Here is a 288,358-nt window from a genome sequence, read left to right as displayed (position 1 = left end):
CTCACCAGAAAACCTTCCAAAATGACACCAAAATGATTTTTCATGGCGGAAATGTTAAGGGCACATACCCAATAGTGAGATAGAGCTAATGTATGTTACTTTTTGAGATCAATACATGAAAGATTTTACGTGAAACATTGTGTGGCACTCCGATGTCCCTGAGAAGAGACGTACATAAAGGCCTCTGAGTCTAATGTGCCCATTTTGAGGAACTGAGTCTTTGTAGTATTTTCCTTTGCCAGGGCAGTCCAAAATTGTGAGGTTCACCAATGCCCCTGCATACAGACGTGCATGATGGCCTGTAAACCTGAAGTGCCCATTGTAAGGAAGTGGGTCTATTGTAGTATAGCCCTTAGGCAGGGCAGCCAAAAATTGGGAGGCTCCACGTTGTCCCTGGATAGAGACGTGCATGAGGGCCTGTAAACCTGAAGTGCTCATTGGAAGGAAGTGGGTCTTTTGTAGTATAGCCCTTTGGCAGGGCAGCCAAAAATTGGGAGGCTCCACGTTGTCCCTGGATAGAGACGTGCATGAGGGCCTGTAAACCTGAAGTGCCCATTGGAAGGAAGTGGGTCTTTTGTAGTATAGCCCTTTGGCAGGGCAGCCAAAAATTGGGAGGCTCCACGTTGTCCCTGGATAGAGACGTGCATGAGGGCCTGTAAACCTGAAGTGCCCATTGGAAGGAAGTGGGTCTTTTGTAGTATAGCCCTTTGGCAGGGCAGCCAAAAATTGGGAGGCTCCACGTTGTCCCTAGATAGAGACGTGCATGAGGGCCTGTAAATCTGAAGTGCCCATTGGAAGGAAGTGGGTCTTTTGTAGTATAGCCCTTTGGCAGGGCAGCCAAAAATTGGGAGGCTCCACGTTGTCCCTGGATAGAGACGTGCATGAGGGCCTGTAAACCTGAAGTGCCCATTGGAAGGAAGTGGGTCTTTTGTAGTATAGCCCTTTGGCAGGGCAGCCAAAAATTGGGAGGCTCCACGTTGTCCCTGGATAGAGACGTGCATGAGGGCCTGTAAACCTGAAGTGCCCATTGGAAGGAAGTGGGTCTTTTGTAGTATAGCCCTTTGGCAGGGCAGCCAAAAATTGGGAGGCTCCACGTTGTCCCTGGATAGAGACGTGCATGAGGGCCTGTAAACCTGAAGTGCCAATTGGAAGGAAGTGGGTCTTTTGTAGTATAGCCCTTTGGCAGGGCAGCCAAAAATTGGGAGGCTCCACGTTGTCCCTGGATAGAGACGTGCATGAGGGCCTGTAAACCTGAAGTGCCCATTGGAAGGAAGTGGGTCTTTTGTAGTATAGCCCTTTGGCAGGGCAGCCAAAAATTGGGAGGCTCCACGTTGTCCCTGGATAGAGACGTGCATGAGGGCCTGTAAACCTGAAGTGCCCATTGGAAGGAAGTGGGTCTTTTGTAGTATAGCCCTTTGGCAGGGCAGCCAAAAATTGGGAGGCTCCACGTTGTCCCTAGATAGAGACGTGCATGAGGGCCTGTAAACCTGAAGTGCCCATTGGAAGGAAGTGGGTGTTTTGTAGTATAGCCCTTTGGCAGGGCAGCCAAAAATTGGGAGGCTCCACGTTGTCCCTGGATAGAGACGTGCATGAGGGCCTGTAAACCTGAAGTGCCCATTGGAAGGAAGTGGGTCTTTTGTAGTATAGCCCTTTGGCAGGGCAGCCAAAAATTGGGAGGCTCCACGTTGTCCCTGGATAGAGACGTGCATAAGGGCCTGTAAACCTGAAGTGCCCATTGGAAGGAAGTGGGTCTTTTGTAGTATAGCCCTTAGGCAGGGCAGCTAAAAATTGGGAGGCTCCACGTTGTCCCTGGATAGAGACGTGCATGAGGGCCTGTAAACCTGAAGTGCCCATTGGAAAGAAGTGGGTCTTTTGTAGTATAGCCCTTTGGCAGGGCAGCCAAAAATTGGGAGGCTCCACGTTGTCCCTGGATAGAGACGTGCTTGAGGGCCTGTAAACCTGAAGTGCCCATTGGAAGGAAGTGGGTCTTTTGTAGTATAGCCCTTTGGCAGGGCAGCCAAAAATTGGGAGGCTCCACGTTGTCCCTGGATAGAGACGTGCATGAGGGCCTGTAAACCTGAAGTGCCCATTGGAAGGAAGTGGGTCTTTTGTAGTATAGCCCTTTGGCAGGGCAGCCAAAAATTGGGAGGCTCCACGTTGTCCCTGGATAGAGACGTGCATGAGGGCCTGTAAACCTGAAGTGCCCATTGGAAGGAAGTGGGTCTTTTGTAGTATAGCCCTTTGGCAGGGCAGCCAAAAATTGGGAGGCTCCACGTTGTCCCTAGATAGAGACGTGCATGAGGGCCTGTAAACCTGAAGTGCCCATTGGAAGGAAGTGGGTCTTTTGTAGTATAGCCCTTTGGCAGGGCAGCCAAAAATTGGGAGGCTCCACGTTGTCCCTGGATAGAGACGTGCATGAGGGCCTGTAAACCTGAAGTGCCCATTGGAAGGAAGTGGGTCTTTTGTAGTATAGCCCTTTGGCAGGGCAGCCAAAAATTGGGAGGCTCCACGTTGTCCCTGGATAGAGACGTGCATGAGGGCCTGTAAACCTGAAGTGCCCATTGGAAGGAAGTGGGTCTTTTGTAGTATAGCCCTTAGGCAGGGCAGCCAAAAATTGGGAGGCTCCACGTTGTCCCTGGATAGAGACGTGCATGAGGGCCTGTAAACCTGAAGTGCCCATTGGAAAGAAGTGGGTCTTTTGTAGTATAGCCCTTTGGCAGGGCAGCCAAAAATTGGGAGGCTCCACGTTGTCCCTGGATAGAGACGTGCATGAGGGCCTGTAAACCTGAAGTGCCCATTGGAAGGAAGTGGGTCTATTGTAGTATAGCCCTTTGGCAGGGCAGCCAAAAATTGGGAGGCTCCACGTTGTCCCTGGATAGAGACGTGCATGAGGGCCTCAAAACATTGTTCCCATTGCAAAGGAGCGGGTCTCCTGTCGTTGTAATGTCCATTCTGCAAAGAATGGGCGAAAAAATTTACCACTGGGGGTATACCTGAAACAAAGGCCTAACTCTTGTAACGGTCATCATGGTGGCGCATGAGGAGAAGGAGGAGCAGTCCAGCGATTATCCAAAGTCCAGAAGTGTGTACCCATGGGTGACTGGAGGTACATGGCAAATTCCCGTTACAAACTTTAAATTCCGCTCTCATTTGCTGGTGGTGTGGTGAAGTCTGGCCCAATCCAACCCTTGTTCATCTTGATCAGAGTCAGCCTGTCAGCATTTTCAGTTGACAGGCGGGTGCGTTTATCTGTAATGATTCCACCTGCGGCACTAAAAACACGCTCTGACAAAACGCTAGCGGCAGGGCAGGCCAGGACTTCCAAGGCGTAGAGTGCCAATTCATGCCACGTGTCCACCTTGGATACCCAATAATTGTAAGGCACAGAGGAATGTCGGAGTACAGTTGTTCGATCTGCAAGGTACTCCTTGAGCATCTGGGCAAACTTAGGATTTCTTGTGGCACTACCCCGCACCTCAAGGGCTGTGGTACGTGAGGGGCTGAGAAAACTGTCCCACATCTTAAAGACTGTTCCCCTACCTCTGGCGGATTGGACTTGTGCCTCTCTCGGCTGTACGCCTTGGTTGTCCACTGATTCCTGACCTATGCCGCTAGCGTTTTGTGAGGGGAATGCTTTGCCTACTTCCGTGACTATGGCCTTCCGGAACTGCTGCATTTTGGTTGACCTCTCCGCCTCGGGAATAAGAGACATAAAGTTCTCCTTGTAGCGTGGGTCTAACAGTGTTACCAACCAGTAATGATTGTCGGCCAAGATGTTCTTAACGCGAGGGTCACGAGACAGGCAGCTTACCATAAAGTCAGCCATGTGCGCCAGACTCTTAACAGCCAGTACTTCAGTATCCTGACCAACACGTTGACTGAACATGCTGTCCTCCTCCTCCTCCTCCTCCTCCTCATCTACCCTGTCCTCTGGCCAGCCACGCTGAACCGAGGATATGACTGGTGTGCATGTCATATCCTCAATTTGGCCGGAGATTTGCTCCATGTCTTCATCCTCCTCCTCGTCATAGTCCTCCACTGCACGTTGTGATGAGACGAGGCTGGGCTGTGTGTTATCACCCACACCCACTACTGTTTCTTGCTGCAACTCATCGCGCTCCGCCTGCAATGCATCATGTTTGGTTTTGAGCAGAGACCGTTTTAGAAGGCAGAGTAGCGGTATGGTAACGCTAATAATGGCGTCATCACCACTCACCATCTTGGTGGAGTCCTCAAAGTTTTGGAGGATGGTACATAGGTCGGACATCCATCTCCACTCCTCAGGTGTTATGTGTGGAGTTTGACCCATTTCCCGACGGCTTAGGTGATGCAGGTACTCAACAACTGCCCTCTTCTGCTCACATATCCTGACCAACATGTGCAGAGTTGAATTCCAACGCGTGGGGACATCACACACCAGTCTGTGAGCCGGAAGATGCAAACTGCGCTGAAAGCCGGCAAGGCCGGCTGAAGCAGTAGGTGACTTTCGAAAATGTGCAGACATGCGGCGAACTTTTACCAGCAGATCAGACAGCTCTGGGTATGACTTTAGAAACCGCTGAACCACGAGGTTGAGCACATGGGCCACGCATGGAACATGTGTCAGCTGGCCTCGCCTCAAAGCCGCCACCAGGTTCCGGCCATTGTCACACACGACCTTTCCTGGCTTTAGGTTCAGAGGTGTGAGCCAGTGATCTGCCTGCTGTTTCAGAGCTGTCCACAGCTCTTCTGCATTGTGGGGTTTGTCACCTATGCAGATTAGCTTCAGCACAGCCTTTTGCCGCTTCACCGAGGCAGTGCTGCAGTGCTTCCAGCTTGGGACTGGTGTGGAGGGTACAGTGGATGAGGATGCGCAGAAGGAGGAGGAGGCTGAAGAGCATGACATTCCGGAGCTGTAGAGTGTGGGTGAAACACTGACTGAGGTAGGGCCTGCAAACCTTGGTGTGGGAAGGACGTGTTCCGTCCCTCGCTCAGACTGGGTCCCAGCTTCCACAATATTAACCCAGTGTGCCGTCAACGAGATGTAGCGGCCTTGCCCACAAGCACTTGTCCACGTGTCTGTGGTTAGGTGGACTTTGGGTGAAACAGCGTTGTTCAGGGCACGTGTAATGTTTTGTGACACGTGGTTATGCAACGCGGGGACGGCACACCGGGAGAAATAGTGGCGGCTGGGGACCGAGTAACGTGGGACAGCTGCCGCCATCAGGTCGCGGAATGCTTCTGTCTACACCAGCCTAAAAGGCAACATTTCCAGCGCAAGCAGTCGCGAAATGTTAGCATTTAGAACTGTGGCATGTGGGGTGTTGGCAGTGTATTTGCGCCTGCGTTCAAAGGTTTGCTGAATGGATAACTGAACGCTGCGCTGGGACAAGGACGTGCTTGATGAGGGTGTTATTTCTGCGTAGGCAACTGCAGGTGCAAGACCGGAGGAGGCTTGTTCGCAGGCAGCATGGACAGGGGATTGGCTCGCATGCACAACCAGCGAAGACGTAGCAGTGACATTAGCAAGCACTGCTCCTCGACTCTGTTGTACTTCCCACAAAGTCGGGTGCTTGGCTGACATGTGCCTGATCATGCTGGTGGTGGTCAGGCTGCTAGTTTTGGTACCCCTGCTGATGCTGGCACGGCAAGTGTAGCAAATGGCCTTTTTAGAATCATCTGGATCCAACTTAAAAAACTGCCAGACTCGGGAAGACCTAACATTTGTACAGGCACCTTGTGTCGTGTTGTTGTTCCGGGGAACGGTTGCCTGACGTCTGCCTGGAGCCAACACCCTGCTTCTTACTGCCTGTTGGGATGCTACGCCTCCCTCCCCCTGTGCACTGCTGTCCTCGCTCTGCATATCCTCCTGCCAGGTTGGGTCAGTTACTGGATCATCCACCACGTCGTCTTCCTCTTCCGCAACCTGCTCCTCCTCCTGACTTCCTGACAATTGTGTCTCATCATCGTCCACCCCTTGTTGAGACACGTTGCCAACTTCGTGAGAATGTGGCTGCTCAAATATTTGGCCATCTGTACATACGATCTCCTCATGACCCACTTCAACATGAGCTGGCGAGAGGCCAGAATGTGCGAATGGAAACGTGAACAGCTCTTCCGAGTGTCCAAGTGTGGGATCATTAATGTCCGAGGACGTGTACTCAGCCATGTGGTAGGAAGGAGGATCAGGTTCTGAAATGTGCGGTGCAGTATCACGGCTACTGACACTTGACCGTGTTGAAGACAGAGTGTTTGTGGTGGTGCCAATCTGACTGGAAGCATTATCCGCTATCCAACTAACAACCTGTTGACACTGGTCTTGGTTCAAGAGTGGTGTACTGCTGCGGTCCCCAAGAATTTGGGACAGGACGTGCGAGCGACTAGATGTGGCCCTTTGTTGTGGCAAAATTAGAGCTTGCCCACGACCTCGGCCTCTGCCTGCACCACCATCACGTCCACTTCCTAGTTCCTTGCCAACGCCCTTGCGCATTTTGCAATGCTGTGCTGACGTGTATTCACTAGACTTGGGCGTTATATCAAAGTTTGTGCAAATCGTGCACCTGTACGCTGCCACCGACAGGCACACACGTGCGGTTTTTAAATGCAAGCACGGACGCACTAAGAACCTAACAGGTTTTAGGAGCAAAAATTAATGACGAGAAGTCTGACACTATCAGCCACTGCTGACTGACGTGTATTATACACTACACTTGTGCGTTATATAATAGTTTGGTAAAAACGCACACAAGTGCACCTGTACGCTGCCACCGACAGGCACACACGTGCGGTTTTTAAATGCAAGCACAGACGCACTAAGAACCTAACAGGTTTTTAGGAGCGACAATTGCTGAGAAGTCTGACACTATCAGGACTGTTTTAGACTGTGTACACCAGCCCCAGATATGATGAAGGCTGGTATACGGTCACCACTAGGAATGGCTATATACCCTGCCTGCCTGCCTGCCTGCCTGTATACTGCTACAATAGTCCTGACAAGGACTCTTTTGGTCACTAGCCTGTATTCCAACCTGGCTATACCCTGCCTGTATACAGCAACAATAGTCCTGAGAAGGACTCTGCTACTGTACTCCGACCTGGCTATACCCTGCCTGCCTGTATACAACTAGAATAGTCCTGAGAAGGACTTTTGGTCACACTGTTTGCAGCCCTGCTACGGAAATAGCTATAAAGGGCCGCAAACCTTTCCCTGAAGCAGCGACCCTCTCCCTGCACTGACTGTCTGGATAGCTGTGAGCAGAGCACAGCGCGCCCGCCGGTATAAAGGCTCGGTCACGCTGTGCAGGCCGGCCAATCACTGCAATTCCACAACTAACAGGGCTGTGGCATTGCAGTGGTCTGCAAGCCAATCCCTGCATGAGGGCTGGCTCTCAAAAGAGCGCCAACATGCAGGGATGAAGACCACGAGTACAGCACGAGTATCGCGAGATTACTCGGTCCCCGCCGAGTAGACCGAGTACAGTGATACTCGTGCGAGTACCGAGTAGTAACAAGCATGCTCGCTCATCACTAAAAGGGATCAAATACTTATTTCCCTCACTGTAGATCTGGTCATTATGTTGTAGAATTTATCTCTTTATGTGGTGTTATTTGGTCACTATATGGTATGGTCATGGTGTTGTGGTATGTGTCTCTTGTATGTTGTTATATTTGGTTACTATGTGGTGGTAATATGTGGTCTGGTCACAGTGTGATGGTATTTCTCTTTTGTATGTGGTATTATTTGCTCAATATGTGTACTCGTCAGATTGCTGCATTGTTTCTCCATTGTATTGTTTTCAAGAAAAGGACCGGAGTAATTCCACATATTATAAATAGAAAATTTATTTTATTTGAGATTAAAATGCAAAAGGTGATAGACATACAACAAAAACATTAAAATGTATAGTGTTACAGTGCACGGAAGTACACAAAGATGCGGAGGTTTGGCATGCTGACTAAGTGAACTAGATCTAGTTCATTGGTTTGCTGGTTTTAATTGCTTTCACAGGAGACTACAAGTCATTGATTATAGGGTTATATCTATCTGTATATATGTACACACGGGTACTCATAACTCATCAATGTATGTAAATATATTAATGAAGTAGACACGTATCAGTGAACATACATTGCTATTGATCCGTATACAGGTGCGATGTCGGTGGGGTCAAATCGAAAGTGACGCACATCCGGCGTCACTTGCAATGTCGTAGTGTGTAAATCCTAGATGATATGATGAATGAGCACAAGAGTGTCGTTATCGTATCATTGGTGTAGGCACCGACATTTCCATAATGCCGGTGCTGCGACAGGTACGATGTTGTTCCTCGTTCCTGCGGCAGCACACATCGCTGTGTGTTACGCCGCAGGAGCAAGGAACATCTCCTTACCTGCCGCCGGCCACAATGCGGAAGGAAGGTGGTGGGCGGGATGTTTACATCCTGCTCATCTCCGCCCCTCCGCCGCTATTGGCCGCCCGCCGTGTGATGTCGCTATGACGCCGCACAACCCACCCCCTTAGGAAGGAGGCGGGTCGCCGGCCAGAGCGACGGTTGCAGGGCAAGTGAGTGCATGTGAAGCTGTCACAAGATATCGTACCTGCGACGGGGGCGGGGACTATCGCGTGCGACATCGCAGCATCGGCTTGCGTTGTCGCAATGTGCAAAGCCTGCCTAAGTGTCTATGGTAGTGAGCTACTCCCACTCAGAGTGATTGCCTTTATGAGACACAACTCATCACATGAATAACAGGTTTGCACTTTACAACTCAGAGTTAACATTCACCATATGCAGCACTGTGTTATCAAGGCACCTATATAACCAATGTCTATAGTTGTAAACTGGCTCAACTCTAAGTGGTTGCCCTTTTAAGACACATCACTTAATGGCCTGATCTATAGTAACGTTACTAACAGGCTTACATCTATTACAAGACCGGTTTGGAGTTGTACTATTAGTAACATTATATCTATAAAGCCAGCTTTACACCTTATAATTAGGTGTGCGATCTCGTATGCGATGTGACGCGCCCAGGTCGCATATGCGATGTAATGAGATCGCACGTAGGTCGTTTATTTGCTGTTACACGTGCGTTAGTAGTCTTTTTGTAATTGATCATTATTGTGTGCGATCTTCTATATCATGTGTTCTCTGACGTGTGCATTGTGCACCCTTTTTTTTTATTTATATTACAACCATCAATTGACGCAATTACGTTATTTTTTTGTTTTATAAAATACACCAGAACTATGTGCGTTGCATTCAAGACTATTAAAGGCTTGCAATGCATGTTTAATCTGGCAACCCACTATAAAAATATCGCACGTCGTTAAAATTGAAAATTGTTTTTTTTGTTTTTTGTTTTTTTTTCCCTTGAATTGTCATTCTTGTTTTTGTAACTTGCTAGGTAATGGCTTGATTTTAATAATGTTTATGAATCATGGCAGTGTTTCAAGGCATTGCAGGACGCCATTTAAAGAGAGATTAAGCCGTAACGCAAGTGCAATTATTTAAATGTATGGGGATGGGCGTAAAAACTTGACGTTCAACAACACACAACACACCCGCACAGCTTCTGACGTATTAAAGTTGGATTTGCAAAACCGTATGATGGTTGTCACACGTTTCAATTGCCTAGGTTCATACAACAAAACGTCCAATGTATGAGGAATAAACGACGTGTATGCGATCACCGTATTTGTGTTCAATCTTGATCGCATGTAGGTGTCACACGCAAATACGTCACGAACAATGCCGGATGTGCGTCACTTACAACTTGACCCCGACGACGGATTGAAAGATCTATTGAAGCGTGTAAAGCGGGCTTTAAGGCACACATGCGAAAAACTCTCTTTGTAAAGAGACCCCTCTGTGAGTAAATGCCCAGTGTCTATAATTGTGAACTGGCTCCACTCTAAGTGGTTGCCCTTTTAAGACACATCACTTGATAGCCTGATCTATAGTAACGTTACTAACAAGCTTACATCTATTACAAGACAAGTTTAGAATGTATGCTATCAGTAACATTATATATATTAAGGCACACATGCAAAGAACACTCATTGTGAAGAGACCCCTCTGTGGGTAATTGCCCTTTTAAGTCATATCAGCAGCACTTTAACAAACAAGTCTAAAGCTGGGTTCACACTAAACGACAGCGACAACGACGTCGCTGTTACGTCACCATTTTCGGTGACGTAACAGCGACCTTGTAAGTCGCTGTTATGATCGCTGCTTAGCTGTCAAACACAGCAGAAGCAGCGATCATAACGTCGCTGTGCTACATGTTCAGAGAGCAGGGAGCCGCGCTTAGCGCTGGCTCCTTGCTCTCCTGCAGCACACATCGGGTTAATTAACCCGATGTGTGCTGCAGCTACATGTCACAGTTCAGAGAGCAGGGAGCCGCGCACTGCTTAGTGCTGACTCCTTGCTCTCCTTGCTACAGTATACATCGGGTTAATTACCCGATGCGTACTGCAGCCACATGTCACAGTGCAGGAGCCGGCGCTGGCAGCAAGAGCGGAGGCTGGTAACCAGCGTAAACATCGGGTAACCAGGGAAAGGTCTTCCCTTGGTTACCCGATGTTTACGCTGGTTACAGCTTACCGCAGCTGCCAGTGCCGGCTCCTGATCGCTTCATTTCGTCGCTCTCTCGCTGTCACACACAGCGATGTGTGTGTCACAGCGGGAGAGTGACGACCAAAAAATGAAGCTGGACATTCAGCAACGACCGGCGACCTCACAGCAGGGGCCAGGTCGTTGCTGGATGTCACACACAGCGACAGCGACGGGACGTCGCTGCAACGTCACAGAAAATGGTGACGTAGCAGCGACGTCGTTGTCGTCGTCGTTATGTGTGACACCAGCTTTAGTATTACCCATGTTGGTTTTAGTGAGTCAGCTCAGCGTTCACCTCCACCCCTATGTACATTTCGCCTGACTGCTTCCTCAGGAGGCTATTTCTAAATCGATTCCCCTCACCTTATATACTGTGCTCTCATAATGGTTGCCATGCACAGTCTGACGCTGGCGCATGCGCGCTGCCGTCCACAAGCCTGAACAGGGAGGCGCCGCTCGTCAAGGAAACCAACGCATGCGCTTTGGCCCTCAAGGCAGTGAACATGTCTAGTCCGAGTGACAGCGGCGCCACCTAGCGGGCGAGGGGAGATTAGCGGGCACGCGCACCAGACTGCTTTAACCCATTACGTGTAACATGCCTGTACAATGCAATCAGGCATTTACTGTCCATACAAGAATAAGTAGTCATATAGGAACTATACATATAATTGCCTCACATCATATACAGGTCATTAAAATACACATAGGAATCCATTCCAGTGGCATATCTAGGGTGAATTTCTTGATATAAAGGTGATCTCTGGGATTAAATGAAGAATACTGCAAACAATACATAAATTTAAAAACCGATTAAAAACATGTAGGAAAACAGTGGAGAAAAAAGCAGTCTCAATACTGTAAATTAGCATGGGGGAATTCGCCATTAAATACCTATTAGTATCTATTATTGCTGCGCAGAGAACAAATGGTGTACCTATAGGGATTCACAGGCGCCCTTATTCTTTAGGAAAGTTGATATAGATTATAGGAAGCATGCAAATGAATTAGTATCATTAAGACCCCTAGGTGTCTTGGTTTCTAACAGCGTGATCCACTTGCATTCCTGTTGTAATAATTGTTTATTTGCGTTGCCACCTCTGATCCCTATTGATACATGTTCGATTCCCCTCGTCAAAGTGCGGGGATCCCTATCATGCTTTACTTTGAAATGGCGTGGGATCCTTTTCAGTTCATCTACATTGGAGACGGTTCTTGCAGCGACAATGTCGCGTACGTGCTCTTATTCTGACCCTTAATTGGCGTGAGGTCAGCCCAATATAAATTAGGCCACACCCACATGTTGCATAATATATAACCTGCGTTGTAGAGCAGGTAATATATTTGCGAATCTCAAATTCTTTGTCACCAGCAGATGACCTAAAGCTTTTAGTCCTGTGCATATAAGCACATGCTCTGTATCCACCACAGGGATAGAAACCTTTTACAGGTATCCCTGTGCAGAAGGGTGTCTTTGTAGTTGCCACATAGTGGCTTCTTACCAAGATGTCTTTTAAATTCTGACTTCTCTTATAGGTCATCTGAGGGTGATCAGATATGTACTTCCTGATAATAGGTTCGGTCTGGAGCACCGACCAATGGTGTTGCAAAATTGTTTTTACTTCATCAGATTGTGTATTATAAGTGGTGATAAACCTGACACAATCTGTGTCTTTACTTTTGGTTGCTTTTGGTTGAGAGAGGGTTGGAGCAAGGTCTCACGAGAATGTTTTTTTTAACTCTATTTACCCTTCTTTGATGGATCTGTTGCTGTACCCTCGTGACTGGAACCTCTGTTTTAGTATGTCAGCTTGATATTCATATTTTTGTGGGGTCGAGCAAATCCGCTTCGTTCTCATAAATTGTACAACTTGGATGGATTTTATGGTAGCATAATGATGGTTAGAACCCGCATGCAACAGGGAGTTTACTGCGGTGGGCTTCCTGAACAGATCCGTCTGCAATTGCCGTTTGCTGTCGATCTCAATCTTAATGTCCAGGAAGTCCACCACCTCCCTGCTGCACGCGCAGGTAAGCCTAAGGTTGAAGTTATTCACATTGAGTTGTCCCATGACCCGCCTGAGCTCATCCTCACTGCCTTGCAAAATAAATAAAATATCATCAATATATCTCAGCCAGAGGGGCACATGGTCTGCAGCCTGCGCGCCCTCGCCCCCCCACAAACCCCTTTCCCAATACCCCAGAAAAAAGTTTGAAAACGAAGGCGCCCAGGCCGTGCTCATCGCGGTGCCCCTCCGCTGTAGATAATACTGTTCTTTAAAGGAAAAATAATTATGCGTGAGGATGAACTCAAGCAGTCCAAGGACCAACTCACATGTGGACCCATCCCAGTTGCTGTTCATGAGAAAAAAGCGGACCGCATCCAAACCCTGCTGATGGTCAATGCAAGTATAGAGTGATTCTATCTCTGCAGTCACAAGGTACATATCATCCTCCAAATGTATCCCATTTATTCTAGTCAGTACATCTGTAGTGTCACGTACATATGATGGGAGGAGCTCTGCTAATGGTTTGAGGTAAAAATCTATAAATTTGCATACTGGATCGTTGAGACCTCCCAATTCAGACACAATCGGTCTGCCCGGGGGTTCAGTAGCATGTTTATGAATTTTAGGGATAAAATAGATGGTTGGTGTCCTGGGGCACTTAACCACTGAGCCATCATAAACCTTTTTAGAGATGACGCCCTGTGTAAAGGCGTCATATAGAATCAGGTCTAGTTCCGCGGAGTATGATACTATGGGGTTAGTAGATAGTTTAACATATGTCGTTTTATCCCTTAGCTGTTTTTGCGCCTCCTTCTCGTACATCTTTTTGGGCCAAAAAACTACGTTTTCCCCTTTGTTGGCGGGTTTGATGACTAGGTCATCGAGTGACTGTAACTCACATAGGGCCTTACGTTCTGCCCGTGTGAGATTGTCACTCCGCTGTGAAGTGGAGATTTCCATGAGATCCTGGATGACCAGTTCAGTGAAGATCTCAACCGCAGAGCACGCCGACATTGGGGGGAACGTCACTGATTTAGGGTATAAATGCCTAGGGTATTTACCTGTGGTTTTCTCTGCCTGCTCATCCAATAAGGAATTCAGATTTCTCAAGGCTTCTTCTTCTGTTGTGCACTCTGGTGTAGTCATGTGATCGTCATTGTTTTTGTGATGCAACTTTTTAAGGATCAGTTTCCTTGAAAACAGGTTTATATCTTTTATGGCTGTAAAAAGATTAAAGCCGTTAGTGGGTGCAAAATTAAGCCCCCTTTCTAGCAACTTCCTTTGATCAGGTGTCATTACATGATCTGATAAGTTAATCACCTGTAGTTTTTGTGTATTTTTCTTATGACTTTTCCCATAAGAGCCTGAGTACGTGCTTTAATTGGAGTGAGTGTTTCTTGTATCCATAGATCGCAAAATCATGCTCGTGCCGGAGCTTGATTCCTGGTTGGCTGAACCCTCATTGGATGTGCAGGAAGTGACCGACCCTGACCTTGATCCCCGGTTGTTCCATTTACCTCGTTGTCGTTTGTGCCATCTGTACATGTTGTTTTCGTTACGGTCCATAGTATCCCTTTGAATTTTTTTCGATTTGGCATCACATACCTCTTTTTCCCATTTAACAGATTCCACTTCGATCTCAGAGTTAAGTTTGTCTAATGTGTCACTGGATAGATTACCTTGCAGTTTTTTCTGTATCTGCTCTATCTCTATATCCATCTCAGCGACCTTTTTACTTATTGAGCTGCACTAATAACTCCATGAATTCCCTAGTACAAATAGTAGCAGCTTGTTCCCACGTACTTCTAAATGTGTCATCCTGAACCTCAAATGCCGGGAACACCTGCACGCTTAGTCCCCTTGGTATAAGGTTCTTTTCTAAGTATTTTTCTAAAAATGCCCTATTCCACCAGATTCTCGTTCTCTTGCGCAGCAATCCTTTATACTGCACCATGCAACTCTGCATTTCTCCACTGTTTTCCGTGGACACCAGTGTGGGTTCATCACCGAACACTTCATTTATTTTTGTAAGCCATAACTTCTCTCTGGCTTTGTAATCCATTTTATATTTATTACTGGATTCTGTAAAAAACACAGAAATTACAATTATTAACCAATAATTCCAGATTTTCATCATATCAAACATGTTTTATGCTAATTCCATATAACCATTGTTTTCAAGAAAAGGACCGGAGTATTTCCACATATTATAAATAGAAAATTTATTTTATTTAAGATTAAAATGCAAAAGGTGATAAACATACAACATAAACATTAAAAATGTATAGTGTTACAGTGCACGGAACTACACAAAGATGCGGAGGTTTGGCATGCTGACTAAGTGAACTAGATCTAGTTTATTGGTTTGCTGGTTTTAATTGCTTTCACAGGAGACTACAAGTCATTGATTATAGGGTTATATCTATCTGTATATATGTACACACGGGTACTCATAACTCATCAATGTATGTAAATATATTAATGAAGTAGACACATAGCAGTGAACATACATTGCTATTGCTATTCTTTGCATGTGTGCCCTAATAGATATAAGGTTACTAATAGTATAACTCCAAACCGGTCTTGTAATAGATGTAAGCCTGTTAGTAACGTTACTATAGATCAGGCCATTAAGTGATGTGTCTTAAAAGGGCAACCACTTAGAGTTGAGCCCGTTTACAATAATAGACATTGCTTATATAGGTGCCTTGATAACACAGTGCTGCATATGGTGAATGTTAACTCTGAGTTGTAAAGTGCAAACCTGTTATTCATGTGATGTGTTGCGTCTCATAAAGGCAATCACTCTGAGTGGGAGTAGCTCACCACTTAGGGCGGCTTTACATGTTGCGACATTGCACGTGCGATGTCGGTGGGGTCAAATCGAAAGTGACGCACATCCGGCGTCGCTTTCGACATCGTAGTGTGTAAATGCTAGATGATACGATGAACAAGCGCAAAAACGTCGTTATCGTATCATCGTTGCATTCACCGACATTTCCATAATTTCCGCGACAGGTACGATGTTGTTCCTCGTTCCTGCGGCAGCACACATGGCTGTGTGTGAAGCCGCAGGAGCGAAGAACATCTCCTTACCTGCTGCCGGTGGCTATACGGAAGGAAGAAGGTGAGCGGAATGTTTACATCCCGCTCATCTCCGCCCCTCCGCCGATATTGGCCGCCTGCCGTGTGACATCACTATGACGCCGCACGGCCCGCCTTTTTAGGAAGTAGGCAGGTCGCCGGCCAGAGCGATGGTCACAGGGCAGGTGAGTGCATGTGAAGCTGGCGTAGCGATAATTTATATTGTACCTGCGACGGGGGCGGGGACTATCGCGTGCGACATCGCAGCATCGGCTTGCGATGTCGCAACGTGCAAAGCCCGCCTTAGTCCTATATACATGCTGATAGATATATGTATACGGCTAAATAGCAATGTATGTTCACTGATATGTGTCTACTTCATTAATATATTTACATACATTGATAAGTTGTGAGTACCTGTGTGTACATACAGTGCCTACAAGTAGTATTCAACCCCCTGCAGATTTAGCAGGTTTACACATTCGGAATAACTTGGCATTGTGACATTTGGACTGTAGATCAGCCTGGAAGTGTGAAATGCAGCAAAAAAGAATGTTATTTCAATTTTTTTTTTTTTTAAATTGTGAAAAGTTTATTCAGAGGGTCATTTATTATTCAACCCCTCAAACCACCAGAATTCTGTTTAGTTCCCCTAAAGTATTAAGAAGTATTTCAGGCACAAAGAACAATGAGCTTCACATGTTTGGATTAATTATCTCTTTTTCCAGCCTTTTTTGACTAATTAAGACCCTCCCCAAACTTGTGAACAGCACTCATACATGGTCAACATGGGAAAGACAAAGGAGCATTCCAAGGCCATCAGAGACAAGATCGTGGAGGGTCACAAGGCTGGCAAGGGGTACAAAACCCTTTCCAAGGAGTTGGGCCTACCTGTCTCCACTGTTGGGAGCATCATCCGCAAGTGGAAGGCTTATGGAACTACTGTTAGCCTTCCACGGCCTGGACAGCCTTTGAAAGTTTCCTCCCTTGCCGAGGCCAGGCTTGTCCGAAGAGTCAAGGCTAAGCCAAGGACAATAAGGAAGGAGCTCCGGGAAGATCTCATGGCAGTGGGGACATTGGTTTCAGTCAATACCATAAGTAACGTACTCCCCCGCAATGGTCTCCGTTCCAGACGAGCCCGTAAGGTACCTTTACTTTCAAAGCGTCATGTCAAGACTTGTCTACAGTTTGCTCATGATCACTTGGAGGACTCTGAGACAGACTGGTTCAAGGTTCTCTGGTATGATGAGACCAAGATCGAGACCTTTGGTGCCAACCACACACGTGACGTTTGGAGACGGATGGCACGGCATACGACCCCAAGAATACCATCTCTACAGTCAAGCATGGTGGTGGCAGCATCATGCTGTGGGGCTGTTTCTCAGCCAAGGGGCCTGGCCATCTTGTCCTCCTCCATAGGAAGATGGATAGCACGGCCTACCTGGAGATTTTGGCCAAGAACCTCTACTCCTCCATCAAGGATCTTAAGATGGGTCGTCATTTCATCTTCCAACAAGACAACGACCCAAAGCACACAGCCAAGAAAATCAAGGCCTGGTTCAAGAGGGAAAAAATCAAGGTGTTGCAGTGGCCTAGTCAGTCTCCTGACCTTAACCCAATTGAAAACTTGTGGAAGGAGCTCAAGATTAAAGTCCACATGAGACACCCAAAGAACCTAGATAACTTGGAGAAGATCTGCATGGAGGAGTGGGCCAAGATAACTCCAGAGACCTGTGCCGGCCTGATCAGGTCTTATAAAAGACGATTATTAGCTGTAATTGCAAACAAGGGTTATTCCACAAAATATTAAACCTAGGGGTTGAATAATAATTGACCCAATCTTTTATGTTGAAAATTTATTAAAATTTAACTGAGCAACATAACTTGTTGGTTTGTAAGATTTATGCATCTGTTAATAAATCCTGCTCTTGTTTGAAGTTTGCAGGCTCTAACTTATTTGCATCTTATCAAACCTGCTAAATCTTCAGGGGGTTGAAGACTACTTGTAGGCACTGTATATACAGATAGATATAACCCTATAATCAATGACTTGTAGTCTCCTGTGAAAGCAATTAAAACCAGCAAACCAATAAACTAGATCTAGTTCACTTAGTCAGCATGCCAAACCTCCGCATCTTTGTGTAGTTCCGTGCACTGTAACACTATACATTTTTAATGTTTATGTTGAATGTCTATCACCTTTTGCATTTTAATCTCAAATAAAATAAATTTTCTATTTATAATATGTGGAATTACTACGGTCCTTTTCTTGAAAACAATACAAGGGAGAAACAATGCAGCACTCTGACGAGTACACATATTGAACCAATAATACCACATACAAAAGAGAAATACCACTACACTGTGACCAGACCACATATTACCACCACATAGTAACCAAATATATCAAAATACAAGAGACACATACCACAACACCATGACCATACCATATAGTGACCAAATAACACCACATACAAGAGATAAATTCTATAAAATGATGACCAGATCTACAGTGAGGGAAATAAGTATTTGATCCCTTTCTGATTTTGTAAGTTTGCTCAATGACAAACACATGAACAGTCTATAATTTTAGGGGTAGGTTAATTTTAACAGTGAGAGATAGGATATAAAAAAAAAAAAATAATCCAGAAAGTCACATTGTATACCCGTGTGTACATATATACAGATAGATATAACCCTATAATCAATGACTTGTAGTCTCCTGTGAAAGCAATTAAAACCAGCAAACCAATAAACTAGATCTAGTTCACTTAGTCAGCATGCCAAACCTCCGCATCTTTGTGTAGTTCCGTGCACTGTAACACTATACATTTTTAATATTTATGTTGTATGTCTATCACCTTTTGCATTTTAATCTCAAATAAAATAAATTTTCTATTTATAATATTTGGAAATACTCCGGTCCTTTTCTTGAAAACAATGGTTATATGTAGTGATGAGCGAGTACTAAAAAGCTCGGGTGCTCGAAGCTCGGGCCGAGCCTCCCAAGATACTCGTGTACTCGGCCCGAGCACCGAGCCCAATGTTATCCTATGGGAGACCCGAGTATTTTTGTGAAATGACCCCCCGGCAGCATGGAGAAACCCTAAAAATGTCACAAAAGTCTCAGAAGAGTGCTCAAATGACATGGCATCAGCATGGGGAAGACCCCTTGAAGCATTTATCACTCAAAAGTCACAGATGTGAACAATTTTGTCCGAGTTTTACGCCATTTTTACGGACTCACCAGAAAACCTTCCAAAATGACCCCAAAATGATTTTTCATGGCGGAAATGTTAAGGGCACATACTCAATAGTGAGATAGAGCTGGTGTATGTTACTTTTTGAGATTAATACATGAAAGATTTTACATGAAAACCTTGTGTGGCACTCCGATGTCCAAAACGCACGTTTTGTGCTTTTTACTAGCGATGTCGGTCATTTTTTTTTTTTTATTCTATCTCCCTCAGTCCGTCGGTCTGTCTCTCTCTGTCTTGTCTGTCCCCCTCTCACAGTCTGTCGGTCAGTTCCCCCCCCTCTCTCTTACTTACCGTTCCCCGATCACTGCCGCGGCGCTGCACAGCTGTTCAAACTCCGGTGGCTTTTCCTCTTTTGAAAAAGCCGGCCGCTCATTAATCAATCTCCTATTCCCTGCTGTCCTGCTTTTCGGCGCCTATGATTGGTTGCAGTGAGACACGCTCCCACACTGAGTGACAGCTGTCTCACTGCAACCAATCACAGCAGCCGGTGTGTGTATACTGTGCAGTGAAATAAATAATTAAATAATTAAAAAAAACGGCATGCGGTCCCCCCAATTTTAATACCAGCCAGATAAAGCCATACGGCTGAAGGCTGGTATTCTCAGGATGGGGAGCTCCACGTTATGGGGAGCCCCCCACCCTAACAATATCAGTCAGCAGCCGCCCAGAATTGCCGCATACATTAGATGCGACAGTTCTGGGGCTGTACCCGGCTCTTCCCGATTTACCCTGGTGCGTTGGCAAATCGGGGTAATAAGGAGTTAATGGCAGCCCATAGCTGCCACTAAATCCTAGATTAATCATGTCAGTCGTCTCCCCGAGATTCCTTCCATGATTAATCTGTAAATTACAGTTAAAAAACACACACACCCGAAAAAATCCTTTATTAGAAATAAAAAACACTAACAAAGTCCCTCATTACCAATTTATTAACCCCGACAAACCCTCCATGTCCGGCGTACTCCACAGTCCTCCAGCGTCGCGTCCAGCTCTGCTGCATGGAAGTGACAGGAGCTGCAGAAGACACCGCCGCTCCGGTCACCTCCACGCAGCTAATGAGATGAGTAGCGCGATCAGCTGAGCTGTCACTGAGGTTACCTGGATCCAGCGGTGGATGCAGCGGTGGCCGCGGGTAACCTCAGTGACAGCTCAGCTGATCGCGCTACTCACCGCCGCTCCAGTCAGCTCCATGCACCAACTGAGGTGAGTATAGCGATCAGCTGCTGTCACTGAGGTTAATCGCGGCACCGCTGGATCCAGCGGTGGCCGCGAGTTACCTGACTGACAGCAGCTGATCGCGCTATTCCCTTCATTAGCTGCGTGGAGGTGACCGGCGGCTTTTACTATTTTGAAAAAGCCGGCCGCTCATTAAACAATCTCCTATTCCCTGCTTTCCCCGCCCACCGGTGCCTATGATTGGTTGCAGTGAGACACGCCCCCACGCTGAGTGACAGGTGTCACACTGCACCCAATCACAGCAGCCGGTGGGCGTGTCTATACTGTGCAGTAAAATAAATTAATAAATAATTAAAAAAAAACGGCGTGCGGTCCCCCCCATTTTAATGCCAGCCAGATAAAGCCATACGGCTGAAGGCTGGTATTCTCAGGATGGGGAGCTCCACGTTATGGGGAGCCCCCCACCCTAACAATATCAGCCAACAGCCGCCCAGAATTGCCGCATACATTATATGCGACAGTTCTGGGACTGTACCCGGCTCTTCCCGATTTGCCCTGGTGCGTTGGCAAATCGGGGTAATAAGGAGTTATTGGCAGCCCATAGCTGCCAATAAGTCCTAGATTAATCATGTCAGGCGTCTATGAGACACCCTCCATGATTAATCTGTAAGTTACAGTAAATAAACACACACACCCGAAAAAATCCTTTATTAGAAATAAAAACACACACATATACCCTGGTTCACCACTTTAATCAGCCCGAAAAAGCCCTCCATGTCCGGCGTAATCCAGGATGATCCAGCGTCGCATCCAGCGCTGCTGCATGGAGGTGACCGGAGCCGCAGCACACACAGCCGCTCCGGTCACCTCCACACAGCAAATGAACACAGCCGCGCGATCAGCTGCTGTCACTGAGGTTACCCGCGGCCACCGGTGGATGCAGCGGTGAAAGCGGGTAACCTCAGTGACAGCAGCTGATCGCGCGGCTGTGTTCATTTGCTGTGTGGAGGTGACCGGAGCGGCTGTGTCTGCTGCGGCTCCGGTCACCTCCATGCAGCAGCGCTGGATGCGACGCTGGATCATCCTGGATTACGCCGGACAAGGAGGGCTTTTTCGGGCTGATTAAAGTGGTGAACCAGGGTATATGTGTGTGTTTTTTATTTCTAATAAAGGATTTTTTCTGGTGTGTGTGTGTTTATTTACTGTAACTTACAGATTAATCATGGAGGGTGTCTCATAGACGCCTGACATGATTAATCTAGGACTTATTGGCAGCTATGGGCTTCCAATAACTCCTTATTACCCCGATTTGCCAACGCACCAGGGTAAATCGGGAAGAGCCGGGTACAGTCCCAGAACTGTCGCATATAATGTATGCGGCAATTCTGGCCAGCTGCTGACTGATATTGTTAGGGTGGGGGGCTCCCCATAACGTGGGGCTCCCCATCCTGAGAATACCAGCCTTCAGCTGTATGGCTTTATCTGGCTGGTATTAAAATTGGGGGGAACCGCACGCCGTTTTTTTAATTATTTATTTATTTATTTTACTGCACAGTATAGACACGCCCACCGGCTGCTGTGATTGGGTGCAGTGTGACACCTGTCACTCAGCGTGGGGGCGTGTCTCACTGCAACCAATCATAGGCGCCTGTGGGCGTGGAAAGCAGGGAATATGAGATGGCTGTGTACAGAGCACAGCGCGCCCGCCGGTATAAAGGCTCGGTCACGCTGTGCAGGCCGGCCAATCACTGCAATTCCACAACTAACAGGGCTGTGGCATTGCAGTGGTCTGCCAGCCAATCCCTGCATGAGGGCTGGCTCTCAAAAGAGCGCCAACATGCAGGGATGAAGACCACGAGTAAAGCACGAGTATTGCAAAATTACTCGGTACCCGCCGAGCAGCCCGAGTACAGTGATACTCGTGCGAGTACCGAGTAGTTACAAGCATGCTCGCTCATCACTAGTTATATGGAGTTAGCATAAAACATGTTTGATATGATGAAAATCTGGAATTATTGGTTAATAATTTCTTCATTGTATGTAGTAATATGCAGTCACTATGTTGTCTCGTTATGGTGTGGTAGTATTTCTCCCTTGTATGGGGTTGTATTCGGTCATTTTGTGGTGGTAATATGTGGGCCAGTCATGGTTTGGTGGTATGTTTTTGCTATAAGTGGTATTATTCAATCAGTATGTGGTGTGGTCACGGTGTGGCGGTATTTCTCCCTTTTATGTAGTTGAATTTTGTCACTATGTGGTGGTAATATGTGGTCTGTTCACAGTGTGGTTCTATTTCTCTTTTCTATGTGGTATTATTTGTTCACTATGTGTACTGGTCATAGTATTGCACTATTTCTCCCTTCTATGTAGTAATATTCAGTCAATATGTTGTCTGGTCTGGGGGAAGATTCTTCATTTCCAATAGAGATTAAATTCTTAAATGTTTAACCCCTCCCTTTCCTGTAAATATTACACTGTAGCAAATATGCACTTACAGAGGTTCTCTGGTGAAATCAAGTAATCACCTATTCTAAGGCCACGCGCACACGTTGAGTATTTGGTAAGAAGTTTACAGCAGTATTTCCCAAAACCTGGAGTGGTAAAATCAGAGGAATAGTAAAATAGAAACACGGGCACCACTTCTGCATTTTTCACCCACTCCTGGTTTTAGCTATAAATACTGATGTAAGATATTGACCAATTGGGAACGTGGCCTAAAGATAAGTGATAGCTTATTCATCAATGGGGGCCCAACTACTGGTCAAAATGTGTAATTTTTAACCACATTACACTTGAGCTCGTGTCCGACTTGACCACTAATACATTAATTCCCTCAGTAGCTGTCGTGTGCTGTTCTTGGCTTTTTCTGACCGCTTTAAAAAGGATGAATGGAGCTGCGGTCACACACCCCACCTGACGCCACTGCATTTTATAATAGGGATACAAGTGTCCTGTCAGGGATAAAAGTTCCACATTCCTCTGATCGGTGCGGTTTCCACTGGTCTGGTTCTACCAATGAATAAGTTATCTCCTACTGAACCTGTGGATCCTGTGCATCGGTAATAACTTGTCTTTCCTGAAGAACCCCTTTACTGTAAACTACAGTAACTGTACATCCCAGTTCTGGAGCACAGGAGATGTGCAGGAGCCGGCTTTGTTTTACAGTTTATCCGAGGTGTCTGCAGAGCCGAGGCAGCTTCAAGCAGCATTGAATCGATGGACAATGTTTTATAAATGGCGCACAGCATCGCTATTTTCTGGCATTACAGGATAACCACTAATCGTCCTTCTCTCCTACTTATCGGCTTTTTGATCCTGTGGATCTGCAGCTGCAGTCATTTATAAGCCTTATTTCCACAGAGATGAGCACATATGATCATTTCTATTTCCTCAGATAAAACCCATTGCACAGTTTCTCTGTAGCACCCAGGTGTTAAATGTATTCGATGTCAGGTCTGGGATACCATGGGTGGCCCTACCGCTTCGTGGACTCGAGGTGCGCACCAAAAGGAGATGCATGGGATGTTGGGGATGAAGGATGTTGGGGTAGTTGTCTCGTGATGCCACCTGTGGTATGTGGCCAGGGATTAACTGTCCTCTTGGGCGGGTGATGTTGCAGCTAGGTTAGTTCAGCTTCCCGCAGGTGAAGCTAGGCCCTAGGGAGGATAACAAGGGAGTAGCAGCCATTGGCGTCGAAGCACAAGGAGATGGCAATGGCAATGAAGGAGTGACACAGAAATTGTTGTTCCAAGTCCTTTACTCACAGTTCGTGGGCTGCCTGGAGGCACTGGTCTCCGCTGCAATGGACTCCAGCTGATGCCGGATAAGTCAAAGGTCAGAACCGGTACAGTAGTCTGTGGGCCCTTCCTCCTTGCGCTTCTTAGCGTGGATCCCCATGACCTGAAGTACTTGGGAACCCCTGCTTAGTGTTAAAGTTCCTGCCCTGTGTGCAGGTTTTGTGGATCCGCAGTGGGGCCTGACTGCAATCACGATTCCAGACCCTACATGCCTCTGTGCTCCGGGATCTTGTGGTGGCCAGGGGGATGTGGGATCCCCCTGTCCAACAGATTCTGGTGGTCCAACATAAAGTATGTTCCACCCTAGGGCTCTGAACCCTGCACTGCGCCGATTCCAAGAGAGCAATGAAGCTCTCCCCTTGGCAACCGTGTTTCTCCTTCGTTCCACAGGAGCTACCGGTAAGCCAGCTCCTCCATACAGTTGCTGTGGAGAGTGCTTAAGAGCTTCCACTGTCGTCCCCTGCTCCTTCCAGTCTGCCCAATCCTAACTGTGGAAGCTCTTAAGCACTCTCCACAGCAACCGTGTTGTTCTGAGTCTCAGACTATTCTGAAGTAAAAACTGTGTTCTCTCACTTCACCTGTGCTGCCCCCACCTTCCTTATTACTCACCAGTGGCTGGGAAAAAAAACGTTGTTATGGTGGCCATCTTTAGCCCAGTTTCAATGTCTGGCTGCAAAGCTGGGAAAGTACCTAAACTGTATGTGTTGTGTAAGTGAAAACCAGTGGTTAACCTCTTCCTTACCCGGGATGAGTATTGCACCTTTAATCAGATGAAATACCCTGTGGCATCTGAAGCCTCAGGGGCACCACATTTCCCTCCTAGGATAGATCTGAAGCCTAGAATAATGTCCTTAAAAGAAGCAATTTTATTTACTCAGATTTATTCCTTTATAAATATGTGATATTCTAATAATTGCACTGATAACCGGAGAAATTACATTTATTTGTTACATTTTTATGTGTTTCCTTCATACACGAGCCGATAGAGAAGCTCTACTGTAATATGGCCTCCTCTAATGCACAGAATCAGTCACTATCACCACAGGGCTAATATCTCACAGTCTTTCATTACTTTTCCGGAGCAGATCAGTTTTTCTATTCCTTTCAGATCTAAATAAAATAATAAAACATTTTGGGAAAAACACACAACCCAGAAGCCCAGCACTGGAGGCCATGACTGCAAATATCTCCACAGCCACCATGGACTTCCCTCTGGTGCTCAGATAAGCCGGGATCATGGCGATCCAGACACTGATGAACACCAGCATGCTGAAGGTGATGTACTTGGCCTCATTAAAACTGTCCGGTAATGTCCTCACCATGAAAGCCAGAACAAAGCTGACAGCCGCCAGGAGCCCCAGATAACCCAACATGGAGCAGAACCAGAGATCTGAGCCTTCATTGCACTGAATGATGATCATCCCAGAATAAGACTCAGTGTCCAGGTCCTGGAATGGGGGAGAAATAGACAACCAGATAGCACAGATCACAACCTGAAGGGACGAACACAACAACACTATGGTATAGGGCAGTTTCACACTCAGCCATCTTCTCCAGGGGCTTCCGGGCTTGGTGGACTTAAAAGCCACACAAACCATGATAGTCTTGGCAAGAAGTGAAGAAATGGCAACTGAGAAAAAAATCCCAAAACTGGTCTCACGTAATCTACAAGTTACATCAGTGGGATGACCAAGAAACAAGAAGCCCGAGAGGAAGCTGAGGAAGATGGAGACCAGGAGGAGATAACTCAGGTTCCGGTTATTAGCTCTAACAATAGGAGTGTCCCGGTAGGAAATAAATATACCAAATATGAAGCCGGTCACAAGACATCCCAAGAGCGAAACACCGGAAAATACAGAAGCAATGGGGTCCTTCTGGTAAGAGATGAAGTCCATCACTTTGGGCAGACACCGGTCACTCTTCTCATTTGGCCATTCATCACTTTGGCATTTTATGCATTTGTCAGAGTCTGTAAGGAAATTGCATAAAATATTACATATATAACAGTAAAATCTATCTATCTATTATTCAATCTATTATTCATCTATTATTTATTTATTCTCTGCATCATTATCCACTGGTTACTGATCATTGTCCTATAGTAATAAGGAGTAGTGATGAGCGAGTACTAAAAAGCTCGGGTGCTCGAAGCTCGGGCCGAGCCTCCCAAGATACTCGTGTACTCGGCCCGAGCAACGAGCCCAATGTTATCCTATGGGAGACCCGAGTATTTTTGTGAAATGACCTCCCGGCAGCATGGAGAAACCCTAAAAATGGCACAAAAGTCTCAGAAGAGTGCTCAAATGACATGGCAACAGCATGGGGAAGACCCCTTGAAGCATTTATCACTCAAAAGTCACAGCTGTGAACAATTTTGTCCGCGTTTTACGCCATTTTTACGGACTCACCAGAAAACCTTCCAAAATGACCCCAAAATGATTTTTCATGGCAGAAATGTTAAGGGCACATACCGAATAGTGAGATAGAGCTGGTGTATGTTACTTTTTGAGATTAATACATGAAAGATTTTACGTGAAAACATTGTGTGGCACTCCGATGTCCCTGAGAAGAGACGTACATGAAGGCCTCTTGAGTCTAATGTGCCCATTTTGAGGAAGTGAGTCTTTGTAGTATTTTCCTTTGCCAGGGCAGTCCAAAATTGTGAGGTTCACCAATGTCCCTGGATAGAGACGTGCATGATGGCCTGTAAACCTGAAGTGCCCATTGTAAGGAAGTGGGTCTATTTTAGTATAGCCCTTTGCCAGGGCAGCCAAAAATTGGGAGGCTCCACATTGTCCCTGGATAGAGACGTGCATGATGGCCTGTAAACCTGAAGTGCCCATTGTAAGGAAGTGGGTCTATTTCAGTATAGCCCTTTGCCAGGGCAGCCAAAAATTGGGAGGCTCCACATTGTCCCTGGATAGAGACGTGCATGATGGCCTGTAAACCTGAAGTGCCCATTGTAAGGAAGTGGGTCTATTTTAGTATAGCCCTTTGCCAGGGCAGCCAAAAATTGGGAGGCTCCACATTGTCCCTGGATAGAGACGTGCATGATGGCCTGTAAACCTGAAGTGCCCATTGTAAGGAAGTGGGTCTATTTTAGTATAGCCCTTTGCCAGGGCAGCCAAAAATTGGGAGGCTCCACATTGTCCCTGGATAGAGACGTGCATGATGGCCTGTAAACCTGAAGTGCCCATTGTAAGGAAGTGGGTCTATTTCAGTATAGCCCTTTGCCAGGGCAGCCAAAAATTGGGAGGCTCCACATTGTCCCTGGATAGAGACGTGCATGATGGCCTGTAAACCTGAAGTGCCCATTGTAAGGAAGTGGGTCTATTTCAGTATAGCCCTTTGCCAGGGCAGCCAAAAATTGGGAGGCTCCACATTGTCCCTGGATAGAGACGTGCATGATGGCCTGTAAACCTGAAGTGCCCATTGTAAGGAAGTGGGTCTATTTTAGTATAGCCCTTTGCCAGGGCAGCCAAAAATTGGGAGGCTCCACATTGTCCCTGGATAGAGACGTGCATGATGGCCTGTAAACCTGAAGTGCCCATTGTAAGGAAGTGGGTCTATTTTAGTATAGCCCTTTGCCAGGGCAGCCAAAAATTGGGAGGCTCCACATTGTCCCTGGATAGAGACGTGCATGATGGCCTGTAAACCTGAAGTGCCCATTGTAAGGAAGTGGGTCTATTTTAGTATAGCCCTTTGCCAGGGCAGCCAAAAATTGGGAGGCTCCACATTGTCCCTGGATAGAGACGTGCATGATGGCCTGTAAACCTGAAGTGCCCATTGTAAGGAAGTGGGTCTATTTCAGTATAGCCCTTTGCCAGGGCAGCCAAAAATTGGGAGGCTCCACATTGTCCCTGGATAGAGACGTGCATGATGGCCTGTAAACCTGAAGTGCCCATTGTAAGGAAGTGGGTCTATTTCAGTATAGCCCTTTGCCAGGGCAGCCAAAAATTGGGAGGCTCCACATTGTCCCTGGATAGAGACGTGCATGATGGCCTGTAAACCTGAAGTGCCCATTGTAAGGAAGTGGGTCTATTTTAGTATAGCCCTTTGCCAGGGCAGCCAAAAATTGGGAGGCTCCACATTGTCCCTGGATAGAGACGTGCATGATGGCCTGTAAACCTGAAGTGCCCATTGTAAGGAAGTGGGTCTATTTCAGTATAGCCCTTTGCCAGGGCAGCCAAAAATTGGGAGGCTCCACATTGTCCCTGGATAGAGACGTGCATGATGGCCTGTAAACCTGAAGTGCCCATTGTAAGGAAGTGGGTCTATTTTAGTATAGCCCTTTGCCAGGGCAGCCAAAAATTGGGAGGCTCCACATTGTCCCTGGATAGAGACGTGCATGATGGCCTGTAAACCTGAAGTGCCCATTGTAAGGAAGTGGGTCTATTTTAGTATAGCCCTTTGCCAGGGCAGCCAAAAATTGGGAGGCTCCACATTGTCCCTGGATAGAGACGTGCATGATGGCCTGTAAACCTGAAGTGCCCATTGTAAGGAAGTGGGTGTATTTCAGTATAGCCCTTAGGCAGGGCAGCCAAAAATTGGGAGGCTCCACGTTGTCCCTGGGTAGAGACGTGCATGAGGGCCTCAAAACATTGTTCCCATTGCAAAGGAGCGGGTCTCCTGTCGTTGTAATGTCCATTCTGCAAAGAATGGGCGAAAAAATTTACCACTGGGGGTATACCTGAAACAAAGACCTAACTATTGTAACGGTCATCATGATGGCGCATGAGGAGAAGGAGGAGCAGTCCAGCGATTATCCAAAGTCGAGAAGTGTACCCATGGGTGAGTGGAGGTACATGGCAAACTTTAAACTCCGCTCTCATTTGCTGGTGGTGTGGTGAAGTCTGGCCCAATCCAACCCTTGTTCATCTTTATCAGAGTCAGCCTGTCAGCATTTTCAGTTGACAGGCGGGTGCGTTTATCTGTAATGATTCCACCTGCGGCACTAAAAACACGCTCTGACAAAACGCTAGCAGCAGGGCAGGCCAGGACTTCCAAGGCGTAGAGAGCCAATTCATGCCACGTGTCCAGCTTGGATACCCAATAATTGTAAGGCACAGAGGAATGTCGGAGTACAGTTGTTCGATCTGCAAGGTACTCCTTCAGCATCTGGGCAAACTTAGGATTTCTTGTGGCACTACCCCGCACCTCAGGGGCTGTGGTACGTGAGGGGCTGAGAAAACTGTCCCACATCTTAAAGACTGTTCCCCTACCTCTGGCGGATTGGACTTGTGCCTCTCTCGGCTGTACGCCTCGGTTGTCCACTGATTCCTGACCTATGCCGCTAGCGTTTTGTGAGGGGAATGCTTTGCCTACTTCCGTGAGTATGGCCTTCCGAAACTGCTGCATTTTGGTTGACCTCTCCTCCACGGGAATAAGAGACAAAAAGTTCTCCTTGTAGCGTGGGTCTAACAGTGTTACCAACCAGTAATGATTGTCGGCCAAGATGTTCTTAACGCGAGGGTCACGAGACAGGCAGCTTACCATAAAGTCAGCCATGTGCGCCAGACTCTTAACAGCCAGGACTTCAGTAGCCTGACCAACAAGATGACTGAACATGCTGTCCTCCTCCTCCTCCTCCTCCTCCTCCTCCTCATCTACCCTGTCCTCTGGCCAGCCACGCTGAATCGAGGATATGACTGGTGTGCATGTCATATCCTCAATTTGGCCGGAGAGTTGATCCATGTCTTCATCCTCCTCCTCGTCATAGTCCTCCACTGCACGTTGTGATGAGACGAGGCTGGGCTGTGTGTTATCACCCACACCCACTACTGTTTCTTGCTGCAACTCATCGCGCTCCGCCTGCAATGCATCATGTTTGTTTTTCAGCAGGGACCGTTTTAGAAGGCAGAGTAGCGGTATGGTGACGCTAATAATGGCGTCATCACCACTCACCATCTTGGTGGAGTCCTCAAAGTTTTGGAGGATGGTACATAGGTCTGACATCCATCTCCACTCCTCAGGTGTTATGTGTGGAGTTTGACCCATTTCCCGACGGCTTAGGTGATGCAGGTACTCAACAACTGCCCTCTTCTGCTCACATATCCTGACCAACATGTGCAGAGTTGAATTCCAACGCGTGGGGACATCACACACCAGTCTGTGAGCCGGAAGATGCAAACGGCGCTGAAAGCCGGCAAGGCCGGCTGAAGCAGTAGGTGACTTTCGAAAATGTGCAGACAGGCGGCGAACTTTTACCAGCAGATCAGACAGCTCTGGGTATGACTTTATAAACCGCTGAACCACGAGGTTGAGCACATGGGCCACGCATGGAACATGTGTCAGCTGGCCTCGCCTCAAAGCCGCCACCAGGTTCCGGCCATTGTCACAAACGACCTTTCCTGGCTTTAGGTTCAGAGGTGTGAGCCAGTGATCTGCCTGCTGTTTCAGAGCTGTCCACAGCTCTTCTGCATTGTGGGGTTTGTCACCTATGCAGATTAGCTTCAGCACAGCCTGTTGCCGCTTCGCCGAGGCAGTGCTGCAGTGCTTCCAGCTTGTGACTGGTGTGGAGGGCACAGTGGATGAGGATGCGCAGGAGGAGGAGGAGGCTGAAGAGCATGACATTCCGGAGCTGTAGAGTGTGGGTGAAACACTGACTGAGGTAGGGCCTGCAAACCTTGGTGTGGGAAGGACGTGTTGCGTCCCTCGCTCAGACTGGGTCCCAGCTTCCACAATATTAACCCAGTGTGCCGTCAACGAGATGTAGCGGCCTTGCCCACAAGCACTTGTCCACGTGTCTGTGGTTAGGTGGACCTTGGGTGAAACAGCGTTGTTCAGGGCACGTGTGATGTTTTGTGACACGTGGTTATGCAACGCGGGGACGGCACACCGGGAGAAATAGTGGCGGCTGGGGACCGAGTAACGTGGGACAGCTGCCGCCATCAGGTCACGGAATGCATCTGTCTCCACCAGCCTAAAAGGCAACATTTCCAGCGCAAGCAGTCGCGAAATGTTAGCATTTAGAACTGTGGCATGTGGGGTGTTGGCAGTGTATTTGCGCCTGCGTTCAAAGGTTTGCTGAATGGATAACTGAACGCTGCGCTGGGACAAGGACGTGCTTGATGATGGTGTTCTTTCTGCGTAGGCAACTGCAGGTGCAGGAGTGGAGGAGGCTTGTTCGCAGGCAGCATGGACAGAGGATTGGCTCGCATGCACAACCAGCGAAGACGTAGCAGTGACATCAGCAAGCACTGCTCCTCGACTCTGTTGTACTTCCCACAAAGTCGGGTGCTTGGCTGACATGTGCCTGATCATGCTGGTGGTGGTCAGGCTGCTAGTTTTGGTACCCCTGCTGATGCTGGCACGGCAGGTGTTGCAAATGGCCTTTTTTGAATCATCTGGATCCAACTTAAAAAACTGCCAGACTCGTGAAGACCTAACATTTGTACAGGCACCTTGTGTCGTCGTGTTGTTCCGGGGAACGGTTGCCTGACTTCTGCCTGGGGCCACCACCCTGCTTCTTACTGCCTGTTGTGATGCTACGCCTCCCTCCCCCTGTGCACTGCTGTCCTCGCTCTGCATATCCTCCTGCCAGGTTGGGTCAGTTACTGGATCATCCACCACGTCGTCTTCCTCTTCCGCACCCTGCTCCTCCTCCTGACTTGCTGACAATTGTGTCTCATCATCGTCCACCACTTGTTGAGACACGTTGCCAACTTCGTGAGAACGTGGCTGCTCAAATATTTGGCCATCTGTACAGACGATCTCCTCATGACCCACTTCAATATGAGCTGGCGAGAGGCCAGAATGTGTGAATGGAAACGTGAACAGCTCTTCCGAGTGTCCAAGTGTGGGATCATTAATGTCCGAGGAGGACGTGTACTCAGCCTGGTGGTAGGAAGGAGGATCAGGTTCAGAAATGTGCGGTGCAGTATCACGGCTACTGACACTTGACCGTGTGGAAGACAGAGTGTTTGTGGTGGTGCCAATCTGACTGGAAGCATTATCCGCTATCCAACTAACAACCTGTTGACACTGGTCTTGGTTCAAGAGCGGTGTACTGCTGCGGTCCCCAAGAATTTGGGACAGGACGTGCGAGCGACTAGATGTGGCCCTTTGTTGTGGCGAAATTAGAGCTTGCCCACGACCTCGGCCTCTGCCTGCACCACCATCACGTCCACTTCCTTGTTCCTTGCCAATGCCCTTGCGCATTTTGCAATGCTGTGCACTGCTGACGTGTATATTCACTACTTGTGCGTTATATCAAAGTTTCTGGAAATTGCACACAAGTGCACCTGTACGCTGCCACCGACAGGCACACACGTGCGGTTTTTAAATGCAAGCACGGACGCAATAATAACCTAACACAGGTTTTAGGAGCAAAAATTAAGAACTCTGACACTATCAGCCACTGCTGACTGACGTGTATTATACACTACACTTGTGCGTTATATAATAGTTTGGTAAACGCACACCAGTGCACCTGTACGCTGCCACCAACAGGCACACACGTGCGGTTTTAAAAACCAAGCACGGACGCAATAATAACCTAACACAGGTTTTAGGAGCAAAAATTAAGAACTCTGACACTATCAGCCACTGCTGACTGACGTGTATTATACACTACACTTGTGCGTTATATAATAGTTTGGTAAACGCACACCAGTGCACCTGTACGCTGCCACCAACAGGCACACACGTGCGGTTTTAAAAACCAAGCACGGACGCAATAATAACCTAACACAGGTTTTAGGAGCAAAAATTAAGAACTCTGACACTATCAGCCACTGCTGACTGACGTGTATTATACACTACACTTGTGCGTTATATAATAGTTTGGTAAACGCACACCAGTGCACCTGTACGCTGCCACCAACAGGCACACACGTGCGGTTTTAAAAACCAAGCACGGACGCAATAATAACCTAACACAGGTTTTAGGAGCAAAAATTAAGAACTCTGACACTATCAGCCACTGCTGACTGACGTGTATTATACACTACACTTGTGCGTTATATAATAGTTTGGTAAACGCACACCAGTGCACCTGTACGCTGCCACCAACAGGCACACACGTGCGGTTTTAAAAACCAAGCACGGACGCAATAATAACCTAACACAGGTTTTAGGAGCAAAAATTAAGAACTCTGACACTATCAGCCACTGCTGACTGACGTGTATTATACACTACACTTGTGCGTTATATAATAGTTTGGTAAACGCACACCAGTGCACCTGTACGCTGCCACCAACAGGCACACACGTGCGGTTTTAAAAACCAAGCACGGACGCAATAATAACCTAACAGGTTTTTTTGGGGAGCGACAATTACAGTACAGACAAGTCAGACACTATCTGGACTGTTTTACACTGTGTACACCAGCCCCAGATATGAAGGCTGGTATACGGTCACCACTACCCTGCCTGCCTGCCTGCCTGTATACTGCTACAATAGTCCTGACAAGGACTCTTTTGGTCACTAGCCTGTATTCAGACCTGGCTATACCCTGCCTGTATATAGCAACAATAGTCCTGAGAAGGACTCTGCTACTGTACGCCGACCTGGCTATACCCTGCCTGCCTGTATACAACTAGAATAGTCCTGAGAAGGACTTTTGGTCACACTGTTTGCAGCCCTGCAACTGAAAAAGCTATAAAGGGCCGCAAAGCTTTCCCTGAATCAGCGACACTCTCCCTACACTCACTGTCAGAATAGCTGTGAGCAGAGCACAGCGCGCCGGCCTATATAAAGGCTCGGTGACGCTGTGCAGGCCGGCCAATCACTGCAATTCCACAACTAACAGGGCTGTGGCATTGCAGTGGTCTGCCAGCCAATCCCTGCATGAGGGCTGGCTCTCAAAAGAGCGCCAACATGCAGAAATGAAGACCACGAGTAAAGCACGAGTATCGCGAGATTACTCGTTCCCCGCCGAGCAGCCCGAGTACAGTGATACTCGTGCGAGTACCGAGTAGTGACAAGCATGCTCGCTCATCACTAATAAGGAGTAGACATTGTGACAAATCAGCATCTTGCCACTTGTTTGTGGGGTGAACTGTTCTTAATTAGGCCAGACATATTGTTCCTTTGTTCGGTAAATCAAGACAAGTTTGCCATTGTTTCATGTCAAACTGGCTGGAGACTTTTTGTCTGTTAACCCCTTAAGGACAATTTTTTACTTAATGCCCAGGCCAAATTTTGGACATCTGACCAGTGTCACATTCACAGGTCATAACTCTGGAACGCTTCAACAGATTCCAGTGATTCTGAGACTGTTTTTTTGTGACATATTGTACTTTATGATAGTGGTACATTTAGGATGATTTTTTTTGCTTTTATTTGTGAATAAAATCAGAAAATTAAGAAAAATTTTGAAATTTCGCAAATTTCAAACTTTTAATTTGTATGACCTTAAACCAGAGAGGTATGGCACACAAAATAGTTAATAAATTACATTTACCACATGTTAGTTTACATCGGCACAATTTTTGAAAGAAACTTTTTTGGAAAAGGGGAATAATCCATCACGGTTCTTCAAGGTATGATGGTAAATTCTTCCTTTTTTGTAATATAATAAAATCCGGAAACAAACAGCTAGACTTATTCTGCATCTCAGAACAACGCATTTTGAAAGCACGTATATATGTAAATATATATATATATATATATATATATATATATAAACCTCCTGATTATTCTAAAAATAAATATATGTAAATATATATATATATATATATATATATATATATATATATATCTCTATGTGCAAATATCAAACTAATACAGAAAATATAGCAAATATTTTAATAATGGAGAATTAGATCCTGTCTATTATTTACAGTAACCCACAGGGTTGGCGTGTTCCCAAGGTTAAGATCCAGAAGGTTTCACTATTAAAGGGAAGGTGTCGTAAAAAAAAAAAAAAAAAAAATTCAATGACTGAAAAATATAAAGTTTAGATGTTTTAATGTTATTTTGAAATAACATTTTTTTGGTTTTAATTAAGAAAAATTTAAAAAAAAATAAAGTTTGATATTTTCCACTGTTAAGCACTAGGGGGAGCAGCTGCTGAAATCGTACTGAAATCCCACTGTAAAACTATCTCACATTACAGCTACAGTAAAAGTGGGCGGAGTCTGCTCTCCTGAGTGTGATGTCACCTCCCCCTCCCAATCTGGGTGTTTCTAACAGGATAAGGGACGATGAAGTTTAGGATCACAGTGCTGAGCCTCTTTGTTGTTGGCTGTAAAGTGATTATAATATGTTAGGCTGCTTTCACACTTCAGTTTTTTTTCCATTGGTTGTAATCAGATTTGTGACTGATGCATTGCAGTTTGTGGTCTAACTGATGTTGGGAAAAAGAAAGAGAGAAACAGAGAAAGAGAAGAGAAATAGAGAAAAAGAGAGAAATAGAGAGAAAAAGATTTTACTAGAAAGGAATTTACACATCTACACACTCTGTCACATCTACATTTACACATTCCGTCACATGAAACTGTCATTTGAGGTATTCTGCCGGATTCCGGCCCCATAGTCTTCCATTATAACCAACAACGGATATTCTGTCTCTTCCTAGAAGCTGTGAATCCCAAGCGCTCTAATTATCAGTCCCTTAGATAACTGTATGCTTACTCACACTTCAGGCATCAACAGATCGCTTTAAACTCAGCCAGAATGATGACTTGTAGAAAGACAAGGAGAAACGCTGTCGTTTTCTTCTAGAATCTTGTATTAAGTACAAAGTAAGGGCAGGTGAAAAGGAATAATCTGTACAGGGTTCTTGCCTCTGTCGAGATCACACAATCTGGCGCTGCCTTCTTGGCTCCCACCCAGAGATTGCTCAAAGACCTTTAGCCTTGCCATGGCCACCACATGCTCACATTCCTTCTATAGAGCTTCAATTTCTGCCTTTTTGCATGCAGATGCAGATTTTTTCTCTGCTTCTCTGCATGCAGATTCTGCTTTCATCTCTGCTTCTCTGCATGCAGATTCTGCTTTCATCTCTACTTCCTTGCATGCAGATTCTGCTTTCATCTCTGCTTCTCTGCATGCAGATTCTGCTTTCATCTCTGCTTCTCTGCATGCAGATTCTGCTTTCATCTCTGCTTCTCTGTGGGCAAAGATGGCTTGTACTTTCGTTGTTTCTGCTTCAGCGCGTGCCTTTATCAGCTGTTCGTTGAGGGTTGAGTACCTTGATGAGCCTGATTTGAGTGAGTGCCTTGAGCTCTTAATGGACCTGGATTTGTAAGATGCCGCTCCTGACATTTGCTCCATTTTTGCTTCAGTCTCGCTCACAATGTTGCGCACAGTGCGGTCTCATTCAGCATTAAGCTGTTGGAAGTCCTGTAGTTCTTTTTGAGACTCAGACGTATTTGATCTCAGCAGGGTAGAGGAATATTTTTTACAAATGTCTTTGTAGGACTGGTTTGCTGAGTACAGCTGTTCAAGCGCTCCATCTGGTGGTAGCTCATGAGTGCCAGACGCAGATAAAACAGTCACTTGTTTTTGCAATCTTTGCCACACTAATGTTGTGTGGGTAAGCAGTTCACTTCTGACTGTTTCTAGGTTCTCTTTCACCTTGCATGTTGGATTGGTCAACCGCTTAAATCTTTCATTGTAATTTAAGTGTGAGTCCATGTCTTTCTCTTGTTGCTCTAGGACAGGCAGTGAGAGGGTTCTTTTTGCCTTCATCAGGAAGGGTGAATGCTGCTCTGCACTGGTTGTCAGTGGGACCAATATAATGTTGCAATCTGAGCTGTGTAGCAGCCTGTGTTTGCGGAATGTATTTGCAGACTGCAGCTTATGATTAGAATTGAGCGATGTTTGAGGTTCGAGGTACGCCAATTTCATGTTCGAGTGTTTTTTTTGGGAGTCTCGAGATCGAACTCGAACGTGAGCTTTTTGCTAAAAGCTCGATAGCTCGAGTTACATTCGATAACGGTTCGATTAGCAAAAAGCCTAGATAGTTACTAGCTGGCTTTTTACTGTAATAGTGTGAGTCACTGTGATTAACGCTATTATGAAATTTCAGCGTATAGTGTGTGGGAGGGACGCGGTTTAGATCTGTGCTGCACGGCTGAGAGAATGCCGATCGCCATTTTTTTTTTTTTTCCTAAGCGCTCGTGCAGTGGGGCGGGCCAGGATGTCAGCCAATCACAGACACACACACAGCTAAGTGCATTTTTGCCAGACAAGCAAGGCCATGTGTCATAGGCTGTGAATGTCACGTGTCCTTGTCTTATAAAATATGGCAATTTTCCCTGTCGCCGCCATTATCTAATTTGTGCGTGTGGGTGACAGTCACCACTCACGCTGCTGCCGCCGCACCTGCTGTATACACTATAGACATAGTGCAAGCTACACAGCGCTGTAGGGATTAGGGACTGATGGTTATTTCACTCCTTTTGAGGGCTGATTTCCAGGCGTTCATAGCTATAGCTGATAGGCAGGTCCGTGCAAATGCTGTGTACAGCTTTAGATAACAGCGTCTGTGTACCTCAGCTCAGGGAATTCCTTGCTGCATTTCATCATTAGTAGGGAAAGAAAGTGAGGCTTCCTTTCCTGTCCTGGTACCCACAGAACCTGGGCACTGTACCCACCTGCCCAGTGTTGCCACGCAATTTTATTTGCCCAAAGAGTTGACACTTTTTGTGCCATCCTAAAAGTGTCTGGAATACTAAGTTAGTGTTCCTTTCCTGTCCTGGTACCCACAGAACCCGGGCACTGTACCCACCTGCCCAATTTTGCCACGCTATTTTATTTGCCCAAAGAGCTGACACTTTTTCTGCCATCCTAAAAGTGTCTGGAATACTAACTTAGTTTTCCTTTCCTTTCCTGGTACCCACAGAACCCGGGCACTGTACCCACCTGCCCAGTTTTGTCACGCAATTTTATTTGCAAACTGTGCTGCTACTATTAGTGGCATACACAAATTGTCTGTGATAGTCAGTGTTGGTTATTCAGCTGTCTATAAAGCTAGACCACCTCTGCATTGTACACACCTGTCCATTTTTGATATGCAATTCTAATTGCAAACTGTGCTGCCACTGTTAAGGACATGCAAAAATTGTCTGGGATAGTCAGTGTTGGTTCTTCAGCTGTCTATAAATCTTGACCACCTCTGCATTGTACACACCTGTTCATTTTTGATACGCAATTCTAATTGCAAACTGTGCTGCCACTGTTAGGGGCATACTAAAATTGTCTGGGATAGTCAGTGTTGTTTCTTCAGCTGTCAATAAAGCCAGACCACCTCTGCAATCTACACCACCTCTCAATTTTTGCATCCACATTTTAAGTGGCCAACCTTGTCGCTAGCAAAATGAGTGGCAAAAGGACAGATGCTGGTGGAAAGGGGAACAGGCGTGTTGGAAAAGGAAAAAAAGTTTGTGTCCGTGGGGAAGGTGGGAAAGCTGCATTAACATCTGCTGAAGATAGGCCATCTTCCAGCAAAAGTAAGATGTCTACTACTTTCCGTGGACAATCCGATGTGCTCCCTATTTTACGACCCAAACAACTGTAACAAAGGTAGATGATGCACAAAAAAAGCACATGCTTAAATGGATCTCAAGTGCTTCAACAAGTGCCCTCTCCTCCACCTCAATTTCAACATCCAAAAAACAACAGTCCTCTGAGTTGTCATCCCAATTACACTTGCTTTCTCCCAGCTCTCAAGTCTCTACCCGGACTGCAGAGTATGGTGTAACAAAGATGGCTGAGACTGCAGAGCTGTTCAGTCACACTATAGCCTGGGAATCAGAGGTCTGCTCCCAAGCTACAGTAAGTACAGACCAGAAAATGGTCTGCAGTGATGCCCAGAAGCTTTTTGACTCAGATTCTGGCCCTGATGACCAAGTTTCTGAGCATAATGTACACCCTCATTCCCAAACTGTAACACCTGTTGGTGGAGACAATGAGGAACATAGTGAAGGCGATGAGACCCAGACACCTTATTGTGATGACAACTTAACTATGCAGTCAAGGCAGGACGAGGTTAGGTCTGAGGGCGAGGGGAGTGCAAACAACACTTGATCATGAAGTTCTAGATCCCACTTACTGTCAACCCACAGTCAGGCACTCGAGGAGGTCACCAGAGGCGGTGGAGGAGGATGCAACTGACGACGAATTACCTTGCGCCTTCCTGGACAGAGTCGGAGTACTGGAAGCACTTCTACAACTGCATCCTCAGGCACAACTTTGCCTCTGAGCACAAGTCGGGGTGGATCAGCAGGTCTCATGGCCTCTAAGCCTTGCCTAGCCTGGTCCTTTTTTGACCTTGCAAAGGATCTCCCAAATCATGTGATCTATAAAATTTGTCGGCAATCTATAAATAGAGGCCAAAAACTCACCAGTTTGACAAATTCTTCCATGAATCGTCACATGAATAACAAGCATAAGTTCTAGTGGGAAGCTCAACGTGCTGCAATGCAGGCTAGCAGAGCGGGCCAAACACCGTATGCCCCTTAAAGGTTCCTCCACACGCTATTCATCTTCTATGACTGTAAGGACAGCTGTCACAACTGGTTTTCCACACAGACCTTCCACCACTTTAACCGCAACAGGCAGTTTGCTTGGTAGGTCGTCACTTAGTTTGGAAGGGGAAACAAGTGCTGGTGTACAGCTTTTTCAGACTCGAGAGCACCAACTTTGGATGAAAATCATGTCTCCGCCTGCACTTTCCTCACTGACGTGCATTTTTCCAGGGACACCCTACTCACCACAATCTCCACACAGCAGCCAGATCTCTGTCCCTCAGATGTCGACAAATAAAAGGCCATTTCCTCCGAGCCATGACAAAGCTAAGAGGTTGACTTTATCCCTCTGTAAGCTATTGGCTACTGAAATGCTGCCTTTCCGCCTGGTGGACACAGAGGATTTTTGAGACCTTATGTCCGTCGCAGAGATCCAGTACTAGATGCCCATTAGCCACTACTTCTCCAAGAAAGGTGTGCCTGCGCTACACCAGCATGTTGCACACAACATCACCGCTTCCTTGAGAAACTCTGTCTGTGACCGGCTACATTTCACCACAGATACTTGGACCAGTAAGCATGGACAGGGGCATTACATGTCGCTGACTGGGCACTGGGTAACTATGGTGGGAGACGGAGAAAGGTCTGCTGAACAAGTGTTGCCGTCCCCACGACTTGTGCTTCAATCCTCTTTATGTAGAAGTTCCTCCCACTGCTTCTGCCTTCCCAACCTCGTCTTGGTCCTCCACCTCCACTCCAAGCCTTCCTGGTCAGGCCACCCGCGTTTTAACTGCGCACAAGGAATCTCGCACACCTCCTTACTAGAGATGAGCGAACCGGTCGTGGTTCGGCTCGACTTCGGTTCGCCGAACGGAGGTCCCGTTCGAGTTCGTTTAGTCGGACGTTCGACGAACCGAACTCGAACCGCATAGGAAACAATGGCAGACATTCACAAACACATAAAAACACCTAGAAAACACCCTCAAAGGTGTCCAAAAGGTGACAAACAACTCACAACACAACACAAACACATGGGAAAGTGACAAGGACATATACTCATGCGAAAACAAAAGAGCTGGACAAGGAAAAAGAGGAGGAGACACAGATATAGGCATGGCACGCCCTTCTAAAATCATGTAAAACACCGCAAGGTGACTCCAAGCGGAGTCTCCCTTTTTTCCAAAAATTGGGCCCCACACACACCCACCCCTTCAGTGGCAGCACTTGTGCCCCAGTTGTACACTTCACAGCTAGATTTGCATCAAGCACATTCAAAAATACGCCATAATTAACCGTCTCCAACATGACACCGGGGTAGGTAGTTAAGTCTTTCTTGATCCCAGCTCTGTTCATCTTGGCTCCTTTTTAAAAACACTGTAAGCAAGGGTTACTCCAAGCGGAGTCTCCCTTTTTTCCAAAAATTGGGCCCCACACACACACACCCCTTCAGTGGCAGCACTTGTGCCCCAGTTGTACACTTCACAGCTAGATTTGCATCAAGCACGCCATTCTTAACCGTACCCAGGATGACACCGGGGTAGGTAGCAAAGTCTTTCCTGATCTCAGCGCTGTGCATCTTGGATCATTTTTAAAAACAATGTAAGCAAGGGTTACTCCAAGCATAGTCTCCCTTTTTTCCAAAAATTGGACCACACAGACACCCTATCAGTGGCAGCACTTGTGCCCCAGTTGCAAACATGATGTTTTTATTTGCATCAAGCACATTCAAAAATACGCCATAATTAACCGTCCCCAGGATAACACCGGGGTAGGTAGCTAAGTCTTTCCTGATCCCAGCGCTGTGCATCTTGGATCATTTTTAAAAACAATGTAAGCAAGGGTTACTCCAAGCGGAGTCTCCCTTTTTTCCAAAAATTGGGCCACACAGACACCCACCCCATCAGTGGCAGCATTGTGCCCTAGTTGCAAACAGGATGTTTTGATTTGCATCAAGCACATTCCAAATCCACAAGCATTTACTCTCCACAGGATGACACAGGGGTAGTAAATTCCTTGTAAATCCATGACTTGTTCATTTTGATGAACGTTAGTCTGTCCACATTGTCACTGGACAGACGCGTGCGCTTATCTGTCAGCGCACACCCAGCAGCACTGAAGACATGTTCAGAGACAACGCTGGCAGCTGTACACGACAAAATCTCCAAGGCGTAAGTGGAGAGCTCTGGCCATTTTTCAAGATTTGAAGCCCAAAATGAGCAAGGCTCCATTTGCAAAGTCATGGCATCGATGTTCATTTGCAGATACTCCTGTATCATCCTCTCCAGCCGTTGACTATGTGTCAGACTTGTTGTCTCTAGTGGCCTTGCAAAGGATGGTCTAAAAAAATTATGAAAAGATTCAATAAAATTGCTGTTACCAGCACCAGATACGGTGCTACTGGTACGGGTAGACTGTTGAAGATGACGAGATCGTCCCATGTTTGGCAAGTTACAACTGGGAGATTCACTCCCTGCACCTGCACGGTTTTTTGGTGGAAAAGCCGAGCTAAGATCGAGTAACAGCTTCTGCTGATACTCCTGCATACGTGCGTCCCTTTCTATGGCTGGAATTATGTCACAAAATTTGGACTTGTACCGGGGATCTAATAGTGTGGCAAGCCAGTAGTCATCATCACTTCTAATTTTGACAATACGAGGGTCATGTTGGAGGTAGTGCAGCAAGAAAGCACTCATGTGTCTTGCGCAGCCATGCGGACCAAGTCAACGCTGTGTTTGTGGCATAGAGGTGCTAACCATTCTTTCTTCCTCTGACATCTCCCCCCAACCTCTTTCAACTGAAATTTGACCAAGGTCTCCCTCATCTGCTGAGTCTTCCATGTCCATGGACAGTTCGTCCTCCATTTCTTCATGTTCTCCTGCACCTGCCTCAAGATTTCGCCTGCTACCATGCGCCCTTGTTGATCCCTGTCCCCCATGGTCCCATGCCTACCGCGTTGGAGATGATGAACGTCTGGACCTTGGTGATGCTGTTGTGTCTTGCGCATATGAATCCTCCTGTAGTTCCTCCCCTTCCTGTTGTCCCACCCCCTGACTCCGACTAGTGTTTAACGTGTGCTCCAGCATGTAAATGACTGGAATTGTCGTGCTGATAATGGCATTGTCAGCGCTAAACATATTCGTCGCCATGTCGAAACGGTGCAGAAGGGTGCATAGGACCTTGATCTGAGACCACTGCATCAGGGTGATCTTCCCCACCTCTGCATCTCGTTGGCCCAGGCTATACATCATGATGTATTGCACCAGGGCTCGGCGGTGCTGCCACAGTCGCTGTAACATGTGGAGAGTCGAATTCCAGCGTGTCGCCACATCGCATTTCAGGCGATGAACCGGCAGGCCGAAAGACTTCTGGAGCGATGCAAGTCACTCAGCTGCGGCGGTTGAACGGCGGAAGTGAGCAGACAGTTTTCGTGCCCTGGTCAGAAGGCCATCTAGGCTGGGATAGTGTGTTAAAAATTGCTGGACAACAAGGTTCAACACGTGAGCCATACAAGGCACGTGTGTCACCTTGCCCAGGCGAAGGGCCGCACCCAGGTTTGCAGCATTGTCGCACACGGCCTTACCAGGCTGCAGGTTGAGTGGAGACAACCATTTATTAAACTCGGACCGCAAAGCTGACCACAACTCCTCAGCTGTGTGACTCTTATTCCCAAGACATGTCAAGCTAAAGACCGCCTGATGCCGTTGCGCTCTGCTGCCAGCATAGTAATGAGGGGTGCGTGATTCCTTCTGCACAGTGAGAACGCTGGTGGCCTGACCAGGCAGGCTTGGGGCGGGGGTGGAGGACACAGATGAGGTGGAGGAGGCAGAAGCAGTGGCGGAACTTGGACAGACAGAGGATTGACACACAAGTCGTGGGGACGGCAAGACTTGTGCAGCAGACCCTTCACCATCTATCACCATATTTACCTTGTAAGTCGCTGTTATGATCGCTGCTTAGCTGTCAAACACAGCAGAAGCAGCGATCATAACGTCGCTGTGCTACATGTTCAGAGAGCAGGGAGCCGCGCTTAGCGCTGGCTCCTTGCTCTCCTGCAGCACACATCGGGTTAATTAACCCGATGTGTGCTGCAGCTACATGTCACAGTTCAGAGAGCAGGGAGCCGCGCACTGCTTAGTGCTGACTCCTTGCTCTCCTTGCTACAGTATACATCGGGTTAATTACCCGATGCGTACTGCAGCCACATGTCACAGTGCAGGAGCCGGCGCTGGCAGCAAGAGCGGAGGCTGGTAACCAGCCCGATGTTTACGCTGGTTACAGCTTACCGCAGCTGCCAGTGCCGGCTCCTGATCGCTTCATTTCGTCGCTCTCTCGCTGTCACACACAGCGATGTGTGTGTCACAGCGGGAGAGTGACGACCAAAAAATGAAGCTGGACATTCAGCAACGACCGGCGACCTCACAGCAGGGGCCAGGTCGTTGCTGGATGTCACACACAGCGACAGCGACGGGACGTCGCTGCAACGTCACAGAAAATGGTGACGTAGCAGCGACGTCGTTGTCGTCGTCGTTATGTGTGACACCAGCTTTAGTATTACCCATGTTGGTTTTAGTGAGTCAGCTCAGCGTTCACCTCCACCCCTATGTACATTTCGCCTGACTGCTTCCTCAGGAGGCTATTTCTAAATCGATTCCCCTCACCTTATATACTGTGCTCTCATAATGGTTGCCATGCACAGTCTGACGCTGGCGCATGCGCGCTGCCGTCCACAAGCCTGAACAGGGAGGCGCCGCTCGTCAAGGAAACCAACGCATGCGCTTTGGCCCTCAAGGCAGTGAACATGTCTAGTCCGAGTGACAGCGGCGCCACCTAGCGGGCGAGGGGAGATTAGCGGGCACGCGCACCAGACTGCTTTAACCCATTACGTGTAACATGCCTGTACAATGCAATCAGGCATTTACTGTCCATACAAGAATAAGTAGTCATATAGGAACTATACATATAATTGCCTCACATCATATACAGGTCATTAAAATACACATAGGAATCCATTCCAGTGGCATATCTAGGGTGAATTTCTTGATATAAAGGTGATCTCTGGGATTAAATGAAGAATACTGCAAACAATACATAAATTTAAAAACCGATTAAAAACATGTAGGAAAACAGTGGAGAAAAAAGCAGTCTCAATACTGTAAATTAGCATGGGGGAATTCGCCATTAAATACCTATTAGTATCTATTATTGCTGCGCAGAGAACAAATGGTGTACCTATAGGGATTCACAGGCGCCCTTATTCTTTAGGAAAGTTGATATAGATTATAGGAAGCATGCAAATGAATTAGTATCATTAAGACCCCTAGGTGTCTTGGTTTCTAACAGCGTGATCCAGTTGCATTCCTGTTGTAATAATTGTTTATTTGCGTTGCCACCTCTGATCCCTATTGATACATGTTCGATTCCCCTCGTCAAAGTGCGGGGATCCCTATCATGCTTTACTTTGAAATGGCGTGGGATCCTTTTCACTTCATCTACATTGGAGACGGTTCTTGCAGCGACAATGTCGCGTACGTGCTCTCTTATTCTGACCCTTAATTGGCGTGAGGTCAGCCCAATATAAATTAGGCCACACCCACATGTTGCATAATATATAACCTGCGTTGTAGAGCAGGTAATATATTGGCGAATCTCAAATTCTTTGTCACCAGCAGATGACCTAAAGCTTTTAGTCCTGTGCATATAAGCACATGCTCTGTATCCACCACAGGGATAGAAACCTTTTACAGGTATCCCTGTGCAGAAGGGTGTCTTTGTAGTTGCCACATAGTGGCTTCTTACCAAGATGTCTTTTAAATTCTGACTTCTCTTATAGGTCATCTGAGGGTGATCAGATATGTACTTCCTGATAATAGGTTCGGTCTGGAGCACCGACCAATGGTGTTGCAAAATTGTTTTTACTTCATCAGATTGTGTATTATAAGTGGTGATAAACCTGACACAATCTGTGTCTTTACTTTTGGTTGCTTTTGGTTGAGAGAGGGTTGGAGCAAGGTCTCACGAGAATGTTTTTTTTAACTCTATTTACCCTTCTTTGATGGATCTGTTGCTGTACCCTCGTGACTGGAACCTCTGTTTTAGTATGTCAGCTTGATATTCATATTTTTGTGGGGTCGAGCAAATCCGCTTCGTTCTCATAAATTGTACAACTTGGATGGATTTTATGGTAGCATAATGATGGTTAGAACCCGCATGCAACAGGGAGTTTACTGCGGTGGGCTTCCTGAACAGATCCGTCTGCAATTGCCGTTTGCTGTCGATCTCAATCTTAATGTCCAGGAAGTCCACCACCTCCCTGCTGCACGCGCAGGTAAGCCTAAGGTTGAAGTTATTCACATTGAGTTGTCCCATGACCCGCCTGAGCTCATCCTCACTGCCTTGCAAAATAAATAAAATATCATCAATATATCTCAGCCAGAGGGGCACATGGTCTGCAGCCTGCGCGCCCTCGCCCCCCCACAAACCCCTTTCCCAATACCCCAGAAAAAAGTTTGAAAACGAAGGCGCCCAGGCCGTGCTCATCGCGGTGCCCCTCCGCTGTAGATAATACTGTTCTTTAAAGGAAAAATAATTATGCGTGAGGATGAACTCAAGCAGTCCAAGGACCAACTCACATGTGGACCCATCCCAGTTGCTGTTCATGAGAAAAAAGCGGACCGCATCCAAACCCTGCTGATGGTCAATGCAAGTATAGAGTGATTCTATCTCTGCAGTCACAAGGTACATATCATCCTCCAAATGTATCCCATTTATTCTAGTCAGTACATCTGTAGTGTCACGTACATATGATGGGAGGAGCTCTGCTAATGGTTTGAGGTAAAAATCTATAAATTTGCATACTGGATCGTTGAGACCTCCCAATTCAGACACAATCGGTCTGCCCGGGGGTTCAGTAGCATGTTTATGAATTTTAGGGATAAAATAGATGGTTGGTGTCCTGGGGCACTTAACCACTGAGCCATCATAAACCTTTTTAAAGATGACGCCCTGTGTAAAGGCGTCATATAGAATCAGGTCTAGTTCCGCGGAGTATGATACTATGGGGTTAGTAGATAGTTTAACATATGTCGTTTTATCCCTTAGCTGTTTTTGCGCCTCCTTCTCGTACATCTTTTTGGGCCACAAAACTACGTTTTCCCCTTTGTTGGCGGGTTTGATGACTAGGTCATCGAGTGACTGTAACTCACATAGGGCCTTACGTTCTGCCCGTGTGAGATTGTCACTCCGCTGTGAAGTGGAGATTTCCATGAGATCCTGGATGACCAGTTCAGTGAAGATCTCAACCGCAGAGCACGCCGACATTGGGGGGAACGTCACTGATTTAGGGTATAAATGCCTAGGGTATTTACCTGTGGTTTTCTCTGCCTGCTCATCCAATAAGGAATTCAGATTTCTCAAGGCTTCTTCTTCTGTTGTGCACTCTGGTGTAGTCATGTGATCGTCATTGTTTTTGTGATGCAACTTTTTAAGGATCAGTTTCCTTGAAAACAGGTTTATATCTTTTATGGCTGTAAAAAGATTAAAGCCGTTAGTGGGTGCAAAATTAAGCCCCCTTTCTAGCAACTTCCTTTGATCAGGTGTCATTACATGATCTGATAAGTTAATCACCTGTAGTTTTTGTGTATTTTTCTTATGACTTTTCCCATAAGAGCCTGAGTACGTGCTTTAATTGGAGTGAGTGTTTCTTGTATCCATAGATCGCAAAATCATGCTCGTGCCGGAGCTTGATTCCTGGTTGGCTGAATCCTCATTGGATGTGCAGGAAGTGACCGACCCTGACCTTGATCCCCGGTTGTTCCATTTACCTCGTTGTCGTTTGTGCCATCTGTACATGTTGTTTTGGTTACGGTCCATAGTATCCCTTTGAATTTTTTTTGATTTGGCATCACATACCTCTTTTTCCCATTTAACAGATTCCACTTCGATCTCAGAGTTAAGTTTGTCTAATGTGTCACTGGATAGATTACCTTGCAGTTTTTTCTGTATCTGCTCTATCTCTATATCCATCTCAGCGACCTTTCTACTTATTGAGCTGCACTAATAACTCCATGAATTCCCTAGTACAAATAGTAGCAGCTTGTTCCCACGTACTTCTAAATGTGTCATCCTGAACCTCAAATGCCGGGAACACCTGCACGCTTAGTCCCCTTGGTATAAGGTTCTTTTCTAAGTATTTTTCTTTAAATGCCCTTTTCCACCAGATTCTCGTTCTCTTGCGCAGCAATCCTTTATACTGCACCATGCAACTCTGCATTTCTCCACTGTTTTCCGTGGACACCAGTGTGGGTTCATCACCGAACACTTCATTTATTTTTGTAAGCCATAACTTCTCTCTGGCTTTGTAATCCATTTTATATTTATTACTGGGATGCTGTAAAAAACACAGAAATTACAATTATTAACCAATAATTCCAGATTTTCATCATATCAAACATGTTTTATGCTAATTCCATATAACCATTGTTTTCAAGAAAAGGACCGGAGTATTTCCACATATTATAAAAAGAAAATGTATTTTATTTAAGATTAAAATGCAAAAGGTGATAGACATACAACAAAAACATTAAAAATGTATAGTGTTACAGTGCACGGAAGTTCACAAAGATGCGGAGGTTTGGCATGCTGACTAAGTGAACTAGATCTAGTTTATTGGTTTGCTGGTTTTAATTGCTTTCACAGGAGACTACAAGTCATTGATTATAGGGTTATATCTATCTGTATATATGTACACACGGGTACTCATAACTCATCAATGTATGTAAATATATTAATGAAGTAGACACATAGCAGTGAACATACATTGCTATTGCTATTCTTTGCATGTGTGCCCTAATAGATATAAGGTTACTAATAGTATAACTCCAAACCGGTCTTGTAATAGATGTAAGCCTGTTAGTAACGTTACTATAGATCAGGCCATTAAGTGATGTGTCTTAAAAGGGCAACCACTTAGTGTACCTTCACACTTAGCGATGCAGCAGCGATCCGACCAGCGATCTGACCTGGTCAGGATCGCTGCTGCATCGCTACATGGTCGCTGGTGAGCTGTCAAACAGGCAGATCTCACCAGCGACCAGTGAACAGCCCCCAGCCAGCAGCGACGTGCAAGCGACGCTGCGCTTGCACGGAGCTGCCGTCTGGAAGCTGCGGAGACTGGTAACTAAGGTAAACATCGGGTATGGTTACCCGATGTTTACATTAGTTACCAGCGCACAGCTGTGTGTGCAGGGAGCAGGGAGCCGCGCACACTGAGCGCTGGCTCCTTGCTCTCCTACCATAGCTACAGTACACATCGGGTTAATTAACCCGATGTGTAATGCAGCTACATGTTCAGAGAGCAGGGAGCCGCGCACACTGCTTAGCGCTGGCTCCTTGCTCTCCTAGCTGCTGTACACATCGGGTTAATTAACCCGATGTGTACAGCAGCTACATGTGCAGAGAGCCGGAGCCGGCAGCACAGGCAGCGTGAGAGCTGCAGAGGCTCGTAACTAAGGTAAATATCGGGTAACCACCTTGGTTACCCGATGTTTATCTTGGATACAGCTTACCTCAGCTGTCAGATGCCGGCTCCTGCTCGCTTCATTTGTCGCTCTCTCGCTGTCACACACAGCGATCTGTGTGTCACAGCGGGAGAGCGGCTTTGAAGAAAACGAACCAGGGCTGTGTGTAACGAGCAGCGATCTCGCAGCAGGGGCCAGATCGCTGCTCATTGTCACAAACAGCGAGATCGCTAATGAGGTCACTGCTGCGTCACAAAAAGCGTGACTCAGCAGCGATCTCGGCAGCGAGCTCGCTGTGTGTGAAGCACCCCTAAGAGTTGAGCCCGTTTACAATAATAGACATTGCTTATATAGGTGCCTTGATAACACAGTGCTGCATATGGTGAATGTTAACTCTGAGTTGTAAAGTGCAAACCTGTTATTCATGTGATGTGTTGCGTCTCATAAAGGCAATCACTCTGAGTGGGAGTAGCTCACCACTTAGGGCGGCTTTACATGTTGCGACATTGCACGTGCGATGTCGGTGGGGTCAAATCGAAAGTGACGCACATCCGGCGTCGCTTTCGACATCGTAGTGTGTAAATGCTAGATGATACGATGAACAAGCGCAAAAACGTCGTTATCGTATCATCGTTGCATTCACCGACATTTCCATAATTTCCGCGACAGGTACGATGTTGTTCCTCGTTCCTGCGGCAGCACACATGGCTGTGTGTGAAGCCGCAGGAGCGAAGAACATCTCCTTACCTGCTGCCGGCGGCTATACGGAAGGAAGAAGGTGAGCGGAATGTTTACATCCCGCTCATCTCCGCCCCTCCGCCGATATTGGCCGCCTGCCGTGTGACATCACTATGACGCCGCACGACCCGCCTTTTTAGGAAGGAGGCAGGTCGCCGGCCAGAGCGATGGTCACAGGGCAGGTGAGTGCATGTGAAGCTGGCGTAGCGATAATTTATATTGTACCTGCGACGGGGGCGGGGACTATCGCGTACGACATCGCAGCATCGGCTTGCGATGTCGCAACGTGCAAAGCCCGCCTTAGTCCTATATACATGCTAATAGATATATGTATACGGATAAATAGCAATGTATGTTCACTGATATGTGTCTACTTCATTAATATATTTACATACATTGATAAGTTATGAGTACCCGTGTGTACATACAGTGCCTACAAGTAGTATTCAACCCCCTGCAGATTTAGCAGGTTTACACATTCGGAATAACTTGGCATTGTGACATTTGGACTGTAGATCAGCCTGGAAGTGTGAAATGCAGCAAAAAAGAATGTTATTTCAATTTTTTTTTTTTTTTAAATTGTGAAAAGTTTATTCAGAGGGTCATTTATTATTCAACCCCTCAAACCACAAGAATTCTGTTTAGTTCCCCTAAAGTATTAAGAAGTATTTCAGGCACAAAGAACAATGAGCTTCACATGTTTGGATTAATTATCTCTTTTTCCAGCCTTTTTTGACTAATTAAGACCCTCCCCAAACTTGTGAACAGCACTCATACATGGTCAACATGGGAAAGACAAAGGAGCATTCCAAGGCCATCAGAGACAAGATCGTGGAGGGTCACAAGGCTGGCAAGGGGTACAAAACCCTTTCCAAGGAGTTGGGCCTACCTGTCTCCACTGTTGGGAGCATCATCCGCAAGTGGAAGGCTTATGGAACTACTGTTAGCCTTCCACGGCCTGGACAGCCTTTGAAAGTTTCCTCCCTTGCCGAGGCCAGGCTTGTCCAAAGAGTCAAGGCTAAGCCAAGGACAATAAGGAAGGAGCTCCGGGAAGATCTCATGGCAGTGGGGACATTGGTTTCAGTCAATACCATAAGTAACGTACTCCCCCTCAATGGTCTCCGTTCCAGACGAGCCCGTAAGGTACCTTTACTTTCAAAGCGTCATGTCAAGACTTGTCTACAGTTTGCTCATGATCACTTGGAGGACTCTGAGACAGACTGGTTCAAGGTTCTCTGGTCTGATGAGACCAAGATCGAGACCTTTGGTGCCAACCACACACGTGACGTTTGGAGACGGATGGCACGGCATACGACCCCAAGAATACCTTCTCTACAGTCAAGCATGGTGGTGGCAGCATCATGCTGTGGGGCTGTTTCTCAGCCAAGGGGCCTGGCCATCTTGTCCACCTCCATGGGAAGATGGATAGCACGGCCTACCTGGAGATTTGGGCCAAGAACCTCTACTCCTCCATCAAGGATCTTAAGATGGGTCGTCATTTCATCTTCCAACAAGACAACGACCCAAAGCACACAGCCAAGAAAATCAAGGCCTGGTTCAAGAGGGAAAAAATCAAGGTGTTGCAGTGGCCTAGTCAGTCTCCTGACCTTAACCCAATTGAAAACTTGTGGAAGGAGCTCAAGATTAAAGTCCACATGAGACACCCAAAGAACCTAGATAACTTGGAGAAGATCTGCATGGAGGAGTGGGCCAAGATAACTCCAGAGACCTGTGCCGGCCTGATAAGGTCTTATAAAAGACGATTATTAGCTGTAATTGCAAACAAGGGTTATTCCACAAAATATTAAACAAAGGGGTTGAATAATAATTGACCCAATCTTTTATGTTGAAAATTTATTAAAATTTAACTGAGCAACATAACTTGTTGGTTTGTAAGATTTATGCATCTGTTCATAAATCCTGCTCTTGTTTGAAGTTTGCAGGCCCTAACTTATTTGCATCTTATCAAACCTGCTAAATCTGCAGGGGGTTGAATACTACTTGTAGGCACTGTATATACAGATAGATATAACCCTATAATCAATGACTTGTAGTCTCCTGTGAAAGCAATTAAAACCAGCAAACCAATAAACTAGATCTAGTTCACTTAGTCAGCATGCCAAACCTCCGCATCTTTGTGTAGTTCCGTGCACTGTAACACTATACATTTTTAATATTTATGTTGTATGTCTATCACCTTTTGCATTTTAATCTCAAATAAAATAAATTTTCTATTTATAATATGTGGAATTACTACGGTCCTTTTCTTGAAAACAATACAAGGGAGAAACAATGCAGCACTCTGACGAGTACACATATTGAACCAATAATACCACATACAAAAGAGAAATACCACTACACTGTGACCAGACCACATATTACCACCACATAGTAACCAAATATATCAAAATACAAGAGACACATACCACAACACCATGACCATACCATATAGTGACCAAATAACACCACATACAAGAGATAAATTCTATAAAATGATGACCAGATCTACAGTGAGGGAAATAAGTATTTGATCCCTTTCTGATTTTGTAAGTTTGCTCAATGACAAACACATGAACAGTCTATAATTTTAGGGGTAGGTTAATTTTAACAGTGAGAGATAGGATATAAAAAAAAAAAAAATAATCCAGAAAGTCACATTGTATACCCGTGTGTACATATATACAGATAGATATAACCCTATAATCAATGACTTGTAGTCTCCTGTGAAAGCAATTAAAACCAGCAAACCAATAGACTAGATCTAGTTCACTTAGTCAGCATGCCAAACCTCCGCATCTTTGTGTAGTTCCGTGCACTGTAACACTATACATTTTTAATATTTATGTTGTATGTCTATCACCTTTTGCATTTTAATCTCAAATAAAATAAATTTTCTATTTATAATATGTGGAAATACTCCGGTCCTTTTCTTGAAAACAATGGTTATATGGAGTTAGCATAAAACATGTTTGATATGATGAAAATCTGGAATTATTGGTTAATAATTTCTTCATTGTATGTAGTAATATGCAGTCACTATGTTGTCTCGTCATGGTGTGGTAGTATTTCTCCCTTGTATGGGGTTGTATTCGGTCATTTTGTGGTGGTAATATGTGGGCCAGTCATGGTTTGGTGGTATGTTTTTGCTATAAGTGGTATTATTCAATCAGTATGTGGTGTGGTCACGGTGTGGCGGTATTTCTCCCTTTTATGTAGTTGAATTTGGTCACTATGTGGTGGTAATATGTGGTCTGTTCACAGTGTAGTTCTATTTCTCTTTTCTATGTGGTATTATTTGTTCACTATGTGTACTGGTCATAGTATTGCACTATTTCTCCCTTCTATGTAGTAATATTCAGTCAATATGTTGTCTGGTCTGGGGGAAGATTCTTCATTTCCAATAGAGATTAAATTCTTAAATGTTTAACCCCTCCCTTTCCTGTAAATTTTACACTGTAGCAAATATGCACTTACAGAGGTTCTCTGGTGAAATCAAGTAATCACCTATTCTAAGGCCACGCGCACACGTTGAGTATTTGGTAAGAAGTTTACAGCAGTATTTCCCAAAACCTGGAGTGGTAAAATCAGAGGAATAGTAAAATAGAAACACGGGCACCACTTCTGCATTTTTCACCCACTCCTGATTTTAGCTATAAATACTGATGTAAGATATTGACCAATTGGGAACGTGGCCTAAAGATAAGTGATAGCTTATTCATCAATGGGGGCCCAACTACTGGTCAAAATGTGTAATTTTTAACCACATTACACTTGAGCTCGTGTACGACTTGACCAGTAATACATTAATTCCCTCAGTAGCTGCCGTGTGCTGTTCTTGGCTTTTTCTGACCGCTTTAAAAAGGATGAATGGAGCTGCGGTCACACACCCCACCTGCCGCCGCTGCATTTTATAATAGAGATACAAGTGTCCTGTCAGGGATAAAAGTTCCACATTCTTCTGATCGGTGCGGTTTCCACTGGTCTGGTTCTACCAATGAATAAGTTATCTCCTACTGAACCTGTGGATCCTGTGCATCGGTAATAACTTGTCTTTCCTGAAGAACCCCTTTACTGTAAACTACAGTAACTGTACATCCCAGTTCTGGAGCACAGGAGATGTGCAGGAGCCGGCTTTGTTTTATCCGAGGTGTCTGCAGAGCCGAGGCAGCTTCAAGCAGCATTGAATCGATGGACAATGTTTTATAAATGGCGCACAGCATCGCTATTTTCTGGCATTACAGGATAACCACTAATCGTCCTTCTCTCCTACTTATCGGCTTTTTGATCCTGTGGATCTGCAGCTGCAGTCATTTATAAGCCTTATTTCCACAGAGATGAGCACATATGATCATTTCTATTTCCTCAGATAAAACCCATTGCACAGTTTCTCTGTAGCACCCAGGTGTTAAATGTATTCGATGTCAGGTCTGGGATACCATGGGTGGCCCTACCGCTTCGTGGACTCGAGGTGCGCACCAAAAGGAGATGCATGGGATGTTGGGGATGAAGGATGTTGGGGTAGTTGTCTCGTGATGCCACCTGTGGTATGTGGCCAGGGATTAACTGTCCTCTTGGGCGGGTGATGTTGCAGCTAGGTTAGTTCAGCTTCCCGCAGGTGAAGCTAGGCCCTAGGGAGGATAACAAGGGAATAACTCACAAATTTAGCCTATTGTAACATACTTCCACCACCGCTGTGGTAAAGCTTCTATTACAAATTCAAACACACAAAAATCTGTTATAGATATACAGATTTTTAGAAAAGCTCAAGAAAGTCAGAAGTAAAAATACTTTTTCTTTATTGAAATATTTTCTCTATTAAAAAATACATATATACAAAACTCCACTGTATAATACCCATGGACTGGTCAAAACAGGTCAAAAAATCATAAGCCCGCATTAACAAATGGATTTAAGGATTCATGATGCCCTATACTTGAAGTAAACATATATAAGGCTCTAATGAAAATTATTTCTATGATCAGACGGGGTTGAAAAGTATTTGTATTAATTGATCTTATAAGTTATGAAGTAGCACTGTCACATATTTTATCATATTTATAAAATGTTTATTCACCATTATTTATTTTATGTAAAATTCATCTTATCACCAATTCATATCTTAGATCTATTATATTTATTTATTTATATGCACTTTCTGACACTTTATCATTGAATCCGTCACTGTAGGTACACTATATATATGCACGTATTTACATACACTATTTATATATATATTTTTTTGACATTTTGCAATGCACTTTACTCCTTAAGAGTTTATATGCCCGCTGAATAGATATTAAGATACATATTGTATTGAGGAGGGTTGTTCCCTTATGTTGAAATTCCTCGCTGTCTTGCAGTTTTATGTGTACTGCCCTCACAGTGTGATGCGCGGGTCAGGAATGGCTCGGATTGCGACTTCTGCCCGGCGGCTAGAATTGGCCACGCGCTGCCTCCGTTGTCAGATGACAGATGGAACGCAGTATGCGGGTCAGAGCCGCCGGGCGGAAGTTCCTTGTACTTCCTGCAGTCCTGGCCTTCCGACGCCGCGCCGTACAACACGGGTGAGTGGAGTTCACATAATTAGGCAGCGCACTATATAAAGACCAAGTCCCCCTACCCCAACACACGCCCCCTGAAGAAGAAAAGGCGAAACACGTGTTGGGGTCGCAGGACGTGGAATTCAGGTCTCCTAATAGGTAACGGACATTAGTTATCTCTGTGGTGGTTCAGTGGGTTCACTACTCTCATTGAATGCTGGGTGGCGCATTATGGTGCAACCCTAATAGTATTACAATCCGTTTGCATATCCACAAAATTTGGGAATGTACTAAATAGATTGAGAATCCCATAGTGGCATAGGGAATTGTTATATGGTATTTTGCACTTAATTATCACTTACCACATGAGATGTAGCTATGTCTATTGTTTACTAAGTAACCCTGCATTTGGAAAAAAGGAAGTTTGAATTTTCATTAGAGCCTTATATATGTTTACTTCAAGTATAGGGCATCATGAATCCTTAAATCCATTTGTTAATGCGGGCTTATGATTTTTTGACCTGTTTTGACCAGTCCATGGGTATTATACAGTGGAGTTTTGTATATATGTATTTTTTAATAGAGAAAATATTTCAATAAAGAAAAAGTATTTTTACTTCTGACTTTCTTGAGCTTTTCTAAAAATCTGTATATCTATAACAGATTTTTGTGTGTTTGGATTTGTAATAGAAGCTTTACCACAGCGGTGGTGGAAGTATGTTACAATAGGCTAAATTTGTGAGTTATTGACTTATTCCTGTTTTTATAACAGAGTGCCGTTGTTAAAATGGATCTTCAAGCCAAACTAACGTCTTGGCAATCCAAAGCCACGAATATTTTCTGCAAAAACTCCACGTATGTAACCCAAAGTACATCTATCTCAACAAAAGAACTTACAAGAAAATATAAAAACCTGATTTTTAAACAAACTAAACTATGGTGGACAAAGACGTCTATGGATAATTACCTGGATCAAAAAATTATACCCAGAGGACTGAGAATTCAGATATACCCCACTTTCGATCTTGAGGATGAATCCCTGGTACGTAGATGGATGGAGGTGGCCAACACCTGTTCCCTTGAATTTATAAAAATAATTATTGAAAAAAATTCAATAATGCTGAAAAAAATGGAGGAAGAAATTAAAATCTTGTATGACAGCATTAAAAAGGAATTAGATGATGATACATTTAATGAATTTTCTATTTCTGTGGATAAAGAGTCAGAAAAATGGGAGAAAAGTATAAGTGCCAACAAAGCTCTGAAATATCAAAGGGATAGAACAGACTTTGAAAAGAATAACATCTTCCATTGGCAAAACAGAAAAATAAGAGAAGGAATAAAAAGAGGCTCTATCACCTCAGCCTCATCAGTATCAGATAATGAAAATCCATCTGGCTCTACTGAAATTTCAAAAAAACGTAAAATTCAAGGGAAATTACCACCCAATAATAACAATAAAAAACAATATAATATCTTTGACAAAGATGGTGGGCCAAATCTCCGAGATCGTACTAAGGTAATTAATCTTTCTACACACACATTGAGTGATACCCATGTAGCATTGTTGGAAAGAGGATTGTCATTTTCTCCATCTATTCCTCCAGATCTCTTCACAATAATAAAAGATCTACATTTATTTGGCAGAAAAATTCTGCTTAAAAGATATCACTTCAAACCAGAAGAATTGACAAAGCTGGATACGAATGAAGAACTGGAAGCCATTGAAATTTTGCAACAGTTATCTGATGAAAATCAAGACACCACTACAAGTAAGTTCCCCATGTCTCTTGTCACTAAATCAAAAAAGTTCCCCTCGCTTAACACAGTTCCAGCCATTGATGTATTTATCAAAGTGGTGGAGGAGGAACTTAAAAAACAATATAAATATAGAGGAATATCTAATTTAAATTTGAAAGAAAGAAAAGCTCTTGAAGAGCTACAAACGTGGCAGGATGTGCAATTTAAACCTGCAGACAAAGGGGGTAACCTAGTGGTGTGGCCTAATGAGTTGTATCTCAAACAGGCCCATAAACAACTTAATGACAGAAACTGTTATGCAAAATTAAGGTATAATCCTATGTTGGAGTTTCAAGACCAATTGGTTTCCATTTTGACACATGCCTTTGATGATGGCATAATCCCTAAAAAGATGGTGGATGTTATTGCAGAATTACATCCTAAATTACCAACTCTGTACCTGATACCCAAAATTCATAAAAATGTACAGGATCCACCAGGTAGACCAATTGTATCAGGAAAAGGAGGATTGTGTGAGGTCATCTGCTCAGTGATTGACTACTTTCTGAAACCCCTGGTAGCAGAATTGCCATCGTATATTAGGGATACCACATCTGTCTTATGTAAACTTGATAACCTGGAATTGGATGAAAATATGATTCTGGTTACGGCAGATGTGGAATCCCTTTATACCTCTATAAAACACTCAGATGGCATAAAAGCAGACGAATTCTTTCTCAGTAACAGCAATATTGAAAAACCTATGGTTAAACTTCTGATTACTCTTTTAAATTTCATTCTGACCCATAATATTTTCACGTTTGATCAAAATATATATACAAACGCAAGGAACAGCAATGGGGGCGTCTTGTGCCCCCTCTTATGCGAATTTATTTATGGGAGCATGGGAGAGGGAGATATTTTTCAACAGTGACATCCCAGGTATCAGCAATGTACACAATTGGATGCGGTACATAGATGATGTGCTGTTTATCTGGGATGGAACAACTCCTGAGCTGTATGATTTCATGGAATCCCTCAATAAGAATAATCAGAACATTAAACTAACATACAAGTTTGGCCACAAAATTGAGTTTTTAGACATTCTCATTGATACTCTTCCCAGTGGTAGACTTTCTACCACTATTTTTAGAAAAGAAACGGCCACCAACACTCTGCTACATGCCAGCTCATCTCATCCTCAAAATACAATTAAAGGCATACCAATAGGGCAATTTTTGAGAGTAAAAAGAATTTGTTCTGATGAGACTCAATTTTTTCATCAATCACAGAATTTGTCACAAAGATTACTGGAACGTGGATACAGTAAAAGGTGGATAAAAAGAGGTTTTCAAAGAGCCGGGAACATCACTAGGAATCAACTTCTGTATAATCCCGTTTCCAAAAAAGGACAAAAACCTAATGATCAGGTACGTTTCATTACAAACTACCATAATCAATGGCTACCCATGTTGAACATCCTTCAAAAACATTGGAAGATTCTCCAAGCAGATCCTATCTTAAAGAGATTTATATCAGAAAAGCCATCCATTGTAGCTAGGAGATCACCCAATTTACGGGACAATTTGGTCCATAGCCACTTCCAAAGAAAAAAGGAGAGTGGTGATAGATCTTTAACTCCAGGTTTCTTTCCTTGTGGCTTCTGCAAAGCCTGTGCAAATACGATTAAAACTAAGACATTCCCTAATCATGATGGATCCCGTATCCATGATATCCGGAAAAACATTACTTGTTCAACAAAGGGTATAATTTATCATGTTCAATGCCCATGCAATAAGATCTATGTGGGCTTAACAACCCGAGAATTTAAGATCAGAATACGTGAACATTGCCGGGACATAATTAAAGCAAAAACCATTGAAGATGAGTCTCAATTAAAAACGATACCGAGACACTTCAAGAGAGAACATAATTGCAATCCTCATTTACTCAAATTTAGAGGTATAGATACAGTGGATCTGGGATTTAGGGGTGGTGACTTGGCGAAAGCATTGGCTCGTGTAGAAAGTAGATGGCTTTTAAGACTGGAATCTCTGAGTCCTCAGGGCCTTAATGAAACCATGGGGTTTGGTGCATTTTTGTAAGTTCTAGAGATTAATAATAATAAAAAACTAGTGTTTTAGGGGTGGGTGGTTTAGGTTTTATTTATGCTTTTATTGTATTTTAACATGTATTTTCTTCTCTTTTGTGTAGAATATCCATATGTATGAAAATATTTCTGGATTTGAGAAGAATCGATATTGGATGTAACCTTCTACTGTGTATTATAGTTTTCTATTTTGGGTGGGTGGTTGCTCCACCTCCTTCATCTCCGTTTGGGATCATCGACGTGGAACATTCCTCTCATCTGTTTTTGGGGGCGGTGGGGTTTATTTGGAGTGTGTATGATGAATTGTATAAATGTTAAGTTAACTATGTACTAATAAAAATATGTTTTTAAATTTTTTTAAAGATTTCATGTGAGGATAGTATTATATGTTTCTATGATCAGACGGGGTTGAAAAGTATTTGTATTAATTGATCTTATAAGTTATGAAGTAGCACTGTCACATATTTTATCATATTTATAAAATGTTTATTCACCATTATTTATTTTATGTAAAATTCATCTTATCACCAATTCATATCTTAGATCTATTATATTTATTTATTTATATGCACTTTCTGACACTTTATCATTGAATCCGTCACTGTAGGTACACTATATATATGCACGTATTTACATACACTATTTATATATATATTTTTTTGACATTTTGCAATGCACTTTACTCCTTAAGAGTTTATATGCCCGCTGAATAGATATTAAGATACATATTGTATTGAGGAGGGTTGTTCCCTTATGTTGAAATTCCTCGCTGTCTTGCAGTTTTATGTGTACTGCCCTCACAGTGTGATGCGCGGGTCAGGAATGGCTCGGATTGCGACTTCTGCCCGGCGGCTAGAATTGGCCACGCGCTGCCTCCGTTGTCAGATGACAGATGGAACGCAGTATGCGGGTCAGAGCCGCCGGGCGGAAGTTCCTTGTACTTCCTGCAGTCCTGGCCTTTTGACGCCGCGCCGTACAACACGGGTGAGTGGAGTTCACATAATTAGGCAGCGCACTATATAAAGACCAAGTCCCCCTACCTCAACACACGCCCCCTGAAGAAGAAAAGGCGAAACACGTGTTGGGGTTGCAGGACGTGGAATTCAGGTCTCCTAATAGGTAATGGACATTAGTTATCTCTGTGGTGGTTCAGTGGGTTCACTACTCTCATTGAATGCTGGGTGGCGCATTATGGTGCAACCCTAATAGTATTACAATCCGTTTGCATATCCACAAAATTTGGGAATGTACTAAATAGATTGAGAATCCCATAGTGGCATAGGGAATTGTTATATGGTATTTTGCACTTAATTATCACTTACCACATGAGATGTAGCTATGTCTATTGTTTACTAAGTAACCCTGCATTTGGAAAAAAGGAAGTTTGAATTTTCATTAGAGCCTTATATATGTTTACTTCAAGTATAGGGCATCATGAATCCTTAAATCCATTTGTTAATGCGGGCTTATGATTTTTTGACCTGTTTTGACCAGTCCATGGGTATTATACAGTGGAGTTTTGTATATATGTATTTTTTAATAGAGAAAATATTTCAATAAAGAAAAAGTATTTTTACTTCTGACTTTCTTGAGCTTTTCTAAAAATCTGTATATCTATAACAGATTTTTGTGTGTTTGGATTTAGGATAACAAGGGAGTAGCAGCCATTGGCGTCGAAGCACAAGGAGATGGCAATGGCAATGAAGGAGTGACACAGAAATTGTTGTTCCAAGTCCTTTACTCACAGTTCGTGGGCTGCCTGGAGGCACTGGTCTCCGCTGCAATGGACTCCAGCTGATGCCGGATAAGTCAAAGGTCAGAACCGGTACAGTAGTCTGTGGGCTCTTCCTCCTTAGCGCTTCTTAGCGTGGATCCCCATGACCTGAAGTACTTGGGAACCCCTGCTTAGTGTTAAAGTTCCTGCCCCGTGTGCAGGTTTTGTGGATCCGCAGTGGGGCCTGACTGCAATCACGATTCCAGACCCTACGTGCCTCTGTGCTCCGGGATCTTGTGGTGGCCAGGGGGATGTGGGATCCCCCTGTCCAACAGATTCTGGTGGTCCAACATAAAGTATGTTCCACCCTAGGGCTCTGAACCCTGCACTGCGCCGATTCCAAGAGAGCAATGAAGCTCTCCCCTTGGCAACCGTGTTTCTCCTTCGTTCCACAGGAGCTACCGGTAAGCCAGCTCCTCCATACAGTTGCTGTGGAGAGTGCTTAAGAGCTTCCACTGTCGTCCCCTGCTCCTTCCAGTCTGCCCAATCCTAACTGTGGAAGCTCTTAAGCACTCTCCACAGCAACCGTGTTGTTCTGAGTCTCAGACTATTCTGAAGTAAAAACTGTGTTCTCTCACTTCACCTGTGCTGCCCCCACCTTCCTTATTACTTACCAGTGGCTGGGAAAAAAAACGTTGCTATGGTGGCCATCTTTAGCCCAGTTTCAATGTCTGGCTGCAAAGCTGGGAAAGTACCTAAACTGTATGTGTTGTGTAAGTGAAAACCAGTGGTTAACCTCTTCCTTACCCGGGATGAGTATTGCACCTTTAATCAGATGCAATACCCTGTGGCATCTGAAACCTCAGGGGCACCACATTTCCCTCCTAGTATAGATCTGAAGCCTAGAATAATGTCCTTAAAAGAAGCAATTTTATTTACTCATATTTATTCCTTTATAAATATGTGATATTCTAATAATTGCACTGATAACCGGAGAAATTACATTTATTTGTTACATTTTTATATGTTTCCTTCATACACGAGCCGATAGAGAAGCTCTACTGTAATATGGCTTCCTCTAATGCACAGAATCAGTCACTATCACCACAGGGCTAATATCTCACAGTCTTTCATTACTTTTCCGGAGCAGATCAGTTTTTCTATTCCTTTCAGATCTAAATAAAATAATAAAACATTTTGGGAAAAACACACAACCCAGAAGCCCAGCACTGGAGGCCATGACTGCAAATATCTCCACAGCCACCATGGACTTCCCTCTGGTGCTCAGATAAGCCGGGATCATGGCGATCCAGACACTGATGAACACCAGCATGCTGAAGGTGATGTACTTGGCCTCATTAAAACTGTCCGGTAATGTCCTCACCATGAAAGCCAGAACAAAGCTGATAGCCGCCAGGAGCCCCAGATAACCCAACATGGAGCAGAACCAGAGATCTGAGCCTTCATTGCACTGAATGATGATCATCCCAGAATAAGACTCAGTGTCCAGGTCCTGGAATGGGGGAGAAATAGACAACCAGATAGCACAGATCACAACCTGAAGGGACGAACACAACACTATGGTATAGGGCAGTTTCACACTCAGCCATCTTCTCCAGGGGCTTCCGGGCTTGGTGGACTTAAAAGCCACACAAACCATGATAGTCTTGGCAAGAAGTGAAGAAATGGCAACTGAGAAAAAAATCCCAAAACTGGTCTCACGTAATCTACAAGTTACATCAGTGGGATGACCAAGAAACAAGAAGCCCGAGAGGAAGCTGAGGAAGATGGAGACCAGGAGGAGATAACTCAGGTTCCGGTTATTAGCTCTAACAATAGGAGTGTCCCGGTAGGAAATAAATATACCAAATATGAAGCCGGTCACAAGACATCCCAAGAGCGAAACACCGGAAAATACAGAAGCAATGGGGTCCTTCTGGTAAGAGATGAAGTCCATCACTTTGGGCAGACACCGGTCACTCTTCTCATTTGGCCATTCATCACTTTGGCATTTTATGCATTTGTCAGAGTCTGTAAGGAAATTGCATAAAATATTACATATATTACATATATAACAGTAAAATGTATCTATCTATTATTCAATCTATTATTCATCTATTATTTATTTATTCTCTGCATCATTATCCACTGGTTACTGATCATTGTCCTATAGTAATAAGGAGTAGACATTGTGACAAATCAGCATCTTGCCACTTGTTTGTGGGGTGAACTGTTCTTAATTAGGCCAGACATATTGTTCCTTTGTTCGGTAAATCAAGACAAGTTTGCCATTGTTTCATGTCAAACTGGCTGGAGACTTTTTGTCTGTTAACCCCTTAAGGACAATTTTTTACTTAATGCCCAGGCCAAATTTTGGACATCTGACCAGTGTCACATTGACAGGTCATAACTCTGGAACGCTTCAACAGATTCCAGTGATTCTGAGACTGTTTTTTGTGACATATTGTACTTTATGATAGTTGTACATTTAGGATGATTTTTTTTGCTTTTATTTGTGAATAAAATCAGAAAATTAAGAAAAATTTTGAAATTTCGCAAATTTCAAACTTTTAATTTGTATGACCTTAAACCAGAGAGGTATGGCACACAAAATAGTTAATAAATTACATTTACCACATGTTAGTTTACATCAGCACAATTTTTGAAAGAAAGTTTTTTGGAAAAGGGGAATAATCCATCACGGTTCTTCAAGGTATGATGGTAAATTCTTCCTTTTTTGTAATATAATAAAATCCGGAAACAAACAGCTAGACTTATTCTGCATCTCAGAACAACGCATTTTGAAAGCACGTATATATGTAAATATATATATATATATATATATATATATATAAACCTCCTGATTATTCTAAAAATAAATATATGTATATATATATATATATATATATATATATATATATATATATATATATATATATATATATCTCTATGTGCAAATATCAAACTAATACAGAAAATATAGCAAATATTTTAATAATGGAGAATTAGATCCTGTCTATTATTTACAGTAACCCACAGGGTTGGCGTGTTCCCAAGGTTAAGATCCAGAAGGTTTCACTATTAAAGGGAAGGTGTCGTAAAAAAAAAAAAAAAAAAAAATTCAATGACTGAAAAATATAAAGTTTAGATGTTTTAATGTTATTTTGAAATAACATTTTTTTTGGTTTTAATTAAGAAAAATTTAAAAAAAAATAAAGTTTGATATTTTCCACTGTTAAGCACTAGGGGGAGCAGCTGCTGAAATCGTACTGAAATCCCACTGTAAAACTATCTCACATTACAGCTACAGTAAAAGTGGGCGGAGTCTGCTCTCCTGAGTGTGATGTCACCTCCCCCTCCCAATCTGGGTGTTTCTAACAGGATAAGGGACGATGAAGTTTAGGATCACAGTGCGGAGCCTCTTGTTGTTGGCTGTAAAGTGATTATAATATGTTAGGCTGCTTTCACACTTCAGTTTTTTTCCATTGGTTGTAATCAGATTTGTGACTGATGCGTTGCAGTTTGTGGTCTAACTGATGTTGGGAAAAAGAAAGAGAGAAACAGAGAGAGAGAGAAGAGAAATAGAGAAAAAGAGAGAAATAGAGAGAAAAAGATTTTACTAGAAAGGAATTTACACATCTACACACTCTGTCACATCTACATTTACACATTCCGTCACATGAAACTGTCATTTGAGGTATTCTGCCGGATTCCGGCCCCATAGTCTTCCATTATAACCAACAACGGATATTCTGTCTCTTCCTAGAAGCTGTGAATCCCAAGCGCTCTAATTATCAGTCCCTTAGATAACTGTATGCTTACTCACACTTCAGGCATCAACAGATCACTTTAAACTCAGCCAGAATGATGACTTGTAGAAAGACAAGGAGAAACGCTGTCGTTTTTTTCTAGAATCTTGTATTAAGTACAAAGTAAGGGCAGGTGAAAAGGAATAATCTGTACAGGGTTCTTGCCTCTGTCGAGATCACACAATCTGGCGCTGCCTTCTTGGCTCCCACCCAGAGATTGCTCAAAGACCTTTAGCCTTGCCATGGCCACCACATGCTCACATTCCTTCTATAGAGCTTCAATTTCTGCCTTTTTGCATGCAGATGCAGATTTTTTCTCTGCTTCTCTGCATGCAGATTCTGCTTTCATCTCTGCTTCTCTGCATGCAGATTCTGCTTTCATCTCTACTTCCTTGCATGCAGATTCTGCTTTCATCTCTGCTTCTCTGCATGCAGATTCTGCTTTCATCTCTGCTTCTCTGCATGCAGATTCTGCTTTCATCTCTGCTTCTCTGTGGGCAAAGATGGCTTGTACTTTCGTTGTTTCTGCTTCAGCGCGTGCCTTTATCAGCTGTTCGTTGAGGGTTGAGTACCTTGATGAGCCTGATTTGAGTGAGTGCCTTGAGCTCTTAATGGACCTGGATTTGTAAGATGCCGCTCCTGACATTTGCTCCATTTTTGCTTCAGTCTCGCTCACAATGTTGCGCACAGTGTGGTCTCATTCAGCATTAAGCTGTTGGAAGTCCTGTAGTTCTTTTTGAGACTCAGACGTATTTGATCTCAGCAGGGTAGAGGAATATTTTTTACAAATGTCTTTGTAGGACTGGTTTGCTGAGTACAGCTGTTCAAGCGCTCCATCTGGTGGTAGCTCATGAGTGCCGGACGCAGATAAAACAGTCACTTGTTTTTGCAATCTTTGCCACAATAATGTTGTGTGGGTAAGCAGTTCACTTCTGACTGTTTCTAGGTTCTCTTTCGCCTTGCATGTTGGATTGGTCAACCGCTTAAATCTTTCATTGTAATTTAAGTGTGAGTCCATGTCTTTCTCTTGTTGCTCTAGGACAGGCAGTGAGAGGGTTCTTTTTGCCTTCATCAGGAAGGGTGAATGCTGCTCTGCACTGGTTGTCAGTGGGACCAATACAATGTTGCAATCTGAGCTGTGTAGCAGCCTGTGTTTGCGGAATGTATTTGCAGACTGCAGCTTATGATTAGAATTGAGCGATGTTTGAGGTTCGAGGTACGCCAATTTCATGTTCGAGTGATTTTTGGGGAGGCTCGAGATCGAACTCGAACGTGAGCTTTTTGCTAAAAGCTCGATAGCTCGAGTTACATTCGATAACGGTTCGATTAGCAAAAAGCCTAGATAGTTACTAGCTGGCTTTTTACTGTAATAGTGTGAGTCACTGTGATTAACGCTATTATGAAATTTCAGCGTATAGTGTGTGGGAGGGACGCGGTTTAGATCTGTGCTGCACGGCTGAGAGAATGCCGATCGCCATTTTTTTTTTTTTCCTAAGCGCTCGTGCAGTGGGGCGGGCCAGGATGTCAGCCAATCACAGACACACACACAGCTAAGTGCATTTTTGCCAGACAAGCAAGGCCATGTGTCATAGGCTGTGAATGTCACATGTCCTTGTCTTATAAAATATGGCAATTATCCCTGTCGCCGCCATTATCTCATTTGTGCGTGTGGGTGACAGTCACCACTCACGCTGTTGCCGCCGCACCTGCTGTATACACTATAGACATAGTGCAAGCTACACAGCGCTGTAGGGATTAGGGACTGATGGTTATTTCACTCCTTTTGAGGGCTGATTTCCAGGCGTTCATAGCTATAGCTGATAGGCAGGTCCGTGCAAATGCTGTGTACAGCTTTAGATAACAGCGTCTGTGTACCTCAGCTCAGGGAATTCCTTGCTGCATTTCATCATTAGTAGGGAAAGAAAGTGAGGCTTCCTTTCCTGTCCTGGTACCCACAGAACCTGGGCACTGTACCCACCTGCCCAGTGTTGCCACGCAATTTTATTTGCCCAAAGAGTTGACACTTTTTGTGCCATCCTAAAAGTGTCTGGAATACTAAGTTAGTGTTCCTTTCCTGTCCACTGACCCACATAACCCGGGCACTGTACCCACCTGCCCAGTTTTGCCATGCAATTTTATTTGCCCAAAGAGCTGACACTTTTTCTGCCATCCTAAAAGTGTCTGGAATACTAACTTAGTTTTCCTTTCCTGTCCTGGTACCCACAGAACCCGGGCACTGTACCCACCTGCCCAATTTTGTCACGCAATTTTATTTGCAAACTGTGCTTCCACTATTAGTGGCATACACAAATTGTCTGTGATAGTCAGTGTTGGTTATTCAGCTGTCTATAAAGCTAGACCACCTCTGCATTGTACACACCTGTCCATTTTTGATATGCAATTCTAATTGCAAACTGTGCTGCCACTGTTAAGGACATGCAAAAATTGTCTGGGATAGTCAGTGTTGGTTCTTCAGCTGCCTATAAATCTTGACCACCTCTGCATTGTACACACCTGTTCATTTTTGATACGCAATTCTAATTGCAAACTGTGCTGCCACTGTTAGGGGCATACTAAAATTGTCTGGGATAGTCAGTGTTGTTTCTTCAGCTGTCAATAAAGCCAGACCACCTCTGCAATCTACACCACCTCTCAATTTTTGCATCCACATTTTAAGTGGCCAACCTTGTCGCTAGCAAAATGAGTGGCAAAAGGACAGATGCTGGTGGAAAGGGGAACAGGCGTGGTGGAAAAGGAAAAAAAGTTTGTGTCCGTGGGGAAGGTGGGAAAGCTGCATTAACATCTGCTGAAGATAGGCCATCTTCCAGCAAAAGTAAGATGTCTACTACTTTCCGTGGACAATCCGATGTGCTCCCTATTTTACGACCCGAACAACTGTAACAAAGGTAGATGATGCACAAAAAAAGCACATGCTTAAATGGATCTCAAGTGCTTCAACAAGTGCCCTCTTCTCCACCTCAATTTCAACATCCAAAAAACAACAGTCCTCTGAGTTGTCATCCCAATTACACTTGCTTTCTCCCAGCTCTCAAGTCTCTACCCGCACTGCAGAGTATGGTGTAACAAAGATGGCTGAGACTGCAGAGCTGTTCAGTCACACTATAGCCTGGGAATCAGAGGTCTGCTCCCAAGCTACAGTAAGTACAGACCAGAAAATGGTCTGCAGTGATGCCCAGAAGCTTTTTGACTCAGATTCTGGCCCTGATGACCAAGTTTCTGAGCATAATGTACACCCTCATTCCCAAACTGTAACACCTGTTGGTGGAGACAATGAGGAACATAGTGAAGGCGATGAGACCCAGATACCTTATTGTGATGACAACTTAACTATGCAGTCAAGGCAGGACGAGGTTAGGTCTGAGGGCGAGGGGAGTGCAAACAACGCTTGATCATGAAGTTCTAGATCCCACTTACTGTCAACCCACAGTCAGGCACTCCAGGAGGTCACCAGAGGCGGTGGAGGAGGATGCAACTGACGACGAATTACCTTGCGCCTTCCTGGACAGAGTCGGAGTACTGGAAGCACTTCTACAACTGCATCCTCAGGCACAACTTTGCCTCTGAGCACAAGTCGGGGTGGATCAGCAGGTCTCATAGCCTCTAAGCCTTGCCTAGCCTGGTCCTTTTTTGACCTTGCAAAGGATCTCCCAAATCATGTGATCTATAAAATTTGTCGGCAATCTATAAATAGAGGCCAAAAACTCACCAGTTTGACAAATTCTTCCATGAATCGTCACATGAATAACAAGCATAAGTTCTAGTGGGAAGCTCAACGTGCTGCAATGCAGGCTAGCGGAGCGGGCCAAACACCGTATGCCCCTTAAAGGTTCCTCCACACGCTATTCATCTTCTATGACTGTAAGGACAGCTGTCACAACTGGTTTTCCACACAGACCTTCCACCACTTTAACCGCAACAGGCAGTTTGCTTGGTAGGTCGTCACTTAGTTTGGAAGGGGAAACAAGTGCTGGTGTACAGCTCTTTCAGACTCGAGAGCACCAACTTTGGATGAAAATCATGTCTCCGCCTGCACTTTCCTCACTGACGTGCATTTTTCCAGGGACACCCTACTCACCACAATCTCCACACAGCAGCCAGATCTCTGTCCCTCAGATGTCGACAAATAAAAGGCCATTTCCTCCAAGCCATGACAAAGCTAAGAGGTTGACTTTATCCCTCTGTAAGCTATTGGCTACTGAAATGCTGCCTTTCCGCCTGGTGGACACAGAGGATTTTTGAGACCTTATGTCCGTCGCAGTGATCCAGTACTAGATGCCCATTAGCCACTACTTCTCCAAGAAAGGTGTGCCTGCGCTACACCAGCATGTTGCACACAACATCACCGCTTCTTTGAGAAACTCTGTCTGTGACCGGCTACATTTCACCACAGATACTTGGACCAGTAAGCATGGACAGGGGCATTACATGTCGCTGACTGGGCACTGGGTAACTATGGTGGGAGACGGAGAAAGGTCTGCTGAACAAGTGTTGCCGTCCCCACGACTTGTGCTTCAATCCTCTTTATGTAGAAGTTCCTCCACTGCTTCTGTCTTCTCAACCTCGTCTTGGTCCTCCACCTCCACTCCAAGCCTTCCTGGTCAGGCCACCCGCGTTTTAACTGCGCACAAGGAATCTCGCACACCTCCTTACTAGATGTGAGCGAACCGGTCGTGGTTCGGCTCGACTTCGGTTCGCCGAACGGAGGTCCCGTTCGAGTTCGGTTCGTCGGACGTTCGACGAACCGAACTCGAACCGCATAGGAAACAATGGCAGACATTCACAAACACATAAAAACACCTAGAAAACACCCTCAAAGGTGTCCAAAGGTGACAAACAACTCACAACACAACACAAACACATGGGAAAGTGACAAGGACATATACTCATGCGAAAACAAAAGAGCTGGACAAGGAAAAAGAGGAGGAGACACAGATATAGGCATGGCACGCCCTTCTAAAATCATGTAAAACACCGCAAGGTGACTCCAAGCGGAGTCTCCCTTTTTTCCAAAAATTGGGCCCCACACACACCCACCCCTTCAGTGGCAGCACTTGTGCCCCAGTTGTACACTTCACAGCTAGATTTGCATCAAGCACATTCAAAAATACGCCATAATTAACCGTCTCCAGCATGACACCGGGGTAGGTAGCTAAGTCTTTCTTGATCCCAGCTCTGTTCATCTTGGCTCCTTTTTAAAAACACTGTAAGCAAGGGTTACTCCAAGCGGAGTCTCCCTTTTTTCCAAAAATTGGGCCCCACACACACACACCCCTTCAGTGGCAGCAGTTGTGCCCCAGTTGTACACTTCACAGCTAGATTTGCATCAAGCACATTCAAAAATACGCCATTCTTAACCGTACCCAGGATGACACCGGGGTAGGTAGCAAAGTCTTTCCTGATCTCAGCGCTGTGCATCTTGGATCATTTTTAAAAACAATGTAAGCAAGGGTTACTCCAAGCATAGTCTCCCTTTTTTCCAAAAATTGGACCACACAGACACCCTATCAGTGGCAGCACTTGTGCCCCAGTTGCAAACATGATGTTTTGATTTGCATCAAGCACATTCAAAAATACGCCATAATTAACCGTCCCCAGGATAACACCGGGGTAGGTAGCTAAGTCTTTCCTGATCCCAGCGCTGTGCATCTTGGATCATTTTTAAAAACAATGTAAGCAAGGGTTACTCCAAGCGGAGTCTCCCTTTTTTCCAAAAATTGGGCCACACAGACACCCCTTCAGTGGCAGCATTGTGCCCTAGTTGCAAACAGGATGTTTTGATTTGCATCAAGCACATTCCAAATCCACAAGCATTTACTCTCCACAGGATGACAAAGGGGTAGTAAATTCCTTGTAAATCCATGACTTGTTCATTTTGATGAACGTTAGTCTGTCCACATTGTCACTGGACAGACGCGTGTGCTTATCTGTCAGCACACACCCAGCAGCACTGGGAAGACACGTTCAGAGACAACGCTGGCAGTTGGACACGACAAAATCTCCAAGGCGTAAGTGGAGAGCTCTGGCCATTTTTCAAGATTTGAAGCCCAAAATGAGCAAGGCTCCATTTGCAAAGTCATGGCATCGATGTTCATTTGAAGATACTCCTGTATCATCCTCTCCAGCCGTTGACTATGTGTCAGACTTGTTGTCTCTAGTGGCCTTGCAAAGGATGGTCTAAAAAAATTATGAAAAGATTCAATAAAATTGCTGTTACCAGCACCAGATACAGTGCTACTGGCACGGGTAGACTGTTGAAGATGACGAGACCGTCCCATGTTTGGCAAGTTACAACTGGGAGATTCACTCCCTGCACCTGCACGGTTTTTTGGTGGAAAAGCCGAGCTAAGATCGAGTAACAGCTTCTGCTGATACTCCTACATACGTGCGTCCCTTTCTATGGCTGGAATTATGTCACAAAATTTGGACTTGTACCGGGGATCTAATAGTGTGGCAAGCCAGTAGTCATCATCACTTCTAATTTTGACAATACGAGGGTCATGTTGGAGGTAGTGCAGCAAGAAAGCACTCATGTGTCTTGCGCAGCCATGCGGACCAAGTCAACGCTGTGTTTGTGGCATAGAGGTGCTAACCATTCTTTCTTCCTCTGACATCTCCCCCCAACCTCTTTCAACTGAAATTTGACCAAGGTCTCCCTCATCCGCTGAGTCTTCCATGTCCATGGACAGTTCGTCCTCCATTTCTTCATGTTCTCCTGCACCTGCCTCAAGATTTCGCCTGCTACCATGCGCCCTTGTTGATCCCTGTCCCCCATGGTCCCATGCCTACCGCGTTGGAGATGATGAACGTCTGGACCTTGGTGATGTTGTTGTGTCTTGCGCATATGAATCCTCCTGTAGTTCCTCCCCTTCCTGTTGTCCCACCCCCTGACTCCGACTAGTGTTTAGCGTGTGCTCCAGCATGTAAATGACTGGAATTGTCATGCTGATAATGGCATTGTCAGCGCTAAACATATTCGTCGCCATGTCGAAACGGTGCAGAAGGGTGCATAGGACCTTGATCTGAGACCACTGCATCAGGGTGATCTTCCCCACCTCTGCATCTCGTTGGCCCAGGCTATACATCATGATGTATTGCACCAGGGCTCGGCGGTGCTGCCACAGTCGCTGTAACATGTGGAGAGTCGAATTCCAGCGTGTCGCCACATCGCATTTCAGGCGATGAACCGGCAGGCCGAAAGACTTCTGGAGCGATGCAAGTCACTCAGCTGCGGCGGTTGAACGGCGGAAGTGAGCAGACAGTTTTCGTGCCCTGGTCAGAAGGCCATCTAGGCCGGGATAGTGTGTTAAAAATTGCTGGACAACAAGGTTCAACACGTGAGCCATACAAGGCACGTGTGTCACCTTGCCCAGGCGAAGGGCCGCACCCAGGTTTGCAGCATTGTCGCACACGGCCTTACCAGGCTGCAGGTTGAGTGGAGACAACCATTTATTAAACTCGGACCGCAAAGCTGACCACAACTCCTCAGCTGTGTGACTCTTATTCCCAAGACATGTCAAGCTAAAGACCGCCTGATGCCGTTGCGCTCTGCTGCCAGCATAGTAATGAGGGGTGCGTGATTCCTTCTGCACAGTGAGAACGCTGGTGGCCTGACCAGGCAGGCTTGGGGCGGGGGTGGAGGACACAGATGAGATGGAGGAGGCAGAAGCAGTGGCGGAACTTGGACAGACAGAGGATTGACACACAAGTCGTGGGGACGGCAAGACTTGTGCAGCAGACCCTTCACCATCTATCACCATATTTACCCAGTGCCCAGTCAGCGACATGTAACGTCCCTGTCCATGCTTACTGGTCCAAGTATCGGTGGTGAAATGCACCCGTTGACACACAGAGTTTCTCAAGAAAGCGGTGATTTTGTGTGCGACATGCTGGTGTAGCGCGGGCACACCTTTCTTAGAGAAGTAGTGGCGACTGGGCATCTGGTACTGGGGCACAGCGACAGACATAAGGTCTCTAATATCCTGTGTGTCCACCAGGCGGAAAGGCAGCATTTCGGTAGCCAAGAGCTTACAGAGGGATAAAGTCAACCTCTTAGCTTTGTCATGGGTCGCAGGAAATGGCCTTTTATTTGACCACATCTGAGGGACAGAGATCTGGCTGCTGTGTGTAGACGGTGTTGAGTAGGGTGTCCCTGGAAAAATGCAGGTTTGTGAGGAAAGTGCAGGCGTAGACATGATGTTGCCTTCATCCAACGTTGGTGCTATCGATGTCTGAGAGAGCTGTACACATGCACTTGTTTCCCCTTCCAAACCAACTGACGACCTACCAAGCAAACTGCCTGTTGCGGTTACAGTGGTGGAAGTTGTGCGTGGAAAACCAGGTGTGACAGCTGTCCCCACAGTCCTAGAAGATGAAGAGTGCGCGGATGCACTGGAAGGGGCAGGCCGTGGATGGTTCGCTCCGCTAGGCCGCATTGCAGCACGGTGAGCTTCCCACTGCGACATATGATATTTATTCATGTGACGATTCATGGAAGAAGTTGCCAAACTGGTGAGGTTTTGCCCTCTACTAACAGAATCACGACAAATTTTACAGATCACATAATTTGGGCGATCTTTTGCTATGTCAAAAAAGGACCAGGCTAGGCAAGGCTTAGAGGGCATGCGACCTGCTGAGCCCCCCCAACTAGTGCTCAGAGGCAGAGTGGTGGCTGATGATGCAGTTGTAGACGTGCTACCAGTGCTCCGACTCTGTCCAGGAAGGCGCAAGGTGACTTCGTCGTCGGTTGCATCTTCCTCCACCGCCTCTGTTGACCTCCTCGAGTGCCTGACTGTGGGTTGACAGTAGGTGGGATCTAGAACTCCATCATCAATTGTTGTGTTTGCACTCCCCTCACCCTCAGACCGAGCCTCTTCTTGCCTTGACCGAATATTTAAGTTGTCATCACAATCTGGTATCTGCGTCTCATCGTCATCAGTATGTTCCTCATTGTCTATTACAACAGGTGTTTCAGTTTGTGACAAAGGGTCAACATTATGCTCAGAAACTTGGTCCTCACGGCCTGAATCAGAGTCACAAAGGTTCTGGGCATCACTGCAGACCATTTCCTGGTCTGTACTCACTGTAGCTTGGGAGCAGACCTCTGATTCCCAGGCTATAGTGTGACTGAACAGCTCTGAACACTCAGCCATCTCAGTTCCACCATACTGTGCAGGGCGGATGGAGACTTCAGAGCTGGGAGAAAGCAAGTGTGATTGGGCTGACAACTCAGAGGACTGGTGTTTTTTGGATGCGGTACTTGAGGTGGCTGAAAGGGCACTTGTTGGACCACTTGAGATCCATTCAAGCATTTTCCTTTTTCGGCCATCATCTACCTTTCTTCCTGTTGTTCGTGTCTGTAAAAAAAGGAGCACATCGGATTGTCCACGGTAAGACATCTTACTTTTGCTGGTAGATGGTCTATCTTCAGCAGATGTTAATGGAGCTTTGCCACCTTCCCCACGGACAAACCCTTTTTTTCCTTTTCCACCACGCCTCATCCCCTTTCCACCAGCATCTGTCATTGTTCCACTCATGTTGATTGCGACAAGATTGTGCACTTAAAATGTGGTAGTAAAAATTGAGAGGTGGTGTAGATTGCAGCGGTGGTCTAGCTTTATTAACAGCAGAATAAACAACAATAATTATCCCTGACAATGCAACTACGGCCCTTAAACTGGCAGCATAGTTTGCTAGTATAATGGCTTATTAACAATGAGCTTGGATGTTCAATGCAGACGTTCTGCAAATATCTTTGCACTAATGGGACAATACAGAAGTCCAACAGCCACGTTTAGGATGCCACTAAGTTCACTCAGTGTTTGCTAGTATAATGGCTTAGTAACAATGAGTTTGAGTGTGCAAAGGGCAGGAGGGTACAGTGGCAGGGTTGTGGGTCTCTGGGTAGAGGAAAGGAAGCCTGCCTTTCTATCCCTCCTAATGGGGAAATGCAGCGAGGAAATCCCTGACCTTAGCTACACAGACGCTGTCATCTTGTGTAGCTGTTAAACTCTGTTTTTACGGACCTGTCATCTATGGCTCTGACCCTGCCGGTATTAGCCCTTAAAAGGACTGATAGAAAGTGCTATCCCTATGCTGTACAGCGCTGTGTATAGAGCATACAAGGCAGTATCGGAGATAGGCGCTGCGCCAGCGGTGACTGACACCAAAGACGCATAAGAGATTATGGCGTCCGGACGGGCAGATACTCATTTTTATAATGCAGGGACATGTGACATGGACATCCTATCACACATGCCGTTGCTTCTCTGGCTAAAAGTCCACTTAGCTGTGTGTGTGTCTGGGATTGGCTGACATGCTGGCCCGCCCCACTACACGCGCGTGCTTAGGGAAGGAAGACAAGGAAAAAAAAAAAATGGCGATCGCCATTATCCAAACAGCAGTGATCTGAAGGCGCTGTTCCTGCACACTATACACTGAAATGTCATAATAGTGTGAGTCACAGAGTGACTTACACTATTACAGCGGAAAGCCAGCTAGTAATTAGCTGGTCTTTTTGCTGCTAGAACCGTTCTCGAACGTATCTAGAACTTTCGAGCTTTAGCAAAAAGCTCGAGTTCTAGTTCGATCTAGAACAGCCCCCAAAATCACTCGAGCCGCGAACTGGAGAACCACGAACCATGAACCGCGCTCAACTCTACTCCTTACTATGCTGCCAGGAGAGCTCAACGGCATCAGGAAATGTCTTGGAAATGAGAGTCCCACAGCGGAGGTGTTGTCGTCAGCTCTTGCAAGCGAGTTTCGTAAATGGTTGTCTCCACTCAACCTGCAGCTAGGTAAGGTCGTGTGCGACAATGCTGCAAACCCGGGCACGGCCCTTCGCTGGGGCAAGGTGACACACGTGCCTTGTATGGCTCACGTGTTGAACCTTGTTGTCCAGAAATTTTTAACCCAATATCCCGGCCTAGATGGGCTTCTGCACAGGGCACAGTCACTCTCTGCTCACTTCCGCCGTTCAACCGCCGCAGCTGACCGACTTGCATCGCTCCAGAAGTCTTTCAGCCTGCCGGTTCATTGCCTGAAATGCGATGTGCTGACATGCTAGAATTCGACTCTCCACATGTTGCAGCGACTGTGGCAGCACCGCCGAGCACTGGTGCAATACATTATGACGTATAGCCTAAGCCAACGAGATGCAGAGGTGGGGCAGATCACGCTGATGGAGTGGTCTCAGATCAAGGACCTATGCACCCTTCTGCACAGTTTCGACATGGCGATGAATATGTTTAGCGCTGACAATGCCATTATCAGCATGACAATTCCAGTCATTTACATGCTGGAGAACACACTAAACACTGTTCGTAGTCTTGGGGTGCGACAAGAGGAAGGGGAGGAAGTACAGGAGGATTCATATGCGGAAGGGATACCATCATTCACAAGGTCCAGACGTTCCGCATCACCAAGGCGGCAGGCATGGGATGGTGGGGGAGAGGGATTAACAAGGGCGCATGGTAGCAGCGTTGCAAAATGTTGAGGAAGGTGCAGGAGACCATGAAAAAATGGAGGACGAACTCTCGATGGACATGGAAGACTCAGCAGATGACGGAGACCTTGGTCAAATTTCGGTTGAACGAGGTTGGGGGGAGATGTCAGAGGAAAAAAGCATGGTTCTCACCTCCCCGCCACAAACACAGCGAGGAGTTGGTCCGCATGGATGCGCAAGACACATGAGCGCCTTCTTGCTGCACTACGTACAACATGACCATCAGATTGTCAAAATTGGAAGTGATGATGACTACTGGCTTGCCACACTATTAGATCCCCGGTATAAGTCCAAATTTGGCGAAATAATTCCAGCCATATAAAGGGACGCACGTATGCAGGAGTATCAGCAGAATCTGTTACTCAATCTTAGTTCGGGTTTTCCTCCAAACGCCAGTGGTGCACGGAGTGAATCTCCCAGTTGTCACTTGCCAAGCATGGGACTGTCTCGTCATTATCAGTCAAACCGTACCAGCAGCACCGTATCTGGTGCTGGTAACAGCAATTTTATGGAATCGTTTTATAATTTTTTTAGACCATCCAATGCAAGGTCACAAGAGACAAGAAGTCTGACACATAGTCAACGGCTGGAGAGGATGATACAGGAGTATCTCCAAATTAACATCGATGCCATGACTTTGCAACTGGAGCCTTGCTCATTTTGGGCTTCAAATCTTGAAAAATGGCCTGAGCTCGCCACTTACGCCTTGGAGATCTTGCCGTGTCCCGCAGCCAGCGTTGTCCGTGAACGTGTCTTCAGCGCACGCATCTGTCCAGTGACAATGTGGACAGACTAACGTTCATCAAGATGAAAAAGTCATGGATCCGCAAGGACTTTACTACCACTGTGTCATCCTGGGGAGATTAAAGGCTGGCGTATTTTGGAATGTGCTTCATGCAAATGTACCTGTGAAGTGTAAAACAGGGGCACAAGTGATACAACTGAAGTGTTGTCTGTGGGGCCAATTTTTGGAAAAAAGGGAGACTCCGCTTGGAGTCATCTTGCTGTGTTTTTAAAAATGATCCAAGATGAACAAATCATGGATCAGCAAAGACTTTGCTACCTACCCCGGTGTCATCCTGGGGACAGTTAAGGCTGGCGTATTTTTGAATGTGCTTCATGCAAATCAACTTGTCAAGTGTACAACTGGGGCACAAGTGCTGCCACTGAAATGGTGTCTGTAGGGCCTGTTGTAGCTGTTCTGTTTTGTCACAAGTCAGCTTATGGGATCACCAGTGAGGTCCTCTGAATTAGGCGTCTTCAGACCTAATCAAGATCGAGCGCTCGGAGAAAAAGACCTGCATTCATGTGAGCATGATCAATTTTCTGTTTATTCAGCCAAAGTACAGTTTATTTATACCATTTACAGATCAATGTGATATTGCAAATAAGGCTTCTAGCTGGAATTTAAAAGTTGCTCATATGACCTTTAAGTTTTAGCAAAACAAAAATGTAGAGTCATGCATATGAGATAAGAAGAAGAAAAGAAGAACATTTAGAGACAATAATAATCCTTGAGCTTGTGTCTTATTCTGAAGGCTCCATAATGACTATGAACTACCATCAGATATACTTACTAATAACAATAAAATATCTTTAATGAAGAAATAGAGAAACTATTAACCCTTCTATATCAGGCCCAATTTTTGGAAAAAAGGGAGAGTCCGCTTGGAGTCCTCTTGCTGTGTTTTTAAAAATGATCCAAGATGAACAAATCATGGATCAGCAAAGACTTTGCTACCTATCCCGGGTTAATCCTGGGGACAGTTAAGGCTGGCGTATTTTGGATTGTGCTTGATGCAAATCAACCTGTCCAGTTTGAAACTGGGGCACAAGTGCTGCCACTGAAGGGGTGTCTGTGGGGCCCAATTTTTGGAAAAAAGGGAGAGTACTTGGAGTCACCTTGCGTTGTTTTACATGATTTTAGAAGGGCATGTCATGCCTATATCTGTGTCTCCTCCTCTTTTTCCTCGTCCAGCTGTTTTGTTTTCACATGAGTATATGTCCTTGTCACTTTCCCATGTGTTTGTGTTGTCTTGTGAGTTGTTTGTCACCTTTTGGACACCTTTGAAGGTGTTTTCTAGGTGTTTTTATGTGTTTGTGATTGGCTCCCATTGTTTTCAATGGGGTTCGAGAGGTTCGTCGAATGGCTCGCCGAACCAAACTCGAACGCAGCCTCCGTTCGATGAACTTAACCGAACTCAAGCCTCTAGAGGGTGGCTCATCTCTACTTATGATTAGATTATGTATGATTCTAGGTTTATAGCTGCGCACAGTTCTGATGACAGGTTAATACTTTACAGGGCACTTTCTGTCTGCAAGGTGCTATAAAGTTTTTTGCTGTGGCTTGTTATCAGCCCCTTTGGGTAATCCTTTCTCTGGATTGTGTGTGTCGCGGGCGGAGGAGGTGACGCTGCGCTCTCCCACTGCTTGGGTCCGGCTGCTGCTGCTCAGTGGTGGCTCGAGCGGTGGGCCGGATCCCGGGGACTCGAGCGGCTTTCCTCGCCCGTGAGTGAAAAGGGGATTTGATTGTGGGGATTTTAGATATTGTCCGTTACGCCACCCACGGTTGTGGTGATATTGGTGACACCACCGCTGCTCTAGACGGGGATCCCGGGAGTGGTGACAGGGAGCAGCTTTGATGGTAGTCCTCCCCTCTGTGGGTAGGGGGTTGGTTTTCCCGGGGCCCGGTGATGGGGTAGGTAGGGATGGATGGCAGGCGGGTTACAGGGCCTGGTGAGGTGCAGGGTCGCGGGGGCAGCGCTGTGCCGCATGGCACGGTGGTACTCACTCAGCCAATGATGAGGACACAGTTCTCGGTAAAACACACGGCTGGATGGATGGGTCCCACAGGTGGCTGCGGTGTTGTTTGCTCCCAGCAGGTTGGTGGTGACTGCCTTTCCCTGCACCTGTGTACTTGTTTAGTTGCGATGGGTTCCCACCGGTAACCCGCTCCCCGGCTTGGATATGGGCCGGAGGAGCCCCTTTTGCCAGCAGGCACTGGCCCTGGGAAACGGTTGCTCTTGGCGGTGGCGGTGTCTCCCTCACACGGTTGGACTGTTGCCTTCTGTCGGGACTTGGCTGCTGGGGAACCCAGGAGGTTACCTTCGCTAACGGATTTGGCAACTTCACGGCGACTCCTAGCCTTGCCGGGGTCCGCAAGCCCCTGCCAGATGGTGCTGACTTCTCTTTGTGTACCGGTCCGGTACCGCCGGGCCACCGCCCGTCCACGGTCCTTGCGGTGAACTCCGATAGGTCTCTTCTGCAGACGGTCACCACCGTCTGCCAACCTTGCTGCTCCGTCCGGGCCACACACCCGGACTCACTTCAGTCTGCTCACTTGCCACTTCACTACTGCTCACTTTCACCTCCAACTCTAATCTGTCTACTTCACCTCCTTCCACTTTCTCCTCCACAACTCATCTGACTGTTTTCCCTCCTCCAGGACTGTGAACTCCTCGGTGGGCGGAGACTAACCGCCTGGCTCCACCCCCTGGTGTGGACATCAGCCCCTGGAGGAAGGCAACAAGGGTTTTGTGTCTGACTTCGGTGTGCCTGCTGGGAGTGTGGGGTGTGTTGGTGTTGTTCTCTGTGGTCCCTGGCTTGTCCAGGGCGCCACATGTGCATTATAGCACTCCCGGAAACAGGTTCTTTACGGATATATGTATACTAATCCCGGTCACAGCTAGTCCTTTTCACTATTCTGTCTCTTCCTAGAAGCTGTGAATCCCAAGCGCTCTAATTATCAGTTTCTTAGATAACGTTATGCTTACTCACAGTTCAGGCATCAACAGATAGCTTTAAACTCAGCCAGAAACGATGACTTATAGGAAGACCAGGAGAAACACTGTAGTTTTCTTCTAGAATCTTGTATTAAGTACAAAGTAAAGGCAGATGAAAAGGAATAATCTGTGCAGGGTTGCAGACATGCGTCTTCAGCAATGGTTCCTCTAGACTAAACTAAGGAAGAAGGGAGGGGCATTCTATACAGAAGCCAACTAAGGGAGGAACATAGGGACAAACTTCATACAGTCTTATCTACCTAGTAACAAGGAATTTCCTGATAGGAGGAAAAATATGCAATGCAAGAAATATATACAACAGGTAGTTCCAATTCATGGGACACAACAATGGACACCGATGGAATCCAGCACATTGCATTTTTTCAATGCTCCAAAAAAAGTAAGTGTCTGTTGCTTCCGCTGGCAGCTCAATCATTCCACGACTGATCAGTTGTTCAGCAAATGTAACGCAAGGCTATCAGTCCGTCAGTAAGGCAAGTCTATGGGGAAACAACTGATTCAATTGCAGGATTCAGTCATTTACAAAAGCAACGTATTGTGAGTGAGGAAAATTAATGAAAGTGTGAAAGCAGCCTAAAGTGTCACCGAGGACAGCTGCATAGTGCTGCACTGTATCCCTATGCCCCGCTGCTGGCTGTCTCCCTCCCTGTGCCCCGCTGCTGGCTGTCTCCCTCCCTGTGCCCCGCTGCTGGCTGTCTCCCTCCCTGTGCCCCGCTGCTGACTGTCTCATTCCCTGTGCCCCGCTGCTGGCTGTCTCCTTCCCTGTGCTCCGCTGCTGGCTGTGTCCCTCCCTGTGCCCCCCTGCTGGCTGTCTCCCTCCCTATGCCCCCCTGCTGGCTGTCTCCCTCCCTGTGTCCCGCTGTTGTCTGTCTCCCTCCCTATGCCCCGCTGCTGGCTGTCTCCCTCCCTGTGCCCCGCTGCTGGCTGTCTCCCTCCCTGTGCCCCGCTGCTGGATGTTACCTTCCCTGTGCCCCGCTGCTGGCTGTTTCCCTCCCTGTGCCCCGCTGCTGGCTGTCTCCCTCCCTGTGCCTTGCTGCTGGCTGTCTCCCTCCCTATGACCCCCAGCTGGCTGTCTCCCTCCCTGTGCCCCACTGCTGGCTGTCTCCCTTTCTTTTGCCCCGCTGCTGACTGTCTCCCTCCCTATGCCCCGCTGCTGACTGTCTCCCTCCCTATGCCCCGCTGCTGGCTGTCTCCCTCACTCTGCCCCGCTGCTGGCTGTCTCCCTCCATTTGCCCCACTGCTGGCTGTCTCCCTCTTTATGCCCTGCTGCTGGCTGTCTCACTCCCTATGCCCCGATGCTGGCTGTCTCCCTTCCTATGTCCCACTGCTAGCTCTCTCCCTTCCCATGCTCTGCTGCATCCCACGCCCCCATATACTGTGCTGCCAGCCGGGATCGGAGGTCCAAGGTGACATGCGGTGAGGAGGGGTGATCCTCAGTGCAGTGCCGCTCAGACTGCAGATCACCGCTTCCAGCTGCATACACTCACCTCAGACCTTTGCCCCCGGCAGCCTGTCATGTCAGCGATCACAGTACCCCCAGTGGACAGAGGCCCGAGGTGAGCAGTAACGGTGCAATTGTGCCGCCTCCGTGACAGCCGACGGGCTGCTCGGATCCGGATCCACAGTGGCTCGATAGGTCTCCAGAACCAAGACGGGGTCGCGCGACTACCTTGGAAATAAAAAGGGGGATTTTTGTGTTTTGGGGTGGTGAATGGGATAATGTTCATGACACCACCCATGGTGTGTGGTAATAGGAGAGACCACTGCTGCTGTTGTGGAGCCCGGTGACGTTGTTGAAGCAGCAGGATGTTTTATCCCCTCCGTGGGTAGGGGGTTTGGTGTCCCGGGGCCCGGTGGTGGGACGGAGTTGGGGACCCGTCGGGGGTGAAGGGATATCGGGTACTCACACAGTCCAAAGTCACTGATGCTAACACCAGGTAAACCAAACTCTTGAAATGCTCTGCTTCTCTTAGACGGGCACGCTGGGTCGGTGCCCCTTTGGTGTTGCTGGTTGCTCTGAAGCCTTGTCCCTTGGCACTGTGTGTAACTTGGTGGATCCCTTTCGCCTAAGACTACTCAGGTCCCGCTCACCTGCGTGACTAGCAAGGTGAGCCTGCTCTCAGGGTTCATGCTTGGGATTTTGTGGACGAATTTGGGAAGTCCTATCCCTCTCGTTGTGCTAGTACCCCAATTCTGGAGTGGGTTGGGAACGGTTCCTGAAGACTCTGTTCCCGTTGGGTGACTTACTGGGCTGCGTGAAGCTACTTCCCAGCCTAGGATCCGCGTACCGCATCGTGCCCTGGCCCCTGCCCGGTTGTAGCACAAGGCAGCTTGACTGCTCTCTGTAGCAGCACCGTACCCCCTGTCACTAACCCCTGCGACCGGGGTTCCAGCTCCTTCTGGCCAGGCCAATGTCTGGCACCTGGGACGGGTACAGGAGCCGCCCAGCTCTACAGCATGACCTGCACTGTCACCGCTGTCTCTCTGCTCAACTCTACTTAACAACTGACATCTCTGCCCTCCCTCTTCCATCTCCCCATGTGGGTGGCCCTATTCCCCTCAGGCTGCCCAATGGGTGGTTGGTGGATGTGGTGCAGAGTGTTCCTCAGGATTTGTGTACACCTGTTGGTAGCAACACCAAATTGATAGGACCCGTAACCAAAAAGGAGCGGGTACCATGCAGAAGGGCAGATTGCACGGCACCCTTGTGATGAACTGATAGCCCAGGGTGTCACACAATCACCGATGCCCGGCATCGGCACTCACCCCATCCATACTGGAGGGTGATAGCGGGAAAGTGCAGCACACAGCATATGCTGTGTGCGCCACAAATATGGCGCTGATCTCCTCCCTCTGCTGTGAACTGGACAGCCCAGGGGGGGCGTCCAAGTCACAGCAGATGCCTTCTCTATGTTACTAAATGGGGTCAGAATCCGACCACTGTCTTCTATGCCCTGGGGGCTTCCATAAAAGAGGTGAGTCTCTGGGGGACAACTGATTATTGATTTCATTTTAGAGGGGATACTGTGTTCTTGATCTCCTTGGAGTACCTTAATTATCCGATATACATAGCTATGGGAATGGCTCTTTTTGCCCAATATGGCGGGCTGTTATTTTGGCCCCCCTTAATAAGGTATTGGGTGATCGATATGGGGGTTATGGTAATTACATCAAATTGGTATATATGTACAGGGGATTTATGTGGAGAAATATATGCCCATTTTTTAAGGGGATATGCATGGATGTATGCTACATATGTTACATGTTTGACATACTTATATTAGAAAAATATCTTTACTATATTTATGGTTAGCTATGTATAATTTTTCTATATGTGCATGCATATTTTATATATAACCTCTTGAGGTTATTATTATATGGGAATATACATATATATATATACCCCTGCTGCTAGTTTGCTTAATATAAGGAACTCTGGTGATATACAGTGCCTACAAGTAGTATTCAACCCCCTGCAGATTTAGCAGGTTTACAAATTCGGAATTACCATGGCATTGTGACATTTGGACTGTAGATCAGCCTGGAAGTGTGAAATGCAGCAAAAAAGAATGTTATTTCTTTTTTTATTTTTTTTTTTTAAATTGAGAAAAGTTTATTCAGAGGGTCATTTATTATTCAACTCCTCAAACCACCAGAATTCTGTTTGGTTCCCCTAAAGTATTAAGAAGTATTTCAGGCACAAAGAACAATGAGCTTCACATGTTTGGATTAATTATCTCTTTTTCCAGCCTTTTCTGACTAATTAAGACCCTCGTAAATAGCCAATGGGTAAATTTCAATATTCAACAATTACAGCAATTAACAGATGGCAACTCTCTCAGTGCAAAAAAATTTGTTAAAATTTAAAAATTAACCTTTAATATTTCCACTAAAATGGTCAAAGACCAAAGACAAACAACACTAATAGATAGGTTTTAACCCCTCCTGCCTCTTAGGGGATATATATAAACCAAAGTGAGTTTCAACATCAGTACTAGATTAGACCCATCTCACAAAATCATGGGTACCTTTAAAGTCCACTAGTAATGATCATAATGAATTAGATTAATCTCACCAAATTAATACAGGTGCCGCTCATCACAGAAAATGGGGTCCAAATTATTCCATAATGGAGCCCTTATGAAATTGGATTTATCTCACCAAATCTATAAAGGTGCCACTCTTCATGAGGATATTGGGGTCCAATTCATTCCAAATGGAACCCTTAAGAATGTTTTCTCCCGAGCGAGAGTTACGGCCGCTCCTGCCACGTGGTATCTGGTCCATGTATCTTGGGACTAAGAGTGGGTCCGCTGCATTTATGACTCCTTGATGGGTCTAGGCTGACTGCCCACAGGTACATATTTGAATGAGACCTGAGATGGATTTCTGACTCCCCTGAAGAGTGAATTTTGAATGAAACGCGTCGGGAGAAAACATTCTTAAGGGTTCCATTTGGAATGAATTGGACCCCAATATCCTCATGAAGAGTGGCACCTTTATAGATTTGGTGAGATAAATCCAATTTCATAAGGGCTCCATTATGGAATAATTTGGACCCCATTTTCTGTGATGAGCGGCACCTGTATTAATTTGGTGAGATTAATCTAATTCATTATGATCATTACTAGTGGACTTTAAAGGTACCCATGATTTGGTGAGATGGGTCTAATCTAGTACTGATGTTGAAACTCACTTTGGTTTATATATATCCCCTAAGAGGCAGGAGGGGTTAAAACCTATCTATTAGTGTTGTTTGTCTTTGGTCTTTGACCATTTTAGTGGAAATATTAAAGGTTAATTTTTAAATTTTAACAAATTTTTTTGCACTGAGAGAGTTGCCATCTGTTAATTGCTGTAATAATTAAGACCCTCCCCAAACTTGTGAACAGCACTCATACTTGGTCAACATGGGAAAGACAAAGGAGCATTCCAAGGCCATCAGAGACAAGATCGTGGAGGGTCACAAGGCTGGCAAGGGGTACAAAACCCTTTCCAAGGAGTTGGGCCTACCTGTCTCCACTGTTGGGAGCATCATCCGGAAGTGGAAGGCTTATGGAACTACTGTTAGCCTTCCACGGCCTGAACAGCCTTTGAAAGTTTCCTCCCGTGCCGAGGCCAGGCTTGTCCGAAGAGTCAAGGCTAACCCAAGGACAACAAGGAAGGAGCTCCGGGAAGATCTCATGGCAGTGGGGACATTGGTTTCAGTCAATACCATAAGTAACGTACTCCACCGCAATGGTCTCCGTTCCAGACGAGCCCGTAAGGTACCTTTATTTTAAAAGCGTCATGTCAAGGCTCGTCTACAGTTTGCTCATGATCACTTGGAGGACTCTGAGACAGACTGGTTCAAGGTTCTCTGGTCTGATGAGACCAAGATCGAGATCTTTGGTGCCAACCACACACGTGACGTTTGGAGACTGGATGGCACTGCATACGACCCCAAGAATACCATCCCTACAGTCAAGCATGGTGGTGGCAGCATCATGCTGTGGGGCTGTTTCTCAGCCAAGGGGCCTGGCCATCTGGTCCGCATCCATGGGAAGATGGATAGCACGGCCTACCTGGAGATTTTGGCCAAGAACCTACTCTCCTCCATCAAGGATCTTAAGATGGGTCGTCATTTCATCTTCCAACAAGACAACGACCCAAAGCACAAAGCCAAGAAAACCAACGCCTGGTTCAAGAGGGAAAAAATCAAGGTGTTGCAGTGGCCTAGTCAGTCTCCTGACCTTAACCCAATTGAAAACTTATGGAAGGAGCTCAAGATTAAAGTCCACATGAGACACCCAAAGAACCTAGATAACTTGGAGAAGATCTGCATGGAGGAGTGGGCCAAGATAACTCCAGAGACCTGTGCCGGCCTGATCAGGTCTTATAAAAGACGATTATTAGCTGTAATTGCAAACAAGGGTTATTCCACAAAATATTAAACCTAGGGGTTGAATAATAATTGACCCACACTTTTATGTTGAAAATGTATTAAAATTTAACTGAGCAACATAACTTGTTGGTTTGTAAGATTTATGCATCTGTTAATAAATCCTGCTCTTGTTTGAAGTTTGCAGGCTCTAACTTATTTGCATCTTATCAAACCTGCTAAATCTGCAGGGGGTTGAATACTACTTGTAGGCACTGTATATACCCCTTTATCAATATGTCCTTTTGGATGGTATGTTACTTTTAAGAAACTCTTACATACATGTATATGGGTGTATTTGATATATCCTTTTCTACTGTATATATTTTATATTATATACCCTATAGAAAACTGTAACTTGTCCCATTATTGGTGACTAAGAAGTAACAAGGCACTCCCAAAGTGTGATGAAAAAGTGTATTTATTGTGCTTGAAGAACGTTTTCGGTCCAAAATGGACCTTCCTCAGTAGCACTAAGCATAAAAAATAAAATACAAAAAATAAATAAATAACATAGATACAAACGGTGTATACAACACTGAAGACAAACAAACTAGTTACATGTACATAACAGTGTACATTGCAATATTCAAATTCATGTTTTTGGTAGAAAAAATCTCATACATATATTCATTTCATATATGTGACATTTTATACATTATTCTGTGATAAATAAATTTCATATTGACTCAGACTTTTTTTTGAAAATGAAACATGAAATGAAGAGAAAAGGAGTAAAGATGAAGAAAGAGAAGAGGAGCCAAAGGGAAAAGAAGTTGGTTAGTATAGAGTTAATGGAAAGAGGATGTGTGATAAATGTCTATGTCAGTGAATGAGTGTGGAGGCAGGGAGAGACTGATAGCATATGTATATAGTCATCAGGGGTGTAGAATGTGATAATATGATTACAGAGTAGGGTAAGATAGTATGAACATAAGCCCTATGTGTGGGAAAAGGTCATATAGGAATTGTAAGTATAGTGTAAATGAAAGTGAAAGATTAGATAAGAGTAGTTTGAGAGAGAGGGAGATGAATTATTGAATAGTCTGTGGAGGGGTAAATAGCCGTCACACAGAAAGAGCCTCATACGTATATTAATTTCACAGCTGTAGCAATTTGTCCATTATTCTGTGACAAACAGATTTCATATTGATCCAGAGATTTACTAGAAAATAGGACATGAAAATGAAAGAAAGGAAAAAGAGGAAGAACCAAGAGAAAAGCGGGGGAATGTTGGTTTGTAAAGGGTTAATGGAGAGAGGGAGGAAGAGGTATAGTGGATGTCCATATGAGTAAATGAGAATGGTAGCAGGGAAGGATGTGTGGGTAGTATGTGTGTATTCCCATCAGGGGTGTAGGATGTGTGGGTAGTATGTGTGTATTACCATCAGGGGTGTAGGATGTGTGGGTAGTATGTGTGTATTACCATCAGGGGTGTAGGATGTGTGGGTAGTATGTGTGTATTACCATCAGGGGTGTAGGATGTGATAGTGTGATTACAGAGTACAGAGTTGGTATGAACGTGAGCGCTGTGTGTGACAGAATGCTATGTAAGAATTGTAAGCATTGTGTGAATGAAGGTGGAAGACTGGATGTGAGTATAAAGAAAGAGAAAGGATTTATATGATAGTCTTATAATCAGTTGAATAGCCGTCAGAGGAGTGTAGAAAGAGCTGAGAGGATTAAGTGAATCATGACAGGAACAGCAGGTGAAGACGCCGAGGTGCTTACCAAATGTGAGGAGTGATGTGACATGGACTGCTGGCGCGGAATCCACCGCTGCATGGGGGCAGCCATGACAGTGGCCGATGGGGCCGGGCTAAATAGGGGCGGTAATCAGTCCAGGCGGTGCTGGTGTGGGAGCGCGCATGCGCAGTAGGGGCAAACAGCTCAGTGAGTTCATCACAGGACGCATGCGTAAAATCATAGAAGGTGCAGAGGCTTGTGCCAGGGGGAGGACAAAGCATGCGTCAGAGATGCACGTGGAGTGGGAATAAGGAAAACATGGATCATGCGTGGAACTTACAGGGCTAGTAAATTGCAACTGAATCGACTGTGCTAGATGTGCGCACAGTGTTATCCAGGGAGGATCAGATTGCGCCTGTGTTGGTGATTTATAGTGAGCAGATTGTAAAGACATTGCGTGCCGGATCTCCACACTAGCTGATATGGGTGAGAACCTGTGATGGTGGTCGTGGAAGAGCAAAATAGGAGAACGACAGGAGCCACAGGATGAGATCAGTATTTTTTCTAAAAGAAAGAAAAAAAGTGTTAGAGAATATACATACACATTATGGTTAGACAATATGCATTAATTATGTAAAAATACATAACAGAGATTCAAGAGAAAAATTCATAAAAAGGATTGAAGGTCATATTCCCTATTTAAACCTTTAGGGGCTAGGGTGCTGAGCTCATGGATCCAATAGGCTTCTCTTTTTTTGAGAGTTTTAATCACATCACCCCCTCTCCTAGGACTGTCTATATGGTCGATGACCTGGAATTTGAGTTGTGAGATGGTATGTCTGGCAGATTTGAAATGATGAGGAATGGGTAAGAGAAGATTTTCGCATCTGATGGTAGATTTATGTTTAGATATTCGATCTCCAATGTGTTGGGTGGTTTCGCCCACGTATAAGAGACCACATAGGCATTTAATAATGTAGATTACGTTCGTAGATTTATACGTATAGAAATTGTGTAAGGGATATTGCCTACCATTGTGCGGGTTGTAAAAACTGTCACCCTTTTGGACGTTGTTGCATTGAGGACAACTAAGGCAAGGAAAGGTGCCAACTTTAGGTGTACCTAGGAATCTTTGCTTGGGAGTTTTTTGAATAGGACCCACATCTGCTCTAATGAGTTTATCTTTAATATTCGGAGGTCTTTTGTAACAAGGTAAAAAAGGTGTCCTAAACTCGGGAATGTTGGGGTATCCTTGTGTCAAAATATGCCAGTTTTTACGTATGGTTTTATGGATCTTGAAGGAGAAGGGGTGAAAAGTGTGCGGAAAGGGTATTCGTTTCTCTTTATTCTTGCTAGTATCAATGACATGGTTTCGGCTGCTTTCTAATAGTGATAATGGATAACCCCTATTAGAGAATTTATTCTGCATCTCTTGTAGTCTTAAATCTAACGTATTCTTGTCAGATACTATCCTTTTAACCCTCTGGAACTGGGAAATGGGGATAGATTTTTTTACGGACATAGGGTGATGGCTGGAAAAATGCAACAGGGTGTTTTTATCAGTATTTTTGGTGAAAAGATCAGTGGATAAATTCCCCTCGGTGTCCTTCAGGACAGTGGTGTCCAAAAAATTAATCTTTTGTAGATCATATTGTAGGGTGAAGTGCAAACCAGGCCACGTGGTGTTTAGCTGATCAAAAAACTCGTGAAGGGCTCCAATGGGACCCTCCCATACGCAAAAGACGTCGTCTATGTACCTTTTCCAAATCGGACAGAATTTCTGAAATAGTGGATTAGGATAAACCACCTCGTCCTCGAATTTTGTCATGTAACTATTTGCGTAAGGGGGGGCCACATTAGAGCCCATCGCGGTACCCTGTGTCTGAAGGTAATAATCGTCACCAAAGAGAAAATAATTTTCTTTCAAAACCAATGTCAATAAATCTACACATAAAGAAATCACGGATTGATCGAACTTATGTTGAGTGAGAAGGTCTTGGATTGCAATGATGCCAGTATCATGTGGTATACTAGTGTAGAGACTAGCTACATCCATAGTTACTAATAATGACTCTTTCATTATCCGTCCTAATCCCTTGATGACTTGTAGGAACATACCAGTATCGAGAAGGAAGGATTGGGTGGTCTTAATTAAAGGGGTAAGGATTTTCTCTAAGAAGATAGATAAGGGAGAGAGAATAGAATCTGATCCCGCCACTATAGGTCTGCCTGGTGGGTTATCAAGTCGTTTATGTACTTTAGGGAGTATATACAGAACCGGTGTGATGGGGTTAGATTTGGTGAGAAAATCAACCGTCTTGGAGTCAATGGTACCCAGATGTAAGTGATGTAAAAGAGTATTCTCAATTTTTTTGGTCAGTGATGGTAGGGGACTACGAGTTAATTTTTTATATACTTGATCGTCACTGAGTTGTCGGTCTATCTCTTTAATGTAGTCAACTTTATTCATTATAACAACCGCTCCACCCTTATCTGCTGGTTTTATAGTAAGGTCTTTGTCATTAGACAGGTCATTCAGTGCTTGGCGGTCTAATGGGGAAAGATTATTATGATAATAAATTTTACCAATATCAATATCATGTCGTAATTGTTGGAAATCAGATTTCACAAAATCAATAAAAGTTTCAACAGGTGAGGAACCAAGAGGAGGACGATATGTACTCTTGGATTTTAGACCCAAATCGGTGACAGAAATGATAGACTGTTTAACCGGAATGGCAGTCGAAAAAGGCTTACCATCAAAATGAGTTTTAATTCTCAGGTTTCTAAAGAACCGTTGTAGGTCCATGTCTAACTCAAAGGTATTGAGTTTAGTGGTTGGACAAAACGATAAGCCCTTTTGCAAAACTGCCAGTTGTGTGGTACTAAGAATTTTAGAGGACAGGTTTATCACTAAGGATTCTTTACCTGTGATCTGGTGGTTCTGAAGGTATCGAAACCTTCTGCACTGCCCGCCACGTCTTGTCTTTTTCTTCGTCCTGCATGACCGCCTCTTGGGCCTAAAAAAAGGAGCTTGGTTGCTTGTGGATGGGCCCCTGCGCTCGCTGTCTGTGCTGGAATTGGAATGTTCTGAAAAAGACCGTCTGGATTGATAGTGGAATTTTGTTGAAGAGTAGTTGTCCTGCCATCTATAGACCCTCCCTTGACTGTAGTCGTCCGCGTCACGGATGAATTTGTTACGTTTGCGAATTTCAAGATCCTTCCTGTGTTGTTCTAGGTTATGCTGAATCTTCTGTCTGAAGTTGTTGAACTCTTCCACTGTGGCACTTGCTGTCTCCAGTTGTGCTTCAATGTTTCTTATACGTTCTTTAGTTTTGTTGATATCTCTTTGTAGGTAGTCAACCTATACCCCTGATGACTATATACATATGCTATCAATCAGTCTCTCCCTGCCACCACACTCATTCACTGACATAGACATTTATCACACATCCTCTTTCCATTAACTCTATACTAACCAACTTCTTTTCCCTTTGGCTCCTCTTCTCTTTCTTCATCTTTACTCCTTTTCTCTTCATTTCATGTTTCATTTTCAAAAAAAAGTCTGAGTCAATATGAAATTTATTTATCACAGAATAATGTATAAAATGTCACATATATGAAATGAATATATGTATGAGATTTTTTCTACCAAAAACATGAATTTGAATATTGCAATGTACACTGTTATGTACATGTAACTAGTTTGTTTGTCTTCAGTGTTGTATACACCGTTTGTATCTATGTTATTTATTTATTTTTTGTATTTTATTTTTTATGCTTAGTGCTACTGAGGAAGGTCCATTTTGGACCGAAAACGTTCTTCAAGCACAATAAATACACTTTTTCATCACACTTTGGGAGTGCCTTGTTACTTCTTGTTTTATGGCTTTGGAACCTGAAGTGCACCCCAACATCTTTTGAAAAAATATACACGAGGGAAGTGCCGTTTTCTTCTTCAAAACCATTATTGGTGACTGTCCGGTTTTGTGATTTCTCCTATTGTACTGATCACCCTAAAATGCCTTCTTCCCTCTCTTCTATCTATGAGGGTTGTTCCTCCATATTGTCTCCTTCTATGGAGGCTGCCATCCTTTCGGAGTCCTTCACATATGCAGTACACTGATTCATACTTCTCACTAGAGGGCGCATGCGTGCTTGTCATTCCTGGGACGTCGGGGGCATGCGCAGCCCTGCATTTAAAGCTTCAAGCAGCTGATAAGAATCCCATCGGGTAATTATAGCCTGTAATTTGGGACATGAATAATCCACCTTCGATGAAGTTGATCTTGCTGGCAGCGATATGCGCGTGGGAACTGATATCTTACTACCTCCCTGATTATATTGCTAATGCCATGCTAATGGCTTTGCTGGTAGCTATATGGCTTTGAGCAAATGTTACTCCCTCTTAAAAGGACCTCTTATAATTATTTGATGCACATAATTTTGCTCTACTTAATCTACTTAACCTACAATAATTATTTGACTATTGTCTTTTCTATAGGGATCTTCTTACTATATATGTTGCTTTGCATATTGGGTAACTTTATTTTGTAAGTGTATTTTGCAAGTGTATTTAAAAATCTCCATCTATTACTATGTGTCTGTGTATATTTCATTGATTATAACTAAAGCTGGCTTTACACGCTGCAATGTATTTTACAATGTGTCAGCGGGGTCACGTCGTAAGTGACGCACATCCGGCATTGTAAGGTACATTGCAGTGTGTGACAGGTACGTGCGATTGCGATTGAACAGTAAAACGTTAATCGCACGCACATCGTTCATTCCTCATGAATTGAACGTCAGGTTGTTCATCGTACTCGGGATAGCGCACATCGCAGTGTGTGACACCCCGGGAACGATGAACAGATCTTACCTGCGTCCTGCGACTCCCGGCCGGTAATGCGGAAGGAAGGAGGTGGGTGGGATGTTTACGTCCTGCTCAGCTCCGCCCCTCCGCATCTATTGGCCGCCTGCCGTCGATGTGATGCCGAACGTCCCTCCCACTCCAGGAAGTGGACGTTCGCCGCCCACATCGAGGTCGTATGGAAGGTAAGTACGTGTGACGGGGGTTAATAGTTTGTGCAGCACGTTCAACAAATTGAACGCACATACGATGAGAGCGTTGCAAAATCGCATACAATATTGTATGCGAAATTGCAAAGTGTAAAGCAGGCTTTAGTTACCACTTGCCAACTTGCATCATCTGTATTTAATCTAGATTCCATTTGGAAGAAAAAAGGAAAAAAACTTGTTATAAAGCCTGTTATATTAGAGCACCAATTATCTGTTGGTATATAGCTGTATGGGAAGGAGGAGATATTCTTGTACCCTATAGGGAATAATTATGTATATGAAGCTGTTGTGCCTTTTTTAAGTGTTTTTAAAATTTGTTTTTTCTTGTCCTAATTGTAATAAAGACTGTTTTTGTACTTTGATATAAGCGTATCCCTCCTTTTTGCACACCGCTTCTCTTCTTCTGTATTTATAGTTATGGTTGTGTTGAGGTTATTCCTGGCCTTTTGTTTAATTTATGAGTTAATTATTCCCCATAGGTGGTGCCCTCCAATAAGTCTGTTTCAATTGGATTTTGCTAAATTTTCCCAAGCAGTTGAATGAGCTATTGAGGGGGACGGCCCAGGAATCAGATGGACGGATCAACAACAGGCGTTAGACCAAATTCAGGCTGCCCTCATACAGGCACCTCTGTTGGCATATGCTCGCTTCCACCGACCCTTCACTCTGTATACTGATGGGAGTCTGCATGGGCTGGGAGCAGTGTTAGTCCAAGAACAGGAGGGACATAAGATGGTTGTCGCATATGCCAGTCGGTCTCTACGGGACACTGAGCGCCACCCTGATAACTATAGCTCATTCAAACTTGACATGTTGGCTCTGGTGTGGGCCATGACTGAGAAATTTACAGAGTATCTGGCAGGGTCAGAGGTTCTCGTAATGACAGACAATAACCCACTAGCACAGCTGGAGAATGCTAAATTGGGAGTGCTAAAACAGCGATGGATGGCAAAGATGTCCAAATGCAACTACCGGATTCGGTTCTGGTCCGGCAAAGAGAACTCCAATGCAGAAGCCCTGTTATGAGTAATGCAAGGTGCATCAGAGCATGAGGTAGACAAAGACCTCGAGGAAACAGAGATTCCTGGCCTGAGACGGATACCTGTGTTTGTAGATCTGGCACGTTCAAGTGGGGTGGTGACACGAGTAGCCAGATTGCTGGGGAAGACTTGCCAAGAGTGGGCTGATCTGCAGAATGCGGACCCCGAGTTGTCTCGAGTAAAGAGGTAGTAGAATCAGAAAACTTGGCCTAATAGTAAGGCGAGAGCTCGGCTGAGCTTGAAGGGACAGAAGTTGTTATGGCAGTGAGACCGGCTGACTGTAACGGAATGAGTGTTGTCAGATGAGTTGGGGTACCGATAGCAGGGGGGTAATCCCCTCCTCTTTGGCTCCAGACATTGCGAGAGAGGCCCATACCTAGAGAGCGCAATTTGGGCCTGAAAAGACTTATCGGTGGTTGCACCCATTCGTATATGTTCCTGGCTTAGAAGAAGTTGTAAGGGAGGTGTGTGCGAGATGCCGGCCCTGCAAATTGAATAAGTTCCCCAAGCAAAGGGCCCCTGTTCAAACCATTGTGAAGTCTGCTCCTCTGGAAGTGTTAATGGTAGATTACCTGACGATCGGGTATTCCAGGAATGGACATTATTTGTGCTTAGTAATGACCGACCACTTTACGAAATTCGCCGTGGATGTTCCCACTAGGGACCAGACTGCTGAGTTTGCAGCGGAAGCAATCTGTATGCATTTTATCCAAACGGGTGTCCCCAATGAATACAATCATATCAGGGGGCCTGATCTCAGGGTAAACTCATGACTGAGTTGCTGCAGGCTTATGGGATTCAACAATCACATACAGCACGCTATCATCCGCAAGGGAATGGGGCCTGTGAGCGTTTCAACCATACGCTGCTGAAGATGTTGAGAACGCTAGAACAGAAACAAAAAAGCGACGTGGATTGAGTTTATCCACGAGCTCGTGTAGGCCTATACCAATCGGGTCCATAGCACCACCAGGTTTACCCCCTACATGATGATGTTCAGGCAGCCAGGGCGAGAAGTCGAGGAACTGAATCCGTCCATTCCTGGGGATCCAGAGCATTGCACAGCCAGTGAGTGGGTTTGTGGCCACTGATAGAAGCTGCGGGAAATTCACAGGATAGTGAAGGAGCGGGTGCAGAACCATCCTCATCAAGATCAGGCTCTGGTACATGGAGATGAGTTCCAAGTGGGCGACTGGGTGCTTGTACGGGTCACTCGCGTGGGTGGGAAGTTGGACAACCGGTTGGAGGCTATGCCTTACACGTGGTGGAATGACCATTTGCTGGGGAAAGTGTATATATCGTGGTTCCTGAGGGGTGTGTTGAGTTTCGTCGTACGATGCACCAGAATTGGCTGAAGAGGTGTATCTCTGACACACCCGCATGCCCACCCATCTCACCTGACCCACTAGCCACAGGTGAGCCAAGTAACCTCGGGTGTCACTGCTCTGATGATTTTGGCTATGTGAAACTGGACGACCAGGGTCCAGCATTGCAGATTCCAGTTGTCCCAGAGGTGTCTCCCAGTGTCATTGTGTACCACCCCCGTGGAAGCAGCCTAGCTGCTCGGATCCGGGTTTGCTGTGGCTCGAGGGTCTCTGGACCTGGGGGTCATGCGGCCACTCGAGTGAAAAGGGGGGTATCTACAGGGAACTTATAGTTCGTAACACCACCTGTGGTGTGTGGTAATTGGAAATACCACCGCTAACGTTGGGAGTACCCGGGGATGATGGAGCGGGGGCAGCAAGGTGTTGTAACCCTCCACGGGTAGGGGATGCCCCGGGACTCGGTGAAGGGGGTTCCATGGGGATGCAGGGGTCGCTCTTGTACTCACTCAGTTCATAGGCAGACACTGAAAACCGGGTAAACCAACTCTCTGGGTGCCGCTGCCGCTGAGGGGAGCTCATCTGGGTCCCGTTCCCAAGTGGTACTACCTCATGATACGTGACCTGCCTCCTGGCACTTAGTTTGATGGCCTGGTAGCATGCAACTAGCTGGGCCTCGCTTCCTACTATGGCTAAGTATGGGAGCTTGCTCAGGGCTCACGCTTGGGATTTTCTGGACCGTTTTGGTTGGAAAGTCCTATCCCCCTTGTTGCATTAATGCCCCAAATCTGGAGTGGGTGGGAACGGATCCGTTCTACTCAGGTGAATTGTCGGGTTGCCTAAAGCTACTCTTCAACCTAGGGTCCATGTACCCAGTCATGCCTTCGGTCCCGGACCGCTGATAGGGCTAGGCTGCCGGCCATCCTCCTTGACAGGTCTGAGCACCTCGCCACAATCCCATGCGACCGGGGACCGACTCCTCTAGGCCCAGACCACCGTCCCCAACCTAGGAAGTTTCTTCAGGGGTCACCACTCCCAACTTCCTCTGAGCTCCTCTCAGCTCGAGGGCTATTTCCAACTCTCTCCACTCACAGACAGACTAACTACACTCTTCACCTCTCCTCCCCGACCCCCCAGGTGGGTGACTTTATTCCACTCAAGCCATCCACTGGTGTGTCAGGTGGGTGTGGTGTAGGGTATCTCTAGGATTTGATTTGCTGTTGTAGGCAACACCACTTAGGTAGGGACCAGAACCAAGAGGGAGGCGGAATACTGCACAGAAAGGCAGCTTGTGTAGTACCCTGTGACAACCTGATAGTCCAAGGGCGTCACATTCACCCTTAATTAAACGTAGCTCGTCCCCGAGCTACAGGACATCCAGAGATTTATTTGCATAACTGTAAGAAAAAATTAAACATTTTATCTGCAAGATTTTCATCTCACATTAGGGAGGCACATTTCTTAAACGTTACTAAACAGTTAAAGTTCATCATTTCAACTATGGAACGCTACCAGTTATGTTAGTAGCGGAGGCTCAACCTACTATGTTGCAGATGTGATGATGTATTTTACCTTCTCACTGAATTTGCTGTAATACTATGTCTTGGGATGTAAGTGACCATACCTTCCCCCTAGCCTGTATCATATTGCAATCAGGCTTCAGCAGTAGCTATTGTCATTGATTTGGTGGGGGTTGCATATATATATTGTTCTTCTCAGCATGGGACTTCTCCAATCTACAACTTGGTAAACAGAGCAGAGCCAGCAGTCTAAAGTCCATTCATGCATCAAATGGCCAGGGGGAGGTGTGCCCACCTAAAGGGCTGATCCCAGGAGAGAAGAACATGTTAGAGCAGTTAGTTGGAGCTCGGCTGGAGAAGGACTAGGATCTATAGCTGAGGCTGGATCGTGGGGTCTGTGTGTGTGGACTGTTACAGACTGGAGATCCGCGGCCACGTGGGATTGTGTTTTGTTGTTCACCTGTTGGACTCAAGGAACTCATATAAGGACCATTGCCCTAATTCCCCTGGCATCGGAATACCAGGCGGTGCCCCTGGATCTTTTGTTTTTTCTGTTGTGGACTCCTTGCAGATTTGAAGGATTTATATTTATGTTTGCTGCTTTATCTTTGTGGTTCCAATAAAGCCCTTTGGATTGTTCCTTGGCCTGGCGTCCCTCACTGCTCTGTTGCGTACCCCGTCACAAACTGGTGGCAGCAGCGGGATCAGAGCAGAAGAAATGGAGGACAATGGCCAATCAACGTCTGAAACCAGAACCTCAGGATACAGGAACTGGACTGTGGTGAGCCTACAAACAAAGGCCCGTGAATTAGGTGTCGGCTACAAAGGACTCTCTAAGGAGCAACTAATTGAGGCATTGGAAAACGCTTGCTTGCAAGATGGCACCGAGGAACAATTTCCACAGCAAGGGGAGCAAAGACGGGAGCTGGAGGTAAATACCCAAAAAAGTCAATGGGTTGTGTGGTACGAGGAGGAGATGGCCTTTCTGGGAGAGGAGACCACCATAGAATATAAGATGGAGGTCAAGCGTGGAGCTAAAGAGAAGGAGCGCAGGATGGAGGAGATGGCATTGCTGGATAAGCAGCTCGCTGTGGAAGCCGCTAGAGGTTCCAGACAGACTGTAACCCCAGCACCCATCATGAGGGAACTTCCCAGGGTGTCCCGCAAAGACTTCAAGCAGTTTAATGAGGCTGCTGGTGACATTGAGGGCTTCTTCCAGGACTTTGAGCATCAGTGTCGATTAATGGAAGTCCCAGAAAGGGAGCGCGTCCGGCATCTGGTTGGGCTCTTAGAGGGTGGAGCTGCTGCAGCCTATAGAGCTATGGACCCTCGGTGGAACTGTGAGTATGCGGATATTAAACAGACTATTCTAGAACATTATGCTGTAACGCCAGACACTTACAGGACTCCGTTCCATACTTTAGCATGTGATGAGGAAGTGTCCTTCAAGATGTATGCCCACAAACTCAAACATCTGTGGCATCGTTGGCTGGAGGCAGAGGAGGCCTTAACCTTGGAGACCGTCCTCCAGGTCCTCCTAAAAGAGCAGTTTTACTTCAAGTGCCCCGCTGAGATCCGGGAATGGGTGCGTGAAAGGAGACCAGCCACTGTGGAGAAAGCTGCAGCTCAAGCTGATGAGGCTCTCACCATCAAGCCTCAGTGGAAAAAACTACTACCCAGTGAGAAAAAAACCACCAACCCCCCAACGCTGGCGGCCCCTAGTCCTTCTGGCCCCAATGTTCACCATCACCCTAGACCGTCAACTCATGGGGACCTTCGTGTGACTGTGCCTCGCATTACTCATGCTTCACCTTTGGGAATACTACGTGGAGGAAGAATCCCAGAGCGCAGATGTTATGGGTGTGGGCAGCCTGGGCACATGCAATTCCAATGTCTAGGTGTTCGGAGACAGAACAGCTACAGACCGACTTTGCCTGTTCATTATCTACAGACACCTTCACCAGGAGAAGAGCTGGATTCTGTGCCTGATGACTTGCCAAGTGACTCAGATATCCTGGCTCCCCTACCCGGAGTCTATGGGGTGCGAGCTCCAGCCACCTGTTCTTCTGATCTTCAGGACAAACATCTACAGGAGGTCATGCTGGATGGCCAAAAAGTTGTTGGCTTCCGTGACACTGGGGCTTTCCTCACCATAGCCGATCCCCGAGTAATTCAACCACAAGCAATTCAAAAGGGACCAGGAATTGCCATTGAACTGGCAGGAGGTACCCAGAGATATATCCCAAGAGCGAGTGTGACCCTGGATTATGGCTTTGGGGCAAAACAATGTGTGGTCGGTGTGATGAGCGGCCTCCCTGCAGACGTTCTTCTAGGAAATGATGTGGGGAATCTTCATTGCCACTTTGTTGCTGCGGTAACCAGAAGTCAAGCCAAGAGAGCAGCCCATGTGGACGTGTACAACCCATCCATGGAAATGAGGCCACCAGGACTGCCATTACAGCCGGTGAGTGATTCTTCTTGTGGGGATAATATGAATGTTACATGGGATAAAGTTCAGTTCAGACAAGAAGTAGAGAGTGACCCCACCCTTGCTAGTTTTAGAGCCCGAGCTGAAATAGGGCAGCTAGGGGAGAACGAAGAAAGAATTATCAGAGGAAATGGACTTCTGTATCGGGTTGCCAATGCCGACTCCCTATATAAGCCCTGGACTTATAGCAAACAGCTGATTGTTCCTCAGAAGTACAGAATTCCCCTATTACACCTGGCTCATGACATTCCTACGGCTGGCCATCAAGGCAAAACCCGCACCGAGAGACGATTGACTCAAACTTTTTATTGGCCGGGGATTTCCCAAGCAGTGGCGCATTTCTGCCGAACTTGTGACATATGTCAGCGTAGAGGGCGACCCGGAGATCACCCAAAGGCACCCCTGCAACCGCTCCCTATAATAGAAGAACCCTTTCAAAGAGTAGCTGTTGATATCATTGGACCTCTGGCTAAACCAAGTAAATCTGGAAAGCAGTACATTCTCACTGTTGTGGACTATGCCACCCGATATCCAGAAGCCGTGGCCTTGTCAAGTATCTCTGCAGCCAAGGTGGCCGAGGCCTTGGTTATTATTTTTACCAGAGTAGGATTCCCCTGTGAGATCTTGTCGGACCAAGGCTCCCAGTTTATGTCAGAGTTGGTCCAGTGTCTGTGGCGCACCTGTGGAGTACGAGCGATCCGAACGACCCCGTATCATCCCCAAACAAATGGACTTTGTGAACGATTCAACGGCACTCTGAAGAATATGCTGAGGGCCTTCACGGACCGAGATTCAGACTGGGAGAAGTACCTACCCCATCTCTTGTTTGCCTATCGGGAAGTTCCCCAGGAGTCCACTGGGTTCTCCCCCTTTGAACTACTCTATGGAAGAAAGGTCCGAGGACCCTTAACCCTGCTCAAGGAATACTGGGAGGGGCAAGTTGAAGATACAGGAGCCCCTGTTGTCCCTTATGTCCTAAAGCTGCGAGAAACCCTGACCCAACTTGCTAGTTTTGCCCAGAGTCATTTGCGTATGGCTCAAACCAGACAGAAGACATGGTATGACCGTAAAGCACGCTATCGGGAGTTTGTAGAAGGACAACAAGTCTTAATGATTGTTCCCCATCGGCAGAATAAACTGCAGACCACATGGGAGGGTCCCTTCCGGGTTCTCAGAAAACTGAATGATACCAATTACCTTCTTGCTTTAGATGATCAGGGGCTAAGGCAAAAGACTGTCCATGTGAATATGATTAAGGAGTACCATGACCGGAACATTCCAATGATAGCAAGCTGTCGGTTGGCTTCAGAAGATGGTCAAGAGGATGAGGACTCTCTACCTGATCTCGTGGAAGCAGCGAGAGCCCCATCCACTGTGGAACAGGTTCCCCTGGGAGATCACCTGGACTCCTTACAGAAAATCCAGATGCTGGAAGTGCTTCAACAGAGACGGGCTGCTTTCTCATCCCAACCAGGTCAAACCACCGTCACCCAACATCATGTGGACACTCAGGGCATCCATCCCATACAACTGGCTCCTTACCGGGTACCTGAATCAGTTCGAAACACCATGCAGCACGAACTGGAGGAGATGTTGCAGCTTGGGGTAATCCAGGCCTCCCATAGCCCTTGGGCCTACCCTGTGGTGTTAGTACCCAAGAAGGATGGGAGTACTCGATTTTGTGTGGACTATCGGCAACTAAACGACCATACTGTCAGCGATCCTTACCCAATGCCTCGTATTGACGAACTTCTAGACAGACTGGCTGGGTCCCGATATGTCACTACCTTGGATCTCAGTAAGGGATACTGGCAGATCCCTCTAACGGATGAAGGGAGAGAACGGTCCGCTTTTATAACCCCCTTTGGTCTGTATGAATTTCTAAGCATGCCTTTTGGAATGAAAAATGCCCCGGCCACCTTCCAGAGAATGGTGGACCAGATCCTCCGGGGATGTGGTGACTTTGCTTGTGCCTACTTGGATGATATCGCCGTCTTCAGCCACACATGGGAGGAACATCTGAATCAAGTAGCCGTTATTCTGGACCTGATTCTTGCAGCCGGCCTAACTATTCGACCCGATAAATGCCAATTGGGGATGGGGGAAGTCCAGTACCTAGGGCATAGAGTGGGAGGAGGGAAGCTCCGTCCTGAGCCTGCCAAAATCCAGGCTATTAGAGACTGGCCTGTACCCCAAACTAAGAAACAAGTTATGGCTTTTCTGGGCACTGCCAGTTATTACCGAAAATTTGTTTCTCATTTCAGTACTGTGGCCAAGCCTCTTACCGACCTGACCAAGAAAACAATGCCCCGGCTGGTGATCTGGACTCCAGCCTGTGATGAGGCTTTGAACCGGCTGAAGGACGCTCTGGTCTGCGATCCTGTCCTGGCTGCTCCAGACACCAAGCGGAGATTTATTGTGCAAACGGACGCCTCTGCTTATGGACTGGGAGCTGTCCTCAGCCAGGTGAATGCAGCTGGGGACAAACACCCCATTGCCTACCTCAGCAGGAAACTGCTGGACCGAGAAGTGGCCTATGCAACTGTTGAAAAAGAATGTCTGGCTGTAGTGTGGGCCCTTAAGAAACTACGGCCGTATCTGTATGGACGAGAGAATTCACTGTGGTTACTGATCACAATCCCCTCACCTGGCTGAACAGAGTCTCTGGGGACAATGGACGATTACTGCGATGGAGCCTGGCTCTGCAGCCCTATAACTTTACCATACAATATAGAAGGGGCAGCCAACACCAAAATGCAGATGGACTGTCCAGGCAAGAGGAGCCTTGAGTCCTGTCAGCCATGCCTGCGTGTACTTAACCAGCGACCTGTAGAGGTCCCTAGTACGTACACAAGTTGGGAGGGGAAGGAATTGTCATGATGTATTTTACCTTCTCACTGTATTTGCTGTAATACTATGTCTTGGGATGTAAGTGACCATACCTTCCCCCTAGCCTGTATCATATTGCAATCAGGCTTCAGCAGTAGCTATTGTCATTGATTTGGTGGGGGTTGCATATATATATTGTTCTTCTCAGCATGGGACTTCTCCAATCTACAACTTGGTAAACAGAACAGAGCCAGCAGTCTAAAGGCCACGTCACACTAAGCAACATCGCTAGCAACATCGCTGCTAACGAACAACTTTTGTGACGTTGCTAGCGATGTTGCTGTGTGTGACATCCAGCAACAACCTGGCCCCTGCTGTGAGGTCGCTGGTTGTTGCTGAATGTCTTGGGCCATTTTTTAGTTGTTGCTGTCCCGCTGTGAAGCACAGATCGCTGTGTGTGACAGCGAGACAGCAACAACTAAATGTGCAGGCAGCAGGAGCCGGCTTCTGCGGAGGCTGGTAACCAATGTAAACATCGGGTAACCAAGAAGCCCTGTCCTTGGTTACCCGATATTTACCTTTGTTATCAGCCTCCGCCGCTCTCACTGCCAGTGCCGGCTCCTGCTCTGTGCACATGTAGCTGCAGGACACATCGGGTTAATTAACCCGATGTGTGCTGTAACTAGGAGAGCAAGGAGCCAGCGCTAAGCATTGTGCGCTGCTCCCTGCTCTGTGCACATTTAGCTGCAGCACACATCAGGTTAATTAACCCGATGTGTGCTGTAACTAGGAGAGCAAGGAGCCAGCGCTAAGCATTGTGCGCTGCTCCCTGCTCTGTGCACATTTAGCTGCAGCACACATCAGGTTAATTAACCCGATGTGTGCTGTAACTAGGAGAGCAAGGAGCCAGCGCTAAGCATTGTGCGCTGCTCCCTGCTCTGTGCACATTTAGCTGCAGCACACATCAGGTTAATTAACCCGATATGTGCTGTAACTAGGAGAGCAGGGAGCCAGCGCTAAGCGGTGTGCGCTGCTCCCTGCTCTCTGCACGTGTAGCTCCGTGCGGTGGTAACCAAGGTAAATATCGGGTTGGTTACCCGATATTTACCTTAGTTACCAAGCGCAGCATCTTCCACGCGGCGCTGGGGGCTTGTCACTGGTTGCTGGTGAGCTCACCAGCAACTTGTGTAGCGACGCTCCAGCGATCCCTGCCAGGTCAGGTTGCTGGTGGGATCGCTGGAGCGTGGCAGTGTGACATCTCACCAGCAACCTCCTAGCAACTTACCAGCGATCCCTATCGTTGTTGGGATCGCTGGTAAGTTGCTTAGTGTGACTGGACCTTAAAGTCCATTCATGCATCAAATGGCCAGGGGGAGGTGTGCCCACCTAAGGGGCTGATCCCAGGAGAGAAGAACATGTTAGAGCAGTTAGTTGGAGCTCGGCTGGAGAAGGACTAGGATCTATAGCTGAGGCTGGATCCTGGGGTCTTTGTGTGTGGACTGTTACAGACTGGAGATCCGTGGCCACGTGGGATTGTGTTTTGTTGTTCACCTGTTGGACTCAAGGAACTCATATAAGGACCATTGCCCTAATTCCCCTGGCATCGGAATACCAGGCGGTGCCCCTGGATCTTTTGTTTTTTCTGTTGTGGACTCCTTGCAGATTTGAAGGATTTATATTTATGTTTGCTGCTTTATCTTTGTGGTTCCAATAAAGCCCTTTGGATTGTTCCTTGGCCTGGCGTCCCTCACTGCTCTGTTGCATACCCTGTCACAGCAGACTCTTCCTGCGACAGTCCAGTCCCAACATTCCGGATCCCATCCACCCACCACCCAAACAACCTGACCCGCTGCATTTCTATCCATGGGTCCTTGACCAGGTTGAAGTCCCGGGTGTTGCAAAGACAACTCTGGTAGGCACAGGAGGTGCAACTCTATACAATACACAAGTCTGTGCTGGCCACAACCAGTCCCGTGGCCATGGTCAATTTTTACTACTAGTATATATAGGTAACCAAAGTCCTTGCACCTACTGCAAACATTATATTAACGTTTTTCAATCTGGTAAAATTCTCTGTTGATTAAAACCCAGTATGATTATTCAGTATTTTCTTTCCTATTTATAAAACATTACTTTTCACTATGATACAAGAAACACAACAAACTATTGAAAACAATAAAAGAAAACACAGATCCTCACTCTAACTTTTCTAATTTTTAAATGGCCGGGTCCCGTAGCTTCCTTGCAACTATGCACCACAGACGCCGGCACAAACTCTTCTTCCATCATGACTTTCTTGATCACATCTAGGGCATAACAGCCCGCTCTCCACAATGCCGGGTATATGTGACCATATCCTCCGGCTCCAGATTCCACCCAGGGTGTCCCCTGGTGAGGTGCTGTGCTACATCCTGCCGGGACACAAACACCCCAGCTGTGAGGCCCACTTCCCAGATGAAACCCCATCCCTGGTCGGGGTCAAAACGATCGACTAGGCCGCGGCACCGCGGGCCTTGGACTCGCAAAGCCACATTTCTCACCTGATCTTTCTCTTGGTGAGTACGGGCGGCAACCTCTCGTCGTCGCCGGTCTCGTCTAGTCATCTCTTGGTATATCTTTTGCTGGTGTCGTTCCCAGTAGGGGATGTCAGCGGCCAGCCTCGGCTTCCTGGCTGGCATGTGTTTTAAGTGTACTCCTGCAGCCCCAATAGCCGTTGGGCTGCTGCGCGGTCGTGGAGCCGGTGGCTCTTCATGCTCCACTGTCGCTACTTCGTGAGGGAAGACCGACTGCTCCACAGCCGGGAGTGCAGAGTCCAGGTGCTCTGTCTATATGTACGGGCCCGGTGATGCGGCTGGGTCTGGTTGGTGTCTGGGTGACCGCTGTCGTGACCTGATCGAATGATGGGTCTGGGAGCTCCGCAGCTGGTTCTTCATAGATTGGGGCTGAAGGTTCCGCTGCTGGGGGTTGGAATGGGCAGATCGGCGTCCGCCGAGGACGGGGGTGGTGGTGATGGTAAGGTGGTTGCTGTAAGCGGGGGCGGACCGGATCCCACAGCCGCATTTGCCGGATTAGTGGAATCAACTAGGACTTTGTATCCGCTTACCCGCTCTTCACGTGGGATTTCGATCTCATGGGCTCGCACCGCCACTGCCAGGCTCCTCATCTCTTCCCTCCAGTGGTCTAGTATGAAGCGGAATTGCATCTGCATCCTCCTGCAGAGCTGCTCCATTTCTTGTTCAATCCAGGTTGAGGTCCCGGGAGCAGCAAGCTCTGGTGACCACCAGTCTCGCGCAACCGCCATCTTTCCTCTGCGGGGTCCAGGAACGTTATGGCAGAGTCCTGGCGTGCCTGCTTCTCTTTCGCTGTTACATGCTGTCATGCCCCCTTGGTTTTCGCCCACCACTCACTTCTCTGCTGTGGCCCTCTGGACGAAGGGCGGGGCTTCTGCTTTGCGTGCTTTTGGTCGAGAAGACAGGGTTTTAGAGCCAAAAGATGGCGGAACTGGTGGGAAACTAGACTCTTGACTGGCGGTTTGGATTTTCAAGGTGCACGTTACCCAGGTAAGTGGGTCCTGCTCTTATCCTGTTTGTGACGCCAGGTTTTTTGAGGTGTACCGCCCACTTGGAAGCAGGCTAGCTGCTTGGATCCGGGTTCGCTGTGGCTCGAGGGTCTCCGGACCCCAGGGTCATGCGGCCACTTGAGTGAAAAGGGGGGTATTTACAGGGGAGTTATAGTTTGTGACGCCACCCGTGGTGTGTGGTAATTGGGAGTACCACCGCTGCCGTTGGGAGTACCCGAGGATGATGGAGCAGGGGCAGCAAGATGTTGTAACCCTCCACAGGTAGGGGATTCCCCGGGACTCGGTGAAGGGGGTGCCGTGGGGATGCAGGGGTCACTCTCGTACTCACTCAGTTCATAGGCAGACACTGACAACCGTATGAACCAACTCTTTGGGTACCGCTGCTGCTGAGGGGAGCTCGTCCGGGTCCTGTCCCCAAGTGGTGCTGCCTGGTGATCCATGACCTGCCTCCTGGCACTTGGTTTGACTTCAATTTGATAGCCCGTTAGCATGGAACTAGCTGGGCCTCGCTCCCTACTTTGGCTAAGTATGGTAGCTTGCTCTCAAGGCTCACGCTTGGGATTTTCTGGACCAATTTGGTTGAAAAGACCTATCCCCCTCATTGTGCTAATGCCCCAATTCTGGACCGGGTGGGAACGGATCGTAAAGGCTCCATTCTTCTCAGTTGAATTGTCGGGTTGCTTGAAGCTACGCCCCGACCTAGGGTCCATGTACCCCATCATGCCTTTGGTCCCAGAACGCTGATAGGGCTAGGCAGCTGGTCGTCCTCCTCGACAGGTCCGAGAACCTTGCCACAATACCCTTCGACCAGGGTCCGACTCCTCTAGGCCTAGACCAAAGTCTGCAACCTAGGCAGTTACTTCAGGAGTCACCACTCCCGACTTCTTCTGTGCTCCTCTCAGCTCGAGGGCTATTTCCAACTCTCTCTCCACTTACAGACAGACTAACTACACTCTTCACCTCCCCTCTACGACCCCACAGGTGGGCGATTCTATTCCACTCAAACCGTCCACTGGTGTGTCAGGTGGGTGTGGTGCAGGGTGTCTCCAGGATTTGATTTGCTGTTGTAGGCAACACCACTTAAGTAGGAACCCAGAGCCAAGAGGGAGGCAGAATACTACACGGAAGGGCAGCTTGTGCAGTGCTGTGACAACCTGATAGTCCAGGGGCGTCACAATTGATTCGCCAGACGTGACAAACTGCTCCTCGAGTGCAACAGGTACTTGTTTACGAAGATCTGAAAGGAGCACGGCTGGTGTTCCTCCCATATGATGCAACCCTGAAGATTACGAAAACAAGGGAGAAGGGGAGATTAAAGACCCATAGAATACCAGTAAAGAGGTCCATAAACATCCTCTTGATGCAAAAATACAAAATCTGTATTTAGGATTTTACAAATAAATATAAAATTACAAGAGGTAATATAAGAGAGCAATAAAATCAATCATATACAAAAACAGGTGCAAAGTAAGAGCTCAAGAGAACACCATCAGACAGTGAATCAAACAATGGGCAACCATATAATTCTAACAGATTTAACCCTCAGATGTCTGGCAAAAGTGCAATTACTGCCACCAATTCAGGGATTTAATATGTAAACTGTCAAGTGACAAAGCCATAGACACCAAAGTGCTATAATCCCACTAGGTCACGTTAAACAGACATCACATAATAAGAGGTAAACGAAGCTTACCCATGTTTTGAGACACTGTACAGATGGACAAATGCGTCACTGGTATTATATGGGTCTTTACTCACCCCCTACTTCTTTGTTTTCACACTATATGCCCTGGGAGTGGCCCACACTTGTTGAATAAGTATGATGGTGGATATGTGTAGCCGGCCTTGTTTCTTAACCCTGAAGAGTATGTACTGAATCTAAGATGTAAAAATTGATTTATCTTGACACCAAATTTTAGGTGGGGTGGAGTGTAAGAGGGTGCAACATGTACATGAGATGCCAGTATGTATGACAATTTAATGCTTAGTAGATTAGATTGACCACAAGGTGCCACTGTGGAGCAGAATATTTCTACAAACAGACTTTAAACCAGAGAGTAGGTGGAGCTAAAGCGAGCCCAGGAAAACAGGAGAGAGAGGCTGTGGGAGGCTGTGGGAGGCTGTGAGAGGCTCTTCTTGGTGACGTGGCAAATCAAACTGCTGTGTTTCTCTTGTGGATTTTTTTTTTTTGTTATTTCTGTGTTTTCGTCCACGGACAAGTGGAACCCCCTGAGTGGACGTCGTATTTGTTTTTTGTGGTCTTTACCAAGAAGGACCGGTTGGAGATCATCCAAGAGGAAGAAAACCATTTTAACTGCTGTGCAAGTAGGTGACCGTCACCATCTTGAAGAAAGGTCAGAGCGCTGATCACCATCAAAGACGGAAGGATCTGGGTGATTTTAAAACGGACCAAATAATTTGTGAGTATCATTTGTTCTGGAGGCCGGTCTTTGTAATGTTAGTCAGTCAGGGATAGGTAGGATTAAAGACACTTTAAACAAGGCTATTCACTGAAAGCAAACGCTGAAAATGAACTGTACTTATTGTATTATCCCGGTACATCCTCTCCGAAACAAAGCCTGTCAAAGTTCAAGCTGTGTGGTTATGAAAGTAATTGACTAATGCTGAAGTGACAAGTTCACCTCTGCTACATTGCACTGTCAGGAGACAGTGAGGTATAGGGAACTTTATACTGAGATATGTACATATGTTTGCTAATTCTGAGGGATTATTGGGAAAAAGGCCGGGTAACCCTGTTATATTGTGAATAGCGTGAGCTTGGGAGGTGGTTGTAGGATTGTATTCCTAGAGAGACCATGTGTCACCGTCTGCAGTAGTGTCCCCGGGTAGGCCACAATATTAGCATGGAGTGGTGTGGCGCCCCTGCGGCTTCAGGTGCCACAGGGTACTGCACCCTCATTAGGGTAATTAGAACAATAAATCTCCATCATATCATAGGTATGGTTAAAGGAGGGGTGATGGTAAATAACCCTACCCACACAAACGCCAAACAAATAGCAAGAAACAAGAGGAAACAGGAGTTTTTTTGTGAAATCAATTGTATTTAATTTTTCAAATATATACTTTTTATAGAATTTTTTTATACATGCAAATTGTGACTAAAACAGATGATGGAACAAACATCTAAAAACCTGTGAAAGAGTGATATGGATAAAAAGCATTGGAAATACCAGGGAGCATGGCGGAATAAATAAGAGTCACATGGTAGCTATATATAAAAAGTTGTAAACATTTCTCTCATAGGCAGCGCTGTAATTAATAAAGTGCAGTGTGCATATCAATAGCAGCAGTAGAACGATCAATTTAGCTCACAAAGTGCAGATATAACACAGATCTCTTTGCAATAAGTGCCAGAGTGCAACAACACAGCCTCAAGAGAGGAAAAAAAGATAAAAAAAAAGATCCACATGTAAATAGCATACCAGATTAAATTTGATCACGGCTATCTCAAAGAGTTAGGTATTCACCAATGCGGAGGATTCCCCCTGTGTCCACCGACGCACGTTTCACCTAGGAGATTGAGTGTCCTTGCACATGGTTTCTTCAGGGAGGGAAGAGTAGTTTGTCCCTTCTCCGTGAACTGAGTTTAAATGTGGTGACGTAGTGGCTCAAAACCGGACGTCTCTGCTCAGGATAGGTCTAGACCAGCTCAGCTGCTGTTGAAGCCCTCCAGTAATGGTTGGGAAAGTCAAAATGCCTCTTGTAGAAATTCCTCCTAAGCGCAACCAACATGTATTACTGTGGGAATATTTCTGTGCTAAAATACAAACATCTGGGACTACCGAGCCACCGGCCACAAAATCAGCATCGTTTGCTGCATCATCCTCCTCCTGAGTCATCAGCAAAACTATTCACATACAGGTCTCAAACCGCAGAACCTCCTCTTATGTACCCGCTACAGTGGGGGTGAGTGAGGGCCCGTAAGGTGTTCTGTAAGTGACCGTGCCTGGTGTTTTTGATCGATGTGAGACACCGAGCACACCACATGGTTCTCAATCCAGCATTCCATGTTTCATTACACCTTGTTCCCAGTGGACCGCTCGGTCTTGTAAACATAGCTCCACCCTCTCTCAGCATACTAGCCAGCCCTCGGTCCCTCAGGTTTGGTATGTAACAGACAATTTTCTCCCACACATGGCAAAGTGAAGTGACTGTACTTTACCATATTGAAACTGTTGGCCACAGAAATTCTGCTATTCCACCTGCCGGATACAGAGGGTTTCCATAAACTGATGGTTGTTGCAGTTCCCCAGTACCAGTTGCTCAGTCACCATTACTTCTCTAATAAAGCTGTGCCTACGCTAGACCATCATGTCACGGCCAAGATTACCTTTGCCTTGAAAAACTCTGTCTCTCAGGCTGCATTTCACGACTGGCACCTGGACGAGCAAGCATGGGCGGGGGCGTTACATCTTACTGACTAGACACTGGATTACTCTGGTGGCTGCAGGGGCATGTGAGGAAAGGGCTGATTCCCTAGTAACCCCAAGGCTTTTGGGACAAACATCTGGATCTAATGCTTCCCCTATCTCCCCTAGGGCCTCCACCTGTGCCCTCAATCATGCCTTATTGCTCATTCACATGACCATTCCGTGTGTCCTGTTCAGTTCCTGGATTTTTGCACATCCACGGACAGGACCATCTTTTCAATGTCCTTTGTGTAGGATCGGATGAAACACGGTAGCACTTCCGTGTGCATCCGATCCTACAAAAAAACACATCGGATGCCATATGTCTGTTCCGTTATTTTAGAACATGTCCTATTCTGTTCCACAATAACGGACCGTGAATCAATACAAGTCAATGGACCCGCAAAATCTCCAGAAACCGCACGGAAGCACTTCCATGTGACCTCCGTCGGGTGCTCATGCAGTCTGTGTCCCACTCCTGCTCCAGCCCCGCGGCTGCTTGCACTGCAGCAGCACAGCATTTGCTCGCACTGCAGTTTGTCCACAGCTGCCCGCACAGCAGTGTTTCCATATGCCCGCACTGCAATGCGAGCAGCGGCAGGGATGATGTATGTTGCCGTAAGGAGGTTAGTAAAGTTCATTACCTGCGGTGATGAAGTCCTGCACTCCTGACGTCAGCGCTTGTCACTGACTGCCACGTTCTCACATCATCTCTCGCGGGCGGCCCGTGACTGTGAATAGTGGTGACGTCACGGGCCGCTCGTGAGAGGTGATCTGAGAATGCGGTGGGCATAGAACTCAGTGACAAGCGCTGATGTCAGGAGTGCAGCGGCTTCCATCACCGCAGGTAATGTACCTAGCTAACCTCCTGAAGTCAGTGCTGGTCATGGCCTGCAATGACCTGTGTTGACCTCATGATGTTAGTGTGATGCCCATGGATTATCAGGTCATCACAGGGTATTGCACAATCTGCCCTCCCGTGCAATATCAACCTCCTTCTTGGTTATGGGTCCCCAAATATATGGTGTTGCCTACATCAGCTAATCAAATCCTACAGTAGGTACACTCTGCACCACACCCACCAAACACACCAGTGAACAGCTTGAGTGGAATAGAGTCGCCCACCTGGGGTTTGGGGAGGGGAGTTCAGGAGGGTCAGGAGAGGAGAGTAGTTTTGGAAGTGAAAGAGAGGGGAGGTCAGGAGCAGGGCTTCTAGGAAGCTATCTAGGTGGCAGACGGTGGTCTGGGCCTAGAGGAGCTGGACCCCTGGTCGCAAGGGATCATGGCAAGGGGCACAGAACTGTTGAGGAGGACAGCCGGCGGCCTTGCACCATCACCGGGCTGGGACCAGGGCACTACGGGGTACACCCTAGGCCAAGAAGTCGCTTTCGGCAACCTAACAATTTACCCGACGAAAACGCAGCCTTCAAGATCCGCTCTCCACCTGCTCCAAAATCGGGGTACTAGCGCAACGAGGGGGATAGGACTTTCCACTAAAAACGGTCCAGAAAATCCCAAGCGTGAACCCTGAGAGCAAGCTCCCACACTAAGCCATACGGGTGAGCGAGACCCGGCAAGTTCCTTACTACTGGGACCAACAGAGAAGTAAACTTAGTGCAAGAAGGCAGCTCACGGATCACCAGGCAGCAACATTGAGGATGGGACCCGAACTAAGCTCCCCTCAGCAGCAGCGGTATATAGAACTTTGGTTTATCCAGTTGTCGGTGTCAGCTTATTGGACTGAGTGAGTATGCAAGTGACCCCTTTGCGTCCAATGGCACTCCCCTTCACCATCACCGACCCCCGGGGTATTCCCCCTACCCGTGGAGGGTCACAACAACACCTGGCTGCCCCATTCCATCATCCCCGGGTACTCCCAACTGCAGCGCTGGTACTCCAAATGACCACATACCACGGGTGGCTTCACAAACTCTAATATCTCCCCTGTAAATAACCCCCCTTTATTTGAGTGGCCGCACGCCCCCGTTTCCGGAGACCCTCGAGCCACCGCGGATCCAGATCCGAGCAGCTCGGCTGCTGGCATGGGGGCGGCACATTAGCTCAGGTCACTGCACTGCTCTCCCAACCAACGGGGAACATTCTGTTCTTCATTGACTGGGACAGTGAGTATGGATCATTGTGGGACCCCCATATTGGATTACGCCGGACCTCGGATTTGTTTTTTCTTTTCAATAAATTAGTGAAAGAGGTAATGTGTTAGGGAGTTTTTTTTCAAGTAAAAATGTGTTTGTCGTCTATTTCTTTTAATTACTGACTGGGTTATGATGTCGGGTATCTGATAGATGCCGACGAATTACTAACCTAATTATTTGTGGACTTGTGGAAGCAGGTGGAAGTGTCCAGTTGCTTGTGTAAGAGCCGGAATGGCCCACCACAGCGGGAGGCTAAAAAGGGTCCTTGTTGTGTGATTATGTGTGGTAAGGAGGAGATTGCACCTTCTAAAATTGGCTGTCCTAAGTTGGTGGGGAACAAAGAAAATCATGGACATGCTCAACGTAGTGACATGATGGGTAAAGAAATAAATGACAATATGACTGTTAGTAACGGAGGAGCTCCAGAAAAGGGGGCCAACACCTGGCTAAGTGGGAACATGTTAGCCCAGGACACCAGGGGGAGTGACAATGACTCCAGTAAAGACTCTGACTCTAATAAAGTGACGTGTGAGTACAGTGAGCTACAGATGAGTGAGAAGGGTAAAACCTCCTCCCGACACCGAAAACGTAATAAGCGCCAAGAGGTAGCACAAGGTGTGATGACATGACCAGGAAGAGGTCCATATCGAGCTTATGGACAGCCTCCCCACACCTGTTGTTTCGGGGACTAACCAGGAGGAAGTTGATGTAGGGCTCATGGATGGTCTCCCCACTTCTGTTGTTTCGGGGACTAGCCAGGAGGAAGTTGAAGTGGGGTTCATGGATGGCCCCACCAAGCCTGTTGTTTCGGATACCACCCAGAAGGAAGTGGAAGTGGGGCTTGTGGATTACCTGCTCACACCAGTTATTTTGGAGTATGACCTAAGACAAGGACTATCCAGCCAGTTTGTAGCAGCCATCACCCACTTCCAAGCCAAGCAGGACCCTGATGTGGATCTTTCTAACATCTTTTCCAAGGATAATTCACATTCCCAGTCTCCATCATCCACTTCTGAGCCAACAACCGTGAGTAAGCCTAACCAGACTGTGGCTATTGACTGGGGGAAGATTGATAGTAAGAAATTTATGCAAGCCCAACTCATGGATCCCACCTTAGTGCTTGTCCGCAATATGGCTGCTCAACCTGGGGGAGGTAATCAGGGGGAGGTGTATAGATGCGAGCCTCTGTTGCTTACCTCCCCATTAAAATGGACAATGCCATCAAGAGGAGAAGGGTGATCGGAAGCCCATCCTGTCTGGCTAATATTAAGAAGGGGGAGGAATGTGATGACATGGTCTCTGAGTGCCTCGCATGGGTTAACTTTCTTAACATTTAACCCACAATTGGGTTTGTTTGAATTGTGGGACGCAGTTGCGACGCTCTTTTAACAGTGGGTAAGCAGATGACTTAAGGCTCGATATATTTTTGTACTTTACTATTTATTAGAGCCTGTTCTAAATTCCCATGTCTATGATGGATCTATGAGCATGCTTCTCTGTCCCACCTTTCATGGGTTTCCCCCCTTTATAGCACTATTTTAATCTGTATGTCCTTGTCATTTTATGTGATTTTCTTGTGATTTTGTGCGATTTTTGCTGAAATAAAATTTTGTACTTTGCCTTTTCAAAGCTCCTGGTCTTTCTGGTTCTTTATGCTATCATGGAGTAGTAATTTTAAGATATTGTGAATAATGATTGAGATGTGCTCTTTGTTCAAATATTTAATAGATCTGTGCTAGTGCTGGGTTGGGGGGTGGTATAAGGGACCTGAAGGGTTTTAACATGACACCCAGAATATCATGGAGGATGGTGAAGATCTTGACATGGTTGACAGAGAGGAATTAAACTGCAGGCTAGATCAAGGATCCTGTGGTAGTCTAAAATCAACAACACAATCCAAAACAGCCCTTAATGGAGTTTTTGGCTGCATTGGGTGCCAAAGCCTCAAGCAAGGTGAGGGTTTGTGTTCTGGAAACAGTTTTGGGAGTTCAAGTTCCCCTACTAACAGCCAGGTACTCGAGCAAGACTATTCCAGTACCCAGCAGAAGCCCAACCAGTACAAAGTTTTACAAAATGGGCTTGTAACATGCCCAACCCGTGGAGCTGCTTTACGTGCTGGGACCTTGGACATATGGACAGATATTGTCTCCAAGGCTCTATGCGTGGAGCCAGTCTGCGGGTTCATCCGGCCAACATCTGTCGGATTGAGCCATCAGGGTCTGATGAATTCTAACCCTGGGATATGACTGCAGTGGAGGAAGTAATATCCTCGGTCATACGCCTTAACCCAGCCAGTCTTCATCACCACATCCAGCCATCAAGGTTAGTAACATATAGTCTCAGGGACCTCAAGACACTTTTTCTTCTATCAGTCTGGTCAGTCAAGATATTGTCCAAGAACACCATTCAACAGGCTGCTAAGTTCCCATCTCGCTGACTGAGAGTCAGCGCTTGGACTTCCCTCTGGCACGTGTGCAGGTGGACTGCGGGGCTGACCAGGAAAAGATTAAAGTGAGGCTCTTGGATGGCCTCCCCTCACCTGTTATTTTGGGGAATGACTTAAAACAAGGACTATCCAACCAGTTTGTCACAGCCATTACCTGCCGCCAAGCCAAGAGGGTTGCTGCTGGCTGCGAGCTCCAGAGTCATAATTATTCTAATCCCTGTTGGGCCAATTGAAGGGTGAGACCTTTTTGCTTGTACCATCTTGTGTTGTTGCTGGGAATGTACAATATGTTTTAGCCTGTTTGTGAACAAATAAAGTATTGCCAATGTCTGGTTCCCTTATCCTTTGTTGTGTGTGTAATGTTCTGCCCAAGTGCAAGAATTCAGTGGGATGATAAATGTAAAGTAATGCACCGAGGACGGAGTCATCCTATAGCTGTATATACATTACATGGAAGTAAACTCGGGACTACAGAACAGGAGAAAGACCGGGGAATTTTGGTTATACAGTTAGGTCCAGAAATATTTGGACAGTGACACAAGTTTTGTTATTTTAGCTGTTTACAAAAACATGTTCAGAAATACAATTCTATATATAATATGGGCTGAAAGTGCACACTCCCAGCTGCAATATGAGAGTTTTCACATCCAAATCGGAGAAAGGGTTTAGGAATCATAGCTCTGTAATGCATAGCCTCCTCTTTTTCAAGGGACCAAAAGTAATTGGACAAGGGACTCTAAGGGCTGCAATTAACTCTGAAGGCGTCTCCCTCGTTAACCTGTAATCAATGAAGTAGTTAAAAGGTCTGGGGTTGATTACAGGTGTGTGGTTTTGCATTTGGAAGCTGTTGCTGTGACCAGACAACATGCGGTCTAAGGAACTCTCAATTGAGGTGAAGCAGAACATCCTGAGGCTGAAAAAAAGAAAAAATCCATCAGAGAGATAGCAGACATGCTTGGAGTAGCAAAATCAACAGTCGGGTACATTCTGAGAAAAAAGGAATTGACTGGTGAGCTTGGGAACTCAAAAAGGCCTGGACGTCCACGGATGACAACAGTGGTGGATGATCGCCGCATACTTTCTTTGGTGAAGAAGAACCCGTTCACAACATCAACTGAAGTCCAGAACACTCTCAGTGAAGTAGGTGTATCTGTCTCTAAGTCAACAGTAAAGAGAAGACTCCATGAAAGTAAATACAAAGGGTTCACATCTAGATGCAAACCATTCATCAATTCCAAAAATAGACAGGCCAGAGTTAAATTTGCTGAAAAACACCTCATGAAGCCAGCTCAGTTCTGGAAAAGTATTCTATGGACAGATGAGACAAAGATCAACCTGTACCAGAATGATGGGAAGAAAAAAGTTTGGAGAAGAAAGGGAACGGCACATGATCCAAGGCACACCACATCCTCTGTAAAACATGGTGGAGGCAACGTGATGGCATGGGCATGCATGGCTTTCAATGGCACTGGGTCACTTGTGTTTATTGATGACATAACAGCAGACAAGAGTAGCCGGATGAATTCTGAAGTGTACCGGGATATACTTTCAGCCCAGATTCAGCCAAATGCCGCAAAGTTGATCGGACGGCGCTTCATAGTACAGATGGACAATGACCCCAAGCATACAGCCAAAGCTACCCAGGAGTTCATGAGTGCAAAAAAGTGGAACATTCTGCAATGGCCAAGTCAATCACCAGATCTTAACCCAATTGAGCATGCATTTCACTTGCTCAAATCCAGACTTAAGACGGAAAGACCCACAAACAAGCAAGACCTGAAGGCTGCGGCTGTAAAGGCCTGGCAAAGCATTAAGAAGGAGGAAACCCAGCGTTTGGTGATGTCCATGGGTTCCAGACTTAAGGCAGTGATTGCCTCCAAAGGATTCGCAACAAAATATTGAAAATAAAAATATTTTGTTTGGGTTTGGTTTATTTGTCCAATTACTTTTGACCTCATAAAATGTGGAGTGTTTGTAAAGAAATGTGTACAATTCCTACAATTTCTATCAGATATTTTTGTTCAAACCTTCAAATTAAACGTTGCAATCTGCACTTGAATTCTGTTGTAGAGGTTTCATTTCAAATCCAATGTGGTGGCATGCAGAGCCCAACTCGCCAAAATTGTGTCACTGTCCAAAGATTTCTGGACCTAACTGTATATCCTTCCCTCAGCACCCAGCTGTCCCATATCAGAGCATGGGAAAGCTAGGTGCTGAGAAAAGATGTATAGCAGAGCATGGGAAAGCTGGGTGCTGAGAAAAGATGTATAGCAGAGCATGGGAAAGCTGAGTGCTGAGGGAAAGAGCCTTTTTCCCTCAGCACAAAACATTCACATCCCATGCTTGTACCTTTTCCGACCCTCGTATGTAGTTCTCCAATTACAATGGCTCCCACATAGCCTTTCATATAGTATAAAGGGTCCCACATAACCCTTCATATATTAGAATGCACCTCCATAGTCCTCCATGTATTATAATGCAATTCCTATAGTGCTCCATGTATTATAATTCACCCCTTAGTCCTCTATATATTAAACTGCACCACATAGTCCTCCATATATCATAATGCACCACATAGTCCTCCATGTATAAAGTAACCCTCATAGCCCTCCAATTATTATAATGAATTTCCCATAGTTTTCCATGTATTATAATTCACCCCATAGTCTTCCATATATTAAAATTCCCCCCATAGTTCTCCATATATAATACTGCACCACATAGTCCTCCATGTTTTAGAATTCCCCCCATAATCCATGTATAAGGTAGCCTCCATAGTCCTCCATATATTATAATGCAGCCACATAAACCTTCAAATTGTATAATGCAGCTGTGACGTCCTGGCCAATCAGGTCGTCACAAAGGTGCTGTGCAAACTGCCCTCCTGCATGGTACCTGCTCCTCCTTGGTTACGAGTCCTGTCCATTTGGTGTTGCAAAGAACAGGTACCTACAAATCCTGGGAACACTCTGCACCACACCCACCAGACACCCATTGGGCAGCCTGAGGGGAATAGGGCCACCCACTTGGAGGGATGGTAGAAGGAGGGCCAGAAGTGTCAGTCAGTAGTCAGTTTGAGTTCAGCAGTGACAGCGAGAGGTCACAGTGCAGAACTAGGCGCCTGTACCCGCCCCACATGCCAGACGTTGGCCTGGCCTGGAAGTAGCAGGAACCCTGGTCGCAGGGGATAGTGGCAAGGGGCACGGTACTGCCACGGAGGGCAGTTCGGCGGCCTTGTGCTACAACCGGGCAGGAGCTTGGGCACGACGGGTTACGTGGACTCTAGGCTGGGAAGTAGCTTCACGCAGCCCAGTAATTAACCCGACGAGGATGGAGTATTCACGAGCCGTTGTCCACCCGCTCCAAAATCGGGGTAGTAGCGCAACGAGGGGGTTAGGAGTTCCCAAAACCGTCCAGAAAATCCCAAGAGTGAACCCTGAGAGAAAGCTCACTCTGTTAGCTATACCGGTGAGCGGGACCAGAGTAGTTTCAGCCAAAAGGGATCCACAAAGAGTTAAACACTGTGCCAAGAGAAAAGGCTTCAGACCAACAAGCGACACCAAAAGGGCACAGACCCAGAGTGCATCAACTCCAGTTACTTTGGCATTCAGGACTTTGGTTTATCAGCTGTTTTGTTACGGTTGCTGCGAGCACTGGAGACTAAGTCCAGATTTCTTGCTACTGCACATGTGCGAGCGCTGGAGACTAAGTCCAGATTTCTTGCTACTGCACATGTGCGAGCGCCGGAGACTAAGTCCTATCTTGGAGCCATTGCACATGTGCGGGTGACATCATCGCTGACACGAGGTCACATGTCTCTGACACCTTCTATGCCGATTGGTCGCTGGTCATGTGCTTGTGATGCCTTGCTCGGTGATAGGCCAGCATGACGTCACTCCTGTCGTTCTGGCAGCGGATTGGCTCTGGTGTCCTCCATCTTGGATGAGGCACAGAGTCTATATAAGACCCTGACACTCGCCGCATGGCGCTCAGTCCTCTTGGTTCATGCATAAGAGTAGACGCTCTGTGCGCGTTCCTCTAGGCATTCCTCTGTCTATGCTAGGTGAGCGCTACCGGCAGGGTAGCGTTCTTATACCTTACAGCTTCGGCTGCTGTCCGTATCCTTACCTCTTAGGGGAGCGGACATAGGCAGGTGCCTGAGGCACATGGTCTGGCTGGGCCTTGTGGTTCGACTCGTAGGTGGACGTTGCCGCTAGGGTAACGTTCCTTATACTGCGTCTGGCAGTTGTTCGTATCCTCGCACACTAGGGGAGCGAACAGAGGTAGGAGCTTTGTGCGGCTTACGCTGCTGTTCGTCTCTTTTGCACCACTAGAAGAGCGGACCTAGGCAGGTGCCATATCTAGTGGTTCGTGTCCTCGCACACTAGTGGAGCGAACGCAGGTAGGAGCTTTGTGCGGCTTACGCTGCTGTTCGTCTCTTTTGCGCCACTAGAAGAGCGGACCTAGGTAGGTGCCATTTTGCACACATTGCCTTTGTCTCTGTGATTATTAACAGAGATCATTCCACACACCCTCCAAGTAAGGGAGGAATTGCTTTACTTACTTATTATATCCTTCTGTGAGTTAACAGAGGTATTGCACTCTGCCATAGTCTGCAGCAGAGTCTTTGCACGGTGGACCCTGACTGTCTGATACTCCTTTAGGTTATCAGACAGCCCCCCGTAACATTAGGACTGAGCCAAGGGTCTGGCAGTTATGGCAGAATATCAGCAGTTACACCGTTACATACAAGTACTTGAGTCACGGCTCAAGAGTATAGAGGATAAACCTCAGACCATGGTGACATCTGCACATGATCCTCGACTTGCTCTGCCAAACAGATATTCTGGCGATGCCAGATCATGTCGTGGTTTCATTAGTCAGTGTCAGATACACCTAGAGGTCAACTCTTCTCGCTTCTCTACGGAGAGGTCCAGAGTAGGCTTTATCATCTCCTTACTTCAGGACAAAGCCTTAGAATGGGCGACTCCCCTATGGGAGCGCTCTGATGTGGTTACTCTGAGACATCAAGACTTTATTGATGCTCTTAAGGCGGTATTCATGGGTCCGCAGGTTACCCATGATGCGGCCCTGAGACTGTTAGATCTATCTCAGGGTTCGTTATCCACTAGTTCTTATGCCATTGCTTTTAGAACTCTGGTGGCAGAACTAGATTGGCCAGAGAAGGTGTTGATTCCTATCTTCTGGAGAGGGTTGGCAGGCTATGTCAAGGATGCTCTTGCTACTCGTGAGGTCCCTGCTTCTCTGGAGGACTTGATCACAGTAGCAACGAGGATCGATGTACGCCATAAGGAACGTAGACTCGAGGTCTCTTCCTCACGCCCTAAGCATCGGGCTATTCCAGTTGTTGAGGGTCCACTACCATCTTCCTCAGCATCTGAAACATCTCCCACTCCTATGGAGTTAGGTCATACGTCTTCCAGACTACGCAAGTCTGGTCCTCCTATATGTTACGTATGTCGTCAGGCTGGGCACTATGCCAACAAGTGTCCTAGTCGTCAGGGAAACTCCCTGGCCTAGTAACCATTAGAGGGGGGTTACTAGAGACGTCTTCTGCACCCTCTAAGTGTTGTATCCCAGGTCAGCTCTCGTTATCTGAGAATACATGGCCTATTATGGCTTTTGTGGATTCCGGAGCTGACGGGACTTTTGTGTCCTCAGGATTTGTAAAGGGACACAATATTCCCTCTATCATGTTAGAGGCGCCTATTCCTGTCCGTGTTGTTAATGGAACTATGTTGTCTGACTCCATTACATTGAGGACAGTTCCCTTGCGCCTTTCCCTGTCTCAGGGTCACATAGAGGAGATTTCTTTTCTTGTTTTGCCTGAGGGTATAGACGACATCCTTCTGGGTCTCCCATGGCTTCGGACTCATGCTCCTCACATTGACTGGGAGTCTGACAGCATTATTAGTTGGGGTTCGAAATGTCAGTCCCGATGTCTTCCCTTACCACCTAAGGTCATTGCGGTTGCATCTACTGATCTCTCTCCCATACCTACACCCTATCTGGATTTCGCTGACGTGTTCTCCAAACAGGGTGCTGAGGTTCTTCCACCCCATAGGCCGTATGACTGTGCCATAGACCTTATCCCAGGTTCGGTTCCACCTAAAGGCAGGGTTTACCCCCTGTCGATACCTGAGTCGGAGGCCATGTCGACCTATATAAGAGAGAGTTTAGAGAAGGGGTTCATTCGTAAGTCTGTCTCTCCCGCGGGAGCTGGGTTTTTCTTTGTTCGGAAGAAAGAGGGTGATTTGCGTCCCTGCATAGATTACAGGGGTCTCAACGCAATCACAATAAAGAACAAATACCCATTACCTTTAATTTCGGAGCTCTTTGACAGATTAAGAGGAGCTCAAGTTTTTACAAAGTTGGATCTGCGGGGTGCGTATAACTTGGTACGAATTCCAAAGGGTGACGAATGGAAGACCGCTTTTAACACCCGAGACGGTCACTATGAATACCTCGTCATGCCTTTTGGGTTATGTAATGCACCCGCAGTATTTCAGGACTTCGTAAACGATGTGTTCAGGGATTTACTGTTATCCTCAGTAGTGGTGTATCTGGACGACATCCTGATTTTTTCTCCTGATCTGGAGACTCATCGTCAGGATGTCGTTCGTGTCCTTTCCCGTTTAAGGGAGCACTCATTGTTTGCTAAACTCGAGAAATGTGTATTCGAGCAGTCCTCATTGCCTTTTTTGGGTTACATTATCTCACAAGAGGGCCTGGCTATGGATCCTGCGAAGCTCTCTGCTGTCCTGCAATGGTCCGAACCTCATTCCTTGAAGGCGGTGCAACGCTTCTTAGGATTCATAAATTATTACAGGCAGTTCATACCCCATTTTTCTACTTTGGTGGCCCCTTTGGTGGCCTTGACTAAGAAAGGTGCTAATCCCAAAGCCTGGTCTACTGAGACATCTCAGGCTTTTGAGGCAGTAAAAAGACACTTTTCAACTGCTCCTGTTCTTCAAAGACCCGATGAGAGTAAGCCCTTCCTCTTAGAGGTTGATGCCTCTTCAGTGGGTGCTGGTGCAGTCTTGTATCAAAAGAACGGTGCAGGTAGAAAAAGGCCGTGTTTCTTCTTTGCGAAAACCTTTTCACCAGCAGAGAGAAACTATACCATTGGGGATAGGGAACTGCTCGCCTTGAGATTAGCCTTGGAGGAGTGGCGTCACTTGCTGGAAAAAGCGAAACATCCTTTCCAGGTCTATACAGACCATAAGAATCTGACGTACTTACAAACCGCTCAGCGTCTGAATCCTCGCCAAGCCCGCTGGTCCTTGTTTTTCTCCCGCTTTCACTTCTCCATCAACTATCTGTCTGGGAGTAAGAATAACAAGGCAGACGCCCTGTCTCGCTCTATGCTTTCTACCCAGGAGGAGATTGACGAACCTCGTCTTATCCTTCCCTCCAGGGTTTTTCATACGCTCTCCCCTGTGACGTTAGACCAAATCCCACCGGGCAAGACCTTTGTTCCGCCTGATCGACAGAATGATATACTGTCATGGGCCCACACCTCAAAGGTGGGTGGGCATTTTGGTATTAGGCGGACACGAGAGTTACTGGAGAGGTGGTATTGGTGGCCACACTTAGCCAGCCACGTCAAGAGATATGTCGGTTCCTGCTACTCGTGTGCTCGCAACCGTCCATTACGGCAGAGACCGGCTGGACTCTTGCATCCTTTACCAGTGCCAGATAGACCTTGGGAGGTGGTAGGCATGGACTTTGTGGGTGATCTTCCATGTTTACAGGGACATAGATTTGTGTGGGTCATTACGGACCATTTCTCCCGGATGGTTCATCTCGTACCGTTATCGAGAATCCCATCTTCCAGGGTACTAGCCAAACTATTCCTCAAGCATGTCTTTAGGCTTCACGGGATGCCAGATTGTATCATTTGTGATAGAGGCCCGCAATTTACTTCCCGTTTCTGGCGAGATCTTTGTAGCCTTCTGCAAATTGAGTTGAATCTCTCTTCGGCATACCATCCGGAGACCAATGGTTTGGTTGAACGTACCAATCAATCTATGATTATATACCTTCGACACTTTGTTGCTGAGAACCACGATAACTGGTCCTCCCTCCTACCCTGGGCAGAATTTGCCCTTAACAATTCGCTGGCTGAGGCCACTGGGCAGACACCGTTCGTACTCAATAATGGGCAACACCCTAGGGTACCGGTACCGTTTCCCGCTGCTGCACCTCCTCCTCTTGTGGCCGACTGGGCAACTAATGCCAGAGAGGTTTGGGATCGGACTCAAGAGTCGATCCAAGCAGCTAAGGACCGTATGAAGACGGTGTCTGATCGGTTTCGTCGCCCGGCTCCTGTCTTTTCTCCAGGGGACTTTGTGTGGCTCTCTGCAAAACACGTGAGACTTAGAGTGAGCTCTGTCAAATTTGCTCCTCGCTTCCTGGGTCCTTATGAGGTTCTTCGACAGGTAAATCCTGTAGTCTACCAATTGAAGTTACCCGTCCATCTTAAGATTCATGACAAATTCCATGTCTCACTGCTAAAGCCGGCTATTTTACCTCACGCTCGTGAAGTGCACTCTCCTGCCTCTGATTCCTCTCGCTCTAGCTATGAGGTACGAGCCATAGTTGGTTCTAAGATGGTTAGAGGGCGCAGGTTCTTCTTGATAGATTGGGAGGGTTACGGCCCGGAACATCGCTCTTGGGAGCCTGAGGAGGCTGTCCATGCTCCCGACTTAGATGCCGATTACCTGCGTCGCCGGGAGGGGGGCCCTTGAGGGGGAGGTACTGTTACGGTTGCTGCGAGCACTGGAGACTAAGTCCAGATTTCTTGCTACTGCACATGTGCGAGCGCTGGAGACTAAGTCCAGATTTCTTACTACTGCACATGTGCGAGCGCTGGAGACTAAGTCCAGATTTCTTGCTACTGCACATGTGCGAGCGCTGGAGACTAAGTCCAGATTTCTTGCTACTGCACATGTGCGAGCGCCGGAGACTAAGTCCTATCTTGGAGCCATTGCACATGTGCGGGTGACATCATCGCTGACACGAGGTCACATGTCTCTGACACCTTCTATGCCGATTGGTCGCTGGTCATGTGCTTGTGATGCCTTGCTCGGTGATAGGCCAGCATGACGTCACTCCTGTCGTTCTGGCAGCGGATTGGCTCTGGTGTCCTCCATCTTGGATGAGGCACAGAGTCTATATAAGACCCTGACACATGCCGCATGGCGCTCAGTCCTCTTTGTTCATGCATAAGAGTAGACGCTCTGTGCGCGTTCCTCTAGGCATTCCTCTGTCTATGCTAGGTGAGCGCTACCGGCAGGGTAGCGTTCTTATACCTTACAGCTTCGGCTGCTGTCCGTATCCTTACCTCTTAGGGGAGCGGACATAGGCAGGTGCCTGAGGCACATGGTCTGGCTGGGCCTTGTGGTTCGACTCGTAGGTGGACGTTGCCGCTAGGGTAACGTTCCTTATACTGCGTCTGGCAGTTGTTCGTATCCTCGCACACTAGGGGAGCGAACAGAGGTAGGAGCTTTGTGCGGCTTACGCTGCTGTTCGTCTCTTTTGCACCACTAGAAGAGCGGACCTAGGCAGGTGCCATATCTAGTGGTTCGTGTCCTCGCACACTAGTGGAGCGAACGCAGGTAGGAGCTTTGTGCGGCTTACGCTGCTGTTCGTCTCTTTTGCACCACTAGAAGAGCGGACCTAGGTAGGTGCCATTTCGCACACATTGCCTTTGTCTCTGTGATTATTAACAGAGATCATTCCACACACCCTCCAAGTAAGGGAGGAATTGCTTTACTTACTTATTATATCCTTCTGTGAGTTAACAGAGGTATTGCACTCTGCCATAGTCTGCAGCAGAGTCTTTGCACGGTGGACCCTGACTGTCTGATACTCCTTTAGGTTATCAGACAGCCCCCCGTAACATGTTTGGTGTCAGAATTCTTGGACTGTGTGAGTACGTTGTGCCCCTTTCCTCCCAACGGGTCCCATCTCCTCCATCACCGAGCCCCGGGGTACCCTCTCCCCTACCCACGGAGGGGTTAACATTTTCAGCCGCCATTCCATCACTCCCGGGCGCTCCCCCCAACACAGCAGCGGTGGTATCCCACCTTACCACAACCCGTGGTTGGCGTCACGAACTCTATCTTTAACCCCCCTGTAAATAGCCCCTTTTTATTCGAGGGACCGTGCGACCCCCTCAGGTCCGGAATTTCCTCGAGCCACCATGGATCCAGATCCGAACAGCCCATTGGCTGTCGTGGGGGCGGTACACAGCTCCATACTCCTCAATGTATAATGCACCTCTATAATCCATGTATACGGTGTCCTTCATTTTGTATTATGCTACCTCATACTCCTCCATATATAATGCACCCCTATAGTCCATGTAATAGTCAATGCATAAGGTGTCTTTAATGTTGTATAATGCATCCTTATAGACCTCCATGTATAATGCAGCCCCATAGACCTCCATGTATAATGCAGCCCCATAGACCTCCATGCATGTATAATGCACCCCTATAGTCCATGTATAAGGTGTCCTTCATGTTTATTATGCAACCTCTTAGACCTCCATGTATCATGCAGCCAGCCCACCCAGGCCTCCAAGTATCATGCAGCCAGCCCCCCCAAGGCCTCAGGCCACCGTGTAGTAACTGATTTATAAAAATAAAATAAAAAAAACAACAAGTATTCACCTCTCTCCTCCTTCCACCGCTGCTCTGTCCTCACCTCTCCTTGTTTCACCGCTGCTCCGTCTTCACTTCTCTCCTCGTTTCTCTGCTGCTCCGGTCAGCATCCTCCCATCCTTTGCTCTCTGCTCTCAGCACTGTACTTGCACAGGAGTGACGTCACCACACATTTACGAGGGCCCGCTGTCACCGCCGCTGACACCGGACAGGGGAGCTCGGTGTCCTCGATGGAGGCACCAGGTTATATAGCGGCTGCGTGGTTTGCGACAGAACAGCGCAGCGCTTCTCTCACAGAAAGTAGCTGGCTGCTGATCTGCAGGGTGGATGTGGGCCCCTAACATGCTGGGCCCAGTCGCAATGGCGACCCCTGCGACCACGGTAGTTACACCCCTGATTTCTATCACCATAGCAAAAAATACAATTCCAAACATCATCACCATCTCGTGTCCTAAATGGCTCCTGAATATAAAACCCATTAGCGCTCCATGGAAATATGGAATCATCTATATAACATTTCTCTACAAATCATTTTACTCCCATTCCACAAACGATGTGAAGCAGAAAATAACTTCTAGAAAGTCACAATAAGACGCTGTCATTTTTCATCCTAAAATAATTCTTTTGCTCAGATTATATTATAGGGCTGGATTTATAGGTAGAGATGAGCGAACCACTCGAACCCCATAGGAAACAATGGGAGGCAATCACAGACACATAAAAACACATTATAAATGTACACATACAGTTAATAAACATTGCCATAACACTTACCGGTCCCCGTGATCCCTCCTGCACTCTGTCTCCTGCCACTATACCATCCGATGATCGCTGAATCCTCCCGGTGACCAGCACTACCAGCAGTGATGACAGGACCTATCGTGACGTCAAAATAGCCATGTGACCAGTCATGTGTCTGTTATCTCATTGGCTACAGACTGGTCACATGACTATGACGCGTCATGTAGGACATGCGAGTGCATCTCTCCAGTACGCGGTGATCGTTTGTGTATCGCCGTGTACCGGGGACATGCTCTGGCATGCGGTCGGGTTCCCGGTCTGCTTCCCCATTCCGTTATAAAACGGCTGCCACAGCCGGTCGATAATGGAGATCACAGCTGCTATAGCAACGCGCCTGTCAGTGGTGACGTCACCGCTCACAAGCAGCAGCTCCTTCTCACTCCCGGAGTGAAAACACTGCACAGGGAATAGCACCGCCTTCTTTCTATGCAGCGCTGCTGAAGGAGCAGAGCTGCATGTGTTGAAGGAGAAAGAAGGCAGAAGAGTCGGATAGTGGAGGGATGCGGGGGAGTAATGGAGTCTCTAATTTGTCTGTGTATTTATTTCTATTAAAGTATTTTTTCTCTGTGTGGTGTCTTTTTTTAACCCTTTATTGGATATTCTTAATGGCCGGGTCAAACTTGCCTGACATTAAGAATCTCTGGCTTAATACTAGCTAGTAAAACAAAGCCAGTATTAACCCTTATTACCCAGCAAGCCACCATCACCAGGGCTGTTGGAAGAATTGGATACAGCGCCAGATGATGGCGCTTCTATGAATGCGCCATTTTCTGGGGCGGCTGCGGATTGCAATTCGCAGCAGAGGCGCCCAGAAACCTTGGGCTAACCTGTGCTGTGGATTCCAATCCCCAGCTGCCTAGTTGTACCTGGCTGGACACAAAAATAGGCAGCTGGGGGTTGGGGGCGAAGCCCACGTCATTTTTTTGGTGGGCAAAAAACTCCTGCATACAGTCCTGGATGGAGTATGCTGAGCCTTGTAGTTCTGCAGCTGCTGTCTGCTCTCCTGCATACACTAGTGAATGGAGCATGCTGAGCCTTGCCATTCTGCAGCTGCTGTCTGCTCTCCTCCATACAGACAGACAGCAGCTGCAGAACTACAAGGCTCCGCATAATCCATCCAGGACTGTATGCAGGACTTTTTGCCCTCCAAAAAAATTTGGGCTTCGCCATATTTTTGTATGCTAGCCAGGTACAGCAGGCAGCTACGGGCTGCCCCCAACCCCCCAGCTGCCTATTTGTACCCGGCTGGGAACAAAAAATATAGGGAAGCCCGTTTTTTTAATTATTTCAATTATTTCATGAAATAATTAAAAAACAAATGACATGAGCTTCGCCATATTTTTGTGTCCAGCCAGGTACAACTAGGCAGCTGGGGATTGGAATCCGCAGCACAGGTTAGCCTAAGGTTTCTGGGTGCCTCTGCTGCGAATTGCAATCCGCAGCCGCCCCAGAAAATGGCGCATTCATAGAAGTGGCTCTGGATCTGGTGCTGTATCAAACTCTTCCAACAGCCCTGGTGACGGTAGCTTGCTGGGTAATAATGGGGTTTGGGCTAGCTGTATATTATCAACTGGCCCTAAGCCCAAAATTCATGGTGGCATGCCAATATTAGACATGGCCACCATGAATTTCTAGTACCGATAAAAAGAACCACAACACACAGAAAAATATTTTTATTAAAAATAAAACACAACACAATTAGTGACTCCATCTTTATTGAAATAAAGAACCCCCCTCCGCAGTAATCCTGGGTCAAGGGTCCCGCACCGTCCAATCCAGATCCAGTATCATCTGATCGGTTTGCTGGAAGGCAAAGCAATCAGATGATGTGTCAGGTTCAAGGGCCTGAATCACATGACACAACAGCTGATTGTATAAACGGCTTTTATATAATCAGCTGATGCATCAGTGCAAAAAACCCCCAAAAAACTACACACTTCAGTGCAGACTCCTGTCCGACAGCATCAGCTGATAGTTAAGCCGGCCGGGCGGTAAAAAGCCGGCCTCACCGCTCCACTTATACTGTCAGCTGATTCCTTCAGGTGACCGCATCAGCTGATCATCGCCAGGTCTGAGAAAGAGAGAGAGAGAAAGAGGATAGAGAGAGAAAGAGAAAGAAGAGAGAGAAAGAAGCAAAAGAGGAGAAAGAAGAGAGAGAGAGAAGAAAGAGAGAGAGAAAGAAGAGAGAGAAGAAAAAGAGGAGAAAGAAGAGAAAGTAGAGAAAGTAGAGAAAGAAGAGAAAGAAATGAGAGAGGGAAAGGAGAGAAAGAAAGGAGAGAGCGAAAGAGAGAAAGGAGAGAAAGAAAGGAGAGAGAGAAAGGAGAGAGAGAAAGGAGAGAGACATGAGAGAGAGAAAGGAGAGAGAGAGAGAGAAAGAAAGGAGAGAAAGAGAGAAAGGAGAGAAAGAAATGAGAGAGAGAAAGAAGAGAAAGAGAGAAGAAAGACAGCGAAAGAGAGAAAGAGAGAAAGAAGAGAGAGAAGAGAAAGAAGAGAAAGAAGAAAAAGTAGAGAAATAAGAGAAAAAAAGGAGAGAGAGAAAGAAATGAGAGAGAGAAAGGAGAGAGATAGAGAGAGAGAAAGAAAGGAGAGAGAGAAAGGAGAGAGAGAAAGAAAGGATAGAGAGAAAGAAGAGAAAGAAGAGAAAGAGAAGGAAGAGAGAGAGAAAGAGAAAGAAAGAGAGAAAGAAGAGAGAGAAGAGATAGAGGAGAAAGAAGAGAAAGAAGAAAAAGTAGAGAAAGAAGAGAAAGAAAGGAGAGAGAGAAAGAAGAGAAAGAAATGAGAGAGAGAAAGGAGAGAGATAGAGAGAGAGAAAGAAAGGAGAGAGAGAAAGGAGAGAAAGAAAGAAAGGATAGAGAGAAAGAAGAGAAAGAAGAGAAAGAGAAGGAAGAGAGAGAGAAAGAGAGAAAGAAAGAGAGAAAGAAGAGAGAGAAGAGATAGAGGAGAAAGAAGAGAAAGAAGAAAAAGTAGAGAAAGAAGAGAAAGAAAGGAGAGAGAGAAAGGAGAGAAAGAAAGGAGAGAAAGAAAGGAGAGAGGGAAAGGAGAGAGCGAGAGAGAGAAAGGAGAGAAAGAAAGGAGAGAAAGGAGAGAGAGAGAGAAAGAAATGAGAGAGAGAAAGAAGAGAAAGAGAGAAGGAAGAGAGAGAGAGAAAAAGAGAGAAAGAGAGAAAGAAGAGAAAGAAGAGAAAGAGGAGAAAGAAGAGAAAGTAGAGAAAGAAGAGAAAGAAAAGAGAGAAAGAAAAGAGAGAGAAAGGAGAGAGAAAGGAGAGAGAGTAAGAAAGGAGAGAAAGAAAGAGAGAGAGAAAGGAGAGAAAGAAAGGAGAGAGAGAAAGGAGAGAAAGAAAGGAAAGAAAAAGGAGAGAGAGAAAGGAGAGAGAGAAAGGAGAGAAAGAAAGGAGAGAGATAGGGAAGAGAGAAAGGAGAGAGAGTAAGAAAGGAGAGAAAGAAAGAGAGAGAAAGGAGAGAAAGAAAGGAGATAGAGAAAGGAGAGAAAGGATAGAGAGATATGAGAGAGTGAAAGGAGAGAGAGAAAGAAAGGAGAGAGAGAAAGAGAGAGAAAGGAGAGAAAGAATGGAGAGAGAGAGAGAAAGAAAGGAGAGAGAGAAAGGAGAGAGAGAGAAAGGAGAGAGATAGGGAAGAGAGAAAAGAGAGAGAGTAAGAAAGGAGAGAAAGAAAGAGAGAGAAAGGAGAGAAAGAAATGAGAGAGAGAAAGAAGAGAAAGAGAGAAGAAAGACAGCGAAAGAGAGAAAGAGAGAAAGAAGAGAGAGAAGAGAAAGAAGAGAAAGAAGAAAAAGTAGAGAAATAAGAGAAAAAAAGGAGAGAGAGAAAGAAGAGAAAGAAATGAGAGAGAGAAAGGAGAGAGATAGAGAGAGAGAAAGAAAGGAGAGAGAGAAAGGAGAGAGAGAAAGAAGAGAAAGAAGAGAAAGAGAAGGAAGAGAGAGAGAAAGAGAGAAAGAAAGAGAGAAAGAAGAGAGAGAAGAGATAGAGGAGAAAGAAGAGAAAGAAGAAAAAGTAGAGAAAGAAGAGAAAGAAAGGAGAGAGAGAAAGAAGAGAAAGAAATGAGAGAGAGAAAGGAGAGAGATAGAGAGAGAGAAAGAAAGGAGAGAGAGAAAGGAGAGAGAGAAAGAAAGGATAGAGAGAAAGAAGAGAAAGAAGAGAAAGAGAAGGAAGAGAGAGAGAAAGAGAGAAAGAAAGAGAGAAAGAAGAGAGAGAAGAGATAGAGGAGAAAGAAGAGAAAGAAGAAAAAGTAGAGAAAGAAGAGAAAGAAAGGAGAGAGAGAAAGGAGAGAAAGAAAGGAGAGAAAGAAAGGAGAGAGGGAAAGGAGAGAGCGAGAGAGAGAAAGGAGAGAAAGAAAGGAGAGAAAGGAGAGAGAGAGAAAGAAATGAGAGAGAGAAAGAAGAGAAAGAGAGAAGGAAGAGAGAGAGAGAAAAAGAGAGAAAGAGAGAAAGAAGAGAAAGAAGAGAAAGAGGAGAAAGAAGAGAAAGTAGAGAAAGAAGAGAAAGAAAAGAGAGAAAGAAAAGAGAGAGAAAGGAGAGAGAAAGGAGAGAGAGTAAGAAAGGAGAGAAAGAAAGAGAGAGAGAAAGGAGAGAAAGAAAGGAGAGAGAGAAAGGAGAGAAAGAAAGGAGAGAAAAAGGAGAGAGAGAAAGGAGAGAGAGAAAGGAGAGAAAGAAAGGAGAGAGATAGGGAAGAGAGAAAGGAGAGAGAGTAAGAAAGGAGAGAAAGAAAGAGAGAGAAAGGAGAGAAAGAAAGGAGATAGAGAAAGGAGAGAAAGGATAGAGAGATATGAGAGAGTGAAAGGAGAGAGAGAAAGAAAGGAGAGAGAGAAAGAGAGAGAAAGGAGAGAAAGAATGGAGAGAGAGAGAGAAAGAAAGGAGAGAGAGAAAGGAGAGAGAGAGAAAGGAGAGAGATAGGGAAGAGAGAAAAGAGAGAGAGTAAGAAAGGAGAGAAAGAAAGAGAGAGAAAGGAGAGAAAGAAAGGAGATAGAGAAAGGAGAGAAAGGATAGAGAGATATGAGAGAGTGAAAGGAGAGAGAGAAAGAAAGGAGAGAGAGAAAGAGAGAGAAAGGAGAGAAAGAAAGGAGATAGAGAAAGGAGAGAAAGGATAGAGAGATATGAGAGAGTGAAAGGAGAGAGAGAAAGAAAGGAGAGAGAGAAAGGAGAGAAAGAATGGAGAGAGAGAGAGAGAAAGAAAGGAGAGAGAGAGAAAGGAGAGAGAGAGAAAGGAGAGAGAGAGAAAGAAGAGAAAGAGAAGGAAGACAGAGAAAGAGAGAAAGAAGAGAGAGAAGAGAAAGAAGAGAAAGAAGAAAAAGTAGAAAAAGTAGAGAAAGAAGGGAAAGAAAGGAGAGAGAAAGGAGAGAGAGAGAAAGAAGAGAAAGAGAGAGGGAAGAGAGAGAAAGAGAGAAAGAGAGAAAAAGAGAAAGAAGAGAAAGAGGAGAAAGAAAAGAAAGTAGAGAAAGAAAGGAGAGAGAGAGAGAAAGGAGAGAAAGAAAGGAGAGAGATAGAGAGGGAAAAGAGAGAGAGAGAGAAAGGAGAGAAAGAAAGAAGAGAGAGAAAGGAGAGAGAGAAAGGAGAGAGAGAAAGAAGAGAAAGAGAGAAGGAAGACAGAGAAAGAGAGAAAGAAGAGAGAGAAGAGAAAGAAGAGAAAGAAGAAAAAGTAGAAAAAGTAGAGAAAGAAGGGAAAGAAAGGAGAGAGAGAAAGGAGAGAAAGAAAGGATAGAGATATAGAGAGAAAGAAAGGAGAGAGAGAAAGGAGAGAGAGAAAGAAAGGAGATAGAGAAAAAAGAGAAAGAGAGAAGGAAGAGAGAGAGAGAAAGAGAGAGAGAAAGAATAGAAAGTAGAGAAAGAAGAGAAAGAAAGGAGAGAGAGAAAGGAGAGAGATAGGATAGAGGGAAAGGAGAGAGCAAGAGAGAGAAAGGAGAGAAATAATGGAGAGAGAGAGAAAGGAGAGAGATAGAGAGAGAAAGAAATGAGAGAGAGAAAGAAGAGAAAGAGAGAGGGAAGAGAGAGAAAGAGAGAAAGAGAGAAAAAGAGAAAGAAGAGAAAGAGGAGAAAGAAAAGAAAGTAGAGAAAGTAGAGAAAGAAAGGAGAGAGAGAGAGAAAGGAGAGAAAGAAAGGAGAGAGATAGGAGAGAGGGAAAAGAGAGAGAGAGAGAAAGGAGAGAAAGAAAGAAGAGAGAGAAAGAAGAGAGAGAAAGGAGAGAGAGAAAGGAGAGAGATAGAGTGAGAGAAAGGAGAGAGAGAAAGAAAGGAGAGAGAGAAAGAAGAGAAAGAGAGAAGGAAGAGAGAGAGAGAAAGAGAGAAAGAGAGAAAGAAGAGAGAGAAGAGAAAGAGGAGAAAGAAGAGAAAGAAGAGAAAGTAGAGAAAGAAGAGAAAAAAAGGAGAGAGAGAAAGGAGAGAAAGAAAGGAGAGAGAGGTAGGAGAGAGGGAAAGGAGAGAGAGAGAGAAAGGAGAGAAAGAAAGGAGAGAGAGAGAAAGGAGAGAGAGAGAGAGAAAGGAGAGAGATAGAGAGAGAAAGAAAGGAGAGATATAAAGAAGAGAAAGAGAGAAGGAAGAGAGAGAAAGAGAGAAAGAAGAGAGAGAAGAGAAAGAGGAGAAAGAAGAGAAAGTAGAGAAAGAAGAGAAAGAAAGGAGAGAGAGAAAGGAGAGAGGGAAAGGAGAGAGAGAGAAAGGAGAGAAAGAAAGGAGAGAGATAAAGAGAGAGCTCACAGCTGATGTCTGGTTATTCCCCTCAGTGAATAATTAAATTATATTTCTAAATATATTATAAAAATATAATTTAAAATTAAAAAAAAAAAAAAATCTTTACCAGGACTAGAACTCCCGTTGTTATGCTTCTTAGGCAGGTGCTTTATCCACTAGTCCATTGCTTCTTATGAAAGAGACGGGCAGATTTTCTAATCTTGAAGCCTGCTGTGCTGACTGGAGTCTCTGCTAACTGCACTTCACTTCATTGCTGCGGAGCTACTACATCCCGAGAGAGCAGAGCTGACCTTGTCGTGTGGATTACTTCGGACCTGGAGGGGTATTTTTGGGATTAATAAAGGGGTGAACCAGGGTTGTTTTTTTGTCTTTTATTCCAAATAAAGCATTTTTCGCGGTGTGTGTTTATTTACTTTCACTTACAGTTTAATCATGGAAGGTATCTCGGGGAGACGCCTGCCATGATTAAACTCATTATAACCCCAATTGCTACCACACCAGGGAATTCGGGATGAGCCGGGTAGAGTCCCGCAGGACTGTCGCACCTAATGGATGCGGCTAATACGGGCGGCTGCAGGGTGATATTGTTAGGGTGGTGGGTTCCCCATACCGTGGCGCTCTCCATCCTGACAATACCAGCCTCCAGCCGTGCGGCTTTATCCTGGCTGGTATCAAATATGGGGGGAACCGCATTTTTATTTATTTTAATGCACGATATAGACTCGCCCACCGGCAGCTTTGATTGGTTGCAGTGAGACAGCTGTCACTCAGCTTGGGTTCGTGTTTGACTGCAACCAATCATAGCCGCCGGTGGGCGGGGAAAGCATGGAATAACTAATTGACTAATGAAGCGGCAGCCATTTTCTAAAGAGGAAAAGACGCTGCAGATTTGTGACAGCCGGGGAGCGAGACGCCCGTGATCGGTGAGTAGGAGAGGGAGAGGGATTGTGCTGGGGATGCAGGACGCATGCAGATAGCAACATGTGCACATAGCCTTACTGTGAAAAGCCATGTTTATGGTGATCGAACCGTTCTTGAACGTAACTTGAGCTACCGAACTTTTAGCAAAAAGCTCGAGTTCGAGTTCTGGAACTGGAGAACCACGAACCACGAACCGCGCTCAACTCTATTTATAGGACCTTGTTATTAGGAATACGGGTGATTCTCTATATCCTTAGCACTAATCTGCAGGTAAATACGGCTCCAGACATAAGCGGCGGTCTGTCCGGATCTTATGGAGTTATTTCCTCCATGCAGCCGCTGGGTTCAGTCTCTGCACAGCACAAGTGCTGTAACCTCTCCCTGTGACCCCTGAGTGACGTCCGGCTCCACGGTGTGTGACTGATGCCGGGTCTGAGCCGCTGTCCGGTGCCGTGTGCAGCTTATTACTGTACCTACCGGTCATATTGGAGATCTCTCCTTCTGAACACGGGACACAGTCGTAGCAGCAGGGATGAATTGTCCGTCCTGCCTTTTTCCAGCTTCCAGGTGAACATGGATCTGAGCAGCGGGACACCGGCATCTGAAGGAAAAGATGAGAACTACTGTGCTTTTCCAAAAATAAGTCCTACCAGAAATTTTCAGCATTTTTGGTCTAAGGCTTAAATATAGGCTCTACACCGAAAATAAGCCCTAGTTGCGGTTCAATAATGAAGTGTCCACACCGATAAAAAAAATTACAGAATACTGTAGGACACTTCATCATAGAAAGCAGACACCGCCAAAAGAGAAGAAATAAGACATACGACCCCAATCATACTCACCAGATGCTGAATGGTAGGACGTGCAGTGGTACACACACCCACACACATCAGATCACACACCCACACACATCAGATCACACACCCACACACATCAGATCGCACATACACACATCAGATCGCACATACACACATCAGATCACACACCCACACACAACAGATCACACACCCACACACATCAGATCACACACCCACACACATCAGATCACACACCCACACACATCAGATCACACACCCACACACATCAGATCGCACACCCACACACATCAGATCACACACCCACACACATCAGATCACACACCCACACACAACAGATCACACACCCACACACATCAGATCACACACCCACACACAACAGATCACACACCCACATACATCAGATCACACATCCACACACATCAGATCACACACACCCACACACATCAGATCACACACACCCACACACATCAGATCACACACCCACACACATTGGATAACACACACCCACACACATCAGATCACACCCTCACATACATCAGATCACACATCTACACACATCAGATCACACACCCACACACAACAGATCACACACCCACATACATCAGATCACACATCCACACACATCAGATCACACACACCCACACACATCAGATCACACACCCACACACATCAGATCACACACCCACACACATCAGATCACACCCTCACATACATCAGATCACACCCTCACATACATCAGATCACACATCCACACACATCAGATCACACACACCCACACACACCCACACACATCAGATCACACACCCACACACATTGGATAACACACACCCACACACATCAGATCACACATCCACACACATCAGAACACAAACCCACACACATCAGATCGCACACCCACACACATCAGATCGCACACCCACATACATCAGATCACACATACACACATCAGATCGCACACCCACATACATCAGATCACACATCCACACACATCAGATCACACACACCCACACACATCAGATCACACACCCACACACATTGGATAACACACACCCACACACATCAGATCACACCCTCACATACATCAGATCACACCCTCACATACATCAGATCACACATCCACACACATCAGAACACACTCCCACACACATCAGATCGCACACCCACACACATCAGATCACACACACACACACATCAGATCGCACCCACAAATATCAGATCGCACACCCACACACATCAGATCACACCCCCACATACATCAGATCGCACACCCACACATCAGATAACACACACCCACACACATAAGATCACCCCCCAAACACATCAGATCACACCCCCACCCACATCAGATAACACACACCCACACACATCAGATCACACACACGCACACATCAGATCACACACCCACACACTTCAGATCGCACCTCCACACATATCAGATCACACACCCACACACATCAGATCACACACATACATCAGATCACACACTCACATACATCAGATCACACACTCACATACATCAGATAACACACACCCACACACATCAGATCACACACTCACATACATCAGATCACACACCCAAACATATCAGATAACACACACCCACACATATCAGATCACACACCCACAAACATCAGATCGCACACACACACATCAGATTGCACCCACAAATATCAGATCGCACACCCACACACATCAGATCACACCCCCACACACATCAGATCGCACACCCACACAAATCAGATAACACACACCCACACACATCAGATCACACCCCCACACACATCAGATCACACCCCCACACACATCAGATAACACACACCCACACACATCAGTTCACACACCCACGCACATCAGATCACACACCCACACACATCAGATTTCACACCCACACACATCAGATCACACACATACACATATCAGATCTCACACCCACACACATCAGATCGCACACATATGTGACGCCCTGGACCCCAGGGGTCACAGGTAATTACATCTACCACATACACACACACCCCCATCCCCTGTGAGGTCACACACAGTCACCCGATAGGGAGACCTGATGCCTCCCTCAGGGCTAGTAGAGCACACCAGGTGGGCGGAGTCAGGCAAAAGGCACACCCACCAAGGAGACTACTGTCCTGAGGCAGGAAGTACAAACAGTTTTAGATTAAGTTTCGAGTTGACAGTTAGTGGTAGTGGAGCAGCTGTCAGGGACCCGGGTAGGAGCCTGGGCCCCCCTTGGAAAACGTCAGGCAGGCAGACGGTGGTGGCCGTCTGCAGGAGTATCGGTACAGCAACAGGGGAGTCAACCGTGTACCGAAGCATCATTAGAAGGGTACTGAGACCCCGTCCTAGCTTAGAAGCCACTGAGTATAGGCAAATTGACTGATTGCTGGCCGGACCTCACGGGTTCATCCACACCCAAAGTCCTGAAAGAAGGCAAATGCCCACCGAGACTGGATGGGCGCCACCGCCAACGGCCAAACACCCGACGGCCCGCGCCTGCGGGCAACAGAGGGCTCCTCCAGCAGCTCAACGCCGGGGAGCGAGCTACCACTGCTTAGGCAGGGGGGCTGAAACACAAACATCCAGAGGTGAACGGGAAAAGGGGCCACCATCAACCCCAAAGGGGACATCAGCAGCCGGCCGCGGGGACCGACCATTTCCGAACTTTGGTTTACCAGTGACTCCAAATGTGAATCAATTGTGAGTACACCAGTGCCATCCGGGCACGACACTACATCGCGGCACGGCACCCTGCACCCCGACAACAGCAACAGTCCCCTCCAGTCATCTCACCCACCGGGCCCCAGGACACACTGCCCCTACCCACGGAGGGGCTAACACCTAGGCTGCCGCCGCCACACCGATCCCGGACGAGCCCGCCATCACCTCAGCCGCAGCGGTGGTGCATCCCGTTACCACGACCCGTGGGTGATGTCACGACCCGTCACACAACCACCGTCCCCACCGCCTCCCCTTAACAAGAGTGACGTGGCCCCCGGTCCGGAGGCGCTCGTGCCACCGACAACCTGAGCCCAGACCTCGAGTGGCTCAGCCCGAGCAAGCGGAGGAAGCGGCCGGGCCCCTCTCAGGGTGGTACACATACACACATCAGATCACACACAAACACATACATCAGACCGCACACATACAAACATCAGATCGCACATATACACATCTGATAACACACACAATCACACATCAGATAGCACACACTCACCACATCCAGTGATACTGATTGCTTCTGGCCAGCAGGTGAACCTGGGATGCAATGCAATGGAGTGCGAGGACCTGCGATGGAATGCATGGGGGACACAAGGTGGGACACGTTGATGCGTTTCACTGCAGGTCCTTTATGCATTCCACCGCAGGTCCTCTATGTATTCCACTGCAGGTCCTTTATGCATTCCACTGCAGGTCCTCGCACTCCATTGCTCTGCATCCCATCTTCCCCTGCTGGCTGCAACCAATCAGTATTGCCAGACGTGTGAGTGTGTGTGCGATATGATGTGTGATTTTGTGTGTCTGCGATCTGATGTGTGTATATGAGCGTGTTTGCGATCTGATGTAAGTGAGTGTGTCTTCAAGAAGCAGGGGAAGACCGCATGGAGCATACCAGCTGGGAGTTTCCACTGAAGATCGCAGAAGGACCTGGGAGCCACGCAGACGTCCGAGGTCTAGTAAGTCTGATTCTCCTGGAGGGGTCTGCTTTTTTGGGGGGTAAACTATCCCCAACCATGTTTCTCCAATAAGAAATCCTCCCTGGAAAATAAGCCCTAGCGCTTTTTTGGGGGCAAAAAATTATATAAGACAGGATCTTATTTTTGGAAAAACATGGTAGTGATGAGTGAGCAGTAAAATTCTCGGGTGCTCATTACTTGAATGGAGAAGGTCGGGCGCTCAGATGGGCTCAGATCGAGTAACGAGTATAATGTAAGTCAATGGGGAACTTGAGCATTTATCAGGCAGACCCCCGAGAGCTCTCAGGGGGGCCGGGAAATCACGGAAATGGATGGAAATAGCCGGGGAAGACGCCTGGACACTTCTCTGACTCTCAGGTCTCTGCTGGGTAATGTAGTCAGATTATTACACCACTTTTACTGACTGACAATAAAACATAGAAAACTGAAGATAAAATGGATTTTAAAAGACAAAATAATAGGAAACATTCTCTCCTGTATATTGACTTGTATATAAGGCAAATAAAAGGCCTCCTCCAGGCCTTTACCTGTAGCATTTTTAAACTTTCCCATTGCTTTCAATGGTGAAAAGACGCTGCAAAAAAAGCTGCAAAATGCTGAAAGAATTGATATGCTGCTCCTTTAAAAAACGCAGCAGTTTTCCATTTTAGTCAGGAAAATAATAATTGTGTGCATGAGATTTATGAAATCTGATCAATTTTGCTAGGACTGTAAAAATCAGCTTTTCATTTGCATAAAAGTCATAAAAAAAGTTGGAAAAGACCATAGCAAAAATGTAACGTGTGAACATAGCCTTAATAATCGGGCCATCACTCGCTGTATTTCCCCGTCACTTATGACAACAGTAGATTACATAATATAAGGGTAAATACAAGTACACCCATCGTTAAAGTAATTATAATATTTGACCACCTTATCTGGGCCCGTGGTGTGTGACGGGGTCAGACCCCTCCTGTGTAATGTATTTAGGATGGAATCTGAGTCTCACAAAGCCTCTGCGGACAATGCAAGAACTGCCAATACATAGAAGGAAGAGGGACTCCAATACACCCTGTACATAAAGGAGGGTCTCATACACATCATTATAATAGTTATCTAGTGGCACTGTGACACACATAAAGGATATGAAGTGCAAGGGCTGCCAAATATCAGAGGGAGGAACTGCAATACCCCCTGGAAGAGACAAAGAGGAGGGCCTCATACATATTCTGTTATAATGGATAGATAGTGGGACTGCTCAACTCATAAAGGCTGTTCTGCTGCCGCAGTTGTGGCGCCCTGGACTAGCCAGGTCATCACAGGCAAAACACACACACCCCCACCCCAGGACAGTAACATTAGTCAGACACAAAACCCTTGTTGCCTCCCTCCAGGGTCTGATGCCCACACCAGGTGGGGGCGGAGCCAGGGTGGTAGGTTCCACCCACCGAGGAGTTCACAGGCCTGGAGGTGGGAAAACAGTTAGTGAGTGGAGGGAGTGCAGCTCAGGAGGTGAAGGAAAGAGGAGTGCAACTGTGTGTCTGGGTGTGTGGCCCAGGCACCTACAGCAAGGTTGGCAGACGGTGGTGGCCGTCTGCAGGAGTGGTGGATCGACGCAGAACCATAGGACCGGGGTCGGGCGTTGGCCTACCGGTACCGACCGGGGACCGAAGTGAAACTTGCACAAACAGGCAGGGCCACCGGACCCCGACTAGGCTTGGAGCTGCCGAAAACAGTCAAATCCACGTGTGACCGGAACCCCAGGGCTTTCCTAGCTGCAAAGTCCCGATTGAAGGCATCCATCCACACTGTGAGGGTATACAGCCACCGCCCCCGGCTAGAGACCTAAGGGCCAGCACCTGCGGGCAAAACGGGCTCCTCCGGCACCCATACACTGGGGAGCGGACTACCGTTGGGGACCCATCGGAGTCAAGAACATACATAAAGGTGCAGGGAAAGACAGCCACCATCACCTGTCTGGGGAGAGAGACACTGCAGCCGGCTGCGGGACCCGTCCATCCAGCCATTTGGTTCACCGGAGTCTTGTGCCTCATTTGCTGAGTGAGTACATATGTGCCATCTGGCACGGCGCCGCACTGTCCCTGTACCTCACCGGCCCTGCCTTCCCATCTCACCACCGGGCCCCGGGACCACCAACCCCTACCCACGGAGGGGGAAAACAACATCCCAGCTGCTCCCTACCATCGCTCCTGGGATCCCCGTCACCAGCAGCGGTGGTGCCCTCATCACCACGACCCGTGGGTGGCGTCACGAACAATCTCCCTAAACCAATCATCCCCCTTTTCACTCACGGGCGAGGAGCGCTACTCGAGTCCCCAGATCCGGCCCACCGCTCGAGCCACCGAGCAGCAGCAGCAGCAGCGCCGGACCCGAGCATTAGCGAGCGCGTCCCCTCCGCCTGCGACAACTTGGCGTCACGAACAGGATACGACCAGTCCACTTACCAGTGGAAGTGCGCCTTGTGCTATCCGCCGGCGGCGTCCGGCCGAAAAATTTGAAGTGCCGCTATCTTGGGCGCCAAGATCTCCCGCTCGAGCGTCTCCCTCGAGCAGGGAGGCACGAAGCGAAGCCCCGCCCCCAACAAACAGAAGTGCTAAAGAGAACCAAGGGGGGACGGGAGGAAGAAGCCTGTCTGATGTAGCCGCTGCCATAAAAGCGGGGATGCCAGGACTCTGCAAACAACTGGTTCCTGGAACATTGCTGCAGAAGATGTCCCGTCCGTCCGGCACTGCAGAGACCCCAGAGCCAACGCCCGGAACAGCGGCGTGGGTGGAGGACCGGACCGCACGCATGTGCAACCGCCTGCGGGCCCAAATGGAGTCCTTCTTGCAGGGCTGGGTGGCCGAAATGACGGAGGTGGCGGTGGCCGTGCAGAGACGCGAGGAAGAGGCAGAATTGGAAGAGCGGGTGAGCAACCCACATCTTTGTGTCCAAGCTGGACCGGCCGCTGCGGCTGAGGGGCCCGGTCTGCGCCCGCTCGCCCTGCTGCCTCCCCCGCTATCCGTGCCGGTTGCTGCTGCCCCGTCACTAGGCCCGCTACCCTTACCACCGGTGGCGGAGGTCCCCTCGCCTGCCCTGCAGGACCCGCCTGCTAGCGCGGCCCGCAGACGACCAATACCGCTGCCCTGGAAGATCGAGGAGGAGGTGCCCACCCGTGGAGGAGAGCCGTCGGTACCAGAAGTGGCCGCGCCCAAGAACGTCCCGGCTCCGGTAGTCTGTCCGGCCCCGAAGGAGGCAGAGGCCCAGCAGGTGAGGCCTACTATCCCCAAACCCCACGCCTCGGCAGAGGCTGCGCCGGGTCGCCGCTGTAAGGCAGCATTCCAGGCCATGTCACCGCCGGACCCCCACAAGAGATTACCGGTCGTGGCCGGTGTGAGTGAGATCCAGTGGGGTCTAACCCGCGCGCAGGGGCATGCCAACGCCCCTTACTGGGACAGGGAGCCGACCCTGCTGGGCAGAGAAATTGCCGAGAGGGAGCGGCAGAGAGCCGAAGTAGTGTCACGCACCATCCGCGAGAAAGACAACCTCCGCCATGCTACATTCCGGGTACGTGGCCCAGTGTATGAAGGGCAGGTCCGAAGATTTGACCCCCACAGGGGGTATGGCTTTATCTATGAGCCGGGCCTGGAGGACGAAGTGTTTGTGGCTCGCCGAGACATCCATAGCCATCTGCCAACGGGCCACCCGGGCCGAGATCTGCTGCCAGGTGACCTTGTATCCTACACTCGACACTGCAGGGAGAGGGGCTGGTTTGCCCTCGATGTGAAAGTGAGAGAGGGCCGCAGTTTCCAAGTGGAGTCCTACTCCCCTCACCCACCGTGCCAGCCGGATCTCGAGGTGGAGCAGGTCTATGAGGAGGTCGACCTAAAGTGAGAGGCAGCAGTCCACCGTTGCAACCTGTTGTCCCCGTTGGGACCCACAGTACCGTTAAAAATGAATGAACATTAATCATCCGAAGTTTACCTGATCTGCAACCAGTTGATTACCGTCTGAAAAGAGAACCGTCCCCGTTGGGACTGGAGTTGTCCTTGTTAAAACCCCCATATCCGCATGAGAGACTACTCATGGACATGGCCAAGAACTGGCAGGCCACCCATGAACTTGTGGGATTGTAAATAATGTTATGGGTTGTTTTCCGTCCGTTGGCGCCTCCGGAGAGGCAAATTGGAGGAAGGGCCTGCGGGAATGCGGTGGCCGAGGCCCCATCAGCATGCAAACCGGTGGCGATCCTCCGGGGGTCAGGGGTCCCCCATGGATGTGGGGCCCCCTGAAGTGACAGCCGGGTGCGAGATACCGTACCCGTTCCCGCTCGGGCAGCCTGAAACTGGACTGGGGTCAACGGGTGCTGCCCACTTCTTAGGGGCAGCATCAGGGCTAGGTTGCTTGGGTGGGAGAGCGGAAGACTTCCGTCCATCCGTCAATATTAAAAATGTTGTTTATATATGAAACGTTCAAGTGATCTAACAAACATGCTTGTGGTTAAAATGTTATTTATATTTTTAAAGTTGAAAAAAATAAAACCGGTGATGGACGGGCAGCCCGCGGACGGTCTGCATTTTACCAAGGGGGAATGTGGCGCCCTGGACTAGCCAGGTCGTCACAGGCAAAACACACACACACCCCCACCCCAGGACAGTAACATTAGTCAGACACAAAACCCTTGTTGCCTCCCTCCAGGGTCTGATGTCCACACCAGGTGGGGGCGGAGCCAGGGCGGTAGGCTCCACCCACCGAGGAGTTCACAGGCCTGGAGGCGGGAAAACAGTTAGTGAGTGGAGGGAGTTCAGCTCAGGAGGTGAAGGAGAGAGGAGTGCAACTGTGTGTCTGGATGTGTGGCCCAGGCACCTACAGCAAGGTTGGCAGACGGTGGTGGCTGTCTTCAGGAGTGGTGGATCGACGCAAAACCGTAGTACCGGGGTCGGGCGTTGGCCCGCCGGTACCGACCAGGGAGCAAAGTGAAACTAGCACAAACAGGCAGGGCCACCGGACCCAGACTTGGCTTGGAGCCACAGAAAACAGTCAAATCCACGTGTGACCGGAACCCCAGGGGTTTCCTAGCTGCAAAGTCCCAATTGAAGGCAACTGTCCGCACTGTGAGGGTATACAGCCACCGCCCCCAGCTAGAGACCCAAGGGCCAGCGCCTGCGGGCAAAACCCATCGGAGTCAAGAACATACATAAAGGTGCATAGAAAATAAAGGAGCGGGCAGCACTCTGCAGGTAGCTTGACAGCTTTATTTTTCGATGCTGACAGGTGTAACAGACATGAGGGAGTGGAGGGAGGGGAGCACGAGGATGACGGTACCGTTTCGCACCTCTAGGGGCGCTTTCACGGGTCCATACATGTACATGTCTGTTACACCTGTCAGCATCGAAAAATAAAGCTGTCTGAAGCTACCTGCAGAGTGCTGCCCGCTCCTTTATTTTCTATGAATTGATGGCTTCGTCTGGGCAATAGCACCACGGTTGAGACAGCAGCTTCCATCATACCAGGATTTTTTTCAGGATTGTGCCCGATGTCACAAAGCAACAACCACACTGCTTAGTGGTGAAACGAGATCATCTCACTACCTCTTGAAAGGGTAAGCACTAAGCAGTGCTGTGCACTTTTCCTTCTATGTTATTTCAAATACATAAAGGTGCAGGGAAAGACAGCCACCATGACCTGTCTGGGGAGAGACACAACAGCCGGCTGCGGGACCCGTCCATCCAGCCATTTGGTTCACCGGAGACTTGTGCCTCATTTGCTGAGTGAGTACACCTGTGCCATCCGGCACGGCGCCGCGCTGTCCCTGCGACCCTGCACCTCACCGGCCCTGCCTTCCCATCTCACCACCGGGCCCCGGGACCACCAACCCCTACCCACGGAGGGGGAAAACAACATTCCAGCTGCTCCCTACCATCGCTCCCGGGATCCCCGTCACCAGCAGCGGTGGTGCCCTCATCACCACAACCCGTGGGTGGCGTCACAAACAATCTCCCTAAACCAATCATCCCCCTTTTCACTCACGGGCGAGGAGCACTACTCGAGTTCCCGGATCCGGCCCACCGCTCGAGCCACCAAGCAGCAGCAGCGCCGGACCCGAGCGTTAGCGAGTGCATCCCCTCCGCCCGCGACACAGTCAATCTGCCTTCATCATTTATTTGCTGTAAATTGATGTTTCATTTGCAGGGTTCTACTTTGGCGCCTAGAGCTGTACTTTGGCTCCCTCTTGTGACCAAACTTAGTAGCACCAACTCTATAATAAATGTTTCTTTCTCCTCCTCCTTGCAATGCATTTTGGGGGAAGGAATAATTTCCTGCAGGCTTATAAGCAAAGCCAGTCTCCATCTTACATCCCCTCATGTAAGCATCGCTGGTAATGACTTCCACACCAGGGGCGTAACCACCGCGGTCGCAGCGGTCGCCATTGCGACCGGGCCCGAGAGGTTAGGGGCCCGGCGGTTGCCCGGCAGATCAGCAGCCAGCTCCTTTCAGTGAGAGAGGAGCTGCGCTGATTTGTCACAGTGCACACGGCCACTATATGACCCGCTGCCGCCGCCGCTGACACCAGGCGCCCCGCTATGCATCATCATTCTCCCCCTGTGCCTGCGCAGTGATGTCACTCCCGTGCGACTGCTGTGCTAAGTGCACAGAGCGCAGGATGGGAGGACACCGACCGGAGCACCGGGAGAACGAGGAGAGCGGAGGACGAGCAGCGGTGGAAGAAGAAAGTGGTGAAGACAGAGCAGCGGCGGGGGAACAAGGAGAGAGGTGAGGACAGCAGCGGTGGAAGGAAGAGAGAGGGTGAGTACTTGTTGTTTTTTTTTTTTAATATAAATTAGAGGCTTTGAAAGCTGCATTATTATACATGGAGGTCTGGGGAGGCTGCATTATTATACATGGGGGGCTGGGGAGGCTGCATTATTATACATGGCGGGCTGGGGAGGCTGCATTATTATACATGGAGGCCTGGAGAGGCTGCATTATACATGGAGGCCTGGAGAGGCTGCATTATACATGGAGGCCTGGGGAGGCTGCATTATACATGGAGGTCTTGGGAGACTGCATTGTACATGGAGGCCTGGAGAGGCTGGCTGCTATATTATACATGGAGGCCTGGAGAGGCTGGCTGCTATATTATACATGGAGGCCTGGAGAGGCTGCATTATACATGGAGGCCTTGTGAGGCTGGCTGCTATATTATACATGGAGGCCTGGAAAGGCTGGCTGTATTACTATACATGGAGGCCTGGGGAAGCTGGATGCATTGTTATACATCGAGGACTGGCGAGGCTGGCTGCATTATTATAGATGGAGGTCTGGGGAGGATGGCTGCATTATTATACATGGAGGTCTGGGGAGGATGGCTGCATTATTATACATGGAGGGCTGGCTGCATTATTATACATAGAGGCCTGGGGAGGCTGGCTGCATTATTATACATGGAGGCCTGGAGAGGAAGGCTGTATTATTATACATGGAGGCCTGGGAGGCTGGCTGCTATTTTATACATGGACGCCTGGGGAGGAAGGCTGTATTATTATACATGGAGGACTGGAGAGGCTGGATGCCTTATTATACATGGAGGACTGGGAGGCTGGCTGCATTATTATAGATGGAGGTCTGGAGAGGCTGGCTGCTATATTATACATGGAGGCCTGGGGAGGCTGGATGCATTGTTATACATGGAGGCCTGGAGAGGCTGGCTGCATTATTATACATGGAGGCCTGGAGAGGTTGGCTGCATTATTATACATGGAGGACTGGGGAGGCTGGCTGCATTATTATATATGGAGGTCTGGGGGGGCTGCATAATACAAAAGGAAGGACACCTTATAAATGGAATATAGGGGTGCATTATGCATGGAGGAGTATGGAGCTGCAAAATACAATATGAAGTTTTATGGGGTTGCGTTATAATACATATAGGACTATGGGGGCTACATTATATTATATGGAGGACTATGGAGCCTACCTTATACATGGACTATGGGGGTGCATTATAAAACCTGGAGGACTATGTGGTGCAGTATAATATATGGAGTACTATGGGGTGAATTATAATATATGAAGAACTATGAGAAATTCATTATAATAATTGGAGGGCTACTTTATACATGGAGGACTATGGAGTGAATTATAATACATAGAGAACTATGAGAAATTCATGATAATAATTGAAGGGTTACTTTATACATGGAGGATTACGGGGGTGCATTATATATATGGAGGACTTTGTGGTGCAGTATTATATATTGAAAACTATGGGGTGAATTATAATGCATGGAGAACTATGAGAGATGCATTATAATACATGGAGGATTATGAAAGTGTATTCTAATATATGAAGGGTTATGTGGGACCCCTTATACTATATGGAAGGCTATGTGGGGGCCATTATTGTATTTGGAGAACTATATACAAGGGGGGACAAAGACACAGTAAGGGGATGGGAACGTTTTGTGCTGAGGGATAAAGGCTCCCTCAGCACCCAGCTTTCCCATGCTCTGCTATACATCTTCTCTCAGCACCCAGCTTTCCCATGCTCTGCTATACATCTTCCCTCAATACCAAGCTTTCCCATGCTCTGCTATACATCTTCCCTCAGCACCCAGCTTTCCCATGCTCTGCTATACATCTTCCCTCAGCACCCAGATTTCCCATGCTCTGCTATACATCTTCCCTCAGCACCCAGCTTTCCCATGATCTGCTATACATCTCTCAGCACCCAGCTTTCCCATGCTCTGCTATACATCTTCCCTCAGCACCCAGCTTTCCCATGCTCTGCTATACATCTTCTCTCAGCACCCAGCTTTCCCATGATCTGCTTTACATCTTCCCTCAGCACCCAGCTTTCCCATGATCTGCTATACATCTTCCCTCAGCACCCGACTTTCCCATGCTCTGCTATACATCTTCTCTCAGCACCTAGCTTTCCCATGCTCTGCTATACATCTTCTCTCAGCACCCGGGTTTCCCATGCTCTGTTATACATCTTCTCTCAGCACCCAGCTTTCCCATGCTCTGCTATTCATCTTCTCTCAGCACCCAGATTTCCCATGCTCTGCTATACATCTTCTCTCAGCACCCAGATTTCCCATGCTCTGCTATACATCTTCTCTCAGCACCCAGATTTCCCATGCTCTGATATACATCTTCCCTCAGCACCCAGCTTTCCCATGCTCTGGTATACATCTTCTCTCAGAACATAGGAAAGCAGGGTGCTGATAGAGGGATTTCAGATCATGGGAAATCTGGGGGCTGTGGGTAAGAGCCAAGTGTCAGCGTCATTATCCTGTACCCCAAGTGTCGGTGTCATTATCCCGTATCCCAAGTGTTGGTGTATGTGAAGGGGGGGCCCCAGGTCTGAACTTTGCACCGGGGCTCATCAAACTCTAGTTACACCCCTGACTTCCACGTTTATTGTAATCTTAAACTCAGGACTTTTACTTTGTTTAGTTAGCTGCTTTTCTAAGTTAGGATTAAACTGTTTGTAATCCGTATGTATATTGTGCAGACATCTGCATCTGTTATGCATAAATGTACCCTATTATATTTTGCATGTACCGATTGTACACATATCTGTTCCACTTTCACCATCAATCAGTCAATCTGAATATATTTACCTAAGTTTAATAAATGCACAGACTTCAAGCAACAGTCTAATTATTGAACTTCGGTGAATAAGGTTTATCTGCCTGTCAAACTGCATACGCTCAGGCTACATGTAGGGAGGACAGAATAGTGAAACAGCGGCTATCCAGCTAGTGGGAGGTACTGAAGTAAAGGGAGGCGACTGAAGATAAGTGTGGCATAGTTTTAACACAATCTCATAGTGGTGATAACTGTAACTGTTTAATTTCATTAGGGATTTGTTGTCTGTGTTTGTCTGGGGTACTGTGAAAAAGCAAAAAAAAAAAAGTGTGTCTAGTAATTTAGTCAGTAGTATTAGCCACACCTGTTTCTAGAAGCTTCTAGCAGCTTCTAGTAGTCCTTGTAGAACTATATAAACCAGCCAGAGCAAGCGAGGTGCTGAGAGTGCGAGGTACTGAAGTAAAGGGAGGCGACTGAAGATAAGTGTGGCATAGTTTTAACACAATCTCATAGTGGTGATAACTGTAGCTGTTTAAGAAGAGAAGAGTCGCCGTAAGCTGATCGATTGCTGGGACTTGCCGGGTCTCGCTGTTTGAGGACATCGCATTTCGCCTGTCATACGCTACATCAGCATTATGGAAGAGAAGAAAATCCACATGGTCACCTGCAACACATGCTACATGTTTACGGATCTGCCGCACAAAAAATCCAACTTCACCTGTCAAAAGTGCAAACTTGTTGCCCTCTTAGAGGAAAAGGTGCAGGGACTGGAAGAAAGAATAGCAACTTTGAAGCTAATTAAAGAACATGAGGACTTCTTGGACGAGGCAGAAGCAACATATCAGGATATGGAAAGTGAGAAAAGCTTCAGAACACATACAGAGGCTGAAAAGTGGACACATGTGACCAAAAGAAGCCGGCGGATCAAGTGGTCGGCACCACCCACACAGCTTAGCAAACAATATGAAGCCCTCATGCTGGAGAAGGAAAATGGCACAGCTCAGGATGATACCGTCTCTACAGGAGAAGACACAGTATCATCAAAAGAAGTTACTTTGTCAACAAAAGCAGAAACAAAAGACACTCAAAAACACTCAGGAGCAAAATGCAGTGCATCCAGAAAGAAAAGAAGAGTGGTAGTTATGGGCGACTCACTACTAAGAGGCACGGAGGCAACTATCTGCAGGCCGGACATAACCGCACGAGAAGTATGCTGCCTACCGGGAGCAAAAATCAAGGATGTGGCCAACAGGATACCAACTATCCTCGCATCCAAGGACGAATACCCGTTCCTATTGATACATGTAGGAACAAACGACACGGCAAGAAATGATCTACCAACTATTTGTGAAGACTTTGAAATTCTGGGGAAGAAAATAAAGGAACGGAACGTACAGGTTGTTTTCTCATCAATCCTCCCAGTCGATGGCCATGGTGTCAGAAGATGGAATAGGATACTAGATTTGAACAACTGGCTACAACGGTGGTGCAGGCAGCAAGGATTTGGATTCTTAGACCATGGAGTGAATTACCTCTACGATGGACTTCTCGCAAGAGACGGGATACACCTCACAAAACCTGGGAAACACACGTTCGCCAGAAGGCTTGCCACACTCATCAGGAGGGCTTTACACCAGAAGAAGAGGGGATGGGAGAAAAAACAGCAGACAAGAACATGCAACAGAAGGACAAACTAATCAAGGATACTAGATGCCGTAAAGAGGACCCAAGACAGGGTAATCAGAAGGAAGCTAAGAAAAGGGGAGCAAAACTTCCTTCCTGCATGCTGACCAATGCAAGAAGCCTGACCAATAAGATGGAGGAACTGGAGCTGGTAATGTATGAGGAGAAATACGACATAGTAGGAATAACTGAGACATGGTTAGATGATAGTTATGACTGGGCGGCTAACCTGCAAGGATATGAATTGTTTAGGAGGGATCGTAAAAAAAGGAAAGGGGGTGGAGTCTGTCTATATATAAAGTCCAGGGGGTGAAGTCTGTCTATATATAAAGTCCAGGGGGTGGAGTCTGTCTATATATAAAGTCCAGTTTAAAGCCCAGATTAAGAGAAGATATTCAAGAGGGAAATGAAGAGGTGGAGTCTCTATGGGTGGAGATACAAGGAGGGAAAACTAATAAAATCCTCATAGGGGTTTGTTATAAGCCACCAAATATAACAGAAACTACGGAAAATATATTATTGAAACAAATAGACAAAGCAGCAAATCACAATGAGGTGATTATTATGGGGGACTTCAACTACCCCGATATAGACTGGGAAACTGAAACCTGTGTATCTCAGAAAGGAAACCGGTTTCTGTCAGTAACTAAGGATAATTATCTGTCCCAACTTGTGCCGGGCCCAACTAGAGGGGCAGCCCTTCTGGAGGCCGGATAGAGGGACAGCCCTTCTGGAGGCCGGATAGAGGGGCAGCCCTTCTGGAGGCCGGATAGAGGGACAGCCCTTCTGGAGGCCAGATAGAGGGGCAGCCCTTCTGGAGGCCGGATAGAGGGACAGCCCTTCTGGAGGCCGGATAGAGGGACAGCCCTTCTGGAGGCCGGATAGAGGGGCAGCCCTTCTGGAGGCCGGATAGAGGGGCAGCCCTTCTGGAGGCCGGATAGAGGGACAGCCCTTCTGGACTTAATTTTAAGCAACAGGCCAGATAGAATAACAGACGTACGAGTGGATGGGCGCCTCGGGAATAGTGACCACAATATAATACAATTCCACTTGTCCTTTAGTAAGGTGCCTTGGAGGGGGGTTACAAAAACGCTGAATTTCAGGAAAGCAAAGTTTGATCAGCTTAGAGAAGACCTTCGCCAAATTGATTGGGACAATGTCCTCAAAAATGGGAGCACAGAAAATAAGTGGGAAATTTTTAAATCGGTATTAAACACCCACTGCGAGTTAGCCATACCATACAGAAATAAAAGGGCTAGGAACAGGAGAAAACCAATGTGGCTAAATAAGGATGTAAAAGGGGCAATGAATAATAAGAAAAAGGCATTTAAAAAGCTAAAACAAGAAGGCAGCGAGGAAGCATTAAAAATATATAGAGAAAAAAATAAAATGTGTAAAAAACAAATATATTTAGCAAAAGTAGAAACTGAGAGACTCATTGCTAAGGAAAGCAAAACAAATCCCAAACTATTCTTTAATTATATAAACAGAAAAAAGATTAAAATTGATGGTGTTGGCCCTTTAAAGAATAATGAGGGTAAAATCATAGAAAGCGATGTGGGAAAAGCAAATGTTTTAAATACTTTTTTCTCAACTGTGTTCACACAGGAAAAGCATATGCCAGGGGAAATGCAGAGTGATCATGTAAATGCCCCATTAAGTATGACCTGCCTAACCCTGGAAGAAGTGCAGAACCGACTTAGTAACATTAAAATTGACAAATCACCAGGCCCTGATGGCTTCACCCTCGGGTATTAAGGGAGTTCAGTAATGTGATAGACAGGCCTCTATTCCTTATATTTAAAGACTCTATAGAAACTGGGTCTGTTCCTCTGGATTGGCGGCAAATGTGGTACCAATATTCAAAAAAGGGTGCAAAAGGGAACCTGGAAACTATAGGCCGGTAAGCTTAACATCTGTTGTGGGTAAAATGTTTGAAGGGTTTTTAAGGGATACTATTATGGAATGTCTCAAAGTTAATAATTGTTTAACTCCATATCAGCATGGATTTATGAAGGATCGCTCCTGTCACACTAACCTGATTAGCTTCTATGAGGATGTAAGCTCTCACATGGACCGAGGAGAAGCATTGGATGTCATTTATCTCCACTTCGGTAAAGCATTTGACACTGTCCCACATAAAAGACTGCTAAGTAAAATGAGAAAGCTTGGGCTCGGGGAAAATGTGTGTAGATGGGTAGGTAGCTGGCTTAGTGGTAGAAAACAAAGAGTGGTTATTAATGGCACATACTCAGATTGGGCCAGGGTTACTAGTGGGGTGCCACAGGGGTCTGTATTGGGCCCCCTACTATTTAATATATTTATTAATGATCTGGTGGTTGGTTTACAGAGTAAAATATCAGTATTTGCAGATGATACAAAACTATGTAAGGTAGTTAACACAAAGGAGGACAGTTTGCAACTACAGATGGATTTGAGTAAATTGGAGAATTGGGCTGAAAAATGGCAAATGAGGTTTAACACAGATAAGTGTAAGGTTATGCACATGGGAAGGAGAAACAGATGCTACGATTACTTACTAAATGGGAAACTGCTGGGGAAATCAGACATGGAAAAAGACTTAGGCATCTTAGTCAATAAGAAGCTAAATTGGAGTGCCCAGTGTCAGGCAGCAGCCACCAAAGCAAATAGGGTGATGGGATGCATTAGAAGAGGTCTGGGGGCACGAGATGAAAACATCATTCTCCCTCTGTACAAATCACTCGTCAGACCACACTTGGAGTATTGTGTGCAATTTTGGGCGCCGGTGCTGAAGAAAGACATTACTGAACTTGAAAGGGTTCAGAGGCGGGCTACTAAAATAATAAATGGAATGGGTGCATTACAATACATGGAAAGGTTATCAAAATTAGGTCTATTTACTCTAGAAAAGAGAAGACTTAGGGGAGACCTAATAAATATGTACAAATATATCAGAGGGCCATATAGAGATCTCTCCCATGATCTGTTTGTACCAAGGACTATGACAAGAACAAGGGGGCATTCTTTTCGATTGGAGGAAAGAAAATTCCTACATCAGCATAGAAGAGGGTTCTTCACGGTAAGAGCAGTGAGGCTCTGGAACTCTCTTCCTGAGGAAGTGGTGATGGCCACTCACTGAATGAATTTAAGAGAGGAATGGAGGCTTTTCTTGTTAGCAAAAGTATAGAAGGTTATAAATAGCATAATCTTACAGGTAGATAGAAGAGCGACCAAGATTATTAGAGGAATGGGTGGGCTGCAACACCAAGACAGGTTATTAAACTTGGGGTTAGTTAGTTTGGAAAAACAAAGGCTTAGGGGGATCTAATCACAATGTATAAATATATGAGGGGACAGTACAGAGACCTTTCCAAAGATCTCTTTACACCTAGGCCTGCGACTGGAACACGGGGGCATCCGCTACGTCTTGAGGAAAGAATGTTTAATCATAATCACAGATGAGGATTCTTTACTGTACGAGCAGTGAGACTATGGAGCTCTCTGCCGTATGATGTTGTAATGAGGGATTCACTACTAACATTTAAGCAGAGCCTGAACGCATTTCTTGAAAAATATAATATTACCAGTTATGTATATTAGATTTTATGACAGGGTGTTGATCCAGGGAACTAGTCTGATTGCCGTATGTGGAGTCAGGAAGGAATTTTTTTCCCCATTGGAGCTTATTTGACACATTGGGGTTTTTTTGCCTTCCTCTGGATCAACATGTTAGGGTACAGGTTGAACTAGATGGACTTAGAGTCTCCCTTCAACCTTAAAAACTATGAAACAAAGGCTACTCAGACCCACTACAGCTACAGCAATCTCCGCACAGCCAAGCAGCACCCTTAAAGGAAACATGTCCAACAAATCCTAACACAAAATGAGATCCATAGCTTCTTCTCCTCAAAGACATCTATCAGCAGCACCGTCACCATTGCCCGCACAAAAGCTGAAGCTGCCAAAATGAGCGCAACCTTCACTGACAAAGAGGTTCAGCTGAAAGTAGAGGAAGCCGAACAAGAGGGAAGATCACATATCGAAAAAGCACGCTTAGTGAGAAAGCATGCTTAGATAGTGAGAAGGCATGCTTAGATAGTGAGAAAGCATGCTTAGATAGTGAGAAGGCACGCTTAGATATAAAAAAAGCTGAAGAAGAGCAAAGGGCACAAATTGAGAAAGCACACCTAGACGGCACTCTAGAAAGACTAGCAGCAGAAAAGGAAGCTGCAGCTGCTGTAGCTGAAGCAGAGTGCCTAGAAGCCGTGCAAAGTCCCGAGCTACAAAGACAAGACAGCATACAGTGGTATACAGACAGTGGTATGAGCCTGAAGTTCATACCACAAGATGCAGCACAACGCACATCTCAGTATGTCAACAAACTTCCTGACTCACACTGTGACCATGAACCAGTATCAACACGAGAGCACATCTCAAGTGAAACAAACAGGATTCAACATGAGGCACGACCCCAAGACAGATATAAACTTGAAAACATCACGCGAGGCAACTCTGCTGATGACAACCTTGCCACCCACCAGGTAGTAGAAGCAAATTACCATGCTGACATGTGGTACCCCCAGACCAAAGCAATACGACACCGGCTGACGCCACCCATAGCCTACTAACAGGTATGAACACACCCCAAACCACTACCAGGATGACCCATCTCTTGTATACCCCGCTGATAACCGGGTCATAACAGACTTTGCTAAGTTCTTTATGCAACGTGATCTGGTCACTAAGGGGCTCTTAAAATTTAATGACCAAGCTGAAGGTTACAGGGCCTGGAAAGCTTCCTTTCAAAATATCACTACAGACTTGGGGTTGCTACACAGGGAAGAAATAGACCTCTTAGTCAAATATCTGGGAGAAGAGTCAGGCAAACACGCAACAAGGATCAGCGACATTAATATAAATCATCATGAGGTTGGCCTCAAAATTATCTGGAACAGACTGGATGAGTGTTACGGCTCAGCAGAAGCAATAGAAAAAGCCTTGTTCAAAAGAATCGACGACTTTCCAAAAATATCTAACAAAGGTCTCCAGAAACTCAGAGAACTAAGTGATCTGCTAATGGAAGTTCAACTTGCTAAATGGGAAGAGGACCTACAGGGACTTGCGTTCCTCTACACAGCCAGAGGTGTTAACCCTATAGTCCAAAAATTGCCCTACAATCTACAGGAGAGGTGGCTCACACATGGTTCCACGTACAAATACAAACACGGAGTTCCATTCCTTCCCTTCTTTGTTTTTGTAGAATTCTTACACCAGCAAGCAAGGATCAGGAATGATCCCAGCTTTCACTTTACAATGTCTTATGCCATGCCATCACCAGCCCCTTCTCTACGCAAGACGTCTGTGGCAGTGCATAAGACTAATTTTTCTTCAGATTCTGTTCACAGGTCTGCCGGTGACTCTCACGTAGAGACGAAGACGCAGGACCCTAGCAAGCAGTGCCAACTCCATCAGAAGCCTCATTCACTCCTGAGTTGCAGAGTCTTCAGAGGTAAACCCATGTCAGATAGTAAAAGCTACCTGAAGGAAAATGGTATCTGCTACAAGTGCTGCTCATCAACAACTCATCTCGCCAAGGACTGCAAGGTCAGTGTAAAATGCACAGAATGTGGCACCGCAGGCCACAACAAAGCTCTACACGCCGACTGAAACGGTTGCTGCGAGCACTGGAGACTATGTCCAGATTTCTTGCTACTGCACATGTGCGAGCGCTGGAGACTAAGTCCAGATTTCTTGCTACTGCACATGTGCGAGCGCCGGAGACTAAGTCCTATCTTGGAGTCATTGCAGATGTGCGGGTGACATCATCGCTGACACGAGGTCACATGTCTCTGACACCTTCTATGCCGATTGGTCGCTGGTCATGTGCTTGTGATGCCTTGCTCGGTGATAGGCCAGCATGACGTCACTCCTGTCGTTCTGGCAGCGGATTGGCTCTGGTGTCCTCCATCTTGGATGAGGCACAGAGTCTATATAAGACCCTGACACACGCCGCATGGCGCTCAGTCCTCTTGGTTCATGCATAAGAGTAGATGCTCTGTGCGCGTTACTCTAGGCATTCCTCTGTCTATGCTAGGTGAGCGCTACCGGCAGGGTAGCGTTCTTATACCTTACAGCTTCGGCTGCTGTCCGTATCCTTACCTCTTAGGGGAGCGGACATAGGCAGGTGCCTGAGGCACATGGTCTGGCTGGGCCTTGTGGTTCAACTCGTAGGTGGACGTTGCCGCTAGGGTAACGTTCCTTATACTGCATCTGGCAGTTGTTCGTATCCTCGCACACTAGGGGAGCGAACAGAGGTAGGAGCTTTGTGCGGCTTACGCTGCTGTTCGTCTCTTTTGCACCACTAGAAGAGCGGACCTAGGCAGGTGCCATATCTAGTGGTTCGTGTCCTCGCACACTAGTGGAGCGAACGCAGGTAGGAGCTTTGTGCGGCTTATGCTGCTGTTCGTCTCTTTTGCACCACTAGAAGAGCGGACCTAGGTAGGTGCCATTTCGCACACATTGCCTTTGTCTCTGTGATTATTAACAGAGATCATTCCACACACCCTCCAAGTAAGGGAGGAATTGCTTTACTTACTTATTATATCCTTCTGTGAGTTAACAGAGGTATTGCACTCTGCCATAGTCTGCAGCAGAGTCTTTGCACGGTGGACCCTGACTGTCTGATACTCCTTTAGGTTATTATCAGACAGCCCCCCGTAACACCGACACAGCTCCATGGAGTACACAAAACACTTCAAATGACAGTGAGCATGATGGGGAGGAGAGGAACACTGCTACAACTACACCAGAGATCACTTCACAATGCACAGAAGTTTGCAGAGGGACGATAGACAGTAGATCCTGCTGTAAGATATGCCTCGTCAAAGTGTATCCAAAGGGCCAAAGAGACAAAGCCGTAAAACTATATGCCATCCTGGATGATCAGAGTAACAGATCCTTGGCTAGATCGACGTTCTTTGACCTATTCAGTATTAAAGGGCCAAGCACTCCTACTCATTGAAAACGTGTGCAGGCACTGTGACAACAGCAGACAGGAAACCTATCGACTACCAAATTGAGTCCTTAGACGGTCAGCTGCATCTACCACTGCCCACAATCATTGAATGTAACCAAATCCCTGATAACAGATCTGAAATTCCTGCTCCAGAGGTAGCAATCCACCATGCTCACTTAAAAAGTATGGCACACCTTATACTGGAACTTGACCAGCAGGCTCAGATAATGCTACTGCTGGGAAGAGATATCCTGCAAGTACATAAAGTGAGAAGTCACATCAATGGGTCCCATAATGCTTCCTACGCCCAAAGGCTAGACCTAGGATGGGTCATAAGAGGAGAAGTATGTCCAGGACGCCTTCACGCTTCCTCCTCCGTAATTAGCATGCTGACAAATACTCTGGTAAATGGTCGTCCATCTCTGTGCCAACCGTGCAACAATGAATTCCACCTCAAAGAACTGCTGCACAGCTCCCAGCTACCCAATCACCTAACAGACTTTACTGATGACAACAATATGCTGTCAGGAAGCTACAAAGATCAGTTAGGGTGTGCAGTCTTCTAGAGAACCAAACATGAAAATCAAGCATCAATGTCTATAGAGGACAAGTTGTTCTTAGAGAAAATGGACAAGGGACTTGTTAAGGATGAGACCAACAGCTGGGTCACACCTCTTCCCTTCAGAACCCACAGACTACATCTGCCAAATAACAGAGATCAAGCGTTCAAACGTTTCACCTCTCTCAAGCATAACTTAAAAAGGAAATCAGAAATGAAAGATCACTTCTCCTTCATGGCAACGATTTTTGGGAATGGTCATGCAGAGATAGCTCCAACTCTCAAAGACGCTGAAGAATGTTGGTTCCTACCCATGTTAGGAGTATACTGTACCACCCCAATAAACCAGGCTAGATTAGAGTAGTGTTCCACTCTAGTGCTAAGTTTAATGACGTCTCTCTGAATGATGTTCTTCTGACAGGTCCAGACCTCAATAACAAACTACTAGGAGTACTTATGCGTTTCTGTAAAGATTCCATTGCCTTTGTTGCTGACATTCAGCAAATGTTCCATTGCTTTCTCGTAAGAGAAAAAGAAAGGAATTTCTTAAGATTCTTCTGGTACAGAGACAATAATCCTTCTAAAGAAGTCACAGAGTATCGCATGAGAGTACATATCTTTGGCAACAGCCCTTTCCCTGCAGTCGCCATCTATGGACTCAAAAGGTCGGCTCAGGAATGAGCCCTAAGAACTGCTGGCCTATGGATTGTTGGTGCAAAGAAACTCATCAGCAGTGTCATCTCTAAATGCGTTACCTGTCACAAGCTTCGTGGATCGACTCAAACCCAAAAGATGGCTGATCTACCAGCAGACAGACTTAGGCTGGACCCTCCCTACAGCAGCGTCGACCTTGATGTCTTTGGACCTTGGTCTGTTGTCACACGATATACTAGAGGTGGCCAAGCCAATAGTAAACATTGGGCAGTCATGTTCACCTGCATGTCAATCAGAGCTGTCCACGTAGAGGTAATTTAATCCCTTGATACTTTGAGCTTCATCAATGCTCCAAGATGATTTATTGCCAACCGAGGTCCCGTCAAGCACATACGTTCAGACAAAGGTACTAACTTCATTGATGCAGAAAAGGAACTGAGAATTCTTTCAAATCTGGACCACAAAACTCGAGAGATTCCTCACTGATCAGAATTGTACATGGACATTCAACCCACCTTACTCTTCTCATATGGGAGGATCCTGGGAGAGAATAATCGACTTAGTACGAAAAATTCTCGAGTCCACTCTCCTTCAAGCAGGTTCAACAAGGCTCACCCACAAAAGCCTAACAACCTACATGGCAGAAGCCGCAGCTATAATAAATGCCAGACCCTTGGTTCCAATTCCGAACAACCTAGAAGACCCTTTGTTGCTGACTCCAGCCACTCTGCTTACTCAGAAAACTGGACTACTTAGTGCCCCTCCAGGAGGATTCAACCCAGAGACCTATACAAGTGTCAATGGAGAAAGGTACAAAGTCTTGCAAATGCTTTTTGGGACAAGTGGCGCAAACAATACTTGTCTACTCTGCAGACATGTACTAAGTGGCAATCCATTAGGCCTAACTTGAACGTAGGAAACATTGTTCTTATGAAAGACTGTCAAGTCCACTGAAATCAATGGCCACTCGGTCTAGTTACTGCAACATTTCCCAGCAAAGATGATAAAGTCCGCAAAGTAGAAGTAAGAATGACCAGAGGGGACGAGCCCAAAACATTTCTTAGACCAATATCTGATTTAATTCTACTCCTACCCTCAGAGGACAACGATGATGACATCCACTGATGCCAGACAGGGAGTGTTCTGCCTCAGCATTCAATCTGCCTTCATCTTTTATTTGCTGTTAACAACATTAATTGATGTTTCATTTGCAGGGTTCTACCTTGGCTCCTAGAGCTGTACTTTGGCTCCCTCTTGTGACTAAACTTAGTAGCACCAGCTCTATAATAAATGTTTCTTTCTCCTCCTCCTTGCAATGCATTTTGGGGGAAGGCCTCAATTCCTGCAAGCTCATAAGCAAAGCCAGTCTCCATCTTACATCCCCTCATGTAAGCATCGCTGGTAAGGACTTCCACGTTTATTGCAATCTTAAACTCCGGACTTTCGCTGTGTTTAATTAGCTGCCTTTCTAAGTAAAGGTCCAGTCACACTAAGCAACTTACCAGCGATCCCAACAACGATAGGGATCGCTGGTAAGTTGCTAGGAGGTTGCTGGTGAGCTGTCACACTGCGACGCTCCAGCGATCCCACCAGCAACCTGACCTGGCAGGGATCGCTGGAGCGTGGCTACACGAGTTGCTGGTGAGCTCACCAGCAACCAGTGACCAGCCCCCAGTCTCCTAGTTACAGCACACATCAGGTTAATTAACCCGATGTGTGCTGCAGCTAAATGTGCACAGAGCAGGGAGCAGCGCACACTGAGCGCTGGCTCCTTGCTCTCCTAGTTACAGCACACATCGGGTTAATTGCCTGATGTGTGCTGCAGCTATCTGTGCACAGAGCAGGAGCCGGCACTGACAGTGAGAGCGGAGGAGGCTGGTATCAAAGGTAAATATCGGGTAACCAAGGACAGGGCTTCTTGGTTACCTGATGTTTACATTAGTTACCAGCCTCAGCAGAAGCTGGCTCCTGCTCACTGCACATTAGTTGTTGCTGTCTCGCTGTCACACACAGCGATCTGTGCTTCACAGCAGGAGAGCAACAACTAAAAAATGGCCCAGGACATTCAGCAACAACCAACGACCTCACAGCAGGGGCCAGGTTGTTGCTGGATGTCACACACAGCAACATCGCTAGCAACGTCACAAAAGTTGTTCGTTACCAGCGATGTTGCTAGCGATGTTGCTTAGTGTGACGGGGCCTTTAGGATTAAACTGTTTGTAATCCGTATGCATATTATGCAGACATCTGTATTTGTTCTGCATAAATTTACCCTGTTATATTTGCATGTACTGATTGTACATATCTGTTGTTCCAGTTTCACCATCAATCAGTCAATCTGAATATATTTACCTACGTTTAATAAATGCACAGACTTCAAGCAACAGTCTAATTATTGAACTACGGTGGATAAGGTTTATCTGCCTGTCAAACTGCATACGCTCAGGCTACATGTAGGGAGGACAGAACAAAGGCTATGCACTTTCTATAAGGAAAGACGGCCACACGCTTCCTGCAATTACTGGAGGGATTCCCGCTGTTATTATGGTGGAGCAGGCGGTGTCTGATCTTGTTGTATAGACAGGCGTTTGCTATATGTAGCTGCCATCTTTCATGAAGTTTCAGAATGCCATAAGATCAACAACACTGGAAAGAGTAAAATAAAGCTAAAGCATATAAGGGGCAAATTGTGTCTATGGCGTATATATATGGATCAGCTAATTGTGTACAGAGGGTAAGAGGCTTTCTGTAGAGCTGATACATCTGTACACAATAAGGCTGTTATCTATAAAATACTTACTGTGAACACAGACACCGCCACATTATATGTATATGAATTTACCCTATACAATGACAACACTAGATATAGTAGAGTATCCCAATATGCAGAAAGCTTATTACAGGGCCTGTGTAAAGTGGAATGCATTTGTATAGAATGAGACACGGCTATAAAATGCTTAGTGCAGATGTGACGCCCTGGCGAACCAGGTAGTCACAGGTAGGGCCCTGCATTACACCGTTCCCTCACAGGTAATGTGACGCCCTGGGCAAGCCAGGGGTCACAGGTCACAACACCACCACACCCCACACTCCAGGTAGGCACATCACAGCTAAACTACAAATCCTTGTTGCCTTCCTCCAGAGGCTGATGATTCACACCAGAGGGTGGGCCAGGCGGTTGGCTCCGCCCACCAAGGAGATCACAGCTCTGTAGGCAGGAAGTACCAGGCAGTCCAGTGAGGGACATGAACGAGTGAACAGCAGAGTAGCCCAGGCAGGGCAAGAGTGAAGTCTAGCTGAGGGCTAGAAAGGAGTAAACAACTAAGTGAAAGTAGAAGAGTGGAAAAGGAGGAAAGCAAGTGAGGTGACAAGAAGGAAGGAAAGCCTGAAGGGTCCAGCTTTGTGTAGGGCCAGATCAGCAAGGTCAGCGACGGCGGTGACTGTCTGGAGGGGGACCGTTTGGAAGTTCCTGGAAGGACCCCGTTGGCTGTGTGCCCGGTGGTCTGGAGCAGTGTTCCGAAGGACAGTCAGCACCAGGGAAGGGGCCTCTCGGACCCCGGCAAGGCTAGGAGTCGCCAAATTTGCCGAATCCGTCAGTGAAGGGGACGTAGATCCCCCAGCAACCAAGTCCCGATTGAAGGCAACAGCTCAACCTGAAGCAGAGAGACACCGCCACCGCCAAGGCACCAGTTTCTCAGGGCCAGCGCCTGCGGGCAAAGTGTAGAGCTCCTCCGGCCCAAATTGCAGTCGGGGAGCAGGTAACCGGAGGGAATCCACCGCTACCACAAGTCAACCATAGGTGCAAGGAAGAGGGACATCACCGTCACCTACCGGGAGTGCAGGTGCAGCCGTCTGTGGGACCGTCCTACCAGCCGTTTGGTTTACCGTACAAACTGTGTCCGTGTCTCAGGCTGAGTGAGTACCACAGTGCCGCAAGGCACAGCGCTGCCCCCGCGTCCCTGCGCCCACCAGGCCCCGCACCTCACAAACCATCACTGGGCCCCGGGATCACCAACCCCTGCCCACGGAGGGGCAACACAACACCTGGCTGCTCCGCATCACCATCCCCGGGATCCCCGCATTGAGCAGCGGTGGTGAAATCACCACAACCGTGGGTGGCGTCACGAACTATAACAATCCCCGCACCCAACAAACCCCTTTCACTCACGGGCGAGGGGTGCCGCTCGAGAAACCCCCGGCTCGAGCCACCACTGAGCAGCGGCCGCCGGACCCGAGCAGAAGGGGGCGAGCGTAGTGTGCTGACACCCTCCTCCCCGCCCGCGACAACTTGGCGTCACGAACAGGATCTTACCGCTCTGCCGTCTGGTAGAGGTGCGCCTTGTTACCGCCGGAGGTATCCGGCAGAAAAATTGCAGAAGCCGCCATCTTTGGCGCGAAAAGTTCCCGCTCGAGCGTCTTCTCGAGCAGTAGAGGCGCGAAGGCCAAGACCCCGCCCCGAGAGAGGAGGGGCTGGAAAGAGCTAAGGGGGACGGAAACAAGATGTCTGCGCCCGACGGAGCCGCTGGAGGAGCGGTGGTCGCAGCCTCAGCGGCACCCGCGGAGGGGAATGGGCCTGCCCAGGTCCCGGCTGTACCGGCGGGAGGTGCCGCGGCCCCCGCGCTCGCTCAGGTCATGCCGTTCTCCTTGCCCTATGCGCCCGGAGCTGCCTGGCTACCGCAGTATGACGGGAAACCGGATGCCCTACAGGCCTTCCGGAAAAAGCTTAACCCGTTGCTAGAGCTGTACCCCCTGACTGATAAGCAACGTGCAGCGTTAGTGCTAGGCCAGCTAACCGGTGCGGCGGAGCAGGAAGCGGAGACCTGGGCCGAGGGGGACCAGCTCTCTGTAGCCACCATCTTTGAGAAGCTACAGACTGCCTTCGAGACCCGGACTGAAGCTGAGCTGAGGATGCAGTTTTACCAGTGTCGGCAACGAGCTGGGGATAGCATTCGGGACTATGCTCTACGTCTGCAGACCGCCCTCCGCACGCTGAAGCGGGTGAACCCTATTAATGAGGCGGATAGCAACAAGATGTTAGTGGAGCAATTTGCGCAGGGGATGAGGTCCCCTGAGGATCGTAAACAACTCCGGCTGTGGGCCCTGGAACACCCTGATGTGGACTTTGCTGTGTTAAAGGAGCGGGCCATTAAAGCACTACAGCCCCCAGCTGCCGAAGTTCTGGAACCCGCCCCGTGGCCCATTGAGACGGCTCCCGTTGTGGCGGCCTCAGCCAAACCAACCTCTCCAATACCTGCAGCCCCGAGCAGCACGGTGGAAGAACTGGCAGCCCAGGTCCGTCGTATGGACGGAGACCTTGCCAAAATCCTTGCTGCACTACAACCTCTGACCAGATCCCAGCCTTCAGCACAGATACAGCTTGCTGACAGCCCTGAAGATGTACCCTGGATGCAGCGGAGTGTCACGCTCCCCGGGTCCTCGGCTCCCCTTCCCGGGTCTCCTGTCCCGCTCCCCGGCTCACCTGCCACGCTCCCCGCGTCCCAGTCTCTTGTGCCCGTCCTTCCTAGGCTCCCTGGCCGCCGATCCCGGCGCCCGACGGCCTCCCAGGCCCTGGCCGGCTCCCCTGCGTCCTCCTCTCAGCCTCCTTCCCTGGCTTCTGGCACCCGGGCCGCGCGCATGCGCATTAGGGCGCGCGCGCGGTCACTGACCCTTTCTTAAAGGGCCAGCGCCCATTAACAGGAAATGAGGTTAGACAGGTACGGGGTATAAAGGGGGTTCTTGTCCAAGGGGGCGGGGCCTGATCTTCGTGTTTTCTGAGCTAGGAGTCAGGTCTCCTTGTGTTTTCCTGCCATACTTACGTATCTCTCTTCTAGAGCTGATCCCGCCTCGCCATCCAGTCCTGCTGAATCCCGAGCCCCGCACGCTGTCCGTCTGCCATCTGACAGTCCGTACCATCCCGGATCCCTGCGGTGACCCGTCATCTCGCTCCAAAGGTTCCGGACCCCGCCTGACATCATCTTGGCTTCCGAACCTGAGCTACGTCACCCGGACTGCCATCTGTGACTCCGTGGTCCCAGGGACTCCTCCGCTACCTTCACTTGCACGGACTGTTCTGCTGCCCATCAGTGCTTCAGCTACCGGACTCCCTACCACCATCTTAGAGTTCGGCCCAGTGGATCCACCTCCTGGGTCTGCCCGACCGCCCGGCCCTGACAGTAAGATCAGGCCATGGATCCCGCTGCAGCACTATTGGCCCTGCAAGAGGAACTCCAACGCCAGCGTGAAGTCCAGACCCGCATGCTGCAATTTATGACCTCCGTGGACACCCGCCTGTACACGTTACAAGCATCAATGACGCCTGCGACAACCAGGTCCCCCACTAGGCCATCCACGGCTCCCGCACCAGTGGCAGCCGCGTCGGATGCCTCCCGACTCCGTTTGGCGTCACCACCTCGTTATGCTGGAGATCCCAAGACCTGCAGGGGCTTCATAAACCAATGTTCCCTTCATTTCACGCAGCTGCCACATCTGTTCGCCTCCGACCAAGCCAAGGTCGCCTTTATAATGTCTCACCTGGAGGGCGAGGCACTGGCGTGGATGAACCCCTTGTGGGAGAAGGAGGACCCCATGACCAAGGATCTTCAAGAGTTCCTGCAGGCCTTTCGCAGTACCTTTGACGAGCCGGGACGCGCCTCTGCGTCTGCTTCATCACTTCTCCGCCTACGTCAAGGAACACTGACGGTGGGCCAATACGCCATCCGTTTCCGCACTTTGGCTTCTGAACTCGGGTGGAATAATGAGGCCCTGACAGCCGCCTTCTGGGAAGGACTTTCTAGTCGCATCAAAGATGAGTTGGCGGGTCGTGACGTGCCCTCCACCCTAGATGCCCTGATTGCCCTAGCCACTCGAGTGGACATTCGTTTTCAGGAGCGCTCCAAAGAGCTGGTTCGTGAGCGACGTGCGGTACGGCACTCCTCCCCGCCACAGAAATCCTCTGTGCCACAGTCATCAACAGCTGGGATTCCTGTCCACGAACCCATGCAGGTTGACAGAGTACGACAGTCTGACCAACGTCGAGCAGAGCGGCTCGCCAAGGGCCTCTGCTTTTACTGCGGAGAGGGCACACATCTCCTACGCTCCTGTCCGGAAAGGCCGGGAAACTCCAAAGCCTAGGGTTGGTAGGAGAGGCCACCCTAGGTGCTGGGACTCTCTCAGACCCAGTTATGTGGACGGTACAAGTATCAACAGGAGAGACGCGCTACACGGCTGAGGCATACCTCGACTCCGGAGCAGCAGGCAATTTTATCCAGCAGGCCACGGTGGACAAATACCAGCTGCCTGTTACTCTACTCGAGAAGCCCCTACTGATAGCCTCGGTGGATGGGAGACCCCTCTCTGATACCATCTCCTGGATCACCAAGCCGGTGGAACTGCGTATCGGTGCTCTGCACACCGAGAACATCTCTCTCTACGTCCTTCCACACATGTCCCATCAAATCCTGCTGGGACTTCCTTGGTTGCGAACACATGAACCATCAGTCAGCTGGGGTACTGGCGAAATCACCCGTTGGGGCTCTGCCTGTCATGAAAGATGTTTAAAGTCTATACAACCAGTCCGACGACCTCCGGTTCCTGAGTACCTACCGGGTCTGCCCTCGGCCTATTGGTCCTTCGCGGACGTTTTTGACAAGAAGGAGTCTGAGGTACTTCCGCCACACCGTCCCTACGATTGCGCCATCGACCTGCTCCCAGGAACAACACCACCTCGAGGACGGATATATCCGTTGTCTCCAGCCGAAACCAGGGCCATGTCCACCTACATCACGGAAAGCCTGGCAAAGGGATTCATCCGGAGATCCTCCTCTCCTGCGGGAGCAGGCTTCTTCTTCGTTAAGAAGAAAGAGGGTGACCTACGCCCATGCATTGACTACCGGGGCTTGAATCAGATTACCATAAAAAACAAGTACCCCCTACCGCTCATCCCCGAATTATTCGATCGGCTCAGAGGAGCCCGTGTGTTCACCAAACTGGATCTTCGGGGTGCCTACAACCTAGTGCGTATCTGCTCTGGAGACGAATGGAAGACCGCGTTTAATACTCGCGATGGGCACTATGAATACTGCGTGATGCCCTTCGGTCTGTGTAACGCTCCTGCCGTATTCCAAGAACTGGTGAACGACATTTTCCGGGACCTCCTCTACGTATGTGTAGTAGTTTATCTGGATGACATCCTTGTCTTCTCTCCGGACCTCCAGACCCACAGAGAGAACGTAAAGCTGGTTCTACAAAGACTGAGAGAGAATCGTCTCTACGCCAAATATGAAAAGTGCGTCTTTGAGCAGTCTTCTCTTCCTTTCCTGGGATACATCATCTCGGGTACTGGGCTGCAGATGGATCCAAAGAAGGTCTCCTCCATCCTCCACTGGCCTCCCCCTTCTGGACTGAAGGCAATCCAACGGTTCCTGGGATTTGCCAACTACTACCGCCAGTTTATCCCTCACTTCTCCGCCCTGACTGCTCCTCTCTCCGCTCTGACCAAAAAGGAGGCTAATCCAAAGGACTGGTCACCTGCGGCCGACGCCGCGTTTTGCTCCCTGAAGCGAGCATTCGCCTCCTCTCCTGTACTCCACCGACCGGAGTTAAACCGCCAGTTCACCTTAGAGGTGGATGCCTCCTCCTCAGGAGCCGGAGCAGTGCTCATGCAAAAATCCTCCTCCGGGAAGATGGTGACTTGCGGTTTCTTCTCTAAAAGCTTCTCAGCACCTGAACGTAATTACACCATCGGTGACCGAGAACTATTGGCGGTCAAACTGGCTCTGGAGGAGTGGCGCTACCTCCTGGAAGGAGCAGTGTACCCTGTGATTATCTACACGGACCACAAGAACCTGGAATACCTGCGGTCCGCTCAGCGACTGAACCCACGACAAGCCAGGTGGTCCTTATTCTTTGCCAGGTTTGACTTCCAGCTTCACTTCCGACCCGCAGACAAGAATATACGCGCTGATGCCTTGTCTAGGTCTCTCATGCCTCTGGAGCAGGAGGAAGAGACTACCCAACCTATCATCTCTCCTAGCAAGATTGTTCCGGTGGCTCCTGTCACTCTGGCCCAGATACCACCCGGGAAGACCTATGTCTCTGAGACCGACAGGCCAAAAGTGTTACACTGGGGTCATGCCTCGAAAACAGCCGGCCATGCAGGCCAGAAGAGAACATGGGGTGCGATTGTACGCCATTACTGGTGGCCATTCCTTCGCACGGACGTTGCCGCCTTTGTCTCTGCCTGCCCCTCTTGTGCCAGGAACAAGACGCCCAAACACCTGCCCTATGGCCGTCTTCTGCCTCTGCCGATACCCTCAGTTCCATGGCAACACATAGCGATGGACTTTATTACGGACTTGCCAGTATCATCCGGACACACAGTCATATGGGTCGTGGTGGATCGGTTCTCCAAAATGGCTCACTTCGTCCCTATGCCCGGACTGCCCTCTGCTCAGGAACTCGCGGAAGCCTATATACAACATATCTTCCGCTTGCATGGCTTTCCTTCCCACATCGTGTCCGACAGAGGAACTCAGTTCACCTCCCGCTTCTGGAGGGCTCTCTGCAAACATCTGGGAGTGACTCTGGACTTTTCTTCCGCTTACCATCCTCAGTCTAATGGCCAAGTGGAAAGGGTCAATCAAATCTTGACCTCCTTCTTACGTCACTATGTCAACGCCCATCACGACGACTGGTCCACGCTTCTGCCTTGGGCTGAATTCTCCCATAACCACCACGTCAGTGAGTCGTCCTCCAAATCTCCCTTCCATGTCGTTTACGGACTGCAGCCTTCCGTCCCGTTGCCTATATCCCCTTCTTCGGATGTCCCTGCTGCTGATACTGTAGCCCGTGACTTCGCTACCATTTGGGACTCTGTCAAGGCGTCCCTTGGGCGCGCTTCCCAGCGGATGAAGAAACACGCTGACAAAAGGCGTCTAGACCCTCCGTGTTTCTCTCCTGGTGACCTGGTCTGGCTTGCTTCCCAGTACATCCGACTGAAGATACCTTCCTACAAGCTGGGCCCTCGCTACATCGGGCCGTTTAAGGTCCTCAGCAAGATCAATGAGGTCTCCTACAAACTGAGGCTTCCGACCACGATGAAAATACCCAACTCCTTCCACGTCTCTCTACTCAAGCCGGTGTTCCTTGGTCCCTTCTCCGCTGCTGCCAGTCCGGCTCCTCCTCCTATTGCTGAGGACGACATCTATGCGGTAAGGGATATCGTAGCCATGAAGACTGTTCGTGGCCGGCAGTTCTTCCTGGTGGACTGGGAGGGGTATGGTCCTGAGGATAGATCCTGGGAACCCAGGGAGAACGTGGGCTCTCCTCTGATCCGTGCCTTCATGTCCCGGTTGCGGGGAGGGGGGCGTGGGGAGGGGGGTACTGTCACGCTCCCCGGGTCCTCGGCTCCCCTTCCCGGGTCTCCTGTCCCGCTCCCCGGCTCACCTGCCACGCTCCCCGCGTCCCAGTCTCTTGTGCCCGTCCTTCCTAGGCTCCCTGGCCGCCAATCCCGGCGCCCGACGGCCTCCCAGGCCCTGGCCGGCTCCCCTGCGTCCTCCTCTCAGCCTCCTTCCCTGGCTTCTGGCACCCGGGCCGCGCGCATGCGCATTAGGGCGCGCGCGCGGTCACTGACCCTTTCTTAAAGGGCCAGCGCCCATTAACAGGAAATGAGGTTAGACAGGTACGGGGTATAAAGGGGGTTCTTGTCCAAGGGGGCGGGGCCTGATCTTCGTGTTTTCTGAGCTAGGAGTCAGGTCTCCTTGTGTTTTCCTGCCATACTTACGTATCTCTCTTCTAGAGCTGATCCCGCCTCGCCATCCAGTCCTGCTGAATCCCGAGCCCCGCACGCTGTCCGTCTGCCATCTGACAGTCCGTACCATCCCGGATCCCTGCGGTGACCCGTCATCTCGCTCCAAAGGTTCCGGACCCCGCCTGACATCATCTTGGCTTCCGAACCTGAGCTACGTCACCCGGACTGCCATCTGTGACTCCGTGGTCCCAGGGACTCCTCCGCTACCTTCACTTGCATGGACTGTTCTGCTGCCCATCAGTGCTTCAGCTACCGGACTCCCTACCACCATCTTAGAGTTCGGCCCAGTGGATCCACCTCCTGGGTCTGCCCGACCGCCCGGCCCTGACACGGAGAGGTGCTAATCCCCCGCGGAGCAGGCCTCCAATCTGCTACAAGTGCCGTAAGCCGGGGCATTACTATCGAGAGTGCCCGTTAAACGAGCAACCCTTGGGGCCCCGGGCCAATCCTCAGAAGTAGAACCCCGTGGCCCCTCGGACTGGCGGGATCGGTATATCGGAGCTCGACCCATCATTCCCGTGGTTGTGGACGGTATACCGGTGATGGCTCTCTTGGACACTGGATCCCAGGTAACCACCATACCATACACATTGTACCAGCGGTATTGGGGGACGGACGAGCTGGCACCCCCAGATACTAGTATAACGCTGATTGCTGCCAATGGACTCCCTTTGACCCAAGTGGGGTATAAGCAGGTGGCCATGACAGTGGGGCAAGCTGAACTGCAACACCAGGGTATGATTGTGATCATGAATGAGCCCAGTGATCATAACCCGAAGATAGTGCTGGGAACCAATGTGATGGAGCACTGTATGGGTGATGTGTTGGCTCTATTGAAACAGCTGGCCGCCACGGCGGCAGGGAGCTGTGCAGCGTGAAATTCGTGCCTTGATGTACCGCCAGCATGTAAATTCAACAGGAGGAGAGATTGGTGGCGTGAGAGTGATGGATGCGGCCCCGTTGCTTGTGCCCCCCAGAAGTGAGATGATGATTTGGTGTAGGGCAGCCGTAGGACCTCAGGGGCGTGACTACCCTGCCATGATGGAGCCCATACCCTCCGAGCACTGGCCCACCGTAATAGCCGCCCGAGGGGTGGTAGACGTGAAAAAGGGGAGGGTGCCCGTGAGGGTGTTGAATTGTGGGGAGGAAGAGGTCAGGCTCCCCCGGTATGCTACCATCGCCAAACTGCTCACCCTAGATCCTCACACCATCCATGAAACCAGTCCCTCAGTCTCCCCACCTGCTACCAGCACTTCCCCACCGCAGGGGGAGGTGAAGGAGTGGCACCAACAGCTACATGTGGGCACTGACGATACCCCTACACATCACAAGGCGGGGGTATACAGGGTGGTGCAAGAGTATGAACAGGTATTCAGTAAGCACCCACTAGACTTCGGGCAGATCAAAGGGGTCCAACATCACATCCCCACCGGGGAACTCCCCCCTATCAAAGAGAGGTACCGGCCTATTCCCCCTGCACATTACCAGTGTGCCAAAGATATGTTGAGGAATATGAAGGAGGCAGGGGTCATTCGGGATAGCTGTAGTCCCTGGGCCGCTCCGTTGGTACTGGTCAAGAAGAAGGATGGTACCATGCGGATGTGTGTGGACTACCGGAAGATTAATCAGATAACCCACAAAGATGCCTACCCGCTGCCCCGTATTGAAGAATCGTTGGCCGCGCTGCGGACGGCAAATTATTTCTCTACCCTGGACCTGACCAGTGGGTACTGGCAAGTGGCCGTGGCCCCAGAAGACCGGGAGAAGACCGCCTTCACCACCCCGATGGGGCTTTGCGAATTCAATAGCATGCCGTTTGGGCTGTGCAATGCCCCTGGGACCTTCCAACGGCTGATGGAGTGCTGTTTGGGACATTTAAACTTCGAGACTGTCCTGCTGTACTTGGATGATGTGATTGTTTATTCCCAGACGTATGAAGCCCATCTGGAGCACCTGGCCGAGGTGTTCGCGTCCCTTGCCAAGTAGGGGATGAAATTGAAGCCCTCTAAATGCCACCTGCTGAAGCCCAGGGTGCAGTATCTCGGGCATGTGGTGAGTGTGGATGGTGTCGCTCCCGACCCTGAGAAGATCACTGCCATCCAGAGCTGGCCGAGACCAACTACAGTAAGGGAAGTAAGGCAGTTCCTGGGTCTGGTGGGGTACTACCGGCGCTTCATCAAGGGGTACACGAAGATGGCTGCCTCCATGCAAGACCTCCTCGTGGGACAGACCAAAGGGGGGAGACCAGCCCCACTGGTGTGGGAGGACAAGCATGAGGAGTCCTTCCGTCAGCTGAAGGAGGCTTTGACCGGAGAAGAGGTCCTGGCGTATCCGGACTACGGCTGCCCATTCATTCTCCACACTGATGCCAGCAATGTGGGTTTGGGGGCAGTCCTATCCCAGGTCCAGGAAGGCAAAGAGAAAGTGATTGCCTATGCTAGTCGAAAACTCCGGCCGACCGAAAGGAACCCTGAGAACTATAGCTCTTTCAAGCTTGAGCTCCTGGCACTGGTGTGGGCTATCACCGAGCGGTTCCGCCACTACCTGGCCGCCGCAAAGTTCACCGCTTTTACGGATAACAATCCGTTGACTCACCTGGACACGGCCAAACTGGGTGCATTAGAACAGCGGTGGGTAGCCAGACTAGCCAACTATGACTTCACCATCAAATATAGGGCCGGTCGTGTCAACATCAATGCTGATGCCCTCTCTCGAATGCCCCACTTGTCAGAAGGTGAGTGCAAAGATGATGACCTCGAGGAGATCGAGTTGCCTGCATTCCACTGGCCATCAGGTGAGAAGATCCATGTCCATCAACAACGGGTGAATCTGGATCCGCTACCTAGTCAGAAGTGGCAAGAGGCTCAAAATCATGCGCCCGCGGTCCGCTTGGTCAAGAACCTGGTAGAGCAAGGCGCCGCCAGGATGGACCCTGCCGCCCCAGCGGAGGCCCAACGCTTGTGGAAAGAACAGGCCCGACTGTGCCTGCATCAGGGGAGGCTGTACCAGGAGCTGATTAACCCGAAGACCCACGAGAAGACCCGCCAGCTGGTTATTCCCCAGGCTGATGTGCCCACGGTTCTGCAGGCGTACCATGATGGAGCCGGCCACTTCGGATGGAAGAAGCTGGAGATGCTGTTAAGAGAGCGGTTCTATTGGAGTGGGATGCGGGAATCGGTAGAAGCCTGGTGTCGAGAATGTGGTCCTTGCACGTTGAGGAGGAAGGATGAAGCTAGCCAGAAGGCCCCCCTGCATCCCATCGTTACACACCAACCATTGGAGCTGGTCGCCTTGGACCATGTGAAGCTCACCCCCAGCCGAAGTGGGTATACCTACGCTCTGACCATAGTGGACCATTATTCTCGGTTCATTGTGGTTGTCCCGGTCAAGGACTTAACCGGCCGTACCGCTGCGAGAGCGTTCCAGGCGTACTTCTGTCGGCCCCATGGATACCCTGAGAGGGTGCTCACCGACCAAGGTCCAGCCTTTGAAGCGGAGGTATTCCATGAGTTTTGTCAGCTGTATGGTTGCAAGAAGATCCGGACCACTCCTTACCATGCCCAGACCAACGGTATGTGTGAGAAGATGAACCATCTAGTCCTGGGTCTCCTCAAGACGTTGCCACTAGATGAACGGAACCTGTGGCCGGAGAAGCTGCCTGACTTGGTCGATATGTACAATAATATCCCGTCCAGCTCGACAAAGTGCACCCCAGCGTATCTGATGAGAGCTCGGCCTGGCCGGCTGCCAGTGGATTTGGAAATGGGATTGGAAGCCCCAGAGACGCTCCCCGCAACGGCTGAATGGGATGCCCGGCGGAGGGTGCAGTACCGACAAATTCAGGAGTATGTGGAGAAGAACCTGGGTCAGAGTCGAAAACAGCAGGAGCGGCACTTCAATCAGAGAGCGGCTGCCGGGCCTTTCCAGCCTGGAGATGTGTTGTTGAAGCGGAAGAGAAAAACCCACAAGCTGGATGATCAGTGGGAACAAACCCCCTACGTCATTCAGCCCACCGGATGGGAAAATGGAAAGACTTACCAGATCAGTCACGACCAAGGGGGCACTTTGGCCACGGTTTCTCGGGACCATTTGAAAAGGTGCCCACCAGCCTTGAGGACAATGCCGGAGGTGCCAGCTCCTCCCCCAGCGGAAAAGGAAAAAGAGGTGATCCACACGGTGATGGGTGACTTCCCCGCAGACTGGCCTATGCAGAACGGCGCGGTGATTCTTCCAGTGATACTGTTCCCACAACCTGTGGATGAAGAAGTAGTGGAAGCGGTCAACCGTGAGCCAGAACCGATGCCAGTGCCCAGGGATGAACCTATGCCCAGCTCCCCTATGCCTCCACCTGTCCCACACGAAAGCCGGGAGGTGGAACCAGTTGTTCCCTCTGCCCCACTACCCAGCACCACTGACACCGGGCCCCGAAGGTCCACCCGTTCCAACCTAGGTAGACCCCCACTTAGGTACAGGGAGACCGTTCTGTGATAAAAGGGGTCAGGGAATGTGCAGAGTGGTTGTTTGTTTGTTTGTTTGTTTGAAAGTTCTGCAAATGAAAAAGTGATGATTACCGAGTTTTCACCAGATTGTCTGTTGTGATTTGCAACCGGCCGGAGACGGCACCGTTGTCCCCGTGGGGACCGTTTAAAAATGCATGGGAACTATCCATGGACAAGCCCGTGAACTTGCAGGGCAACCACAGACGTTAGTGGCTTGTAAATATGTTGGTTACTGTTACCGTTTTCCGCAATGCCGCCTCCGGAGAGGCAGGTTGGAGGGAGAGCCCTGAGCAGAGCAGGCTGGGGCCCAGCCACCAAAGGAACCGGTGGCTACCCTCTGGAGGGAAGGACAGATCCCGCTCGGGTACCGTGTGTTGGACTGTGGGTCAAGGGGTGCTGCCTGGGTTTTAGGGGCAGCATCAGGGCCAGGTTACTTGGGTGGGAGAGAGCGGAAACCGTAACCGTAAACCGTTGCAACGTTTAAATGTGCCTCCCGTCTTGGGAAGAGTTATTAAAAATGTATATATGTTGATTTACCAAATGTTATCTTTTTCAGAAAAATAAAACCGGTGTAGGACGGCAGCCCGCGGACGGTCTGCATTTTGCTAAGGGGGAATGTGACGCCCTGGGCAAGCCAGGGGTCACAGGTCACAACACCACCACACCCCACACTCCAGGTAGGCACATCACAGCTAAACTACAAATCCTTGTTGCCTTCCTCCAGAGGCTGATGATTCACACCAGGGGGTAGGCCAGGCGGTTGGCTCCGCCCACCAAGGAGATCACAGCTCTGGAGGCAGGAAGTACCAGGCAGTCCAGTGAGGGACATGAACGAGTGAACAGCAGAGTAGCCCAGGCAGGGCAAGAGTGAAGTCTAGCTGAGTGCTAGAAAGGAGTAAACAACTAAGTGAAAGTAGAAGAGTGGAAAAGGAGGAAAGCAAGTGAGGTGACAAGAAGGAAGGAAAGCCTGAAGGGTCCAGCTTTGTGTAGGGCCAGATCAGCAAGGTCAGCGACGGCGGTGACTGTCTGGAGGGGGACCGTTTGGAAGTTCCTGGAAGGACCCCGTTGGCTGTGTGCCCGGTGGTCTGGAGCAGTGTTCCGAAGGACAGTCAGCACCAGGGCAGGGGCCTCTCGGACCCCGGCAAGGCTAGGAGTCTCCAAATTTGCCGAATCCGTCAGTGAAGGGGACGTAGATCCCCCAGCAACCAAGTCCCGATTGAAGGCAACAGCTCAACCTGAAGCAGAGAGACACCGCCACCGCCAAGGCACCAGTTTCTCAGGGCCAGCGCCTGCGGGCAAAGTGTAGAGCTCCTCCGGCCCAGATTGTAGTCGGGGAGCGGGTAACCGGAGGGAATCCACCGCTACCACAAGTCAACCATAGGTGCAAGGAAGAGGGACATCACCGTCACCTACCGGGAGTGCAGGTGCAGCCGTCTGTGGGACCGTCCTATCAGCCGTTTGGTTTACCGTACAAACTGTGTCCGTGTCTCAGGCTGAGTGAGTACCACAGTGCCGCAAGGCACAGCGCTGCCCCCGCGTCCCTGCGCCCACCAGGCCCCGCACCTCACAAACCATCACCGGGCCCCGGGATCACCAACCCCTGCTCACGGAGGGGCAACACAACACCTGGCTGCTCCGCATCACCATCCCCGGGATCCCCGCATTGAGCAGCGGTGGTGAAATCACCACAACCGTGGGTGGCGTCACGAACTATAACAAACCCCTTTCACTCACGGGCGAGGGGTGCCGCTCGAGAAACCCCCGGGATCCGGCCTACGGCTCGAGCCACCACTGAGCAGCGGCCGCCGGACCCGAGCAGAAGGGGGCGAGCGTAGTGTGCTGACACCCTCCTCCCCGCCCGCGACAGTAACACACAGTCAAACACAAAACCCTAGTCACCCCCCCTTTAAGGGCTTGATGGACACACCAGGGGGAAGAACAAGGTGGTTGGAAGACGCCCACCGAGGAGTCTAGACAGCCCGGGGGCGGGAAAAGTCAGTTGTGGAGGAGTAGAGTTGTAGAGTGGAGGCCTGGGTGTCGGGCCTGAAGCAAACTGACAGGTGCTAGGTTAAGAGCCCTGGTGCCTTTGGCTAGGAGGCAGACGGGGACCTCTGTCTGCAGGAGCCAGGGAGACGGTGAGGTGGAACCGTGGTGGACTGGGACAGGGTAGTGGCCCACTGGTACTGACCCGGGGAACCAATGCGGAAGCCGGAGTACCAGAAGGGGTACTCAGACCCTGAAGCTAAGCACAGAAACCACTGTCCTTGGTTAATTAACCAATTGAAGGCCACCGCCATGGCTCAGAGATCCCACCGGCCAGCGTCTGCGGGCAAAGGACTCCTTAGGTGACCACAAGCCGGGAGCAGACTCCTGAAGTTGCAAGCGCAGGCAGTCCACCATCTCACACGGGTGCAGGAGAAAGACAGAGACCTCCAGCCGGGTGGGGGACCAGAACGCAGCCGGCTGCGGGCACCGAGCACCATCATTTGGTTTACCAGAGACTCGTGTGTGTTTCTAATAGTGAGTACATCGGTACCCTGCGGTCGCCCATCTCCCTGCACCACAAACAACTTGCTGCACAACATCTTCCCCGGGTGCCCCGTCACAGCAGCGGTGGTGTCCAACCTCACCACACACCGTGGGTGGCGTCACGAACTGTCTACGGCTCAGCCCGTAAATATACGCGCCCATACAAATCCCCCTTTATTCGGAGTGTCCGCAGGACCCCCGGGTCCGGAGACCCTCAAGCCACCCACCGGAAGGTCCGGATCCGAGCAGCGGCACACAGACATTTACATTACCACATTGTGAATAGAAGTAAAGAGAACCAACCATCAGGATTTCATATATAAAGTAAAGCCAGTGCTATACTGGTGCTCGGAGGCTGAATGTAAGCTGAGCTTTTATTCTGGGATTGGATGTTTTATTGCACAAATATCTGCAAGTAAAGTTACAGAAATGCACTGCTGTTTGATTGACAGGAGCTGCTGAATAGCTAATATGTGGGGGTGGGTTTTACTATCTTTTTCCACCCCTATTTGCTGCCTGGCCTTGGTAGATGCTAGAATGTATGGGCTCCTTCCAGGTATGAGTCATTTTTGTCATGTGATAGGGGTGTGTTCGAAATACAGCCCATACAGTCTAACATCTACCAAGATAACCTAAACAAGCTTTCCTATGACCGGAAAGGGGTCCACAAGAAATATAGAACCTAAAAATATGTAGCCCCAAGATACCAATAAATAGAGGTGGGGATACAAAAAGAGAGGACCGCAGATAATCAGAGTGAAATACAAATTTTATTAAATGTAAATGTAGAGGTGATACAGGACACACAGTAGTTGCAGGCTAGATGGAAACAGCCTGCCAGAAAACAACCCACAGCAGTACCAGGACACACCACCAGATGGCAAAACCTGCTGACAGGCAGCAATATAATGGAGGATTATACAGAGTGTAAAATGGCCCGTGAAAAGTCAGATAGGGACAGTGTAAAGTAAACAGTTTATGTAGGAGATCTGTAGAATCCCATAAAAGTCCCAATGGCAAGGGGGCATAAGAAGTTAATCAGTATTACCTTGCGTCATGTCAGAGCAGAGATGGTGGATGTGTCTGGGCGTGGGGGCGGGGCCTCGACGCGCGTTTCACCAAAGGCTTCATCAGGAGGCGTGGCTATAGGTGATGAGTGAAGGGTATAAGTAGGGATGTATAGGAGCCCATTAGCAAATCGTCGCGCACAGCGTCATGTTGCCACGCCCCCCCGACGGCAGGTCACGCCGAGCCCCCAGGTCACGAGCGTGAGAAGGAAGTGACTTCATTCCCACGTTCAGCACAGGGACCCGCTCGGGCCCAGGCTGCAGGGAGGAGGAGGCAGCGCATGACGGAGGCGCGTCTGTGCCAATCAAGTGATGAGTCAGTCATGTAGCAGAGGATGGGGGAGAAGCCAAAGACGTCATGGGGAGCTGATAGTAAAGCACGAATGTGTAAACTCAGCAGTGTGAACAACAGACGTGCAGGCAGGGCCGGATTAAGGTTGGTGGGGGCCCCTGGGCAGAAAATCTGGTGGGGGCCCCATAACGTTAACATTTTTAGCTATAACAGTAGAGCGCGAACCGTAGCATTTAGATATAAATCCAATGAACATTTATCTTATCCTGCCACATTCAGATTTCCAGTACTACAATACACACACAGTCCAGGATCACTCACATCCGTCACTTATACACAGAAAGTAGAGTTAGGCTATGTGCGCACGTTGCGTTTGTCTCTGCAGAAATTTCTGCAGCAATTTGAACAGCACACATGCGCTTCAAATCGCTACAGAAAGAGTCCGTAATGAAAAGCCAATTTCATGCGCTCTGAGTGCAGCCCCTCCCATAGACAGAGCGGGGGTTACATCCAAAGCACATGAAAATAGTGACACGTCACTTCTTAGAGCGCAGCGCTTCAGGCAGCAGCCGAATCGCTATACTCTAATACGCCACGTGCACACGGCTCCTGCATAATCTTCATAGATTGTGCTGGGGACGCAGGACGCATGCAGTTACGCTGCGGTGCAGATCGCAGCGTAACTGCATGCAAATACGCAACGTGCGTACAGAACCTTACTCACATATTTTTTATTGATCCCAATGTTAAGGCAGCCAGGGCCGGCTCCAGGTTTTTTTGGCCTCCGGGTGAAAGAGTCTCAGTGGACCCCATCCACACACAGACACGCACATACACACACAGACACGCACATACACATACAGGCATACGTATATATACATATTTGAAGACAAATTCAGAAAAATACATATAAACAGACAAATATATGCACAGTCATATACACTGACATACATGCAGACACAGACGCATTAGGGCTCGTGCGCACGTTGCGTAATTCCATGCATTTATACTGCGTATAGCACTGCAGTGTAAATGCATGCGTCCTGCGTCCCCAGCACAATCTATGTAGATTGTGCATGATACGTGCGCACGTAGCTTTTATGAACGCTGTGATTTGGGTGCTAAAATGTTGACCCAAATCTGTGAGTTCATAAAATGAGCATGTCAATTATTCCGTGTGCTATGGATGCAGCTCCCCTCTGTCTATGGTGGGGGCAGCAGCCAGAGCGCATGGAATCGGCATTTTTTGTAAAGAAAAACTGCATCCATTATGCAGTGTTTCTGCAGCGATTTGACGCGCACATGTGCTGTCAAATCGCTGCAGAATATTCAGTAGTTACGTGCGCATGAGCCGTTACAGGTATTAATATGGGGAAATCGCCAGCAGCCTCACTCACCTCTCCCGCTTGTTTCCGTCCAGCTCCTTCAGGACATGTGGCTGTGTTTCACGATGGCTGTCACTAACAGACATGACTGCACACTGACAGCACTGCTGTATATACATCACAGGAGGGGCTGGGGGCTACAATATATACATTACAGGAGGGGCAGGGGGCATAGACGTTACTGGAGTGGCAAACAGCTCTGGTGGTGTACTCATTACTGGGATGGGTGACATAGCGCTCTGGGGGACCCATATAGTTCTGGGGGCTGCACAGACTGCTTCTTACATACACAGCTCTGACACACACACACAGCTCTGACACACACACACACAGCTCTGACACACACACACAGCTCTGACACACACACACAGCTCTGACACACACACACACACACACACACATCTCTGACACACACACACATCTCTGACACACACACACACACACAGCTCTGACACACATACACAGCTCTGACACACACAGCTCTGACACACACAGCTCTGACACACACAATGCACCCACCCATCACCCCCTACACACACAATGCACCCCCCTTTACCACCTACACACACACAGACACACACAATGCACCCACCATCACACCCTACACACACAATGCACCCCCTTTACCCCTACACACACACACACACACACACACACAATGCACCCCCATCACCCCCTACACACACACACACACACACACACAATGCATCCCCCATCACCCCCTACACACACACACACACACACACACACACAATGCACCCCCATCACCCCCTACACACACACACACACACACTCAAATACAATGCACCCACCTCTCCTCCCTACACACACACACAAATACAATGCACCCCCCATTACTCCCCCCACGCAAAACACACATACAATGCACCCCCCATCACCCCCTACACACACACACAATGCACCCACCCATCACCCCCTACACACACACACACACACACACACACAATGCATCCCCCATCACCCCCTACACACACACACACAATGCACCCCCCATCACCCCCTACACACACAATGCACCCATCACACCCTACAAACACACACACACACTCAAATACAATGCACCCCCCATTACTCCCCCCACACAAAACACACATACAATGCACCCACCCATCACCCGCCACACACACACACACACACACACAATGCACCCACCCATCACCCCCTACACACACAGACACACACACACACACAATGCACCCACCCATCACCCCCTACACACACACACAATGCATCTCCCCATCACCCCCTACACACACACACACAAATACAATGCACCCCCCATTACTCCCCCCACACAAAACACACACACAATGCACCCACCCATCACCCCCTACACACACACACATTGCATCTCCCCATCACCCCCTACACACACAATGCTTCTCCCCATCACCCCCTACACACACAATGCATAACCCCCCACACACACACACACACAATGCACCCCCCCATCACCTCTACACACACACACACACACAATGCACCCCCCATTACCCCTCCCCCCACACACAATACAATGCAACCCTCATCACCCCCTACACACACAAATCACACTGCCCCATCCATACACACTCCTGCCTCCCCCCTCGGAATACAGTACTCCTCCTCTGCCTGTCACAAAGCTGTGTTCCACTTCCTTCACAGATGTTCCCCATTATGTGTCCTCAGCCCCTCCCCACTCATCATCACTAATTAAACCTGTCTCTTCGGCTCCTTCATGGAGCGCTTACCATCTGATCTCCCCCTATGTGCCGGCGCCCGCAGCACTGTGATGACGTCAGCAAGGTGCTGATCTCATCACGTTGCTGCACGTCGGGGGCGGGGCCCAGTCCCGGCACGCTGTTCAAATGTATTTACGTCTGAAAGACGCAAATACATTTGAATAGGAAGAAGGAGGAAGCTGCGAGCACCAGCTCCGCTGCACTCCTCATTGTGTGCATGCCGGACACACAGCACACAGCAGAGCCGACACAGCACAGCGCTGCCTCCTGCTCCTGCTGCAGCTACTGTGTCGGGCCTGCATGCACACACTGCGGAGGAGCGTGGCTGCACATACAGTGGCCCATTACACCGTACCCCTGCTTCTAGGAAGGGGGGGGCAGGTGCCCCCCCGCCCCTCGCTGGGTACGCCCATGACGGCCGCAGCACATAGCAGGGAGCTCATTGGCACACCTCTGACCCCGGAAGTACCAGCGATTGTACTTCCGGGGTCACTCAGCGTCCTGTGCCCGCAGTTTGTTTTTGCGTCTTAAAGACGCAGATACAAATAAATGCCGGTGCACCGCCCCCCCCCCCCTCCGAAAACACAGCTGATTTATTAGACTGTCTTTACGGAGGGGGAGAGGGTGTGAAGAAAAAAAAAATGCTGACAAGTATGGCCCTGGTGGTGGTGCCCCCCTTAGAAGCTCTTTTGGTGGGGGCCCCTGGGCTGGAGCCCCGCTTGCCCCGCCTATAATCCGGCCCTGCGTGCAGGGATAGACAAATCAGTATGTGCTGCAGCCAAATGCTGCAGGGGGCACAGTATATGTCCATATGGAGAGGCAGAATCTGTCATGGTCAAAATATATCAAAGGTACAGAAGTTACATGCATGTATGTCGCCCTCTGGATAAAGAGGAAAAGGGGAAGGATATATAAACAAAATGTGTGCATAAAAGACATGCTCACATGAACCATAGGTACAAACACACATAAATGTACAGGGAATGGATTTTCCATATATAATAAATGGAAGTTGGTGTGTAGTAAAAAGGCCATGGAGCATGTACATATCATAAGGACATCATATATACACACATTTGTATACAGGAAGTGAATACATATCAAAAATATTACATATCAATAATGATATGTACAGTGTTACACACACAAAATTAATAATCACGCAGACTGTGTCCAATCCGGAATAAAGATACGAAAGGGAGGATTCCATATGAAACAGCACTCCACAAGGCAATTGCTCCCGACGTCCCAAGCATGACATCATGGACTGCAACAGAGATGCAAATGGGCGCCTAAGAAAAGAATAAAAATTAAAACCCAGAAGAGAAAACACAAAAGACCCACCATAAAATTCGCGCTGTTTACAGGAAAGACTTAAAGCTAACCGCCTCATTGAGGCCCAATGGGGCAACAGTACCCAAAACCGTCATCCATCTTGTCTCCTTTTGCAGGAGTTTACGTTTGACATCACCCCCCCTAGAGCCGATGTAAACGCGGTCAATTCCACGCACACAGAGGCCTTGGGGACTGCATCCATGGCAAGCCCAAAAATGTTTGGGAATAGTCTTTAGTTTTTCGGGTTCTAAAGACTTGGCCGCATTCCTAATGTCACGCACATGTTCTTGGGTACGGACACGCAAAGTACGTGTTGTCATGCCAATATAGATAAGACCACATGGGCAGGTAAGATGGTAAATGACTGCCTCCGTACCACAAGAAATGGAGTGGACAATTCTGAAGGTCTTACTACCACATGAACTCAGAAATTCTAATTTCCTAGGAATGAACGGACAAGCAGAGCATGTACCGCAAGGTGAAGAGCCCCAAGGAGGGCCACGGCTATCAAAAATAAATTTACTGCGGGGAGGGATATAATGGCTCGTAGTCAACATGTCCTTGAGATTACGAGATCTGCGCCATGTGATAGCTGGATGTGGGGTGAGAGCCAAGCGCAGGTTCCTGTCGGTAAGTAGCACAGACCAGTGTTTCTCCAGGACATTACGGATCTCATGGGATTCTGCGTTGAACATAGTAATAAACCGAATGGTTTGATCAGCAGAACCACCCCGAGATCGATTTCTGGAGAGCAAAGACTGTCTTGTAGTCTGACAGGCACGTTGGTAGCCGGCAGTGATATCTGTAGGCCTGTAGCCCCGATCACGGAATCGGCGAGACAGAACTGATGCCTGCCGATGAAATGTAATGTCATCAGAACAAATTCTCCGAGCCCGGAGAAACTGCCCGACTGGGATAGAACGCTTGAGCTGCAAGGGATGTGAATAAGAGAAATGAAGGAGGGAGTTGGTGGAGGTACTCTTATGAAAAATGTCAGTATGTAATGAACCATCAGGCGTAAAAGAAATAGCCAAGTCCAGGAAATCAATTGTATCTCGACTATACTTCCATGTCAGTCTGATGTTCCTGTCGTTGTGATTGAGGAGGCCAAGGAAGGTGTCAAGCTGCGATGTGGAGCCCTGCCAATTAAACAGGATGTCATCTATGTAGCGCATCCAGGAGATGACCGCCCCATGTCCCTCAGTGTCAAGGACCGTATCCCTTTCCCACAGGCCCAGGAAAAGGTTGGCATATGAGGGTGCGCAAGCAGCCCCCATAGCCGTACCCTGGAGCAGTAGGAAGGGGCGGTCCTTGAACACAAAAAAATTACGACTGAGGATAAACCGGAGGAGGAGAATGATGAATTCCCTCAATTCCGGTTCCAAGTTTGTCATGTTGAGAAAAAACTGGGATGCTGCTACACCTTGTTCATGACGGATGGATGTATAAAGTGACTCCACATCACAACTGACAAGCCACATATCATCCTCAAGAACAACGCCATCAAGCCTCCTAAGAACATCATTAGTGTCCTGGACAAAGGATGGTAAAGTCAGGACACTTTGCTGCAAATAAAAATCAATGAACTGACAAGCCGGTTCACAAAGACCCCCAATCCCTGAGACTATGGGTCTCCCAGGTGGGGACCAGGGGTCCTTGTGGACCTTGGGAAGGAGGTAAAAAGTAGAGATGGTAGGGCAGGTGGGGTACAAGGCATCCCGCATTTTAGATGTAATAGCCCGGCACTCAACTCCATCATCAAGGAGGGATCCTAGCTCCTGAGAGAAAGTAGCTAAGGGAGAGCAAGGTAGACGCTTATAGCACTGTTTGTCGTTAAGCAATCTAAAGGCCTCATCCTCATACATGCGCACCGGCCACAACACAACATTCCCGCCTTTATCCGCAGGTTTTATCACTATGTCAGTTAGTCCTTTTAGTGAACGGAGGGCCGCCCTTTCAATATGATATAGATTATCATGACGGATGTGAGTCCGCAAGCGGGAAAACTCGTCCCGGACCAACCGTACAAAAATCTCAATTTGAGGGCAACCATATTTAGGCGGGAAATGCTGCAAGTGGCGGTGCAGATGCGTAGGGACAGAGGGATTAAGAGGGCTGTCATGCTCTTGGGCCAAGGACTCAAGGTCCCTAAGGGCCTGAAGCTCTGCATCAGAAAAGGAAGATGGAACATCTGAAGAAAAATACTTTTTGAATGTTAATTTTCTTGCAAAGAGCTCCAGGTCCTTAATGGCCTCAAAACAGTCAAATCTACTGACCGGTGCAAAGGAGAGACCACGAGATAGAACACTAATCTGTGGTGGTGTGAGTACATGTGAGGACAGATTGATTACCTTTAGAATCTATTGTTGGTCCTTTTCCTGGTGTTGTAACCGTGGGGTTGTCCCCGCCCCATAGGTGTTTTTATTTGTAGAGATATAGGACCAGGTGCCTCTCCAGGAGCTGACCGTTTTCCTAAAAAACGAGTAGTACATTCTTCCTCCGAAAGAGAAGAGACACTAGAGGCCGACTGTAAATGAGGGGCACCCCTAGATCCCGGGTGCCAGCGGTAGACCTGGTTACACTGATAATCGTTAAGATCACGCTGGAATTTTTTGGCCTTAGAGGCCTGGATATCACGTTCCCACTTGTCAAGTGTTTCCTCTAATGAGCACTCAAAGGTTTTCAAATCCTCAGCAGAAAGGGCGGTCTGAAGTTTGGACCTGATGTTCTCAATGTCTTTCTCAAGAGTGTCCAAGCTCCTTTTGTCCGCACCAATGAGAAGTTCCAGGAGAGTGAGGGAACACTTAGAAAGTGCCTCCTCCCACCTATCAGTAAAAGTGGTATCCTGCACACCTAGGGTGGGAAAAAGTTGTACCCTCAGACCCCTAGGGATTATGTTTTTCTGCAGGTAATTCTCTAGGGCAGCCTTATTCCACCACACCTTGACACCGAGGCGGTTAGCTTCAAGTCTTTTCTGTAAACAGTGCGAATTTTATGGTGGGTCTTTTGTGTTTTCTCTTCTGGGTTTTAATTTTTATTCTTTTCTTAGGCGCCCATTTGCATCTCTGTTGCAGTCCATGATGTCATGCTTGGGACGTCGGGAGCAGTTGCCTTGTGGAGTGCTGTTTCATATGGAATCCTCCCTTTTGTATCTTTATTCCGGATTGGACACAGTCTGCGTGATTATTAATTTTGTGTTTGTAACACTGTACATATCATTATTGATATGTAATATTTTTGATATGTATTCACTTCCTGTATACAAATGTGTGTATATATGATGTCCTTATGATATGTACATGCTCCATGGCCTTTTTACTACACACCAACTTCCATTATATATGGAAAATCCATTCCCTGTACATTTATGTGTGTTTGGACCTATGGTTCATGTGAGCATGTCTTTTATGCACACATTTTGTTTATATATCCTTCCCCTTTTCCTCTTTATCCAGAGGGCGACATACATGCATGTAACTTCTGTACCTTTGATATATTTTGACCATGACAGATTCTGCCTCTCCATATGGACATATACTGTGCCTCCTGCAGCATTTGGCTGCAGCACATACCGATTTGTCTATCCCTGCACGTCTGTTGTTCACACTGCTGTGTTTACACATTCGTGCTTTACTATCAGCTCCCCATGACGTCTTTGGCTTCTCCCCCATCCTCTGCTACATGACTGACTCATCACTTGATTGGCACAGACGCGCCTCCGTCATGCGCTACCTCCTCCCCCCTGCGGCCTGGGCCCGGGCGGGTCCCTGTGCTGAACGTGGGAATGAAGTCACTTCCTTCTCACGCTCGTGACCTGGGGGCTCGGCGTGCCCTGCCGTCGGGGGGGCGTGGCAACATGACGCTGTGCGCGCCGATTTGCTAATGGGCTCCTATACTTCCCTACTTATACCCTTCACTCATCACCTATAGCCACGCCTCCTGACAAAGCCTTTGGTGAAACGCGCGTCGAGGCCCCGCCCCCACGCCCAGACACATCCACCATCTCTGCTCTGACATGATGCAAGGTAATACTGATTAACTACTTATGCCCCCTTGCCATTGGGACTTTTATGGGATTCTACAGATCTCCTACATAAACTGTTTACTTTACACTGTCCCTATCTGACTTTTCACGGGCCATTTTACACTCTGTATAATCCTCCATTATATTGCTGCCTGTCAGCAGGTTTTGCCATCTGGTGGTGTGTCCTGGTACTGCTGTGGGTTGTTTTCTGGCAGGCTGTTTCCATCTAGCCTGCAACTACTGTGTGTCCTGTATCACCTCTACATTTACATTTAATAAAATTTGTATTTAACATCTACCAAGGCCTGGGAGGCAGACAGGGGCGGGAATAGATAGCAAATCCCGACCCACATATTAGCTATTCAGCAGCTCCTGTCAATCAAACAGCAGTGCACTTCTGTAACTTTACTTGCAGATATTTCAAAAATAAAACATTCAATCTCAGAACAAAAGTTCTGCTACATTCACCCTCCTAGCACCAGTATACACTGGCTTTACTTTATATATGAAAATCCTGCTGGTTGGTTCTCTTTAGTACAAGCACATGGCTATATTGGTATTAATAACAGAATCAGAAGAAAAATATAAATATACCCTAAAGAAAAGCAAAATACCAAGGAAAGACAGTACTAGAACAGCAGTGTGTTCATGTGACGCCCTGACAAAATCAGGGTGTCACAGATTACTGCACCCCTCTTCCAGGTGCAGGATTCCCTCCTCCTTGACCCTCCAACGCAACTCCACATCCAGGTACACAGCATCATCCAGCAAAGCCTAGTCACCCCCCATGACAATAGGGAGACACCAGTGGGCGGGGCCAATCAGATGGTGACGCCCACCTAGGGGTCCTGAGGTGTAATGGAAGGGAACAAGACAGTTGAATAGTGAGAGTGAAAGTGAGAGGAGTGTGAAGTGACAGGGTACACAGGGGTTGGAGTCCCTGGACTACTGGACTACTGACTAGATGGCAGTCGGCAGACAGGGCCACAGGTGACGGTGATCCAGTTGCGGGAGACCTTAAGTGGACCGGGGCAGGGTTGCAGCCCGCCGGTATTGACAGCTGGAATCCGATCCGGAGGCCGTGCACGACGGGTTACCTGGACCCTAGAGCAAGGACAGCTTCCCGCACCTTACTAATTGACTAGCCTGGGACAAGATTTCAGGTCTTGTCCCACAGGAGGCCCAGATAGAGCGAGACAGAAGCCCAACAAGGGGGATAGGGCTCCGCAATTGCCTGATAAGATCCCACGGGTCAGTTCTCGTGAACCACAGCTCCCAACACATAGTATCACCAGGAGCAGACTTTCCCGTTTCATGCGGTGTAGTTAACAAAAAGGACACAAACACTAAGTGCAGGAGGAAGGGACCCCTGTTTGCTGTACAAGGGTGTGGAATCCGAACACACCCACAGAACGTCACCGGTCACTGGCAATTTGGTTTACCATCTGGACTCTGTGTGAATTCATTCAGGAACTGTGAGTACACCAACACCATCCGATCCAACCCTGCAGATTGCGCTCCGCAGCACCATCCCACCTATAACGGGGCCCCGGGATAACACCTCCCCTACCAGTGGAGGGGATAACATCCAGCTGCCCCACTCCATCGGTCACCCCAGCGGCAGCGGCAGTGTCGCCAACCATCACTGCACATCACGGGTGGCGTCACTGGCAAAACCTTCTCGATATAATAAACCCCCTTTTCACTTGCGGGTGATGGACGGGTGCTCAGGCCAGAGTCCGGCTTCCCCTCAAGCCACCACCACAACCCCAGATCCAAGCATCTCGAGTAGAGATGAGCGATGTTCGAATCGAATCGTTCGCCAATTTCAAATTCGAGTTGTTTTGGGCGATGTTCAAGTCGTTCGACGAACTCAAACTCGAACTGGAAGTGGAAGACGCCTTCACTGTGGAAGACATTATACACGTATTTCTTATAGAACAATTTCTTTACAAGTGTCCTTCAGAAATACGGGAATGGGTCAAAGAATGCACGCCGTGCACCTTGGATGGAGCTGCCGCACTGGCGGATGAGGCCCTTACTATCCGACCACAATGGAGGACGCTTCTGGACAATAAACCACAGCCTGCTCCTGCACCCCTGCCCTCTCTGGTTATATCTGCCCCTTCACCCAGCAGCAGGCCGATGACAACCACGGCTCCCAATCCTGGGCCCCAACAGTTCCGACCATGCCCTGGGAGAATCACAGAGAGGAGATGTTATGGGTGTGGACAACCTGGGCACCTGCAATCCAGTTGTCTCGCAAGGATTCGGAGGGACCCCCACGCACCTCTATCTTGTCCGGTGCATTTTGTGCATTCCACCCCTACTGAGGAAGAGTTACCACCACCTCCACCGGAGTGTACCACTGATCCCTGCTCCATAGATGCCCCTGTTGGAGTGTATGGCCTCCGGCCTTTGTCAAAAGGTTCTCCTACTGCCTTCTCCAGAATGCACATTAGAAGGAGTCCGACGCAGAGGAGATGTTATCGATGTGGACAGCCTGGGCGTTTGCAAAACACTTGCCCTGCTAGTTGATTGAGTTCCTCTCACCATCAAAGTAAGCACTTATATTAGGTCGTGCTGGGTGGACTGAGAGTCATTGGAATTTGTGATTCTGGGGCATTTCTCACAATAGCTGATCCCTGAGTGGTTTGGCCAGAGGCAATACATAATGTACCAGGGATTGTTATTGAATTGGCTGGAGGACAAAGGAGGAATATCCAAAAGGCGACTGTAGATCTGGACTTTGGCTTTGGCGTCAAGCAATGTGTGGTTGGGGTGATGAGTGACCTGTCTGCAGATATTCTTCTAGGAAATGATGTGAGAGATCTACAATGCCGATTTGTGGGTGCAAAAAACACAGTTTGAGTGAAGGAGGACACAAAGAGAAGCTTGTCCTTACAATCCTACAGCTCTTCTATCCAATACAAACGTGGAAGTCATCAACAGAATGCTGATGGACTGTCTCAGCAAGAAAAACCATAGACTATCCACAGCTGAGCAACATGGACTTAAGTGAGATGGCCAGAGGTCTGTGTAGACCTCATAGCATACTCACTTATTCAGAAGGAGTGAGAGGTTGTGATGGTGGGATAGGGGGGAGGTGTATCTTGCTGTACAGATTCCTATTTTAAGCTTGGTTCACTGTCCATTATTTGTACTGCTTCTGTGTACATTGTATTGTTTATAAGTAATCACCCCCTGTAGTGCAAGGTTATAGCCTCTTGAGGCACTTCCATCCCTGGGTGAGGGGGGAGGTGGGCCTAGAGTCCACCTACTGTGGACTTTCTGCTTACCTGGGAGATTTGTCAGTCTGTTGGAGAACTTGAAGGGAGAAAGATTGAACCTCTAGGAAAAGCTGGGACTTCTCAGAGAGACCTGGACATTTATCGGATTATATTAATATTTCTGGACTAATTTTACCCTCTGTTTTGTGGATTATGTTATGGACCATTTGATTTGCTTGGAATAAATGCTCTTTGGATTGTATAGCCATCTCTCGCTCTGTCGATTGTGTGATATGGGCGAAGGACCCCGTGACAGCATAGTATCAGTATCTGTGATAGTCAGTGACCTACCAATGCTGTCAAGAAAGCTGCATCACCTCTCTATTTTTACTAGCTAATTTTTAACTGCAGGTAGTCCAGGCAATTCTTTGGGGCATTGTATCAGTGTCTGTGCTAGTCAGTGACGTACCACTGCTGTCAAGAAAGCTACACCACCTCTCCCTTTCTGCTGGACAATTTTTAACTGCAACAAACAGTGTCCAATTTGTTCACAAACAAAATGAGTGGCAAAAGGCCAGATGCTAGTGGAAAGGGGAACAGGCGTGTTGGAAAGGGAAAAAAAGTTTGTGTCCGTGGGGTAGGTGGTAAAGCAACAGTAACATCTGCTGAAGAAAGACCATCTTCCAGCCAAAGTAAGATGTCTACTACTTTGCGTGGACAATCTGATATGATCCCTTTGTTACGGACACGACCATTGAAAAGGTAGATAAGGCACAAAAACAGCAGATGCTTGAATGGATCTCAAGTGGTCCATCAAGTGGCCTCTCCTCCACCTCAACTTCAACATACCAAATACTCCAGTCCTCTTAGTTGTCACCCCAATCGCACTTGCTTTCTACCAGTTCTCAAGTCTCCACCCGCCCTGCAGAGTATGGGGAAACAGAGATGGTGGAGTCTGCAGAGCTGTTCATTCACACTATAGCCTTGGAATCAGAGGTCTGCTCAAAAGCTGCAGTGAGTCCAGACAAGAAAATGATCTGCACTGATGCCCAGAAGCTTTGTGAGTCAAATTCAGGCCCAGATGAAGAAGGTTCTGACAATAATGTAGACCCTCATTCCCAAATTGTAACTCCTCTTGGTGGAGACAATGAGGAACATACTGATGACGATGATACTCAGATACCTTATTGGAATGACAACTTAAGTATTCGGTCAGGGCAGGAAGAGGTTGGCTCTGTGGACGAGGGGAGTGCAAACACACAGGGTGATGATGAGGTTGTAGATCCAACTTACTGTCAACCCATAGTCAGGCAGCCGATGAGGTCAGCAGAGGAGGTGGAGGAGGATGCTACTGACAACGAGGTTAGGTTGCGCATTCCTGGACAGAGAAAGAGTACTGGAAGCACGTCAACAACTGCGTCCTCAACCACAACTCTGCCTCTGAGCAGATGTCGGGGTGGCTCTGCAGGTCGCATGGGCTCTGAGCCTTGCCTAGCCTGGTCCTTTTTTGACATCAGAACGGATCAGCCAACTCATCTCATCTGTAAGATTTGTCGCCAATCTCTAAGTGGAGGCCAAAAACTCACTAGTTTGAGTACTTTGTCCATGAACCGTCACATGGATAGGAAGTATAAGTCGCAGTGGGAAGCTCACTGTGCTACAATGCGGCCTAGCGGAGCAGGCCAACCACCGTCTGCCCCTTCAAGTACATCCGTGTGCGCTTCATCCTCTGTGACTGTGGAGACAGCAGTCACACATGCTTTTGGACGCAGACCTTCCACCTCTTTACCCGCAACAAGCAGTGTGATTGGCAGGTCGTCAGTTGCTTTGGAAGTGGAAACAGGTGCTAGTGTTAAGCTCTCTCAGACATCGAGAGCACCACCTTTGGATGAAGGCAACATTATGTCTCGGCCTGCACTTTCATCACAGACCAGAAGTTTGCCAGGGACACTCTACTCAACCCCGTCTCAGCACAGCAGCCAGCCCTTGGTCCCTCAGATGTGGACAAGTAAAAGACCATTTCCTCCTAGCCATGACAAAGCTAAGAGGTTGACTTTAAGCATCTACAAGCTGTTGGCTGGAAGAAATGCTGCTTTTCCGCCTGGTGGACACACAGGATTTTCGAGACCTTATGTCCATCGCAGTGTCCCAGTACCAGATGCCCAGTCACCACTACTCCTCCAAGAAAGGTGTGCCTGCGCTACACCAGCATGTCGCAGACAAGATCACCACTTCCTTGAGAAACTCTGTGTGTGACAGGGTGCATTTCCCCACAAATACTTGGACCAGTAAGCATGGACAGGGGCGTTACATGTCACTGACTGGGCACTGGGTAACTATGGTGAGATATGGAGAAGGGTCTGCTGTACAAGTCTTGCCGTCCCCACGAGTTGTGCGTCAATCCTCTGTATGTAGAAGTTCCTCAACTGCTTCTGCCTCTTCCACATTGCCTGGGTCCTTCACCTCCGCCCAAGGCCTGTCTGGTCAGGCCACCTGCGTTGTAACTGCGCACAAGGAATCCCGCACACGTCCTTTCTATGCTGGTAGCAGTGAACAACGGCATCAGGTGGAAATGTCTGGGAAATGTGAGTCACACAGCTGACGAGTTGTGGTCAGCTCTGGAGACCGAGTTTATACAATGGTTGTCTCCACTCAACCTGCAGCCAGAGAAGGCCGTGTGCGACAATGCTGCAAATCTGGGTGCGGCCCTTCGTCGTGGTAATGTGACACACGTGCCTTGTATAGCTCACGTGTTGAACCTTGTTGTCCAGCAATTTTTAACCCACTATCCCGGCCTACATGGGCTTCTGCACAGGGCACAGTCACTATGTGCTCACTTCCGCCGTTCACACCCTGCAGCTGAACGACTTGCATCGCTCCAGAAGTCTTTCGGCCTGCCGGTTCACCGGCTGAAATGCGATGTGCAGACACGCTGGAATTCGACTCTCAACATGTTGCAGCGACTGTGGCAGCACCACCAAGCCCTGGTGCAATACGTTATGATGCATAGCCTGGGCCATTGAGATACAGAGGTGGGGCAGATCACACTGCTGGAGTGGTCTCAGATCAAGGACCTATGCACCCTTCTGCACAGTTTCGACATGGCGATGAAGATGTTTAGCGCTGACAATGCCATTATCAGCATGACAATTCCAGTCATTTACATGCTGGAGCACACGCTAAACACTATTCGGAGTCAGGGGGTGGGACAAGAGGAAGGGGAGGAAGTACAGGAGGATTCATATACGGAAGGGATAACAAGATCTACAAGGTCCAGATGTTCAGCAGCACCAAGGCGGCAGGCATGTGATGGTGGGGGAGAGGGAATAACAAGGGCGCATGGTAGCAGCCAAAATGTTGAGGAAGGTGCAGGAGCCCAGGAAGAAATGTAGGATAAACTGGCGATGGGCATGGAAGACTAAGCAGATGAGGGAGACCTTGATCGCATTTGTGTTGTGCGAGGTTGGGGGGAGAGGGCAGAGGAAGGAGGCACGATTCTCACCTCGCCGCCACCAACACAGCAAGGACTTGGTCCTCCTGGATGCGCAAGACACATGAGTGCCTTCTTGCTGCACTACCTACAACATGACCCTCGGATTGTCAGAATTCAAAGTAATGCTGAGTACTGGGTTGCCACACTCTTAGGCGGGCTTTGCACACTACGACATCGCAGCCCGATGCTGCGATGCCGAGTGCGATAGTGCCCGCCCCCGTCGCAGCAGCGATATGTGGTGATAGCTGGCGTAGCGAAAGTTATCGCTACGCCAGCTTCACACACACACTCACCTGCCGTGCGACGTCCCTGTGGCCGGCGACCCGCCTCCTTGTTAAGGGGGCGGGTCGTGCGGCGTCACTGCAACGTCACACGGCAGGCAGCCAATCAGAGCGGAGGGGCGGAGATGAGCGGGATGTAAACATCCTGCCCACCTCCTTCCTTCCGCATATCCTACGGAAGCCGCAGTGAGGCCGGTAGGAGGCGTTCCTCGCTCCTGCGACTTCACACACAGCGATGTGTGCTGCCGCAGGAGCGAGGAACAACATCGGACCGTCGCGTCAGCATAATCATGGATTACGCCGACGCTGCACCGATGATACGATTACGACGCTTTTGCGCTCGATAATCGTATCATCCAGCCTTTACACACTGCGATGTCGCATGCGATGCCGGAAGTGCGTCATTTTCAATTTGACCCCACCGACATCGCACCTGCGATGTCGCAGTGTGCAAAGTGCCCCTTAGATCCCCGGTACAAGATAAAATTTGACGAAATAATTCCTGCCATACAAAGGGACGCACATATGTGTGACGCCCTGGACTAGCCAGGTAGTCACAGATAGTCCCATGCACAACTCCTTCCCATAAAAAGGGTAACAGCAGCCAACCAGAAAACCCTGAGTCACCTCTCTTAGGTTCTGAAGTCCACAACAGGTGGGGCGTGGCCAGGCGGTTGACCACGCCCACCGAGGAGTTCTGATGGCCTCAGACAGGAAATCAAGTCTGTTCAGTTCAGTCTAGTTAAGGAAGTGAAAGTGGTAGGAGTGGAGTTCCAGTGCAGCAGGCCTGATGCTTCAGGTCTGCAGCAACAGCACTGACTGGTGCCAGGGTCGTAGCCCTGGTACCGTGGCCAGGAGGCAGATGGTGGTGGCTGTCTGCAGGAGCTGGGATTACAGCCAGTGGAACCGTAATGACCGGGGTCGGGCGGTGGCCCGCCGGTACCGAACCGAGGAGCCGTTTGGAAACCGGAGCACCAGGAGGGGTACTCAGACCCTGTACAAGGTCCAGAAGCCACTGGATCAAATCGAATCCACTGATTGCGGTCTGGACCATAGGTTCTTTCCCATCCAAGGCCTGACTGAAGACAACAGCCCCGAGAGAGGGATAGTGAGAGCCACCGCGACGGCCAGAGATCCAAAGGGCCAGCGTCTGCAGGCAAACGAGTTCCTTTTGCACACACAAAGCTGGGGAACGGATTACCATCACTGAAGCGAAGGCAGCAACAAACCACATTAAAAAGGTGCAGGAGAAAGGCGGCAACCACCAACCCGAACTACGGGGAGAAGCGCAGCAGGCTGCGGGCACCGTCCACCATCTTGTTTGGTTTAGCAAGGACTCCCGAGTGTTTGTGACTGTGAGTACACCAGTGCCCTCGGGCCGAGCACCGCACCGCAACAACACTGCCCTACACCAGTACCCTCTCAGCGACATCTCGGGCCCCGGGACCATCACCCCCTAACCACGGAGGGGTTAACACCAAAGCTGCATAACACCATCCCCGGGAGCCTAGTTATTGGCAGTGGTGGTGTCCATCCACATTCACCACAGCACTGTGGGTGGCGTCACAAACTTTATAACAATAACCCTTTCCCACAAATAAACAACTCCCCCTTGCAGAGAGGCAGCGGGATTCCCCCGGGTCCATGAGAGACTCGAGCCACCCACCGACGAGCATGGATCCGAGCGGCTTGGCAGCCGGCCGAGCCCTGGCGCAGTACATCCCTGGACTCTCTTTTGGCATCACAAACAGGATTGAACCCCTCCTCTTCCCTGTGGAAGTGTGCCTTGAAGTAATCGTCAGAGGCGTCCCGCTGAAAAATTTCAGAATCCCCCATCTTGTCACTCTCCTGTGGCGCAAAGTTTCCCGCCAGACTTGTCTTCCCCACGAAAGAGCGCGAAAGGTGAAGCCCCGCCCCCTGGGAACAGAGGGGTGCAGAAAGCAAGCGGAGTGCCCGGAGAAAACCAAGGGGAGGCTGGTGAAAATCCAGCCTCATGTGACCGAGGGGATGGAGGGCAGGGACGCCAGGACTCTGCCATCCGTCTGGTTCCTGGACACGCAAGCCGCAACATGTCTGCCCCGTCTGGAGAACCCGAGTTCCCAGAGCCCGCGCCCGGATCAGCGGCGTGGTTGGAAGCCCGGACGACCCTGATGTGCTGCCGATTGCAAGTGCAGGTGAGGTACCTCATGGAGCGATGGGCGGCCGAAATGGTGTTGATAGCTTCGACCGTGCGGGCACGTGAGATGAAGGCAAGTTTGGAGTAGTGGGAGAGCGACCCACGCCCCTGTATTCCAGAGAGATCGTCCTGTGCAGCTGAGGGGCCCGGTCTTCCCCTGCTTCCCCTGCTGCCTCCTCCACCGCCTATACCGGTTGTCGCTGCTTCCCCGATCGGTCCTCTGCCCCCGACACCGGCGGCGGAGTCCGTCCCGTCAGCCTATGAATGCCCACCTGTAGAAGCAGCCCACGGACGGCCGCTCCTGCAGCCCGCAACAATTCCGTTGCCGTGGAAGGGTCCGTTTTCAAGGTGGACCCGCCGGTCCCGGAAGTGACCGCACTACAGGAGGCCCAGGCCCCGGCAGTCCGCCCAGCCAAGAAGGAGGCGGATGTTGTCCGGAAGCCCGCCCGGCAGGTAAAGCTGGACGCTCCCAAACCCCAGACCTCAGCAGAGGTGGCGCAGGGTCGTTGCTGCAAGGCAGCACAGCAGGCCGCGACACAGCGGGGCTCCCCAAAGCAGATGGTGCCGGTCATAGCCAGCACCGGGGGAGCGCTGGTTGGGCCGACCCACGCGAAGAGGGAGCAGACAGATTCTCTGTACTGGGAGCGGCAGCCTAACCAGCTGGGCCAGGAGATAGCAGCCCGGGAAAAGAAGAAGGCAGAGGTGCTGGCCCGTACTATCCGAGAAAAAGAAAACCTTCGGAGCGCCACTTACCAGGTGCGGGGCCCGAGATACGAAGGCCAAGTCCGGCGGTTTAACCCCGACAGAGGATGGGGGTTTGTGTCTGAGCCCGGCCTGGAGGCGGAAATCTTCGTGTCCCGTCGGGATGTGTACCCTCATCTGTCAATGGGTCACCCGGACCGTGACCTGAAGCCCGGTGAGCTAGTCACTTACACCCGGCATTGTGGGGAGAGGGGCTGGTTTGCCCTCAGTGTCCAAAAACAGGCACACCAGGAAGGCCCGGGGCGCTCCCAGTCCCCTCCCCCACCGTGCAGCCCTGATGTGGAGCTGGAGGTGAAATACGAAGAAGATGAGTAAAGGCAGCGGATCCTGGCTGCCATGTTGAAGTCCCCGTTGGGACCACTCTGCCCGTTAGTTTTCCCCCCATTAGATAAAGACAAGGCTGAGAACTAGCAGGCCACCAAATAACTTTTGGGCTTTGTAAATAGCCCCTGGACCAGCCTTTCGGTCCCACAGCCTCCGGAAAGGCAGACTGGAGGAAGGGCCTGTGGGTATGTGATGGCCGAGGCCCTGCCACCACTGTAACCGGTGACGACCCTCCAGGACAAAGGTCCCCTGGATGTGGGGCCTCTGCAGAGACTGCAGGATATGGAACTTTGTATCCGGTCCATTTGGAGCAACACATGACCCGTTTGGGTTCCTGGACTGGGGAAAAGGGGTGCTGCCTGTTGCTTAGGGGCAGCATCAAGGCTAGTTTTGCTTGGGTGGGTGACTGAAAGGGTCCGGTCCCGTTCCCATTTAATAAAAATGTTATGCAAAGTTTAAGAAAAATGCCTCCCGTAAGGGAAGATTTACATATGCTTGAATTGTAAAAAGTTATTGTAATTACATGTACATGTTTACCCCTTTTCTATCTTTTTCAGTTAAAGTAAACCGGTGGTGGTTAGGCAGACCGCGGACGGTCTGCATTCAACCAAGGGGGAATGTGATGCCTTGGACTAGCCAGGTAGTCACAGATAGTCCCATGCACAACACCTTCCCCTAAAAAGGGTAACAGCAGCCAACCAGAAAACCCTGAGTCACCTCTCTCAGGTTCTGAAGTCCACACCAGGTGTGGCGTGGCCAGGCGGTTGACCACGCCCACCAAGGAGTTCTGATGGCCTGAGACAGGAAATCAAGTCAGTTCAGTTCAGTCTAGTTCAGGAAGTGAAAGTGGTATGAGTGGAGTTTAAGTGCAGCAGGCCTGAGGCTTCAGGTCTGCAGCAACAGCACTAACGAATAACGTTTGGAACACCATTCTAAGTCTGAACTGGGTGCAAAAAACCTAAAAAAACATCACTATGGGGAGATAAGGTATGCACACCAGTGACTATGTAAGGGGAATACATGGAATAGCAGAAACTGCTGTGTGAATACTGACTTGAAAAATCCAATAGCTATATGAAGAGTGAAAATGTGAAAAATGGAATCTGCATTACTGCCATGAATATATGAATCAAGAGAAATTTAGCTACTGAATTGATCAATGCAATAGAGCCCCAACACTACGCCAAAGTATTTCTCTACGTTGGGGTCCCTAGCCTGTGTGTGTCCTCTCATGCAGTTAAAAAACTTACCGTGTATGGGAAGCTGAGACCCAAGCTATTTATGCGTATTATATGGATTGGCAATAGGTGTGGTGGGGAGGGTTCACAAACGAAAAACTACTAACAATAACGAATAACGTTTGGAACACCATTCTAAGTCTGAACTGGGTGCAAAAAACCTAAAAAAACATCACTATGGGGAGATAAGGTATGCACACCAGTGACTATGTAAGGGGAATACATGGAATAGCAGAAACTGCTGTGTGAATACTGACTTGAAAAATCCAATAGCTATATGAAGAGTGAAAATGTGAAAAATGGAATCTGCATTACTGCCATGAATATATGAATCAAGAGAAATTTAGCTACTGAATTGATCAATGCAATAGAGCCCCAACACTACGCCAAAGTATTTCTCTACGTTGGGGTCCCTAGCCTGTGTGTGTCCTCTCATGCAGTTAAAAAACTTACCGTGTATGGGAAGCTGAGACCCAAGCTATTTATGCGTATTATATGGATTGGCAATAGGTGTGGTGGGGAGGGTTCACAAACGAAAAACTACTAACAATAACGAATAACGTTTGGAACACCATTCTAAGTCTGAACTGGGTGCAAAAAACCTAAAAAAACATCACTATGGGGAGATAAGGTATGCACACCAGTGACTATGTAAGGGGAATACATGGAATAGCAGAAACTGCTGTGTGAATACTGACTTGAAAAATCCAATAGCTATATGAAGAGTGAAAATGTGAAAAATGGAATCTGCATTACTGCCATGAATATATGAATCAAGAGAAATTTAGCTACTGAATTGATCAATGCAATAGAGCCCCAACACTACGCCAAAGTATTTCTCTACGTTGGGGTCCCTAGCCTGTGTGTGTCCTCTCATGCAGTTAAAAAACTTACCGTGTATGGGAAGCTGAGACCCAAGCTATTTATGCGTATTATATGGATTGGCAATAGGTGTGGTGGGGAGGGTTCACAAACGAAAAACTACTAACAATAACGAATAACGTTTGGAACACCATTCTAAGTCTGAACTGGGTGCAAAAAACCTAAAAAAACATCACTATGGGGAGATAAGGTATGCACACCAGTGACTATGTAAGGGGAATACATGGAATAGCAGAAACTGCTGTGTGAATACTGACTTGAAAAATCCAATAGCTATATGAAGAGTGAAAATGTGAAAAATGGAATCTGCATTACTGCCATGAATATATGAATCAAGAGAAATTTAGCTACTGAATTGATCAATGCAATAGAGCCCCAACACTACGCCAAAGTATTTCTCTACGTTGGGGTCCCTAGCCTGTGTGTGTCCTCTCATGCAGTTAAAAAACTTACCGTGTATGGGAAGCTGAGACCCAAGCTATTTATGCGTATTATATGGATTGGCAATAGGTGTGGTGGGGAGGGTTCACAAACGAAAAACTACTAACAATAACGAATAACGTTTGGAACACCATTCTAAGTCTGAACTGGGTGCAAAAAACCTAAAAAAACATCACTATGGGGAGATAAGGTATGCACACCAGTGACTATGTAAGGGGAATACATGGAATAGCAGAAACTGCTGTGTGAATACTGACTTGAAAAATCCAATAGCTATATGAAGAGTGAAAATGTGAAAAATGGAATCTGCATTACTGCCATGAATATATGAATCAAGAGAAATTTAGCTACTGAATTGATCAATGCAATAGAGCCCCAACACTACGCCAAAGTATTTCTCTACGTTGGGGTCCCTAGCCTGTGTGTGTCCTCTCATGCAGTTAAAAAACTTACCGTGTATGGGAAGCTGAGACCCAAGCTATTTATGCGTATTATATGGATTGGCAATAGGTTTTTTGCACCCAGTTCAGACTTAGAATGGTGTTCCAAACGTTATTCGTTATTGTTAGTAGTTTTTCGTTTGTGAACCCTCCCCACCACACCTATTGCCAATCCATATAATACGCATAAATAGCTTGGGTCTCAGCTTCCCATACACGGTAAGTTTTTTAACTGCATGAGAGGACACACACAGGCTAGGGACCCCAACGTAGAGAAATACTTTGGCGTAGTGTTGGGGCTCTATTGCATTGATCAATTCAGTAGCTAAATTTCTCTTGATTCATATATTCATGGCAGTAATGCAGATTCCATTTTTCACATTTTCACTCTTCATATAGCTATTGGATTTTTCAAGTCAGTATTCACACAGCAGTTTCTGCTATTCCATGTATTCCCCTTACATAGTCACTGGTGTGCATACCTTATCTCCCCATATTGCAGCAACAGCACTGACTGGTGCCAGGGTCATAGCCCTGGTACCGTGGCCAGGAGGCAGACGGTGGTGGCCGTCTGCAGGAGCTGGGATTACAGCCGGTGGAACCGTAAGGACCGGGGTCGGGCGGTGGCCCGCCGGTGCCGAACCGGGGAGCTGTTTGGAAACCAGAGCACCAGGAGGGGTACTCAGAACCTGTACGAGGTCCAGAAGCCACTGGATCGAGTCAAATCAACTGATTGCGGTCTGGACCATAGGTCCTTTCCCTCCCAAGGCCTGACTGAAGACAACAGCCCCGAGAGAGGGATAGTGAGAGCCACCGCCACGGCCAGAGATCCAAAGGGCCAGCGTCTGCAGACAAACGAGTTCCTTTAGCACACACAAAGCTGGGGAGTGGACTACCATCGCTGAAGCGAAGGCAGCAACAAACCACACTAGAAAGGTGCAGGAGAAAGGCGGCAACCACCAACCCAAAGTACGGGGAGAAGCGCAGCCGGCCGCGGGCATCATCCACCATCTTGTTTGGTTTACCAAGGACTCCAGAGTGTTTGTGACTGTGAGTACACCAGTGCCCTCGGGCCGTGCACCGCACCGCAACAACACTGCCCTACACCAGCACCCTCTCAGCGACATCTCGGGCCCCTACCCACGGAGGGGTTAACACCAAAGCTGCATAACACCGTCCCCGGGAGCCTAGTTAACGGCAGCGGTGGTGTCCATCCACGTTTACCACAGCACCATGGGTGGCGTCACGAACTTTATAACAATGACCCTTTCCCACAAACAAACAACTACCCCGTGCAGAGAGGCGGCGGGATTCCCCCAGGTCAGTGAGAGACTAGAGCCACCCACCAACGAGCACAGATCCGAGCGGCTCGGCAGCTGGCCGAGCCCCGGGGCGGTACATATGCAGGAGTATCAGCAGAAGCTGTTACACAATCTTAGAACTGCTTTTCCTCTAAACACCAGTGGTGCACAGATTGAATCTCACAGGAGTATCTCCAAGTGAACATCCATGCCATTACTGTGCAACTGGAGCCTTGCTCATTTTGGGTTTCCAATCTGGAAAAATAGCCTGAGCTCACCACTTATGCCTTGGAGATCTTGTCGTGTCCCACAGCCAGCATTCTCTCGGAACGTGTATTCAGTGCTGCTGGGTGTGTGCTGACAGATAAGCGCATGCGTCTGTCCAGTGACAATGTGGACAGACTAACGTTCATCAAAATTAACAAGTCATGGATCCGCAAGGACTTTTCTGCACCTGTGTCATCCTGGGGAGAGTAAAGGATTGTGGAATTTTGATTGTGCTTCATGCAAATCAACATTTTAAGTTTGCAACTGGGGGACAATTGATGCCACTGAAGTGGTGTGTGTGGCCAAATTTTTTGAGAAAATGGAGACTCTGGTTGGAGTCCCCTTGCTGTGTTTTACATGATTTTAGAAGGGCATGACATCCCTGTATCTGTGTCTTCTCCTCCTTTTACTCGTCCATTTCTTTTCTTTTAACATGAGTATATTACTTGTCCCTTTTCCATGTGTTTGTGGTGTCTTCTGAGTTGTTTGTCACCTTTTGGACACCTTAGAAGGTGTTTTCTATGTGTTTGTATGTGTTTGTGTTTGCCTGCCATTGTTTTCAATGGCGTTCGACAATGTTCGACGAACGTTCGACAAACACACCCGCTGTTCGACGAACCGAACCAAACTCAAACACTAGGAGGTGGCTCACCTCTAGTGGGGAGCTGGACTACCTGAGCTGCGTGAACACCACTGCAGGAGGGGAGCCATATCTCGCAGCGGCAGCTGATTTCTGGCCACGCACCATGGGTGGCGATGCAAAGCATCCCCCATCCCCATCCAACGCCGCTCCTGGGAGAGCATACATAGAGACCATAACGAATAACCACATAAATAGTAACCATATATTGGTTATGGGATACTATACAATATATTATGTGGGTTATCTGAACCATCAGGGACAATCGCAATATCAAGAGGAAAAAAACAAAGAAAAGGCGATCAAACAGTCCAATAATTGTGCAAAATTTTATTGATCAACTGAAAGTAAAAACACCATAAAACATCATAAGTATCCGGACACATTACTGACTATAGTAGATCATACTTGTGGTATACAAATATAGAGGAAAAACTGCCATATACAGCGACCATATTGACATATATCAAATATTTGCCATGTGATATAATAGGTCAAGGGTGGAGTCCCAGATCACCAATCAAAATTATATATATATAATTATATATGTAGTCAGCAGGGTTTATGGAGATATTCAGGAATTCAGGTGATAATATACCATTTGTTACATCCGATATTTCCACAAACCCAAGCAATTGACCATAAAAATCAATAGTGATAATGGGGATAAGTGGGTATAGTGGCAGAGTCCTAAAAAAGGCATACCACCGTGCTAAATATTCTGTAAGAGAGTCTCTGCTATACCCAAAGAACAACAGAGACATGCAAACTAAAGAAGTGATAAGATTTATCACTACCTTCAATGTCGAGTCTGAACCTGTCCGAAGGTGTCTGGAGCGAGTGTGGCCGATTCTTCAGGCCGATTCAACCTTGGCTAAAATACTACCTTCCAAACCTAAAATTACTTTTCGGCGCTCCAGGAACCTCAAGGACCTTTTAGTCCACAGCCACTATGATGCTAGTGGTCAGAAAAGCCTTTGGGATTTGCCTCCCAATAGCAACCAAGGTGGCTGCTCCCCATGTGGCTCTTGTATAGCTTGCCCTAATATCCTGACATGCCAAGAATTTGGTGATTCCAGTGGCAATAAGAATTTTAAGATCCGTAAACGTATTAATTGTAACACTAAAGCGGTAATATATCATGCGACATGCCCCTGCCCAAAAATTTATATTGGTCTTACAACCAGGAAATTAAAGGTTAGGGTTAGGGAGCATGTCCTTGGTATTTTGGCAGCTCCAGAAGAGAGTGATGTATTAAATTTGAAATCAATCCCCCGCCATTTTCTTCAGCACCATAACTCAGATGGGACCCTGTTGAAGGTGAGGGGGATTGATGCTATTGACCTGGGGATTAGGGGAGGCAATATCAGCAAACGTCTTGCCCAACTTGAGACCAGATGGATATGGACTTTGTCCACCATGTATCCATCTGGTCTCAACGAAAATATTAGCTTCGTTCCATACCTTTAGTCTATAGTCTAATCTAGTTAATTTGGTGATACTTTTTAATTTTAATTGTTTTTATTCTTATAGGTTGATACAATTAATAACACCTCTATTGTGATCTGTTGATGCAGTCGTTATGGGATCATATCTCACAAACCGATGTGAATGAACGGGACAAATACGACAAGGATTTCCTTGCTATGCAGTTCAGCATTTATGCGTATTACCTTTTCTCGTTCCCTTTTGTCTCCATATTTTGATGAGACGCTCTGTTGAAATATGGACATGTGTCTTTTGTAATACTCTCATGCTCCCTTAGTATATGTTTTTTCAATTTTATATTTATGTAAATTATGGTGTATTGATTCTGCATATTTAATACATATACTATTTTCCTGATTTGAGGTTCATGCTGGTATTATATGTATGTCCATTCCTGTTATCTGCTGCATTGTTCAGCTTCATGCATTATATACTCTGCTGCATTTCTATTTACGATCCCTGTTCTTACTTTCATTCATCCTTTCTGCATCTACGTGTATGTGATCTGTACGCATGCGCACCACTCTTCCCTCGTCTCCACTCGGCCTCCGTATCTTCATGGTGTAGGTGTTGGCTGATCATGTGATGAGTCCGGCCCTCCTCCTCCATGACGCGGCGGTCGATTGTTGATGCTGGTTGTTGTGGTTACGCATGCGTCACCACCTAGGTCACTACACACTGATTGGCTGCATGTCTGATTAAATACCGGCTGTTACCACCTATATCCCGCCCCTGGACAAAGGCGTGTGCCGAAACACGTGTAGGGCGTCCTGTGTATCCGGACACACTCTGAGTTTTTGTATATCTGCAAAGCCTTCAGGTAATGTTGGTATTCTGCCCCTGTATGGCGACCCACTAGGTTGTTCCATGTTCTTGTGATAAGCTATATTTCAGGCATTATATTGTCACATTTGTAGTATGATTAGTACACCAATTGCTGGTGATCTGGTCGATCTAATGGTAACTACCATTCTTATATAATGCATATCATTACGCTGTATTAAATCTCATATTGTCTGGCCTGTTTTTGCCATAATTGTAGTAGACCGCCTTTTTATTGATTGCCTTAATGATAACATCATATACTGCTGCGTTATCGGCTGGTTGTCCAATCAAATGGTGACTGCACATAATAATGGCAAATAATATAATCTATCTATATATGACCCTATTGGGTCTTGCAGCCCAATTTTGATTGGACGGTGATTGGTTTTTTCGGCGGTGATTCTATTGCCATTAACTAATACTGACAGGTTGTGACAATCATGGGTTTGGGGCCCCATTATCACTATTGATTTTTATGGTCAATTGCTTGGGTTTGTGGAAATATCGGATGTAACAAATGGTATATTATCACCTGAATTCCTGAATATCTCCATAAACCCTGCTGACTACATATATATATATAATTTTGATTGGTGATCTGGGACTCCACCCTTGACCTATTATATCACATGGCAAATATTTGATATATGTCAATATGGTCGCTGTATATGACAGTTTTTCCTCTATATTTGTATACCACAAGTATGATCTACTATAGTCAGTAATGTGTCCGGATACTTATGATGTTTTATGGTGTTTTTACTTTCACTTGATCAATAAAATTTTGCACAATTATTGGACTGTTTGATCGCCTTTTCTTTGTTTTTTTCCTCCTGGGAGAGGAAAAAGTCGCAGGAGGGGTCTGCGGCTAAAGAGGCCAAGATCCCTGTCGCCACTGAAACCGGCGAAACGCCTCCCGGGGACCCTTCACCCTCCTTCCATTCCCCTTCTACACCGAACTACCTTGCACTTGTCATTACATGTAGCCAACGGGGCCACGGAGCCATTTCAGGCCAGTCATAGCAACCCCAAACACCACTGGCCCTGTGATGAGTAACCCCTTAGGCCCCGTGGGGCACTACACTATTACTAATGTGGAATGGCAGATTGTGAAGTCACAGCATTTAGCCCCCTCTGATACAGCACGAGACAAATTGTTTGTGCCTGTTAGCTTCACACTCCGTATTATTTAGGATTGTCATGATTCTGTATTGGTCGGTAATCTGGGGGTTAAGGGTACTAGGCATTTGGTTAAACTGGGATATTGGTGGCCCTCCCTAGGCCTAGATGTTGAGGCCTTCGTTCAGTTCTGTGAGGTGTGCACCAGATATAAGTTACCGCAGACTGGTAAACTCCTTCTACTTCCGATTACCGAATGTCCCCGGTCTCACATCTCAATGTATTTTATTACTGATCTTCGAGCCTCTGAGGGAATAACTGTTGTGACGCCCTGGCAAAACCAGGTTGTCACAGAGACTGCACAGATCTTCCAGGTGAGAAAAACAGGAGAATCCAGAGTAATAAATAGTGCACAAAATATATAATGTTTATTGATGTACAAAATAGACAAAAACACACAAAGAAAAATGGCCAGTATAAAACACCATTAAAAAACACCACTGGGGGGAAAAAAAACCCCAAATGGGACAAGGGGAAGCTGCATAGGTATACAAAAATGACGTCAATTGGTATAAGGTAAAAAAAAAATTATCTGCAGAGTACGGCAGATGGTGTAAGTGTCACGCCTTAACTCATATTGTAGCCAGCATAATGCAGATATAGAAATTTGAAAGCAACTAAATCATTATAAGGTGCCAAGTGCAAAATACCACAGGTCCCAATGGAGGTGACCCCCCATGTAGATAAGCCCCCAGGAACCTCCAAATGTACGTTTCGCAGGTCTGTTAATATTCCTGTGGACACCGCTTCATCAGGGAGGGAAGGCGATGGTTAAACCATTGAAAACCTCATTTACTTATAATGCCCGCCTGTGGAAAGGACTTCCTGGGGTGCCGCCCACCATTGTGACGTGCGTGAGAGCCGGCACCGCCCCCATTGCCCACAGGAGCGCCGTCAGACCTGGGGCGCGCGCATGGGAGCAGGGGCGCGTCACCCATATCCCACACGTGCGCCCCCGCCTACAATGACGGCGGTCGCATCAGAAAGAGGGGAGGAGCAAGCAACTCCGCCCGTACTGAGAGACCGCAGACCAGGAAGCCAGGTGAACGTCACTAGAAAAACAAAACACACGTGACCGGCCACGTGACCGGGCAAGGCGGAGCTAAGTCTACTATACAGAACAACCGCAGAGATCTCAGTCCAGTGACGTCCAGATGGATGCAGAACAAGGGAAGTCCTTATGTTGATAGCGATTTTCTGCTACAATAAGCCATTACTCCATATAAGTGGCCAGAAAGAGATCTTCCAGGTGCAGGACTCCATCCTCCTTGGCATACCAACACAAACCCACCCCCAGGTACATAACACCAGCCAGTAAAGCCTAGTCACCCCCCCATGACAACAGTGACACACCAGTGGGCGGGACCAGGTGGATGGGAGCACCCACCTAAGGGTCCTGAGGTGTCAGGGAAGGGAACACGGAGTCGAGGACGGACAGTTGAAGTGAGAGGAGTGTGGAGTGATAGCGGAGTCAGGGGTTGGGGCCCCTTGACTACCGAACTACTGACTAGGTAGCAGATGGCAAACAGGACCACAGGCGACTGAGATCCAATCGCGGGAGACTTTAAGTGGACCGAGCAGGGTTGTAGTCCGCCAGTGAGCGGGAATCCGGTCCAGAGGCCGTGCACAGTCGGGGTGCCTGGACCCTAGGGCAAGGAAGGTTTCAAGCCCCTTGTCAATTAGCCAGCTGGGGAAAAGAGTCCACGTCTTGTCCCACCAGCAAGCCCAGAGAGCGAAACGGAAGCCCAACGCGGGGGATAGGGTGTCCGTCAGAACACAGAGATCCCAAGGGTCAGATTTTGCGGGCCACAGCTCCCAGCATACAAAGTTACCGGGAGTGGACTTACCCTGTTTCAAGCGGAGTTGTCCTGTTGAAGACACAAACACTGAGTGCAGTAGGAGTGGACCCCTGTTTGCTGTACCAGGGTGTGGGACCCGAATACAACCGCCGGAGCTTACCGGTTACTGGCAATTTGGTTTACTACTGGACTCTGTGTGAATTTCCTTGGAACTGTGAGTACATTATTCTTGCCCGGTCCAGCCATGCATGACACTCTCCGCAGCATAATTCCCCCGTACACCTGGGCCCCGGGACTACACCTCCCCTACCCGTGGAGGGGATACCATCCTGCTGCCCCACTCCATCAGCCCCGGGCATCCCATATCCAGGCAGTGACGGTGCTTCCAACTCTGACCGCAACCTATGGGTGGCGTCACTGAGAAACTTTTCCCCTGTAAATACACCCTTTCTACGGTTGTGAGGACGGATGGCTGCACGAGCCCGAGTCCGGCCCCCACGTCAGCAGCCGGTTACTGCTCAGATTCGGATCCTTTCTGTGGCTCAAGGGTCCTCTGAACCCGGGGGTCTCGCGGACACTTAAAATAAGGGGGGTTGTTCGTGTAGGGGATTTATGGTACAGTTCGTGACGCCACCTACGGTATATTGTAAATGGGCTTCCACCGCTGCCATTAAGGGGACTCCCGGGGGCGTTGGACGGGCAGCTGGATGTTGATAACCCTCCGTTGGTAGGGATGGATGCTCTGGGGCCCAGTGTCTCTATGCGGAGGATGGTGACTAGAGATGAGCAAACCGGTCCCAGTTAGGCTCGAGTTCGGTTCGCCGAACGGAGGTCTCGTTCGAGTTCGGTTCGTCGAACGTTCGACGAATCGAACTCGAACCGCATAGGAAACTATGGCAGGCAATCACAAACACAGAAAAACACCTAGAAAACACCCTCAAAGGTGTCCAAAAGGTGACAAACAACTCACAGCACAACACAAACACATTGGAAAGTGACAAGGACATATACTCATGCGAAAACAAAAGAGCTGGACAAGGAAAAAGAGGAGGAGATGCAGATATATGAGTATATGCAAGGAAACGTCGATGCCATTACTGTGCAACTTGAGCCCTGCTCATTTTAGGCTTCCAATCTGGATAAATTGCCTGAGCTTGCCACGTACGCCTTGGGGATCTTGTCGTGTCCTGCAGCCAGCAGTCTCTCGGAACCTGTCTTCAGTGCTGCTGGGGGTCTTCTGGCAGATAAGCACACGTGTCTGTCCACTGACAATGTGGACATGGTTCTCAGAGAACTTTTCTTCCCCTGGCTCATCCAGGGGAGGTGAAAGGCACGCGTATTTTTGAGAGTGCTTCATGCAAAGCATCTTTTTCATCTTGAAAATGGGGGTCAACTGATGCCAGTCAAGTGGGGTGTGTGTGGCCCAATTAGTGGAAACGAGGGAGACTGTGGTTGGAGTCCCCTCGCTGTGTTTTACATGATTTTCGAAGGGCATGACATGCCTAAGAGGTTGAGTTTCATCATCTGCAACTTGTTGGCAACAGAAAGGCTGCCTTTACACCCTTTTGAGACCGAGGATTTTCGAGACCTTATGCCCATTGCAGTGCCCCAAGAGCCGGTGGCCAGTCGTCACTCCTTCTCCAAGAAAGGCATGCCCGCGCTACCACAGCAGGTTGCACACAACCTCACCGATTCCTTGAGAAACTCTGAGTATGACAGGGTGCATTTCACCACAGATACTTGGACCAGTAAGCATGGACAGGGGAGTTACATGTTGCTGACTGGGCACTGGGTAACTATGGTGAGAGATGGAGAAGGGTTTGCTGTACAAGTCTTGCCGTCCCCACGACTTGTGTGTCAATCCTTCCTCTGTATGTACAAGTTCCTCCACTGCTTCTGCCTCCTAAACCTCGTGTGGGTCCTCCACCTCCACCCAAAGCCTGTCTTGTCAGGCCACCCTTCCTTGTAACTGCGCCCAAGGAATCCCACACACCTCCTTACTATGCTGGCAGCACAGCTCAACAACATGATGCGGTCGACTCTTTACTTAGAAATGTCTGGGAAATGAGAGTCACACTGCTGAGGAGTTGTGGACGGTTAGCTCTAGAGAGTGAGACCGAGTTTCATTAATGGTTGTCTCCACTCAACCAGCAGCCAGGGAAGGCCGGGTGCGACAATGATGCAAACCAGTCTGCGACCCTTCTTCAGGGCAATGTGATACACGTGCTTTGTATGGCTCACGTGTTGAATCTGATTCTCGAGCAATTTTTAAAATACCATCCCGGCCTACATGGCCTTGTGCAGCGGGCACGCTGCTATGTGCTCACTTTCATCCTTCGCACCCAGCAGCTCAACAACTTTCATCGCTCCAAAAGTCTTAGGGTCTGGCGGTTAAACGCCTGAAATGCGATGTTCCGACACGCAGGAATTTGAATCTGCACATGTTGCAGTGACTGTGGCAGCACCGCAGAGCCCTGCTGAAATACGGTATGATGTATTCCCTGGGCTAACTTGATCCAGAGGTGGTGCAGATCACGCTGCTGGAGTGGTGTCAGATCAAGGACCTATGCACCCTTCTACACAGTTTACAAATATCGACGAAGATGTTTAGCACTGGCGATGCCATTCTCAGCGTGACAATTCTGGTCATCTACATGATGGAGCACACTGTAAGCATTATTCGGAGTCAGGTGTTGGGACAAGAGGAAGGGGAGGAAGTACAGGAGGAGTCATATGCAGAAGGGATAATAAGATCTACAAGGTCCAGACGGTGAGCGGCACCTAGGCGGAAGTCAAGGGATAGTGGGGGAGAGGGATTAACAAGGGCGCATAGTATCAGCAAAAATTGTTGAGGAAGGTGCAGGAGCCCATGAAGAAATGGAGGACGGACTGGCGATGGGCATGGAAGACTCAGCAGATGAGTGAGAGCTTGCTCAAATTTCGGTTGTGCGAGGTTGGGGGGAGAGGGCAGAGGAAGGAGGCACGGTTCTCACCTCTCTGCCACCAACACACCAAGGACTTGGTCCTCCTGGATGCACAAGACACATGAGCGCCTTCTTGCTGCACTACCTACAACATGACCCTCGGATTGTACGAATTCGAAGTAATGCTAACTACTTGGTTGCCACACTGTTAGATCCCCGGTACAAGACAAAATTTGGCGAAATAATTCCTGCCATAGAAATGGACGCACGTATACAGGAGTATCTGCAGAATGTGGTACGCAATCTTAGATCTGCTTTTCCACTAAACACCAGTGCTGCACAGAGTGAATCTCAACGCTTTGTCATGGATAGGAGGAAATGGTCTTTTACTTGTCCACATCTGAGGGACCGAGGGCTGGCTGCTGTGCTGAGATGGCGTTGAGTACGGTGTCCCTGCAGAGTTGCACTTTTGGTCATATACAAAATGAGTTGAAAAAGGACAGATGCTGGTGGAAAGGGGAACAGGTGTGTTGGAAAGGGGAAAAAAGTTTGTGTCCATGGGTTTGGTGGTTAAGCAAAAGTTACATTTGCTGAAGAAACACAATCTGTTACGGTGGGACGGGCAGATTTGGATAAGGTGGTATATACTATGTTACCGCTATATAACGAAAATTAATAAGAAAAGAGAAAGGTAGATATCCCCATCAGCAGTCAGTGTCCACCGTGCTCCCAGATGGAAAAGGAGAGGTTGGCAACTGGAAGGTTCGGTGGAGGATACAGAGCTGTGTGGCTATGAAACTAATAGTAGCCTGAACCAAGTTAGACGCTACTCAGATCTGGAGACTGGGAGCCCTGTTAGCGTCACAGGGTCCACACGCCCACCCAGCCCAGGAACTCCCTGTTAACAACACAGGGGCCATTCAGTACGCTGACCGTGTGCATTGGGGCCACACCTGTGGACAGCAGGCGCATCAGCAGCAGCAGGCCTGTTAATGCCACTGGGCTGCACAAGCAGGACTTGTAGGACAGGAGCTGGTCTTAACCGTTCTGCGTTACCAACTGTGGTGGCGGCCTGCATCGACGCCCTATCCATGGCTACCTCTGGCCTAAAGCCGCAATGGGTTCAACACATGGAGGTGTGCTCTTTCGGAGCATAATAGAAGACTGCGCACCTCCTTGTTGGCTCCAGCCCCTTTTATAACCTGGGTCCGCCTCAAACCAGGGTGGACCACAATGCACCTCCTGGAGACAAAAGCAGAGTGACACGTCATGAGTGGCATAACTAGCATCCTATTTGGAACCAAAACTTCAATAATGACCTCATAGCTGTCATGACCCAAACACCTCACCAGTCATCGTCTGACCATCAATAATGAGGTGACAAGTCATAGGGGCGGGCCTCTGCAAGCCATTTGGGAGTGGCCTGGCCACATCGTCAGGACACCTGATGCCCTGTGGTCTATATGGGCCCCCCACATCAGGGGCAGGGCCAAAGAGTTCATTACCGGACCTAGTCTCTGATGCAGTAAGTGCCTGAGCATGGTCAGTAGCATGAAATACAGTCTCTGAAAAAAGACTATCAGCTTTAGCATGGTGTCTAGGCACAAAACAGGACTTAGACCCGGCACGGAATGCAAGTACCTGTGCAAAGAAGCTTTTCGCACTAAGTGTGGGAGCATGAGCTGTATCCCGAAATGAAGACTTAGCGTCAGGAATGGCACAGTCAGGCTGAGCATACTCACTAGGCGAAACACTGGAGTTAGGCTGCGGCTGGGGTAAATCGGCACACGCATGCGCACTAGCTGCCTCTCCACACTTACACGTGGAGGAGAAATTGCTCTTCGGGTGTGGACTTGGAGATGCTGTCTATGAACAGAAGGAAAAGCTAAAGGAAGCCTCACTTTCTATCCCTCCGAAAGATCAAATGCAGCAATGAATTCCCTGAGTTTGCTATAAAATTAGCATAGCAAAATGTGCATGAGGGTGTCATGTAGAGGTGCTGCAAATAGATTGCACCAGTGGGACACTAATGGAAGTCCAACAGTCACTTCTTGTATGCCACTAAATGGCAGAATTTTTGGCTATCATTATAGCTTATTAAAAACAGAGCAGGAGGGTGTCCCGCACAGGTGCTAGAAATAGCTTGGCACCAGTGGGGCAATAATGGAGTACAACAGCCACTTCTTGTATGCCACTAAGTTTACTCAATTTTTGGTATTATAATGTCTTAGTAAGTAACAATGAGTTTGAGTGTGCAATGCAGGCAGACGTGCTGCAAATATCTTTGCACTAGTGGGACAATACAGAAGTCCAACAGCCACTTTTAAGATGCCACTACGTTCACTCAGTGTTTGCTAGTATAATGGCTTAGTAACAATGAGCTTGAGTGTGCAAAGGGCAGGAGGGTACAGTGGCAGGGTTGTGGGTCTGGGTAGAGGAATGGAAGCCTGCCTTTCTATCCCTCCTAATGGGGAAATGCAGCGAGGAAATCCCTGACCTTAGCTACACAGACGCTGTCATCTTGTGTAGCTGTTAAACTCTGTTTTCACGGACCTGTCACCTATGGCTCTGACCCTGCCCGTATGAGCCCTTAAAAGGACTGATAGAAAGTGCTATCCCTATGCTTACAGCGCTGTGTATGGAGCGTACACAGCAGTATCGGCGATAGGAGCTGTGCCAGTGATGTCTGACACCAAGGACGCAGAAGGCAGATAATGGCGTGCTGGAGGAAAATGTCCGTTTTTATAATGCAGGGACATGTGACATGGACATCCTATCACACATGCCGTCGCTTCTCTGGCTAAAAGTCCACTTAGCTGTGTGTGTGTCTGGGATTGGCTGACATGCTGGCCCTCCCCACTACACGCGCGCGCTTAGGGAAGGAAGACAAGGAAAAAAAAAAAAAAAATGGCGATCGCCATTATCCATACAGCAGTGATCTGAATGCGCTGTTCCCGCACACTATACACTGAAATGTCATAATAGTGTGAGTCACAGAGTGACTTACACTATTACAGTGGAAAGGCAGCTAGGAATTAGCTTGTCTTTTTGCTGCTAGAACCGTTCTCGAACGTATCTAGAACTATCGAGCTTTAGCAAAAAGCTCGAGTTCTAGTTCGATCTAGAACAGCCCCCAAAATCACTCGAGCCGTGAACTGGAGAACCTCGAACCGCGAACCGCGCTCAACTCTAATGGTGACGGCAGGGACTGGCGCGCCCGGTCGGACCGAGGGATGCTCGTGTACTCACTATTGGGAGTAAAACACACAAGTCCAATGGTAAACCAAGGTGCCAGTGGCCGGCTGCCGCGGCCGGTTGTACTTTGTGCCTCACACGGGGTGATGGTCTGTGTCACTTTCCTCTGCACTGTTTCTGGTGTGGTGGATTTCCCAGTGTGGAACATGAGGAGTCCGCTCCTGGTCCTTTGGGTGGGAGCCATGCCCGCTGACGCTCACCCTTGGGATCTATGGGCTCTAGCGGATGCCCTATCCCCCGCGGTGGTTGGTTGTTTTGTTGATGCAGCTCCAGACAAAGACCAAGCCAGCAGGGAAGATCCAATTAGCCGATTGTCTCTGTCCTTTAAACGGGCAACCCCTGAGGCCAAGGGCCAATCCCCAGGAATAAACTCCCAAGGCCCAGTGGACTGGCGAGAGCGGTTCATGGGGGGACGCACCGTCGTTTCCATCACCCTGGATGGGATCACGACTTCTGCACTCCTTGATACCGGCTCCAAGGTAGCAACTATTCCCTATGTACTATACAAGAAGTTTTGGTTAGATGATGAACTCACCCCGCCAGATGACAGCATTACCATCTACGCCATCAATGGGTTACCAGTGACTCAAATTGGGTTTAAGGAGGTGACCATTAAGGTGGCCCAGGTAGAGTTGGCGCGGCAAGGACTTATAGTCATGCAGAATGACCCTAGTGACAGGAACCCTAAGATCATTTTGGGAACAAATGTTATTGAGAACTGTATGGGGAAGTGTTGTTTTTGCTTCAACAGCTGTCTGAGACTGCAGGAGCAGGGTGACAGAGGGTCCTGCAACGGGAGATCTGGGCACTCCTGCAGCGGCAACAGGTAAATCTCTCTGGAGGAGAAATTGGCGGTGTATGGGTAATGGATGTAGCCCCTCTTGTAGTGCCCCCACGGAGTGAGATGATGATATGGTGTAGGGCAGCTGTAGGCTCCCATGGGCAAGATTACCAGGCAGTGGTAGAGCCCCTGCCCTCAGAGCATTGGCCCACAGTATTAACAGCCAGGGGTAGTCGATCTCCTGAAAGGAAGGGTGACTGTGCGAGTGTTGAATTGCGGGGAGGATGAGGTTACATTGCCAGGTATGCCACAATTGCCAAGCTGCTCACAGTGAACACAGATTCCATTCATACAGTGAATTCCCCAAACACATCAGATAAGTCCTCCAGTGACAGTTCCCAAGGACAGTTAGAAAAGTGGTGCCAGGAGCTACATGTGGGCACCGACTCTACACCTGCACACCACAAGCAAGGGGTCTACAGGCTTGTGCACGAGTACGAGCAGGTCTTTAGTAAACACCCATTAGATTTCGGGAGGATAAAAGGGGTACAACACCACATACCCACAGGCACTCATCCACTCATCAAGGAGAGGTACAGGCCCATACCACCTGCCCATTACAAATGTGCAAAGGACATGCTGAAAAACATGAAAGAGGATGGGGTCATCCGTGATAGTTGCAGCCCCTGGGCAGCTCCCCCAGGATTGGTAAAGAAAAAAGACGGCACTATGAGAATATGTGTGGATTACAGACAAATCAACAAGATCACACGTAAAGATGCCTACCCCCTACCCCGAATTGAAGAATCCTTAGCTGCCGTGAAATCTGACAATTATTTCTCTACTCTTGTTCTTACTAGCGGATAGTGGCTGTTGCTGAGGGAGACTGTGAGAAGACTGCCTTTGCCACCCCGATGGGAATCAAACAGCATGCCATTCGGGCTGTGCAATGCACTGGGAATGTTTCAGAGACTCATGGAGTGCTGCTTGGGTCACTGTAACTTCGAAACTGTCCTGCTTTACCTGGTGACGTCATCGTATATTCTAAAACATATGAAGCGCATCTGGAACATCTGGCGGAGGCATTTGAAGCCCTATCCAGGTATGGGATGAAGCTAAAACCATCTAGAGCGGGCTTTACATGCTGCAATCTCGCTAGCGAGATCGCAAGCGATCGTACCCGCCCCCGTTGGTTGTGCAAATCGCTGCCCATGCCGCACAACCTCGCTTACCCCCGTCACACGGACTTACCTGCCCTGCGACGTCGCTCTGGCCAGCGAACCTCCTCCTTTCTAAGGGGGCGGTTCGTGCGGCGTTTCAGCGACGTCACACGGCAGGCGTCCAATAGAAGCAGAGGGGTGGAGATGAGCGGGACGTAACATCCTGCCCACCTCCTTCCTTCCTTCCACATTGCCGGTGGAGGCAGGTAAGGAGATGTTCGTCACTCCTGCGGTGTCACACACAGCGATGTGTGCTACCGCAGGAACGATGAACAACATCGCTAATAACCAGAAAACGATTTTTTGCTTCAGGACGACCTCTCCGCGGCAAACGATTTTGACCGCTTTTGCGATCGTTTAAGGTTGCCCATAAGTGTCACACACTGCGATATCGTTAATGACGCCGGATGTGCGTCACAAACACCGTGACCCCGACGATAATTCATTAACGATATAGCGTGTAAAGCCCGCTTAAGTGTCACCTACTGAAACCTAAGGTCCAGTACCTGGGGCATGTAGTCAGTGCCGAGGGCGTGGTACCATATCTTGAGAAGATCACGGCCATCCAAAACTGGCCAAGGCCAAATACTGTCAGAGAAGTGCGGCAGTTTCTGGGCCTGATGGGGTACTACCGCAGGTTCGTGAAAGGCTACACCAAAATGGCGGCACCTTTGCAGGATCTCCTGGTTGGGCAACCAAAGCATGGCAAGCCTTCTGGCTCTCCATTCAAATGAGGTGAGGAACAAGAAGATTCCTACAGGTGGATGAAGTCAGTTCTGACGGGGTATGAGATCCTCGCATATCCCGGCTACGGTCTCCCGTTTGTACTGTACACGGATGCCAGCAACGTAGGATTAGAAGCTGTCCTGTCCCAGGTGCAGAAGGGCAAGGAGAAGGCGATTGCCTATGCCAGCAGGAAGCTGCAGCCTACAGAAAGAAACTCTGAGAGATACAGTTCTTTCAAGTTGGAGTTCTTAGCACTTGTCTGGGCCATAACCGAAAGATTCAAGCACTACCTAGCCTCCGCAAAATTTACCGTGTATACGGATAATAATCCATTGACCCACCTGGACATGCCAAAGCTTGGAGCGCTGGAACAGCGTTGGGTTGCAAAACTGGCGAACTATGATTTCACTATAAAATACAGAGCAGGCCGCAAGAACACCAATGCTGATGCACTATCCAGAATGCCCAATTTGCCCGATGATGGAGAGGATGAAAACAACCTGGAAGAGATTGGATTGCCTGCCTTCCATCATCCTGTTAGCATGGAACAGCCCCGGTCTCATAGCAGTCAACAAGAGGCAACCTTCAATCCGTTACCTCATCATGGTTGATGTGAAGCTCAGGATGGTGATCCTACCATCAGGCTAGTCAAGGCATTGATATCTCAAGCTGGCTCCCGCCTTGAACCAGACGCTCCAGACGAAGCTAAGAAGTTGTTGCAGGACAGGAGTCGACTGTATCTCCATCGGGGCAAGTTGTGCAGAAATCTTATCAATCCCAAGAAGCATGAAAGAATATGCCAGATAGTGATACCCAAGGCATATGTGCCGGTGGTCTTGGAAGCGTACCACATCAGGGCAGGGCACTTTAGATGAAAGAAGTTGGAGGTGTTGCTGAGGAGTCGCTTCTATTGGATTGGAATGAGGGATACCATAGAAGCATGGAGGTGAAATTGTGGTCCTTGTGCTTTAAGGAGGAAAGATGGTACCAGTCAGCGAGCACCACTCCAACCAATAGTCAAAAGGCAGCCCTTGGAACTTGTAGTTTTGGATCATGTCACGCTCGCCCTGAGCAGGAGTGGTTACACCTAAGCACTCACAATGGTGGTTCACTATTCAAGATTCCTGGTGGTGGTACCTGTCAAAGATCTAACTGCCAGCACAGCAGCGAAGGCATTCCAGGCGCACTTTTGCAGGCCGCATGGGTATCCAGAACGAGTCCTCACTGACCAAGGTCCAGTGTTTGAGGCTGACTTCTTCAAGGAATTCTGTGGCATGTATGGATGTAAGAAGATACGCACTACCTCCTACCATGCCCAAACAAATGGGATGTGCGAAAAGATGAACCACCTAGTAATCAACCTGCTGAAGACTCTACCACTTGAGGAGCGGAACCAGTGGCCTGAAAAATTGCCAGATCTTGTTGACATCTATAATAATATTCCTGTTGGCTCCACCAAATGTACACCTGCTAACCTGATGAGAGCCAGACCCGGGAGACTCCTAGTGAACTTAGAAATGGAGGTTAAACTGCCTGAAGCCTACTCGCCCAATGCGGATTGAGACTCAGGTTGCCAGATCCAGTATAAACAAATCCAAGAATATGTTGAAGAGAATTTGAACCAGAGTAGGCTGCTTTCAAACATCAGTTTTTTGGCATCAGACATGATCCGGAGAAAAAACTGATGCGACGGATCCGGCGAAAAAATGGATCAGTTGCATCAGTTGTTTCCATCAGTTCCTTCAGTTTTTTGACAGATCCGGTGTGATACTGAGCATGCTCAGTTCAAAATAACGGATTTGGCGGCCGGATCCGTTTTTTTGCCGCATTACGCCGGATCCGGCGTCCATTGGCTTCCATTATAAAACATGTTGTGCGGCGCCGGATCCAGCACGATCCAGTTTGTTTTGCCGGGCACAAAAACGTTCACTTCAACGTTTCATCCGGCCGCCGGACAAGTCAATTTTGCCGGATCCGGCAAAAAACGGATGAAACGCAAGGCCATCCGGCACAATCCGGCGCTAATGAAAGTCTATGGGGGGAAAAACTGATCCATTGGCAATAGACGCCGGATCCGTTTTTTTCATCTTTTTGCCGGATTGTGCCTGATGGCAAAAAACTGATGTGTGAAAGCAGCCATAGAGAGAAGCAGGAAAAGAACTTTAACAAGCAGGCAAGAGCTACCACTTTCTCGCCAGGCGAGATGGTACTAAAGAGAAAGAGAAAACTACACATGTTGGATGACCAGTGGGAGAAGGAACCTTACGTGGTGCAACCCTCTAACTTTGACAATCAGAAGACTTGCCTTATCAGCAAGGATCAAGGAAGAACCACGTCTGCCATTTCCAGGGATCACTTGAAGAAGTGTCCAAAACCCCTAAGAGTTCCAGATGAACCCCAATCTCAAGTAGTGGAAAGAAAGAAGAGGATGATCCGTACCATTCTAGGTGATTTCCCAGAAGACTGGCCCATGCAAAATGGAGCAGTGATAGTCCCTGTGGAGGAACCAGAACAGGAAAGGTTATTGACACTGCACTCATCTCAAAACCTAGAGTAGTACCCGTACCCTTACCACGAACACGTAGAGTCCTACCAGCTACACCTGTCACTGAGGGCGAGGAACTTGCAGGAGACATTGCCACATCCAAGGGGGAAGTAGAGGGTTAACTTTGGCCAGTCCCCACTGAGATATAAAGAGTAATGGGATCCATCTATCTAGTTCTAATGTTAATGCTGTGTTTTCTTTTGTTATTTTTCTAAGTTTGTTATTTTTCTGAAAAATGATAAGTAAAGTCTGAAAAGGCTAAAAATGTTGATCATCCGTAAAGACACCTGAATTTCTGCCAAATTATTTAAAGTTAAACATGGACCATGGCTGCGGGACTGGCAGCGGACAGCACGAACTTGTGCTTTTTGTATATAGTTGCGCCCAGTGCACCAACCAGAGTCGTCTTTTGAGCCTCCAGGACTTCAACCCTGTCAAAGAACCAAGTAGGAAGCAGCGGGCTTCAGGTTGTTTGGGTGTTGGGTTGAAAGGAGAGGGACAATGGGAATGAACTGTTGCAGGAAGGGGCTGCAGCGGAGTAGGCTGAGCCACCGGCTAACGCCACAACCGGTAGCGTTCCCACGATTTTTTTAATAAAAATGAACTCTGTGAGTTTTTACAATGTAATGTTTAAGTAATGTGCCTTCCCTGTGAGGGAAGTGAAATTGTTAATTAAACTTGTTATCTTTTCTCTTTTCCAGTTAACAAAATAAATCTCTGTTTGTCCTGTAGCTCGGGGACGAGCTACATTTAACCAAGGGGGAATGTGACGCCCCTGGACTAATCAGGTCATCACTGGGTACTCCATGCTCTTTATCTCTACTGCAGGATTCAGCCCCTCTTGGTTCTGGGTTCCCAACTTGCGGTACTGCCTCCATCAGCATCCAAAATTCCAATCACACTTCGCACCACACCCTGTCAGGCACACCAGTGGGCTGCTAAACTGGAATAAGGCTGCCCACCTAGGAGTCAGGCAGGGAGGTGGGAGGTGACAAGACAGTGCAGTGGTAGCCCTCGAGCAGTGAGGAGCTTGGGGAAGCTGGGAGTTGGAGCTCCCAGGGGAGAAGACGATTGGGTTGCAGACGGTGGTCTGGACACGGAGGAGTCGGAGACCCGGTCGCGGAATATTGGGACTGGGTGCCTGGCTGAGTCTAGAAGGATGGTCAGCAGCAATACAATAGCCGGTCTGGGACCGAAAGCATGTCGGGGTACTGGACCCTAGGTTGCAGAGAGGCTTCAAGCAACCTGGCAGTTAACCTGCGGAGGACAGAGCTTTTATGGACTGTTCCCACGAAGCTCAGAGATCGGGGGCACTAGCGCAATGAGGGGGATAAGGCTTTCCAACTAAATAAGCCCACTGAAAGCCCAAGTGTGAGCTCCTGAGAGCAAAGCTCCTTTACACCAAAAAGTGGGGAGCAGGGCCCGGACAGCTCCAGGCTAACAGGCCAATTGTACTACTAAAATCTGTGCACGGAGTCAGGCTCCGGACCACCAGGCAGGGGACGGGACCCGGATGAGCTCCCCAAAAGAGGGCAGCGGCACCCAGAGACTTGGTTTGCTACGTTGTAAGCATCTGCTTTTCTTCTCAGTGAGTACCTGATCACCCCTTGCCCTAGCGAGCCTGTGCTCTCCCTGCAATCCATCCCACCATCCAGAGTCCCGGGGTCTTTCCTACCCGTGGAGGGTAACGTCATCTGGCTTCCCCCGTTCCATCAACTCCGGTAGTCCCATCGGCAGCGGCGGTACTCCCTATTACGGCACACCACGGGTGGCATCACAAACTATCCAATCCCCCTGTAAATAACCCCCATCACTTTTTAGAGTGACGCTGAGCCCCCGGGTCCGGAGACCCTCAAGCCACAAGCAGCAACACCCGGATACGAGCGATTCGACCGCTGCTGGGGCGGTACACTCTGACCACAGAACCTTCTCTTCTGTACTCGCTACAGTGGGGGTGAGTATGGGATTGTCAGTTGTTACGGAAGTGACCATGTCTGGTGTTTTTGAGCCATGGGAGACATGAAGCACACCACATGGTTCTCAATCCAGCATTACCCCTACACCTCTTGCACAGTCTACTGTTTGGTCATGGACACCTTCCTTCACCCTCTCTCAGCACAGCAGCCAAGATTTTTTTCCCTTCCATGACAGCACTGTAAATGACAGTGTATCCACCTTCTGGAACAGGAAACCTTTCTGAAGTAAAAGGGGCGGCACCTCTCCCAAGCCCTAGTGTGGTTTCCTGTTCCTGGAAGTGGATGCCAAAGTTTACCTGAGGAAATTTCTCCAGATGATCGGGTCTCCGCGGGCCAGGGGTCTCCGGGATCCAGGTGTCAAAGGGCAGCGCTGGTCGCATGCGCGGTCCCCTTTCTCCATACACAGCATCGCACGAATTGGGGGTTCCCTGGGCAACCATCAGATGGCACATCCACAGGTTCCTAGAAGGTTTTATGGTTCCTGGCTGGGGCTCGTTCATCTGGGTGCGGCAGCTGGAGCAGTGACACCGTGGATGCTTCTGGAGATCGGAAGGCAGAGCTGCAGGCACCATCACACGCCGGATAAGCACATGGCCATATGTGCAGGCACGAGCCCCACTACCACTTTCGAAGAAATAGGGGCTCATGGGAGCGGAAGTGATAGTTCATGCCAAAGATGGCTTCAGAAGCCACTTCCTAGATCAGAGGCTGCGCCTGCTCTGTTCAATGTGGCAGGGAATTTTAAATCCGGTTATCCAGACAGCGTGCCTGTATTGGTCCTCCAAGGTAGAAGATCCCACAGCAACCAGCATCACTTCAGAAGATCCAGACCTGTCCTACTCCGGTGCCAGACTAGGGGATTTTTTCTTAAAATAAACAAATAAATATATGTGTGTGTGTGGAGGTGTGCCGCCCCTGTATTGGTCGAACCGCTCGGATCCGGGGGTGGTTGTTACTCGTGGCTCAAGCGTCTCCGGACTCGGGGGCTTGTGGCCACTCTCAAATAAAGAAGGGGAATTATTTACAGGGGATAGACATATAGTTTGTGACACCACCTGTGGTGTGCGGTAATAGGGAGTATTGCCGCTGCCGTTGGCAGTACCTAGGGTGATGGAGTGGGGCAGCCAGGTGACGTTACCCTCCACAGGTAGGGGAAGGCCCTGGGACTCTGGATCGTGGGATGGATTGCAGGGGAGCGTAGGCTCGTGGGTCGCGCAGGTGTTAATTAGGTACTCACTCAGAAGGAAAGCAGAAGCTGAGAACGTAGTAATCCAAGTCTTTGACTGCCACTGCCCTCTTGGAGGAGCTCGTCCGGGTTCCGTCCCCTGCAGCACTGCCTGATGGTCCGGAGCCTGCCTCCGTACACAGTATTTTAGTAGTGTCCAAGTGACCCGTAAGCTTGGATCTGTCTGGGCCCCACTCCCTGCTATGGATAGTGAAGGAGCTTGATCTCAGGGGCTCACGCTTGGGATTTCAGTGGGCTGCTTTGCTTGGAAAGCCCTATCCCCCTCGTTGCGCTAGTGCCCCCGATCTTTGAACTTTGTGGGGACAGTCCATAAAGGTCCTATCCTCCGCAGGTTAATTGCCGGGTTGCTTGAAGCCTCTCCCGACGTAGGGTCCAGTACCCGGATTTGCTTTCGGCCCCAGACCGGCTATTGTACTGCAGCTGCTGACCGTCCTCCTAGACTAGGCCAGGCACCCAGTCCCAATATCCCGCAACCAGGTCTCCAACTCCTCCGGGTCCAGACCACCGTCTGCAACCCAATCTACCTCTCCCCTGGGAGCTCCAACTCCCAGCGTCCTCAAGCTCCTCACAGCTCAAGGGATACCACTCAAGTCACTTATCACCTCCCTGCCTGACCCCTAGGTGGGTGGCCCTATTCCAGCCTAGCAGCCCACTGGTGTGCCTGACAGTGTGTGGTGCGAGGTGTGATTTCTAGATGCTGATGGAGGCAGAACTGCAAGTTGGGAACCCAGAACCATGGGGGTTGAGTCCTGCACTACAGATAAAGAGCGTGCAGTATCTTCTCTGCTAGGATAAAAACAAGGTGAAGGAGTTTTGCGATTGATAGGAGGCCTAGTCTGGGGACAGCCCTGTCATCTAATAGTCACTAATCCCCATCTGAGGATAGCGCTGAGGAGGGGGAGGAAACAGAAGAATTCTTAGTTCTCATCTGAGCAGTCTAAGTTTGATGAAGAGTATGATCGTCCATGCTTTCCGTCAGAGGACATGGGGAAACTTCCAAAGACAATAAGAGCTACCATGGGTTTGGAATCCCCAAATAAACAGCGATCAGTCCAGGACACCAGGCCCACTTGTTGCATGGTGAATGTGTAATAGCTTTGTGCACTTGTAGATTGTGTAACACAACCATATGATAACATGCAGTCACAGCTGCATCTAGTATTACAGCTCAGGCCTATTTATTGCTCTTAGTAGCAGGACCTGGTGAAGCCGCTATTTTCCCTACAGAGCTGGGTCTCGCAGGTAATGAAGAGGATGCTGCTCTCCATATAATGCTGCGGTCATATAGCTGATGGGCAGGGATACAAAATCACATCCCCCTGAACTAATATTGATGACCTATTCTACAGATAGGTGATCAGGAAGCTGTTGTCACTGGTGATAATTTTGGGTGCATACCACTTAGGGAATGTGCAATGACAGTTTTGGGGGCAGATCCCACCATGGAAACCACTATGAAAAATACTCAAATGACCATATGCCTCTACTCACTGTGCACAGGATCAGGATTTTCAGCATCTTTTACCCTCTTCAGGTTTCTAAAACCACCAAGTGGTTAAAAGAAGTGACCGCTCCATTCTTCTGGTGTTTTCCACTCGAAAGACGCTCTATATTTTACAATGCAGATCAATGGGAGGACTCGGGAGATGCCCAGATGTCTTTTGTTGTGTTTTACCATCGCTTTTTCTTAAAAGTGCAGTAAAAAGTACAAAAACAATGAAAAATACTAAAAAAAAAAAACAAAGATGGTCAATACCGTTGAAAAAATATCCAGGAAACGACTGTAAAACTACACAGAAGATGGGTCAGGAAAAAAAAATGGCACAGATGTCAGCATCTTCTGCATGAGAAACATGGCGGTGTTGCTTGTGTGCACATAACCTTAGAGTTTCCGGTTTTGGAAACCCAGTCCCTGCATTGTGTGTTTTATTCACTCTCCCCAGGTCTGCTATTGTCTGCAGCGCTGATGTCACTTCACTATGACAGCGCTTCAACCAATCAAGGAGCTCAGCAGCTAACTGATTGGCTGCAGCGCTGCTGATGTGATGTCAGAGATGCAGACAATTACAGACACCAGATGCAACAGCAGTTTGAATTTTTTCACAACAAAAAGGATGCATCAGACATTAAGAGGATGTGAACAGTCAGCATTATGGAAGGGGTGCTTACATGAATGCATCACTAGAACCAAATATTAGAGGAGAACTTGGAGACATTCCGCTTAAAAACAAAATGTGTAAACATACGCTAATTTATACTGTTTTTGTAGCAGAAACGGAGCAGAATCTTGCCAAATTCTCCTCAATCTCAAAACAAAGTTTTTTAAATATTTTTAAGCTTTACATTGCCATGAAACTTGTTTTGGATTGTCAAGTTCAGAACCGTCAGCACATGAATGCAGCACCAGAACCACTACCAGAACATGAATGCAGTGCCAGAATCACCATCAGCACATGAATGTTGCATCAGAACACCATCAGCACATGAATGCAGCGCCAGAATCATCATCAGCACATGAATGCAGCGCTAGAGCCACAATCAGCACATAACTGCAGCGTCAAAACTAATGTCAGTACATGAATCATGCTTAGCCCCATGTACGATTATATTGTATGAAAAAACAACTCTCAATTTGTCCTTATTAATGGTAAGAATATGCTGAGAATTGTTGTTATCAATTATCAGACTGCAGAACATACAAGAACCACAGCACTGATAAGACGCAGGAAGCATCACAAATAAACATTTAAATCCAGGTACCCTACAGGTGACGAGGGCCACCATCAGGGCATCACTACTGTGACTGGTGTACTGGGCCCGGACGTAGCAGGGGATGTTTGGTTACTCACGCTTGAATGAATCACACGAGTCTTTTGGTAAACCAAGGTGCTGGTGGCCAGTCGCCGCGGCCGGTTGAACTCTGGTCCCCCACCCGGGCTGGTGGTCGCTGTCTGTTCCTCTGCACTAGTTTTGTTTAGACTGTAGTTTTCCCGATCTGGAACACGGGAGTCCGCTCCCGGCCTTTTGTGTACCTAAAGAGCCGTGCCTGCTGACTAGAGTTGAGCGAAGTTCTAGGTTCGAGGTTCGCCAATTTCATGTTCGAGTGATTTTTGGGGTGCTCGAGATCGAACACGAACGCGAGCTTTATGCTAAAAGCTTGATAGCTCGAGTTACGTTCGAGAACGGTTCGATCAGCAAAAAGCCTGGCTAGTTACTAGCTGGCTTTTCACTGTAATAGTGTGAGTCACTCTGTGATTCACACTGTTATCTAATTTCAGCGTATAGTGTGCGGGTGCGGCGAGTTCAGATCAGTGCTGCTGGGATAATGGCGATCGCCATTTTTTTTTTTTTTCATCCCTAAGCGCAAGTGCAGTGGGGCGGGCCAGCATGTCAGCCAATCCCAGACACACACTCAGCTAAGTGGTCTTTTTTGCCAGACAAGCAAGGGCATGTGTCATAGACTGTCCATGTCACATGTCCTTGTATTATAAATACGGCCATTTTCCCTCACGGCGCCATTATCTGCTTTCTGCGTGTAGGTGACAGTCACCGCTCACGCAGCTACTGTCAGCGCTCCGGCTGTGTACGCTCTACACACAGTGCTCTACAGATTAGGAACAGAAGTTTATTTCAGCCCTTTTCAGGGCTCATTTCCTCAGGCTCAGAGCCATAGGTGACAGCCAGGTCTGTGGAAACACTGTATACAGCTTCAGATAACAGCGTCTGTGTACCTAAGCTTAGGGAATTCCTTGCTGCATTTCACCATTAGGAGAGATAGAAAGTGAGGCTTCCTTTCCTGTCCACTGACCCAGAGAACCTGGGCACTGTACCCACCTGCCCACTTTTACCATGCTATTTTTCTAGCAAACAGAGCTGAAACTTAGTGGCATTCAAAAAATGGCTGCTATACTCCATTGTTGTCTCACTGGTGCCAAGCATTTTCCAGCACCTCTGCATTCAACCCTCAATCACATTTTGCTACGCTATTTTTATAGCAAACAGTGCTGCTAGTTTTAGGGCCATAGTTGCATTGTCAGGGATAGGCAGAGTTGGTTCTTCAGCTGTCAATAAAGTTAGACCACCTCTGCAATCTACACCACCTCTCAATTTTTGCAACCACATTTTAAGTGGCTAATCTTGTCACTAACAAAATGAGTGGCAAAAGGACAGATGCTGGTAGAAAGCGGAACAGTCATGTTGGAAAAGGAAAAAAAGTTTGTGTCCGTGGGGAAGGTGGCAAAGCTACATTAACATCTGCTGAAGATAAGCCATCTTGTAGCAAAAGTAAGATGTCTACTACTTTCCATGGACAATCCGATGTGCTCCCTTTTTTACGGACCCAAACAACTGTAAGAAAGGTAGATGATGCACAAAAAAAGAACATGCTTGAATGGATCTCAAGTGCTCCAACAAGTGCCCTCTCCTCCACCTCAATGTCATCATCCAAAAACCAACAGTCCTCTGAGTTGTCATCCCAATCACACTTGCTTTCTCCCAGCTCTCAAGTATCCACCCGCCCTGCACAGTATGGTGGAACAGAGATGGCTGAGTCTGCAGAGCTGTTCAGTCACACTATAGCCTTGGAATCAGAGGTCTTCTAAGCTACAGTGAGTACAGACCAGGAAATGGTCTGCAGTGATGCCCAGAAGCTTTGTGACTCATATTCAGGCCCTAATGTCCAAGTTTCTGAGCATAATGTAGACCCTCATTCCCAAACTGTAACACCTGTTGGTGGAGACAATGAGGAACATACTGATGACGATGAGATGCAAATACCAGATTGGGATGACAACTTAAATATTCAGTCAGGGCACGAAGAGGCTAGGTCTGAGGGCGAGGGGAGTGCAAACACAACGCTTGATGATGAAGTTCTAGATCCCACTTACTGTCAACCCACAGTCAGGCACTTGAGGAGGTCAACACAGGCGGTGGAGGAGGATGCAACTGACAACGAAGTTACCTTGCGCCTTCCTGGACAGAGTCGGAGTACTGGTAGCACGTCTACAACTGCATCCTCAGCCACCACTCTGTCTCTGAGCACAAGTCGGGGTGGCTCTGCAGGTCGCATGTCCTCTAAGCCTTGCCTAGCCTGGTCCTTTTTTGACATAGCCAATGATCGCCCAAATTATGTGATCTGTAAAATTTGTCGGGAATCTATAAGTAGCGGCAAAAAGCTCACCAGTTTGACAACTTCTTCCATGAATCGTCACATGAATACCAAGCATAATTGCCAGTGGGAAGCTCACTGTGCTGCAATGCAGTCTAGAGAAGCGGACCAACCACCGCCTGCCCCTTCCAGTGCATCCAAGCACTCTTCATCTTCTATGACTGTGGGGACAGCTGTCACACCTGGTTTTCCATGCACAACTTCCACCACTGTAACCGCAACAGGCAGTTTGCTTAGTAAGTCATCAGTTGGTTTGGAAGTGGAAACAAGTGCAGGTGTACAGCTCTTTCAGACATCGATAGCACCAATGTTGGATGAAGGCAACATCATGTCTCCACCTGCACTTTCCTCACAAACCTGCATTTTTCCAGGGACACACTACTGACCACCGTCTCCACACAGCAGCCAGATCTCTGTCCCTTAGATGTGGACAAATAAACGACCATTTCCTCCAACCCATGACAAAGCTAAGAGGTTGACTTTAGCCCTTTAGCTGTTGGCTACCGAAATGCTGCCTTTTCGCCTGGTGGACACACAGGATTTTCAAGACCTTATGTCTGTCGCTGTGCCCCAGTACCAGATGCCCACTCGCCACTACTTCTCTAAGAAAGGTGTGCCTGCGCTACACCAGCATGTCGCACACAACATCACCGCTTCTTTGAGAAACTCTGTGTGTGAACGGGGGCATTTCATCACTGATACTTGGACCAGTAAGCATGGACAGGGGCGTTACATGTCGCTGACTGGGCACTGGGTAACTATGGTGATAGATGAAGAAGGTTTTGCTGAACAAGTCTTGCTGTCCCCACGACTTGTGCGTCAATCCTCTGTATGTAGAAGTTCCTCCAACGTTTCTGCCTCCTCAACCCCATCTGGGTCCTCCACCTCCGCCCCAAGCCTGCCTGGTCAGGCCACCAGTGTTGTAACTGCGCACAAGGAATCACGCACACCTCCTTACTATGCTGGCAGCAGAGCGCAACGGCATCAGGTGGTCTTTAGCTTGAAAAGTCTTGGAAATAAGAGTCACATATAGCGGCTGAGTTGTGGTCAGCTCTGCTGTTCGAGTTTCATAAACGGTTGCCTCCACTCAACCTGCAGCCAGGTAAGGCCATGTGCGACAATGCTGCAAACCTGGGTGCCGCCCTTCGCCTGGGCAAGGTGACACACGTGCCTTGTATGGCTCACATGTTGAACCTTGTTGTCTAGCAATTTTTAACCCACTATCCCGGCCTAGATAGCCTTCTGCACAGGGCACGAAAACTGTCTGCTCACTTCCGCCGTTCACACCTCGCAGCTGAGTGACTTGCATCGCTCCAGAAGTCTTTTGGCCTGCCGGTTCATCGCCTGAAATGCGATGTGCCGACATGCTGGAATTCAACTCTCCACACGTTACAGCGACTGTGGCAGCACCGCCGAGCCCTGGTGCAATACGTCATGACGTATAGCCTGGGCCAACGAGATGCAGAGGTGGGGAAGATCACCCTGATGGAGTGGTCTCAGATCCAAGACCTATGCACCCTTCTGCACAGTTTCGACATGGCGACGAATATGTTTAGCGCTGACAATGCCATTATCAGCATGACAATTCCAGTCATTTACATGCTGGAACACACGCTAAACACTATTCGGAGTCAGGGGGTGGTTCAACAGGAAGGGGAGGAAGTACATGAGGATTCATATGCGCAAGGGATAACAACATCACCAAGGTCCAGACGTTCATCATCACCAAGGCGGCAGACATGGGACCATGGGGGGAGAGGGATTAACAAGGGCGCATGGTAGCAGGGAAAATGTTGAGGAAGGTGCAGGAGAACATGAAGAAATAGAGGACGAACTGTCCATGGACATGGAAGACTCAGCGGATGAGGGAGACCTTGGTCAAATTTCAGTTGAAAGAGTTAGGGGGAGATGTCAGAGGAAGAAAGAACGGTTAGCACCTCTATGCCACAAACACAGCGTGGACTTGGTCCGCATGGCTGCGCAAGACACATGAGCGCCTTCTTGCTGCACTACCTACAACATGACACTCGGATTTTCAAAATTAGAAGTGATGATGAGTACTGGGTTGCCACACTATTAGATCCCCGGTACAAGTCCAAATTTTGTGACATAATTCCAGCCATAGAAAGGGACTCACGTATGCAGGAGTATCAGTAGAAGCTGTTACTCAATCTTAGCTCGGTTTTTCCACCAAACCCCAGTGGTGCACGGAGTGAATCTTCCAGTTATAACTTGACAAACATGGAACGGTCTCGTCATCAACGGTCTAACCGTACCAGCAGCACCGTATCTGGTGCTGGTAACAGCAATTTTATTGAATCGTTTCATAATTTTTTTAGACCCTCCTTTGCAAGGCCACCAGAGACAACAAGTCTGACACATAGTCAACGGCTGCAGAGGATGATACAGGAGTATCTCCAAATGAACATCGATGCCATGACTTTGCAACTGGAGCCTTGCTCATTTTGGGCTTCAAATCTTGAAAAATGGCCAGAGCTCGCCACTTACGCCTTGGAGATATTGTCGTGTCCAGCTGCCAGCGTTGTCTCTGAACGTGTCTTCAGTGCTGCTGGGTGTGTGCTGACAGATAAGCGCACGCGTCTGTCCAGTGACAATGTGGACAGACTAACGTTCATCAAAATGAACAAGTCATGGATCCACAAGGAATTTACTACCCCTGTGTCATCCTGGGGAGAGTAAATGCTTGTGGATTTTTAATGTTCTTGATGCAAATCTAGCTGTGAAGTGTACAACTGGGGCACAACTGCTGCCACTGAAGGGGTGGGTGTCTGAGGCCTAATTTTTGGAAAAAAGGGAGACTCTGCTTGAAGTCTCCTTGCAGTGTTTTTAAAAATGATCCAAGATGAACAGATCTGGGGTCAGCAAAGACTTTGCTACCTACCCCGGTGTCATCCGGGGGATAGTTAGGGCTGGCGTATTTTTGAATGTGCTTGGTGCAAACCAATATGTCCATTTTGCAACTGGGGCACAAGTGCTGCCACTGAAGTAGTGTCTGTGTGGCCCAATTTTTGTAAGAAAGGGAAACTTTGCTTGGAGTCCCCTTGCTGTGTTTTACATGACTAAGGGCATGCCATGCCTATATCTTTGTCTCCTCCTCTTTTTCCTCATCCAGCTGTTACGTTTTTGCATGTGTATTTGTCCTTGTCACTTTCCCATGTGTTTGTGTTGTCTTGGGAGTTGTTTGGCACCTTTTGGACAACTTTGAGGGTGTTTTCCAGGTGTTTTTACGTGTTTGTGATTGCCTCCCATTGTTTTCAATGGGGTTCAAGAGGTTTGAGAAGTTCGTCGAACGGCTCATCAAACGGCTTGTCGAACAGGGCACCGTTCGACGAACCGAACCGAACTCGAACTCGAGGGGGGTGGCTCATCTCTACTGCTAACGCTGACCCGTGGGATCTATGGGCCCTGGTGGTTGCCCTATTCCTCTCTGTGGGTGGTTGTCTGCTTTTGGGACTTTGGTTGGGACAGGACCTAAAATCCTTCCCTCAATTGGTTAATTAGCTAGGCCGTTGGTTCCGGTCCTAGCTTCATGGTCTAAGTACCCCCTCTGTGCTCGGTTTCCGGGTCGGGTCTCTGGTGTCTGTAATGGCGGGCTCCAACCCTGCCCTGGTCCAACTTAGACCTCCGGCTGCCTACTTCCCGTCGCTTGCCGACGGGGACCACCATCTGCCACGTAGCCATGGCACCAGGGCTCCTACCCTGGCACCGGTGAAGTTCGGCTTCTCGTCTGCTGGAGCTACACCTAGCCCCAGCCTCCACTCCTCTCAACTTGAACTCCAAACGTAATCTGACTGGTTTCCCACCCTGGGCTGTATAGACCCCTAGGTAGGCGTTCCCTAACCGCCTGGTCTTGCCCATTGGTGTGTCTGTCTTGCCCTAAGGGGGGTGACTAGGGTTTCAGGTCGGCTGTATGTAACCCTGTGAGGGAAGGTGTTATGCGGGGGCCTAATGTGTGACTACCTGGTTTTGCCAGGGCGTCACATATTACCTACCACAAAAATAGAAAATACCACCAGTCGCACTCATTGCTGTAATGAAGAGGTTAACAAAGCAGCAAGGTGCAAACAGAAAACATGTACAAGGTGACTTAGAAAAATGAAATCAATCTCACCATTTGTTGTCCTGAGACTGGTTCACTAGTGAGGCAGGTAAGGGCAGGGGGCAAACACAAGCGGCCTCAAAACCCCCCAAATTACCAGGCTGTCTGCCACCACTCACATACCTCGTTCCCTTTGACAGCCTGGTAATTTGGGGTATTGTGAGGCCGTTTGTATTTGCTGCCCCCCTGCTACTTACCTCTTTAGTGAACCAGTCTCAGGACAACCAATGGTAAGACTGTTCCAATTTTTCAAAGTCACCTTGTACATGTATGCTGTTTGCACCTTACTGCCTTGTTAACCTCTTCATTACAGCAATGAGTGTGACTGGTGGTATATGTGTCTATTTTTGCGATAAGTAATACATTACACACATTTCATTCCACCGCTGTGTCTGTTTTCACAGGCATTTATATGTTTGTTTGTCAATTGAGTCTCTTGATTTTAACCACTAAACTAAAGGTTAAGTTTTAATCTATTTTCTACCCTTGCTGAATTATTTACTTTGCCTTCCATGGTAAGAAGATGTAAGAAATCATACTAGCACAATGAGAATGCTGCAGCAGCACAGTGCTAGGGACCCTTATTACAGCAATGAGCCTAAAGGCTACTTTACATGCTGCGACATCGCTAGCGATCTCATTAGCGATGTGAAATTCTAGATCGCAAGTGCGACCTGTCGAGATCGCACATGCGTAAAATGACCTATGTACGATCTCGAAAGATCTAGAATTTCACATCGCTAATGAGATCGCTAGCGATGTCGTAGCATGTAAAGTACCCTTAATTCTAACTTATTGCCCAGGCAACTCTCAAAAGGGCAGAGTTGATTTAAGATCTGCTGCCTTCCAGCTGACCTGGGAGGCACTTCTAGGTTAGGAGGATGCTGGCCTTTTAAGAAAGGCAGCATGGCCATTGGTGTGCTCTACGAGCTGAGGCCTGGAGCCTGTCAAGAGTACAGATGCTCCTTTAGGCTGCATCATGGAACAGGGGTGGGACCACTGCTGCAGGACGCCTGGACAGTTGAGGGAACTGGTGACCTCACTGGGGGAGTTGAGCAGGAGAGTGAGAAGATGCTGACAAGGACATTACAGTACCCCCTTCTGTCCCCCATTTTTCAAGAATCTCTTAAGGAGAAGAGGGGCATTAATATCCTCCCTTGGCCCCCATGACTTCTCCTCAGGACCAAACCCGTTCCAGTCCACCAAGTAGTAAGTTTTCCCTCTGACTTCTTTTGCCATAAAGATGGCTTTTTCCTCATAGATGTCTTCATCACAGATCAGATGTTTCTTGTCCACATGCCTCTTCATATGAATGAAGGTCTGCTCCAGGGAGGACTCGGTCTCCACCCAGATGACGGAGAATATCTTGACGAGGGAAGCAGCTGCAGGATTGCCAGACATAAGCGCAACTGGGAAAAAGGTTTTTTGGTTTCTGTCCATACAAAAAAGAAGACTTGGCAGAGGACTCACGTGGTTGTTATACAAGAACTCCACCCAAGGGAGGAGCTTGACCCAGTCACTCTAATGCTCATTAATAAAGTGTCACAGAAAGTTCGTCAGAATCTGGTTCAGCTGTTCCACTTGGCCATTAGACTGCAGATGATAGACAGAAAGTCCAGAGTGACATCCAGCAGCTTGCAGGTGGCCCTACAGAATCGAGATGTGAACTAGACACCTCTGTTGGACATAATATGTAAAATAAACCACATCCAAAAATAAGCTATCGAGGTAAGATTCAGTAGAGACCACCTGAGACAAACCTCTAAAACATAAGTCTTTATTGATATTAAATATTAAAATGAGACACCATGTGTCTGACAAACATAAAGGACAAAAGACAATGTGCTCGTGAAGGGCCAGATAGAGGTAGGTAGAAAAAAAGCGTGCAGGAACATACTGATAATGGATAGCTAGATGAATTCTAGGCAATCTAGGAGGGACTAGTTAGATCCTTCACTTATCCTTCCTACCTGCGGAGAGTGTTATAATGTACAGAACACCCCCCGCTCCGGGTGGCTATCCCTGGCTGTCCCTGCTCTTCCCTGGCCTATGCCCACCACCAACCAGGTGAATTGTGTGCAAAACAGAAACAAACAGAAACAATTAGATTTGTTGGTTCCTGAGCTGGACTGAATCCAATGTTCCAGTCAAATACTATATCAGCAGCAGTTAGGATCAAGCCCCTGGGTCCACCAAGCAGGCCGGTACCCTTGGCTTTTCCCGACGCGTTTCCCCCCCTCCTAACTAAGTGGTCGGGGGTTCATCAGGGGTAAATTGCCAACAACACCTGAAAGAATGAGAAAGACAAATGGTGTAATTCAATATAGAAATTACTTTAATATCAATCTCCAAAAAAAGCCTTTACATGTATAAGACTTACTTGGAAAGACTCCCAAGATAGTGATGTAGCAGCAGCAGAATATGCTTGCCTAATATGTCTTACTGAGGTCTCCAAAAAGCATATGTGGCTTCCTAAAACAGATAACGGCAAAGGGTCTACATAAGTTATTTATCCCCACTACTTGTTCGTCCCTCCTAATGTAAACCAAAATAAAAAATAAAAAGGTGGGTCACGTCAATACACACTGAGCCTCTACCTTATTTCCTCAAAGAATGATGTCTCAGCATCAATAGTGCTATTTATGATACATAGATGCAGTATATTACACCTGAAAGAAAAGAGGGGAGGGTCATGACAGAATAACTCTCAATACGTCTGTCTCCTCCCAGTTTCCAGAGCATAAAGGCTTCTAATGTGTAGAGATCGCATACCTTATTAGCTCATATAGGTGACCAAGTTCCCCAGGAACTCTCCTCTTAGCTCCTGTAAATAAATAGGAAGGGGAGACAAATCAGCAGCATAAATAGACAGTGTCCACGTCTAGACACTATATGCTGCACATCCATGAGTGCATATTAGCATGCGTGGTAGAAATATACCTATATTTGTGTTGGTAAGCCTTTTATTGATACAAGATACACAGCTTGAATCGGGGGGTTCCTCGGCCCTCTCCTGTATTATACAAGTGGCAGTAGTTTGCACTCTAATCACGCAGAGAGTGCAGGAACGGCTGCCAGGGCTAGAGGTGCTACATCCTGAGGTATCTCCGCATGCTGTCTCGTCTGCCATTACCACAGGCATCTTTAAAGAGCCCGCGCCCGGAAGTGAAGGTGGGCAGTCCCATCCTTGCAGGACTGACAGATGAAGGGACCTATCCCCTCATTGTTCCGTGAAACCGGAAGTGCGGTATCGCTTTTTGATTGACACATCCAGCAGCGTATTGTACCTCTACTGCTACAGGAAATGACAGAACGGAACCAGCACCCAGTCACTATCTTAGCAAGATTGACACATGAGGGAGCCTATCCCATCAAGGTTCCGAAAAACCCGGAAGTGAGATCTCATTGTAAGATTGACATGGCCAGCAGCCTATGGTATTCACCACTGCTAACACTATTCCACTGGCTAGTCCCAGATCTCCTGTACTCTTTCAATAATAAGCCCACAAGCTTCCAGTTGCTGCTCTGGCTGCCCAGATTATCCTATCACCATCCGTGAATATTCCTGCATAATATACCGCAGATATAAAGACTGGACCTATAATAAATAGTGTAGCCTATAGAATAATGAATATATTTGTCCATAACTGGCTATAATCGCCCCAGAAAGCACCATCATCAACCAGGGACATACATACCCTATCTATACACGGATCAGATTATCATGGTGAAGGACAAAAATGGACCCCTATATCAAAACTGGCCTGCCAGACCATAGGACCGTACATATGATATACATAGCTTAAAGACCTAATTACACGAAAACAGCGTCAGTCCATCGGTAGTACCCAGCATCATCTCCAGTGCACTATTCTAAATGGTGCACTCAGGTCAAGGCAATTAAGCCCCAACGCTGCATGACTATCCCCAGGTATCTCAGATTACCTGGAGATTTTAGAGGTATCAGTGCCCAATAGCTCACGCAGACATGGACATTGCCCTTTGTGAAATGCTATCGGGAATATGCTAATGAAGAACCAGGCTAAGGAGATTAGTCAATGACTAGAGTCAGGTATGAATGACCTGGCAAAGGCAAAAGATGTATAACTTTCTATCTTATATGATATACAACCAACATTTCAGATGAAACTGACAAAGCTCAAAGTTTCGTTAAGCCCACCAGGGTTAACGGAGTCTAGCAAAAAGGTCCATCTAGCCTCTCGTTGAAGAATTTTGTTATTCCAATCACCCCCCCGGAGAGGTTTGTTGACCACCTCAATCACTTGAAAAGATATTGTATTGATGTCTACATTGTCGCAGGAGTTGACATGTCTGGCGATGGCCGTATCTCTTTTACGGCCAATATCTCCCAGGTGTTCCCCAATTCTGACCCGCAGCTCCCTCTTTGTCTTACCCACATATCCCATAGGGCAGCTGCAGGACACAATATGTAGCGGTAAACTGTGCAGCCAGAAGATGTGCTGGATGAAGTGCTCAGCAAGCATGAGCACAGAGGGCAAATTGGTCAGCGGCATAAAATGGGCCATTTTATTGAATCTATTCACTACCATCCTGATGACGGTGGAAGCGTAGGACTTCAGCAGATCTGTGATAAAGTACATCCCGATGTGCTTCCTGGGGGCAGATGGCACTGTGTCGCCCCATTACCTTCAGGTCGCCTCAGGTTCTTCAGGGACTTCACGTGTTGGGATCCTCTGGCTGCAGGTATGTCAGGTTAACCTCTATGGGATTCGTGACGCCACTCTCGGTAATTGCGGTCAGGGGGTGACCGCCACTGCAGTTTAGAAAGCTTCTGGGGCTGATGGTAGATGCAGCATGGTGATATGGCCTCTCGAGAGTGAGGCTGGCCCCAGGTGCTCAATGTAAGTGTGTAGTACCACAGGTCACAGAAGAACTCACACTCAAACAGCAATGTCTTTCAGGGTTTTTACTCACTTTCAGATGGCAGGGGTGAGTCAACCCGGGCGATGAAATGACGAACCAGGTGGAACCAGGTATTCCTCAGGCTGATCCAGGGGTGACTGCTTACTGGCCTTCCTAGCCCTTCTTGTTTTGAGGTGACCCCGACTTGGAGTGCTCCGGGATCACCCAGGGAAGTCGCTACTGCCGTTCTCCCCTTTCTGGCTTGATTGCGGGCAGCGTGGACCAAGTAGAGATCTGGCTTCTTGCCCTGACTCACTTATGGGCCCCCTCATTGCTACTGTTGCTGCGGACTCTGTGTAGGTTGGTGAGGCACATACAGCACCCTCACCAGCAGGTTTAGCAGGCCGAATAGATGGATTCCTGTGCGGGCCTGGTCTACCAGTAGTCTCCTTACTCAGCCACCTCTGCGCTAGGTGGATTTCAGGCAGCACTACTCAGTAGCCGCTCTCCCCCGCCAGCAGCCACTACAGGTACAGGGTCTGATAGTGCTCCACTCCTCCGCTCTGCACTTCAGACACGGCTGCTCACCTCCTTCTCCTCTGCCTGCCACTGCACAACTCTCTGGCTTCCAGTTCCACTACTCATCACAAGCTGGGATGCGAGGGCTATGCCCCCTCCCTGGGTCTGCCCAGGGGTCCCCTCTACAGTGTGTGTGTGTCCTAGTTACAAAGTGTCTGTGTTTGTCCACACCCTGGTGAGCCATTAGAATTGCTTGTGTTGTACTGACCCAGCATGGGTGCAGTACTCAGTGGTGCCTGACCAGGTCAGGGGTGCCACAGCACCAGCAAAAGGAGCAGAGGACCAGCAGGAAGCTTATTTGGTGTCTTGTTACAGGCACACAAGGGACAGGCCGACACAAATTCCAGGACAGCTTGTCACAGTAGGGCACCAATAGTACCGTGATGCTAGTTGCAATGACTTCTGTCTAGTGTGACCGCCCAGCTGAGAGGACTGACCCCACTGAAGAACTCGCCTCCTGTAAGCTTCAGCAACAAACATCTTACCTGGAGGGACCTGGGACTAGAGATGAGCGAACCGGTCGCGGTTCGGCTCGAGCTCGGTTCGCCGAACCGAGGTCTCGTTCGAGTTCGGTTCGGCGAACTGGTTTGGCGAACCACTCGAACCAATAGGAAACAATGGGAGGCAATCACAAACACATAAAAACACATTATAAATGTACACATACAGTTAATAAACATTGCCATAACACTTACCGGTGCCCGCGATGCGTCCTGCATTCTGTCTCCTGTCGCTATTCCTTCCGATGATCGCTGCGTCCTCCCGATAACCAGCACTGACAGGACCTTCCATGACGTCGTCAAGATAGCCATGTGACCAGTCACGTGTCTGTTATCTCATTGGCTACAGACTGGTCAAATGACTATGACGCGTCATGTAGGACCTGTCATTGCATCTCTCTGTTACACGGTGTACGTTTGTGTATCGCCGTGTACCGGCGACATGCTCTAGCACACGGTCGAATCCCCGTTCTGCTTCCCCGTTCCGTTAGGGACCGGCTGACACAGCCGGTCAATAATGGACATCACCGTTGCCATAGCTAACCGCAGCTCCGGGAATCACATGATCGGAGCACCGTTGCTATGGTAACGCGTCTGTCAGCGGTAATGTTACCGCTAACAGCCAGCAGCACTGATCACTCACAGAGTGAAGGCTGCATGGGAAGCAGCGTCTTCCCCCATGCAGTGCTGTCTGATGTAGTAGAGCTGCATGTGTTGAACAAGGAAGACAGAAGAGCATGGATCGTGGAGGGCTGACAGTAAGTAATAAACATGGAGTCTCTAATATGTCTGTGTATTTATTTCTATTAAAGTTTTTTTTCTCTGTGTGTTTTTTTTTTTAACCCATTATTGGAGATTCTTAATGGCCAGGTCAAACTTGCCTGACATTAAGAATCTCTGACTTAATACTAGCTAGTAAAACAAAGCCAGTATTAACTCATTATTACCCAGCAAAGCCACCGTCACCAGGGCTGTTGGAAGAGTTGGATACAGCGCCAGATGATGGCGCGTCTATGAATGTGCCATTTTCTGGGGCGGCTGCGGATTGCAATTCGCAGCAGAGGCGCCCAGAAACCTCGGGCTAACCTGTGCAGCGGATTACAATCCCCAGCTGTCTAGTTGTACCCGGCTGGACACAAAAATGGGGCGAAGCCCACGTCATTTGTTTTTTAATTATTTCATGAAATAAGTGAAATAATTAAAAAACCGGGCTTCCCTATATTTTTGGTTCCCAGCCGGGTACAAATAGGCAGCTGGGGGTTGGGGGCAGCCGTACCTGCTTGCTGTACCTGGATAGCACACAAAAATATGGCGAAGCCCACGTCATTTTTTTGGTGGGCAAAAAACCCGTGCATACAGTCCTGGATAGAGTATACTGAGCCTTGTAGTTCTGCAGCTGCTATCTGCTCTCCTGCATACACTAGTGAATGGAGCATGCTGATCCTTGTCGTTCTGCAGCTGCTGTTTGCTCTCCTCCATACAGACAGACAGCAGCTGCAGAACTACAAGGCTCAGCATACTCCATCCAGGACTGTATGCAGGAGTTTTTTGCCCCCTGAAAAAATGATGTGGGCTTCGCCATATTTTTGTATGCTAGCCAGGTACAGCAGGCAGCTACGGGCTGCCCTCAACCCCCAGCTGCCTATTTGTATCCGGCTGGGAACCAAGAATAAAGGGAAGCCCTTTTTTTTATAATTTCATGAATTTCAATTTTTGATAGCCAGCTAGGGTAAAGCAGACGGCTGTATACTGAAAACCACAGCTGGCAGCTTTACCTTGGTTGGGGATCCAATGTGGAGGTCACCCCAGGCTCTTTTATTATAATTATTTTATAAATATTAATAATTACAAAAAAAAGTAGGGTCCCCCCCAAATTGGATCACCAGCCAAGGTAAAGCGGACAGCTGTGGTCTGGTAATCCCAGGGTGGAAAGATCCATAGTTATTGGCCCTTCACAGCCTAAAAATAGCAGGCCGCAGGCGCCCCAGCTCATCCCGTGCCCTGGTGCAGTGGCAAACGGGGTAATAAATGGGGTTGATACTAGCTGTAAGGTCACCTGACATCAAGCCCAGCAGTTTGTGATGTCATGGCGTCTATCAGATACCCGACATCACAAACTGTCAGTACTAACAAAACAAATAGACGAAAAAAATGTATTTGAAAAAACACTCCCCAAAACATTCCCTCTTTCACCGATTTATTGTAAGGAAAAAAAATAAGGGGGTTCCACAATGACTCTGGACCATCTAGAATATGGGGGGACACGCTCAGGGAACGTATCCCCCATTTTCTAGGAGTGCAGACCCTCCATTTGAGGAGTGTGGGTGCAATGAATCTGCACCCACTCTCCCCGGGTCCACAGCAGCAGAGTCCATGTCGTAACTGTTGCTACCAAAGCTGCAATGCCCTGTTCATGAGGTAAGGGCATGCCTAATCAGGAGAACTATTCTACATTTCCAAATATTGGTATTTGCTGATATTATTGCTATTCCACCTACTATATATTGGGGATAGGATCTTGGAGATGGAATACTCCTTTAAGTCCAGTTATCCAGCTGAATGAATACTAAACAGAGCTCGCTATTTAGACATGTTTTCTTGTGGCGTATAACGGACTCTCATGTTTGGTAGTCATTCAGCAGGGCAACATAAATAGCAAATCCCTCCATTTGTAAATGTAGTATAGCTCTCCTGATCAAGTATGTTCCTTACCTCATGAGCAGGGCATTGCAGTAGCTTACAGATGCATGGTTACCACCACTCACTGTGTCTGAACACAGAAAGCTGAGCTGACAGCCGCTCTGTGCATGCGGCAGCGTCTGTTGTGAAAGAGTGGGCCGTGGGGGATCAATGCTGCACAGGTACCGTGGGACACCGGGGAACACCGGTGGGGTTATAGGGGGTGACCTGGCAGGGCCTGGGGAGGAGTTTTCTGTCGCATGTGTCATGGCACATGCGACAGAAATCAGAGGAGTAGGGTGAATGCGGCCGGCGCATCTTGGATTTCCAGGAGGGGTCGGGGGCGGGGGCACTTTGGCGACATCTGGAGATCGGAGGGGACCGGGGAGGAGATTTATCTCCCATCTGACGTGTTTGTTCATGCCAGATGGGAGAGAAATAACTTTTTACCAGCGCTGTCATTGACTGTAACGTGATCACCGGTATACAATGTATACCGGTGATCACGTGAGCGGGAATCGGAAAAAATGGCCTAAATCATGATCTCCAGGGTCTCAGCTACCCCTAAAACCCCAGAGATTTTCTGATGCTGGGGGGCACTGTTCACTTATTTCTGCCTGCTGTTTATAAATGGCAGATCAGAATAAGGCTACATCCACACAACCGATCCGTTTTTTCGGTCCGCAAAAAACGGTCTGTTTTTTTCACAGGTGCATCCGTGTGGCATCCGTTTCCATTCCGTATTGTTAGGTCCCGGTGGTGGATCCACTGGGCCGTGCACCCCACCGGAGGCCTGGGTGCACGGTAGCCGGAGCACTAGTGTGGCAGGGACTGCGTCCCACAGGGGACGGGTAGAACAGTCACTGGGGCTTCAGAGTTCCTGGAGACAGTGCAGGAAACCAGCACAGGTGCCGGGTAGAAATGTCAGGCAATAGTATGATCACAGGACACGGCACAAGGGGGACCTGAGCACCTAGCTTTCAAGACAAGGCTTACAAGACACGTTGATCAGGCCCTGCCCAAATGGCAAGGCCAGTCTTATATACCCAGCACAGCCTCATGTCATATCCTGCTGCAGCAGTGCTGGGCCCATAAGACCAGGTGAGTGGGCGCGGCCCGACCCTATACAGAAGCATGAGTCAGACACATGAGATTGGGGACAGGATACAGGAAAGCACGAGCGGGAGCGGCAGCCGTGACCGGTGGACACGTGGACCGGATAAGTGGGTAAGGAGCGGTGCTGTGCAGGTTCGACCGGATCAGTGGGTAAGGAGCATTGCCGAGGCATCGGGAGCGTGACACGTATACGGTCCGTATGTCATCTGTTTGTCATCAGTGCGCCTTCCGTTTTTTTGGCGTACTGCCAAAAAACTGAAGGAGGGAAAATACATAAATTTGTACACTTCATATCAGTCTTTTCTGTCATTATAATGGCAGAAAGACACATAATGTCCCACTCTCCTGCATTTTGTAATTTTGCACACTTTGGTGCCTTTCATGTGGCACTAAGGGGTGCTTAGCCTTGTATTTACCAAAAAAATAAATAAATTTAAAAAAAAAATGACGTGGGGTTCCCCCTAGTTTTGTAGCCAGCTAGGGTAAAGCAGACAGCTGCAGCCTGCAGACCACAGCTGGCAGCTTCTCCTTGGCTGGTAATCCAAAACTGAGGACACCCCACACTGTTATTTTAAATTAAATAAATAATAAAAAAAAAAACACGTTGGGGTCCCCCCAAAATTGGATTACCAGCCAAGCTAAAGTGGACAGCTGGGGTCTGATATTCTCAGACTACGGAAGGTCCATGGTTATTGGACTCTCCCCAGCCTAAAAATAGCAGACCGCAGCCGCCCCAGAATTGGCGCATCCATTAGATGCGCCAATCCTGGTTCTTTGCTCCAGCTCATCCCGTGCCCTGGTGCGGTGGCAAACGGGGTAATATATGGGGTTAATACCAGATGTGTAATGTCACCTGACATCAAGCCCTGGGGTTGGTGAGGTCAGGCGTCTATCAGATACCCGACATCACCAACGCAGTCAGTAATAAAAAAAAAAAAATAGACGACAAACACATTTTTATTTGAAAAAACACTCCCCAATACATTCCCTCTTTCACCAATTTATTAGAAAGAAAAACAAATCCAGGTCTGCTGTAATCCAAGGGGTTCCCATGACGATCCATACCATAGTCACTGTCCCAGTCAGTGAAGAACAGAATGTTCCCCATTGGCTGGGAGAGCAATGCAGTGACCTGAGCTAACATCAATAGGTCAGCCCAGGTCACTGCAGGGCATGACAAGTGCTGCTGTCAGGAGCGAGGTACATTACCCGCGGTGACGATCTCCTGCACTGCTGACAGCCGACCTGTCACTGAGTTCAATGACCTTCACAGCCAAGTATCGCGAGAGCCTGTGACATCACCGCCAGTGACAGATCGGGCCGCAGTGACAGATGTGAAGCGGCAGCCATGGAGGACAGTGACAGCGCTGAGGTCGGGAGGGGGGAACTTCATCACCGCAGGTAAGCCAAGTGGGGTAATGTGTGCAGAGTGCCAGGTGGGTGGAGCCTAGCGGGGTAATGTGTGCAGAGTGCCAGGTGGGCGGAGCCTAGCGGGGTAATGTGTGCAGAGTGCCAGGTGGGCCGAGCCTAGCGGGGTAATGTGTGCATAGTGCCAGGTGGGCGGAGCCTAGCGGGACCATGTGTACAGAGTACCAGGTGGGCGGAGCCTAGCGGGGTAATGTGTGCATAGTGCCAGGTGGGCTGAGCCTAGCAGGGTAATGTGTGCAGAGTGCCAGGTGGGCGGAGGCTAGCAGGGCCATGTGTGCAGATTGCCAGGTGGGTGGAGCCTAGCGGGGTAATGTGGGTGGAGCGTAGCGGGGTAATGTGTGCAGAGTGCCAGGTGGGCGGAGCAAAGCGGGGCTATGTGGCGCTGAGGACGTCAGTGGACTGCATGGCTGGGGACAGGTGAGTGTGAGTTTGTGTGTGTGTGTGAGTGTGTGTGTGTGTGTGTGTGTGTGCATTCTCCCCTCCTGCACATTTTTGCAAAGCCATTATAATTAAAAGAGTGCTGCCCGTTAGTGGCATCCAAAAAGTGGCTGTTGAACTCCATTAGTGTCCCATTGGTGCTGTGCAATTTCCAGCACCTCTGCATTCCACCCTCCTGCTCATTTTTACTAAGCTATTATAATAACAAACACTGCTGAAACTTTAAGGGCCATAGTTGCTTTTTCAGGGATAGTCAGTGTTGTTTCTTCAGCTGTCAATAAAGCTAGACCACCTCTGCAATCTACACCACCTCTCAATTTTTACTACCACATTTTAGGTGGCCAATCTTGTCATTATCAAAATGAGTGGCAAAATGACAGATGCTGGTGTGGCGCCCTGGACAAGCCAGGGGCCACAGAGAACTACACCAACACACCCCACACTCCCGGGCAGGCACACCGAAGTCAGACAGAAACCCTTGTTGCCTTCCTCCAGGGGCTGATGATCACACCAGGGGGTGGGGCCAGGCGGTTGGTCCCCGCCCGCCGAGGAGTTCACAGTCCTGGAGGCGGGAAAAGCAGGCAGATAGGTTTTCGAGGTGAAAGTGAGAGGAAGGAAAGTAGCAGTCGAGCAGCCTGAAGTTGGTCCGGGTCTGTGGCCCGGACGGATCAGCAAGGTTGGCAGACGGTGGTGACCGTCTGCAGAAGGGGCCTATTGGAGTTTACCGCAAGGACCGTGACGGGCGGTGGCCCGGCGGTACCGGACCGGTACACGAAGAGAAGTCAGCGCCATCTGGCAGGGGCTTGCGGGCTCCGGCAAGGCTAGGAGTCGCTGTGAATTTGCCAAATCCGTTAGCGAAGGGAACCTCCTGGGTTTCCCAGCAACCAAGTCCCAACAGAAGGCAACAGTCCAACCGTTAGAAGGAAACACAGCCACAGCCAAGGCTACCGTTCCCAGGGCCAGCGCCTGCGGGCAAAAGGGGCTCCTCCGGCCCATATCCAAGCCGGGGAGCGGGTTACCGGTGGGAATCCATTGGAACCATTACACTACGTAGGTGCAGGGAAAGGCAGTCACCATTAACCTGCCGGGAGAAACAACACCGCAGCCGTCTGTGGGACCGGTCCATCCAGCCGTGTGTTTTACCAAGAACTGTGTCTTCATCATTGGCTGAGTGAGTACCACCGTGCCGTGCAGCACAGCGCTGCCCCCATGACCCTGGACCTCACCAGGCCCCGCAACCCGCCTGTCATCCATCCATCCCTACCCCATCACCTGGCTCCGGGACAACCAACCCCCTACCAACGGAGGGGAGAACTAACAACAAAGCTGCTCCTTGTCACCGCTCCCGGGATTCCCATCTAGAGCAGCGGTGGTGTCACCAATATCACCACAACCGTGGGTGGCGTCACGGACAACAACCAAATCCCCACAATCAAACCCCCCTTTTCACTCACGGGCGAGGAACGCCGCTCGAACGCCGCTCGAGTCCCCGGGATCCGGCCCACCGCTCGAGCCATCACCGAGCAGTAGCAGCAGCAGCAGCCAGACCCGAGCAGTGGGAGAGCGCGGCGTCCCCTCCTCCGCCCGCGACAACTTGGCATCACGAACAGGATCTTACCGCTCTGCCGTCCGGTAGAGGTGCGCCTTGTGACCGCCGGAGGTGTCCGGCCAAAAAACTTTAGAAGCCGCCATTTTCATGCTCAAGCGTCCCCTCGAGCAATGGAGGCGCAAAGGCCTAGACCCCGCCCCTGTAGAGGAGAAGCCGGAAAGAGACTAAGGGGGACGGAAACAAGATGTCTGCGCCCGACGGAGCCGCTGGAGGAGCGGCGGTCGCAGCCGCGGGGGCACCCGTAGATGGGAATGGGTCTGCCCAAGGCCCGGCCGCGCTGGCGGGGGGCGCCGCGGCTCCAGCTCTCGCTCAGGTGATGCCGTTCTCTTTGCCCTATGTGCCCGGAGCTGCCTGGCTACCGCAGTACGATGGGAAACCTGATGCTTTGCAGGTTTTCTGGAAGAAGCTTAGTCCGCTACTAGAACTGTACCCCTTGACTGATAAGCAGCGTGCAGCGCTAGTGCTGGGGCAGCTAACCGGCGCGGCTGAGCAAGAGGCGGAGACTTGGGCCGAGGGGGACAGGCCCTCTGTAGCTACCATCTTTGAGAAGCTGCAGCCTGCTTTTGAGACCTCTACTGAGGCAGAGTTGCGGATGCAGTTCTACCAATGCCGGCAACGGCCCGCAGATAGCATTTGGGACTATGCCCTGCGCTTGCAAGCCGCACTCCACACCCTGAAGCGGGTGGATACCATCAACAGTGTGGACAGTAACAAAATGTTAAGTGAGCAGTTTGTGCAGGGGATGAGGTCCTCAGAGGACCGCAAACAACTGCGGCTGTGGGCCTTAGAACACCCTGACGTGGACTTTGCCGTATTAAAGGAACGAGCCATTAAGGCTCTGCAACCCCCCGCATCTGAAGTCCCTGAGCCAGCCCCGTGGCTGGTTGAGACTGCTCCCGTCGTGGTGGCCCCGACCCTATCAACACCTCCAGCCCCTGCAGCCCCAAGCGGAACGATGGAAGAACTCGCCGTTCAGGTCCGCCGCATGGATGGGGACCTCGCTAAGATCCTCGCCGCACTCCAGCCTCCGACCAGATCCCAGGCCCCGGCGAAGATGCAGCTCGCCGACAGCCCTGAGGACGTCCCCTGGATGCAACGGAGAAGGGCTAATGACTCACGGTATGGACCCCCAGTCTGTTACAGGTGCAGCAAGCCTGGCCACTACTACCGACGGTGTCCATTAAACGAGCAACCCCTGGGGCCACGGGCCAATCCTCAGGAGTAGAACCCCATGGCCCTCCCGACTGGTGGGACCGGTACATCGGAGCCCGACCCATCATCCCCGTGGCAGTGGACGGTATCCCGCTGATGGCCCTCCTGGACACTGGATCACAGGTAACCACCATACCATACATACTGTATCAACGGTATTGGGGAAAGGACGAACTAGCCCCCCCAGACGCCAGTATGACACTGAACGCTGCTGATGGACTCCCATTGACCCAAGTGGGGTACAAACAAGTGGCTATGACTGTGGGACGAGCTGAGCTGCAACACCAGGGTATGATTGTGATAATGAATGAATCCAGTGATCATAACCCGAAGGTAGTATTAGGGACGAATGTGATGAAGCACTGTATGAGTGACGTGCTGACCCTATTGCAGCAGCTGGCCGCCACAGCGGCGGGGAGCCGACAGAGAGCTGTGCAGCGTGAGATCCGGGCCCTGATGTATCGTCAGCATGTGAACTCGACAGGAGGAGAGATTGGTGGAGTAAGAGTGATGGATGCTGCCCCTTTGATTGTGCCTTCCAGAAGCGAGAAGATGATTTGGTGCAGGGCAGCAGAAGGGCCCCAAGGGCGTGACTACCCCGCCATGATAGAGCCCATGTCCTCCGAACACTGGCCCACAGTAATGGCCGCCAGAGGGGTAGTAGATGTTAAAAGGGGGAGACTACCCGTGCGAGTACTGAACTGTAGGGAAGAAGAGGGCCGGCTTCCCCGGTACGCCACCCTCGCCAAGTTGCTCACTCTAGATCCCCACACCATCCAAGAAGCCGTTCCCCCGATCTCACCGCCTACTGCCAGCACTCACCCATCCCAAGGGGAGTTAGACGAGTGGTGCCGACAGCTACACGTAGGCACTGACGATACCCCTACACATCACAAAGAAGGGGTATACAGGGTGGTACAGGAGTACGAGCGAGTTTTTAGCAAACATCCCCTAGACTTTGGGCAGATTAAAGGGGTCCAACACCATATCCCCACCAGTGAGCACCCCCCTATCAAAGAGAGATACAGGCCTATTCCCCCTGCACACCACCAATGTGCTAAAAACATGTTGAGGAACATGAAGGAGGCGGGGGTTATTAGGGACAGCTGTAGTCCCTGGGCCGCCCCATTGGTGCTGGTTAAGAAGAAGGATGGCACTATGCGGATGTGTGTGGGTTATCGGAAAATTAACCAGATAACACATAAGGACGCTTACCCTCTGCCCCGCATTGAAGAGTCCCTGGCTGCACTGAGAACCGCTAACTACTTTTCCACCCTTGACCTCACCAGTGGGTACTGGCAGGTGGCAGTGGCACCAGAAGACCGGGAGAAGACTGCATTTGCTACGCCTATGGGACTCTGAGAATTTAATAGCATGCCGTTCGGGCTGTGCAATGCCCCTGGAACCTTCCAACGGCTGATGGAATGCTGCCTGGGGCACCTAAATTTTGAGACCGTCTTACTGTACCTGGATGATGTGATTGTGTACTCCCAGACATATGAAGCCCACCTGGAGCACCTAGCCGAGGTGTTTGCGTCCCTTGCTAAATATGGGATGAAGTTGAAGCCCTCAAAGTGTCATCTGCTGAAACCCAGAGTTCAGTACCTAGGGCATGTGGTTGGTGCAGAAGGCGTCGCCCCTGACCCCGAGAAAATCACCGCCATCCAGAACTGGCCGAGGCCGACCACGGTGAGGGAGGTGAGGCAATTCTTGGGCCTGGTGGGGTATTATCGTCGCTTCATCAAGGGGTACACCAAGATGGCTGCCCCCATGCAAGACCTCCTCGTAGGACAGACCAAAGGTGGTAGGCCCCTAGGGGCACCACTGGTGTGGGAAGAAAGGCATGAGGAATCCTTCCGCCAGCTGAGAGCGGCCCTGACAGGAGAAGAAATCCTAGCGTACCCTGATTACAGCCACCCCTTCATCCTCTACACCGATGCCAGCAATGTAGGCTTGGGGGCAGTCCTATCTCCGGTCCAAGACGGAAAGGAAAAGGTGATTGCTTATGCTAGCCGAAAGCTCCGTCCGACTGAGAGGAACCCCGAGAACTACAGCTCTTTCAAGCTTGAGCTCCTGGCACTGGTGTGGGCTATCACCGAGCGGTTCCGCTATTACCTGGCAGCAGCTAAGTTCACCGCTTTCACGGATAATAACCCGCTGACCCACCTGGACACAGCCAAGCTGGGCGCGTTGGAACAGCGGTGGGTGGCCAGGCTAGGCAACTACGATTTCACCATCAAGTACAGGGCCGGCCGTGCCAACGTTAATGCCGATGCACTCTCTCGGGTGCCCCACCTGTCGGAAGAAGGGCCCGAGAATGACGACCTCGAAGAGATTGAGTTGCCTGCATTTCATCGGCCGCCAACTGAGAAGGTGCACGTCTTTCAACAACGGGTAAATCTGGACCCGTTGCCAAGCCAGGAGTGGCAAGAAGCTCAGGACCAGGCACCCGCTGTCCGCCTAGTCAAGATCCTGGTGGAACAAGGCGCTACGGGGATGGACCCTGCCGCCCCAGCCGAAGCCCAACGTCTGTGGCGAGAACGGACCCGGCTGTATCTACACCATGGGAAGTTATACCATGAGCTGATTAGCCCAAAGACCCATGAGAAGATCCGCCAGTTGATGATTCCCCAAGTTAACGTGCCCACCGTTCTGTAAGCGTACCATGATGGTGCTGGACACTTCGGATGGAAGAAACTAGAGATGCTGTTGAGAGAGCGGTTTTATTGGAGCGGAATGCGGGAATCTGTAGAGGCCTGGTGCCGAGAGTGTGGCCCTGTACGCTGAGAAGGAAAGATGAGGCCAGCAAGAAGGCACCTCTACACCCGATTGTTACACATCAACCGCTGGAGCTGGTTGCCCTGGACCATGTAAAGCTCACCCCCAGCCGAAGTGGGTACACCTACGCTCTGACCATTGTAGACCACTAGTATGAATCAGCTCACCGTGGAAAAAGCTCAGTCTTGATTTCGTCCTGGAGCACGGACAGGCACTGCCACAGCCCAAAATAATGCAAAAGATGAGGATATCCAGCTCTTCATGCATGTATACATAGCCAAAACTCTTACTTGTGTTTTTAATTTACACCAAATTTATACCATCTGCGACTTATGCGGTTATATTGCGTTGCATTCAATATGGCGCTTTGTGTTCTACCATAATATAGAATAACAATGTGTTTCTTTCATCGAAGCATAGTTTAAATAACAATTTAACCAAAAAAACAAAAAAAAATTTTCAAAAAATTTTTTTTTTTTTTTTAATTTTTTTTTCACAAATGCTAACTACAGGGTGTGTTTTAGCCCCTTGGAACAATTGTTGCAGGTTAACCCCTAATGTTAAGGCTGAAGGTCAGCTCATTATATATTTGGCTGTGGCATTTCTTTTCAAGCATATAAATTTATTAAAGCATGTTTCATAGATATCAATTGACAAAATTTTTTCCTAAGTAGGATGAAACTTATATAACACAGATATTAAATTTTCTAGTTCAAACTTAACAGCCCCCACACAATATAAATTGAGTACTAATATGTGCATGCATACATAGCCAAAACTCCTACTTGCGTTTTTAATTCACACCAAATTTACACCATCTGCGACTTGTGCGGTTATATTGCGTTGTATCCAACATGGCGCTTTGTGTTCTACCATAATATAGAATAACCATGTGTTTTTTGCATTGTAGCATAGTTTAAATAATGATTTAACCAAAAAGGAAAGAAAAGGAGAAGGGAAAAGAAAATAAAAAAAGTTTTTCAAAAAAGAATTTATTTATTTATTTTTTTTTTAAAAAATTAAAACAAACTTTTGACAATAAAAAATGAGGCTTCCTTCAAAGTATATAAATCCATTTGAGTTCATATATAAGCATTGAGGTACTCCGAAGTGCAGGAAAATCCACATAATATAGATATTAAACTTCCATGTCGGAACTTAAAAGCTTTTACATAGTATGACAACTGAGCACATATATAGAAGGGCAATATGTGTGCATATACATGGGGATATACATGAGTAAATATGTTTGTAAAAAAAATTCCGGTGTGCGCTATTTGTTGAGTGCAGATTTATTTATTTAAATATGATATATTGGCACATATGTATGCACATTAAACTTGAAGGTGTTATATCTGCACACACTGAATGGCGCACTGCAACTGGTTTGGTTATAAACGTATATATCTTCAAATCCAGAAAACCATTGAAAAATGTGTACTTTATTGTATTGTATCATTGTTTTTTAATTGTATATGTATGTAATGTTTTTCATGGTAAAACCTATTTCGTGCATGTAAGGTGCTGAAGTAATTTAAACATCTGTCACATTGATTAGCATTTGCATATAAGCTTTGCAGCACCATCTATCCAGTATCATGATTAAGGGTGAGTGCTTTCACCTGAAACACGTTGTGCTGGTCATGTCATTCTTTGTGTCTGCATGATAAAATAAAGACGTGATTTTTTTGCCTGAAGAGCTGGACATCCTCATCTTTTGCATTGTAGACCACTATTCGAGGTTCATGGTGGTTGTTCCAGTCAAGGACCTAACCGGCCGTACCGCCGCTAGAGCGTTCCAGGCTTATTTCTGCCGACCACATGGGTACCCTGAGAAGGTGCTTACTGACCAGGGCCCGGCCTTTGAAGCGGAGGTGTTTAAAGAATTTTGTCAGTTGTATGGCTGCAAGAAAATCCGGACCACGCCTTACCATGCCCAAACCAACGGCATGTGTGAAAAGATGAACCATCTGATCCTGGGCCTCCTTAAGACGTTGCCGCTAGAAGAGCGGAACCTGTGGCCAGAAAAGCTACCTGACCTGGTTGATATGTACAACAATATTCCTTCCAGCTCAACGAAATGCACCCCAGCATACCTGATGAGGGCTCGCCCCGGCCGGCTACCGGTGGATCTGGACATGGGGTTGGAAGCCCCGGAAGCACTCCCTTCGACAGCTGAAAGGGGACACTCAGCAGAGGATGCAGTACCGACAAATCCAGGAGTACGTTGAGAGGAACCTGAGCCGGAGTCGGGAACAGCAGGAGCAGCGCTTCAATCAGAAGGCGTCTGCTGGCCCTTTCCAGCCTGGAGATGTGGTGCTGAAGCGAAAAAGGAGGACCCACAAGCTGGATGACCAATGGGAACAAACCCCTATGTCGTACAACCCACAGGATGGGAGAATGGGAAGGCTTACCAGATCAGTCGTGACCAGGGGGGGACTCTGGCCACGGTTTCCCGGGACCATCTAAAGAAGTGCCCACCAGCATTGAGGGTAGCGGCTGAAGCTCCGGTTCCCAAACCGGCGGAAAAGGCAAAAGAAGTAATCCACACCATGATGGGTTATTTTCCAGCAGACTGGCCTACACAGAACGGCGCGGTGATTCTTCCAGTGATACTGTTCCCACAACCCGTGGATGAGGAAGTGATGGAAGTAGCCAGCCATGAGCCAGTGCCCAGGGATGAACCTGTACCCAGCTTCCCATATGCCTCCGCCTGCCCCACACGATAGCAGGGAGGAGGAACTGATGGTTCCCTCTGCCCCATTGCCTGCCACCACTGATACCGGACTGCGAAGGTCCACTCGCCCCAACCTAGGTAGACCCCCACTTAGGTACCGGGAAAACTTTGTGTGTGTTGAAAGTACCGTTTAAAAGTTTTGAAAATGATGAGTGATTAACCGAACTTCACCTGATTTGCTGCTAGATTAGAACCGGTCGTTGCCGGCAACTGGTCCCCGTTGGTACCCCTTTTTCAAATTAACTACGAACAAGCCCGAGAACTAGCAGGGCAACCACAAACTTGTGGCTTGTAAATAAAAATGTTTTATGTTATGGCTTTCACCGTTGCCGCCTCCGGAGAGGCAGATTGGAGGAAGGGCCCACAGTGGAGTAGGCTGGGGCCCAGCCACCACCGGAACCGGTTGCGATCCTCTGGGGGATTCCAGGGGTTCCCCATGGACGTGGGTCCCTGGAAAGGACAGAACCCGCTCGGGCAACTTCTGCTGGACTGGGGTCAAGGGGTGCTGCCTGTTTGCTTAGGGGCAGCATCAGGGCCAGGTTGCTTGGGTGGGAGAGAGTGGAAGCCGTAACCGTTACGCAACGTTTAAGTAAGAGTACCTCCCGATGTGGGAAGATATTATTATAATTGTAATCACTGTTTTACCGTTTTCCTTATCTTTTTCAGTTCGTGAAAAATAAAACCGGTGATGGACGGGCAGCCCACGGACGGTCTGCATTTAACTAAGGGGGAATGTGGCACCCTGGACAAGCCAGGGGCCACAGACAACTACACCAACACACCCCACACTCCCGGTCAGGCACACCGAAGTCAGACAGAAACCCTTGTTGCCTTCCTCCAGGGGCTGATGATCACACCAGGGGGTGGGGCCAGGCGGTTGGTCCCCGCCCACCAAGAAGTTCACAGTCCTGGAGGCGGGAAAAGCAGGCAGATAGGTTTTCAAGGTGAAAGTGAGAGGAAGGAAAGTAGCAGTCGAGCAGCCTGAAGTTGGTCCGGGTGTGTGGCTCGGACAGATCAGCAAGGTTGGCAGATGGTGGTGACCGTCTGCAGGAGTGGCTTATCGGTGTTTACCGCAAGGACCATGGACGGGCGGTGGCCCGGCGGTACCGGACCGGTACACGAAGAGAAGTCAGCACCATCTGGCAGGGGCTTGCGGACCACGGCAAGGCTAGGAGTCGCCGTGAATTTGCCAAATCCGTTAGCGAAGGGAACCTCCTGGGCTTCCCAGCAACCAAGTCCCAACAGAAGGCAACAGTCCAACCGTTAGAGGGAAACACAGCCACCGCCAAGGCTACCGTTCCCAGGGCCAGCGCCTGCGGGCAAAAGGGGCTCCTCTGGCCCATATCCAAGCCGGGGAGCGGGTTACCGGTGGGAACCCATTGGAACGATTACACTACGTAGGTGCAGGGAAAGGCAGTCACCATCAACCTGCCGGGAGAAACAACACCGCAGCTGTCTGTGGGACCCGTCCATCCAGCTGTGTGTTTTACCAAGAACTGTGTCTTCATCATTGGCTGAGTGAGTACCACCGTGCCGTGCGGCACAGCGCTGCCCCCGCGACCCTGCACCTCACCACGCCCCGCAACCCGCCTGTCATCCATCCATCCCTACCCCATCACCGGGCCCCGGGACAACCAACCCCCTACCAATGGAGGGGAGAACTAACAACAAAGCTGCTCCTTTTCACCGCTCCCAGGATTCCCGTCTAGAGCAGCGGTGGTGTCACCAATATCACCACAACCGTGGGTGGCGTCACGGACAATAACCAAATCCCCACAATCAAACCCCCCTTTTCACTCATGGGCGAGGAACGCCGCTCGAGTCCCCGGGATCCGGCCCACCGCTCGAGCCACCACCGAGCTGTAGCAGCAGCAGCAGCCGGACACGAGCAGTGGGAGAGTGCGGCGTCCCCTCCTCCGCCCGCGACACTGGTGGAAAGGGGAACAGGCGTGTTGGAAAAGGAAAAAAGGTTTTTGTCCGTGGAGAAGGTGGCAAAGCTAATTTAACATCTGTTGAAGATAGACCATCTTCCAGCAAAAGTAAGATGTCTACTACTTACCGTGGACAATCCGATGTACTCCCTTTTTTACGGACCCGAACAACTGTAACAAAGGTAGATGATGCACAAAAAAAGCACATGCTTTAATGGATCTCAAGTGCTCCAACAAGTGCCCTCTCCTCCACTTCAACCACCGCATCCAAAAAAAACAGTCCTCTGAATTGTCATCCCAATAACATCACTTGCTTTCTCCCAGCTCTCAAGTCTCCATCCACCCTGCACAGTATGGTGGAACAGAGATGGCTGAGTTTGCAGAGCTGTTCAGTCACACTATAGCCTGGGAATCAGAGATGTGCTCCCAAGCTACAGTGAGTACAGACCAGGAAATGGTCTGCAGTGATGCCCAGAACCTTTGTGACTCAGATTCAGGCCGTGATGACCAAGTTTCTGAGCATAATGTTGACCCTCATTCACAAACTGTTAAACCTGTTGGTAGAGACAATGAGGAACATACTGATGACGATGAGACGCAGATACCAGATTGGGATGACAACTTAAATATTCAGTCAGGGCAGGAAGAGGCTAGGTCTGAGGGTGAGGGGAGTGCAAACACAACGCTTGATGTGCAAGTTCTAAATCCCACCTACTGTCAACCCACAGTCAGGCACTCGAGGAAGTCAACAGAGGCAGTGGAGGAGGATGCAACTGACGACGAAGGAGGAGTACTGATAGCATGTCTACAAGAGCATTCTCAGCCACCACTCTGCCTCTGAGCACTAGTTGGGGTGGCTCAGTAGGTTGCATGTCCTCTGAGTCTTGCCTAGCCTGGTCCTTTTTTGACCTTGCAAAGGATCGCCAAAATCATGTGATCTGTAAAATTTGTCGGGAATCTGTAAGTAGAGGCAAAAACCTCAGCAGTTTGACAACTTCTTCCATGAATCGTCACATGAATAAATATCATATGTCCCAGTGGGAAGCTCACCGTGCTGCAATGCGGCCTAGCGGAGCGGACCATCCACCACCTGCCCCTTCCAGTGCATCCGCGCGCTCTTCATTCTCTATGACTGTGGGGACAGCTGTCGCACCTGGTTTTCCATGCACACCTTCCACCACTGTAACCGCAACAGGCAGTTTGCTTGGTAAGTCTTCAGTTGGTTTGGGGAAACAACTGCGTGTGTACAGCTCCCTCAGACATCGATAGCACCAACGTTGGATGAAGGCAACATCATGTCTACGCCTGCACTTTCCTCACAAACCTGCATTTTTCCAGGGACACCCTACTCACCACCGTCTACACACAGCAGCCAGATCTCTGTCCCTCAGATGTGGACAAATAAAAGGCCATTTCCTGTGACCCATGACAAAGCTAAGAGGTTAACTTTATCCCTCTGTAAGCTCTTGGCTACCGAAATGCTGCCTTTCTACCTGGTGGACACACAGGATTTTTGAGACCATATGTCCGTCGCTGTGCCCCAGTACCAGATGCCCAGTCGCCACTACTTCTCTAAGAAAGGTGTGCCTGCGCTACAACAGCATGTCGCACACAACATCACCGCTTCCTTGAGAAACTCTGTGTGTGAACGGGTGCATTTCACCACCGATACTTGGACTAGTAAACATGGACAGGGACGTTACATGTCGCTGACTGGGCACTGGGTAACTATGGTGATAGATGGTGAAGGGTCTGCTGCACAAGTCTTGCCGTCCCCACGACTTGTGTGTCAATCCTCTGTCTGTCCAAGTTCCTCCACTGCTTCTGCCTCCTCATCCTCGTCTGGGTCCTCCACCTCCGCCCCAAGCCTGCCTGGTCAGGCCACCAGCGTTGTAACTGTGCACAAGGAATCACGCACACCTCATTACTATGCTGGCAGCAGAGCGCAACGGCATCAGGCGGTCTTTATCTTGAAATGTCTTGGAAATAAGAGTCACACAGCGGCTGAGTTGTGGGCAGCTCTGGAGACTGAGTTTGGTAAATGGTTGTCTCCACTCAACCTGCAGCCTGGTAAGGCCGTGTGCGACAATGCTGCAAACCTGAGTGCGGCCCTTCACCTGGGCAAGGTGACACACGTGCCTTGTATGTCTCATGTGTTGAACCTTGTTGTCCAGCAATTTTAACCCACTATCCCGGCCTAGATGGCCTTCTGAAAAGGGCACGAAAACTGTCTGCTCACTTCCGCCGTTCAAGCGTCGCAGCTGACCGACTTTCATCGCTCCAGAAGTCTTTCGGCCTGCCGGTTCATCGCCTGAAATGCGATGTGCCGACATGCTGGAATTCGACTTTCCCCATGTTACAGCAACTGTGGCAGCACCACCGAGCACTGGTGCAATACGTCATGACGTATAGCTTGGGCCAACGAGATGCAGAGGTGGGGCAGATCACCCTGATGGAGTGGTCTCAGGTCAAGGAGCTATGCACCCTTCTGCACAGTTTCGACATGGCGACGAATATGTTTAGCGCTGACAATGCCATTATCAGCATGAAAATTCCAGTCATTTACATGCTGGAGCACACGCTAAACACTATTCGGAGTCAGGGGGTGGGACAACAGGAAGGGGAGAAAATACAGGAGGATTCATATGCGCAAGGGACAACAACATCACCAAGTTCCAGACGTTCATCATCATCAAGGCAGCAGGCATGGGACCATGAGGGTTAGGGATCAACAAGGGCACATGGTAGCAGGTAAAATGTTGAGGAAGGTGCAGGAGAACATGAAGAAATGGAGGACGAACTCTCCATGGACATGGAAGACTCAGCGGATGAGGGAGACCTTGGTTAAATTTCAGTTGAAAGAGGTTGGGGGGAGATGTCAGAGGAAGAAAGAACGGGTAGCACCTCTATGCCACAAACACAGCGTGGACTTGGTCCGCATGACTGCACAAGACACATGAGCGCCTTCTTGCTGCACTTCCTCCAATATGACCCTCGTATTGTCAAAATTAGAAGTGATGATGACTACTGGCTTGCAACACTATTAGATCCCCGGTACAAGTCCAAATTTTGTGACATAATTCCAGCCATAGAAAGGGACTGAAGGGGTGGGTGTCTGTGTGGCCCAATTTTTGGAAAAAAAAGGGAGACTCCGCTTGGAGTAACCCTTGCTTGCAGTGTTTCTAAAAATGATCCAAGATGAACAGAGCTGGGATCAGCAAAGACTTTGCTACCTACCCCGGTGCCATCCTGGGGACAGTTAAGGATGGCGTATTTTTTAATGTGATGCAAATCTACCTGTGAAGTGTACAACTGGGGCACAAGTGCAGCCTCTGAAGGGGTGTCTGTGTGGCCCAATTTTTGGAAAAAATTGAGACTCCGCTTGGAGAAACCCTTGCGGTGTTTTGCATGATTTTAGAAGGGCGTGCCATGCCTATATCTGTGTCTCGTCCTCTTTTTCCTCGTAACGCTGTTTTGTTTTCGCATGTGAATTTGTTCTTGTCACTTTCCCATGTGTTTGTGTTGTGTTGTGAGTTGTTTGTCACCTTTTGGACACCTTTTGAGAGTGTTTTCTAGGTGTTTTTATGTGTTTTTGATAGCCTTCCATTGTTTCCTATGGGGTTCGAGTGGTTCACCGAACCGGTTCGCCGAACCGAACTCGAACGCGACCTACTTTCTGCGAACCGACTCGAGCCGAACCGCGACCGGTTCGCTCATCTCTAGTTAGCATTCCCACAGGGGCAAGCTAACATGCTATTCAATGCCCTTTGTCATCAGCGGTGAGACACATATCTGTGTCCGTGGCACCACCTCAGAATGCCGGGCTTAGGATCAGTGCACATGGGTAAGAAGTCACCGCACTTTAATTTTTATTTCCCAGGTTGCTGGACGCAGATCGTTACCTGTAGTTTCCTGAGATCTCCGGGCCTGGGACCAGCACTCGGGTATGTTTGAATCCGTCCAGATCCGGACATTTACAGTCCTTGTTCGCCCATCATTCGTCCTTTTAAGAGAGATGCTGTGAACAATTCAGTAGCATTTCATCTTCGCCTGTTTTTAAAAACCCTTAGTGTTTTTCACCGATCACGTCTTCGGGAACAGTACAGTCGCCTCCTCCAATTTTTGTGGGTGGGAGTCTTGAGTTTCCGGTATGAATATTATTGATTCCCGCCAGACCTCTCAACCTCATCGCCAGATTACAGCAGCGGAACATAAAGACAATCCAAATGTCCTATGTTTTTGCTGGCGTATTCTCATGCACCCTTCAAACTAAAAAGGTAAACGGTTCATGATTTTTTTATTTTTCTTGTCCTTCTCCCACTTCACGATATCCACATTGTAATCATGTAGCAGTCACTAGTAATTTTTATAGAACCTGCAGGTGGCCAGTTCTCCTACAGTAAAGGAATTAAGTATTCAATCCCTTGCTGATTGTGTAAGTTTGCTCACTGACAAAGACATGAACCGTCTATAATTTTAAGTATAGGTTCATTTTAAAGTGAGAAATAGAATATCCAAAATAAAACCCAGAAAATAATTATCTAAATTATACAAATGTATTTACATTTTGAAGAGCGAAATAAGTATTGACCCCCTATCAACCGTTCAAAGTGCTGGCTCTTACATACCAGTTATATACTCCTAATCACCTCGTTACATGGATTACAGACGCTGCCTTACATTGTCCCCTGTATAAAAGACTCCTGTCCACAGGCTTAATCAGTCAGACTCTAACCTCTACAACATGGGCGGCCAAAGAGCTTTCTAAGGATGTCAGGGACAAGATCATAGACCTGCACAAGGCTGGAATGGGCTACAAAACCATAAGTAAGACGCAGGGTGAGAAGGAGACAACACTTAATGGAATAGTAAGAAAATGGAAGAAATACAAAATGACTGTCAATTGACATTGATCTGGGGCTACGTGCAAAAACTCACCTTGTGGGGTCTCCAGGGTCATTAGGAATTTGAGAGATCAGCCTATAATTACATGGGGGAACTTGTTAATGATTTCGTGGCAGCTGGGACCGCTGTCACCAATAAAACCATTGGTAGCACATTACACCATAATGGCTTAAAATCCTGCAGTGCCCGCAATGTCCCACTGCTCAAAAAGGCCCATGTGCAGCCGGCTTGTCTGAAGAAGGCCCATGTAAAGGTGGCACATCTGAAGAAGGCCCATGTGCAGCCGGCTTGTCTGAAGAAAGCCCATGTGCAGTCGGCTTGTCTGAAGAAAGCCCATGTGCAGTCGGCTTGTCTGAAGTTTACCAATGAACACCTGGATGATTCTGAGAGTGATTAGGAGAAGGTGCTGTGGTCAGATGAGACCAAAATTGAGCTCTTTGGTCTTAACTCAACACACTGTGTTTGGAGGAAGAAAAATGCTGCCTATGACCCAAAGAACACCGTTCCTACTGTCAAGCATGGAGGAGGAAACATTATGTCTTTGGGGGGGTGTCTCTGCTAAGGGCAAAGGACTAATTCTCCGCATCATTGGGACAATGGATGGAGCCATGTACCGTAAATTCCTGAGTGACAACCTCCTTCCCTCCGCCAGGACATTAAAAATGGGTCATGGCTGATCTTCCAGCACAAGAATGACTCAAAACATACAGCCAAGGCAACAAAAGAGTGGCTCAAAAAGAAGCACATTAAGGTCATGGAGTGGCCTAGCCAGTCTTCAAATGTTAATCCCGTAGAAAACTTATGGAGGAGCTGAGGATCTCAGTTGCCAAGAGACAGCCTCAAAATCTTAATGATTTAGAGACAATCTGAAAAGAGGAGTGGAGCAAAATTCCTCCTGACATCAAACCTCATCATCAACCACAAAAACGTCTGCCTGCTGCGCTGCCAACAAGGGGACGGCCACCAAGTATTAAGTCTTGTTTGCCAGAGGGATCAAATACTTATTTCTCGGTGCAAACTGCAAATAATTTTATATAATTTATACAATGGGATTTTTTGGATTTTATTTTGGATATTCTATCTCTCACTGTTAAAAATAACCTACCCTTAAAATTATAGACTTTTCATGTCTCTGTCAGTGGCAACATTACAAAATTATCAAGGGATCAAATACTTATTTCCCAGTGTACATTTTAGATGGCCAGCAGCTGGCCCTCACTCATAACTTTTAAAGGGCCAGCAGCCGGCCCTCACTAATTTTTTAGAGAGTAAATTTCCCAAAGGAAAGGAGATAAATTAGCAATTCATGCTAACACAAGTACACTTATTTATGAATTTTTTTTTTTACACTAAAAAAAAAAATAAGAAAAACAAAATGATGATGAAGACCCGGAAACTGCCTAGGCATTTGAAACAGAGAACTTAAATGGAGGGTACAAAAAAGTAGCCGATATAAAAATTGATGAAGAAAATTATATAACAAATAAATACTTTAAATAATCAAGAAATCACCTAAATATGATAATATACATATAAAGATAAGGCCACTAAAAACCACAAACAATGGTGAAATGCACTGGAAATAAAGTGCCTGCTGCTGATTGCAACAACCCCGGCCAAAGTAAAACAACAATATACCAAAAGTACTGCTAGTGATACACACTATACAGAGACATTACATGTAGTAATAATAGTCAGCAGCCAGACGCAGCAGAAAAATAAAGTGCAATGTGGCCAACTATAGCGATGCCATGTACACACACAGCTCATAGTATAACTATAACAAATGAGCTAACCCATAGGCAAACAATGTGCTGATATTACCAAATAGGTTAAATGTAAAGCACCTGGGTTCAGTTAGACAGGGCACTCCACCCCGACATACGTTTCACCCTGGCATCTTCGGGGGACGTGTCCAATTTCTACAAGCATGACACTAAAATCAATGATTAACCAACCAAGAGAAAATGTGAATTTTTAATCATTGATTTTAGTGTCATGCTTATAGAAATTGGATGTAGTTGATTACATGTGTGATCATGGCCATAATCTGGTGGCGGCTCTGAAGCTTGACAAGCTCACACATGGACCAGGCCTGGCTGACATGCTTATTTAGTAGTACAAGTCTTTCTGAAAACTGCTCCTTATATGACTGAGCTGCTTGTAAAGTATGCCACGCGTGTGCTCCATTTATATCCCACAGCCTTTCCAATGACTCTCACGTTATACACATTTTCGTCAACACTGATTACTGGTAGTTCTCTACACCACAAGGAGAACTTTCCATCTCTCCTTCTTAAGCTGGAGAGGGCTAGTAAAATGGGGCAATACCAGAAGATGAACAATTAGTACAACAATTTCCCATCTGACAACACTGGTGGCGGAGGTCATAGTTCCAAGGAGGAGAGATTAGGGAGAAACAAAACAGATTTAACAAGGGCAGGGGAACACTATCAAAGATCTTGGACAGTTTCATTAGACCCTCCCAATGTCCAGGCCCTGATGCACGTTGTACTCTGACAAGGAGGGAACAGTTTAGGAAGATGGTGAAGGACTACCTAGCCGACCATGCCAGCATCCTCCATGATTCCTCTGTGCTGTACAACTATTGGGAACCAAGCTGGACACATGGCTATGTGCTCACGTAGCGTATTTTCATGCAGATACGCTGCGTTCTGCAGCGCAACGTAACTTCAAGCATCCTGCGTCCCCAGCACAATCTATGAAGATTGTGCCTAATCCATGCCCACGTGGCGTATTAGAACGCAGTGTTTCAGCTACTGCTGAAGCGCTGCGTTCTAAAAAGCAACATATCACTTCTTTCGTGCGCTCTGCATGCAGCCCCCGCTCTGTCTATGGGAGAGGCTGCATCCAGAGCGCATGAAATCGGCTTTTCATTATGGACTGTTTCGGCAGCGATTTGTAGCACACATGTGCTGTTTAAATCGCTGCAGAAATTTCTGCAGGGACAGAACGCAACGTGGACACATAGCCTTAAACAAAATGACGAGCAGCTATGACGAGATAATCAGTGTGATCTTCCTGATTCTTTCATTCAGATGCTCGCTGCTCGCAGGTAAAGAGGAACCTTTGCATATTGAGCTTGTGGAGATGGTGAAAATATACTACGTGCTACGTGCTATGTGCTTGCATATCCTGACTGCTTGCTCAGGAACTGTTGCTGCTTTGGCTTGTTGATGCTGAGGATTTTTGTAAGCTGATGGTGCAGCCGGTCTTTAGTACTCGACCCAAGCTGATAATATATTTCACAGCGTGCAATCCCCATCTTAGACCAGCACATGTCCCATAACATCACCTGTGCCCTGACCAGTGCAGTTACATTGCAGCAGTAGTATACCTATAGAAGGGAAGTAAAACAATATACCCTGAGTATATGCCTCTAATCCAAAACTATCCATCCTCCAGCAGCTATCCCTTCACTGGATGCAGCTAATACCAGTATTAATAGGGAATGGATCAGATGTGGGCCTGAAAAAAACTTTTGGTTTTAGGTTGCAGCAGCAAGGTCTGTGAGGCTAAAAACCCTGCCTATATACATTATCTCTCCTCCATCAGCTTTCCTTACACTAAACACAGCCAATAGCATTATTACTAAAGAATAGAACAGATTGTTTAGGTAGCAGCAGCAAGGTCTGTAAGGCTAGAATCCCTGCTTACAGGCCTCTAATACACTATTCCTACTTCAGATACATAAGTCCAACAATATATGCAGACACACAGCAGTTATCCCTAGTGGGGACACTGCATTGTGTGCCAGAGCTACTCACAAGCAGATTCAAAAACAGGAGAAAACGAGTAGAGCTGCTTCACCAAGATATGTATTTTTATTATTCAACGTCTTAATTTATTTTTTATCAAAAAAGTGAATCCGAAAAAATACATATACACAATACATATGAGATCATAATGGTGGAAAAGTGAGAACAAGAGGAGGGATGTTAAAAAGACACAAAACATGACCTACAAGGAAGCTTATGCAATCAAATATCAAAACAACCACATAGTGGTCACATAGAGAGTATATCAAACAAAGTATACCAAGAGATTAAACTGAGACACTTCTGCATGCCGTACTGGTTTTGTATAGAAACTCTTGGAAGAGATCATGTAAGCATGCAAGAGAGGCTCAGGAGCTGCATATCAGTGTTTACAATTATTACTTTAAGGCAAAAGAGCACGCATACGTGCCCTTGTCCCAATAAGCAATATATGACCGCACCATAAGCAGACCAGGCTTATAAATAGTCCATTACCCGTATATATAACAACGGAGGTTCTCAGCCAAGGTCTACTCAGGGCCGGTCATATACCAGTTAGATTGTTTGCACATCATCTGAGGCTCACACATATGTATACTCAAACCATGCAGCATGTGATATTATAAATACAACTGGTGGTTGCAGAAGGATCCCTACCAAATGTAATGTCCCACTTAGCCGATTAAATATCAGTGCTGGTCAGCATTTAAACAGGAAAACTTCCCACGGCAAAAGGAGCATATAACTTGGCAGGATCCCCATACATACCACAAAGAAGTCTGCAATTGCAAAGTAACCTAGGAGGTCTATGAGGTGAGGAAGGGGTTAAGTCCCCCAAGGAACTCCAACGTACGTTTCACAGGTGACTGCGTGTGCGCCGTTGCTTCATCAGGGAGTCCTTGTAGGTCATGTTTTGTGTCTTTTAAACATCCCTCCTCTTGTTCTCACTTTTCCACCATTATGATCTCATATGTATTGTGTATATGTATTTTTTCGGATTCACTTTTTTGATAAAAAATAAATTAAGACGTTGAATAATAAAAATACATATCTTGGTGAAGCAGCTCTACTCGTTTTCTCCTGTTTTTGACTATTCCTACTTCAGCAGCTTGCCCTACACTAACTGCAGCTAAGAGCAGTATTATTATAGAATTAGTGCTGAAAAGCACTGTGGGATTTACGTTGCACAAGCAGGTGCTGTCACGCTATAACATATTGTCACATCTCCAGTATAATATCTCTCTACACTATTTCCGGGTACAGTGTGTGACGCCCTGGACTAGCCATGTAGTCACAGGTAGACCCCCTGCACAAACACCAGCCCCTAAAAAGGTATTAGCAGCCAACCTAAAAACCCTGAGTCACCCCTCTCAGGTCTTGACGGTCACACCAGGGGGCGGAGGCAGGCGGTTGGCCACGCCCACCAAGGAGTTCAGATAGCCTGAGGCGGGAAAACACGGTAGATCTGTTAGGAGGGAGAGGAGAGAGGAGTAGTTGAGGAGGAGAGGAGCTAAAAAGGAGAAAACATCTGCTAGGGGTCTGGGTCGGAGCCCGGATACCTGAGACCAGGAGGAAGACAGTGGTTGGCACCTGCAGGAGCTGGGAAGACAGCTGGTGAAACTGTAAGGGACCGGGACAGGGTAGTGGCCCGCCGGTACTGAACCGGGGAACCAACTGGAAACCGGAGCACCAGGAGGGGTACTCAGACCCTGAACGAGGCCCAGAAGCCACTGGACCATGTTGAATTCACTGATTGAGGTCTGGACTTTAGGTCCTTTCCTGTTCCAAGACCCGAAAGACGGCAACAGCCCACCGAGGGTGATAGAAAGCTACCGCACAGGCAGAGAGATCCCATGGGCAAACGGGTTCCCCAACACACATAAAGCAGGGGAGCGGACTACCATTGCTGAAGCATAGGCAGTCAAGATCTACAGAAAGAGGTGCAGGAGAAAGGCGGGAACCACCAACCTGAGTAAAGGGGAAAGCGCAGCCAGCTGCGGGCACCGACAACCATCCTTTTGGTTTACCAGAGACACCGGTGTATCTGCCATAGTGAGTACCCCAGTGCCCTCGGGCTGCGCACCGCACCGCACCAACACGCCCGCACCTCACAACCACCGGGCCCTGAGACCATCACCCCTTGCACACGGAGGGGTCAACACCAGGCTGCATAACACCGTCCCCGGGAGCCTAGTTAACAGCAGCAGTGGTGTCCTCATTCACCACAACTCGTGGGTGGCGTCACAAACTCAAATCCCTAAAACACCATGACCCCGGCCGTGAACCTCCCCACCGAAATCCCTACACATAGCACCAGCCTCCCTTCAGAGCAACGTGACCCCCGGTTACGGAGGCGCTCGACCCACCCACCAGAAACGAGCCCGGATCCGAGCGGCTAGGCAGGCAGCTGAGCACGGGGCGGTACAAGTGCCCTGAGCATGATGTCTCTGGATCTTATATAGACCTGATGATGCGATGCGGCCGACCAATCACAGTAATGCCAGTAACCAACATTTCTATGATATTACCGTGACTGTCAAGCAATTCCCGCAGGTTTAGTGGCTGAAAAAAATATGAAACATGCAGGCAGGGACTCGAGCATGAGTATAAAGCATCTTGAGCACCCCAATGCTTGAACAAGTACCGAGCAGCGCTGAGCACACCCACCCATCACTAATTATAATATGTTATCATGTATTGCAGATGTAATTTCCCATCTTGCCTGTCTACCTCTGTATCTCCTCTTATCTTGTTTCCTCACATCCTGTTCTTTCTGGTCAGAGCCATCTTAGCAGAATAGTGCATCAGAGCTGGAGAGAGGATTTTCTCGTTACTTCTATCCTCTATTCTCTATCCCACATCCCCCCGTCTTCTAACCCTCACCCTTTTCCCTTCGTCTTCCCTGACATCTCTACCTCATCATTTGTGAAGGTTCTGTCAGCAAACTACCTAAAAGTTCCTCCACTGCATCTTCCCCCTGGATTCACTACATGCAGCTAGTCAGGCCAGAGATAGAGGACAGCGAGTAACCTTTCTACCATCACTGGTACAGAGATCCGCGCTCACATCCCTCAGACACATCTCACCTACATACATCGGTGGCAGAATAACGCTCCTCACCTTCCCTGTGTGTTTCCATGTTATAGACTGGGGATTTATGTGGAGCTCTTCACCACTCACAGCCCAGGGGGTGAAATTTCCTACTTCAACCACTCGTATGTCCTTACGTGTGGCCTCATCTATAAATACCCAGTTTACTATCTTATACGGGTGTACGGCTTCTCCTTCTTCATTAAAGTAATATGAAGGCTTCATTGGATCCGGAGAATTCTTCATCATTTGTATGTAGCGCTGTAACTTCCGTGTGTATTGTACAAACCCGGTCACTGAATTGTCCTCATATTTGTCCTTTATAAATGAGAACATTTCATGTAGAGCTTTTCCCAGGACTTCTACTGCGTAATACAATCTTGGAGAAACCCCGGATGAGAGGAAAGTCCTCATACTTGGCAATGTAAATTCATATATGTAAATCTTCTCTAGGTCTGGCAAATTGAAAGGAATGAAGGAATCTTTACTCCCATTTGCTATTGCATCCATCATTGTCCAGAGTTTCAAACCCCGGAACGTTATGAGAACTTTCCTGTAGTTTTGTACAATGTCTTCCACTCCTGGAAACGGCTCCGATAGAAATTTCACCGCTAGACTTCCATTCCATAGTGGAAAATCTGTTTTTGTCATGATGAAATTATAGATCCAGGATGGTGGAAAGATAAAAGTTTTCTCCAAAGATAAAGATTTAAAGGAATATTCTGCCATAAAATTTAAAGGGAAGGTCCCGCACATTATGAGGACTCTGACTTGTGGATCCTTAAAATTCAATAAAACCTCATCTTCATAAAAATGTGAAACTTTTACGGTGAAGGCGGCGCAGATCCCGTCCTCTCTCATGTACTTTTTTAGTATTTGCAGTTCGTTTTCTCCATTTTCATCTTCTGATACTAAAATCCCAACCCAGGTCCAGCCAAAGTGCTTCAACAGTCTGGTGATGACCAAATAATGGACGCGGTGATCCTGGACAGTTCGGAAAACATGAGGATAGAGGCGTCTATCTGACAATGAGGGATCGGTGGCTCCATAGCTGATCTGTCAACACAGAAGGAAAGACATTTTGAACGGACTGTATTTACTCCATTATTCACTAGGGACTTTCTAGGTACAAAACACATTGTCACACAGGGAATCACTGAATAAAAGCAGAAGAAGATGCTGAAGATGAGTGAATCTTAAGACATTTGAATTTGCCGGGTTGGTGAATTTCCCCCAGAAGTGTGTTTTGCAGTGAATAAATTCACATTCATCACATGACTAATAAAACACTGATTGCCTGGAAAATATGTGTAAAATTCATGAATTGCTGGTGTTTATAGACATGTGGTGAAAATGGAAGAAGTTGTGGCATCTTCACACAGTCGGGTGTAATAATTATCTGTGTTTGGAGGTATAATGAGCCTCGCACTTAACTAACGTAAGAAAAAAAAGTTCAACAGTTGTCCAAAAATGATCCCTTTAATTAGTGAGACAATACAGGAGTTCTGTACAGACTTGAATGTGAAGAAATAATGACCTCCTCAACCAGACGTACACTGAAGAGCAATAGGGTAACAATGTTCTGAACTTGTGACTTTCAGGCTCCATATCTCACCATCCTCTACAGCTTTGAGTGTGAGACGAGCTTCATTCTCTTTAGCAGATGATTAGTTGTATAGATTCTTCTCTAGTCACTGCATTGTTACGGTTTTGCTCCTGGTGGTGGAATAATCTTTTTCTTCCTGTATACTACAAATAATAACCTGTTCTCACATTCTCTAATAGTTCAGTGTGTTATTAGGTTGATACCAAAGTGAAAGCTCCTTGGTTTGAGCCAAAAAGCCATGAAGATTTCCCAAGAAAAGGGAATAAAAAAAGCAACAAAAAGAGAAATAAAATGTCCTCCAAAAATTCAGCAATTACTTACAGCAAATAGAGGGCAGCAGTTATAACCTGCCCAGGCCAAGGAACTAATGCACTAGCAGGATGCAGCAAGACCCCCAATAAGGTGGAGGCATCACAAGTGCAAAAGAAGCAAATCACTCTCACTTCCAATAGATCGAGGGGGCGATTGCTGGATGCAGCCAGTCCCCTTAATGTTAGGCCTTGCATATTGGAGTTCCCGTCCCTGTATGGTGCACTTGGATAGTACTAGCTCAGCCCGCCTGGTCAAATAGTATGGGCTTGACTAATAGGCTGCTATCCAGTTACTGTGCACCTACATGTGTGAATGGTGTCCTATACAAGCCACTTGTGTGCATTTTTATCATGCATCAATCGCCTACTCCATCTATTGGAAGTGTGTGAGTGATTGGCTTCTTTTGGACCTGTGATGCCTCCACCTGATTGGGGGTCTTGCTGCATCCTGCTAGTGCATTATTTGCTGTAAGTAATCCAAGAAAAGAGAAAAAGCATCATCATCTCATCGATAGTTATAAGTAATACTGATCAGCAAAGATTGGAAAATATTGAATTCATACGATCTTTGGCCGGATTTGATCAGGATCAGACATCCGATCATTTAACGCAAAAGTCGATGATCTTGCCAAGGATGAGTAAATGATTGGATCGCAAAACTCATCCTCTCCCTGCCCATGGCAGCCATGTAAAAAAAAAGGACTCAAAGGGTTGAGGCAGTACAAACTTACTGAGTCCCCATGGCTGCAGCGCTACTTCCGGGTCTGACAATTATCTCTAATGCATATTCAGTGCTTTCCCCCACCACCGCTGTATCTGATTGTGTGGCGCCCTGGACAAGCCAGGGGCCACAGGTAACAACACCAACACACCCTACACCCCGGCTAGGCACACCGAAGTCAGACAAAAACCGTTGTTGCCTCCCTCCAGGGGCTGATGTCCACACCAGGGGGTGGAGCCAGGCGGTTGGCCCCACCTGCCAAGGAGTTCACAGTCCTGGAGGTGGGAAAAGGAGTCAGATTAGTTTTGGAGAGTGAAGTAGTAGGAGCGACTGACCGTGTCCGGGTGAGTGGCCCGGGCACATACAGCAAGGTTGGCAGACGGTGGTGACCGTCTGCAGGCGAGGCTAATTGGAGCGAACCGTATGGACCGTGGACGGGCGGTGGCCCGGCGGTACCGGATCGGCGAGTAAAGAGAAGCCAGCACCATCGGCAGCGCCTACGGACCCCGACCAGGCTAGGAGTTGCCGTACAGTTGGTCAAATCCGTCAGCGAAGGGAACCTCCTGGGTTCCTCAGCAGTCAAGAACCGAAAGAAGGTGACAGCTCAACCAGTGAAGGGGACACAGCCACCGCCAAGGCTACCGTTCCCAGGGCCAGATCCTGCGGGCAAAAGGGGCTCTTTCGGCATCCTACCCAGCTAGGGAGCGGGTTACCGGTGGGAACTCATTGGAACCATACATACTACACAGGTGCAGGGAAAGGCAGTCACCATCAACCTGCTGGGGAGAGAACAACCGCAGCCGTCTGTGGGACCCGTCCATCCAGCCGTGTGTTTTACCGAGAACTGTGTCTTCATCTTTGGCTGAGTGAGTACCACCGTGCCGTGAGGCACAGCACTGCCCCGCGACCCTGCACCCCGCCAGGTCCCGTAACCCACCTGTCACACACATCCCTACCTCACCGGGCCCCGGGACAACCAACCCCCTACCCACGGAGGGGAGAAACAACAACTTAGCTGCTCCCCTTCATCGCTCCCGGGATCCCCGTCCAGAGGAGCGGTGGTGTCACAACCTCACCACAACCGTGGGTGGCGTCACGGACAATCAATCCCCAAATCCAAACCCCCCTTTCACTCACGGGCGAGGAGCGCCGCTCGAGTCCCCGGATCCGGCCCACCGCTCGAGCCACCACCGAGCAGCAGCAGCAACAGTAGCCAGACCCGAGCAGTGGGAGAGCGCTGCGTTATCCTCCCCGCCCGCGACAAATTGGCATCACGAACAGGATCTTACCGCTCTGCCGTCTGGTAGAGGTGCGCCTTGTGACCGCCGGAGGTGTCCGGCCGAAAATTTCGAGAAGCCGCCATTTTGGGCACGAAAAGTCTCCGCTTGAGCATCTTCCCGAGCAGTGGAGGCGCGAAGGCCGAAACCCCGCCCCTGTAGAGGAGGAGCCGAAAAGAGACTAAGGGGGACGGATGGCATCTGGCCGCATGTAGCTCATGGCTATAAAGGCAGGGACGCCAGGACCCTGCGGCCATCTTGTGGTTCCTGGAAGAGGCCATCGCAGCGATGTACCAACCGTCCCGCAGCACCGTAGCCCCCACGCCTGGGACCGCGGCATGGGTGGAGGTCCGGACCGCTCAGCTACACCAGCGATTGCAGATCCACATGCAGCTCCTCCTGGAGGAGTGGGAGACCGACATGGCGGACGTGGTGGCGGCTATAAGGAGACGCGAGGCGGAGGAAGGCTTGGAGGAGCGGGTAAGAGACCCATGCCCCTGTATTCCGAAGGATCGGCCACTGCGGCTGAGGGGCCCGGCCCATGCCCGCTCACCAAGCTGCCTCCCCCGCTATCCGTACTAGTCACTACCGCCCTGCCACTAGGCCCGCTACCCGACCAACTGGTAGCGATACCCAGCCTGTCCGCCCAAGCGGACCAACCTGCAGCTGAGACCCGTGACCGTGCAGCGCTGCTCCCGTGGAAGACGCCAAAGGCCGAGCCCGTCGGTGAGGCTGTACCGGAGGCACCGGTGACCGTGCCCGACCCCGTACCGGCCATGGCAGCCCGTCTCGTGCAGGAGGAGGCGGAGGCCCAGCGGGAGAGGATCCCTGTGCCCGTTCCCCACACCTCAGCTGAGGTTGTGCCGGGTCGCCGCTGTAAGGCAGAACCCCAGGCCAAGTCACCGCGGGACCTGCCACCCAGATTGCCAGTGATGGGCAGCATCAAGGAGGTCTTGCGGGGCCCGACTCGTGCGCAGGGGCTCGCAGCAGCCCCATATTGGGACAGGGAGCCAACACTGCTGGGCCTGGAGATTGCCGAGAGGGAGAGGAGAAAGGCGGAGCTGGTGGCCCGCGCGATTCAAGAAAAAGAGAATCTCCTTCAAGCAACCTTCCGTGTCCGCGGCCCGCTCTACGAGGGGCAAGTGAGAAAGTTTGACGTACGTCGGGGATATGGTTTTATATATGAGCCGGGCCTGGAGGCCAAAGTTTTTGTGGCCCGACGGGACATCAATGCCCATCTACCGGAGGAGCACCCAGGCCACAACCTGATCCCGGGAGACTTGGTACAGTACACCAGGCACTACGGGGAGAGGGGTTGGTTCGCGCTGGATGCAAAGCTGAGGGGCAGTCAAGAGGCCCGAGTGTCCATCCAGCCCCCTCCTCCGGTCGCCCCAGTGGACTTAAAGTGATGGCAGCGGTCCCTACGTTGCAAGTTGTCCCCGTTGGGACCACCAGTACAGTTTAAAAGTTTTGAATGATAAGCGAATCAACGAGGATGTTACCTGATTTGGAAGCTGTGATTGAACCGGTCGTTGCCGGCAACTGTTGTCCCCGTGGGGACTTTCTGCAAACCATTGCATAGGAACTGCTACGGACAAGCCCGAGAACTTTCAGGGAAACCACAAACTTGTGGCTTGTAAATAGTTGGTTGGCTTAAGCCGTACTGCCTCCGGAGAGGCAGATTTGGGAGGATGGGCCTGGAGGAAATGGATGGCCCAGGCCCGCCATTACCGTAACCGGTGGCGATCCTCCGGGGGTCAGGGGTTCCCCATGGACGTGGGTCCCCTGACAGAGACAGAACCCGCTCTGTCAATCTGGTGTTGGACTGGGGTCAAGGGGTGTTGCCCATTTTGCTTAGGGGCAGCATCAGGGCCAAGTTGCTTGGGTGGGTGAAGAGCGGAAGCCGTAACCGTATTAAAAATGTTAGTAACGTTTAAGAAACATGCCTCCCGATGTGGGAAGAAGTTATTATAATTGTATTCTGCATTTTACCGTTTTTCTATTTTAAGGCTGTGTTCACACACTGCGTTTTTTACCTGCGTTTTTGGTCCGTTTTTGGTCCGTTTTTGCTGCAGAAATTTCTTGAGAAATTCTTGTAACCTTTCTGCAGACATTCCCCAGCAAAACCTATGGCAAAAAAAATTAGCTGTGCACACACTGCGTTTTTTTCTTAAGAAAATTCTTTCAGTAGATTTTCTTAAGAAAAAGAATGAGCATGTCACTTCTTTTCTGCAGCTAACTGCGTTTTTTGCCATAGATAATTGGCACAATAACGCAGGGAGCAACCAGCGGTAAAAACGCACCAAAAACGGACCTAAAACGCACCAAAAACGCACCGAAAACGCGGCAAAAACGCAGGTGCGTTTTTGGTGCGTTTTTTAACACAGGTGCACTCTTAAGAAATTTCTTAAGAAATTTCTTAAGAAAAATCATTTTTCTAGTGTGAACATAGCCTTACAGTTTAAAAAGAAAAATAAAACCGGTGATGGATGGGCAGCCCGTGGACGGTCTGCATTGTACTAAGGGGGAATGTGGCGCCCTGGACAAGCCAGGGGGCACAGGTAACAACACCAACACACCCTACACCCCGGCTAGGCACACCGAAGTCAGACAAAAACCCTTGTTGCCTCCCTCCAGGGGCTGATGTCCACACCAGGGGGTGGAGACAGGCAGTTGGCCCCACCCGCCAAGGAGTTCACAGTCCTGGAGGCGGGAAAAGGAGTCAGATTAGTTTTGGAGAGTGAAGTAGTAGGAGAGACTGACCGTGTCCGGGTGAGTGGCCCGGGCACATACAGCAAGGTTGGCAGACGGTGGTGACCGTCTGCAGGAGAGGCTAATTGGAGCAAACCGTATGGACCGTGGACGGGCGGTGGCCCGGCGGTACCGGATCGGCGAGTAAAGAGAAGCCAGCACCATCGGCAGCGCCTACGGACCCCGACCAGGCTAGGAGTTGCCGTACAGTTGGTCAAATCCGTCAGCGAAGGGAACCTCCTGGGTTCCTCAGCAGTCAAGACCCGAAAGAAGGTGACAGCTCAACCAGTGAAGGGGACACAGCCACCGCCAAGGCTACCGTTCCCAGGGCCCGATCCTGCGGGCAAAAGGGGCTCCTTCGGCATCCTACCAAGCTGGGGAGCGGGTTACCGGTGGGAACTCATTAGAACCATACATACTACACAGGTGCAGGGAAAGGCAGTCACCATCAACCTGCCGGGGAGAGAACAACCGCAGCCGTCTGTGGGACCCGTCCATCCAGCCGTGTGTTTTACCGAGAACTGTGTCTTCATCTTTGGCTGAGTGAGTACCACCGTGCCGTGAGGCACAGCGCTGCCCCCGCGACCCTGCACCCCGCCAGGTCCCGTAACCCACCTGTCACACACATCCCTACCTCACCGGGCCCCGGGACAACCAACCCCCTACCCACGGAGGGGAAAAACAACAACTTAGCTGCTCCCCGTTATGGCTCCCGGGATCCCCGTCCAGAGGAGCGGTGGTGTCACAACCTCACTACAACCGTGGGTGGCGTCACGGACAATCAATCCCCAAATCCAAACCCCCCTTTCACTCATGGGCGAGGAGCGCCGCTCGAGTCCCCGGATCCGGCCCACCGCTCGAGCCACCACCGAGCAGCAGCAGCAGCAGTAGCCGGACCCGAGCAGTGGGAGAGCACAGCGTCCCCTCCTCCGCCCGCGACAATTGCTGCAGTCAGATCCCGCCCCCAGGCAGCGTCTGTGACTGGTTGGAATCACAGACTCTGTCTCCAGATCTCTATCATGTTATAAATAAATAAATAAAACAATTTGCATACTGTCCCCCATCACAGATGAAGCCACAGCTACAGGTCACATCCCCCAGCCGTGCACTTGACTGTGTATCAAAATAGGAGAAACCGCATGCAGGATTTTTTTTTGTTATTTAAATAAATTATTAAAAATAAAACGCCGTGCAGCCCCTTCTAATTTTGCTACCTAGCCAAGGTAAAGTCCAAAAATTGGGTCCGGTATTCTCAAGCTGGGGAGGCCCATGCTTATTGAGCCCAACAACCTTAAAAATAGCAGCCTGCAGCCGCCCAGGATTGTCGCATTCATTAGATGTGACAGTCTCAGCACTTTGCCCGGTTCTTTCCAATTGTCCTGATCCTGTGGCAATTGGGGTGATAGGGGTTATTCGCAACTCACAGCTGCCCCTAAGGCTTAGATTATTAATGGGAGGCATCTATGAGACTCCCCCATTACTAATCTGTAGGGGAAAATAAACACAAACACCAAAAAAATCCTTTATTTTAAATAAAATGCAAAAAACACTGTCTTTCACCCTGTCTTACCGGTTCAAGTTTTATTCTGCAGCTCGCTCATTAACTTACAAGTTAAGCATAACTGAAAACAGTTTTTGAGGTAAAACAATATAGAATGTTTATTTAACCTAGATTAATATATTGATTATCATTAACATATCATTAATAAGCATAAATCATAAGGTAAGCATCAATACATCACCGGATATTGTAGCATCACTCCGTGATCGGGGGAGTTCAGGACGATCCCATCAAGAGGAATCCTGGAAAATACCGTCAGCATGTCTGCTTGACCACAGGTTAAGTCCTAACTCCTCCTGGAGAGTCCCATGCTTATACACATTTGGTTAGCGCAATCGCAGTACGACCCTCTAGCTTGTATTTCACAGATTCAAGGTTCTTGATAAGGAGTTTATCAAAACCAATTTGTGCCAGTTTATTCCACTTATGCCAGAGCAGATTTGAACTAACATAACCTTAAACTTCACTTATTAACATAGGCAAAAACCATATTGATTACTATCTTATAAGTGGTTACCTATTTCTCACACACAAACAAACTGGTCCCATTTCTATCACAATCGGTCCTTAATCAATCTGGTTATTTGCCTCTGGAAACCATAAGCACTTTGGGTTTCCCACAGAAAACTTTGTGGCCATAAAGCAATTCCATATTGACAACAGTATTACTAGAATGGCCATTACCAACACTGGGTGAATTAACCAATTTAAAATCTGCTCTGCTGAAAGGGAATATCCCATGAAAATATCATGCCAATGATGTGACGTAGCATCTGCAATTATAGAGCAAATTTTGCTAATTTTATTTGCCACTATGGTCGTACTAACAATATGTAATGGGCTGTTAAGCTTTGTTATCTGCTGTTTTATAACTAAGGCGTCTTGTAATATATTATGTAGTTTGGTTATATTTAAATCCCAAACAGGGACATCAAGAGACAGAGGTTTCCAATCAACTTGTACAGTAATATCCTGCTCCGGAGCGAGGATGAGAGGTCCATTCTCCCATCTCAAAGCTCTGATAACTCTATTTGCAGGTTACATTAAGAATGTATCATTCCGGACACAATTGGCAGATCAGTTACTGCGCATATCTCTTAAGGCGCGACTGCTATTAACATTGTAAAGGTTAATGGTAAATTAGTCCATTCACGTACATTAATGGTATTTTCCATGGTTCTTATACTGCTGATTAATCTTTACAAATATTGGCCTCTAAAGTAATGTCATATAAAGATAAATCATGAGTTCTATTACTGGTATCTATATAACCCATTGAATAGGGGCATCCAGTAATATACATTTTCTGGAGCCCCCCTTGATCAATGGAATCAGCGCATATCTACACATTACATACTGTTTAGTACCAGTAAAGATGTCTATTTGTCCGGTACAGCAGGTATCATTACATAGCATTCTGGAAGACTGTAATTGTATCCACTCTGTTACTTTAATTGTCTGAGTGAATACGTGAATACGAAAACAGTGTTATTCCCGTAGATAACATGTGTCTTGGGGAACATATTCCCATTTTTCTACTCCTGGTCTCATGATGAGAAGAGTTCCACCGTTTCCTACAGCAATTACTTCACCTGGGGACGGTGGTTCTTGAGGGTTTTGGACCCAAATTTTAGCCCCTAGATGGGTCACATTTGTAGAGCCAAAACACTTTTCTCCCCTCATAGTTAATTCAGTGCGGGCTTCTCCTTCCTGGATTTGGGCTAAATAAATGCGAATGAGTAGTAACAGCCATTCTTTCTCCCTTACTAATGATCAATGGCTCAGTTCCCAAATTTATCATGATTACTTTAATTTCTCCTTGGTAATTTGAGTCTATGATTTCTCCTAACACCACTGCCCCTCTCAAAGCAAAACTAGACCTGGTAGCAATTTGCCCGAAATTATCTGTGGGGATTTTGCACCCTAAGCCTGTGGGAATAGTGCCCACTTTACCTGGTCTTATGAGCACGACTTCGACCGAATAAAGATGTGACCCAGCAGCCGCTGGAGATGCCCTATAGGGAATTTGTGTCTTTTTTTCAATAAACAACTGTATCCACATGTACTTCATGAACGCTTAAATGAGGTGTTATCATTCTCATCAGTGGTGTCATGGAGGCAGTATTAGGCCTATTCTTGATTATTTGGAGGGCTTCACTCAGATTATCCCTCCATTGTCCGTATGAATCTGATTGTGAGTTTTTCAACGTGGATTTTAATAATTCCATTCATTCTTTCAATACGGCCGGCTGCCTGAGGGTAATAGGGCATATCATATACCCATTCAATGTTGTGTTTTTGGGCATACTATTTTACTTGTTGGCCTGTGAAATGTGACCCATTGTCTGTTTGAATTTGTAATGGAGTACCATAGTATTGTGTGATCAGTTCTAATGTTCTCCAAGTACTCCAATGGGTGGCATATATACATGGGAATCCCCCCATTAGACCTGTATATGTGTCTGCAGCTGTTCAAATGTATTTACATAACCTACTCTCAAGGAGTGGACCTACAAAGTCCATTTTCCAAATTTGGGCAGGTAACTGTCCTCTCCCAATGTGTCCCATGACTGTGTGTGGTACCTCTCATTTTTGTGAATGTTGACATATGTGACATTGTGCAATGACTTGTTTGATACAGTCTAAAGTCAAGGGCACTCCTCTCTCCTGTGCCCACCTGTAAGTGGCCTTTTCTCCCAAGTGTCCACTTTTCTGATGTGCCCAAACACCTGTATCTTGCAGCCATGTTTCCTTTTCCTTGTCAGGTTCAGTGTCTGCAACAGATATTGAAGCTGCGCATCTGCTTGGGAGTTAAACAGACATTCCAATGAGTCAAGAGGAACAAGTGCATCAACATGGAAAACAGTTCTCTTGGTTGTATGGATAAGTTCTTCAATATTTTGCCAATCCTCTTTTCCCCACACCTCCTTTCCATGGATTTATTTTCTGAAAGTCCTAGCATCCCAGAGGCTTTGGTTATGGTGGCTGATCACCTTCCTTCTTTTTTTTTTACCATTCTTTTTTTCCTTACTCTTCTCCTGTTTAGAATCCTTTGACTCTTCCTTTTCTCTGGTTACTTCCTTATTAGAAAGTACCCTCTGTTTAATTACCCTTCCTTTCCTTTTCCGATATTTGTTCTGGGCCACCTTTACTGCAGCTTTGTCAGCTACACCTTGAGAATGCTCTAGCTTATCTTTAAGTCATTTTTGGTTACATTCCAATATTACTCACTTTCCGTCTGATTCAACCAATTTTTGTTCAGCTTGATATAACTTTTTCTACAGTTGAGAGCTCTTCCTATGAATAGAGTTGAGCGATGTTCGAGATTTGAGGTTCGCCAATTTCATGTTCGAGTGATTTTGGGGGGTGTTCGAGTCGTTCGTTAACTCGAGCCTTTTGCTAAAAGCTCGACAGTTCGAGTTACTTTCGAGAACGGTTCGAGCACCAAAAAGCCTAGCTAGTTACTAGCTGGTTTTTCACTGTAATAGTGTGAGTCACTGTGAATCAAAGCTATTATCGAAATTCAGCGTATAGTGTGCGGGGGGGGGGGGGACGGGGTTTAGATCAGTGCTGCTGAGCTGAGTGGTGAGAGAATGCTGATCGCCATTTTTTTTTTTTTTCCTAACAGCGCGTACAGTGGGGTGGGCCAGGCTGTCAGCAAATCACAGAGATACACACTGCAAAGTGGATTTTTGCAAGACAAGTAAGAGCTTGTGTCATAGGTTGTGCATGTCACATGCCTTTGCTCTCTAAGACACAGCCATTTTCCCCATCGCCGCCATTATCTGTCTGCTGCGTGTGGGTGACAGTTACTGCTCCAGTTTCCGATGCTACTGCTGCTGCTGTGTAAGCTAAAGAGATACAGTGCAATCTACACAGAACTTTAAGGATTAGGGACTACTGGTTATTTAAGCCCTTTTCAGGGCTAATTTAAAGGCGTTCATAGCCATAGCTGCTAGGCAGGTCCGTACAAACTCTGTGCTAGGCTTTGTTATCTTGCTACCTACAGCACCCGTGCATTCTACCCACCTGGCCATTTTTTGCCACGCTATTTTATTACCCCAAAGAGCTGACACTTTTTGTGGCATCCTAAAAGTGTCTGGAATACTAAGTTAGTGTTCCTTTGCTGTCCACTGACCCACAGCACCTGTGCATTCTACCCACCTGCCCATTTTTTGCCACACTATTTTATTACCCCAAAGAACTGACACTTTTTGTGCCATCCTAAAAGTGTGTGGGATACTACCTTACTGTTACTTTGCTGCCAAGCAAGGTACACCACATGTGCATTCTACACTCCTCTACATTACTGCTACGCAATTTTAATTTACAAAAGTGCTGCCACTGTTAGGGGCATACTCCAGTTGTCTGGGATACTACCTTACTGTTCCCTTGCTGCCAATCATGGTACAGCATCTGTGCATGCTACACACCTGTCATTTTCGCTACGCAATTCTAATTGCAAACTATGCTGCCACTTTTAGGGGCAAACTAACATTGACCAGGATACTCAGTGTTGGTTCTTCAGCTGTCAATAAAGCTAGACCACCTCTGCATTATACACACCTGTCAATTTTTAGCTACGTAATTCTGATTGCAAAGTGTGCTGCCACTATTAGGGCCATAGTTGCATTGTTAGGGATAGTCAGTGTTGGTTCTTCAGCTGTCAATAAAGCTAGACCACCTCTGCATTATACACACCTGTCAATTTTTAGCTACGTAATTCTGATTGCAAAGTGTGCTGCCACTATTAGGGCCATAGTTGCATTGTTAGGGATAGTCAGTGTTGGTTCTTCAGCTGTCAATAAAGCTAAACCACCTCTGCAATCTACACCACCCCTCCATTTTTGCAACCACATTTTCAGTGTCCAATCTTGTTGCTAACAAAATGAGTGGCAAAAGGACAGATGCTAGTGGAAAGGGGAACAGGCGTGTTGGAAAAGAAAAAAAGTTTCTGTCTGTGGGGTAGGTGGGAAAGCTACATTAACATTCGATGAAGACAGGCCATCTTCCAGAAAAACTAAGATGTCTACTACTTTTCGCGAACAATCCAATGTGCTCCCTTTTTTACGGAACCGAACAACTCTAACAAAGGTAGATAATGCACAAAAAAAGAACATGCTTGAATGGATCGCAAGTGCTCCAACAAGTGGCCTCTCCTTCACCTCAACTTCAACATCCAAAAAACAAGAGTCCTCTGAGTTGTCACCCCAATCGCACTTGCTTTCTCCCAGCTCTCAAGTCTCCACCCGCCATGCAGAGTATGGTGTAGCAGAGATGGCTAAGTCTGCAGAGCTGTTCAGTCACACTATAGGCTGGGAATCAAAGGTCTGCTCCTAAGCTACAGTGAGTACAGACCAGGAAATGGTCTGCAGTGATGCCCAGAAGCTTTGTAAATCTGATTTAGGCCCTGATGAACAAGTTTCTGAGCATAATGTAGACCCTCATTCCCAAAGTAATAACACCTGTTGGTGGAGACAATGAGGATCATACTGATAACGATGAGACGCATTGGGATGACAACTTAACTATTCAGTCAAGGCAGGAAGAGGTTAGGTCTGAGGGCAAGGGGAGTGCAAACACAATGCTTGATGATGAAGTTCTAGATCCCACTTACTGTCAACCCACAGTCAGGCACTCGAGGAGGTCAGCAGAGGCGGTGGAGGAGGATGCGACTGACAACGAAGTTACCTTGCGCCTTCCTGGACAGAGTACTGGAAGCACGTCAACAACTGTATCCTCAGCCACAAATCTGCCTCTGAGCTCAAGTCGAGGTGGCTCTGCAGGTCGCATGGGCTCTAAGCCTTGCCTAGCCTGGTCCTTTTTTGACCTCGCAAAGGATCTCCCAAATCATGTGATATGTAAGATATGTAAACTTCTTCCATGAATCGTCACATGAATAACAAGCATAAGTTCAAGTGGGAAGCTCACTGTGCTACAATGCGGCCTAGCGGAGCGGGCCAACCACCGTCTGCCCCATCAAGTGAATCCGCGCGCTCTTCTTCCTCTATGACTGTGGGGACAGCTGTCACACATGTTTTTACATGCACACCTTTTACCTCTTTAACGGCAACAGGCAGTTTGCTTGGCAGGTCGTCAGTTGTTTTGGAAGGGGAAACAAGCGCTGTTGTAGAGCTCTCTCAGACATCGAGAGCACCACCTTTGGATGAAGGCATCATGTTTCCGCCTGCAATTTCCGCACAGACCTGCAGTTATCCAGGGACACCCTACTCAACACCGTCTCCACACAGCAAACAGATCTCGGTCCATCAGATGTGGACAAATAAAAGGCCATTTCCTCCGAACCATGAAAAAGCTAAGAGGTTGACTTTCACCCTCTGTAAGCTCTTGGCTAAAGTTGAGCGCGGTTCATGGTTCGTGGTTCTCCAGTTCGCGGTTCGAGTGATTTGGGGGCTGTTTTAGATCGAACTAGAACTCAAGCTTTTTGCTAAAGCTCGATAGTTCTAGTTACGTTCGAGAACGCTTCTAGCAGCAAAAAGCCAAGCTAATTGTTAGCTGGCTTTCCGTTGTAATAGTGTAAGTCACTCTGTGACTCACACTATTATGAAATTTCAGCGTATAGTGTACGGGAACAGCGCATTCAGATCACTGCTGCTGGGATAATGGTGATTGCCATTTTTTTCCTTGTCTTCCTTCCCTAAGCGCGCGCGTGTAGTGGGGCGGGCCAGCATGTCAGCCAATCCCAGACACACACACAGCTAAGTGGACTTTTAGCCAGAGAAGCAACGGCATGTGTGATAGGATGTCCATGTCACAGGTCCCTGCATTATAAAAATGGGTATCTGTCCGTCTGGATGCCATTATCTGCCTTTTGCGTCTTGGTGTCAGTCACCGCTGGCGTAGCTCCTGTCTCCGATACTGCTGTGCACGCTCTACACACAGCGCTATACAGAAAAGAGATAGAAGTTTCTTTTAGCCCTTGTAAGGGCTAATTACAGCAGGCTCAGAGCCATAGGTGACAGTCAGGTCCGTGGAAACAGATTTTAACAGCTATAGATAAAAACGTCTGTGTAGCTAAGCTCAGAGACTTCCTCGCTGCATTTCCCCATTAGGAGGGATAGAAAGTGAGGGTTCCTTTCCTCTACACTGACCCACAACCCTGCCACTGTACCCTCCTGCCCTTTGCACACTCAAGCTCATTGTTACTAAGCCATTATACTAGCAAACACGGAGGAAACTTAGTGGCATCCTAAAAGTGGCTGTTGGACTTCATTATTGTCCCACTGGTGCAAAGATATTTGAGGCACCTCTGCATTGCACACTGAAACTCATTGTTACTAAGCCATTATACTAGCAAACACTGTGGAAACTTAGTGGCATCCTAAAAGTGGCTGTTGGACTTCATTTGTGTCCCACTGGTGCAAAGCTATTTGCAGCACCTCTGCCTGCATCGCACACTCAAACTCATTGTTACTAAGCCATTATACTAGCAAATTGTGCTGCCAGTTTAAGGGCCGTAGTTGCATTGTCAGGGATAGTTATTGTTGTTTATTCTGCTGTCAATAAAGATAGACCACCGCTGCAATCTACACCACCTCTCAATTTTTACTACCACATTTTAAGTGCACAATTTTGTCGCAATCAAAATGAGTGGCAAAATGACAGATGCTGGTGGAAAGGGGAAGAGGCGTGTTGGAAAAGGAAAAAAAGGGTTTGTCCGTGGGGAAGGTGGCAAAGCTCCATTAACATCTGCTGAAGATAGACCATCTTCCAGCAAAAGTAAGATGTCTACTACTTACCGTGGACAATCCGATGTGCTCCCTTTTTTACGGACACGAACAACTGGAACAAAGGTAGATGATGGCCAAAAAAGGAAAATGCTTGAATGGATCTCAAGTGGTCCAACAAGTGCCCTCTCCGCCACCTCAACTACCGCATCCAAAAAACACCAGTCCTCTGAGTTGTCATCCCAATCAAACTTGCTTTCTTCCAGCTCTGAAGTCTCCATCCGCCCTGCACAGTATGTTGGAACTGAGATGGGTGAGTCTGCAGAGCTGTTCAGTCACACTATAGCCTGGGAATCAGAGGTCTGCTCCCAAGCTACAGTGAGTACAGACCAGGAAATGGTCTGCAGTGATGCCCAGAACCTTTGTGACTCTGATTCAGGCCATGAGGACCAAGTTTCTGAGCATAATGTTGACCCTTTTTTACAAACTGTAACACCTGTTGTTATAGACAATGAGGAACATACTGATGACGATGAGACGCAGATACCAGATTGGGATGACAACTTAAATATTGGGTCAGGGCAAGAAGAGGCTCGGTCTGAGGGTGAGGGGAGTGCAAACACAACAATTGATGAGGAAGTTCTAGATCCCACCTACTGTCAACCCACAGTCAGGCACTCGAGGAGGTCAACAGAGGCGGTGGAGGAGGATGCAACCGACGACGAAGTTACCTTGCGCCTTACTGGACAGAGTGGGAGCACTGGTAGCACGTCTACAACTGCATCATCAGCCACCACTCTGCCTCTGAGCACTAATCTGGGGGGGGCTCAGCAGGTCGCATGCCCTCTAAGCCTTGCCTAGCCTGGTCCTTTTTTGACATAGCAAAAGATCGCCCAAATTATGTGATCTATAAAATTTGTCATGATTCTGTTAGTAGAGGGCAAAACCTCAGCAGTTTGACAACTTCTTACATGAATCGTCACATGAATAAATATCATATGTCCCAGAGGGAAGCTCACCGTGCTGCAATGCGGCCTAGCATAGTGAACCATCTACCGCCTGCCCCTTCCAGTGCATCCGCGCGCTCTTCATCTTCTAGGACTGTGGGGACAGCTGTCACATCTGGTTTTCCATGCACAACTTCCACCACTGTAACCGCAACAGGCAATTTGCTTGATAGATCATCAGTTGGTTTGGAAGGGGAAACAAGTGTGTGTGTACAGCTCTCTCAGACATCGATAGCACCAACGTTGGATGAAGGCAACATCATGTCTCCGCCTGCACTTTCCTCACAAACCTGCATTTTTCCAGGGACACCCTACTCAACACCGTCTATACACAGCAGCCAGATCTCTGTCCCTCAGATGTGGACAAATAAAAGGCCATTTCCTGCGACCCATGACAAAGCTAAGAGGTTGACTTTATCCCTCTGTAAGCTCTTGGCTACCGAAATGCTGCCTTTCCGCCTGGTGGACACACAGGATTTTAGAGACCTTATGTCCGTCGCTGTGCCCCAGTACCAGATGCCCAGTCGCCACTACTTCTCTAAGAAAGGTGTGCCTGCACTACACCAGCATGTCGCACACAAAATCACCGCTTACCTGAGAAACTCTGTGTGTGAATGGGTGCATTTCACCACCGATACTTGGACTAGTAAGCATGGACAGGGACGTTACTTGTCGCTGGGTAACTATGGTGATAGATGGTGAAGGGTCTGCTGCACAAGTCTTGCCGTCCCCACGACTTGTGTGTCAATCCTCTGTCTGTCCAAGTTCCGCCACTGCTTCTGCCTCTTCCACCTCGTCTGGGTCCTCCACCTCCGCCCCAAGCCTGCCTGGTCAGGCACCAGCGTTCTAACTGCGAAGAAGGAATCACGCACCCCTCATTACTAGGCTGGCAGCAGAGCGCAACGGCATCAGGCAGTCTTTAGCTTGAAATGTCTTGGAAATAAGAGTCACACAACGGCTGAGTTGTGGGCAGCTCTGGAGACTGAGTTTGGTAAATGGTTGTCTCCACTCAACCTGCAGCCTGGTAAGGCCGTGTGCGACAATGCTGCAAACCTGGGTGCGGCCCTTCTCCAGGGCAAGGTGACACACGTGCCTTGTATGGCTCACGTGTTGAACCTTGTTTTCCAGCAATTCTTAACACACTATCCCAGCCTAGATGGCCTTCTGACTAGGGCACGAAAACTGTCTGCTCACTTCCGCTGTTCAACCACCGCAGCTGAGCGACTTGCATCACTCCAGAAGTCTTTCGGCCTGCCGGTTCATCGCCTGAAATGCGATGTGGCGACACGCTGGAATTCGACTCTCCACATGTTACAGCGACTGTGGCAGCACCGCCGAGCCCTGGTGCAATACGTCATGACGTATAGCCTGGGCCAACGAGATGCAGAGGTGGGGCAGATCACCCTGATGGAGTGGTCTCAGATCAAGAACCTATGCACCCTTCTGCACAGTTTCGACATGGCGACGAATATGTTTAGCGCTGACAATGCCATTATCAGCATGACAATTCCAGTCATTTACATGCTGGACTACACGCTAAACACTATTCGGAGTCAGGGGGTGGGACAACAGGAAGGGGAGGAACTACAGGAGGATTCATATGCGCAAGACACAACAACATCACCAAGGTCCAGATGTTCATCATCACCAACGCGGCAGGCATGGGACCATGGGGGACAGGGATCAACATGGGTGCATGGTAGCAGGCGAAATGTTGAGGAAGGTGCAGGAGAACATGAAGAAATGGAGGACGAACTGTCCATGGACATGGAAGACTCAACGGATGAGGGAGACCTTGGTCAAATTTCAGTTGAAAGAGGTTGGGGGGAGATGTCAGAAGAAGAAAGAACGGTTAGCACCTCTATGCCACAAACACAGCGTGGACTTGGTCCGCATGACTGCGCAAGACACATGAGCGCCTTCTTGCTGCACTACCTCCAGCATGACCCTCGTATTGTCAAAATTAGAAGTGATGATGACTACTTGCTTGCCACACTATTAGATTCCCGGTACAAGTCCAAATTTTGTGACATAATTCCAGCCATAGAAAGGGACGCACGTATGCAGGAGTATCAGCAGAAGCTGTTACTCGATCTTAGCTCGGCTTTTCCACCAAACAACCGTGCAGGTGCAGGGAGTGATTCTCCCAGTTGTAACTTGACAAACATGGGACGGTCTCGTCATCTTCAACAGTCTACCCGTACCAGTAGCACCGTATCTGGTGCTGGTAACAGCAATTTTATTGAATCTTTTCATAATTTTTTTAGATTCTCCTTTGCAAGGCCACCAGAGACAACAAGTCTGACACATAGTCAACGTCTGGAGAGGATGATACAGGAGTATCTCCAAATGAACATCGATGCCATGTCTTTGCAAATGGAGCCTTGCTCATTTTGGGCTTCAAATCTTGAAAAATGGCCAGAGCTCTCCACTTACGCCTTGGAGATCTTGTCGTGTCCAGCTGACAGCGTTGTCTCTGATCGTGTCTTCAGTGCTGCTGGGTGTGTGCTGACAGATAAGCGCACGCGTCTGTCCAGTGACAATGTGGACAGACTAACATTCATCAAGATGAACAAGTCATGGATCCACAAGGAATTTACTACCCCTGTGTCATCCTGGAAAGAGTAAATGCTTGTGGATTTGGAATGTGCTTGATGCAAATCAAAACATCCTGTTTGCAACTAGGGCACAAGTGCTGCCACTGAATGGGTGGGTGTGTGTGGGGCACAATTTTTGGAAAAAAAGGGAGACTCCGCTTGGAGTAACCCTTACTTGCTGTGTTTTTTAAAAGGAGCCAAGATGAACAAGTCATGGTTCAGCAAAGACTTTGCTACCTACCCCGGTGTCATCCTGGGGACGGTTAAGTATGGCGTATTTTTGAATGTGCTTGATGCAAATCTAGCTGTGAAGTGTACAACTAGGGCACAAGTGCTGCCACTGAATGGGTGGGTGCGTGTGGGGCACAATTTTTGGAAAAAAAGGGAGACCCCGCTTGGAGTCACCTTGTGGTGTTCTACATGATTTTAGAAGGGCGTGCCATGCCTATATCTGTGTCTCCTCCTCTTTTTCCTTGTACAGCTCTTTTGCTTTCGCATGAGTATATGTCCTTGTCTCTTTCCCATGTGTTTGTGTTGTGTTGTGAGTTGTTTGTCACCTTTTGGACACCTTTGAGGGTGTTTTCTAGGTGTTTTTATGTGTTTGTGATTGCCTGCCATTGTTTCCTATGCGGTTCGAGTTCGGTTCGTCGAACGTTCGACGAACCGAACTCTAACGAGACCTCCGTTCGGCGAACCAAACTCGAGCCGAACCGGGACCGGTTCGCTCATCTCAAATTATTACTGCAATGCCCTGCTCATGAGGTAAGGAACATAGTTGATCAGGAGAGCTATATACTACATTTCCAAATGGAGGTATTGATTTTATAGTTGCCCTGTTGAACGACTACCAAACATGAGAATCCGTTATACGCCACAAGAAAACATCTAAATAGCGAGCTCTGTTGTTTAGTATTCATTCAGCTGGATAACTGGACTTAAAGGGGTATTCTATCTCCAAGATCCTATCCCCACTATATAGTAGGTGGAATAGCAATAATATCAGCAAATACCAATATTTGTAAATGTAGAATAGTTCTCCTGATTAGGCATGCCTTTACCTCATGAGCAGTGCATTGCAGCTTTGGTAGCAACCGTTACGACATGGACTCTGCTGCTGTGGACCCGGGGAGAGTGGGTGCAGATTCATTGCACCCACACTCCTCACATGGAGGGTCTGCACTCCTAGAAAATGGGGGATACGTTCCCGTTTTTTCCTTACAATAAATTGGTGAAAGAGGGCATGTTTTGGGGAGTTTTCTTTCAAATACATTTTTTTTGTCGATTTTTTTTGTTAGTACTGACAGTTTGTGATGTCGGGTATCTGATAGACACCATGACATCACAAACTGCTGGGTTTGATGTCAGGTGACTTTAAAACTAGTATCAACCCCATTTATTACCCCGTATGCCACTGCACCAGGGAACGGGATGAGCTGGGGTGAAGCGCCAGGAGTGGCGCATCTAGTGAATGCGCCACTTCTCGGGCGCCTGCGGCCTGCTATTTTTAGGCTGTGAAGGCCCAATAACTATGGACCTTCCCACCCTGAGAATACCAGACCACAGCTGTCCGCTTTACCTTGGCTGGTGATCCAATTTGGGGGGGACCCTACTTTTTTTTGTAATTACTATTATTTATAAAATAATTATAAAAAAAGAGCCTGGGGTGACCGCCACATTGGATCCCCAACCACGGTAAAGCTGCCAGCTGAGGTTTTCAGGCTACAGCCGTCTGCTTTACCCTAGCTGGCTATCAAAAATGGGGGGACCCAACATCATTTTTTTTTAACTATTTTTTAAATAAAAAAAATTAATGGGCTTCCCTGTATTTTGATTGCCAGCCAAGGTAACGCCAGGCAGATGGGGGTGGCAACCCATAGCTGTCTGCTTTATCTGCACTGAGAATCAAAAATACCGCGGAGCGCTACGTCATTTTTTTTAAAGATTTATTTTTACAGCACTGTCATGTCAGGCAATCAAAATACAGGGAAGCCCTTTTTGTTTTTAGTTATTTAAATAAATAGTTAAAAAAAATATATATGGGCTCCCGCTGCATTTTTTGTATTGCTAGCTAAGGGTAATCCAAGCAGCTACTGGCTGCTAACCTCCACTGCTTGGTGTTACCTTCACTGGCAATGGAAAATCCAGGGAAGCATTTTTTATTTTTTTTGCCAAAAAACTACAAAAAAAATGATGTGCGCTTCGCCATATTTTTGTATGCTAGCCAGGTACAGCAGGCAGGTACGGGCTGCCCGTAATCCCCAGCTGCCTATTTGTACCCGGCTGGGAACTAAAAATATAGGGAAGCCCTTTTTTTAATTAATTCATGAATTTTATGAAATGATTAAAAAAAAACAAAAAAAACAAAAAACGACTTGGGCTTTGCCCCATTTTTGTGTCCAGCCGGGTACAAGTAGGCAGCTGAGGATTGGATCCGCAGCACAGGTTAGCCCGAGGTTTCTGGGCCCCTCTGCTGCCAATTGCAGTCCGCAGCCGCCCCAGAAAATGGCGCTCTCATAGAAGCGCCATCATTTGGCGCTGTATCCAACTCTTCCAACAGCCCTGGAGCCGGGTGGCTTGTTGGGTAATCATGAGTTAATACTGGCTTTGTTTTACTAGCCAGTATTAAGCCAGAGATTCTTAATGTCAGGCACGTTTGACCCGGCCATTAAGAATCTCCAATAAAGGGTTAAAAAAAAACACCACACAGAGAAAAAATACTTTAATAGAAATAAATACACAGACACATTAGAGACTCCATCTTTATTACCCCCTGTCACCCCTCCACGATCCTGCTCTTCTGTCTTCTTTCCCCTTCAACACATGCAGCTCTGTCTACTCCATCAGACAGCACAGCTGCATGGGGGAAGACGCTGCTGCTCCGTGCAGAAATCACTCTGTGAAAGTGACCACAGGCTCCCGACTCTAAGCGGTGGCACGGGTTGCCATAGCAACACTGCTCCAATCATGTGATTCCGGTGCCGCTGCGTGCTGGTAGCGGGACATCCCCATCACCGCTACCAAGCGCGTTGCTATGGCAACGGTGATCTCCGTCATTGACCGGCTGTGTCAGCCGGTCAGGAGCTGGCTTCTGCGGACACTGGTAACTACGGTAAACATCGGGTAACCCAGAAGCCCTTTCCTTGGTTACCTGATGTTTACCGTAGTTACCAGCGTCCGCCGCTCTCACACTGCCAGTGCCAGCCCCCTGCACACATAGCCAGACTACACATCGGGTTAAATTAACCCAATGTGTACTCTGGCTAGGAGTACAGGGAGCCAGCGCTAAGCTGTGTGCGCTGGTAACCAAGGTAAATATCGGGTTGGTTACCCGATATTTACCTTAGTTACCAAGCGCAGTATCGCTTCCATGTGTGCTGCTGGTTGGGGGCTGTGGTCACTCGTTGCTGGTGAGATCTGCCTGTGTGACAGCTCACCAGCAACCCGTGTAGCGACGCTCCAGCGATCCCTGCCAGGCCAGGTTGATGGTGGGATCGCTGGAACGTCGCTTAGTGTGACAGTACCTTAAGGGAATGGGGAAGCAGAGCGGGGAGTTGAGCTAGAGCATGTCGCCGGTACACGGCGATACACAAACGTGCACCGTGTAACAGAGAGATGCAATGACAGGTGCTACATGACCCGTCATAGTCATGTGACCAGTCTGTAGCCAATGAGATAACAGGCACGTGACTGGTCACATGGCTATTTTTCACGTCACGATAGGTCCTGCATCACTGCTGGCAGTGCTGGTTACCGGGAGGATTCAGCGATCATCGGATGGCAGGAGACAGAGTGCAGGAGGGATCGCGGGGACCGGTAAGTGTTATGGCAATGTTTATTAACTGTATGTGTACATTTAAAATGTGTTTTTATGTGTTTGTGATTGCCTCCTATTGTCTCCTATGCGGTTCGAGTTCGGTTCATCGAACGTTCGCCGAACTGAACTCGAACGAGACGCCCGTTCGGTGAACCGAACTCGAGCCGAACCGCGACCGGTTCGCTCATCTCTAGTGGTGAGTTTGGACACCACCGCTGCAGTTATGGGGGCGCCCGGGGGAGATGTTGTGCAGCAAGTTGTTAACCCCTTGTGGGCAATCAGAAATATTCCAGAAATGTAATTCATTATATATCCTCTTGAATGCTGCCACCTCTTTTGACCTGAAATTGCAGCTGTTTCATCCACAGGTATGTCATATTAATTCAACAACTTGATGCCTATTCTTTCCTATATGCTTATTTCTACTGTGGTACGTCATATTAATTGAACAACTGCCTCCTCTCTGTGACTTTCATATTCTTCTAACTCTTTGATCTCACTTAACACCTGTCCATATCTTCTGCATCTTAAGTAGTTTGTTTTCTTGCTGTGAAGTAGTCCAACTGTTTGTTTAAGTCAAAACTTACTAATTCACCCCTTGTGTGTTTGTCAGATCTCTCTTCCCCCAGCCCCTCCCTTCTGCTCACACCTGAGCCATCTTCTATGCCGCTAGAGTTGTAGAAATCAGAGGACACTGGTCTGTTTTGACCATGGTATGTGTGATTTCTAAGTGGGCAATCAGAAATATTCCAGAAATGTCCCAGAACTGACCAGAAGGTGAGCATTACCTCTTTCAATGTGTGTATTTCGCTTGCATTTTATCTTTTTTTTTTTGTTCTCTTCCTTATTCACATTTGTAACCTTATTCTCACCATGTTCACCTATGCCCTCACAGTCTTTGTTCCTCTCCTCCTCACTCTCCTTCGCTATCCCTAAACCCCAGCACTCTCCAAACAAATATTTATCTCACCTCCCCACCTGTCCTCATCTGCTGACCTGCTCTTAAATCTCAGCTCTCTCCTAATAACACGCAGACCATGCCGTCCACTCTCCTCCCACCTGCTCTCTCTTTCTCTACTTCTCACTGCTGGTGACATATCTCCCAATCTTGGCCCCCCACAGATGGGACACTGCTCTCTATCACCCCCCTATCGCCCGCCACCTAGTAGTAACTACCGCAACTGTGTCGCCCAGGGATGGGGGTACTCAGATCCGGGCCAAGGGGTCACTTCTGAGGGTATCACAGTGGCGTGACCCGGTCTGTTATCCCAGGCACCACAACAAAAGGGTGATTATATAGAGGGAAGATTTTGGTAGTCTATGTTCCATGACGCCACCCACGGGTTGTGGTGAAGGTGGACACCATCGCTGCGGTTATGGTGGTACCAGGGGGCCGATGGTGATGCAGCGAGATGTTAACCCATCCGTTGGTAGGGATGGTGGCCCCGGGACCCATTGGGCTTTATAGTGCAGGGAGATGGGCGGCCGTCTGAGAGCTGCGTGCCTGGTTGGACCGGGGGATGTTGTTATTCACAGTTC

The sequence above is a fragment of the Anomaloglossus baeobatrachus genome, chromosome 1 (genome assembly GCF_048569485.1).
Source record: "Anomaloglossus baeobatrachus isolate aAnoBae1 chromosome 1, aAnoBae1.hap1, whole genome shotgun sequence".
NCBI classification, from domain to species: domain Eukaryota; kingdom Metazoa; phylum Chordata; class Amphibia; order Anura; family Aromobatidae; genus Anomaloglossus; species Anomaloglossus baeobatrachus.
This window is presented reverse-complemented; position numbering follows the sequence as displayed.